Source organism: Acinonyx jubatus, chromosome B3 (genome assembly GCF_027475565.1).
Source record: "Acinonyx jubatus isolate Ajub_Pintada_27869175 chromosome B3, VMU_Ajub_asm_v1.0, whole genome shotgun sequence".
Lineage (NCBI taxonomy): Eukaryota > Metazoa > Chordata > Mammalia > Carnivora > Felidae > Acinonyx > Acinonyx jubatus.
Genome location: NC_069386.1, coordinates 78,492,340 through 78,780,697, shown reverse-complemented (window position 1 = coordinate 78,780,697; position 288,358 = coordinate 78,492,340). Strand labels below are relative to the sequence as shown.

Genomic DNA, 288,358 nt, shown 5'->3' with positions numbered 1-288,358 from the left:
ACTATTATTCTTTCTACAGAGAATATTGTAAAATCATTGCTTATGAAGAAGATTCAAAGAACATGAAGCCAAAAGATGTGGGTGAAAAGTGTCATAGATGTGTGTCAGGTAATTTTGATTCACAAAAATATTATATTATTTTTCTGGCATTTGAGATATGCATGGCATTTGTAAACTTTTAATATTTTTAAATTGTTTTGATTACTCTCCTTAAAAACAAATATTTGCTTTCATATTTAATTTTGTACTGTTTAGCTTTAGGCACAAGAAAATCTGGATCTCTCCCTCATATACTGATCATAAAATGAATTCAAGTAGTATTCTTTTATATGTTCTTATTAAATTTTATTTAACATTTATTTATTTTTGAGAGAGAGAGAGACAGAGCATGAGTAGGGGAGGGGCAGAGAGAGAGGGAGACACAGAATCCAAAGCAGGCTCCAAGGTCCAAGCTGCTAGCACAGAGCTGGATGTGGGGCTCAAACCCACGAACCGTGAGATCATTACCTGAGCCAAAGTCAGCGCTTAACCAGCTGAGCCACCCAGGCGCCCCTAAATGTTACTATTCTATTGAGCTAGCATGCTCTAGGTCAAAAAAATATGAAAACAATTTCTGTCTCCTCCTTTGTCTCTGTCTCTTTCCAATTAAGAAGGAAATGCTTAGTTTATGAAAGTTAATTAAAAAAAAAAACTGGGGTAGCTCCTCAAAAAGACATATGTTTGAGTGGGTGAAGAAGAGGAGCTCAAAATAAGACTAGGAATAAAGAAGAAGAGGGAAAGATGAAAAGAGGGACAGTGAAATTTGAAAAGGAGAAGATAAGTAAGGCAGAAGAGAAATAAAAGAATTAGAGAACAGGGGGGAAAAAGTCAAAAGAAGAAGAGAGGTTGGATAAGATACTAACTGGCTTTAGAAAATAGTTCTGTAAATTATAGCTGACTTCCATAAACTACGATCTCTGTGAGTGGGACACATAGTGTAATGATTACTTTTCTAGGGCTTTATTTCTTTCTGAGTATCATTCTCTGCGTTTTACACCATACACACTCCCCTCCCACATGGTCTGATGCTCATTCATACTAAAGTGCTAGAGACGGAGCACCTGGGTGGCTCAGTCGGTTAAGCATCTGACTTCAGCTCAGATCATGATCTCCTGGTTCATGAGTTTGAGCACTGAGTCAGGCTCTGTGCTGACAGCTCAGAGCCTGGAGCCTGTTTCAGATTCTGTGTCTCCCTCTCTCTCTCCCTGCCCCTCCCCCACTCACACTGTCTCTCAAAAATGAAATAAACATTAAAGAAATTAAAAAAAATAAAGTGCTAGAGACCAAGCGCTTATATAAGAATTGCCACATTTGGGTGAGATTTATGGTCCATCAACTCAGCATTTTGTTTAAATGGGGCCTCCAAGACGTGGGAGAAAGTGTTTTCAAACTGAGTTCATGTAAATTTGAAACTGCTGTAAGTATTCTCTATTTCAAGCAGACTGTAAGGAAAAGTTAGACCAAGAGAGCTTAAAGTATTCTGTTTATCAAGGGAACCTAAGTAATACAGGACTGCTGAGTTAGTACATGCATAGTTTAAATGGACAGATTTAATTTCTCATAACGATTCTACAGATTAAGTGGAAAAATACAATTTTCTATTAAAATGTTTATTATATACTTTGTGATTAAAAATACTTAATGTATTGCAATAATTAAAAAACTGTAATTCAGGAACTGGTGAAGTATTTGCATCACTGACCTCCTGATTCTCTATTTTTTCCCCCATTTTTATTGGTGGAAACATGATCTCTCCAGTCATTTAAATCATAAACTTTGGAGTCCTCCCAAATTTCTCTCCCCTCAGTTACAATATCTAATTGGTCACCAAGTCCTGCCATTTCTATCTTCTTAATGTTTCTGGAATTGTCTCCTCTGTAATTTCATGTCCACTGCTGTAGTTCAAACTCTCATTATAACTCACTTGGATTATTGTAGTTGTTTCCTAACTGATCTTGTTGCTTTGGGACCCATCATCTCATCCAGGGGTTGGCAAGCTATATAGCTCATGGGTCAAATCCAGCCTGTTTCTTGCTTTGTTTTGTTTTTTGGAAATAAAGTTTTTGTTGGAACACAGCCATATCTATTCATTTACCTATTGTCTATGGGTGTTTTCATGCTACAACAGGAGACTAGTTGTGACAGAGACCTCATGGCCCACAAAGCCCCAAATATTTACTATCTGGCCCTCTATAGATAGTTTGCTAACTTCTGATACAATCCATTCTCCAGTCTGCATCCAGAGTGGTATTTCAAAAACTCAAATCTGATCATTACTCCCGCTTGAAATCTCACACAACTTCCCATAATCCATAGAAGAAAATTTATATACTTGTACACCACGTATAATTCAAACCCATTATTATTATTATTATTATTATTATTATTATTATTATTACTATTATTTGACTCCTGCCTACCTTTCCAGTCTCACCTTCTACTATTTCTCCACTTGGTTACTGTATTCAATTGTGAAAAAGTATTTGCAGTGCCCTGGATTTGTAATGCTTTTTCCTCAAGTTCTTGGTTCTGGCAAACACAGTCCTTTCTTTAAGTTCATGCACACTGTTGATCCTTAACTAGACTTTCTAGTTTTCTCCATGCAGAATTAAATTCTTCCTGTGAATTTATGATATTTAAAATACTTATCACCAGTAGTACTCATTTTAACTTGTTGTCATTTTTAATTACTTCTCTGACCTTCCTAATAGATTATGAGCCTTTGGAGGATCTGGATGGTGTCTTATTATTTCTAGTATCCCTTGTGCCTAACAAAGTGCTTTATATGTAATAAACACTTATGAAACATTTGCTGAATAAATGAATGAAGGAAATTTAGCTGAATCTTTTTTGCATAAACCTTAATGTGATCTGTGTGAAAGTGAACTCTGCCTCAAAGACTGTGAAACACTACTGAATGCTTTTATACCAAAATTTACTGAGGATTATAAAAGTAAAACAGAAAAATAATACTTCTCCATAAATTTATGAAGTAGAACAAAAATCAGTGTTTTACAATCAGAGGAATGAGGGGTGCTTGGGTGGCATAGTCGGTTAAGCATCCAATTTTGGCTCAGGTCATGATCTCGCAACTTGTGAGTTCAAGCCCTGCATCAAAATCTGTTCTGATACGTTGGAGCCTTGGAGCCTGCTTTGGATTCTGTGTCTCCTTCTCTCTCTGCCTCTCCCCGCTTGTGCTCTGTCTTTCTCTCTCAAAAATAAATAAGCATTAAAAAAATAAAAATAAATAAAATCAGAGGAATGAAAAAAATTTTAATGAGAAAAACAAGAAAATGTTTTTGTTATTGATTGTGACTATAAACTATTATTTAAATTAAATTATGTTGTTGTAAGTTGAATTCATTAAGAGATTCCATTTGGATTCATAACACAAATGATTTTTTACCTTCTAATAATGCTTTGCCAGGTTTTATAGACTGAGCTGATTGTATAGACTAATGTTAGGACTTGAAAGCATTTACATTTCTTGTGTGAAGATCAAACTAAAGGCTCTGAATCCAGATAACCAACAGATATAATTAATACACCTATCAGAGCACATAAAACACATCACATAGTAAATATCCATGTAAAAAGCCAGATGATATAATAATAATTGGAAGAAAAAGAATATGAAAATATATATTAGATTTAGGCTTTTAGAAATAGCAGAGTAACTTAGCCAGAATAATCTTGCAGATAACAATTATAATATACATGAACAAAATATATTTAACACCCCTTCCCACCCCCCAACCATTTAAAAGTATTGAAGAACACGAAAGAACTCAGATACTGGAGGGAGCATACCCTTGAAAGACAGAACTGTAACTAGTGAGATTTGGGAATGTGTACTTTTGACTGAGGGTACATCCCAATCTGTATCACGCTGTGGGTAACGGTAAGTTGCAACCTTACTGGCGTAAGGTAAAAGAAGACAGAGTTCTCGGCTGGCAGAGAAGCTCAAAAGATCAAGGGGGAAATCCTGGAAGAGAGTGAGCTGCAAAAGGAGTGAAACTCAGGATCTGTATATAAATTCCACTCAAATCCTTGATTGACCACTAAACTGTACACGTCCCAGAGATACTCCAGCATGACTGGTGAAAAAGTAGCCCCTGGAAGAGGAAAGATTTGGGCAGAGATTCTAAGTGTAGCCAAGTTAACTATCTGTGGGAACAAAAATCAATACTCTTCAAAGAAACATAACTGAATCCAGAATTTCATAATGTCCAGTATATGATAAAAGGACACCAGATATACAAAAATACAGGAAAATGTGATCCATAGTCAGGAGAAAAAGCAGTTAGTAAAATCCAGTCCCATAAAGCCAATAGCAATTTTGAGAAAAAAGCACATAGCTGGAGTTATCACAATCTCAGATTTCAAATTATATTACAAAGCTGCAATAATCAAAACAATATGATTCTGGCACAAAATAGAAACATAGATCAATGAAACCAAAATAGAGAACCCATGAATAATACTATACTCATATGGTCAATTAATCTATAACAAAGAAGGAAAAAGTATATAATGGAGAAAAAACTAGCCTGTTCAATAAATGGCATTAGAAAACTGGACAGCTACATGCAAAAGAATGGAACTGGACCACTTTCTTACACCATACACAAAAATAAACTAAAAATGGATAAAAAACCTAAATGTAAGACTTGAAACTATAAAATTCCTAAAAGAAAACATAGGCAGTGAACTCTGGACGTTGGCCTTAGCGATATTTTTCTGGATATGTCTCCCTAGGAAAGAGAAACAAAAGAAAAAATAAACAATTGGGTTTCTATCTATTTTGGATACTAACCCCTTATTGGATATGTCATTTGCAAATATCTTCTCCCATTCAGTAGGTTGCTCTTTCATTGTGTTGATGGTTTCCTTTGCTGTGCAAAACTTTTTAGTTTGATGTAGTCCCAATTGTTTGTGTACTTCTAGAAGTTGTGGGTTTTACATATAGGTTTTATGGTTGTAGGTGTTACACTTAGGTTTTCAATTCATTTTTAGCTTATTTTTGTGTATGGTGTAAGAAAGTGGTCCAGATTCATTCTTTTGCATGTAGCTATTCAGTTTTTCCAGTACCATTTAATCACTGAATAAAATTCTTATTTCTTGTTTTAAATTAAATTAAATGAATTAGTTAATTTTTAGAGAGAGAGAGAGAGAGAGAGAGAGAGCACGCACATGAGCAGGGGAAGGGAAAACAGAGAGGAAGAGAGAGAATCTCAAGTAGGCTCTGCACTGCCATTGAGCCCAATGCAGGGCCCAATGCGAGGCTCAAACCCATGAACTGTGAGATCATGACCTGAGCCAAAACCAATAGTCTGATGTTTAACTGACTGAGCCACCCAGGCACCCCTAAAATCTTCATTTCTTGATCTGGGTGCTGTTTGTAAGGATACATATGCTTTGTGATAATTCATGGAACTAAACACTTAATTTTTGTGTACTCTTTTCTATGCGTATTATACTTAAATGTTTATTTACAAAAATGGGCTAGTATCAGGCTGTGAAAATTTAGAAAGATATTATACAATTAATAATTTCACTAATGAAAGCATATTAGTGAAAAAAGAATGTATATATATACATATATACATAATATATATACATATACACATAATATATATGTATGTATGTATATATATATACATGTATGTATGTATATATATTATGCATATATGTATATATATGTGTATATATATATATATATATATATATATATATATATGAAAGAGAACATACATAAGTATGAGCAGGGGAGAGGGGCAGAGAGAGAAACTTAAGCAGGCTCCACATGCTCAGTGTGGAGACCTATATGGGGCTTGATCCCACAATCCTGAGATCATGATCTGAGCTGAAATCAAGAGTCAGGTGCTCAAGTGACTGAGCCACCCAGGTGCCTCAAGGAAGAGTATATTTTAAGTGAAATGAGTAAAAGCAGTGTTCAAGTATAAAAATTAAATTTTTAAAAATTTCCATAGTTCACAGCTATGCATAGTGAAACTTAATTATGGGTGACTCTATAGAACATTTACATCATTGTAAATGTTTTTGAGGTTCACTAAAAAACAAAAACAAAAAAACCACCACTAAGAAGGAGAATATCGATGCTATTTTGCATATCTTAAATTTGTCATCTTTTTATTACCATTTTGCTCTTCAAGATTTCTTTCCTTCTGCATTCTTTTACAAAATACTTGTAAATTTGTTTTGCAATGTTGCAGACAATATTAAGAGCATATTTTTCTTTGTGGTATTATGACTCAGAACTGCCAATTCTCACTCCTAGGGTCATGTTTTTGGTGTCAGAGATCTGTAGTTACTTGGATGGTTGAGATAGAAAAATCTTTGAATTATCATTATTTAATTAACTCAGCCTAGCTGGACTCATGTTTTTCAAGCCTACTTCTCAATATATGAGGTTATCTGATATTTTGCTTACTGGTATCTTGCCAAAGCACGTGACTTCAGCTCCTCCTTCATCATTAGTTCCCTTGAGCTAACAAATGCACAAATACAGTGGTAATTTCTGAGTCTTCTTTTCTTCCAGCTTTAGCTATCTAAGAGTTCATTGCTAAGTTTTCCACTAATTCTTAGCCAGTTTTGTTCCTTTTCCTTTTGAGTTCCAGGTCTTTTTTTTTTTTGATATTCCCATTAGGAGTGACTCCAGTTTGGACATATATCGAAACTTCTATGGTTTCCAGAAAGGTACACTAGAATGAACATAGATATTTCAAAATTCCTCGTAATTTAGTTATGATAGTTAGTTATGATAGTTACTTATGTAACCAGCACTATCATGTCACTATAGACACTAGTACCATATACCATATTAACAATGACTATCTTTGGCTTTTAGAAGTGTAGGGTACTTTCTTCTCTTCTTTTTAGCATTAATGATCTCCAATTTTGTGTGCCAATTACTTTTATAATCAGAAAAAAAAAATCCCTAAGACAGAGTCAGCAACTAGTTGTGGAGTGCTGGAATGGACTCTTACTGGGTCAGGCAGGCAGGTACGTAGATCTCTTCCCAACTTCCTGCTCAGTGATCTCATGTTGGCAGCTTGAAATCAGACATGGTGGGAGCATTTAATTTACACCATGAAAATTGGCAACATTAAACATGGGGCTTTAGTTTTAGAAAATCGGCTTACCAGTACACCATATCTTTATATGACTAGGATCTTTATATGAACTGCAGGAGTAGTTAGTTGGCTCTCTAAACAACTAGAAAGTCCACAGACACACAAGAGTTGGAGCAGGCCTGCCCTTATACATCACTAAGTTTGGTAAAACCCGACCCAGGCAACTTTGGTGAAGGGCTCACTAGAAATTAAAACATTAAACTGCTGGCTGGTTGGGTAGTGAATTCTGGAATCAGAAAAGCAAGTGCAGCTCACAATTCTTTGACTCACTGTAAACAAAGCCACAAAAGGCCTGAGAATTATTTTATTCTTTACATAAAAAATCTATTAGCCTTGTTGAGGGTTAGGTCAGAAAAGGTAAGTTGACATTTAACCGTATGTGCGGTTTGGATTATACACAAGTGTTGTGAACCACTAAAACAAGTGACAAAATTAATCACCTAAAGTCTCTTCTTTGGTGACTTTTCAGATAATAGAATGCTGTCATTTGGGGGGGGGGGTCCTAAAGACGGGAAATTTCATGACATTTTCATTTCCTTTGGACTTTTGTGCTTATAAAAATTATTTTGTTGGATATATTTTGTAAAATTTATATTCACTTAAAAATAGTAGAAGAAATGCTATTTTCTTCTCAGTCAGATTTACTGGATCTTAGTATAGTGCTTTTCTCACCATGGTAGTGTCAGGGAGAGGGGCTACTGCTGAGGATGCATTATTACTATTCATAGCAATATTTAAAGACATAAAAATAGAAATGTTGATATTCAGCTTTAATGCACTAATCAAAGCGATTGGAAATTGCTTAAGTGGACCAATTTTAAATTTTCTAAATGCATAAGACTTCTAACCCAATATCAAGCGAGAAATGTGCTAGAACCTAATGATTAGAATGTTGTGCTTGAAAATGACTTTACTTGGAATTTAATTTGGTTAGATTAAACAGACATTTGGGAGTATTTTTTATGTGGTGGCCACTCTTGGAAATCAGAGAACATTGGAGAGACACACAGTGCTGGCTCTCAAGGAGCTCAAAGACTAATGGCAGGGGCTGACATGTAAAAAACAAAACAAAACAAAACAAAACAAAACAAAACAAAACAAAAAAGAAGTCCCATTGCTAGAGACCTACTCAAATCCCAATAATGCTAGATTCATGATATTTGATAAAATCTGTCTATTTGCCTCAGCCCTCAGAGCCCTGAAACACAGGTTGCCTGGTTGTCTCCCATTGTCATATAATAATTACGACACTTGAAAGTCTTTTTATATGCCAAAGTAACCAGTCCATTCAGGAAAAACAATCCAGTTTTACCGTACAATAAAAATGTTACTGAAATTGGTTGTTTTATAAAATTCAAAGAAAATAAATTGATTTATTTTAATAAAATGTTAGATTATTCACATAATTGCTTTTCTGATTCTGTACTGACTGCTTGACATAAGGAGTGGAGTGAACTTCAGGATCCTGAAGTGATTGTGACAGAGAAGACAGCAAAATAGACACACTTGCCATCCGCTGCTAGCAAAGGCAAAATGAGTGGCTTGTGGATGTTATGAGCACAACCTATTTGAAGTTATCTAGACAGAAGTACCAAGTTTTGCTTCCACATTAGTTTAGTTTAGGAAAACTGGGACTAAAGTGTCTTTTTTTGTAAGTGTTTTCTTAGATGGGGTTAGTATATTCAAAATATTTTTTCCAAATATGAAAGTTTAAGTTTTATGTATTTAAGTAATCTCTATACCCCACATGGGGCTTGAACTCACAACCCCGAGATCAAGAGTTGCATGCTCATCTGACTGAGCCAGTCAGGTGCCCCAAATATGCGAAGAGTTTTATGTATTCTGTACAACAGTTAACAATACCTTAATCTGCTAAGTGAGTAGGGAAGAGAGTAAAGAAACCATTTTGAAAAGGAACCAGAGAGATGAAAGGAGAAGTAATTTTCATAAGAAAACAAAGCAGCATCTAAAAAGTAAATTGTGGGGTGCCTGGGTGGCTCAGCCGGTTAAGTGTCTGACTTTGGCTCAAGTCATGATCTCACAGTTTGTGAGTTCGAGTCCTGTGTCAGGCTCTGTGCTGACAGCTCAGAGCCTGGAGCCTGCTTCAGATTCTCTGTGTGTGTGTCTCTCTCTGTCCCTCCCCCACTTGTGCTCTCTCTCTCTCTCTCTCTCAAAAATAAATAAACATTAAAAAAATTAAAAAAAATTAAATTGTGATCTATCTGGACAGAACATTCAATGTATCAAGTTCTCTGATTTCTAAGATCTTTCTCTTCTAATGCTCCTCAGATTTACATAGAAGTCACCTTAGATTGACAAGTTAAAAAGAAAGTAAGGTTCTGTGCAATAAACCCATTCTGTTCCTCTCAAAAAATGAAATATGGATAAACTAAATCAACAGAAACTTTCACATCTCATTTTAGATACTACTTTTATCTTCCACCTCCTCACCTGAAAGTAAAGGGGTCAGGGAAAACCACCCCCTGCAAGTTTCAAGTTTTCTCTTCCAATATTTCCTTATCTATTTTTTTTTTTTTTTTTAGAAAGAGAGAGAGAGAGAAAGAGAGAGTGTGTGTATGTGAGTTGGGGGGAGGGCAAGAGAGAGAGAATCTTAAACATGCTCCATGCTCTGTGAGGAGCCTGACACAGGGCTAGATGCCATGACCCTGGGATCATGACCTGAGCTGAAATTGAGTCCAATGCTCAACCAGCTGAGCCACCCAGGTGCCCTTCCTGATCTATTCTTGATTGCAAAAAAATTATAAGGAGCAAAATAAACAAAAGCTCAAAGGAGATGTCAAGAACCCAAACAATCAACAAACCTGTCAGTCTTACCCTAGAAATTAGAGAATTGTCCTTAACGATGAAGAGAATAAACAGAAAATGCTGAGCCTGTAGCAGAATATTTTTCCCATAGAAGAACATTAGCAACAACTAGGTCTCAAGTGAAATGACCTACTCACCACAAGAAAGTATTACTGATACAGCACCCAAGTGGGTTTTGGGGGTAGTGCCTTCATAGCATTTCACACTGAAGAAGGGATCAGTTTCAACATCTATTACAGAAAGTCTTTTGGTTGGCTTATTACGTAGGTGTGCTATAGATGTAAAGATATAAATTAGGTTCTTTCTCAGTTCAGTTAATTAGTTTTACAGGGAGAACTCAGAGTTATTTAAAAGGAAGGTGGGGTTTTTTTTTTTTTTTTTTTTTTGGTGTTCAGTGAAGGTGATATTTATTAACAAGTAGACTGTGTGCATAAAGAATATGTTTGTATGCATGCAAAGTGGTATTTTATTGAATAACGCAAGGTAGGTTGTCATGGAGATTAAAAGCCTTGAAGTGCTATTCACTGGTGCTAGTTATGGTTGCTGGGCACTAGGATATTAGGTTCTGGCACCCTGAATCTTTCATTGTTGTAAAAATAATTACACTTTTATCTTCACTGTAAGCGCTATTCAAGTAGGATAAATAAATACAGACACAGGAACAGACCTAACTTAAAGGTAAATATAGCAACCCTCTAACCCATCCTAGTGTAAAATTATGTAGCTGTAGTTACTATACCATCAAAATGCTTGATTTTCATTGCTGGGTCATTGAAGCTGTTTATAAGATGAAATTACAAAATGCACAAAATCTGCACTTACATTAAAAGGCAAAAGAAGAATGAAAGCTATTGACCGTTAGTACGGTCACTGGTAAATATAAAGGTTTCCTTCAGAAGCAGAGGAAACAAATGAAAAGCTTGTAATATGTTTTGCTAGCATTTTCTTGAAATACTATATTTATGTGAGATTTCCAACCTCACTTTGAGCTCTATGTAAAGCACAAGAGTGATTTTTCTGGTGTTCTTTTCTCTTTGACGATTAGATGAAATGATCTTGACAAGTTTACCTCAGTGAGAAACTATGTATTTTCTGGATAAAGAGAACACTTATGTCTGGCAGCATCAGTATGGACATTTTCTTAACCAATAAATCAATAAAGAGAGTGGGACTATAGCACATCACACAACATAGACAATTTAACACTGACATTTGCAGCAGCAAGTAATGTGGTTTTCAAAACCGCCTTAAGTGATGATTAACTAGAATTATATATATTTATATTTAAACTGACACCACAGAATTCTTTTAAGTCTTGACAGATATGTGGAATATTTAAATGTAGTAATTGTGGTTGCTAAACCTCCTGGGATTAGCCTGCTGGAGAGATAGTGATATCTTAGGCAGAGAAAAATGATTTATACTATGGGGGAAACACTAAAAATGAAGTAATTCCATGTGTGTTTTATATAACTCTTTGGAAAAAAAAGTTTATTGTAGCAAATGAATTGGTAATATTCTATAATAATCCACCATGTGAATAATTATATAATTTATATACATGTGGGTGTATAATTTAGTTTTTTCAACATTGATTTTTAGGTTTCACGATATAGCACACTTCACAAAAAGTAAAACAGAATGAGAAGTAGCTCAGCTTTGGATTAATGTTAATGGTAGGAATCTCAGAGTTTTGTTTAAAGGCGGGCTCCATATCGTTTTATCTTTCATTAACGGGGAAGCATGTAACACAGTAGTTATCAGTTCATTTCAGGAAATAATTGTTACGTGCCTGTATGCTTCAAGTGCATGTTTAGGTGAATTTAATTGAAGTCAAGGAGTAAAATCATTAATAAAAGGAGATACTATTGATACGGTTTCATCAGATTAAATTATATAGAAATAAGTTTACAGCATTGCCATATTATCTGTAAATAGCAGCTGTAATAGTCATAAGATTATCTATTGCCCCTGGTGTTTAAAACTTCTGGGAAAGTTCTTTGAGTGGTATTTACATAACATAATCAAATAGTCTGCAACTTGGATTCAGAACTAATTTTAATGATGTTGGCAAGACATAAATCTTTGTGAATAAGTATAGAGAAAGAAGAAATCAGCAAATCACTGGATAGGTGGATACTTTCAAAGTTTAAGCCTGATATTTAAGCCTAAATATCAAATTGTATCTCAAAGCTTTAAAACAACACTAAAATTGACAAATTTATATCCATAATATACCTGAGATAGTGGGATAATCTGTTTCACATTATGGTAGATTGAGGTAGATATTTAGTAGACGTGCATGTTGCAATTGTACACAAGAGATAGGCTATTGGATTGAAAACCATAAATCTTTTTTTAACGTTTATTTATTATTGAGAGACAGAGAGAAACAGAGCATGAGCAGGGGAGGGGGAGAGAGAGAGGGAGACACAGAATCTGAAGCAGGCTGCAGGCTCTGAGCTGTTAGCACAGAGCCCAATGCGGGGCTTGAACTCAAAAACCGTGAGATCATGACCTGTGCCAAAGTCAGACGCTTAACCGACTGAGCCACCCAGGCGCCCCGAGAGAACCATAAATCTTAATTACAACTGTGCTACTAGCCAACTGTGTGATTTAAAAGAATTTGTTCATTTCTTTGGTGGAAAAATGCTGGGCCACTGTGTTATGGAAATTCCTCTAGTGTGGCTGCCATTACTGCCATTGGAAAAAGGAACATTTTTCCATTCAGCAACCTGAAGGTTGGTTTTCCCGACTACCTGTTCCCAGAATCCCTACACTGTAGGGAATCTAGTGTTTCCCTTCCTAAGGATAGAGCAATACTGTCCTCATGAAACTTACAATCAAGTAGAGAAAGACCAGCATTGAACAAGCTTTACAAGTGTGAGAAGATTTACAAAAGCTAAGTGCAGGATGCACTGGGAGTATACATCTGCCTGAAAGAGCAGTAGATGGAATATCGTCTCCACTAAAAAGACTCCAAAATGGTTTTAACTCTAATCACGTCCTCTTTTCAGAGTTATGGACCTATGTTCCCAATTACACACTTACAATTTCAACCTTAATGGAATTAGCTCTTCCAATTCCACATTTCTAAACCCAAATTCACCATCTCTTTATCCAAACAACCCTCTTTCTAACTTTCCTACTTATTAGAGTAGCCCTCTCCTTTTCCCAGTCACTTAGGTCTGAATCATCAGCAGACCTAAGATCCATCTTTCATTCTTTCTTGCAATGTGTCATTCACATCCATTCTGTTGCCATGTGTTAAAGATTCAATTTTGATAATGGCTCTCCTGGGTGATTATGTTTTCCATTCCTGTATCCACCAGCAATGGGCTTTCAAGTAAGTTAAAAATCAATATTTTTCATCCAATAAATATTCAGTTGTTTATTGAAAAAATATTTAAGTGCCCATTATAGACCAGGCTCCGTGCTAGGGATACAATAGCAGGCAAAACATCTATTGTCTTGCTTTCATGGAGTTTACAGAGTCATAGATGGAGTATATATTAAACAAATAACCTTATAGTACACATATTATCTACTAACTATCAGTGCTATGAAGGGAATGTATGGGTTATCATGAAAAAGGATAACAGGGGTACCTGACCTACTTTGTTGGGGAAGTCCTCTCTGAGACCTAAGGGATGAGGAGTTACAGGACTGGAAGGAAAGGCACTGCAAGCGGAGGGGAAAAGTCTCGCAAAGTTTCTTTTTCTAGAGAGTGTAGGGTGTTTGAAACTGGAAAGAAAAGCAGAGTCAGACTGTGCAGGGTATCAACAGTTTTTCTAAGGAGTTTGGATTCTATTCTAAGGTAGTTGGGAAACCACTGAAGTGTTTTCAGTAAGGGAGTAAAGATAGAGATTTGAGATACATATGAAAAGCTGAAAGAGCAGAAGTTTTTGAAAGATTGTATAGGAAGTAGTAGATAAGAGTCTAGATTTCTGACTGAGGTAATTGGGTAGTTGAAGTGCCATTTGGTGAGACAGGAAACACGGGTTTGGAAGGCAGGATGACAAGCTCAGTTTTGGAAATGTGAAGTGTGAGGAAAATAGGGGTATCTAAGTATCTGTTTAGGAAATAACTGGATATGTGGATATGTACCTGCAGTCAAGGAGAGCATACATCTAATAAGTGTTAAAGCATGTAGGATAACTGCATGACGAGGTTTTATTCTTAATGTTTATTTTTGAGAGACACAGAGAACAAGTGGGAGAGGGACAGAGAGAGACACACACAGAATTGAAAGCAGGGTCCAGGATCCAAGCTGTCAGCCCAGAGCCCAAGATGGGGCTCAACCCGACATGAGGCTCAAACTCACGAACTGTGAAATCATGACCTGAGCCAAAACAAAGAGTCAGACACTTAACCGACTGATCCACCCAGGCACCCAAGATAGGTTATAGTTAATGCCATATAAACTGATGACTCAGGGAGAATCTTTATGGAAAAAGTGACATTGAGAGGAACTTGAAAGAGAGACAGCATTTTGACAAATAAACCTTGGTTGTCCACATTTGAGAATGATGCCCTTTAATGCTGACAAGATGTTCTAAATTTTGAGTTAGTTTACTGCCTGGTGTAGAATGGTAGGGAGTATGTAGATCCTTTCTTTGAAGGGTCCTCAAGTGACAGTTTCTATAGATTATCTCTTTTGGGTGGATCACTTTCTTTCAGTTTTTTGCCTTGGAGGTTATAAAGTTGGCTGCCAGTGTTCTGGAAGTCAAATGGGGGAAGGGAGTTCTGGGTATTACCATGTCATATATAAAGTTTTAGTTAGTTTCTCTGTTTTATTTATGGCACCTCTGCCCTTAGCAGCATCTGATGGATGACCCAAGACCAGAGTTCTCTAGGTTTAACTTCCCTAAACGGTAATCTCTGCCAGCTGGTAATCTCTTTCCAGCTTCCAGACTTTTGTCTAGCTCTTCTGTTCTCTTTGCCTTTGTGTGCTGTCTTCCTTCACTGTTTGCTGTGGTCTGAATGTTTGTGTCTCCCCCCCCCCCCCAATTTATATGTTGAAATCATAATGCCCAATATGATGGTATTTGGAGGTGGGCTTTTGGGAGATGGTTAGGTCATGAGGGTAGAGCTTTCATGAATGGGATTTGTGCTTTTACAAAAGATACCCCACAGAGCTCCCTAGCCCCTTCAGCCATGCAAGGACACAAAGAGAGGTCTGCAAGAGGATGAGGACCTTCACCTGACCAGACTGGCACCCTGATCTCAGGAGTTCCATTCTCCATAACTGTGAGAAATAAAGTTGTGTTGCTTAGAAGCTACTCAGTGTGATACATTATTACAGCAGCCCAAATGGACTAAAACACTGCCATTCACAAGAGAGTTGGAATAAACTTGGGTTTAATCTGTCATGTGTAATAGTAATGCAATTTCTAAAATGTGTCCAAGTATAACAATAGTAAGTATTAGAAGATGATAGATTAATAAAGTATATATTCTAACTTCCTCCTATAATAACATACTTCTCCAAAGGAAATATTTTATAAACTTGGACAGCATTTTGAGCTTCAATCATTTTACAGTTGGTTTAGCGTCACTCATTAGTTCTTATACATGCCTTCAGGCATCCCTTTTCTCTCTTAAGTCTATTTGCATCAGATAATCACTAAATTAATGAAAGCATATTTACATGAAACTGTTTTTAGAGAATAGGCTTTGGATCTACAGCTATTAGAAACAAAAGGCACAAGGACAAAAAGAGCTACATTTAATTAACACTAAATTGTGACATCAACTGACAACAAATAATTAAATTGGGAATTTAGGCTGGTGCTATAGACCGAAGTATAATCATTGTGTGCCTGAGGGTGTGACTTAGAATGATGGCATAAGGTAATATAGGTGGTAGGATGGTCCAAGAGTGACTTATCAAGAGTCTAAGTTAATGGCTGCTTTAAGGAAATAATTGAAGACTCTGTGTCTTTTCTTTTTTTCTCCTCATTTCCTTTCCTATCTTACCAAATACTTTATTTAAACTACAGATTTAAGGGGCGCCTGAGTGGTTCAGTTGGTTACGCATCCAACTTTGGCTCAGGTCATGATCTCACAGTTCGTGAGTTTCAGCCCTATGTTGGGCTCTGTGCTGACAGCTCAGAGCCTGGAGCCTGCTTCCGATTCTGTGTCTCCCTCTCTCTCTGCCCCTCCCCACTCATGCTCTGTCTCTCTGTCTTAAAAATAAATAAAACATTTAAAAAAATTTTATAAAAAAATAAAAAAATAAACTACAGATTTAATTTCTTCAAATCTTCATAATTAAACCTTATGACAATAAGAACAAGCTAAGGCTTTCATAAAATTTTTCTTACTTCTGTTAGCTTGTAGTCCCAAACTCCAGCTAGTATAGATTCATTCATCCCTCTGTCAATTCATTCATTCATTCATTCACTCATTCAAGAAATAATGAGCATCACTTTTTAAAGCACCAATTCTGTTTGGCATTTTAGAAGATACTGGTGGACACAATGGTGAGCAAAAGAAAATGCAACCAATCCGTGTTGTCAGTCAAGGAGAGGAGACAGATGTTAATTAACTAAACCCAAGAATCAAATAAGCTTAGGTAAGTATCCTGAGGAACAAAAAACAAGTTTTGTTGGCAGGTGTATAATGGAAGAGTCTTACCTGCAGTGGAGAGCCAAGGAAAACTGGAAGGAAATGACAGTTGGGCTGAGATTTTAAGAATGCCAGCTTCACTAAGCTAAAGGGGTAGTGGTGTGATGAGAAGAGTATTTACCAGCACAGTAAGAGGGAAGAGTACAAGGCATCTGAGAGAGAATTCAAGCCCAGTGTGGGCAGGGCTTAAAGAGCACCATGACGGGGCTGGGGAAGTAAAATGATGAGATCATAGAATAATGAGAAGCCTGCAATACTAGGAGTGGGAATGAAGGAGTAATGTGAAAGGAAATTTTTCTTCAAATAGCAGTACTTGCACAGGAGATATTAAAATTGACTTTTATGTTTCGTCACAGGTATTGTAAGCAGGTAAAGCTGATAAAGGACCATGAATTTGAGTGACACCCACTCCCCACTACCCCAGGACATAAGACCCTTACTGGATCTAACTGAAGACTCTTTTCTGATTAATGATGAACAAAGAATGGGTCTACTTGTTTTAACCAATTATGTAAAGACCTATTGACTCATTTTATCCAATCCACAGTGCTAGCTTTTGATGCCTAATTAGTAGGAACACTGTGTGTTCTTTCTGGTACTTTTGAGTGCCTGGCCCCAGCCAGGATTTCTTGTTTCCTTGCCCGGCAAGAAAATATTTGGTTTTTAAGTTTTTAGCTTAAGTGTTTTTTGTTTGTTTTGACAGTAAGATGTGGAGGAGATGGGCCATATCATATTTGAATCAGATAAAAAATCCTCGGGGCTCCTGGGTGGCTCAGACTGTTCAGTGTCTGACTTCAGCTCACGTTATGATCTCAAGGTTCATGAGTTTGAGCCCTCCATCAGGCTCTGTGCTGACAGCTTGGAGCCTGAAGCCTGCTTTGGATTCTGTGTCTCTCTCTGTCTGCCCCTCCCCCACTAGCACTCTGTCTCTCTCAAAAATAAACATTAAAAAAAGTTTTAAAAAATCCTCTCTGGTTGCAGTTTGGAGGATGGGTTGCAGAATGAATCAGTGGATTCCTTGAGCCAAATTAGACGGTTGCAGTAGTCCAGGTCAGAGGCAGCAACAGCCTGCTCTAGAATGGTGGCCGTGGAGACAGTAATGGGTAGATGTGACAAATACGCGGGAGACAAACCTGCAAGACTTGGGGATGGATTAGATATGGGGGTGGCAAGAAGGGTCATAGATGACTTCTAGTCTTGAAGGGATGGTGATGTCAGTCACTAAGATAGGGAACACTGAAAGATGTCCAGATTGGAGGGTGAAAAGAGAAGGTGTAGTTCAATATTGCTGTTTATCAACATCCATATTATTTGCATGGGAATCAGAAGCTTTTTAAAGAAAGAATCCTGAAGAGCGCCTGGGTGGCTCAGTCAGGTGAGCATCTGACTCTTGATTTTGGTCTGGGTCATGATCTCATGATACATGGGTTCAGGCCCTGTGTCAGGCTCTGCGCTGACAGAGTAGAGCCTGCTTGGGATCCTTTCTCCCTTTCTTTCTGCTCCTCCCCAGCTTGCTCTCTCTCTCTCTCAATCTCTCTCTCTCTCTCTCAAAAATAAATAAATAAACATTAAAAAAGAAAGAAAGAAAGAAAGAAAGAAAGAATCCTGAACATCATGTATATTGTGGTTCAGAGTCATTAGACCTACAGTTTTTCCTATGTAATACTTTTGATTTATTTGTTATATATCTCTCTAGATTTCCCTTGGGCAATCCTATTGGTGTTTTCCACTAATAACAACCATAGTCATTTCAAATCATATCTTAAAGGAAGTTATATATAGAGGCATTGTGTGGTTTTGTTATGGATCATTTATGTAGAGTGGAGCACATACTGAGAGTTCAATTCAAAAAATAAAACAAAGGGGCACCTGGGTGGCTCAGTCGGTTAAGCAGCCGACTTCGGCTCAGGTCATGATCTCGCGGTCCGTGAGTTCGAGCCCGGCATCGGGCTCTGTGCTGACAGCTCAGAGCCTGGAGCCTGTTTCGGATTCTGTGTCTCCCTCTCTCTGACCCTCCCCCATTCATCCTCTGTCTCTCTCTGTCTCAAAAATAAATAAACGTTAAAAAAAATTAAAAAAAAATAATACAAAAAAAGCAAAGGCTTTCTTAACATTAGTGCATTGTAATGTGTGAATATTGGTTTGGATGGATGTAATTGTAGAAATCAAATATGGGCATGGGGAAATATTACCTATTGCTCACTTGGCATTGATTCGTAGTGACAGCAGGTTTAGATAAAATCTGTGATCAATAGACTGTTACAACTAAATGGTTTCTCTCATTTCCAAGAGAGGAGAAGAAACCCGGATTGTTTTTCTAAAATTTTCTTTTCTTACAAAAGCGTTATGCTTTCAATGTAGAAAATATGGAAAATAAAAGTTTCTATTCTAAAGTCTTCCCCCCCAACCCCGCCAGATAGATGTCAGTTAAGAGGTTTAGAACAAGTCTCCCCAAAATGTTCCACTTTAGCATGTGGACAATTTTGAGCAGAAAGCATTTGAGACCCTGGAGCCTTAAGAGAAACTTTTGCCCCTCTCTTAGCTACCTTGAAGAATCTAAATTGGGGGTCTTACCCAGAGTTAGAGTTATTACCAGAGATAATCGGAGTGACCTATCTGTATGGCAGGGCAAACATCCAATTACCAAATTTCTACTCTTCTTTTTGCCCTGTGTATTGCACTCTTGCCCTTTGCAACCGCAGACACCTAACCCGTTCCTTAGGTCATGATGGCATATGTATCTTGTTCTACTTTTTTGTCTTTAAATCTCTCTTGAATATGGGGTTCCCATGCATATGAGATTAAATTTGAGTTTTTTCCTGTTAATCTGTCTCATACCAATTTAATTATAGAGTAGCTGGAACAGCCTTTGAAGACTAGAAGAAAATCCCTGCCCCCTCCCCATCACATCAGTGAGGCTTTTGGGTTTTCTTTCTTTCTTTCTTTTTCTTTTCTTTTTTCTTTTCTTTTCTTTTCTTTTCTTTTCTTTTCTTTTCTTTTCTTTTCTTTTCTTTTCTTTCCTTTCCTTTCCTTTCCTTTCTTTTCTTTTTTTTAAAGGTACACAGGGAGTGGGAAATAGAAAGGATCTAAACAGAATCTCTCAATCCTGTTTGTGACCCACAATTTTAATTGTTTCAAAATTTTAGTTCCCAACTCGATTATCCTTAACACCACACTATGACTGGATGAGAAGCAAAATAATGTGCTTACATCTGTTATTCCCCCTCTGATGGAATTGACTGTTAAGGAGCTAATGTTGGTCATACTTTTGGTAAATCTCTAGTGTTCACTTTTAAGGTATTGATGTAGTTCTTTTTAAAAAATAACTTGTTCTTGTTTGGTATTATTTATTACCTTATCTCTTTAAATTTATTTATTTATTATCTCTTTAAGTTTATTGATTTAAGTCTATTTATTGTATTTATGTTCTTCTTATGTCTTTCCCAATATTGCCACTTTAACTATATTGTAGAGGCCGGTTTTAGGCAACGGGCTTGAGCAATGGAAACCTGAATAAAGTAAAAGGGCCCACAGTGATCTGAATACAAACAGGCTCATCAAGTGACCCACCTCAAAGTATCCGTAGGCCCTAGCTGATCAATGAGCTGCTTACAACTAGGCACAGGTACTGGGATACCTGGGTGGCTCAGTTGGTTAAGTGTCTGACTTTGGATCAGGTCACGATCTCATGGTCTATGAGTTCGAGCCCCATGTTGGGTTCTGTGCTGACAGCTTAGAACCTGGAGCCTGTTTCAGCCTGCCTGTGTCTCCCTCTCTCTGCCCATCCCTCACTTGTGCTCTCTCTTTCTCAAAAATAGACATTAAAAAAAAATAAAACAAAACAAAACTGGGTACAGGTACCAAAACAGGAAAATTCCATATGTTCCCATACTTCCTTATTCCTGGCTTTAACCAAAGTTCTCCACCACTGCCTCCTGGCAGACAGTCTTTTGCTGTACTGCCTGCTGCTCCCTTCCAGTGTATTCCATAGACTTGTGTCTCCTTTGTTCTGCCTTGGTGAATTCTTTCACCCCACCCCGAGCTGCTGGCCTCCACCCTTCCACCCAATCGGGGTGCCTCAATATGTTGGTTGATGTCCTTAGCTGTCTCAATATTCTGGCCTTTGAGCTGAAAGGGAGCAGAATAGGACACCCCAAAATACACTTTCTGGCATAAGGATTATTTTGAGAAACTGAGGCTGTATGCTTGGTTCCTGGTGATGAGGGAGCATGGGTCAAGCTGAGAGCAAAGCACAGGCTAACAGCAACCGCCCCCTCCCCCTCCAAGGTGGGATATGTGTGATATTCCTCGGACACTCTTGGCTACCCAAGAACAGGGGAAAGGAAAGAAAACAAATTGTTGACTGACGGAGATCACAGTCATCCAAGACAGGAGTCTCCTTCAGTTTACAGATAACTTAGGAAACTGCAAGAAAAAGGCAATCTTATCCATAGACTAATCTACAGAAATCTATAGACTCCATTTCCTGGAGCCCTAATATCACCCTCATCAAGATAGATGTAAGGAAGTTTAAGTGCTTGCCATGGTGATGTGGGAAACAAAGGCAAATGAAAAATTAAATTCCCATACTGTCTACAGCCCATTGACAAATCCTTGAAACGGTCAGAGTGACCTTCCTCTAGGAGTTCAGCTGCCTCAGTGATGACACCTTGCCAGGGGCAAAAGGAAATCTTGCCTTAACATTATCCTGACCCTCCCCAGGATCCTGTGAGTCTCCTTAACACATAAAAATTCCTTTGTAAACCTCCTTCATCTTTAACCCCCAAGTATATGTTGGCAATTATACTCCAAGTATATGGCCTCTGATACACCTCTGAAGGGTCTCAAGACTGAGGTTTTATTGAATAGTAATAAATGGCATTTTCCTAACAACACCTAGCACCTCAAGGTCCTGGAAACCTTGCTTCCAAAATTCCTTAGAGGCTTACGCTGTCCCTCTCACCCTCCCACCCTGAAGGTATATAATCAGTCACTCTTCACAACCCCAGTGTAGCTCTTTTTGCCCATGGGTTCTGTCCCTGTGCTTTAATAAAATCCCACCTTTTTTGCACCAAAGATGTCTTCAAGAATTCTTTCCCACCCGTGGGTTCGGAACCCCCACCAGCATCCCAAAACCCCACCACTAGGACCTCTTTTGAAAGCATAAGCAGCACTATAGTGTATTAGTTACATTATTAACTTAGTTCCAAGTTCTGTTTTGTTCCCGACTTAATTATGTTTTTTATGTTAATTAAGCCCTGTTAACATTGTCCTTTGACTCTACCCCTTGGTTGCACATTGATTATAAGAATCTGTTGGGAAACAGATGATAACATTGGTCTTAAAATGATCTAACCTACCAGGTCCTGGCGGTATTTAACAATCTGGAAGAATGCATACCTCCAGATTGTTTCAAAGACCACAGGCTGCACCCCAGCGCCCACAAGGTTTCAAGACACATTCTTCACCCTCTTCCTATGTATTTACCTCCTTCCCCAAACATATAAGTGATCCCTAGGCTCATCAGGGCAAGGCAGCTTTAGGAATGATCCCCGCCTTCTCATTGGGGTGCCCTTCTAACACTAAAGTTTTCTTAGCTTCAAAACCAATGTGTCAGACACGGGCTTAATGCACACCGGGTGCACACACAGGTTTGGGTTTGCTAACAACATTGCAGACAACAGAAGAGTCTCTGAAAACAGAGCAGAAGTTACTCTCTTGCAAGGGAAATTTACGTTAGAAAGAGAGCCTATATCAGGAGGAGCACTGTTACCAGAGATAACACGGGTAACTACCAAGAGACTCACCTGTGTCGCAGGGCAAATTTTCTTTACCAAATATTTCCTTGTCTCATCTTCCTGTGATCTGCCTTCTTACCCCCTCTCCTTTTCCTTAGCTCAGGATGGTATATACAGCTCAACTGCCTGGCTGTCTTTTTGGAGTCTCACATCTTTGTGGGGCTCCTGTACATAATTACAATGGCTTTTCTACCATTAACTTGACTGACTATAGTGTTTCATCTGTGACTGGTTCTAACTATCTGAAGCTGATAAAGGACGTGCAGATTGAGAGACCACCCTCTCACCCCACCCCATCCCACCCCTGCCCCGCCCTTCCTGCTTGCAATAACTAGACCTGATTGAGGACTCTCTTGACTGATAAACAAAGGAGCTTGTTTTAACCAATTATATTGAAGGGGAGCAGAATATGCCATTCCAAAATACTCTTCTTTGACATAAGGATTATTTTGAGCTGATTATTTTTAAGAAACAGCAGACATAGGAATATTCCTGAAAACAGAGTAGAAGTTGACTTTTTGTGAGGGAAATTTACATTTATAAGGGAAATGTCCATTTGTAAGGGTGTCTCCTTCTCAGTACCAGGAAGAGAAGGATACTAAATCTTTAGAAACTCTTACCAATGAGAAGGCAGAGACTTAAAAGTCTATATAACAACCATACACTTGTTTACTGTGCTTTTCCTGATAACCTCCCATTACTGGCCTCCCCCTTCCACCCAACATCTTCTTTAGTCTTTAGATGAAGAAGGCATTAAAGGTGATGGCTTGGGCCATTACAGAGAGTTACTCAGTTTTCCTAAGTCTCTTCCATGAATACAGGAGGCATACATGCTATTAAACTTGTTTGTTTTTCTTCTGTTAATCTTTTTTTTACAAGGGGTGGGGGCGGTCTCAGCCAAGAACTCAGAAGGGTAGAGTTCCTTCTATCCTTTATTATTTTGCTTCCCCTACAGTTTACAAACTAAAAGATTTTTTCAATTCTTTTTTAAAATATACATATAATTTGGTTTTTTTTTTAATGTTTATTTTTGAAAGAGAGAGATAGAGCATGCAAGAGCAGGGGAGGGGCAGAGAGAGAGGGAGACAGGATCCAAAGCAGGCTCTGAGCTGACAAACAGACAGCTGGATGCAGGTCTTGGACTCAAGAACCGTGAGATCATGACCTGAGCTGAAGTTGGAGGCCGGACTGAGCCACCCAGGTGCTCTTCTTTTCAATTCTTAATTAGCTTAACCACCATAAACTGTCCTCCCTCTCCCCTTCCTAGCATTTAAAACCGCTGGCCTTTTCCCCTCCTAATGGAATATAGTGAGTTTCTTCTAAGACATGGATTCCTTTGTCTGGCTGAGTTTGACACATCTTCCTAAACTTGCCTTTCTGGGCCTCCTCACTGCTCTCTGCCCCAGGCTGCAATCACACTTCTCCACCTAGTTCACAACTACATTCCTTTTACCCTACCATTTCTTCTTGTTTCCTCATCTACCTCTTATTTTTATTAGTTTTCCTATTTTTGCTTCTTTAATTTTCCCAGGGTTGATTGGTTACTAGTTCACTTTTTTAGAAGAACTGAAAGCTCTTTTTCCAATTATCAAAGAAAATTTTGGGGGGCATCTGAGTGTCTCTGTTAAGCGTCTCACTCTTGAGTTCAGCTCAGGTCATGATCTCACAGTTGTGAGATCGAGCTCTGTGTCCTGCTCTGTGCTAAGCCTGCTTGGGATTCTCTCTCTCCCTCTCAAAATAAATACACAACAACAACAAAAGGAACATTTTTCTTTTTTTAATCTTCCAAGAAAACTTTTGTATAAGCATCTTCTAAAGAAAATGGGCACCAGAGAAGGAAATGCCTATTTTCCTAAACTCTTTCATTTAGGACCTTGAAGCACCATTTTTGTGCACCTGTAGTGCTTAGCTCATTGTGGCTATTTATGTATTCATCCATTTACTTTCCCATAATAATTACATGAGCTGGCTTATGAAGAACCTTTACATCCCATGTACAGATGATTTTGCTCAGCATCTAAAATTACTACTCCTAGAATATATATCATATATAGGCAAACATGTTGATTCAATTATACTGAGTTCTCTTATTCAATAAAAATTTTTTAATTCTATCTTCAGATTTAAGTTAGGTCTGTCTTGCTGATGCCTGAACATTAGAAATGTAATGGCTAGCTTTGGCTCAGGGTCTTCTGCTGTGTCATCATATGCTTCTATTTTGCTAAAACATGCTGTAACTGAGCTAACATGAGTTCATGCCTTGGTGAGTTACAGGTAGAGACTGCACCAAGTGTCATCATACAAAGGAAACTTTATTTGCAACAAATAAATAGATCATGGGAAAACCTTTCAAAGCTGGGACTCCTTAAGGGGGAGTGAGTGGGTTCCTTTTATTTAGGGTTCGGATAAATATTCAGAAAGTGTAGTCTTGTCATTTCATGTAATGGTAGGCATAAGGTTGCACAGGCATACTTAGAAAACATGCCTATACATGCATCCTATGTTATGTTAAAAAAACTTGTGTTATTTTTGTGTTCCCTCCCCCAGGTGAAGATTTTAACATTATAATGAGGTAGAGGTAACGGTTGGATACTCCATTATCCGTTTGCCCAGGTGTGAGTTGGTGGTGGTGGAGCTCAAACTGGTGTAGGCCTCTGGATCTCTTCCTGTTTTTGCCTCTAAAAGATGAGGTTAACATTCCTATGAAGAAGGGGGGTGATTAGGGGTCTTGCTGGTGACAGTTTTAACCTCATTAGCCCTATGGGGCACCAGTTTCAAAGCTACCAAGCTGTTAGGTACTTGAATGTTGTCCCTCTCCCCCAATACTATCAAAATTGCCTATTAATAAAACACAGCTGACTTTATTGTAGTAAGGAAAATTACTACCTTGAGGGAGTCTTAGTAGTGTCTTGAAAGAAGAGAGGAAAGTTGAGAAGTTGTCCTATTGAGGAGCAAGAATTCATATCCCTTTCAAGGTCCTTCTAGCTGGACTAAAGAATCAAATTGACATAAAACAGATTGAAGAAAACAAAATTTAATAGCATATATATTAGGAATCCACACACACATGGACAGTCAGACATATACAAAGACAGTCAGGCTATATATATATATATATATATATATATATATAATCCTGAAAGAAAGAGAGGTGGTAGGGATCTGGGCTTCAGAGGATAGAAATACAATTTAGAGGAAGATGAAAGGGAATAAATGTTTGGTAAACAAATGTTTGCTGGGCCACTCAGAAACAATGGGACAAAGAGGACTTTGATCAAAGTCACCTTGCTAGGCTCCTCACTGTCTATTAAATGTAGTTTATATCATAATGCAGTTATCCATGGTAATAGCTCTCTTCCTGGAGCAGGTTCTCTAAAATCTTTTAGGCAGTTGGGGGGAGGGGGTGGGAGCAGGTAAAGAGCTTTTCCTGAATCCTTAGGGTTTTTATCATCTTTTAAGTCAGAATAATCTTTATGCTAATGTGGCCCATCTTGGGGTGGCCTGTCCTTGGCCCTTATGGTCCCTAAACACCCTTCTAGTGAGTGGCTGACATAGAAGTCAAACCTCCATCTGGCTGACTCTACCAGCTCCCATCGTCAACCACAGAATAATATGGTGAATTTTGTCTTAACCATGGTGGGTAATTTCATGTGAAAATTTTGTAAGGTTCAAATTGAAAACTGCTGGTGCCTCTGGGACCTTCCTGAGAGTTACTGCCATACTCTTCAATGGATTCTCTTTTCTTTGCCTGTTGGACTGAGTTAGAGTCCCGTTTATTTCTACATGAAATGCTTTTGTAAGAGCAAAAAGTCTTCTCCAACGTCTACAGATTTTCTAAAGTTCTTGGGTTATCTATGAAATTTAGGGTCTTTAAGTTCTCCTCAGGGTCTTTCCATTCTACCTTTTCCATCCTTTTGTTTTGCATCAGAGGTTCTCACAAATATATAAACCAATTGTTATAGATCTGGGAACTCTAAAGTTTATGTTCCTAAAACTATACTAATAAATTCTTCTGTAAATGTTTTTCCATCTTGTTTAGGCTTTGGGAAGTCTTTGACAAGGGCTCATCACTTAAAATGATATAAGGCCATCTAATCAACTATGAGGGATTTTCCTGTGGGAGGATTAATTTTAGGAGGTAATTGAGCTTTGGGCATTATACTGTCTGGCCAGAAAAAAGGGGATGTAGGTCAGAAGGAGAGATAGAAACAGAATGATATGTAGGAGCATAGAACCGGTGATGAAGAATAGATAAAAATCTTTCACTTCAAGGTGAGATTTGAGGTGTCTTGAAGAGAGCTAGTTTTAGGTTCTTCAAATTTTTATTTTGCTTTGGCTAAGCAATCTCTTAATAAAGCAATTCTGGAATATGAATTTCTTTGGCATGCTTCCTCAGACCACTAAAAACATGCAGACCATGGGCACTTAGTATTTTGTTCTTGTTTTGTTCTATGATGTTTATTCAGTGAGCAATTTTATTGATCTCTAAAGCTTACCAAAGTGGCCACTATAAATTCTATATTGGTGAAATTATATTACTTAAGCAGAAGAATTTGAGATGTAGCATAAATGCACCTGAGGAGTCCAGCCCAGAATAGATGACATAGATTTAGACTGAGTCTAATCCATGAGCATCTGGGAACAGTCAAAATTGCTGCTCATGTATTTTGTGAATTAGATCCCTAGTCCAATAGCCATGCTGTCTCCAACTGTGATATAATAGAAAATATGTATTGGTCTCTGCCCCCAGTTCCTGGCACAGAGCTCCTGAGACCTTTGTGATTTCCTAAGTGATAAGAACACTAGGAATATCTCTTGTTTTAATATTAGTCTCTGTCTTCTGTCACTGACACAGAGCTCCTAAAATGTCTGTAATTTCCTGGGGATAGGAATGTGTTTCGTTCTAATGACGTGACTGGGCGGACTCCTGAATAGCTCCTGAATGAGGGATGGTCATCACAAAGACCAAGCCGTAATTAGAAGCTTGGAATTTTCAGTCTCATTCCCCCCATTCCTTTGAGAAGGAAATAAGGCTGAAAATGGAGTTCATGACTGATAATGCCTACATGATGAAGCATCCATAAAATCCCAAAAGTATGGGGTTTGAAGAACTTCCAGCTGATAAACACATCAACTCCTGCAGGAGACACCGCAAGCCACAGGGTCAAAAGCTCTTGGACTTAGGACCCTCCCAGAGATTGCCCTATGTATCTCTTCATCGAGCTCTTCATCTGTATCTTTTATCATATCCTTTAATAAACTGGTAAACATACAGTTGGGGTCAAGAATTTCTGTCCTCTGCAAGGGTTCTTCTCCCTGAACCAAGAATCAAATTGACATAAGACAGATTAGCAGGAGAAAATCAAATTTAATAGTGTACATAAGGGAAATCTACACAGGTGTGAAAATTCCAAAGATAAGCAAAATGAGGTATATACATCATTCTGAACTAAAGGGTCTGGGACTTCAGAGGAAAGGAATGTAATTAATAGGGCAATAAGAAAAGCAGATGTTTGGTAATTAGATGTTTGCCCTGCCATACAGATGGGTCACTCAGATAAAATTTATCTCTGCTAGTAACTCTTATTCTGAAAAAGACCCCAATTTAGATCCTTCTATATAGTTAAGGGAGAAGCAAAATTTCTTTTGGGTCTGTAGGGTCTCAATTGCCTTTGGCTCAGTGATTTTCATGCCAAAGTGGTTCAGCTTGGGGCTGGCTGCTCTTGGCCCCTGTAGTAAGTAAATGTTTCTCTGAGTTCTGTGAACCATTGTAGCAAATTAATTGAACCCAAGGAGGGGGTTTGTGGAAGCTCTGATTTGCAGCTGGTAGGTCAGAAGCACAGGGGTGAACCAGGGCTTGCAATTGGCATCTGATGTGTGTGTGTGTGTGTGTGTGTGTGTGTGTGTGTGTGTGTGTGTGTGTTGGGCTGGGGGAGGGATGGGGCAGTCTTATGGCTCTGAGCCCTTGACCTGTGAAACCTGACGCTATCTCTGGGTTGACAATGTCAGAATTCAGTTACATTGTAAAACACCTAGCTGGTGTTGCAGAGAATTGTTTAGTGTGGGGGAAAAACCTCCAGATGCTTGGTGACCAGAAGTGTCAGAAGTATTCTGTCAGACTAGTAAAGAAGACACACAGGAAAGAAAAACAGTAGGGAAGAACTGTTTTTTGGGTTTTTTTTCCCTCTACACAGAGAGGTGGAAAAAAGCTTTTTTTTTTCTTTTTTTTTTTTTTTAACACCAATTAAAAACTCAACTTCTAGTTCCTAGTGGATGGAAAGGGGGAAAGGGTAAGAGGAAATCTGACTCAGAACCAGAATCTCGGGGACTTCTCAGGACTAAAGGGAATTCCCATGATGTTTTCATACTTGACCAAGGGTAGAGTTTGTCCAAAGGACACCAGTCTGAGAAGAAATTTTCAGAAATTCTCCATTCCCAGGACAGCTCAATGAATGGTCTTATCATGGACCTACGCCCTTTTTCTTCTCTATTGCTTTTCTCTCACAACAAAAAAAGAACAAAGATAAATAGTAATTATTGTTAGTAATTAGTCAGGTTTTCCAGGGCAAAATTTTGCAAATCTGATCTGATAATCATAGAATTCCTAAAAAGGGTTTCATAATCAGAGGAGTCAAAATAAACTCACCATTTAAGGAAATTAAAAAGAAAGAAAAGAATTGAGGTTTAAACCCAGAGTGGACTTACGTCCACACTATTATCTTGGAGACTTTTTGAGAAGAGGCTTAAGGGGCCTTTGAGGAGCACTCTTTCCTTGTGGATGGCTAAGCCACTATGGTGAGCATATTTCTGCTGTATTTTTATGGAACTGCAAAGATTGTTGAATATTGACTCCATAAAATGCTATCAAAATAGCCTGTTGATAAAGCAAAGTCATGTTTGTGTTTACTGCAGTATGGGAGATTACTACCTTAACAAAGACTTAGAAATATGTCTCAGGGAGAGAGTAACAGTGGTTTATTTATGAAGTTTTATGGGTTTGATTTAAGATAGATTTTAATGCTCGAGCAGGCCTGGCAAAACTCATGATATAACAGTTTCATGTTAATAAATACAGCAAGCAAATCTTTAAGGTAAATAGTCATATGAGGAGCTTAATCACATTACCCATTGTCTAGAGAAGCGGATATTTTATTCTAATGATAGTAAGTTGGGCAGTCTAGCGGTCAGATAAATGGAATTTTGGCAAGTTCCTGAAACAAGCTACAGTTATTGCAATTTTCATCTCCTTGGGCAAAAACTTCCTACAATAGTAAATTTATGTTAACGCACACAGTTGAATAGTAATGTCATGTTGTAGACAGTAAGTTGTGGAGATAGTCTCATTTGTCAATACTTACCCCCCAACACACACATACACACTTTTTTTTCCTGTTGAAACTTTGGAAATTTAGGTTCAGGAGCCATATGAAATGTTGCTTCAGTTTGCAAAGTTCTTTCTGTTTGCAGTGACACTTTTTCGCTTAGTTGACTTAGAATTTGCTTTATTCTGTTGTCAGTTGGGATTTATTTTGTAAAATGAAATTAAAATGCCAACAGTGAATTTAAAGTGCATAATGGCCTATAAAAATGAGAACATTTAGCCACAATCAACATAACTTTTTCCATTTTAAATCATGGTCAAAATTGGAAAGAAAAATTTAAAAGTATGATTTCTTTTTTTTTTCTCCCAGCAGGCATTATTAAATATAGAAAGCTTAAAATTTCAGAAACAGTCTATGTTAACATGATTTAAATAAAATATTCTGTTAAGATCATTTAAAAAATAGAAATCTGGGGTAATCTTGGTGCTATATTTTCATTGTACACTTTAAAAAATGTTCTTTTGCCAAATTCAAAACCAGTTAAAAATTTGCAGAGCATACTTAACTTTTTGTTTCCAGATGATTTGTTGAAAATAACATCTTTTGATTTTAAAAGCAATGAAATTTTTATTATAACATTTTAGAAAATGTAACAAAGTACAAATAAGAAAGGAAAATTATTATTAAAAAAAAGGCTACTTTCTAGAGACAGCCACTCTATTGGTTTTCCATGCTGCATAATAAATTACCACCAAAGCAGCTTAGAACAACAATGCACATTTATTACCTCACAGTTTCTGTAGGTTAGAAATGCTGGCACAGCATAGCTGGGTTCTCTACTTCAGGGTCTCACCAGGCTGGAATCCAAGTGCTGGCTGGGTTGTGTTCTCATCTGGAAGTCCTTCTAGAGCAGAATCTGCTTCCAGACTCATTCACATTGTTGGCAGAATTCACTTCTTTGCCACTGTAGGACTTGAAGGCCCTGGCTTCTTACTGACTTTTGGCGGGAGGTTCCCTTCAGGCTCTAGAAACTGCTTGTAGTTCCTAAAGGCTGCCCACAGTTCCTTGCCACATGGCAGCTTGGATTTTCAAAGCCAGCAGGATAATCTTTCTCTTCTTCAGTGTGCTAAAATGGAGTCATATTTATATAATGTAACATAATCATGAGAGTGACATTGCATCTATCGCCTTTGCCATATTCTATTGGTTAGAAGCAAGTGATCAGTTCTGTCTGCATTCAAGGATAGGGGATGATACAAGGGCAGGACTCACTGGGGATCAGTTTAGGGGGTCCACTACAGTCACTTTATTTTGGGGGGTGTGTATCTTCCTGTGCTTTCTTCTGTGGTTGCCTGCATACAGTATATTACATATACAGTATAAATTGACATTTATGTTTTGTCAGTATTCTTTAAGAACCTGTTTTTTTTTATTTAATATATGTATACATAGTACTTATATGTGCTATAGTTTATAATAGTGCCCTAACTTACAATAAAAATATATCGTAGCTTACAGTAGTAAAATGTGTACTATGAAAACATTACATCAAATCTAAATGCCTGATAAGAGGAGAATGCTTACATAATTTTTAATTTTAAATCTCTCCTCTTACTGTGTATTAAGATTATTTCTAATTTTTAACTATTACAAATAATTCTTCCACTGAGATCTTGGGTATTAAAAAAGAATCATTAGGATAGACCAGTAGTGGGGAAATTCCAAGGTCAAATGTCAAGAACATCTTAAAAGCTTTGGATTTATAATACTAAATTACCTACCAAAATGGCAGTACCAATTTAAATTTGTGCTATTCCTCCAATTTGATAAGTGGAAAATAGTATCTAGCTTAATTTTCCAATTTTTCTTCCTTTCCCTCTAAGTGAATAGGACATTTTCTATATGATTTATTCTCTACATTTTTTTATGATTACTTATTCATTTGATTATTTTTCTAATAGTTTGTAGTTTTTTTTTTTTTTTAAATGAAGAAAAGATATTAAGGGATATAAGAAGCATTGAAAGTTTGGTTTTTCCGAATGAAAAATGCTTTCAGATAGGCTCCCAAATAAATAGATAATAACAAATACTAGCACCTTATAACATTGCCCACTGAAACACTAAAAAGTACAAGAAGTTCACAACATATTGTAAGGAAAATTCATCAAGAATCTGCTCTGTTATCTTGGAGGTACCAGACATACCATATGCTGTGTCTAGGAGTTGCTATGGCAACTACTTTTAAAATTTAAGAACAGGGTAAATTGTTGCCTAAAATCTCCATAACTTAGTGAGTCAATTAAGATCTTGTCAGAACACTGCATTCTTCTTACCTGGTAATGCTGTATTTCTTGTAGTTCTCTAGCATGTAAAGTCTCTGGGTCAGAGAAGAATGTATTTATTTCTGGCTGTTTAGGATCCTGGAAAAGAAGCTGTTCACTTGGGAGTTTTTCTGATTAGCCGATGAATCATTGTAAAGGAGACACAAGAAATAGCCTCACTGAAGATGGGCAGATTTGAGCATGTAAGTGTAAAATTGAGAGAAATATTTAAAGCCCTGGCTTTAAATAAGGAAACTAAAGTAAAGAGACTTGGCCACAGTTTTTTGGAGTTGGCAGAGCTGGGATTAGACCTCAGTTTCTTGCCTCCCATTGTGTCACCACACCGGACTATTTCCGCAGTTTAGTCACTTTTTGGAAAATCAAATTATGTTTTTCTTAAGGTAATGCATTAACCCACGCACCAATGCCCTCAAAGTGAACTCAAAGCTTTTATAAGAAAATTATCAGTTTCTGACCCTCCTGCATCTCCTACCAATGTCAAGTTTTAATATTTTGATACTATCTATTGATTTTTTATAATGGGATGGAGATTTTAATTCTTTTATACTTTCCTCTGCCTCTTTTCTTCTCCTTCATACTCCCCAAATAATTATATAATATTGTTAACCCAGTAATGAAATTTATGAAAATCATGATCTTATAAAGTCATTGTTGACTACAGAAACAAGTAGATTCCTTTTTCATTCAACTTTTTATTTTCCTTGGGGTTAATAAATGTTTCATTTAAAAATTTCTAATTTTCTATGTATTCATTACTATTTTTTTTTTGGTCACATACTTATCAATTATAAAACAATATATTAAAACACAATTCTAAATTCTAAACACTAGTTCAAGCTCCCACTCTGAGATACACCTACTGAAGCCATCTTTCCTCTTATTTCCATCTAGACTAGTTGCTTTCTAGTCTGCTGCATAGCTGTTAACCTGGATTTCCCTTCATTGTCCTCATGTGTTGGAATCTTTGCTTTCTGAAATCCATGTCTTACTCTTTCTCCCATGTTGCTGAATATTATCCACTACCTTCCTAGCAGTTTATAGGAGGAAAAATTTTAAATTCTTGCATGTTTCAATTGACTTTAATTTCACCTTACATTTAATTGATAGAATAGGTATACAATTTTTAGTTGAAAATAATTTTCTTTGACAATGTTGAAGGCATTGCTACACTCCTGGGTAACTACTGAATAATGTTTTTTTTTTTTTTAAATACTGGTGTTTTAAAATTTCACAATGAACCTTGGTGAGAGTCTTTCTTCATACATGATGTAGACCTTTTTTCTCCTAGAGGTTAATGTGCCTCTGTTCTGAGAAAGTTTCTTGTGTTATATCTTTGAGAATTTTCTCCCCCTTGGTTTTCTCTGTTCCCTCTGGAATATCTTCTGGGAGATTTGCCCAGATTTATTTGCCTATCCTACTATTAAAATTTTTAAATTTGAGGGGCATCTGGCTGGCTCAGTTGGTAGAATATGCAACTCTTGATTTTGGTGTTGTGAGTTCGAGCCCCATGTTGGACATAGAGATTACTTAAAAAAAAATTGGCTTAATTTCTAGGAAATTCTCTCATGTTCTTCTTTTCATGGCTTCCTGTTCTTATTTCATGGATATATATATATAATCTTCTCTTATTTCTTTAAAAATATTGATTATTTTAAAGGGTTTTCTACTTTTGTTGTATGCATTACTTCTATTTATTTCAAATTCATAAGTTGTTATTAGAAACCCCAAATATACCTTCTGAGGGGCATCTGGGTGGCTCAGTGGGTTGAGTGTCCAGCTCTTGATTTCAGCTCAGATCATGATCTTGAGGTTCATGAGTTTGAGCCCTGTGTCAGGCTCTGCACTGGCAGCAAGGAACATGCTTGAGATTCTCTCTCTCCCTCTCTCTTTGCCCCTCCTCCACTCACATGCACTTTTTTTCTCTCTCCTAAAATAAATAAATAAACTTTAAAAGAAAAAAACCAAATATACCTTTTGAAAATAAAAAAAAATAAAGACTTATGAGATTTGAATTCATATATACGATCTAATTTAACATTTTAAAAAAGATTTTGTATAAAAAAGTTTATATTTAATGTTTATTCATTTTTTGAGAAAGAGAGACAGAGCGCAAGTAGAGGAGAGGCAGAGAGAGAGAGGGAGACACAGAATCCGAAATAGGCTCCAGACTCTGAGCTGTCAGCACAGAGCCCAACGAGGGGCTCAAACTCACAAACCACAAGATTATTACCTGAGCTGAAATCGGAGGCTTAGCTGACTGAGTCATCCAGGCACCCCCAAGATTTTATTTTTTTAAGAGATCTCTACACCCAACATGGGGTTCAAACTTACAACCCTGAAAACAAACAAACAAACAATTACAACCCTGAGATCAAGAGTCACATGCTCTACTGACTGAGCAGGCAGGTGACCCTGATCTTATTTAACATTATGACAGAAAAATACTTACCTACTGAAATATGTTCAAGAAACTTCTTTATAAAGAAAGTTACTAAACATCAGTGGTTATGCATTTTACTTTTTAAATTTCCTATAATACATACAGTAGGAAAAATTGTATACCTGTGTATACATACAGTATATATAAAACATATTATAAATAAAACTTTTAAAGTGTTTTATACTTTGGTGGACAGTTTGGTGGAAGTCATAGAAATGGAAAAACTATTGAGTCAGAAATTTCTTAGTCAACTTTCTAGTAAATTGCGCATAGTAGTCTCTGCTCACCACGTACTTTCCATTTATTTACTTATTTATTGAAAATCAGTTTTTTATTAAGGATTTTAACAGACTAATAATATTAAATAGAGACTTATAAGAGTATATTTAAAATGACAAGATTTAGGCGCCCACATTATTAAATTTAATCTAAGGCTATAAAATTAAAGCAATTGTTTTCTTTAGGATCAAATTAGTTGATCCTAAAGAAAACAACAAAATTCAGCAGCAACAATGATTTTTATTTTTTTTTAATTTTAAATTAAAATTTTTTTTGAGATTTCAAGTGGTACCTTTATTTTTTTATTTTTAAAACTTTATTTATTTACTTTTTTACAAGTTAGCATATAGTGCAATAATGATTTTGGGAGGAGAATCCAGTGATTCATCCCCTACATATAACACCTAGTGCTCATCCCAGCAAGTGTCCTCCTTAATGTCCCTTGTCCATTTAGCCCATCCCCCCACCCACTTCCCCCTAGCAACCCTCAGTTCTCTGTATTTAAGAGTCTTTGATGTTTTGTCCCCCTCCCTGTTTTTATATTATTTTTGCTTCCCTTCCCTTATGTTCATCTGTTTTATATTTTAAATTCCACATATGAGTGAAGTCATATGATACTTATCTTTCTCTTACTAATTTCGCTTAGCATAATATCTTCTAGTTCCATCCACGTTGTTTCAAATGGCAAGATTTCATTCTTTTTAGTTGCCGAGTAATATTCCATTGTATATATATATACCACACATCTTCTGTATCCATTCATCTGTCAATGGACATTTGGTTTCTTTCCATACTTCAGATATTGTCAATAGTGCTACTATAAACGTTGAGATGCATGTGTCTGTTCGAAACAGCACACCTGTATCCTTTGGATATATACCTTCTAGTGTAATTGCTGTATCATAGGGTGGTTCTATTTTTAATTTTTTGAGGAACCTCTATACTATTTTCCAGAGTGGCTACACCAGTTTGCATTCCCACCAGCAGTGCAAAAGTGTTTCTTTCTTCACACCTTCACCAATATCTGTTGTTGCCTGAGTTGTTAATATTAGACAGGTGTAAAGTGATATCTCATTGTGCTTTTGATTTGTATTTCCCTGATGATGATTGATGTTGAGCATTTTTTCATGTGTCTGTTAGCCATCTGGATGTCTTCTTTGGAAAAGTGGCTATTCATGTCTTTTACCCATTTCTTCACTAGATTATTTGTTTTTTGGGTGCTGAGTTAGATAAGTTCTTTATAGATTTTGGATACTAACCCTTTATCTGACATGTCCTTTGCAAATATCTTCTCCCATTCCGTCAGTTGCCTTTTAGTTTTGCTGATTGTTTCCTTCACTGTGCAGAAGCGTTTTATTTTGACGAGGTCCCAATAGTTCATTTTTGCTTTGGTTTTCCTTGCCTCTGGAGACATATTGAGTAAGAAGTTGCTGCAGCCGAGGTCAAAGTGATTTTTGCCTGCTTTCTCTTCTAGGATTTTGAAGGCTTCCTGTCTTACATTTAGGTCTTTCATCCAATTTGAGTTTATTTTTGTGTATGGTGTAAGAAAGTGGTCCAGGTTCATTTTTCTATATGTTGCTGTCCAGTTTTCCCAGCACTACTGGCTGAAGAGACTGTCTTAATTTCATTGGATATTCTTTCCTGCTTTGTCAAAGATTAGTTGGCCATACGTTTGTGGGTCCATTTCTGGGTTCTCTGTTCTGTTCCATTGATGTATGTGTTTTTGTGCCAGTACCATACTGTCTTGATGATTATAGCTTTGTAATATATCTTGAAGTCCAGAATTGTGATGCCTCGAGGCTTGTTTTTTTTTTTTTCCAGTATTGTTTTGACTATTTAGCGTCTTTTCTGGTCCCATACAAATTTTAGGATTGTTTTTTCTAGCTCTATGAAGAATTCTGGTGTTATTTGGATAGGGATTATGCTGAATATATAGATTGCTTTGGGTAGTATTGACAATTTAACAATATTTGTTCTACCAACCCATGAGCACGGAATGTTTTTCCATTTTTTTGTGTGTGTCTTCTTCATTTCTTTCATAAGTTTCTATAGTTTTCAGTGTATAGATTTTTCACCTCTTTAGTTAGGTTTTTTATGGATTTTGGGGGCAATTATAAATGGGATCAATTCCTTGATTTCTCTTTCTGCTTCTTCATTATTGGTGTATAGAAATGCAACTGATCTGTGCACAGATTTTATATCCTGCAGTTTTGCTGAATTCATGGATCAGTTCTAGCAGTTTTTGGTGGAATCTTTTGGGTTTTCCATCTAGAGTATCACGTTGTCTGCAAATAGTGAAAATTTGACTTCCTCCTTGTTGATCTTCTTTTTAAAACTTTCTAGAAAGTAGAGACCAGTTTTCCTCTTCTTTAATTTGTTGTTCTGGTAGGACTACAATTGGATCCTTTGTAAATGTGTGATATTAAGGTGTGATATTGTGTATAATAAGAAATACACATTTTGGTTTTCATTTCTGGCTTCTGGCCAGGGCTCCTAAAACCTTTGTAATTTTCTAAACAGTAAAGGTACTGGAAGCATCTTTTGTTCTATAATTTACTCTTTGACTTTGGTTCCTGATACAGAAGTCTTCAATCCCTTTGAATTCCTTCAATAACAGGAAATCTTTTCTAATGAGGTGACCCTTGGTGGGCTCCTGGGATAGCTCCTGGATGAGGGCTGGTCACCAGAAAGACCAAGCCATGATTAGAAGCCTGGAACTTTCAGTCCCACCTCCCATGCTCCAGGGAGGGAAAAGGGGCTAGACACTGGGTTAACAATTGATGATGCCTAGATAATGAAGACTTCTTCAAAGCTCCTAAAGTATGGGATTTGGAAAATATCTGGGTTGGTAAATGAACAGAGGTGCTGAGAGGGTATGTCTTCTCATGAGGGGGCTATGAGTTCAAGCCCCCTGTGGGACTGGAGCTTACTTAAAAAAAAAAATAAATAAAAGCACTATTTAAAAAAATTGAATCAAGTTAATGAAGAAGGCGTGAAAGGGGAGCCTGGGTGGCTCGGTTGGTTGAGCGTCTGACTTCAGCTCAGGTCATGATCTCACCGCTCGTGGGTTTGATCCCCGTGTCGGGCTCTGTGCTGACCGCTCAAAGCCTGGAGCCTGCTTCTGATTCTGTATCTCCCTCTCTCTGCCCCTCTCCTGTTCATGCTCTGTCTCTTTCTCCAAAAAGTGAATAAACATTAAAAAAAAAAAAAAAGAAAAGGCACGAAAGCTCTGTCTGTGTCCCTTCCCACATACCTTGCCCTATGCATCTTTTCCATTTGGCTGTTCTTGAGTTGTGTTATTATAATAAACTGATACCTAGTAAGTAAATGGTTTTTCCTAAGTTCTGTGAGTTATTCTAGCAAATTATCAAACTCAAGGAGAGTGTTGTGAAACTGAAATTTATGGACGGCCAGTAAGAAGTACAGGTGATAAACTGGGTCTTGTGGTTAGCATCTGAAGTGTGGGCAGTCTTGTGGGACGGAGCCTTTAACTTGTAGGATCTGATGCTAACTCCAGACTGATAGTGTCAGAACTGAATTGAACTGTAAGGCACCTTGCTGGTGTCTGCAGAGAAATGGAGAATTGCTTGGTGTGAAAAACCAAACTGAGTGTCACATAAGTGTGTAGAGTAGTAGTGGAAAACAGTGCATTTTCCTTTCATAAAGGGTTCTGTTAAAAAACAAAATTCAACTGAATAAATTTTAAAGATCTTATTGGCTTTATGCAATGATTCATGAGTTGAGCAGCACCCAGTTTGACTGATAGAAAGGAGCTCTGAGGAGCTGTACAAAATGAAAGACTTGTCATAGGCAGAAGGGAGCAAGAATAAGGAAAATATACTAAGCAAAAAAGTGAGTTGGTTGTTGCAAAGTTACTTTCTCTTAGAGGAGGCAGAGGTCTATCACCTAACTAGTGCTGCTCAGGTAATTTCTGATTGACTAGTTTAAGATTCCATTTTGGGGAGAACCAACACTATAATTAAGTTAAGTATCAGTTTGGTGATGTAGGGTTTAGCATAAGAGACTCCATTTTGGGCCTCTTGTCTTATTTTTTAGGTTTGCTTTTATTTTGAGCTCTATTTAAAAATTGAATTAAGTTAGGGGCACCTAGCTGGCTCAGTTGGTAGAGCACGCGAGTCTTGGTCTTGGGGTCATGAGTTCAAGCCTCATGTGGGCCTGGAGCTTAGTTAAAAAAATTTTTTTTAATATTTATTTATTTTTGAGAGACAGAGAGAAACAGAGCTTGAGCAGGGGAAGGGCAGAGAGAGAGAGGGAGACACAGAATCCCAAGCAGGCTCCAGGCTCTGAGCTGTCAGCACAGAGCCTGATGCGAGGCTTGAACTCATGAACCACGAGATCATGACCTGAGCCGAAGTCGGACGCTCAACCGACTGAACCACACAGGTGCCCCGGCCTGGAGCTTATTTAAAAAAAAAACAGAACAAAAGTATGGGGCGCCTGGGTGGCTCAGTTGGTTAGGTGTCCAACTTCGGCTCAGGTCATGATCTAACGGTTTGTGGGTTTGAGCTCCCTGTTGGGCTCTGTGCTGACAGCTTGGAGCCTGGAACTTGCTTTGGATTCTGTGTCTTCCTTTCTCTCTGCCTCTCCCCCACATGTGCTCTGTCTCTCTCTGTCTCTCTCCCTCTCAAAAATAAATAAAATGTAATAAATAAATAAATAAACCAAAAATAAAAGCACTGTTAAAAAAAACTGAATCAAGTTAGTCATTACCCCTTTTCTTGGTTTGATCAATGCAAAAGATGCATCTTTTCCAATGTAGCTGATCTCTTTGGTGTGCTGTTTTTCCTCATTTTCCCAGGCGGTACCTTTCTGGTTTCTCTGTCAAACCTTTCTCACGTAGATTTTCAGCATTGTTTGGTAATGGTGTGTAGGTGAATCAATAAGGGATAGAAAAATAAGAAATGATAACGCTGAAACAAAAAGTGGGTGCAGCAGAGGCTAAAGGTAGGTAAGTATACACTGAATAAGTGTGTATTCAGAGCCACTGTGGCCCTCTGGTTCTTGGAAAATCCTGAGCAGATCCTATTTACAACAGGGCCAGAGAATATTTGCTTTTTTGAGCAAGCAATCTAAGGCTATGGACTATTCATACTGTAGTTAGTTGAGTTATTTTAAGCAAATGTTTTACCTTTCTCCATGCACTCTGCACTTGTCATTTGTCAAATGGGGGTAATGTCTACCTTAGTGCACTGTTTTGAAGAATGCAATTAGCTAATGGATTTGAAAGTACTGTAGCAAGTTAAAAATGTTCTACAAAGGCAAGGCATTTAACACATTCTTGAAGAGTCTGTGCTGTTCTAATTTGATCATGGGAGGAGAGTCTCCTTGGGCACCCTGCTGGGCCCAGATCAGTGGCAATTTCCCAGACTCCCACATCACTCTGTGTAGTTGGCCAGGTAATAGAAAATAACATATGCCTCAAACCAGGGCCTGGGACCCTAAGACTATAGGCAAGTTTACTTCTTCTATTTTGTTTTCTCTTGATTTCAGAGCATCTGCTGATATGATTCTTATTCTTGAAAAATATGGGGGGGGAGGGAAAGGATATCATATGATTAAGTAGAAGGTCATCCTGTACCTTGAACCAACTCTTCGTATGTTTCTTCCCTTTTACCACTGTCTTTTGACATGTTATTACTTCCATATAATTAGACCTATAAAAATGATCATTGACTAGGATGGAATGCCCAGGTTCAATAATCACAAAGTATTTCTTAAGATACTTTTAGTAGGAAGTTACAAAAACTAAATCAAATGAAACCAAAACCAAACAATGACAACAACAACAACAAACCACAAACAAACAAAAAGAAAAACCCCTGACTCAAGCATGTTATTGTGTGATCAGTAGCTCACCAATGTCACTGAGGACCCAAGTCTCTTTTATTGCCCTGCTCTGCTGTCCTCACTGCTGGCTTCCTGAGGAGGCTGGTGTCAAAGAAAAGCAGCACTAGACAGTAGTTAAAGCAGATTTGAATCAGGAACTATTGCAATAGAGGAAAAGAGACCTCAGTGTAGAACTGGGCTCAATTTTGAATATAACAAGGAAAAGTGAGCCAAGGAGCAGGGTTGGTGGGCAGGAGTTGGTAAAAAATTACTAAGAAGTGAGAATAATTCTTTGCTAACTGGCCTAACAGGTTTCTTGCTGAAGGTAGGGTAAGGTGATCAGATATTACCTAGGAGATAAGAAATTTGGCCAGATTATCGAGGGTGATGAGTTATGGAGTATGGGGGATTCAGGTGAAACCAATTTAGTAGAATTCTTGCTGAAACTGGTCTCTGCAAGTATGGAGATGGAAGGCCAAAGTTGGACCTGGTCCAGTAGAGGGCTCAGAAGAGCCTGACTAATGTGTGGTCAGGGAAGGAATCTTTGTTACTGGTGCCCCTTATATTCACAGGATGGCTTCAACAACTCCAACATTCCTATCCAGAACTGGTAGCCTTCAGGGGAACTTAAGAAAGTGTCTCTTTCTTGAGAGTCTTTTTTAAGTGTGAGGAATGTTCTCCTGGAAGTTCCCATCCCACTTCTTTCATATCTCAACAGTTGGATTGAATCTTTTGCCTATTCCAAATTAATAACCGAAATGAGAAATGTATTACCATGATTGACTTGGACACAAAATCATGCTAAGTCAACCAGTAGAACTACCAGGAGAAAAATGCTTTTTTTCTACCTTTGAATTAGAAATCCTATAGCCTTTCTATACTGAATTCAAAATTCTCTTTTGATTACTAGGTTTAGTGAAACTCTACAATGACATACTTGATAATAATATGATTTAGGTATAACACATTGGCAATTGGCTCCTGTTCTCCCCAGAACCCCCACTCTCAAGTTCTTATCTTCTGGGGAGGGAGGAGGGATGCAAAGTGTAGAGAAGGGCAAGATTGAGTGGAGATACCCAGGTATTTTTGGAAAATGGAGATAATAGTCCTTACATTCTCATTATTCTTTCTACTCAATCTCTTTACAGCAGGCTGATGAAATGGGTACCAAACAATCAGGGTATTCCTGGAATTACTGCCACTCAGCTGTCAATTCTAGCTGGCCATAGAGTTCAAAATGGTCTCTACTGAAATTTCAAGTGGAGTAGAAAATGACAGCGAGTTGGTGACAGGCTACAAGTACAACCAGGGTGGATTTAGAAGACACAGCCAGTTTTCTATGAACTTCTGATTGGCTAGACAGGGTGTAGCCACTCCTTGCCATTGCAATGATCTCACAATAATGCAAAATGCATTAGGTTTCACTTATTACAAGTTTTATTGCATTTGGTTTCTAGTCATCATATTGGTAGTGTGATGTAGTGGAAAGAAGACTGACTGCTAAAGCATAGTTTTTCCTCTAACTTGGGGACATTATTGACTCTTCCTATATATAAGAAATTCTGAACCAGGTGAGAAAGAAAGTAGTAGGATAGAAGAAAGAGAACAAAGAACCAGGCACAAAGTATAGAGGCTATAGGACGTTGCTCCAGGGAGATTATCACAGAGAAAAAAGACTTTATTTTAGACATTCTTTCCAAATAATCATAATTAGTAAGAAAGAAAGCTTAATCGACCATGTCTAAGATTTTATTTTACTTTTTTAAATGTTTATTTTTGAGAGAGGGAGAGAGAGAGCGAGAGAGACAGAGAGAGAGAGCATGAGCAGGGGAGGGGCAGAGAGAGAGAAGGAGGCAGAGAATCTAAAGCAGGCTCTGAGCTGTCAGTGAAGAACCTGATGCTGGGCCACGAACCATGAGATCATGACCTGAGCTGATGTCGAACACTTAACGGACTGAACCACCCTGGCTCCCCAACCATGGCTAAAATTTTAAAACAAGAAGAATTTCTACCAAAGATAAAAGCTGTTTAGGTACGGACATGAATAAATTAGCTTGTATAAGCAGTTAAATGGAAAAGAAACTTGGTAATAAAGTGCCATCTTTGGTTGATTTATAGCCAAATGTTCTCAATTTTCTCCATATTTATTTTCAATCTTGATGAAATATGTGATTTTTACACTGTTGCAGAATAAATAGAACAGAACTTATGGTACATAATTTATGTAGCTGATTTCATATGTGTGTGTATTTTTTAGAGTTTTAAAAATAATTCTTCTAAAAATAACTTCATTGAGGTATGATTTATGGCATAAAATTCACCTATCATAAATGTACAATTCAATAATTCTTAGCAAATTTACAGAATTCAGAGTAAAATTTACTGTGACTCAGTTTGAGAATATTTTTCTCACCCACTAAAAGATTCTTCAATGTTATTTGCAGTCAGTCCCTCCCCTCCTTCCCAGCCGTAGGCAGTCATTTATCTGTTCTCTGTAAATTTGCCTTTTCTGGAAATTTCATATGAATAAAACCATATAATATGTTTGGCTTCTTTCACTTAGCATAGTGTATTGGGTGTTCATCCAAGTTGTAGTATGTGTCAGGAGTTCATCCTTCTTTATTGCTCAGTAGTATTTCATTATATACCTAGCACATTTGTTTTTACCATTTACCAATTAATGAACATTTGTATTGTTTCCCTATTTGGTTATTATTGAATAATGCTGCTATGAACATTTGTATACAAGAGTTTGTGTAGACATGTGTTCATTCGTTTGGGTATATTCTAGTAGCGGCATTGCTAGGCCATATGGGAATTCTAGGCTTACCCTTTTAAGAAACTGCTAAACTGTTTTCCAAATGGCTATATACTATTTCACATTCTTACCACTAATGTATGAGTGTTCCAATTTTTCAATATCCTTGCCAAAATCTACTATTGTCACTTTTTTTTGCTTAAAGTCATCCTATATTTTTTAAAGAATTTTTTAAGTTTTATTTTTATCTTTGAGAGAGGGTGAGAGAGAGAAAGAGAGAGAGAGACAGAGAGAGAGAACAATGTGTTAGGGAGGGGCAGAGAGAGAGAAGGGGACAGAGGATCTGAAGCAGGCTCTGTGCTGAAAGTGGAGAACCTGACTCGGGGCTTGAACTCATGAATTGTGAGATCATGACCTGAGATGAAGTCAGAAGCTTAACCAACTCAGCCACCCAGGCATCCTTGCTTAAAGTCATTTTAATGTGTAGATGTGGTATTTTACTATTGTTTTATTTTGTATTTCCCTAATGACTAATAACATTAAGAATGTTTTTATTTGCTTATTAACCATTTGTAATATTTTCTTTGGTAAAGTGTTTATTCAAATCTTTTGAGTACTTTTAATTGGGTTATTTTACTTCTTATTAAGTTGTAAAGATCTGTTATATATCTTTTCAGACATGTAATCTACACATACTTCCACCAATCTTGTCATTTTTCTTATTGGTAACTTTTGAAAGCCAGTTTTTAATTTTGATGAAGTCCAATTTGTCATTTTTTTCTCTTATATATCATGGCTTTTGATATCATATCAAGAAATCTTTCCCTAATTTAAGTTTTCTTCTTTGGTTTCTTCTGGAAGTTTTATAACTTTAGCTCTTACAATTATGTCTATGATCTGTTTTTATTTTCTCTTCTCTTCCCTTCTCTTCTCTCTTCTCTTCTCTTCTCTTCTCTTCTCTTCTCTTCTCTTCTCTTCTCTTCTCTTCTCTTCTTTCTCTTTTTTTTGGTAAGCTTTTGCCCAGCATGGGACTCAAACTCATGACCCAAGATCAGGAGTTGCATGCTCTACCGACTGGGTCAGCCAGGAATTCCTCTATGATTTGTTTTAAGTTAATTTTTGATTATGGTCTAAAATAAGGATCTAAATTAATTTTGTTGCAGATGTGTATCCATTTGTCCCAGCAACATGTGTTGTAAAAAACCAAACCAAACAAAAACCCATAATGTTCCCACTGACTCATTTGACCATAATAGTTGATAAACCCAATAATAGAGTTTATTTCTGGACTCTGAATTCTTTTTCATTGATTTATATATCTATCTTTACAGTAATCACATTGCCTTCATTATTGTTGTTTTATGGTAAGTTTAAAAATTAGGTTTGTATAAGTTCTCCAAATTTGTTCTTTTAAAAGGGTGTTTTGGCTAGGGGCGCCTGGGTGGCTCAGTCGGTTAAGCGTCCGACTTCAGCTCAGGTCACGATCTCGCGCTCTGTGAGTTCGAGCCCCACGTTGGGCTCTGGGCTGATGGCTTGGAGCCTGGAGCCTGCTTCTGATTCTCTGTCTCCCTCTCTCTCTGCCTCTCCCCCGTTCATGCTCTGTCTCTGTCTCAAAAATAAATAAACGTTAAAAAACAATTAAAAAAGAAAAAAATAAAAAGGTGTTTTGGCTATTCTAAGTCCTTTGCATTTTCATATAAATTTTAGGATCAGGCTATTTCTTCAAAATGACTTCTGGGATTCTGACTGGGAATTCATTGAATCTATAGACCAATTTGTGAAAAATTACCACCTTAACAGCCCACGAACATGAGATATGACTTCATTTATTTAGATCTTTAATTTCTCTCATAATGTTTTATAATTTTCAGAGCATAAGCCTTCCAGTTCTTTTGTTAAACTTATTCCTTAGTGTTTATTTTTATCGATTTTATTGAGAATGAAATTATTTCTTAACTTCCTTTTTGGATTTTTTTTCTAAGAAAACAATCAGAAGTAAAGTAGTTAATTTTTGTATATTGATCTTATATCTTGTGACCTTGTTAAATTTATATATTATTAGTTCTGATAATCTTCCTCTCCTGTCCTCTCCTCTCCTCTTCTCTCTCTCCCTGTTCCCTCCCTTTCTTTTTCTTTCTTTCTTTCTTTCTCTTTCTTTCTTTCTTTCTTTCTTTCTTTCTTTCTTTCTTTCTTTCTTTCTTATACCTTAACATCATATTATCTGTGAATAAAGATGGTTTTACTTCATTCTTTTCTATCCATAGTCCTTCAATTACTTTTTCTTGCCTGATTGTACTGGATACAACCTATTGTATAATGTTGAATAGAGGTGATAAGAGTTAATATCTTGCCTGGTTCTTGATCTTGGGGGAAAAGCATTGTCTTTTTTTTTTTTTAATGTTTATTTAATTTTGAGAGAGAGGGAGAGAGAGAGCACCAGTGGGCAAGGGACAGAGAGAGAGGGAGACGCAGAATCTGAAGCAGGCTCCAGGCTCTGAGCTGACAGCACATAGCCTGACATGGGGCTCAAACTCACAGACTGTGAGATCATGACCTGAGCTGAAGTTCAACACTTAACTGACTGAGCCACCCAGGTACCCCAATGGTCTTTTACCATTAAATATGATGTTAGCTGTAAGTTTCTCATAGATACATTTTGCCAACATGATTCAGTTCCTTTCTATTCCTAACTTGAGAGTTTTTATTGTAAACGGTTGTTGGGTTGTCAGACACTCTTCTGGTACCTATTGAGACAATCATGTGTTTTTTGTCCTTTATTTTATTATATATCCATTAATTGATTTCTGGATATTAAACCAACCTTGCATTCCTGGGACAAATCTCATTTGGTCCTGGTGTGTAATCTTTTTTATATGTTGCTGGATTTGGTTTGCTAATATCTTGGTAATGATTTGTGCATCAGTGTTTGTGAGGGGTATTAGTCTGTAGTTTCTTTCTTTAGATGTCAGTGAAACTCCTTTTTTACCACTAGCCCTGCCCTGGTAGAACTGCATCACTGGTAGAATTGGGAATGGTGGGAAAGATACAAGAAGCCTTAGGTAAGAACACAAGTCTTCCATGATTCTTATAAAGTTCAGTATTTTCTTTTTTCTGAATATGTACTAATCTTTTGTTTGGTCAATTTCCAGAGCCTTGAAATGATTGTTTCTGACAATGTTGTCCAGTTGAATAGTTGTTCTTGGGGAGAGGATTTATTGCCCTCTTCTCTACTCTGTAGCTGGAGTTCCATTACACGTTTTAGATGGGTTTGCCATGTTTTGAAAACTGATGGATATGTGTATATGAGACTGTAATAAGGAGTTAATGAGACAAGTGCCTCTGATTTTCTGACAATGTTTTTGAGGAATATGTAATCACAGCAACTTCTGAAGTCTCTATTGCATTGGGTAAGAGGGCTTTTATGTCTCATTCTTTTTTTTTTTTTATCAGTTGCTTCAATTTTAAAACTTATTCCTTGAACATATTCCTGGAAACTTAAGATATAAAACCCTTCTCATGAGCACTAAAAATTTTCACAAGGATTAAAAAAAAATCACTTCATGATCTTGCCTCTAAGATTAGCTAGACTTTGGGTTTATAGGTATCCTTTCCCTGTGACCAAAATCAACGGATGAGATGAATACTTTGTTGGGAGGAACATTTTTCCTCTACCATCTTAGGTCTTAGTGTTTAGGGCCTCTGAATTAACTGACAAAAGACAAATTAACTAGAGAAAAGTTTATTAAACATGCAGAAGAGAGTAGCTTGCTGAATAGTTAGGATTAAATGTTTATATGCCAGCTTAATAGAGGGGTGTGTGTGTGAAGAAAGTAGGGGTTCAAATGCTGGAAGGTTCTGAAGATGCTTGTTTACACAAATTTTTTTTTTTGGAATTTCTTGGTGCTCAGGGTCAGGTTTCTCTCTGCCTGGAGACCTCCTAGAGATGGGGAGGCAGTTTGTGGTAGTTGACTCTTGTAAAGCTCTACAAAGCTTTTTTTTTTTTTCTTTTCCTTTCTTTTCTTCTCTTTTCTTCTCTTCTCTTTTCTTCTTTCTTTCTTTCTTTCTTTCTTTCTTTCTTTCTTTCTTTCTTTCTTTCTTTCTTCTTTCTTTCTTTCTTTTAAATCAGATAAGATGTTTCCTTTTTCATGAGCTATAGTTCCAAAGTTTTCACTTTGATATCATTTTGGTAGGTTTTTGGTCCCTTCAACCTACTTATTGGTTTTACACAGCTATTGTTTTTAACAAATAAGAAATAGCAATTAGTAGAATCCTAACAGTGGCTAATGTGGAAATAAAGATTAGGGAAACATAGATTTGACTTTGGAACCTACCTAGGATGGGTTTTTGATATAATTTACTATAGTTTTTTTCAATTCTATTTGATTATACCTCCTTAAGTACCCTGGAACTCTTCAGAGGTTATGATGAGGAGTTTGGCTTTTATTTGATGACACTACAGAATCAAATGTTTTTATCAACAAAGTGGCATTATAAGAGTTATCCTTTAGAAAGTTAATTCTTCTTTTTTTAATGTTTATTTATTCTTGAGAGAGAGAGAGAGACAGAGTGTGAGTGGGGGGAGGGTCAGAGAGAGGGAGGAGGCACAGAATCCCAAGCATGCTCCAGGCTCTGAGCTGTCAGCACAGAGCCTGATGCAGGGCTCGAACTAAAGAACTGTGAGATCACAACCTGAGCCAAAGTCGGAGGCTAACCAACTGAGCCACCCAGGCACCTGGAAAGGTAACTTAAGAGTAATAATATGTGAGAGGGCACAGAATAGGAAAGTTGGAGATTAGAAGGCCAATTAAAAGTTATCAGCAATAATCCAGGTCAGATGGTTCTTGAATTTTAGCACACATCAGAATGACCTAGGGGTCTTGTTAAAAAACAAATTGCTGGCCTCACTACCAGAGTTTCAGATTAAATAGATTTGGGGTGGGGCCTGAGAGTTTTTATTTCTAACAAGTTTCAGGTGATTCTGATGCTGTCGGTTCACTTTGAGGACCAACTGGTCCAGACAAAGGAAATAAATGCTTGAACTAGACTGCTGGTTATAGGCTCAAAAGATATCAGAATGGGAGAATCTGCATGCTCCAGTAATTAATAGGATACGGAGAATGAAGGTGGTAGTTCAAGATGATGGAATTCAGACTTGGATGTTTGGTGGTTCTCTTAATGGAAGTAGCTGTAGAAGGTAATTTGGAGAGGTAGGTTGATGATGAACTTATTTTGGACTTAACTGAATTTGAGATGCTAGAAAGACACTTAGGTGGAGTCTCAGTAAACCTTTGGAAATATGGCTTCTTATCTGTGAGAGATTGGGGTCATAAATGGAAATCTTGAAGCTTTCACATTAGAAGTGAACTTGAGGCTGAGGGGTTGGTTGAGGCTATCATGGGACTCAAACCCTCAAGCCAAGAACAGAATTGTGGAGATTCTTATCTTCTGGAGGTGGGAGAAATAGGAAACAGGGGTGGCCTGGAGAGCGCAGCGTTACAGCGTGGGAAGGAAGAAGAAAGTGTCAACAACAAGCCACCAGGATCCAATTCTGCAGAAGAAGAGGCATGTCTTCCACTGTCATTAGATTCTGTTACGAGGAGGTAATGGGTGACCTTTAAAGGAGAAATTTCAGCAAAGTGGGAGGGAAAGGCAAGGTTATAAAAGTTTAGGGAGTGAGTAGATGGTTATAAAGTGAAGATCATTAGTGGCACCTTGGGTGGCTCAGTCAGTTGAGCGTCCAACTTCGACTCTGGTCATGAACTTGGGGTCCCTGGGTTTGGGCCTGCATTGGGCTCTGTGCTGACGGCTGAGAGCTTGGAGTCTGCTTTGGATCCTGTGTTTCCCCCTCTGCTCCTCCCCTACTTGCACTCTGTCTCTTTCTCTCTCAAAAATAAATAAAGACTAAAAAAAAAAAAATTAAAAAAAAAAAACAAAGTGAAGATCAGTAGATCTTTATAACCAAATATGAAGTTGAAACTAATGGGAATTCAAAACAAAACAAAAAAAGCAATCCTGAAAACTCATTAGGACTTCAAACATGCCACTCCTGGACAATGAAAACTAACTCCATACTTCTAGGGAGTTTGAAAAGCTGATATTTGGAAGTTTGGTGAAGCCAGAGAAGACTTGTGATTAGCAGCAAGGTGAGGACCAACAAATGGTAAGGAAGAAATGGAGCAGTGGTTTAGTAAATACAAATTCCATTGCATGCACAGAAGTAAGAAAGGTGGGCGGAAAAAAAAGAAAAGTGGGGAAAGAAAAGGGACCAAAATGTGTCACTGAAGGGTGTGTATTTATTGTATTGTATTGTATTGTATTTTTAAGTTTATTTATTTATTTTGAGAGGGAGAGAGAAAGAGTGCAAGCAGGGGAGGGGCAGAGAGAGAAGGGGATAGAGAGAGAGAGAGAGAGAGAGAGAGAGAGAGGGACAGAATCCCAAGCAGACTCTGTGTTGTCAGTATAGAGTCCAACGCAGGGCTCCATCTCACTAACCGTGAGATCATGACCTGCGATAAAACCAACTAAGCCACCCAGGTGCCCTGAAGGGTGTGAATTTTTAAGGAAGTTTTAGCAGGGACATTATTGTCCTATCTGGTTACTTAATCACCTGGTAATAAAAAAGATGGAATTTTCATATTGCCAGAATTTACTCATATATGTATCTGATTCTTTTTTTATATAAAATTTTTTAACATTATTTTTGAGAGACAGAGAGAGAGAGAGACAGAGAGAGCAGGGGGAGGGTCAGAGAGAGAGGGAGACACAGAATCCGAAGCAGGCTCCAGGCTCCTAGCTGTTAGCATATAGCCCAGAGTGGGGCTTGAACTCAGGGATGATGAGATCATGACGTGAGATCATGACCTCAGTCGAAGTCGGAAGCTTAACCGACTGAGCCACCCCAGGTGCCCCTGCATCTGATTCTTTCTTAATCACACCTGCCAAACTTAAATAGCCAGCAATTTTTAGCAGCAAAATGGGTTTATTTGGGAATAGCAGAGGAATTGCGATTCAGGATGCACAAAGTATGGCAAACTGAGGCAAGTCTGGAGGTTAATGTAGAGGAAGTCTACTTTATAGAGAAAAGGAGGAAGTTGGGAAGGGCTACTTTGAATGAAGTTCATTGGAGGATATAAACAAGAGTTCAGGGTGGTAACTGTTTCCTGTTGGTTGAGTTGTGGTATTTTCTTACTGGCCATGTTTATTGCTGGGCAAGGAGAAAGTCTTTCTCCTGCTGGGGTAGTAAAGTCAGTCTCTTCTTGTGGGGGTCTGCAATTGACCTTGAGTGATAGTGGTGCAAGCTTCTACTGCTGTCCTCTGGATTCCATTTTAAATGAGTTTTTATTTATTCAGTTTCACAGGCCAAAAATTAATAGCACTTTCTCTCATCTTCAAGTGTAGTTCACAGGAGTCTAAAGTGTGCAACTGAAATATTTTATTTTCTTAGTACCGTAAGTGTAGTGATATGATGCCCCTTTGCAAATGCCACTGATATTTTTATTGAAAATACTCTGGGTTTGGGACTAATGAGAATGGTGGGGATCACTCATGTAACTCAGTGAAAAAGGAGTGCAGACACAGATGTATACAGGAAGTACTTTCGTCACCATTTGTACTCCCTTTCCCTCTTTTAGGTTATTTGAATAAGTAGTTAGAAACATATGTGATTTCGCACCAGACCTTGTGATTCTTTTTTCTTTTTTTTCCAGGCACAGAGAAATTTTTTTTAGCCGAACTGTTTGCTTAGTGTACATTAAAGAACTGATGTTCACAGTATAGCTGATAGCTAGTGGAAATGAAATAATCTGTATTGACACATTTGGAAGTTTCACATCTTTTTCCACTTAACATGCTAACGTGATAATTGCCAGACTGATGATTTTTCCAGTGACACATCTCCCTTTGTCAATATTTAGACCTGTGTATAGAAAGCTTATTTAACACACCTGGCTAATTTTCACTTCATTTAAAAATAAATGGAACATGTTTAGCTCGCAGGGTTAGAACAAAAAAAGAAAGAGGTTTCATAAATAATCTCAAAACATGTTTTTGACAATAAGAAAAAATATATAAGAAGTAATTTTCTTTATTAATGGTATTTGATCAGATTTAAAAATCTTAACTGGATTATGTATTAAGATAATTTTATGGATTTTGAGAATTTTTTTTTTCCCCTTAAAGAAAGTTCTTTGGAAACTCAAAAAACTCACTTGGAATATTCAAATGGGATACTCTGATTGGGATTTTGCAACTTTGAAAGGCCATTCCAGAGTGTGGTCAATTAGTTTTTGTTTTGTAATCTCCACTTGTAATCAATCACTGGTGCATCACCATGTCCACCAGGCAGAAGAATCTTGGTCTTGATTTAGTGTTTCGGATGATTACAACTTATTGTAGGGTAGCTTTCCTGGGATATGCTCAAAGCGACCCATCTTCTCTAAGACTCCTGGTGAATCCCTTAAGAAGAAAAAGGCATAAAAGCGACCCAACTCAAAGTACATTGTTTCTGACTGGGTGGGTGGTCCATGTTTTACTCATTTTTCCTTTGGTTTGGAAAGCAGGTGTTTCAGTTTAGCATATGAATCCCTTTGGTAGCCACTTCTGATATCCCCCAGGTCTCTGTGAGGCTGATAAAGTGGAGGGTGCTAAGGACAGGAAATGCTTACTTCAAAAAGCTGGGGTGAATGGAGATCCTAACCTGCTTTCTGATTGGTTTCTCATTGGCATGCTTTTGAGGGTTTTGATGTTCTTCTCACTCCTTCTTCTTCCCTTTTCATAAAACATAATTGCTGTTTAAAATGTTAGCCTGGCTTTCTTTTGAAAGTAGAATTGAACTGACAGTAACTGGGTTAACTGTATTGCTAGATTTTTCTGGTTTCCAAAGAATGCTTCAAAAGTGTGGAAATAAAGCTTTTTTCTTTTTCTTTTTTATGGCTAACAACTTCCCAGCCTTCTAATTTGCTGTCCTGTTACATTGGAGTTCATTATCTTTGTATTACAGTTTAGTCATTCTGTTTGAGTCTCCATCCTTTCATTCGTTCCTGAATTCTTGCTGAAAACGGCAATAAAAGTAACACAGCTGAGGCTTGCATACAAACTGAAGACATAATGAGAACAGTACTTTCATAGGAATTCTATCCTACATCACGGGTTTCATTTCAAACATTTAGAATGAAAGGCACGCTTTAAGTATAGTGAGATCTTTTTCCTTCTCTTACCTTCCCTCCTTCCAAATTCAATTATACAACATGGCACATAATTTTCAATTATACTACATGGCACATAATTTTTATTTTTACTTGCTTATAGAGTATACATGGTTATATAAAACCTCTGAAGATTTGGAGTAATAGCCCAAGAAATCATTGAATATGATGGGTTTTGCTGCGTCACAAAGCAGTATATTGCAACGCCAATGTTTTAAATTATAGAATAAAGTTGCAATTGCAGATCAGAGATGAATGGTTAGACTTGGATAGTCGTTCTGGAAAATTAAGTAGAAAAATGACTATTAATTCGTATTTGCAAGCAGATGCAATAGCTAACTAAGGTTAGCCATAGAATGAAGACCATATAGTAAAATGTCATTACTTGTTTGATTCAGAATATCCCATGAGAAGAGATCCTTCAAAATAGTGCCCACCATTCTTTTTGTGACCTCATGGCAATGAAACCAGATAATTAAAAATAATGTATGCTTTAAAGTAATATTAATATTCCCCTTAACTATGTGGGATTACATTTTTAAAGAGAAATAGAAGTCCCTGGCATTTCTAATTAACAAGACCTGGTTTTATATTGCCTATTTTGGCAAAATAAGTTTGGCAATAAAGCTATCAGCAGAGACTTTTAGAGAGTTGACTTAAAAAAAAATTTTTTTTTTACATTTATTCATTTTTGAGAGACAGACAGATACAGAGCACAAGCGGGGGAGGGGCAGAGAGAGAGAGTTAGACACAGAATCAGAAGGAGGCTCCAGGCTCTGAGCTGTCAGCACAGAGCCTGACGCGGGGCTCCAACTCATAAGCTGTGAGATCATGACCTGAGCTGAAGTCAGATGCCCAACTGACTGAGCGACCTAGGCGCCCCTTAAGAGTTGACTTTTTTAAAGATTTTATTATTTTTATTTTTATTTATTTATTAAAAAAATTTTATGTTCATTTTCGAAAGACAGAGAGAGACAGAGCACAAGTAGGGGTGGGCGGAGAGAGAGGGGGGACACAGAATCTGAAGCATGCTCCAGGCTCTGAGCTGTCAGCACAGAGCCCAACGTGGGTCTCCAACTCACAAACTGCGAGATCTTGACCTGAGCCGAAGTCGGATGTTCAACTAAGCCACCTAGGTACCCCTTTATTATTTTTTTTAAAGTAATCTCTACACCCACTGTGGGGCTCAAACTCACAACCCTGAGATCAAGAATTGTGTGCCGCACCGAGTCAGCCATGTGCCTCTAGGGTTGATTTTTTTTTTTTTTTGAGAGAAAGAGAGGGACAGAGAGAGCCAGAGAACGCATGTGTGTGTGTATTTGTGTGCAAGTCAGGGAGGGGCAAAAGGAGAGCGAGAGAGAGAAAATCTTAAGCAGGCTCCATGCCCAGAGCACAGGCTGATGGGGGGCTCAATCTCATCAACTGTGAGATCATGAGCTAAGGCAAAATCAAGAGTCAGAAGCTTAACCTACTGAGCCACATAAGGGTCCCAAGAGTTAATTTTTTTATTGGAACATCACAGGTCTGGTAATTAGAAAATGAAAATGAAATAAAAACAAGCATTTCTAGAAGTGGGTAGTGAGTAAAAAGAATGGCATAATTTGAATGAAATAAATTACATGTCATACACGGTGTTTTTCATACTGTTACAGAATATAATAAAGTTTTTTTTTTAATTTTTTTAGAAATCGTCAATTTCTTCCAATTAGGCAGAACCATGTGGCAACCCAAATTATCATTACAAAGTTGTTTGGGGGGCAGTGTATCAAATAAACAGAATGAGGTTATTTAATATTTAATGGCTGCAGGAAGATATCAGCAACCATCCTTCTTAGGAGAGGGTTAGTTTTTTCAAAGAAAAACAGAATACCTGAAGTCCTTTGAGTACTGTTTCCTCTGTCCTGGAAAAAAGCTTAGAAAAGCCACGTTTGGATGTTTGATTTTTCATTCTAGCTACCCTCTCCACCAATCCAAATGTTCATTGTTTAGATGTTTAGGGTTGACCATTCTGATTCCTTCAGTTCATTTTACATGTGTAATTTTTGGCCCAGTTAGTTCATGCTCATTTTATAGTTTAATCTTTTAATCCTGTAACTAAAAATTATAGTATCACCAGAGGACCTTTAAATGCCCATTTCTGGATCTCTAAGAGATATCTTTCAGTGGGCCAGGGGTAGGGTCTAAGACAGGTGACCCTGTCACAGAGATACTAGAATAACCCTTCAAAAACCATTGTTAAAGAGTATTTTCATATTTAATTTTTGAATACGTAATCTATTTATATGGCTCAAAAATAATGACTCCAACTCCACATTTGTGTCATTTTCCACCCCTCAAAGGGTAACCTTTGTCCATCATGAAGTAGACACCAAAATAGGATTAGATGTGCAGGTCTGATATCTGGAAGGAGAGAGAAGGAAAGAGGATTGGGATTTCAGAGTGTAACGCAGTTCCATGAAAGACAAGCAAGGCTGATGGGGAGTTTCTTGTACCAGGGACCCTCTGACTTGCTGGAATGGGTTTGCTTGGACATTGTCTGGGAAGTTGGCCTTGGCACAAACACGGTGGTAGAGCCAGAGGGCCCACAGCTAAGGCCATATGTCAGGTATGCTCCCTGCAGCAGCAGGTCTCAGTGACGGACTTACTGGCTGCTACACATTGTTATTAGTTTCTTGTGAATGGTTTCCAAGTATTTTTTTTTTTTTTTTGCACATATAAGGAAAGTTCTATTTTTCCATTTTTTTTAACACAGAAGTTAGGATTTTAAACTCTTTTGTGCATTTTTCCACTTGGGTTTTTCATTTAAATGTTGGAGATCTTTCCACAGCAGTACATTCAGAGTACCCTAATTCTTCTTTTACAGTTGCCAAATGTTCTACAGTATGGCTGTACCATGGGTTTTAATTTTTTATTTTAACCAGTCATCCCTGATGGATATTTAAGTTGTTTCCATTCTAAATAATGTTGTGGGGACTAAACTTGTACAGACATCATTTTGCACATTTGTGTATGCAAATGTACATATATGTACATATATGCACATATACAAATATGAAAAATGAAAAAATGCAAATTTATCTGTAGGATAAACTCTAGAAAGGAACTGCTGGGTCAAGGATATATATAAGTAATTGTGACAGGTGTTGTCAAATTGTTCTCCATAGAGCCTAGAGCCCATAAATAGAGTTATACCTATTTATATTCCTGATGTATAGAGTTCCTGTTTCTCCATAGCATTGCCAATTGAATGTATTTTCAAATGTCTGAATTTTTGCCAATATAAGTGAAAAATTGAATCTCAGTGTAGTTTTATTTTGCATTTGTCATCTTATAAAGAATAGTTTTGAAGATAGGTATTTAAGAGTCATTTGTATTTCTTTTTCTGTGATCTGGCTGTTCTTTGTTTTTGTTCTTTGTTTTTCTATTGAAATTATCTTTTTCTTACTGTCTTTCTTATTTTTCTTATTCTTTTTCTTTATGTGACTTAAAAAATATATATATGATTAGTCCATTATCTGTGATATGAGATGTGAATGCTTTTTCAAGTTTCTTGGTTATATTTCTACTTTGTGTATATAATGTTTTACATGTGGGAGGAAAATACATATATACATAGTATATACATATTTAAAGAGTTCTAAATTTAGCATCTATTTTGGGGAGGGACTTCAGGATTTTTAGTAATAGTTAGAAAGGCCTTCCCTACTTCAAGTATGTAAAGGAATTCTCCCAGATTTTTATCTGATACATATGTGATTTCATTTTTTACAGTGAAATCTTAAAGCCATTTGGTCTAAAAGTGTGAGGTATGAATACAGCATAGTATTCTCTCCAGATTTATCCCAACTCATTTAATGAGCTATCTTTAATCCAAAGATTTAAGGTGTCACCCTGTTGTATTTCAAATTATGCTAAATTCCCTTATGTATCTGGGTCTCTTTCTTAGTTACATTGTTATATCTATTTATTCTTTTAAATTATTGAGACTTTATAATATGTTTTAATATTTGGTAAGACTAATCCTCATAGCTCTTCCCTTTTATTGGTTTCCTGACTATTCTTATTTATTTTTTCCAAATGAACTTAGATTTCAAAGATCAAACAAACAGCAAATAACAAAAACAAGAAAAAACTTGATGGCACTTTGTTAAGATTCTGATAAATTTATACATTAACTTATGAAAAAGAAAAACTTACGAAGAATGACAACTTTAATACATTGAATGGTTGTGTAAATGAACATAATATAGTTTTCTTTTATGTTCTTGCCAATAATCTTATCTGTCTCTTTTACAAACTCTTGAGACATTTCATTGTAGTTCCCAAATACTAAAAGTGATAACTTATCATTGACATGTTAAAATATAATTTTCAAAAAGGCTAAATCATGACTCTTATGGATATGTAGAATGAAAACAGGTCAAAGAAGGGCACCTGGGTGGCTCAGTTGGCTAAGCATCTGGCTTCGGCTCAGGTCATGATCTCACAGTTTGTGGGTTTGAGCCCTGCGTCTGGCTCTGTGCTGACAGCTCAGAACCTAGATCCTACTTCTGATTCTGTGTATCCCCCTCTCTCTCATTTTCTCTTCCCCTCTCTCTCAAAAATAAATAAACATTAAAAAAAATTTAAAAAAACATGTCAAAGATTTCATTCATCTTGGGGTACCTGGCTGGCTCAGTTGGTACAGCATGTGACTCTTGATCTTGGGGTTGTGAGTTCAAGCCCCATGCTGGATGCAGGGATTACTTAAAAAAATAAAATTTGTTTTTTACTTTATCTCATAAGTTAATAAGGGAACCAGTTAGATGTTACATTAGTTCAAAGAGCTTTGAGAAGCTAGGTACCTATAGGAAATTTAACTGATTGCCAGATTAGATACAAAATTAGTTAATGTCTAGTAGGATCACAAACCTTGAGGTCATCTGTTTCATTGGACAGAAGTTTATTTGCATATTTATGGAACAAAACACCTACATGTTAACCTCTGCCCCTACAGAGGTAGAAAATAACTGACAGTATAAAGCCGAGCCTAGCTTTGCACTTAAAGAATACCCATCTCCTTAGGCTATTTCCAAGTTTTATACATTTTTTTTCCTGACAAACACATCATTAAATAAAATTTTTGGAATTTTTAAATTAAAAATTCATTTGGTTGCCTTTGTTATTATTGTTGTTGTTGTTGTTTGTAGTCAGCATGGGTAGTCCCTTCTCTTGGAGGATTTGTTTTTTCTTACAGTGAAATCCTAGTGATATTTCTGGATAAACAAGTTAAAAAAGATATTGCCTCAATTCAACAAATATTTATTATGTTGGGCACTGTTCTGGGTTTTGGATACAACATTGAACGAGACAGAGAAAGCTCTCTGTCTTCATGGGCCTTCTTATTTATATGGGTAAGATGGAAAATAGCAATAAACATAAATAATTAAAAGGCATAGTATTTAAGAGGTGATTAAAATAAAAACAGAGCAGGGTAAAGGGCATCAGAGGTGTGAGGAGAAGTGTTGTGAGTTGCAATCTTAAACAGATTGGTTAGGGTAGGTTTCATTAAGAAGATGATGACATTTGAGCAAAGGCTTGAAGGAGATAAGGGAATCAGCCATTCCGGGGTAGGAGCATTTTTGGCAGAAGACACAGCAGTACCAAAGTTGAAATAAGAGTGTTTGCCAGGCCTGTTTGAGGAACATCAAAAAGACCAATGTGGTAAGAATGAAATTAGTCAGAGGAGGTCAGAGGCCATATCACTTAGAGCCTTGCAGTCCATGTTAGAATATTGTATTTTATTTAGAGTGAAATGAGCAGATGAGTAACATGATCTGAAATATTTGAAAGGATCCTTTGGCTGTAGTTGTGAAAACAGACTTAGAAGGGAATTCAAAAATGGCACAGGGAAACCAGTTGAAACATGCTGATATAATCCAGGAAAGAGATTTTGGTTACTTGGACCATTGGGATAATAGAGAAGGTAATAAAAAGTTGGATTTTGGATATTTTTTTGAAGATATTACCAATATGGTTTTCTGGCAGATTGGACGTGGTGGGGGAAAGAAAGGAGTAAAATATGATTGACAGATTTTTGGTTTGGGCCACTGGAAGGATGGAGTTGTCATCAAGTGGGATGGAGAAGGCTGTGGGTAGAACAGGTTTGGTGGAATAAAATCAGGAGGTCAGTTTTGGGAGCTGTTGTCTTTGAGATGGCTATTAGACTTCTAAGTAGAGATCTTAAGTAGGCATTTGGGTATATGAATCCTAAGTTTGGAGGTAAGGGCTGTGTTGAAGAAGTAAACTTGTGAGTCACTGGATGACAAAAAAGGATTTAAAGCCAAGATACTGGAAGAAAAATTATAGGTAGAGACTGAAGGATTGAGCCCTGGGGCCTTCCAACATGAAGGAGTTCCTTTCTTGAAAGGACTAAGCAACTTGTGTTGGGTGGTATCAGCTTAGATTTGATCTCAGTATCAATAGCAAAAAACATAGTTGGGATTTTTAAATGACCTATTTTTTTTAAAGTTTATTTTTTTGAGAGAGAGACAGAGAGTGCAAGTGGGAGAAGGTCAAAGAGAGAGGGAGAGAGAGAATCCCAACCAGGCTCCTTGCTGTCAAGTGGAGCCTGATATGAGGCTCGATCCCAGAAACCATGAGATCATGACCTGAGTTGAAATCAAGAGTTGGATGCTTAACCAAATGAGCCACCCAGGAGCCCCTAAACCCCCTACTATTGACTAAAAGTTAAACCAAACATTTGTTGAATCAAATCCTTCTGTAATCTCAATAAGTAAAATTCTAAATGAGCAATTAATACATGGTTCTTTAAAAATAAACAATATTTTAGCATTTGATAATAAGCCAAAGAAGTTAATATCTCTTATAGAGAAACATATATTCTGTTCTCGGTTTCATTTTACATCATATTAAACTTCTTAGGCTCATCAGAGAAATATATTTGATATGCATTATATACCTTGACCTTTGGAACTCATTGTGTAAATGTTACACAGGTTCACAGATGCAATTACAGCATTTTACTCTCTATGATATTTGATAGGCTTTGCAAAAAGAGCTGGTAGTTAACACTCTATTATTTGTACCATATAATTATATGGAGGGCATGGACTGTCTTTTTTTTTTTTTTTTTTTTGTATGTGTGGTCTATATACAGCTCTCTGATTTGATCAGGTTGAATAGCATTTGAAAGAGAGCCAAGCATGTTCTGGAGATAGCAGGCCGCTCCTGAAAACAGCTTAGCAATTAACATGGGAATTTTTCTTCTTCTAAAAGATCACTGTTTTCTGAAGCCCATCAAGACATAGTGTGGCAGTTCTGAAGGCCCCCTGCTCTCTTATGGGTTGGCTTAGGGTTTTCACACCCCAGTTTTACTTATTCCTTCTGTTTAGAAACATGACTTTCAAGTCTGAAAATTGTCTTCTTTTGCTATCAACTGAAAACTTTGTATACCATAACTTTATTTTTTAGAGATCACAGCAACATGATTAAGACAAATCACAGAGATAAAAATGGGGGAGAAAGCATTTTTACTCCATATGAGTAAAATATATTCTATTCTACTTTGGAGTCTTCATCATAAATTTTATCATATTAAAATCCACAGTGATGTTAGTAGTCAACTATTGTGCAGCTATACCTGTTCTGAGCATATACTGAATAAATTTTAGGGCTAAATTCCTTACTGGTTTGAACAATATAAGCTCAATTTCTATAGTTGTCTATCCCTTTACCCTGTGCTATGGATTGAATTGTGTGTCTCTCCAAATTCACATATGATTCCTTAACTCCCACTATGACTGTATTTGAAGATAGGGCCTAGATGGAGGTAAATAAAGGCTAAATGAGGTCACAAGAGTGGACCCATAATCCTATATGACTGGTGTCCTTACAAGAAGAGGAAAACTCACCAGAGCTCTTTCTTTCCACAGAGAAGAGGCCATGTGAGGACACAGAGAGAAGGTGGCTATTTACAGGCCAGGAAGAGAAGCCTCACCAGAAACCAGCCCTGGTAGCAACCTGATCTTGGACTTCTAGACTCCAGAACTGTGAGAAAATAGATTTATGTTGTTTAAGCCACCCAGTCCATATATCTTATGGCAGCCTGAGCAGACTAATACACTCTGCTTCATTTTTCCTTGCAACACTTATAACCACATGATCTGTGAGTGATCGTATATACATTAAAATGTAAGCTGGGACTTTTTGATTTGTTACTGTGCCATTGCCTGGCATGTAGTAGGTGTGCAACAAATATTTGTTGGATGAATGAATCAAATGTCTAGGGATAAGAGATCATAAGCAAAGAAACAAAACATCACATTTGTTAACACATGGTATCTGATCAACATGATTACCTTTACCATACAATTGATCTTCTCTTCTCCTCTCCCCTCCCTTCCCCATCCTTTTCTCCTATGTATCCTATTGTCTTCTTCTTTTTTTTTAGTTAAAAAAAGTTTTGTTTTTTTTAAATGTTTATTTATTTTGAGAGAGAGAGAGTTCAAGCAGGGGAGAGAAGTGGAGAGAGGGGGAGAGAGAGAATCCCAAGCAGGCTCTGCGCTGCCAGCATGGGGCTCCATCTCACAAATGGTGAGATCATGACTGAGCCAAAATCAAGAGTTGAATGCTTAATTGACTGAACCACCCAGGTATCCCTCTCCTGTTCTCGACTAATCTCATTTGTCCAGTCAGATGGTGTGCCCTTTTAAGGCAGCTACCTTGTCTTTATTTGGGTTTCTCAAGAGTAGATTGTGAGACAAGGAGTGATACCTTGCAGAAAATACCTGTAGAGAAATAGGGAAGTGATTCAAGGAAGGAAAGGCAGCCAATAAAGGATGTGGTATTAAGCTAGCTACCTCTGTGGGCAACTGGAGCTAATCCTGTAGTGAAACTCTGGAAAAGGGTTTAAAACACATGTTGCAAATTACCCCATCTAAGGGGTAAGGTAGCTGGGTTAATTATTCATCAACTTTCAAGAGTCATTGGCTTGCCACTCTAGGCAACATGGTTTTTCTACAGTTCTAGGAAAAAACCTCAGGTACAGAGATGCTGATGCTGCTGGCAGCTAGAAGTCTTCTGATGAATTGGGAGGGTCTTAGGAATATGGGTGGGACCCTCATGGTGTCTGATACAATCCTCATTCATTTGTCTGCAGACCAACTGCTAGTAGCACCCAAAAATGTATTGCCACAATATGAAACATCACATCTTTCTTGCCTTACTAACTATTAGGGGGAATACAGTTCCCTTATTCATCTCTGGTTGGAGAAAAATAGAACTTTATCCCTAAAAAGCAATGAAAATAGACCTAAAACTTTCCTGTCCCCAATTCATTTAAAACCACTTCATTTTTTATTTTCATACACACCTGCAAAATGTATCCCAATTATCTATAAATATTTATGGGATAGATGGAGTATGCTGATCTCCAAGTTAATGGTGATGGGATCAAACTTCTGGGTTCCATGGCCCTGGTTTGACCTCCCATTTAGGCATTGATGTTTTCTCTTAAGCTCAGTACTGGCATTTTTCCAACACTGGGTGTTATTCAATATGAGGTTTTACAAAAAACTCCACCTCCTTTTATTTATTTTTTCTTGGATAAAGCTTTTAAAAAATGTTAATCTATAGATCCTCCTCCTCCATAATTACACTTGCCAGAGGAGTAGGAGCCCAACAATTAAATTCTCCATAGGTGTTGGGTGTAATAATTCCTCGTGAATCAGAAGATTAAGCATGGAAACAACAAATGGAACAAGATGGTCTAAGCTCTGTTTTTCCTGTAGAACAGCAAATAGTTGCAAATCAAAAAGCGGTTCTCCTTAATTACCACTGTATGAGGCAGTGGGCTAAAAGCAGGCTCATTTGGTAATGTTTTCTGTGTGGCTACAGTATGTATACACAGTGTAGGCCTTTATGCACTGTCTAATAGACAATATTATATACTAGGGTATTGCTGACATTCATTTTACGTGGAGATACAACTGGTATGCCCAGGACACTGGCCTCCAAGCTGTGTGTGCACAGAACTAAAGGAACAGTTTTACTTGCCCAAGCCAGGCAAGACTATTTACATGTAAACACTTTCTTCACAGCTTACAACATGCCCTGCTAGGTTAAGGTCCAGGATCAGGACAGGTTGCAGTCATAGCCTGTAATCTCAGGGAGGCATGCAAACTATAGTTTGTAGCAAGCTTTACCAAATTGATATGATTTCCTCTGTCTTTACCCTTGAGTCAGTTACCCTGCAGACCTGGAGGCCTTTGGGTCACGAACTCTGGTATCAGGAATTAAAGAACTGATGTAGGAAAACAGATAGAGCTGCAGTGTTCTGTCCCCTTTTTTTGCTCCCCAAATTAGACCTGCTTGTTTGCTGAAATTGGTCAAACAGTTGAATTAGTGTTTCATGTTTGTTATTTCTTTTCATCAAAGTTTCAAACAGAACAAGGCAACAAGCCAGGCCAGTAATGAGTCTCTTTCACCAACTCTTAAGTTAAATACTTGCTGAGATTCCCATTCATTTCCCAGGGACATCTCATCGTTGATGTACTTTCACTTATCATCAGGGTTATTGGGCACTGCTTGTAAGTGCATACTAATTGGCAGTAGGTGATGTATATATTTATGTTAATTTATAGTTATATATAGGTACCATTAAAATATGCATTTTTTAAGGGAGAAGAGTTGAACGTTTTTCTGATGGAATTTGTGAGATCGTGAGGGCCATCGATGAGGAAAAATGATTCACAGTATCTACGGACTCATGTTTGAAAGCCCATAAATTAACCCTCTTACTTTTATAAAGTTCATTTAAGACATAATAAGCAAGGATATAAAACAAATATTCTCTGAAAAAGTGCTCAAGTATCTAATTACTTGAGTTCCCATAACAAATTGAGAGGCTTAAGAGAAATGTCAAAGATCAGGTCAGCTTGGCAAATGGATTCATTTTGTTTCATCCAAAATATTGTCCTACTTTTAACTGCAAATGTGGATAACTTAGGCAGCGTTAAAGAAATTATGCAAATCCTAACTGCAAACAGTTTTCCTTTTAATTTTTTTTTTTACATTTAGACTAACTGTAGTAATTATTTGAAAACCTTCTTGAATCCCACACTTAATAAAAGGAAATTATATGCAAACAATGAAAGAGAATTTCAAAGCAGTAAGTGAGGGTGATGCTGGTTTGCCTTCAGAGCCTAGTGAACTGGAGAAGAGTTCATTTCTGATCTTCCTACTTTCAGTATCACAACCTACTGAGGTTTTGGCAGCTCTACAAAGAACAGCAAAGGGAGCAAAGATGAGTTCCTGCGGAGGTACTCGAGGGGCAAGCTGTGAAGGAGGAAGGGTCACAGTCCACTGAGTGGCTTCAACAGCCATTTCAGCTTTGTAGGTATACTAGACACAATAGAATAGAGGATTAGAGAAACTAGAATTGGAGATCTTGCCACCATATCCCATCTCTGCATTTTGTTGGCTGTGTGACCTCACCTCTCTGAATCTCACTTTCCTCATCTGTATGAGGACAATACTACAACCTATGTCGTGTGATTGTTTGGAGGACTCAATGTGTCAATATATACAATGCAAAGCCCTTGTAATGGTGTCTGGCACGAATCACGGGCTATGTGCCCCTTATTATTATATGGGTTGTGACTTTTAAAATGTGAACTAATGAAAGTATCCAAACATACCCCTAGTTGGAGCTACTTTTTGGGAGTGGGTAGTGTCTATGGCTAAGTGTAATGATCTGTTAAGAGAAGGCTGGGCATTTGAACTCATCTTGGTGGGACTTGGGAGGGGCAGTAGTGTGTGGTTTCTGAGTCAGGTAGATCTGGGCTTGGAGAGAGGCTCTGCTACTAATGGGCTTTGTGACACTGGGACAAGTTACTTAAACTCTGTAAACATCTATTGTCTTCATGTGTAAAATGAAGATAATATTAAGGTCCACTTCAAAGATTCTTGTGAAGATTACATGAAATTAGGCATAAAAAGCATTTAACATTAGTACCTGGCATAGTCTAAGTGCCAGATAACATAGAGCATTGTTTGTCACCCTCAGTACTATTGACATTTTGGGTCAGTTAATTCTTTGTTGAGGAGCCTATAGGTTGTTTAGTAATATCCCTAGCCTCTACTCACTAGATGCTAGTAGCATCCCCTGCTAATTGTCACAACCAAAATACCTCTAGACATTGCCATGTCTCCTGGAGGGCAGGAAGGAATTTGCCTGTGGTTGAGGGAGAGGAAGTGTATTAAGAAACAGGGATATCCAAATATGATTTTCTTCTTTGACAAAGCCAGCCTGCTGTCAATAAGAGAGGAAAAGGGAAGGGTGAACTCAAAGGAAGCACTTATTGTGTCCAGTTTGTCCTAAGTTCCTGGGGACTCTCTAGAGGTTGGTAGGTAAGGATGTTTTATATCTCTGCTCCTCTCACTAACTTTCTTAGTAATTGATGGGGGCCTCCTGATTACCCTTCCCTTGGTCCTAGAGAACATCCCTCACTAGGGTAAGGCCTGCTGAATAAACCTATGCCTTTTATCTCCTCCAACAAAGCAAATTGCAGGAAGCAGGTAAGGAAATTGAAGCCATATCTTAAATTTTCAGGCTAATTTCATTTGGATTTGCTAACTCTTATTTTTTAAAAAATTTTTATTTATTTTTTTAACTTTCTATAATTTATTTATTTTTTATAATTTACATCTAAGTTAATTAGCATATGGTGCAACAATGATTTCAGGAGTAGATTCCTTAAGCCCCTTACCCATTTAGCCCATACCCCCTCCCACAACCCCTCCAGCAACCCTCTGTTTGTTTTCTATATTTAAGAGTTTCTTATGTTTTGTCCCCCTCCTTGTTTTTATATTATTTTTGCTTCCCTTCCCTTATGTTCATCTGTTTTGTATCTTAAATTCCTCATATGAATGAAGTCATATATTTGTATTTCTCTGACTAATTTTGCTTAGCATAATACCCTCTAGTTTCATCCACATAGTTGCAAATGGCAAGATTTTATTCTTTTTGATTGCCGAGTAATACTCCATTGTTATATACCACATCTTCTTTATCCATTCACCCACTGATGGGCATTTTTGGGCTCTTTCCATACTTTGGCTATTGTTGATAGTGCTGCTATAAACATTGGGGTGCATGTGTCTCTTCAAAACAACATACCTGTGTCCCTTGGATAAATACCTAATAGTGCAATTGCTGGATTGTAGGGTAGTTCTCTTTTTAACTTCTTGAGGAACCTCCATACTCTTTTCCAGAGTGGCTGCACCAGTTTGCATTCCCACCAGCAGTGCAAAAGAGATCCTCTTTCTCTACATCGTCGCCAACATCTGTTTTTGCCTGAGTTGTTAATGTTAGTCATTCTGACAGGTGTGAGGTGGTATCTTATTTTTTAAAATAAATGTTTATATATATAATATATATATATATATATATATATATATAGAGAGAGAGAGAGAGAGAGAGAGAGAAAGAGAGAGAGAGAGAGAGAGAGAGAGAGAGGGAGTAGGGGAGGAGCAGAGAGAGGAGATAGAGAATCCCAAGCAGGTTCCACACTGTCAGCACAGAGCTCGACACGGTGCCCTATGCCACAAAACATGAGATCATGACCCGAACCAAAATCAAGAGGAGGATGCTTAACTGACTGAGCTACCCAGGCTCCCTGACTCTTTTTTTTTTTAACTTTAAAAAAAAAGCTTGTTTTTGAGAGAGAGCGAGAGAGAGAGCAAGTGAGTGTGAGTGGGGAGGGGCAGAGAGAGAGGGGAACAGAGGATCCAAAGTGGGCTCTGCACTGACAGTACAGAGCCTCATTCAGGGCCAAGCTGAAGTTAGATACCTTACCGACTGAACCACCCAGGCGCCCCAGGGATTTGCTTACTCTTATTAATATTTCTTTATTCCAGGTGCTAATTTATAGCCTAATAGGCTATCTGCTTTTTCTAAACAAAGATGTAAAGATTTAAAGAATAATATTGCATAAAATAGAATTAAATGGCTTTATTCATATATTCAACAATATTTATCAAGAGTTTACCATGTGCCAGGCACTGTTCAGGAGGTTTGGGATACATCAGGGATCAAAACAGGCAAAACTCTCCACCCACCTTTTAGGGCAGTAATAACCCCAATGAACAAGGATGTGCTACTGGCCAAAATACCTCAAACCCAATTAATTCCCTTTTTTTCTTTCACCTCCATTCTGCTCTCAATTTTCTTTCTCCTCCAGGCTTCCTGCTTTTATTTCCATACCATGGAAAAGAAATGCAATAGGTGAATTGAATACGACTGTAACTCCCAATCTTCTTTGCATCAGTCGTAGGCTCTCAAGATGGAAAAGAATCATCCTGTCTTGATCAAAATGTGTTTGCTTCTGGGTTAGGAGCCTGGTCATTACACTACAGGCTCCAGGGTGCTTGAATCTCTGTGATACTCAGAATCACAGTTTCAAGGATTATAAATACTGGTGAACCCTCCTCTCTCCCACCTGTGTTATGCAGTCTGTATGGGTGAGCCAGCCCTTGGGTTGTTTCCCACCCAAACTCCTTCTGCTCTAGCTATTCTATGGCTTAATAATAATAATAATAATAATAATAATAATAAAAGACAGAGCAAAACATGACCTCAGTAACCAGGCCAAACTCTGGGGATAAGATTCTGGACATCTTGGAACATTAATCTCTAAGGAATAAGAATATTCTTGTAGGGAATGGTCCATTATCTTGGATCAAAAGCTTGTCCACTTGTCTGTAGGTTGGGTATTAAATGTAATGAGAACTGGATTAAAAAAGAAAAAGATAATTATGAAACAGGCCTTAGACTAGACTTCCTGTTTGTGAGAATAATGCCTATAAATTCATCACTGGTGTGTCAAGCAAAAATGGCCAGCATTTCAAAAAACATTAATGGGAGGAGAGTGTTTGAACCCCAGGTTTGGGGTGGGAAGAAAAGAGAGATGAAATTGGCGTTTGATTTTATGTTGAGTCCCAGTTTCTGGGCTTCTTACTTTGACATCTTTTTTAATGATAACATTTACCTAGCACAGTCTGTAATGTACTACAGTTAGAGACTGTCCTTTTATAACCTGTCTAGAACACTGAACTAAAAGGTACTAATGAAGTTTTTCACTCTACATTATCCCCCAACAGAGTAAGCACAATTCCCCTATCAAAAGGGCTGTTAGCTGACTTGGAAAAATTGGTAAATAATACTGAGTATAGGGATTTCTCAGAATCATTTCCTCTGGGACATCTTCATCTTTTCCATAGTTCTCTAAGTCAGTTTAAAAACACTATTTGATCTTATAGTCAGCCTCTAGTAATTAGCCACATGTGGTTATTCAAACAGCCATTGAACTTTGTCCATGATTGTGCCATATTTTGGGATTATTTCCTTCACACTTTAATTAAAGGGAAACATGTTTAGACAGTCTGTAGAGGAGGGAAATGTGTATCTTTAATTTTTTTTTTTTTAGCCTTTTTCTTTCTGTGACTCATCTCCTCTTCCTTCTCCTAAATCTTTAAGAAGTCAGGCTTTACTTAGCTCTTTGCAGCAAAGCAACATTGTCCAGGCAGAGTTTATACAAGAAGATAGGCTGCTGTGAGCAGAGGGAATGGTATAAAGGGTGTGCCCCCTATGGGGAGCGGGCAAGTCAGATTTTTCAAGTTAAACAGATATTTGCTGCAGTAATTACCCTTTATCATTAATGACAGGCAATTGCCATAGCAACTGGCTGCCACCTGTCTCTCACACACCAGCTCTGTATGCTCTGAAACAAAATAAGAGAACACTGCAGTCAGTTGTGGAGCTACACGTCTCAGGAAGGAAGGAAACTCTATGTTGATATCAGAATCTAGCTACTGGTATGCATGGTTCCTTGTGTTCATAAAAGCATTCGATAACAATAAAACTTAAGAGAACTTGAGTTTTTGAACAAATGAATAAACAGTGCTGACCTAGGACAGCGTAATGGGTAAGGGCACAGATCTGGAGTTGGAGAAGAGTTTGAATCCTAGCTTCTCCACTTACTGGCTGAGTGACCTTGGGCAAATGGCTTAACCTCCCCCTAAGTATCATAGGGTTAAACTCCTAGGTTGTTGAAAGGATTAAACTGGAGAATGTTTGTAAAGCACTTAGCCCAAGGTGAGCACTCCATCAGTGGTAGCTAAAAACATCTACTGCTTGGCAGCAGGTGACTCGAGCACATGGTAAGTGCAGGACACATGGCTCCTGTTAACTTAGTAAATTTGATTGCTAGTGGATCGCTGCTCCGGGAACCCGCGTCTTCATTGCATGCTCTAAAAGCTCTCCCTCCACTTTGTATGTATGGAGGCATATGCACAGAGGCACGTAGATGTAGATTTGAATAATATAATTCTGATCTCTACATTTTAGAAATGTCTTCTTGATACCCAAGAGTTCAGCAGGTCATTTACTCTTTCTAATGACACTGCATGTAGACAAATCTCTGTGACAGCTGAAATTGGTTTTTCCTTTGAATCTCCTTGATTATGTCTCAAACCTCTTTAGCACTCCTCCCTCCCCGAGCCTTGGCTTGGTGCTAAGGCCAATTAGAGACGTTAACCACTCCTCGCCCACAGTGGAGGCATGCGTCTATCTATCTATCTATCTATCTATGTACCTACCTATTTATTTAATCATTGGGGTAATGAGGACATGCCAAATTTTCTTTTTCTTTGACCTCTGTCAAAGAAAACCTGAACCAGAACCAGCCTGATAAGGTGTGCATACAAACCTCTTTCCCTGCTATCTATCATATGATCATAATATAAATTAAGATTTGTCCAAGCTTACACATGTTGCAGTGTGCAATCTAAAAATCACACATTTCCTCCTTAACCAGTAATTGTTTGAATGCTGTTCTAGATATTAGTGACCTAAAGCAGGATTCAGGGTCATTCTTAGTACCTAGGTGTCTATCATCCAGCATATTTGAATTCCATGACTTGCCCCCTCTTAAAGAACCTTCCACTGTTTGTTTTCTGTCTAAACTCACTGCTCTTTCTCAGTGCTGGCCTCCCCATTTCCCTTCTGAATTGCTGCAGCAGTCTACTGGCTGGTCCCCTCCTCTCCTATTCATCTTCCACACTGCAGTCAGCATGATTTTATAAAATGCTAATGTAATCATGTTACTGTCCGTAAAAAAGAACTTTTAGTGGGTTTCCATAACCTCCATGATAAAGATCCTTCACCATCTGCCATCACCTCTCTAGTCACATCTTCTATCGTTACGACTTTTCTCCAGGGATGCCAACTTACACCAAGCCATTCCATGCTTCTTGCCTCGGCTAATACCCTTCATCCTTCTTCATTCTTCAAAGTCCTGCACAGCTGTCATCTCTTCTTGGAGGGTTTCTCCATTTCTTTTCCCCCTAAAGATCGTAACTTCCTCCTTTGTACAGTTCTATATATTGGTTACAATATTATTTATTTGAAAAATATTTAATTCTTCCTTATTAGGCTACTTGTGTTTCACAGGTAAGGTATGGGGTTTCATTCATTTTCAATACCCTTGGATCTGGTAATATCCTTAATAAGGTTTTTTATTGATGTAAAATACATATTTAGCATTTTTATGGATAGGTCTTTTAAAAAACAGTGCTAATGAAAGAGCTTTACTGAAATCATGTTTCTGTATCATTCCTGGATCCTCATAGAATTCACAAAATTATACGCTTGTTGTATCCTACTCTGAAAATAAAAAATATTAATGTTCTCTGTTTCTCATAATTAAAATTATTTTTTTATCTGATAACATGCTCATAAACATTTTATGTGATAAAAAGGCTCACACAATGTGAAAAAAATAGAATATAAAATTGTATATCCAGGAACTCCAAATTTAGTAAAAAAACAAATATATATATAAGCTTAGAGAAAAAGGCACACTATATCAATGAGTGTTTTTTTTGGGGGGGTGGAAGGATTATAGATAATTTTTGTTTTCTTGTATGTTTATATTCTAAATTTTTTGCCAAGACCATGTATTTTCTGATCAGAAATTTTTTTTAATGTAATTGACATGGATGTTAAGTTACTTTTCCTCAGAAAGATTACCTAAATGTGCTCATTTTTGTTACTTAGGACAGAAGGTAGGGAAATGTTTTCAATTGTTTATCCATGTTCTTGATCCCCAAACCATTCCCTTTTGCTATGGGATTTGAACTTTATTGTAGGTTACAAATCACTATTTCCACTAGATGTCACCAAACTACTGACAAAAGTAGCTCATATGCTCCGTGCATATGCAAATGCATATGTATTATAAAAACATTAAACATCCCTTGTATTCAGTATTCCTTGGTATCACACAAAGCATTCAGAATTTGAAGAATTAGTAAGAAAATGCATATTACATAAGGCCTGGCCCCTTACATAACAAGTGAGGGCTTATATGGATCCTCTGGCTTTATTTAATCTATATTTTATTAGCTTCTTAATATAAATGTGAAGAGAAAATTGGTATCAGGGGCCTTGCTTAAATTTTTTTTTATTATTTCTAGATGATTTCAAGCTCCCTTTTTATATAATAACGAAGTAAAAGAAGGTCAGAATCCTGAAACTCCTTTCTGAAGAATACTTTTTAACCTAATACAACTTTTATCATTCAGAATGAGTAGCTCCTTGGTTAATGAGTAGAGATATCTTTCAGTATTAGGATTCTTTTCAGAACATTTTAATTTATTGTAAAGCTGTTTGCATCTCACTTTATGTTTCAGAAAGCAAAACAAGTAACTTTTCCTTGAGGAATGAAATAAAGCATCTCTAATCTAACAAAGGGCAGTTAGAAAGCCACGTTTCTTTAAATGTATGAACCTATTTACTCTGTAGGTTCAAAACTGGTCTTTTTAATGATTGGCTCAGTTAACAACTAAAGTGAGGGGTTGGAGAAAGCTTGTTTCCAATCATTTCTGCTTGGGAATGAAAATGATTGGCCAATCAAAAGACATTTAAATTAGTCAGTGAGCTCTTGGGAAGAAATCCATGTACTGTCTCCTACATTACTGCTATCTTCTTAAAGATGTGATGCATTATTTTTCTTATGCTTTACCATGGGATGACAAGGAATAACGTAACAGTATATAAACCAAAAACTCTGACTAAATTTCTCAGATTTTTTCTTTCTCTAAAATATTTTTTTTAATTGTTACTCTTTTAAAATAGCACATGCTAATCTTTTAGTCTTAATGATTTTTAACTACTGTCTATTTAAAATTTCCTCTGTCCCTTTTAATGGCTATTGTACCATATTAATATTCTCAGTGTTAATTCAAAAATAACAGAGCACTACTGATGATAAACCTGGGTTTATCTATGGGAAGATAGTCAGTCTTAATTTCAAAAGGAGAGAAACCGAACCAAACCAAATCATCCTACACATACATATCTTAGATAATTTTGGAAGCACTTTTAAAGAAAAAGACATTGGTCATCATATTTCAAATGTTATCAATCCAAAGTAAATAAATATGCATTTCATTAAGGATCTTAACTTTCACTAGCTGAGGAATATTAGGGTTAGCACAACAAATTTTTATTTTGTTTTGTACAAAAATTATGAATTACAAACACTATGGATATATATATCATGGTATGGAGAGTAACGTCAGTATTACAGGATTCTGGTTTCTACAAGCATTCATCAGTTACAACCTGAAACTTGTATGGTTTGTGCCCTGAACACTGTTTTGCTGATTACACATATACAGTTTCATTATAGAATAAAGTCAGACCTATGTTAGATCCTCTTGCAATACTGTAATATGTAACCGTAATTTAGTTCTGCTGCTCTAGGCATCTCCTTCAAATTTTTCTACTTGAACCTTTCACATGAAATATTCATCTGAGTCCCTCTGATATGGTGACAAGCCTCAACTGTAAAGTGGAGAAGCTGTTTTTGAATGTCCTTCTCCAGATATCTGGATTTCCTTTTCTATAGTACTTGAAAAATGAATAGCTTCCATCAGCTATATATAAGACCTAATAAACTTATGCCCTTGCCATGTTTTACAATGTTAGTATTCCTTTTCTGTGGCCACCAAAACTTCTCTATTTGAGCTCCAAAGAATACTGCATTTACTCTATGCTATTTTCATATTCCCTGCCTCCTTGCTATAATTAATTATTGAATATAGGTAGAGACAGGATTTTATTGGTGGGCCCTCATCCATGAAATTACTCTGATTCCTCAGAGTCTAAGACTGCAACTCTCCATCTTTGGAAATGAAAGTTCATTTTAGGGTGGGTTAATTTCTTTAAAAATATTTGTAGTAATTTGCTGCAGTTCTTTAACTTTCCATATTTTAAAGAGTATTCCAGGGCAGACTTGCTGTGAAGGAGTTAGGTTTTATAAATGAAAGATACTAGTATCCACACAATTTGGTGAAAAAGAAGTCCGGCACTAAATTTTATATCATTGTTTGCTTTGGGAGTCAGCCATGAAAATTTGCTCAGCTCATTGCTAAAGTATATCGAAACACATTTCTTGCCGACATGGCGTCATCTGTGGTGTGGATAGAACCTTCATGCTGACAAATACTGCATACATGGCTGTTAGAGCCAGTAGGCACTCCTGATGATTAACTATAAAAATGTTTTTGACTCTGGTTGCTGACAAGAATGACAATGCTTTGGCCAGACTGGCCTCCTTCTGGACACCAAAGGATGTTCCAGTCTTGGTTTTACCATCTGGTTTCAATACAAGCCAGGAACGATGGAAAGAAGAGAGAGAGTCTTTTAAAGAGGCAGCAATAGACCAATTCTTCTGGCTGTCTCATCTTTCTTTGGTAAATGAAAAATGCACTTAGGCTTGGAGAAAAAAGCAACAACTTCAGAAATTTTATTTTCTAGAATAGATAGAGGTGTTTTGAACATCCTCATAAGGCAAAGGAATCTGTGTGAGTCACAAATAAGTTTTATGTGGAAAAGACAGTTAAATGCTTATATTACAGAGCTGAAGTTTAGTACGCCTGAAGGGAGACCAAGCATATATTTTATAGGAATCATTTACTTCTAAGCAAACTTAAATTTATTCACCTGATGTAACAATACCTAGTTCAGCAAATGATAATAAAAGCAGTAATAATAATAATAATAATAATAATATTTCTGTAATCCTTTCGATTTCCAAAAGGCATTCAACTAGATTATTTCCTTTAATCCTCACAAAAATTTTCTACTACAGGTATTATTTTTATAGCTTCAATTAACACACAAAGAAACAAACTCAGACTAAATTATTTATCCATGGTCACACAGCAAGTGGCAGGGGTGGAGGGAATGGACGAATTCTAATTCTGGTGCCCTGTCACAAAGTCCCTATACTTTCCACTACCTCAGATTGCATCATTTCTTCCTGGCAACATTTTCATTGTTCAAGGAAAGTCAGGTTAATTCTATGACTACAACTTAAAGAATGAAATACTCTTTTTTTAAATTTAAGTTTTATAATTAAGTTTATTTATTTATTTTCAGAGAGAGTCAGAGGGAGCTGGGGAGGGGCAGAAAAAGAGGGAGAGAGACAATCCCAAGCAGGTTTCACTCTGTCAGTACACAGCCAGATGCAGGGCTCGAGCCCATGAACCATAAGATCATGACCTGAGCAGAAATTAAGAGTCAGACATTTAACCAACTGATCCACCCGGGTGCCCCAAGAATAAAATATTCTTATTCCTCATGTAATTTGCCATGATTTTGCATGGAAGACTTTTTTTTTTTAATGCCATGGGCTATTTTATCAATAAATGATGAGAACTTGAATTGTGTAGCAAGGATGGTCCAGGCTATAATTGACTTGTGTGGGAAAGTACAGATAAAGCCTGGTATGCTGGAGTTCAAAAGGGCTTATTTGGACAGTGGTGTTGCTTGAAAAATGCATGAAACAAATCCCTACATTTCTCTTGTCTCAGTTGCTTCTTTTCCCATTCCTCACATCTGTAATGTCCTTGCCTCTATGCAAACTGAATTGTTCTTTCATAAAGAGGAGAGAGTAATGATAGAGATAAAAGATAAACCTATCTCTATTTAGTATAGTAACTGACACATAGTAAGTAACGTATAGATGTTTTTATTTCAGAGCCAAGATTAAACTCTGACTATTCCTTGAAGCTTTCTTTGGAAATTCAGACCCATAGCTTTCTCCTTTCTTTGAATTGCTACCATACTTATTGATGATCCAGCAGATAATTTTTAATAAATTAAGTTTTAATAAATTAAGTAATAAATTAAATTACTTAATAAATAACATTTAATAAAATTTTATTTGTCCTCCAGTTGCTATATGCATGTTTGTTTTCTCTTTCCTATCAGATTATAAATTGATTGAGGTTATAAATCATGAGTTATATTTTTATTATAAAGTCCATAATGAATATGCTGGTATGTAATGATGTTTTGAACAAATTCTTGTGGGTTACTTAAAAAGTAAGACATAGAGATATGTGAACTAGCAGTCTTATTTAGATACAGAAGGACAGATTTGGGAGTGAGGATGGGTGAAGGTAGAGAGGAAGAGAGAAGGAAAATGACTGACCACCTGTATTATGTAACAGGCATTCTGCTAAGTCATCAAATGTAATCCTCCTAACAACCCTATCTTTATTTTATATAAGAAGAGAAAAGTGATGTATGATAGCATTTGTTTTCTTATCTGAGGCTCGGGGTAGGTGGGTAATTGGGAACCATTCTGAGAAAAGCTGGATATAGATGTACCAAGAACTACACAAAGCCAAAACTACATGAAATCAAGCTTAAGAGAGGCTCTTTACTAGTATCATTTGTCTTTTTCACTTTGAATGCTCTTTTCTCAGGAGCATTGGCTTCTAGGTCTCAGTTGCTAAATTTGCTGGTGACCCTCAACTTTTCCTTGAAGAACTTTCTGAGGGCCACCTTCTTCAAACCTTCACTTTGGTCTGTTGGTTTTGGGCTGCTCACTAAGGACAGCAAGAGACCCTCTTTGGAGGCCACTTCCAGCCCCTCTGTGGGCATTTGGATCAAGGAGAATGATATGGAGTGATAACATAATGTTTACTTTTGGTCAAAATGAAGCAGACCATGCGGGGAATAGATACCAGGATGGAATTTGGCATGTGTGGGCAGGTACCAAGATAAACTATTTGTCTTTGTTTCACTTGTTCTTCCCCCAAATCAGCAGAAAGCCTGGCTAGTTTAGCAACAATGCATCTTTTAATAATTATCAAATATTATGGATAAGTTATAAGGCCCCTGAGCTTGTTTTGATTGGTGATACCTTTAAAAAATACATTATAGAGTCACAGGATTGGAAGGAACCTAAAGAACTCTGGCATTGTGAGGCAAAGACTATAGAGATCAGTGGTTATCAGGATAGAACACATACACTACCTGTGTCAGGAATGGTGTTGGTTGGAAAGTGGTAAATAAAGATTAGATTCCTGGGCCACAAATGGAACTTCCTGAATCAGAATCTCTGCAAACAGAACACAGAAATCTGCATTTTAAAATACGTTCCCTAGATGAGAACCACTGCCATTGACTGTGAAGCCCACTTGTTCTATTTGCCTGCAGTGGTGACCTCCAGAATTGATGACAAGGAGGGCCTTGTCTCTGAAAAGGTGGTGCTGTTTAAAAAAAAAAAAAAAAACAAAACAAAACCAGATGTGCTTATTCATATCAGAAGGAAAGGTATAGATATTCACTAAACAAACAATGATTGGAGCATGTGCTGTGTATATGCCCCTGTGATAGGTACCCACATGAAACGAGACCTAGAACTCCTATTGATGATTCTAGATACAAACCAACACATACCTTATTACAGCATAATGTGATATTGCTATTGGGAGTTGTATACTATGAGGGCAATTAGGTAACATGGGTCAAGGACCTTAAAAATGTACATTAACAATATAATTTCATGTCTATAAATTCATCTTTTTTCAAGTTTATTTATTTATTTTGAAAGAGAGACAGAGAAGCAGAGAGGAGAGGGAGAGACAGAATCCCAAGCAGGTTCTGTGCTGTCAGCATAGAGCCTGATGCAGGGCTCCATCTCACAAACTGTGAGATCATGACCTGAGTTGAAACCAAGAGTCAGATGTTTAACCAAGCTACTCAGGTACTGCTATAAATTCATCTTAAGGAAATAAGTATAGGTAGCTACTTAAGAGCAAACTAATTTATTTACCATGAATTCACATGTACTTCCTCATTGGATGCTCTTAAAATCCCTAGGAATTAGGTCAAATTATCTTCCTTTTACAGATGAAAGAACTAAAGCTTTGAGATGTTAAGAGATTTATCCAAAATTACACCATTAGAAAGTGACAGGACCCAAATCTCCCTCTGCTGGGCACCAAAATTTATGCCCTTAACCACTGAGCTTTATCCTTTCATGAGTACAACTGCATGGATAGTTATGGCAGAGTGGTGTTTTAATGTTAAAATGAAAATATCTTAATTTTCAGCATCAGGGGATTGGTTAAATAAATGATACTATGGCCACATAATAGGATAACATATTCAGATATTCAAAATTGCACTAGGGATAGTGTGTCCTAGAGATAATTTAAGCCAAAACATGAAATATTTTCAAACAGTTCATTATATGTTATATATGTTTCAATGTAGTCATATTAAGATAGAATTACAAAATTGGAAAGCTGATAATGTAGCCAGAATTAACCAAATCATCCTGGTCTCCCACAGTGGAGAAGTTCTTGATTACCTGAATTCCACCTGTCTCCATTGGAGGCGCTAAATGCCATGGTGGTACAGAGAGGTAATTATAAAGAATTGGGTTCTTGTCAGTCTAACCTAACTGGATTCCTGATATTCTCCAAGAGCCTCGCTTAGTAGAATGACTCTGACTCTGAACCCTGTTTGACTGAATGAAGGATGATGAAAAAGGATATGTCCAAGCCCAGGAGGACATCATCAGTGGTCACCTCGACTACCAGAGTGCAAATTGTATCTGACCACCAGAGCCAAGAGGTGATCGCATAATGGGTTGTCAGGTCAGTATATACCTGGCCTTGCTGTCTTACTCTGTACAAGATTTTGACATAAATGCTGGGAGTATGCTTTATTAAGCTCTCTAGTGGGCCAGGAAGATATTAACATTTAAAAATTCAGGGGTGCCTGGGTGGCTCAGTCAGTTAAATGTCTGACTCTTGGTTTCTGCTCAGGTCATGATGTCACAGTTTGTGAGTTTGAGCCCCACATCAGGCTCCGTGCTGTCGGTACTGAGCCTGCTTGGGATTCTCTCTTTCCCTCTCTTACTGCCCCTCCCCTGCTCTCTCTCTCTCTCTCAAAACAAATGAACAAACTTAAAAAAATTATAAAGAACAAATACTTAAAAAATTTTTTAAATGCAAAATACTGTATTTGTAAAATATAAAATGAAGTAAGAAGCTGAGATACTTATGGTATATTCTCAATTTGCTGGAATTTAACTACTTAGAGCCCTCTGTTAACTGATGTGCATGTGTGTGTTCACTCATGGGATCTCAGCAATATTATGAGAAAGAAGTGATTGATAATCAGTAAACTTGTGTCAGGACTGGAATTTTTTTTTTAATATCAAGACAAAGGTATATTCCAAGTTCAGCTCATCTTTACCAGGGATAGAAATTGTTTTATATATTTAACTGAATTATTTGCATTTTTAATTTCATGGGTTAAAGGAGAAAGTATGTACTACTTAATGCTGATTAATCAGGCTATTAAATTAACATTTCAATTCCATAACCATTCTAGATAATGGAAGGTTTTTTTTTTAACAACTAAAAAATACTTTATTGCAGAAAAATGCTGTTATCTGAGCTTTTATTTATTTTTATTTATTTTTGTTTCAAGTTTTTATTCAAATTCTAGTTAGTTAACATATAGTGTAATATTGGCTTCACGAGTAGAATTTAGTGATTCATCGCTTACATGTTAACACCCAGTGCTCAAAACTGGACAGCAACATGCGGAAGAATGAAACTGGACCACTTTCTTACACCCTACACAAAAATACATTCAAAATGGATGGAAGTTTTATTATCCTAGCCAGATTCATTGTCTTACCCACATCTGTTTTTAAGAAATAAAAGAGGGAAAACTGAGAACAAACTGAGGGTTGATGGGGGGTGGGGGGGGGTAGGTGATGGGCAGTGAAGAGGGCATCTTTTGGGATGAGACTTGGGTGTTGTATGGAAACCAATTTGACAATAAATTTCATATATTAAAAAAAATAAAAGAGGGATATGAGGGACTTACGTCTCAGGTATTATCAACAGACAGTAATTCTATCAGATAATGCCTCAGTCTTTTATTTTCCTCTGCCTGTGAAGACTGTATATATGTGTATACATAAATACATGCATCTCCTTGTTGTCAAGAGATAAACATATTTAAATAAGGACATACAGAGCTCCCCCTGTAATTGTAAGCTGCAACAGCACTGAACTTTCTGTGACTTAAGACGAAGCACTTCATTATCCAAGTCACATTATCATCTGGAAAGAGTTGGCTGTGTTTAAACTGTGCTCAACTGTATTTAAAATGAAATACAACATATTTACATGTTCTCCCCTACTTTATTATAAAGTTTACACTTTAAAATTCTTAAATAGAAAATGTTTCCCAGAGCTAAGATTTGTATGTGTTCCTTTGACTTAGCCGCAAGAATCAATCAGATCATGTTAAGGTGCACAATAAGGCTCTTTTCGGAAGACTGTTATTAAATATACATAAGAATAGACACTTTTTTTGTGTTCAGAAATAAAGAGAAAGAAAGTGCTCTGTGTTTTTGAAGATTGAAATCCTTCAAAGCTCTTTAGTGTGCAAGAAAACAAAAGGCTATTGTAAACTGAAGCTCTGAAACAGCGACAGCGGCTAAGTAATTAATTGCTCATTCATGAAAGAGAAAGTATAAGTGAGAGGCAAAAGTTAACCCCTCGAAATGAAGTGTGCGGTTAACAAAACAGATACCAGCTTCTCTGTTTTTAAACATGATGATCCTCTTTGTGCTGCTGGTTGCTCTGTTTTGAGGACTAGTGGCAATGGTTGATGTCACCACACCCATCTTGCAAAAAAAAGACACCAACATGCATCTAAAGACTTAATTTTTTCTCTCAGAGGAAGAGCTTGGTGTTGATGGTACCATATTGTGAAAGCCAAGCTAAAGGAATATTCTGTAACTAATGTCTAACACTTTTAACACCATATATTGATGATGATCTCTATGATTAGAGTACCTAATTAAAATATATATGAATATATATACCCACATATATGGTAGAAATAATTAATAAGCTTCCAGGAAACTGTGAACAAATGCTAGAAATTGAAGACTATGTAGGATTTTCTCTAAAACAGTCAAATTAAGTGATCAATCCTATTTAGAAAGGCTTTTCAATGTATTTCATGCCTCAGGGAATCTTGCTCCAACCAAGAGCTGTGGCTGGTAGCTACTCTGTCTACATTTGCAACAGCTTGAGCTATGCCATCTCACAGGGTTTAAGGAAATTGCTGCCAGCATAAAGCAAGTAATTCCCTCCCTTCGGTCCTCAAGAATTGCAGGAAACTATCATTTCTCATTATCAAACCGTCTGCTCTATACCATCCTGCTGTACCTTCGAACTGTGAGCCTTATTCACAATCACCTTTTTGTCTTAAGCGCAGGTGTATATGTATTTTGATGTGACAAAATCACACCTAGTTGTCAGCAGTATAACATCTTCCTAAGGTGATGTAGAGAAATCTAAAGCAGATTGAAGGGTGCCTAAAAAGTTCTCATCATGTTAAATATTAAAACCTTGAATGATTTCACTTTTAAAAGTTCACACATTTAAGTTAGTTGGAAAATCAAGTACCTACTTGGGTTTCACCCAAAATATTTGTTCGCTTTGTCCAAAAGAGCCTAAGGCACTGTTTCCTGAATTTAAAACTCAGAAGCCATTTTTCCATGAAAACATTGTAAAAAGTGGTTATGGAGTTTCTTGGTTGACATGTGAAGGTAATTATTATCTTCAATAATATATCTATGAGAAAATTTATTCAGAGTGCCCTAAAATGTCAGGGCAGGTCATTCTCCCCATCCTGAGTCAGAGCCCTTCCTAGTCTGCAACCACAGGACTTGGAGTGTTGGGGACTGAAGGCACCAGTGGTGGTTCCTGTGGCCAGAGAAGAATTTTTAGTAGGATAGGGTGTTGAATGAGCATGGCTATGGGACTGGAACGGGAGTCAGGGGGCTGAGATGCCCAGGGTGATAGGGATGATAGGAAATGGCTGGGGGAAATGATACCCCCCAGGGGCCTCAAGTTCTGACCTCATCTTCACCAATCCCCTGTGCATGGCAGAAAGTGGGGGGGGGGGTGCAGTGGCAGTGGTTTTCTCCCTCTGAAGGGATAAGAACTTTGTGGTAGCAGTAACAGCAGAGGGAAGGGGAATTCCTATTTTAGTCTAGATGGGGTCTTATTTGCATGTGTGGGACATAAGTAAGCTGGGGACCTGTCTGTGATAAGTATTCTTTTTTATCTCCTTAATTCTGGCTGCAAATGATCAGTGATACCTAAGAGAAGTTCTTATAAAAAATAAAAGATTATGTGAACATTTGTTCAGTGAACAAAAAGTTATCGAAGGCTTATTTTGTATAAAACACTGGCTATCTTAAATTCCTTCAGGAACTAATTGGGTACAAAGCAATGTAGTAGATATTTTAAATGGCAAAGTATATCCTAGTGGCAATGTTTCTTAACTCCAGGAGCTTCCAGTAGTGGGGAAGTTAATATTCTCTACCTTATCTGATGCGAATTACTGTAACTGTGAGGATGTAGACAGAGCATGGTAAGCCTTTAGAGGATGGAGAGGTCACTTCTCCATAGGGAAGTTGGAGAAGGCACTATGGACATAGTGGTGTTTGAACCATGTATTGAAGGATGAATATGACATAGATATAAGGTAGGATATTCCAGTCAAGGTGTAAAATGAATACTTGGATTAGGTTGTTTTCAGTGGGAACGAAGAATAAAGCATAGAAGTGAGAGATACGAATGTAGAGTCTATAGGTCTTAGCAGCTGGTTGGATAAAAAGAGTGAAAAAATGTTATGATTTTTGAGCTGGAGTTATTGTGAAGATACTGAGATTGTGACAGATAGAGAAAACATAAGAGAAACTTTGTATGCTTCATTTAAGTCAAATTGAGACTGAGCAAACTTTTCCATCTATTTAGGTAGACAGGTGCAGCCAGCAGTAAGGAATGAAGGACCGGAGCTGTGGAGAGATGCTGGGGCAGAGAGTTTCAAGTCCTACAGAAATCAGGGGTTGGATAAGATCACCAACAGCTCCAGAAGGTAAAAGGATCAGAAATACATCTTTGAGGGGGACATCTTTCCTTTACGGGACAGGAGGGGGGAAAAAGGTGTTCAGAGAGATGAGGAACAGGGAATTACAAGAAAATGTGGTTATCATTACCACAACACAAAAAGATTTAGTTTCTTAAGCACAAATAAGCATCTACCTCCTAGATTAGTAGCAAGAAACTTTTTGGTAACTTTTAAGAGAAGAATTTTAATAATGTGATGAAACTGGGTGCCAGATGGCAAGGGTCAGGGAGCAAGACTGGGTCAGGAAATGGAGGCTGCATGGAAAAGGAAAGAAAGAAACTGTTTCACTGTGAGAAACACTGTTGTAGGTCAAGGGACAAGACAGATCAAAATGCAAATGTGAACAGGTTGCTGTCCTACACAAAAATATTCCGTGGCTGCTTAAGGTTTAAAAGATACAGTTCCTTATTTTTTCTTAATGTAGATTTTCTTTCTTATTGAGATATAATTCATGTACCACAAAAGTCTCAATTTTAAAATATACAATTCAGTTTTCAGTATATTCTTAGAATTGTACAACCATCCCACTAACTGATTCAGAATATTTTCATCACCTTCCATCAAAACTCCATCCCGGTTACCAGTCACTCCCCATTCACCCCTCTTCCCAGCTCCTCGCAACCATGAATCTACCTTCTGTCTCTATGGGTTTGCCTATCCTGAACATTTTGTATGTAAATGGAATATTATAATGTATGCTTTTTGTGTCTGGCTTCTTGCACTTAGCATAATGTTTACAAGCTTTACTCATGTTGTGGTATTTATCAGTACTTCATTCTTTTTTATGGATAAATAATATTCCAATGCATGAATACACTACATTTTATGTATTTTTTCTTTGCTTGGTGGTATTTAGGTTGTTCCTATCTTTTGGCAATTATAAATAATGCTGTTGTGAACGTTTGTGTGCAAGTTTTTGTGTGAACATGTTTTTATTTCTCTTGGGCATATACCAAGATGTGGTATTGCTGGGTCATATGGCAACCTAAACGTATGATTAACATATGATTAAACTGTTTTCCACAGTGGGTGTCCCATTTTACATTTCCACCAGCAGTGTAGGATGGTTCTGAGTTCTTCACATCCTTGTTAACATGTTATTATTTATCTTTTTGATTAAAGCCATATTAGTGAGCGTGAAGTAGAATCTCATTGTGGTTTTGATTTACATTTCCGTGATGATTAATGCTATTGAGCATCTTTTCATGTGCTTATTGGTCACTTGTATATCTTACTTGGAGAGATGTCTATTCAAGTACTTTCCCAAGTTTTTAACTCAACTATTTGTCTTTTTATTGTTGAGTTGTAAGAATTTTTTATATATCTTGATATTAGATGCTTAATGGATAAATAATTTACAAATATTTTCTCCCTCTATGTGGGTTGTCTTTTCACTTTTTAGATAGTATCCTTTGAAGTTCCCATTGATGGGCCATCTAAAGACCTCCAGATCTGCTCCCAATCGCTCTTCCAGTTTTACCTTTCTTGAGCTCTCATTCTACCCATTCTAATGAGATGTATTCACTTTCTATTTTTGAAAACAACTAAGTATGGTCACCATGATAATGCCACTCTCCCTATTCCAAAACATTTCTCATTTCCTCTACAACTGTCTCAATCCTTGGTATCCTGTAAAGCCCTCCTAAAATTCTGCCTCCTTTTTGGAATCTTCATTGACTGACAGTCTTAGCTTGGAGTGCTCCCTTCCTTTAAATTCTTGCAGTCAGTACTTTCTGTTGTTGCTACCAAACATTTGGCACTTAGCATAGGATTACGTTGTCTTATTCTTAACAATTTTTTCAGCATACATTTTTACCCAGATGAAAGTGGATCTTTTGCCTTGCATATTTATGTTTAAATGTTTGTCTGAGAGAGAGAGAGAGAGAGAGAGAGAGAGAGAGAGAGAGAGGTTTTTATTTAAATTTGTTTTGGGAACAGCTCTTTAATTTACCTTTAAAACAATGACACATGATTGGCACTAAATCAATTCTCTCTCACACAAATTCATATTTATTCCTGATATTAAATATGTTTAGCAAACTACCTTTCTTCAATAAAAATAAACATTTGCAGTTTAAGTTCTGAATGTGATTCTCAAAGAAGAATATTGGTAGGAAAACTGATTCCACAAATTTTAATACTCAAAATGGATTTACTGCAATTTATTAATATTCTTTTAATTATATTTATTATTGCATGAAAGACAATTAGGGAAACATCTGAAAACACAGTTATTTCCAGTGTTATGATGAGGCTGCCTTTCTGAAAGGAATATTATAGAAATCAACCATTAATGTGGAGGTTGGAAGAACAATCTGAATATGTGATGGCTTCCAGCAGGAATACTGAGAAAGGAGTGAAGATTAAAACTAGGCCATAGTCCTGGAGGAGCAGGTTATGGAGGGTTTTAATTTTGTGTGACTTTGTCTAAAATGGTGGGAGATGTCACTAATAAATGATACTTAATCCATGGATAAATATAGAGAAAGGAGCAAAGAATAAAACCTGAAGTGATCAAGAATCACATCAGAGAAGGATCAGAGAAAACACACCCCCCCTTTCATATTTCTTTTCATTAATCAATTTATTAATTTTATTTTAGAGAAAGAGAGTGCACAAGCAGGGGAGAGTGCAGGGGGGGGAGAGGGAGAGAGAGAGAGAGAGAGAGAGAGAGTATTTTAAGCAGGCTCAATGCTCGGTGCAGAGCCCGACGTGGGGCTCGATCCCACAACCCTGGGATCATGACCTGAGCTGAAATCAAAAGTCAGATATTTGACCAACTGAGCTACCCAGGTACACTTCATATTTCTTTATTTTAACTAGAAAGGTAAACTCTCATGTTGCATTTTCACATTGGTGATGGAGAACATAATATTGTCTTTTTCTCCTTCCTGGAAAATTGTCATGTTTATGTTTGGGATTTAAAGCAGAAGAAAAAAATGGGAATTGGATATTTACTTTCTCTGTAATCCTTCTCTACCACATTAAGCAAGAGGTTTTACATATAGCTGAGGAGGCCATGTATCTGCCAAAAGAACTCAAGGCCAAGATCTTGATATAAATGACAGATAAAGAAAAGTATTTATCAAGATAGTTTCCCTACTCGCTCCCCTGCCATTCCCTTACCGAAGGGGGAAAATAAAAATTTTCTTTGGATGGAGTAAGAGAAAGTGGGGTGTTAGACAGAAAAGCAGGATCTACAGGTAACTGAGCAGGGACCCTGCCTCCTGCCATCTCCTTAGGCAGACTCTCAGGGCAGAGGAACCGAAACTTTGACATACCTTGCAACCTGAGCAATGAAGATGCATGTCTTATCTTCTAGGAAGTGTCTCAGCAAATGACAAGGCCTGGAATTCCTTATACTCCTGGTGTGGTATAGCAGCAACAGAATGCCTATGATGACAAGATTATGTCGGGCCTGAAAAGAGTCTGAGATAATCCACCAAAACTTGCATTTCCCAGACCAAGAGTAACCTGCTGGTATTGCACATTTTCCTGGTCCCTGAGGGAGGTATGCAGAAGTCAGTCAAGGGAGAGTAGGCAAACCCAGAGACTTCACAATAGTAACAAAGAGATGCTATAGTGGAAGGCAGATTGGAGCACACAATTCAGGAGTAGTGGTATGTCATTGATGGTTGTCACCATGGAAGGAGATGATAACTGAGGACTAGATGTATTATATGAACATCCCAGAGGATGTCATGGTAGACAGATGCTAGGTGATGATGAGAGCTCTTCCCCAGATGCATGGATAATACAGAAGCACCTTAGATTGTAGACGTTCCTCTAGGGGAAAGAGGAGGAAGGGAAAGTTTATCTGTAACTGCCTAGGATTACATTTCTGTCATGGAGAGAGCAGTAGTATACTGGTAAATGTTTAATAGCTGGTTGTCCTGCAACAAAATGAAACACAAAAAAATTCAAATTTATAATATTTGATGATTTCCATGGAGTAAGTACTCCTACCACAGCCAATTTCAAACTACCAACCTGATGTCACAAAGTATGAACCTGAGAGATGAAAATAATCCAGGTTTTGTGTTTGTACAAGCCCATTCTACCATATTACTGGAGGAGTGTGTCTGAACATAAAGTGAGGTGTTACAGAAGAAATTAATAAAGTTATAATTTTTACACATTCAAATACAGGGGTTGAAAAATTGTAGCTGTTTTAAGTGATTGGATTAAATCAGTTTTGATCATTGCTTTCTTGGTCATTAATTTCACATAATACTCTTAAACTTCACTAGCATTTGGATTAGTTTTTCCAGATTATTTGCAAAGGGAGAGCAAGGGGAGGTATTCATTCTTGCTTGTTTTCCCTTCCTACTGCTTGATTGTACAATGTGATTATTGCTTCTTTAACCATTCTTACCATCTTCAAAGGAAACTAAAGTTTCTAAATATTTCTGAGGCTAAGAATGGGTCATAGCAGATGTTGGTGGAAAGAAGCAGAAAGGAGATAAGCTAGGAGTGTACAGTTAGAAAAAGGCAGAACAACATTACTTTTGGAGGGACTGTGGGGCTGCCATATGTTGCCAGTTTATGATATTCTAGCCTCTCAATTCCTTAGGAAAGAGATACCACCTATGTCCCAGGAGTTCCTTTTTGTTGAATAGCCATATGATTCCTCACACATTTAACAGCATGTTTCAAAAGTTTTTAAGAGCTAAAATGGATTGCAGTAACCTTGCAGCTCTTTATGATATCCAAGGATTTAGTTAATAACAGGGTTCCTTAAAGAGCGAGTCTTCCATGGTGATGTTTTTCCATTGACATGTTAGAAATGGGAAAGCTAGAAAAGAAGATGCTTAGTTAAATAATGAAAGTGGGTAGTGAACTTTATATATACCCTCTGAGAAAGTAACATTATTTCTCTATCATATTTGACCATATTAACAGGAATAAAAGCCTAATGTGTGATAATAAAAGGGTAATAAAAGACAATTGCATATTTATCAGGAAATTAGTTGTGATGACTCATATAGCTTCTCAGTTATAATATTAAAAATACACCCAGGATTCCTTATAGGATTACTATAAAAGCTGAATGAGTTAAATTTCTCCAGGCAATTTTCAGCACTAAGAAAAGAGATGCCTTTTCAAACTAATGACTATTTCATAGATGCAGTAGAGAGATATTCAGCATCTGTAATTCTCTTTGGCCCAAGAGTGAAGAGATAAGTAGTAATCATGCCTTCAAGGTAGAATTCATAATCAAATCCTTAATTAAACTCAATATGGAAAGTCCTTAATAAATATCAAAATCTATCAGATTTTCTGGCAAATATTTTTATGCTGTGTTCAGTATCTACTAGCTGAATATCACTGTGGAAAGAATTAAGCCTTTCTTTTTATTTAGGGGGTATTTGGGACTATCAATGTCACATTTAAATGTAGAAGCATCCTATATTTTAATAACACACCTTCCTATTATCCTATTTTTGCTTTACACATATTTAACACTTTTCAGAGGAATTTCAATTCATTTTAGTATTTTAAAATTTATATTCATTATTTATTAAGTGAATATGTGTGGCTCATTCTCTCTTCAAGGAGTTTTTAATCAACTCTCTTATTTGTTCAGACCAAAACACCTCATGGTCTTTCTTGACTTCTCTCTTTCATACCCCACGTCTGTCAGCAAATTCCATCAGCTCTACCTCCAAAACGTATCCAGAATTCTATCAATTCTTATCTCTCCTATTGCTACCTTGGCACCAAGCCAACCACACCTATCACATGAATTGTGATAATCTCCTACCTGGACTCTTTGCTTTTACCCCTGACCCAATGCAGTCTATTTTCAGTATGCAGCCAGAGGATCCCATTCAAACAAAAGTCAGTTCTTGTCACTCCTCTGCTCAAAACCCTCCAATTGCTTCCCAGCTTATTCAGATAAAAGCCAGATCCTTTATAATGATCTACAAGGTTCTTCATGATCTGAATACCGCCATCTCTCCACTCCCAACATCCTCTACTTTTTGACCTTATTTCTTGTTTCTGTCCCACCCCATCCTCCACTCCCACCACCTCATATTCTGTCTTCCAGCCACACTGACTTCCTGGTGTTTCTGGAACATGCCAGGCATACTCCCAATTTAGACTGCCCCTGCTTCCTCTCCTATTTATCTTCATGGGGAGATCCCTCACTCCTATAGGTCTTTATGTTAAAGTTATGTTCTTCATGATGCTTTCCCTGGACACCAGTATCTAATTTTCAACCCCCTCCCTGCCATTGCATATCTCCCTTTTTTGCGTTATATTCTCATTAGCACTTTTCAACATTTTACATATTGTATAATTTATATATTTACCTTGCTTACCGTGTCTCCTGTAAAAGAATGTAAGTTCCATGGGTGCAGAGATTTTTGTCTGTGTCATTTTTGTATCATCAGTGCCTAGAACAGTTGAATAAATATTTGTTAAATAAATGAATAAAATATTTCATTTATGTGGATTAACCTTTATGAAACATGAAAAAATATTTAAATGGTGCAGGATTACCTGATGTGCCTGTATTGTTCTGAGAACAATGAGAACACACAAAGGACAAGTGCATTTTTTTTTTTTTAATCCTTGGAAGGCAGTTTGAATTGCTCAATTAGGACAAAACACCATCTTCCTGATACCAAGTACACACGTTTCTAGAAAGAAGTAGGGTGTCAGATCCTGCTCGAAACATGGAATAAATCTATGATAACCATCTTTGAGTTTGAGATCCCTTGAAATTTGGTGAAATGTTTGGAAATTAGAGTAGACTACTAGAGAGGCAGCATAGTATAGTGGTTAAGAGAGGGGCTCCAAAGTGAGAAAACCTGAATATGTATTGGGGTTTGGGGTGCTATGCCTATGACAATTTTGGCAAATTGTTAAATTCACTCATCTCAGTTTCCTCATCAGCAAAATGAGGATAATTATAGCACCGCTTCAATAGGGTTGTTCTGAATATTAATGAATTAATTCATATAAACCACTTAATGCAATGCTTGAACATAGTAGGTGCTCATAAGTTGGAATTAATATTTTCATCATTATTATTTTGACTCTAAGCTCTATGAAGACCAGGGCCATCAGGCAAATCAAGGGACAATGTGCCCTGGAAACCGCAGTCAGAGAAAGATATTGAATTGGAAATGGATCCCTGGCATCTAAGGTAGAAGCATGGTAGGGGGTTGGGGGTGGCAGGGGATAGTTTGGGGAACATTTCACAGTGGGGGGTTCTGAGGCCAGATGGGTTTTCCGATAGTCATCACAGACTGTCAGGGAGAGGATGGGAGGGGTGCATTCCAAAGCCCCTAACTTGATTTTTCCTGAATTTCCAATATTCTGTGTCATTTTTGTGTCAGCAGTGCTGATATCCTGGTAAAATGGTGAAACAAAGGGAGTGAGGTCAGAGTAGAGGGTCAACTGACAGCAAAGGAGAAACAGTGTTTTATCTGTGACTGGATAATGCTATTTAGTAGGAGAAATGCATAAAATATTCCCATTAAAAAAATAGAGAAACTGAGAAACTAAGAAGTAATGTGAAATAAAGAAGAAGATACAGTCAAATACCCAGATGACGCGCCAAAATTCTATCAGCCATTTGATGTTTTTGAATATCTTGGTATCTAGCATTGTGTAGGTAAAATATCCAGCTGCTTGTCTAAATTTCTCATTTTTCATCCAGATGTTTCCATGTCTTACTGTACGTGGATATATTTAATAATATTTATAGTTTAATTAGGCATTTATGAAAGCAATTATGAAGTTTGATTGGATATTCATAGTTTTGAAACTATAAAGAATGGCATAAAATGTTTGTACTGCTATAATAAAATTCTATTTTTATTTTGCAAAGATGTACTTGATTTTTCAATAGAAGAAAGAACTTAAAAAATTCAGTGTAATAACAAATTTGACACATCTGTTCCCTGTACAGAATCTTAGAACTGTGGGGCTGGAATGCACTTTCGGTCACAGACTGGCTATGACTGAGGACCACCTCTGTGAGATGAGAGTTTGGGCAGGGGAAATCTGAGATTTGTATGGAGCTGACAGCTAGCTTCCTGAAGCTTTTGTCAATTAATCTTCTTTCAGTATCCATCTTCATCCTTTTCCCTCAGGCCAATCCTATAATATTTAAAGTCAACTTTCCTGTTCTCTTACCTTCTCCTTTGCTTAGACAATATATCTTTTTTCCTGCTATCATTCTTCACGTGATCTGATATTGAAATGATGTTCTACCCTAATCACAATCTTCTGTACATACATTTCTGTATTTCAATTTCCTCTGAAAACTATAACACAGTAATACATACGATACCTTCCCTGGAGTGTGACCAAAACAGAATAAGGGAACTATTACTTTTCATATTTTGAATTTGTTGGATATGCATGCAGTCCACCTATTCACCAATGTTTCTGAAGTTACATTTCAATGTTGATTTCTATTATTTGATGTCAATCAATACAGCTAGATTCTTTTCATGTGAGTGGGTTTTACTTTCTATTCCCCATCCTATTTGGGGGCTTTGGTTGTACACCACCATTGAGAATGTGGTATGACTTTTCTTCCTACTACATTTTATCTTGTAAGCTTCTGTGCATCATTCAGCCTGTTCAGAAGTTTGAGTTACCATCACTGTGTCAGCTGAAATGTCAAAAAATAGGGTTTCTATGTCTTTTATTTTTTTTAAATAATTTTATTATTTTATTTTTTTTAATGTAATTTATTGTCAAGTTGGCTAACATACAATGTATACAGTGTGCTCTTGGTTTTGGGCGTAGATTCCCATGATTCATCACTTACATACAACACCCAGTGCTCATCCCAACAAGTGCCCTCCTTAATGCCCATCACCTATTTTCCTCTTCTGCCCTGCACCACCCCCCGATCAATCTGCAGTTTGTTCTCCGTATTTAAGAGTCTCTCATAGTTTGCCTCTCTCTGTTTGAAACTATTTTTTCCCCTTCCTTTCCCTTCCCCCATGGTCTTCTGTTAAGTTTCTCAAGTTCCACATATGAGTGAAAACATACGATATCTATTTTTTTTACAAGGCATTTGATTAAAATTTGAATAAAAAACAAGCTAGACCTATAGTATATCCTTGGAGATGTCTCTTTTGGCTGATATCAGTGAGGATAGTCTTGGAACCATTCTTTGGTTGTAATCTCTGGAGACTGTATTTATTCAGAGTCTGAGGAAAAACTTTGGAAATAAATAGATTTTGCTGTGGAGCTTACTTGCTGTTAAGCACCTTCAGGGTTTCATTTATTGCTAAGAATTAACATCTAATTAATTTGTTAAAATGTTTCAACAACAGCAAACAAAGTAGGTAAAGCAAAAAGCAAAAAAAAAAAAAAAGCAAAAAAAAAAAAAGATTGGTTGTTGCCACGTGCAAGAAGTGAAGTTGAATTGTGCCCTGATTAATTGATTAAGGATGGTTCCTGTGGTGAATAATTAAGTTCAATAACTGTCAATATAATTTGCAATCAATTATCACTTATAAAGCCTGCCTATAGCAATCTCAGTTTTACATGCATCCTAATGCAATTGCCACATTAGGAAGCACTACTTTCCACTTCTTTCATAATGTCCTTTATTCAATGAATCATATTTGAAACCTCTCACTTTATTTTTTTTTAATTTTTTAAAATGTTTTTATTTATTTTTGAGACAGAAAGAGACAGAGCATGAACAGGGGAGGGGCAGAGAGAGAGGGAGACACAGAATCTGAAGCAGGCTCCAGGGTCTGAGCTGTCAGCACAGAGCCCAATGCATCGCTTGAACTCACGGACTGTGAGATCATGACCTGAGCTGAAGTCGGACGCTTAACCGACTGAGCCACCCAGGTGCCCCAAAACCTCTCACTTTCTATTACACAAGGTACCTTTCTTTCACCTTCAGAAATTGCCTTAAAGTTTTTTCTTTTTTCTAGAAAGTGCACTGTGATTAGTGGCTGTAGTCAGAGGTCATCCAGCCTTTGGTAGATTGAATTTCTCACAATTTATTCACTCTCCTGTAGAGGTATTACGCATCCACATCTTTGCCATGACCTTATGGTAGGTTAAGGATATTTTCCTGCCCTCTGATGTTGGGACTTTGTCATGTGACTTTTTTTGACCAATGGAGTGTTAGCAGACATCCCATAAGCAGAGGTTTGAAATGTGCTCATGTTAGATGGTCTTGCCCTCTTGTGCATCATCATAAGAGCTTGCCCAGGTTGCTCCTGCCCTTTTAGTCTGGATCCTAGAATGAACACTATGGAACAGAATTTAGCCCAACCTGCATCAGGGCTCAGTCCAGTGAGACCCACATCTGGAAGTGAAGTCATCTGATGAGCCCATTTTAGATTATCTGAATCCTAGGTGACTTGAGAACTCATGAGCAGGAGAATAAATGTTTACTGTTACATGCATAAGCTTTGGGGCGGATATAAAAAAATGCAGCAATAGATAACAGCACAGCTTTTCCTATCAAGTACTATTTCTTAATTTAAGTGGGATACTCATTGTCTACCCTATCACCTAAGTTTTGTTAACAGTTTATCTAGTCAGAATTTAGCTACCAGAAATCTCACTTATCTGTAATGGCAGCCAAGAACTAGAAGAGATAAAAAGGTTCTCTGAGTGGCCAAAGTAGATAAAATGTCCACACACTAACATTCATACATTTATTCAGAGGAGAATTCTTCAGACACTCACTCAGGTATATTTATTCAAATTTTTACATTCAATATAAAATCTTTGTTAAAATCATGTCCTAATCATGACAGTGTGTAAGAAGCAGTGTAAAAGTGAGACAAAGGTTGTTACATCAGGCATAGGAAAGGAAATACAGAGACAGCTTATGGCTTGATAGTAAGTGGGGAAACATGACAAGTATAGTAGTTGGGGATTTTCAGTGTGGGGCCAGAAAACCCACCTACCTTTATAGGCCCTGAGAGTATCATGGCTTTCCAGCCTGGCCTCCAAACTGAGGTTCATAAAGATGAATACTTTGGGGCATAAGGTAGCATGCGAAGGGTAGAAGAAACATTGGACTCATTTGCAACATCTTTCTGGAATTTTTTTTTTTTAACTTTATGGTAAATTAAAGTAGTAGGACTACAATGATATAAAGCAAAATACATTATTCTAAAAGTGAAAGAAAATACAATCAAGATATCCAAATAATGACAAAATATACTCACAAAACCATTCAAGTGAGAGAAAAATGGACTCCAGAGGAAAAGCTGAAGTGCCAGCATAAATAACAGGCCTGCTTCCAGATCCTTTGGGTAAATGGAAGATAAGCTTACTCTTTGGAAAGCAAATAGCACAAAGAAGTTCAAGTGTTACACACAGCAAGGACTCAGAAATCAGCTAGAAATATCATTCAGATCTTTATGGGAGAGTTTTAGGGGCAAACTAGAAAAAGTCTGAAGATTTAAAAAGTTCTTGATATATATTCTTGGATTGACTCTCCAGACTAGTTTTATTACTTTATACTACTCAAACTCATCAAAATATTATGAGAATGCTAGCTCCCCCAAAGTCACTAACTGGGAATTAGTTTAAAGATCTAATCAGTTTAAAGATCTAATAATCAGTTTAAAGATCTTTGCCAGCTTCAGGCCTTTAAACAAAAACTCAGTTGGAGGAGGTATAGTCTTCCTCATCAACCTATGCTCTGAATTGTTGCCCACCACCATGGGAGCCTGGAGTTTTACAGAGCATGATCTAGAGAAATTGGCCTAATTTGTGCCATCTTGGGGAAGTCTACAGTCAGTCCATTGGAAAAGAGATTTCCAGAGAGGATAGGTTCATTTGAATGAACATTATAGTGATGTATGGTGGTGGAATAATCTGACATAATTTGAACTTTTGAATAACCAACCACAGTACAATGTTTGAAAAGCTGTAAAAAAGACTTCCTCACAATTCGCAATTGAAGATGGAGACTTTTATAATTCTGCCCCAAAGTGTTCCATTTTAAACATCTTATAGGTAAATAGAAGGAAATAGCATGTATTTAAATTGGATTTGTTCTCAAACCTGTTTCAACTTGAGCAATTGCTGCAATAAAATTTCATTTAATATCTTTGTTTAACTGCCATTGGTAAAAACCCTACATCTGAAGCTATTTCTAAAATTGAAGATTGAACATAATTGATATTAAGTACCATTAAGCTCATTATTGGTCTTGTAAAGATATTTCTATATTCTCTGGAACGGATATCATCTCAGGGAAAAGAAAGTTCATCTCTTATGTGTTTCTTCAATTCTATTCATCAGTCTATGCCATGTAATATGCTACCTGCTGAGTACTAGAAAAATGATGAACAAATCCAGTACCTGTCCAGAGGTGAGTGGCATATGTACACATACACAAATAATAATGCATTGTGTAGTGTTATAATAGACACACACGTCATATAAAGTGCTTTGGAAACACAAATGTTAATAATTTTGCAGTTATAGTAGGGGGAATGGAGTAAGAAACACTAGGGAAACTAATAAGAGTGGCATCTCATCTGGGCCTTATCGATGAATAGAGGTTTGTCAGATAAATAAGGAGGTGAGGAGTTTCCAGGTAATGGGAAGGAAGTGTCTGTCCAAAGGGATGGAGGTCAGAAAATTCAGGGAACAGTATGAAATATAGTGTGCTTACAGATAGAGTGACAGGGGAAAGCCTGGACAGGAGTCTAGAAATACCAAAGCTGTGGTCAGGCTGTGAATTGCATGTTTATTTGTCTACTGAATATTGAGTTAGAATGTACTCCTCATTCAGGGTGCTTGGGTGGCTCAGTCAGTTGAGCGTCTGACTTCGGCCCAGGTCATGATCTCACGGTTTGTGAGTTGGAGCCCCGTGTCAAGCTCTGTGCTGACAGCTTGGAGCCTGCTTCAGATTCTGTGTCTCCCTCTCTCTCTGCCCCTTCCCTGCTTGTGCTCTGTCTCTTTATAATAAAAAATAAATAAACATTAAAAAAATTTAAAAAAAGAATTGCTTCTCATCAAAATCCTAGAGTTGTAGGATAAGCTCTTACTTCATTGCGCCTGTAAAGGATTGCATTTCCTTTCTTCTAATATGTATATAAAAATATATATGTATTTAATATACATATATATGTACTAATACTTAGTATGAAGGTAGCATTTCAATTTGTTAGATTTTTCTTCTTTTACTAGTTATGATTTTGAAAATAAATTTGAATACGTTTCTTTCCACCAATATTTATTTGTATCTGATTTCTAAAAGAAACATTCAGTGTATGGATCTATAGAAATGTGTGTGATTTTACTGAAATATATATTTCTACAGAACCATAATCATTTCTTTCAGATCTTTCCTATTCCACAATAAAAAATCCTTAAAATGAATGACAAGCCAATGGTGTAGTATTATCTCTACTAGGGATTCTTAGATATTGTTTGTCAGTGTTTGAATAGTGCATTTTTACATGGGAACAAGCAAACTGTGGGCTCTTAACAAAGAGCATCTCAGAGAATCCTTTGGATGATGATGAATTTTATCTTTGTATATAAGGTTATGCTGGGTGATTTCTAATGCATCTTTCTCTTTCTGCCTCTTTTTGTCTTCCTTCTCCTTACTCTCTTTACTTCTCTATTTATCTGCAGGGTGGCCATAATGTCTGATAGCATATTAACTATATTTTATTATGTATTACAATATCAGTAAGACCTTTTATTAACCTATGTCTCCAGACCTGCTAGCTAGTCAGAGCTTGACTCTGCCCTGGCCACATTCTCTCAAAGTATTTCAGCTATATGCCTAAGGGTAGGTGCTATATATTTCTATTGGCTGTTCTATGCTCTTCTGGCAGTGAACTAGAATACTCTGCATAGTGTATGTGTAGCTTCTCTCAGTGTCCTAGGTATAGCTGTGACCCAAAAAGGAGTTGCCAAGGGTGCACTCCCCTCCTTATGAATACTCTCCAGGTGAGGCTACCACTAGCTCATATGGCACCTTTGTAATATTTGAAAAAAGTGCCCCTTCTTCTAGATGAACATAATTCAGGGCATGGATTGGGATGGAATACAAATTAGGTTTGGAGTACCTTGTGCTGAAAACAGACTACATGATTTAACATGATGACCCTGCTTCCATTACCTAGTGCCAGGTATCCTCAGGGCCCTAATACTTAAGAGAAAAATCCCATTGCCCACTTTTGGCTGAATGCCTATTACTTATACAAGTATAAAAGTTATTAACACACTTACTAATATGTATATTTAATATACATATATATATATGTACTAATAGTATGAAGGTAGCATTTCAATTTGCTAGATTTTTCTTCTTTTACTAAAGTTATGACAAAACTTTGAAAAATTTCACCCCATCTGTTTCTAATATTGATTATTCTAAACCAGAAAAGAGAGTGTGAATTCATGAAATATCTTGGTCAGTAAAGCAGATGGTCTTAAGAATCTAGAGAAATTCAGTTAGCATCCAAAAGTCCAGAGGATGAAGACTTATGCTGCCTGGCTAAGATGAGAGGGAGAAAATGTGCTCAGAAAGTCATATAACAATACTAATTTCAGGTTTACTTCTGTTTCACATTTTCCCCCCTATTTGTGATAGGCAGAATAATGGGACCCCAAAGATCTCTAACCTCTGGAACCTGTGAATGTGTTAACTTTCATGGCAAAAGGAATTTTGCAGATGTGATTAAGGTTAAGGACTTTGATTTGGGGAGATTATCCTGGATTATCTAAGTGGGCCCAACCTAATTAAATGGATCCTTAAAAGAACCTTTCCTGACTGAGTTGAGAGTCAGAAGGAAACATGGCTATGAAAGAATGGTTAGAGGGCAATACAGTGTTGCTAGCTTTGAAAATGGAAGAAGGGAAAATGAGCCAAGGAATGTGGCTGAACTCTAGGAGCCAGAAAAAGCAAGGAAATGTATTCTCCTCTAGACCCTCTAGAAGGGATGCAGCCTTTCTGACATCTTAATTTAATTTAATTTAATTTAATTTAATTTAATTTTTAAAGTGTATTTATTTTGAGAAAGAGAGAGAAAGGCGGGGGGGGGGGCAGTTCGAGAGAGAGAGAGAGAGAAAACCCAAAGCAGGCTCTGAGCAAACAGTGCAGAGCCCAATGTGGGGCTCAATTCCATGAACCATGAGATCATGACCTGAGCCCAAATCAAGAGTTAGTGGCTTAACTGACTGAGCCACTCAGGAGCCCTGTGGCATCTTGATTTTAGCTTTGTAAGATCCATTTCAGAACTCTGACCTATAGAACTATAAGATAATAAAGTTATATTGTTTTAAGCAACTAAGTTAATAGTAATTTGTTACAACAGCAGTAGAAAACTAACATTTTATGTGCACAGTACTAAATTACATATTGCAGGTTTATATTTATTTTGAGATACATCTTTCAAAGATTTTATGGCACTAAAAATTGAGATTCTTTGAATTTCAGTGCATCAAAGGACACTATCAACAGAGTGAAAAGGCACCCCACAGAATGAGACAAAAGTATCTGATAAGGGGTTGACATTCAGAATATATGAAGAATCCCTATAATTCAACAAAAATAACAAAAACAAACAAACCCCATTAAAAAATGGGCAAAGGACTTGAACAGACATTGCTCCAAAGAAGATATGCACATTACGAGTGAGCACAGAGAAAGATGTTCAACACCATTTATGATCAAGGAAATGCAAGACAAAAATCACGAGATAGCACTTCACACAGTCAAGATGTCTATTAACAAAAAAACCCCCAGAAAACAGTAAGTGTTGGTAAAGATGTGGAGAATTGGAATGCTTGTATATTGTTGGTAGAAATACAAAATGGTATAGCTGCTATGGAAAACTGTATGATGCTTCCTCAAAAAATTAAACACAGAATTACCATGTGATCCAGAAATTCCATTTCTGAGTATATACCCAAAATAACTCAAAGCAATGACTTGAACAGACATTTATACACCTGTTCATAGAAGCATTATTCACAATAGCCAAATTGTCTATTGATAGATGAATGGATAAACAACATGTGACATACACATACAATGGAATGTTATTCGGACTTGAAAAGGAAGGAAATTCTGCAACATGGTTGAACCTGAAGACATTATGCTAAGTGAAATAAGCCAGACATAAAAAGACAAAAATTCTATGATTCTTCTATGAGATAGAGTAAACTTCTATGAGACAGAAAAAACTTCTATGAGATAGAAAAAACTTATATGAGATAGAGTAGTCAAATTTAGAGTCAGAAAGTAGAATGGTTATTGCCAGGTGTTGAGGGGGAGGAAAGAATGGAAAGTTATTGTTTAATGAATACAGAATTTCTGTCCGGGAAGATGAAAAAGTTATGGAGATGGCTGATGGTGAATTCATAGCAATGTGAATATTCATAAAGCCACTGGACTATATATATACTTAAAATCGTCAATTTAACATATATCTTACCATAATAAAAATTAATATACTTTGAGTAAAAGATACAAAATGAAATTAGTCCAGGCATGTTTGAGAAATGGTAAAAAAAAAAAAAAAACATAGCAAGAGAAGGGGTCTTTGTAGAGCGCTGGTTCTCAACTAGGGGAGATTTTTATCCCCAGTGGACATTTGACAATATCTGGAGACATTTTTGGTCTTCAGAACAGAAGTGTTGCAACTAGCATCTAGTGGGGAGAGGACTGGGATGCTGATAAACATCCTACTATGTACAGGACAGCCTCCCACAACAAAGAATTACCCAGCTCAAAATGTCTGCAGTGCCAAGGGAATCTTTTCGCTAAATATTTAAGCAACTAAGTTTATGGTAATTTGTTACAGCAGCAATAGAAAACTAATACACATTTTATGTGCACAGTACTAAATTACATATTGTAGGTTTATGTTTATTTTGAGATATGTCTTTCAAAGATTTTATGGCACTAAAAATCAAGATTTTTTGAATTTGCATCAAAGGACACTATCAACAGAGTGAAAAGTGAAATATCACTAGTGAAATATCACTAGTGAAATATCACTAAAGATATTGGGTAATGTGGTTGGACAGAGTTGGAGGGAACTGATGAGAAAGGTCTTAAATGCTAAGCCAAGAAGCTTAGAGTTTGTGCAATAGGTAATCTATTCTATAAGGTGGGAGAAAGGGGACTTAATGGTAATTGAGAAACATTAATCATGGGAGAATGAGTTAGATGCAAGGAAGCATTAAAGGCAGGAGACTAGGCAGTTGTGGTAATGTAGTACAATGTGGCAAAATCTATAATGCTCCATGTTGTTGCATGTGCCAGACACTGTTCTTAAGGGCTTTACATGGATTAACTCATGGAGCCCTCATAAAACCGCATTTCACAGAAGAGGAAATGAACAGAGTTAAGTGTGCGCAAGGCTGGTAAGGAATGGAGCTGGGCTTTAAGCCCAGGGAGTCTGTGCTACCTCCTTTTCTATGTTGCACTTTTTTTTTTAATGCCTAGCTACATCTTTTTTTCTGTCAACTTGGTTGCAAAATTGGGTTTTCAGTTAAGTAGGGTGAGGGGATCATTTAGACTTCACTACCTCCTTTCTAAGTAGATTGAGCCTGAGGAAGACTGAGAAAGCTGGTAAGACTGAGTTTTAGAAAATTGCTGGGAGGGAAGATTAGAATTAAGAGTGGGTGAATTAAAAATATAGGTTGGAGGAGGTGAATAATCAGTAAGAGATCGCAATTTCTCACCCACTAGCTCTCAAATTCTGACTCTCCAAAAGCTTCAGCAGGCTGTAGATGCCATTCCACTGACATGCATCAAACTTGAAAAACAGAATCTAGGCCAGGATTGTCACTCCACCTCCCACTCCCCAGTAACATTCACTCATCCCGAACACTTCCCACTCAGTAATCTTTTCCCATGAAAAGAAAAAAAAGATAGCCATGCCCTGCTGTGATGGCCTTGTGTGAGCTTGTTTAGGGAGTGGAGGGGTCTGTGTTACTGAAGAAGGAGACAGGAGAGGGAAGGGGCTCTTTGTTTCAATGAGAACAGGACACATTCACTGTTTGCTGGCTCTTTGCAATCAGTATTGCAGTTTGCCATAGCTCTGAAGATCTGGAAAAGACTGAAAAGCTGCTGGCCCAATTAGTATTTATCCCTGAAGAGGTTTAAGACCAGGAATACAGCTGTTTTAGTCTTGATTCTATCTCTAATAAATTCTGTGATCTTGGGCAACATTACCATATTCATCATTATTTTCCTGGCTGCTCTTCCATGTAACATCTTCTTTCTTTTGATATTCGTAATAGGCTGCTGGAGTAGGTAAAGCAGATATTACCATTTTTTTCTGATAAGAAAAATTGAAGTTTCAAAAGGGTAAGTGATCTATTTAGGGTCATCCAGCTATCAGGTGACAAAACTGGGACATGAGTGTGGTTCAGTTCGACTCGCTTCAAATCCATTTACTTCTCCAACTTTACGTGCATAAGTAGTATCTGGAGATTTTATTAGAACACAGATTCCTGGGACCTACTCCAAAGTATGATATGTGTAATACTATAGAATAGTACTGATGGTATCTATTGCTGTAATAGCTCTATTATCTATAGTAATTTAGTAGGCCTCGGGTGAGATCTGAGAATCTGCGGTTCTAACAACCACCCAGGTGATATTAATGGAGCTGCATTATGGACCATTTTAAAAGTAGAACTGCTTTATACTATACCGATGAACCTCTTCATACCTCAGTTTCCTGATCTGTAAAAAAGGGATGGTAATAACTGGCTTTCTTTATCTCTCAGAATTGTTACTGGGATTATGGTGAATTAAAAATGGCTAAAACCACTTTGCAGGTGTTCCTATAAAGAGAAACTGTCTATCTCCTTACCTGCTGGATCGGGGCTGGCTTGATGACTTGCCTTAACAAATAAGATATGGTGAAAAGTGACATGTGACTTTCAAGCAAGACCATAAGTGGCTTTGCGGTTTCTACTCCTGTTTTCATGGAACCCTGAAGCCACCATGTGAAGAAGCCCAGGCTAAACCTGGTGGTGACAGAGCCCCAGCTGATGACCCATACATGAGTGAGGCTATCCAGTATCATCCTGTCAGCTAAATGAAGCCACATAAGGGAGCCCAAGAGAGATTAGCAGAAGAACTGCCTCATTCACCTACAGGATTATAAGAAATGATAAATTGTTGTGCTTGAGATGCTTTGTTATGCAGCAACAGAGAACTCAAATGGGGATAAAATGGATAATGATTATGAAAATATTTTGAAATTACAGTAATGCCTCTGCAAATTCTCTAAGAATAAAGCTTTTTCATAATAAATAATAAAACAAGCTGTACTAAAAATTAACAAAGCAGATAAAAGATTTAAAATCAAGCAACTAGAATAAACATTGAATAAAAATGAAGACATACTAATAAAATTAGATAAATGAGCAAATGAATAGGAGAGAAGAGGATTTTTCTGTCCACCAGTTAGTGTAGAGGGAGTAGTAGAGTTGGAAAATAAGTATTTTGCAACTACATGGTGAAGACTGATTATAGCAAGAGTCATCAGTGGATGCTAAATCTAGGGAGACAGTTTGATAAAGATGATGTTATTCATGCAATAACATAATAATGATTGTTATTCGTTGAAAAAGGAAAATCCTTAATCACACAGTAGGAAAATCATATAATACCATGAGTGGGGAACCAAAATTAAAATCGCCAATTGGTGTTGATGATATTATGTACCTCTGGATGTGATAACATGAGTAGGACACATCTCATGGGATGTATAACTTCCAACTCACGAGGAAGCATTAGAAAAACTCAAATTGGGGGATAGTCTATAAAATAACAAGCTTATGTTTTTGAAAAATTAAAATGTCACGAAAGACACAGAAAGATTGCAAAATTGCTTCAGGTTAAAGGAGACTAAAGATACATGACAGCTAAATGTGGTACATGATTCTTGATTCCATCCTGTGCTTGAGGAGGAAAATGCTTTAAGGGACATTATTGAAACATTTGAAAAGATTGGAATATAGATCGCAGATTATATAAAAATCTTGTATTGATGTTAAATTCCCTGAACTCCATTATTGTACCGTGGCTGTAAGAATATTCCTGGCAGTAGGAAGTGAACATGATGTATACATTCTACTTTCAAATAATTTAGAAAAAATACATCACACACATGCACATACATGAGACAGACAGCGAGTGAGTGAGCATGCAAGAGAGAGATGATAAAGCAAAATAGCAAATGTGGCAGAATGTTAAAAATGTATGAATTTTCATAAAGTGTCTATGAGAACTCTTTAAGTTATTCTTGCAACTTTCCTGTGTATTTGAAGTTATTTTGAAACAAAAAGTTATAAAAAAATATATAGGTGATATGCATATATATTTTTTAGGTGAATATATTTTTCATTTCCAAGTGAAGGGGAACTTTGTGAGCTTCATACAGGGAAGAAAAAATAAATTATTGATGGATTTGACCACATTAAAAAAAAAGCTATACAATCAGCAATATTAAATGACAAGATACAGGCTAGGGAAATATTTGCAATAGAAATGATATAAATCTATTTAAAGTTGTAAATATGACGAGCTTATACAAATCGCAGTAGATAAATAAAGGATATAGATGCACGCATGGGAAGGGATATAATATGCCCTGAGACCCAGTAGCCTCAGATCATGGTGCTCTTTTTGTAATGATGGAGGAGCTGTGGTGGGAAGGGCACATTTCCTCAGATATTCCTTGCACTGGTGCTGAAACTACCTGCCTTCTGAGCCCACTTTCCACGCCTGAAGAGCTACAGGTTCTCTGAAGACCTCTTGACTCTGCTAACACCTGGCAATCTATCTGGCCATCTACCTGTTGGACCATTCTTGGATTGCCACCTCCAAGCAGCATACACCATGGTGGTCTCCTGCGCAACAAGGGATCCAGGACCCATGATGTTCACACCTGTCAGCACTGGAGGCCATAAGTGCTCACTCTGCTTTTCCTACAGCAGGTAGCCCCATCAGGCCTGGTTCAGGGCAATACCTGATGAGGAAGCACAGGCCTGAGAAGTAGAGATTTGTCCCAGAGCACATAGCTGGTAAGTGGCTGAGCCCCTGTAGAACCCAGGATGGTCATCTTCAGAATGTGCGCTCAGTCCCACTGTGCTGCATCATGAAATAAAACATCCTTTCAAAGGGTGCTGCACTCTTCCTAGTCATTTCCTGGCTTCTCCATCAGATTGTCATCAGATTGTCAAAATCCATCTACCTTGGTTCTCATCTGGTAGATGCCTTGGATCACACACTCCCCTTTGTCTCCCTCTCTGTGGGAGAAATCACCAGCAAAAGGGTCAGATTCGAGGTCACAGTGTGGGGAAAGAAGGTAGAGCCACTCTAGTGGCCAGCTGCCTGGCCAGGGCAGTCAGGTGAGGGTGGAGGAGCCTTTTGTTGGATTTATTTCTACATCCTTTGCAGAACATGAAAGAAAACAGCTTGCAGCAGTGCTACCATTTATGGAGTTCTTCCTACATGCTAGATTCTATGCCAGTCACTTCACATGTGCTGTCTTATCTTCTTGAGCCCTCTCTACCATCCTGTGAGGTGTGGCTTTCCAAGCCCCAAGTTTTAACAGAGGGGTGAGGATGAGAAACTGGTACCTGAGCCAGAACTTGAGGGCATTCTTGCCTGTTTCCAGTTGGGATCTCCCCAGAATCCTGGCTCTTCTAGGTCATGGGATCTGAGGCCTTCATCAATTATCCTTATGACAAGCTGTAAATAAAATGGCAAATAAAGCTAGAGGACCCCGTCTCTCCTGGTGGCCACTCCTCTTCCCTCTGAAGGAAGAATCTGAGGTAAAAATAATTAGCATCAGAAAGGTCTCCATTGAGCCTGGTGCTTTCACTCCTAAGACACTGGCCTTCCTCTCCTCTCCTGGGTACTGGGAAAAAGCACTTTCAACCAGAGCTTTTTCTTTCCTTTTGGGTCCTGCCATCTCTACTGCCTAGCATTTTCCACAATCAATTAGAAAGATGTCAGGTCCCACCTGGAAGGCAAGGCAAGGCCAGGAAGCTACTGGGGTGGCTTTTTATCTCTCCGACTTGCCTCTTTCCTCTTTGCTTTATCATCAGAACCATAAAAGGTAGGCAGGGGTGGCTAGAGGGGTATGGAGTAGCCATAGGGTCTCAAAATTTTTTCATTCTCAGATGAAAAGAGGGGGAAAAAGACTAAAATAGGAGTGCCATTCTTGGGAAAGAGTAGCTTTGCTTGTTTTTAAAGGCACTGCATTTCTTTAGGGAAGAAGAGTAGCCAGCTATTGCTTTAAAACTGGTTCTTATAGGGGTGCCTGGGTGGCTCAGTCAGTTAAGTGTCTGACTTCAGTTCAGGTCATGATCTCACAGCTCGTGAGCTCAAGCCCTGCATGGGGATCTTTGCTGTCAGTGCAGAGCCCGCTTCAGATCTTCTGTGCCCCTCTCTGTCTGCCCCTCCCCCCCAGCTCCCTCTGAAAGATAAATAAACATTAAAACAACAACAACAATAACAACAAAAACTGGTTCTTATAGAGGAGGCTGGGTGGCTCAGTTGGTTGATTGTTCAACTCTTGATTTTGGCTCAGGTCACATTCCCAGAATCTTGGGATTGAGCCCCATGTCGGGCTCTTCACTGAGCTTAAGCCTACTTGAGATTCTCTCTCTCCCTCTGCCCCTTCTCCCCCACTCACTCTCTTCTCTCTCTCTCTCTCTCATAAAATAAAAACCAACCAACCAACCAACCAACCAAACCAAAACTGACTCTTATTAGCCAGGAAACTTCAGCCTCATCTCTGAGCTGAGGTTTAGCTCCTGAATGGGTAGCTAGTGACCCTGAGTAAGCTGTAAATGAGCATCTTGCTGGGAATGAAGGACTAGGGGAGGATTAAGTGGGAGCAGTATGTAAAGTAGCCAGTCTAGTGGAGAGTGAGAAGCACTGGGGCCTGGGTGTCAGAAATGGGGCAACACTGGCTTTTTAGAGAACCCTGTTCTGTGCTGGTTTTGTTTAACAATTTTTCCAAAGGCAGTGTAAGTGTTGATGATTGTCAGAGCTGGATAATACACCCATTAGGGTTCATTAGAACATTTTTTTCTAATTAAAAAATATATTTAAAGTTTTTCAGAATAAAGCCTGTTTTAAACAATTAAAAAATAAATATACAAACAAGACTATTCAAAAAAAATAAAGGAGTGGTGCCTGGGTGGCTCAGTCGGGTAAGCACTGGTCTCTTGACTTTGGCTTAGGTCATGATCTCACAGTTCATGAGTTCAAGCCCTGCATTGGGCTCTGCACTGTGTGGAGCCTGCTAGGGATTCTCTCTCTCCCTCTCTTTCTACCCCTCCTCTGCTTGTGTGCTCAGTTTCTCTCTCTCTCAAAATAAATAATTTCAAAAAAATAAAAGGAAAAATACTAACCAATGTTAAAAAATTTCCCCTTATAAGTAATACAGAAATGCAAATGGAAAAAAAGATGCCTTTTCACTTATGAGATTAGTAAAGATGTAAAATGATAATATTCAATGCTGTCAGGGATGTAGCATGTTGAGCACTATGCTGATAATTATGACAATCTGTACAACGTGGAAAGCACATATAAAAAATTTCAGGGGTGCCTGGGTGGCTCAGTTGGTTAAGCATCTGATTTTAGCTCAGGTCATGATCTCACGGTTCATGAGTTTCAGCCCCACATCAGGATCTGCACTGATAGTGCAGAGGCTGCTTGGGATTCTCTTTCTCTCCCTCTCTCTCTCTGCCCCTCTCCCACTTGTATGTGCTCTCTCTCTCTCAAATAAACTTAAAAAAAAAATTTTTTTTAAATGTGTTCTTACTCTTGATGCAGTAATCATATCCTGTGAATTCATCCCATGGAAAGAATCAGAAATCCAATGATTTATATCCAAAGATGTTCTTTGTAACATTGTTTATGTTATTGAAAATCTGGATAGTCCAACAAAAAGTTAAGTAAATTAGGTCACACATGATTTTTGCAAAATGTTTTCAATAACATGGGAAAATTATTATATTACATTAAGCAAAATAAAAGCATACACTTAAAAGACTAAATGGAAATAAAACAAAATATTAATTGTGATCCACAAGTAACAGTCCCAGGAGGACACAGATGGCACACCCAATAGGGTTTAGCTGAAGAAAGTTTAAAGGGATGATTTATAGGGGTGTGGGAGGGTTAAGAAACCATCCAGGGACTTAGCAACAGAGGGTGGTGTGACCAGCCTTAGTCCCAGGCAGGCAAAAGCAGGGAACAGTAACCAGAGCTGAAGCTGGGGAAGATCCTAACCTCGCTCTTTTCCTATCCTGTGATCTGATATCCCACTAGGCACAGCATATGTGAAACCTGGTAATGCTGTCCTTAGAGATCAGCCTTCTGAAGCAGAGCAGGGCAGAAAATTATGGAGAGTGGATCTAGAGGTCCAAACAGAAATTAACCAGCACAAATATTATCTCTAGTTGGAGGATTGTGGGTGTTTATTATTTTCTTTGTATCTGCTAGTTTATGAAACTCCTCACCCTGGGGTGAACACCCACTGCCCACAGAAGGAGTGTGGAAACAAAAGGCATGCAGTTTACATACTATGTTTTCTTACACAAGCTATCATGTTAAAACAATTTAAAATGTAAAATTTGTGTTAAGAGGCATATGCTTATATTTTTCTAAGTTACTTGTTATAACGTTCTTCAGTAATTAATCTCTCTCCCTCCCCATAACTCCTCTTTTCTGATTTTCTATATTGTTCTGCTTTTTCGTACATGATTTGTGTATTTATTAAGTAAACTTTTTACAACAAAAAAATCTCAAGGACTGTCTGCTTTATGAATAGCTATGACTGCATAAAGCACGGTACTGTCATAGCAGCACGGAACTAACAGCTTTGAAAGCCACTGCTTTCCTTTATCTATCTATCTATCTATCTATCTATCTATCTATTATTTATTTAAAATGTTTATTTATTTGTTTTGAGAAAGAGAGCATGTGTGAGCAAGAGCAGGGCAGAGAAAGAGGGAGAGAGAGAATCCCAAGCAGGCTCTGCACTGTCAGCACAGAGGAGGGCTCAATCTCACGAACCGAGAGATCATGACCTGAGCTGAAATCAAGAGTTGGTTGTGCTTCACTGACTGAGCCACCCAGCTGCTCCTGCTTTCCTATTTTTAGAACCACTGTGACTATAATGCTTGTTTTGTCTAGAGCCGCCCTTCAAACTGGTCAAATGTTCATGCCCTATAATTTGGGAGAACAACTATAAGATAAAACATTCAAATTCATTTCAGCTGAGTTTAAGAACATATTATTGGAATACTTTTATTTGAAATGTGTTGATTTTATATAAAGTAACTGGTATGAAGCAGTGAGTATATTTCAAAATATGTCTTTTATTGAAAAAATGTTCTTCACAAGCCCTAGTATTAATTTAATCAGGTAAATCTGATTTTTATTGTAGACATTTTGTGTTTGAAAAGCAGTCATATTTGAGGTGTGTAACGATATATCATTTTGGCCTTGACAAGCTAATATGAAAAAAAGATTTTAAAAGAAAAAAGGTATTTTATTCACTTAGAATTTTGAATAACTTTTTAAAGTATAATTTGAAATGATTAAAATAACTCATTACTTGCTAAAAGGCTTGGGTCATGTGTATTTTGACTTAAATTATTTTGCACATCGACGTTAATTTTGATCATTTGCTCACTATCAAGGCTTCTCTGTGAATATTATGCAGCAAAGCCATTAACAACACAGATTCCAATTCAGAATGTTAAAATTCATTGAAACATTGTATGTGCATTTGGTGCATTGAGAAGTTCAGTCACAATCAACCTGTCATGGCTTATCTCTTTGGAGAAACACTAATTTTCTCAAATGGTTTGGCCTGTTTGTGTCAGGAACCTGGATTCCAAACTCCCTTTGAATGCATCTTTCTAAGTTTTAGTTCTATTTAATCAGGCATTGTTTTGAAATGTTTTGGAATAAATTAGATAAAAGAGATGCTGATTTCCTCCCTTTTCATTTTGTCATGTTATCACATGTATTAGTTCTGACCTTATCATTCATTCATCTAACTCTAATCAATAACTTAAATAAATGTGCTGACATAGTGTTTATCAATTAGCTCAACCGATAAAATACTTTTTTAAAGATACAGCATGTAATTAATAGCCATAACTTATGTATTATCTGATAAACATGCACACAAAATCAGAATAAATCAAATGTCTCATCTGACTTCCACAAAAACCATGTAAAATTGCTTAGTTATCAACATATTAAAAAAGGTAAAAATTTAGCATTTAATTTTATAAATAGATCAAAATAGAGACCTCTAATAAAAATTAATATACTGAATTTGGACACTGGCTAATTGAGTTAAGGATAAACCCAATGAAGAATGAGCCCAGTTATATATGTATATGTGTGTGTGTGTATAATATATGTGTATATATGATATAATATGATACGATGTAATATAACATAAATATATGATGTGATATGATATAATATAAATTACTGCCATTTTGCCTTTACTGAATACTTACTTAAGAACACTAGATTTCAACACTTGCAAAAAAAGACCAATGTAGGAGCCTATACTTGAGAATGCCCATATATCACAAACATGTACAAAACACATTTAGTAAGGAATACATCATGGAAAACTGCCACTAGGGTCCAGTGCTTAACAATAGCATAGCAAATTACATTAGGTTTTAAGTCCTGAAAATAGTCATCTATAGCTTCATGTTCCACGTCTGGGTTCAAGGATGCCTCCTGAATCCATGGCTTTACCCTTGGATCAATTCTTCCTTCATTTCCTTCCAGTGATGTCTGTTTAATCCAAGTTGGTAGTGTTTCTGCTGATATAACATTCTCAAAAACCTTGTTGGTCTTTTGTGTACTTCATAGAGATCCAAGATATCACACAAGAGGGTCTTCTACAAATCTTTCTTGGATAACCCATCTTCATTCTGGACTTCTGTTGAGATGGTTGCTTAGATCCATGAGTTAGTTGTATGTCTAATCTCTTTACCGAAAGTTTGTTTAGCCACACCATTGGTGTTCTCTACAGAAGACCCTTTCTCATCTTTTGCTCTATGGGTAGTTTGAGAATATTCCAAATCATCAAGTGCTGGTAACTTATGCTTAAAATTTCCTTCTTCAATATATCTTTTCCCTCTTGCATTTCACAACAAGCAGTAAGGAGAAATTAGCCTGAAGTTTTCACACTTTGCTTGGAAATCTTAGGTAAGTATCCAAATTCGTTGCTTTTAAGTACTACTTTCTACCCAACACTAGAACAAAAATCAGCCAAGTTTTCGACACTTTATAACATGGGTCGTCAGTTCTCAAGTGTCCAAAAACATATTCCTCATTTCCTCTTATGGCTTCATCAAATCACCTTCAATGTCGATCTTTCTACTAACCATTTCTCCCCACAGCGATCTAAGATTTTTCTATCAAGCATCTCAAAATTCTTCTAGCCTCTATCCATTACCCAGTTCCAAAGCCACTTCTACATTTTTAGGTATTTATTATAGGAGCGCCCACTTCCTCAGTACCATGTGTGCATTAGCTTCTGAGGGTTCTGTAACAAAGTACTATAAACTGGCTAGCTTAAAACAACAGAAATTTATTCTGTCACAGTAATGGAGGCTAGACGTCCAAAATCGAGGTATCAGCAGGGCTGTGCTCCCTCTGAAGGAAATCCTTCCTTGCCTCTTCCTTAGCTTTTGGTGTTCCCTGGCAACCTCTGGCATTCCTTCCTTATAGCTACATCACTCAATCTCTGCTTTTGTCATTATATGGCTTTCTTCCTTATGTGTCTTCACATGGCCTTCTTATAAGGGCACTAGTCTTTGGATTTAGGACCCACCCTAATCCAGTATGATCATTTTAACTAATTACATCTGTAAAGAATATTTCCAAATAAGATCATGTTCTGAGATTCTGGATGGACACGAATTTTGAGGGGGCACTCTTCAACCAGAGACTCTCAAACATGTTAAACAGCCTAACAATGCACAAAATCAAAACTGTTCATTGTAGTGTAATTAGCAGTAAAGTGAATTAACAGTTGTTGAGTGTCATAGATGCTTATGAGAGAAATTAATTCAATGTTCCTGGAAAAATAAATTTTACATGTGTCGTTCAGTTTACTTCACCTTTAGCATTGTATTTTTAACCTCCTAGTTGGGCCCATTTTCTTAATCTATTGTAGAAAGACTCAAGCTGGAAAAAAAAGTTGGAGGGGAAAGGTATTTTTAAACATTTTTTAAATGTTTGTTTGTTTATTTATTTATTAAAATTTTTAAACATTTATTCATTTTTGAGACAGCATGAGTGGGGAAGGGGCAGAGAGAGAGGGAAACACAGAATCTGAAGTAGGCTCCAGGCTCTGAGTTGGCAGCACAGCACGTGATGTGGGACTTGAACTCAGGGACCATGAGATCATGACCTGAGCTGAAGTCGGAAGCCTAACTGATTGCGCCACCCAGGTGTCCCTATGTTTATTTATTTTTGAGAGAGAAAGAGAGGGAGAGAGCACGTGCACAAGTGGGGGAGGGGTGGAGAGAGAAGGAGACAGAATCCCTGAAGCAGGCTTCAGGCTCTGAGCTGTCAGCACAGAGACCAACACTGGGCTCAAACCCATGAACCACGAGATCATGACCTAAGCAAGTGAAACGCTCAACTGACTGAGCCACCCAGGTGCCCTGGCAAAGGTATTTTTTATTTTTGTTTGTTTTGGTTTATTTCTTTGACTCTCCTTTTATTGTTCGCTGCCCATCTCTCCTCTCTTGAAGTGATTGTCATATTTATGATTCTCCATCTCCTTTTAGGTAGTTTATTTCGTATTTGGGAAAATTCTTAACTTATAAGTTCTGCCCACCTAAATTAGAATTCCTAGGTCCCTTGCCAATTTCCTTTAACACTGAACCAGAAATTCTAGTCAGGCAAGGAAAAAAAAAAGGTATGTAAACTGGAAAAGGAAGAGTAAAACTATCTGTATTCACAGATGACATGACGATCTATGTTGAAAATACTATGGAATTGACAAAAAAGTTACTAGGACTAATAAGTAAGTTTAGAACAGTTGCAGAATACAATGTCAATATACAAAAACCAATTGTATTTCTATATACTAGTAGTAAACAATTAAATTAAAATAATTTAAATTAAATTAAATTAAATTAAATTAAAATTAAATTAAAATAGTACTATTAGGGTGCCTGGATGCCTCAGTCAGTTAAATGTCCAACTTTGGCTCAAGTCGTGATCTTGCAGCTCCTGAGTTCGAGCCCCCAGTTGGGCTCTGTACTGACAGCTTGGAGCCTGGAGCCTGCTTCAGCTTCCGTGTTTCCCTCTCTCTCTGCCCCTCTCCTGCTCTCACTCTGTCCTACTCTCACTCTCAAAAAATAAAACATTAAAAAAAACCCAAAACATTCATCATAGCATCAAAGATATGAAATGCTTAGGGATAAATTTGCCAAAATTTGTATAAGACATGTACAGTGAAAACTACAAAACACTGTTGAGAGAAACTAAAGAAAGCCTAAATCAATAGATAGGTTTACTGTATTCATGAATCATAAGACTCAACATTATTAAGATGTCATCTATTCCCAAGTTGATCCATATATTCAAAGGAATCAGAATTAAAATCCCAGCATTCTTTTGACAAGCTGATTCTAAAATTTTATAGAAATGCAAAGAACCTAAATTAATCACAAATACACACACATGCACACACACCATGAAAAAGAAAGTTTGACTACTAACATCATCTGATTTCAAGATTTGTTATTATAAAGCTACAATAATCAAGACAGGATGGTATAGGTACAAAGATATACATATAATTCAATGGAATAGAATAGAGATTCCATAGATAGACCTAAATAGGTTTGGTCAAATAATTTTTGACAAATATACTGAGAAAATTCACTGGAGAAAGGATGATATTCTCAACAAATGGTGCTAGAGCAGGATAGCTTATGCAAAACAGTGAACCTCTACCATGATCTCATTCTATATACACAAATTAACTCAAAATGGGTCATAGATGTAAGATATAAGAGCTAAAATTATAAAATTCCTAGATGAAAGCATTGGAAAAAATGTTAGTTAACTTGGATTTGGCAAAGATTTCATAAACACTACACAAAAACCACAAACTACAAAAGAAAAACAAACTAGAACTTTTACTCTTTGAATGACTATGCTAGGAAAATGAAAATCCAAGCCACAGAATGGGAGAAAATATTTGCAAAACATTTATCTGCCAAAGAACTTATACTAAGAATATACAAAGAAAAGTTACAACTTAATTATATTAAGACAAATAGCTTAATTAAAAATGGCAAAATATTTGAACAGACACTTCATCAAAGAAGATATAGAAATGGCAGTTAAACACACAAATATATGCTCAACATCACTAATCAATTTGGAAATGTAAATTAAAACTATAATAAGCACCCAGTTAAATGGCTTAAATTAATAATACTGACCATGTCAGCTGTTAATGAGAATCTGGAGTTACTGGAACTCTTATAGACTGCTTATGCTAATGTAAACTTGTGTAGTGATTATGGAAAACAATTTGGCAACTTATTAAAAAGTAGGATATACATATATTACTTACCCAGACATTCTACTTCTATGTATTTACCCACAAGAAATGAAAGCATACATCTGCACAATGACTTGCACATGAATATCCATAGGAGCTTCATTTGTAAAGGCCCAAATTGGAAACAACCAAATATACAACAACAATGACTGGATAAATGTAATATGCTATATCCATACAATGGAATACTATTGAGAAATAAAAAGGAATGAACTATTCATACATAAAATCCCATGGATTAATTTCAAAATTACTATGTTGAGTGAAAGAATCCAGATAAAAAAGAATAACTATAATTCCATTTGTATAAAATTCTGGAAAATGAAAACTAAAGCAAAAGAAAATAGATTCATGATTGCCTGGCACAGGGAAATATGAGGGAGGCGGAATGAATTACACAGGGTATAGAGAAAGTTTTAGGGTCTAGAGATACGTTCATGATCTTTTTATGGTAATGGTTTTATAGGTGTATACATATGTCAAAATGTATCAAATTATATACCTCTACTATATGCAGTTTACTGCACTATCGATTTACAACTTACTAAAGCTGAAAAAATTACAAAAACCAAAGGAAAAAATAAAGAAATTTTAAAAGAAGAAGAATTCAACTTTTTATTAAAGATGAGAGCTGAGATGATGTTTGCATTCATGATTTCATACTTGTAAAGCACTGGGAACAGCCTAACTTAAAAAGCATTTAATACACATGCTTACCATTCTTACTATTAAAAAAAATCCTCAGGCACTTTAATTTAGAAACGAGCAACAAAATAGAATAGCTTCCATTTTGTTTGCTTGTGTCAAAGGTGTCCTGCTTTAGGGGACATCAGTGGTTGTCAGGGTAAACTCCTGACAAAGAAGTGGCAGGGTGATGGTGCAATGGCAATCTTTTTAACTTTAGACCATTTAGCCTCAAGTCTGTTTTTCTAGTTTTCCCTGGTAAGTAACCTAATGTCTTTTAATATATTAATTACTGGCTTAACATAGCGAGAGTGGATTCTAATAACTGCAGCCAAACACCCCCATTAAAACCCCTCAGAAAAAAAATTGCAAAAATGAGACATCTTTTTTTTTTTTAGAAACATTGGAATTTGCTTTTACTCTTTTGTTTTAGGGAGAGAGGGAATCTTTTTTTTGGGGAGGGGGAGGGGGAAGAGAGGGAGTCTTTACTTAGCTAAACATTTAATCAACAGGCTTAAAGACATTTATATAGTCTGTACCTCCCCTTACTTAATTTTTTTTCATTGTTACTTTACATAGAAATCTATATTTGGATTAAAATAGAGGCATGTGGGTCGGGTATTCACTGGATTTTTCATGAAAAAATTTTGGGTTCTCAAAGTGTAGTGATTTTGGGAGTAGTGGAGAGGTGGTAGGGATGGATGAACTTAAATGTAAATGATATTAATGAGAACATAAATAACAAATTATGACACATCTTGATTTTATTGTTTGTTTAAGATAATGTCAGATGTGACTGGTCTATTGAACATCACATACCAATTTTAGGCAAATGAGTTTTCACTTGATTGGGACGTTTTGCTTAAAGAGGTAACCTGATTTTCATACTCAATTTTCATTTTAAGGATGATGCCTTTGGGCAACAGATACCCTTAGTGGAGGTTAGAGCTATGTGTACTGACACAGAATAGTATTTGTGACAAGTCTTTAAAGCAAAGGAGTAAGACAGAGTAATGTGGATAGTATAACGCCACCTGTATGTTATTTGTATATATATATGATATTACATTATTTATTTATTAGAGAAATTGAATCAGAGAGCGTTTGGACTTTGGCACACTAAGCACAGTGGAATGCTGGGGTGAGATACTCACTGCAAGCACAGAGTCTGAATAAAAGTTTTTATAATAGAAAGGGAGAAGACCTACTCAGCCTCTTCTGTTGCTAAGCTCCAGTAATATTGGCTGCCAGGTGTATATATGCCTGGCAGAAGATAAGAGACCAGTTCCTAAGAAAAGATCTATGAATATTGATATTTGGGGGTCTCCTCAAGAAAAGTCTGGATTTCTGAATAATCACTCTGAGTTAGCTTTTTATTGTTTCACTCTAAAATATCTCTAGACATGTTGCTGTCCAGTTTTCTCAACACTTGAAGAGACTGTCCTTTTCTCATTGGATATTATTTCATGCTTTGTCAAAGATTAACTCATCATATAGTTGTGGGTTTATTTCTGGATTTTCTATTCTGTTCCATAGGCCTCTGTGCCTATTTTTGTGCCAGTACCATCATTACAGCTTTGTGGTATGACTTGAAGTCCAGAATTGTGATGCCGCCAGCTTTGCTTTTCTTTTTCAAGGTTGCTTTGGCTATTCGGGGTCTTTTGTGGTTTCATACAAATTTTAGGATTGTTTCTTCTAGCTCTATGAAAAATGCTATTCGTAGTTTAATAGGGATTGCATTAAATGTGTAGATTGCTTTGAGTAGTATAGACATTTTAACAATATTTGTTGTTCTAATCCATGAGCACGGAATGTCTTTCCATTTCTTTGTGTCCTCTTCATTTTCTTTCATCAGTGTTTTATAGTTTCAAAGTACAGGTCTTTCACTTCTTTGGTTAGGTTTATTCCTAGGTATTTTTATGGTTTTGGTGCAAATATAAATGGGATTAATTCCTTGGTTTCTCTTTCTGCTGCTTCATTATTGGTGTATAGAAATGCAACAGATTTCTGTACATAAACAGACATTTCTCCAAAGAAGACGTACAGATGGCCAACAGACACATGAAAAGATGCTCATCATCCCTTACCATCAGGGAAATGCAAATCAAAACTACAATGAGATATCATCTCACATCTGCCAGAATTGCTAAAATCAACAACACAGGTATTGGTGAGGATGTGGAAAAGAAGGAACACTCATGCACTACTGCTGGAATGCAAATTGGCACAGCCACTCTGGAAAACAGCATGGAGGTTCCTCAAAAAGTTAAAAATAGAACCACCCTATGATCCAGTAATTGCAGTAGTAGGTATTTACCTAAAGAATACAAAAACACTAATTCAAAGGGATGCATGTACCCCTATGTTTATAGCAGCATTATTTATAATAGCCAAGATATGAAAGCAGACCAAGTGTCCATCAACTGATGAATGGATAAAGAATATGTGGTATCTACATCATCTATATCTATATATCTATCTATATATCTATCTATATCTGCATCATCTGTATCTATTTATACATACAATGGAATATTATTCAGCCATAAAAAGAATGAAATCTTGCCATTTGCAATAACATGGATGGATCTGGAGTGTATAATGATATGTGAAATAAGCCAGCCAGAGAAAGACAAATGCCATATGATTCCACTCATATGTGGAATTTAAGAAACAAAACAAATGAAGAACAACAAAGAGAGAGAGAGAGAAATAAAAAAAAACCCAGACTGTTAACTATAGAGAACAAGCAGATGGTTAGCAGAGGAGACCTGGGTAGCGGAATGGTAAAATGGGTGAATGGGATTAAAGTACACTTATCTTGATGAGCACTGAGTAACATATGGAGCTGTTGAATCACTATATTGTACACCTGAAGCTAACATATAACACTGTATGTTAACTACACTGGAATTAAAATTAAATTAAAAAAAATTAAATAAAAAAAGTATGATAAATATTCCTCCCTAATGATAAGAAAGACAATCATCTTGAGACCATGAGGTCTCAAACAAGTTTGAGAAAAAAGCCAACATACAGAGGATGGAGTAACAGAGAGAAGGAAAAAACCTGAAAAATCATTGACAATGCTGGTCTGTGAACCAAACCAAGAATTGCCCCCTACCCCCGAATCTCCTCTTATATGAGATCATTAAAGCTTTTCATTATGGAGGCTATGTTTTGGGTTTTCTTTCTTTCTTTCTTTCTTTCTTTCTTTCTTTCTTTCTTTCTTTCTTTCTTTCCTTCTTTCCTTCTTTCCTTCTTTCTTTTTCTCTTCCAGTAGAAAGCATCAGGACTAATACACTAGGATTTGGAGTTTCAAAGACCTAACCCCTGAAATACTCAGGGCATAAAGTTTATGCTAACAGATTTAGAAGCAAAGGTCAAAGCCAGCTTGATAACAGCTGTTTCCGGGAGGCAGATTGAGAGAGAGAGAGAGAGAGAGAGAGAGAGAGAGAGAGAGAGAGAGACAAAGTAAGAAAAAGCTAAGAAATTGGTATTTCCTGGGATGAGGTCCTACTCAGTGCTCAACCCCTGTCTTAATCTCAGGATGGAAAAGGAACAAGAGAAATTCCAGTTACATGTCTCCTGAGAGAAGAAAGTAGTTGAGAGAAATCAGGTCGGTTTGTTGTCTGGATCAGGAAGGTGCAGACATTTGAATGTACATTAAATGGAGACCAGGCAGGAATGGGGAATCACAGAGATGCAGCCTGGGCAACTTGGGACCAGACATGTCCCATGCCCTACCTCCACCAGCATCAGTACTTTATAACCTGCCTGGAATCTATACACAACTCTTTAGGGAGTAGGGGAATGGGTAAAAAACCTGATTGATTAACTTTAGTTTCTGACAAAATGAGAGCTAAAAATAGAAACTTTATAAAAATAATAGTGTCCAGACCTGAGATTATGTTTTGACATATATACTCATTACTTAATTAATTTCTGATAATAATGATATAATACCTGTTTTCACACTTAAGAAGCTCACAGTCTAATAAGCAAAACAAGCAAATAAATAGTTAACTCTGATATACGAAGTGTTTGATAGGTAAATATTGAAGATGATATAATAGCACAGAGCTGGAGTGGGGAGTACAGCTTGAGCTCTGTTTTGAAGGACAAAAAACAGTTAACTACAGGTGCTATGGGGAAATGGTGAGTTCTGTTTTGGCCTTGTTTCATCTGAGGGATGACTTTCGTTTGTTTAAGATCAAGGAAACTTGGACATGTCTGTATGTTAAGAGGAATGAGGCAGCAGAGAAGTAGAGAATGAGGAGAATGGCTACAAATGATGGTCTGAGAGCCCTGGGGAGGGAGAAAAGAGACATAGATCACAGTCCCAGAACTTTGCTTTTGCCAGAAATAAGGAAGGTGAGAAGGAGGCAAAGATAGGAATAGTGAAAATACATATGCACACAGGAAGAAGTGAATAAAGTTAAGAGTGTTCATGCTTGGGGCACCTGGTTGGCTCAGTCAGTTAAGCATCTGACTTTGGCTAAGGTCATGATCTCGCATTGGAGCCCAGTGTCAGGCTCCCTGCTGTCAGCATGGGGTCTGCTTCAGATCCTCTGCTTCCCTCTCTCTCTGCCTCTCCCCTACTCACACTGTCTTTCAAAAAACTAAATAAACATAAAAAAAAAGAGTGTTCATGGTTGATGCCTTTTATTTTATGTGAGAAGTAGAAGTTAAGGGTCATTTTTTTGAGGGCAAGAGAGACAGATCAAGGATTTAAGGAGGGGAGTTACATGGCCAGATTTGTATTTTAAAACATTCTGGTAGAGATTCAAAGAATGAATTAAAGAGAGAAGATCAGAAAACACTGAAGCTGAGAGATCCATTAAGAGATTATTAGAATCATTTAGGGGAAAAAATCATGAAGACCTGAATTAAGACTGACAAAAGGGAATAAAAGGAATGGTCTCCATAGATATTTATAGGCCAAGTTATTCTTTTTTTTATTAAAATTTTTTTTAACGTTTTATTTATTTTTGAGACAGGGAGAGACAGAGCATGAACAGGGGAGGGTCAGAGAGAGGGAGACACAGAATCTGAAACAGGTTCCGGGCTCTGAGCTGTCAGCACAGAGCCCGACACGGGGCTCAAGCTCACGGACCTCGAGATCATGACCTGAGCCGAAGTTGGCCGCTTAACCAACTGAGCCACCCAGGCGCCCCTAGGCCAAGTTATTCTAAGAAGTGCCTGTTTATACACAAGCAGTGAAGGAGAGAGAGGAAAGGAGGGTGATACCCAGGTCTAAACATTTGGGTTATTTGAAACCTCAGCAGGAAGGAGAGGTTTATGGGAGAAGATAATGAGCTTAACTTTGAACACTGGAATAAAAAGATATTGATAAAGTTGTGGATTTAGACAGAAATTGATGTAGATATAGAAGGCAGTTGGATCTGTGGATCTGTACTTTAAGAGGGATGGTCTGACCCAGAGAGAGAAAGTGAGGAGAAATGTGTTCCATTAGAGTGGTGGTTAAAACAATGGGTGAAAAAGAGATCAACTTGTATGAGTATGTGAAGAAGAGATTTTATGTCTTTTGTTTTTAGTCCATTCCTGTAGTTTACCAATTTGATAATCCTACACTGTCTTCAGTGATTCCTAAATGTGTATCCTACATTTGCACTTTGAGTTAACATTATTTTCTCTCATTTAGTGTTCACAGTAGTCAGGGAAGCCCTGAAAAGCCCACACAGGCCATGGAACTAAGATCTACTATAAACATGACATGGTTTATTATTATGAATTCATTAGTGATAGTTGTACAGTGAAGGCTTTAAGACTACTAAATAAGAATCTATCTCTTTAGTAGCAGAAGCCTACTATGTTAAGAATGAACATCCCCTTTTGTCAATTCTGACACTAGTTATAGCATAGTGGACAAACTTATGCAATTCCTTGTTACCAATTTTAATACTCTCATTATGAATAGAGTACAACGTTTCAGTTTGTGCTTTAAAATCATCTTACATACAGAGATACATATACATGTGAAATTATCAAAAATGCCTTTAACCCATTTTAATGCATATATTACAGTGCACAAAATGAATGTATTTCCATTTTTCTCTACAGAAAGGCAAACAGTCTTTTTCTTGTAGTATCTCATAAATGACCTTAGTACTGACCCAAATATAACCTACTAATTACCCTCTGTGTACCTTCCAGGCCCTGATTAGTTGTATTTAGCATTTGTGTGAGACTGTGATTCTACTCTGGAAATCTTCCTTATAGCTTGTAATTCCCGGTGGAAAAAAAAATTGCTGTGACCTATACAGTTGGAGAAAAGAAAACACAGCTACACTCTTCCAAAAGCAGAACAAAGCAATGAAATAACATACCTTTCACAAGGGACTTGGTGTTATCTGAAACCCTATAATCCACATCCCATTCTGCTTCTTCAATAGGTTGGATGATTTCAGTGGGCGGGTTGGAGAACTAATCAATTTTGAAACAGCATCTGCAAAAATAGATAATGTTCATCTAAAGGGCAACCTAGTCATAAAGCCCCACTGGGATGAGTAAATAAACACACGTCTTTGTAGAAGGGGGATCCCCTAGATGGAACTGCAATGCAGTATTGGCAATGTGGTATTCCATCAATACCATCAAAGGAATTTTTCAAGCACCAACATTAGGATGAACTATGTGATTAAACTGACATGGTTCCTGAACTCCTAGACTTTATAATGTATTCTAACTTTTGCACCCATAATGGAACACTTAAAAACCCAGATCTCACTGGGTCCTAATCTTTTCTCCCCAATTTCTTTTCTCCTATGTGTCCTATGCTAGTGAAGGAATCCAAGGCATCCAAGATTCCTGTCACTTCCTGTAGCCAATTCATCTTTAAGGCTTATTGGTTCAACCTCCTAATTATGTTTTGAACCATTCATTTACCCTTTCCTTTATCTCTATAGCCATTGGCCTCTTTACTATAACTACTGCAATATCAGTTGTCCTGAATCCTCTTCTCCCATCTATTCCCACACTGCCACTGGAGTGATCCAACTTTCAAATCTTGGTATATCACTCATCTGTTCAAAACTCCACAAATGTCTCTAATCATTTACCATCTACTTTCTTGATATTCCTACTATTTTAAGTCTCAATTCAAATATGACTTTTAAAGGATTCTCAGAGTTAGTCACTATTCATTTAGTCAATATTTATTAACCACAAACTTCATGTCATACATGGGGCTAGCATTGGAAATAGAGCAGGGACATAATCCTGGCCTCCCAAAGTTTACAGTGTTAGGAAAGACAATGAAATAACATGAAGTATGATGAGTATGGTGAGGAACTAATTTGGGTACACATAATAAGAAGAGAGGGGCGCCTGGGTGGCTCTGTAGGTTAAGCATCTGACTTTTGATTTCTGCTTAGGTCATGATCTTGTGGTTTGTGGGTTTGAGCCCCACATTGGGCTCTGCAATGACAGAGCCTGCTTGGGATTCTCTCTCTGTCTCTCTGCCCCTCCCCGCCTCTCTAAAAAATAAATAACTAAACTTAAAAAAAAGAAGATAGAGCTCTAGGGATCCCCGATATTTATGGTGTAGAGGAAGTTCTTCAAAGAACTGGCCAATAAGGTGAGAGAGAATGTGTTGCCTTGCAAAGCCAAAGAAAGAAAGTATTTTAAAAAGAAAGAATGATTAAGGATATCAAATTCTGACAAGAGGTCAAGCATATAAGGACTGAAGATTACCTTGGAATTTAGCAGGGACACTTGAAAGCAACTTTGGGGGAGTGGTGGCTGCAAGAGCTGCCCTAGAGTGAGTTGAGGAATAAGAAGTAAAGAAATGGAAACAGCAAATGTCAAAATTTGGCTGTGATGGAGAGAGGAAATTTGGTTAACTGGGAGGGAATTGAGGGTTGAAGAAGACATCCCTGAAAAGTTCCATGTAATTTGTGAGTATCTCATAATAGAAACAATTATCATCTTATATAATATTGCTTAGTTTTCTATTCCAACACTAAAAAGCAAGACATGCATCCTTCTATCTTTATATCTCCAGCTCCTGGCACAGGTGCAGGTACAAATAAGCACTCTAAATATTGGTTTAATAGCTGATTATCTAAATGAGTGATTTGCTTTAATCCAAATATGAGATTCATTCTTCAATTATCATCTTCTCTGACTTGTCTCCACATTTCTGTCAACTTCCCTTCCTGACTTGTAGTCACAAGAGTCCCACAAGCTTCAGGCCTTGGACCCCTGTTCTCTCCTGTGTATGCTCCTTCTCTAGGAGCTCAACTCATATGGTTTCAGTAGCTGAATCCCAAATCTATCCCTCAACCCTATAATTTTACCTTTCTAGCTACTTCAGGGTCCTTGATGCTTGACTGCTTCACCAGTGCCTGGAACTTACCACATATGCAACTGTACTCATTACTATTCCCCCCTTTAAGTCAGCCAATATATTTTTCCAATTTTATGAAGACTTTTTACCTATAGAGATATTTGAACGTCGTTATGTTATGAATGCTGTGTTCCAATCCTTACTTGTTCAGATGTGCTTATACATGGCTAGATCCAAGTATAGACATTCCATACTCAAAAAGGGCAGTCTTCTACTACCCCAAAATAATATGGGCATTATTAATACTTTATTATATGTTCCATCAACACTGTATACTAGATGTTTGCTTGACAAATTACAACTCTAAATTCCTGGCCCAGTGTTTCACCTGTGGAGTAGACAAGCTGTTGACATGGTTATCTACTATGAAATAATCCACCAACAGCAACATTAGATAATTTATAGCTTTTATTTACTTTTCCTAGTCTTTAAACTGAACTGATTAAAGTCTTAGAGTCATGAGGTAAAACTAAACAGTCTTAACATATAGATACCTTGCCTGCATCATAATATTTCTGCAAAAATTTCGATAGAGAAAATTTCTCTGAACAAAGCAGTTAAAATATTCATTGGGAATATTTGCTTCTTATTCATGTGATGCCACTTTTATTATTATTGTTTTTTAAAATTTACATCCAAGTTAGTTAACAGATAGTGTAATAATGATTTCAGCAATAGATTTTAATGATTCATCAGTTACATATAACACCCAGTGCTCATCCCAACAAGTCTCCTCTTTAATGCCCCTTGCCCATTTATCCCATCCCCTTACCCAAAACCCCTCCAGCAACCCTCAGTTTATTCTCTTTAAGAGTCTCTTATGTCTTTTCTCCCTCCCTGTTTTTATATTATTTTTGCTTCCCTTCCCTTATGTTCATCTGTGTTGTATGTTAAATTCCACATATGAGTGAAGCCATATGATACTTATCTTTCCCTTACTAATTTCACTTAGCATAATATCCTCTAGTTCCATCCACATTGTTGCAAATGGCAAGATTTCATTCTTTTTGATTTCTGAGTAATATTCCATTGTATATCTGTATATACCACATCTTTATCCATTCATCTGCCTATGGACCTTTGGGCTCTTTCCATACTTTGGCTATTGTTGATAGTGCTACTATAAACATTGGGGTGCATGTGTCTCTTCGAATCAGCATTTTTGTATCCTTTGGATAAATATCTAATAGTACAATTGCTGGGTTGTAGGTAGTTCTATTTTTAAGTTTTTGAGGAACCTCCGTACTGTTTTCCAGAGTGGCTGCACCAGTTTGCATTCCCACCAGCAGTGCAAAAGGGTTCCTCTTTCTTTGTATCCTTGCCACAATCTGTTGTTGCCTGAGTTGTTATGTTAGCCATTTTGACAGGTGTGAGGTGATATCTCATTGTGGTTTTGATTTATATTTCCCTGACGATGAGTGATGTTGAGCATTTTTTCATGTGTCTGTTAGCCATCTGGATGTCTTCTTTGGAAGAGTGTCTATTCATGTCTTTTGCCCATTTCTTCACTGGATTATTTGTTTTTTGGGTGTGGAGTTTGGTGAGTTCTTTACAGATTTGGATACTAACCCTTTATATGATATGACATTTGCAAATATCTTCTCCCATTTTGCCAGTTGCCTTTTAGTTTTGCCGATTGTTTCCTTCACTGTGCAGAAGATTTTTATCTTGATGAGGTCTTTTTATCTTGGTAAGTTTATTTTTGCTTTTGTTTCTCTTGCCTCTGGAGACATGTTGAGTAAGAAGTTCTGTGGCTGAGGTTAAAGAGGTTGTTGCCTGTTTTCTCCTCTAGGATTTTGATGGTTTCCTGTCTTATGTTTAGGTCTTTCATCCAATTTGAGTTTATTTTTGTGTATGGTGTAAGAAAGTGGTCCAGGTTCATTCTTCAGCATGTCACTTGTCCAGTTTTCCCAACACCATTTGCTGAAGAGATTGTCTTTATTCCATTGCATATTCTTTCCTGCTTTGTCAAAGGTTAGTTGGCCATATGTTTGTGGTTCCATTTCTGGGTTCTCTATTCTGTTCCATTGATCTGAGTGTCTGTTTTTGTGCCAGTACCATACTATCTTGATGATTACAGCTTTGTAATATAGCTTGAAGTCCAGAATTGTGATGCCTCCAGGTTTGGTTTTCTTTTTCAGGACTGCTTTGGCTATTCAGGGTTTTTTTGGTACCATACAATTTTTAGAATTATTTGTTCTAGTTCTGTGAAGAATGCTCGTGTTACTTTGATAGGGATTGCATTGAATATGTACATTGCTTTGGGTAGTATAGACATTTTAACACTGTGCTTTGAATCTATGAGCATGGAATGTTTTTCCATTTTTTGGTGTCTTCTTCAATTTCTTTCATAAGCCTTCTATAGTTTTCAGTGTATAGATTTTTCACCTCTTTGGTTAGGTTTATTCCTAGGTATTTTATGGGTTTTGGTGCAGTTGTAAATGGGATCAATTCCTTGATTTCTCTTTCTGCTGCTTTATTATTGGTGTATAGAAATGCAACAGATTTCTGTGCATTGATTTTATATCCTGAAACTTTGCTGAATTCATGGATCAGTTCTAGCAGGTTTTTGGTGGAGTCTTTTGGATTTCTCATGTAGAGTATCATGTCATCTGCGCATAGAGTATCATGTCATCTGTGAAAATGAAAGTTTGACTTCTTCTTTGTTGATTTGGATGCCTTTTATTTCTTTATGTTGTCTGATTTCTGAGGCTAGGATTTCCAATACTACGTTGAATAACAGTGAATGTGAAAGCACTTTTTAATGAGCCAGGCATATTGCCTCTATATTAGATAACATAAAGACAAGCAATGTTTCATATATAGATCATATAATTTTTATCAGGATTATCTAAGGCTATCTAGAATCCATCATTTTATTTTATTTTAGCTAAATGTTATCTGAATGAGGAATTTAATAATTATCCTAAAACTTAAGATATTCTTTTTTTTTTTTTTTGAGAGAGAGAGAGAGAGAGAGAGAGAGAGAGCGTGCGCACACACACAGGCATGAGCAGGGCAGAGCAGTAGAGGAGAGAGAGAATCCCACGGGGCTGGACCCCAAGACCCTGGGTCATGAACTGAGCTGAAAACAAGAGTCTGATGCTCAACCAACTGAATCATCTAGGCAACCCTCATAAAACTTAAGATATTCTTTCAAAAGTTTCCTCATTTACTCTGGTTATGTATAGTTTGCAGATAATTCATATTTAGACAGAAAATAATCATTGTTCAATGGGGGGTTTATTGACATACAGTTTAAGTTTACATGTATTAAAATTTTTCAGCCTACTCTGACCAATTTAGAAATAAATTCTTCTGTGCTGGTTAAGTCTTCTGGGACCAAGATAGAGTTTGAAACACAAGAAATATGCCAGTGTAAGATAAAAGGGACCTGGGCATAGGCCAAGTTTAAATGTACTATATAAAAGACAGAGGACATGCCAGTTATCCAGATCAAAGAATTTGGAGAGAAGGAGCCAGTAAAGATTACGCAGAGGCTAAAGCCACCCCTTGGCAGCCATTGACTTAGGCACAGAGTGGTTGTTCAATTAATACTAGCTCATTTGAAACTTAGTTGACCAACAGCAGAGTTAAACATATGCAAGGTTACATGTAGTCTCTTCTGCATCATAAAGCACTTTTGAGCACTCTCAATTTAAAGCAGGCAGTCTGAGGCACAGTTCTTGGATGGAGCCAGGAACAGAGCCCAGAGCGCTTGCCCTCCAGTTGGTGATCCTAACCCAGTGCATTTATTTTCCTCCCTATCCCCCCTGCTCTAAGCTTGATATGTGTTGAATACACTCAGTAGTTCTCAACATGTTTTTTCCTTACAGTTCTTTATTAGCAACATTCATTTAGGTTTTGGACTCTTGTCAAATGTAATGTGAATGGAGTCCAGATGCCTTTTCTGAACTCAACAGAACAAGAGGAGAGTCACAGAGCCCATCTTGCCACAATCAAAACTAGTGCTTACAACAACACCCACTGTTGGTGACAGGCTGTGTGGAGCAGGGCCAGTGCTGATCTAGCAGTATATGCCAGCTCAATGAGTCAGAAAAATGTTTTAGATGTGCCAGGTTGTTCAGAAATCCCCATCAGTTCCTGGGCAGAATAATTGCTGTGTTCCCCAAGAGCAAGGAATTGAGATGAGATGAAGCAACATCCCTAGGATGGCGTATGTCATTTACATCTCTTGCTGGCAACAGAGGACTACTGTTTTTAAAAGGGTACCACAGACTTTCATGAAGGGTTGCAAAGGCTGGGGTTGCTAGCAGCAATTCAAATGCACAAGGATAGAGGAAGAAACAATTGTGGGTAAGATTTCAAGGCAGACAAAAGGATTAACAGCAAAAGGATTCAGGGTGTAGGGGGACGGATGATTATCATTTGCTGTGGGTTTAGCAACACTGACATGTTTTTATGAATATTTACAGGAACATTTGGAAGCTGTGTCTTTTGCCCACACAGCCTCCACCCCCAGCCCTCTTGGTAGGAACTGCACCATATTTAATGAGGCCGGGGGTGGGAGGGGGAACCAGGTCCTCCTTGCCTTCAGGTTGCCATCACTGCGCCTAGTTGTCAAGACTGCTGTGGGCAAATGGAAGCGAAGAAAAGTTCAAAGAAGAGAAGCCAGGCTTGGATTTCTCTGCTTGTAATGGGAAGCCTGGTGATTAAAGTGAATGAGAAGTGAAAGAAATGGTAGTAAAAAGACACGGAAGGGATGAAGGGAGAGTCTCAGAAGATCCATTTTGATGCCGATGTTCTTGCCTTCTTCAGTAAAGAAGCTTATCAGCATCTCTCCATAAGTTAAATGAATCATTAACAAAATCACACCAGTTCTCAATTTTGACAAATCTGCCTCCTATCCCTCCTGACTCCTGCAGTCTGGCATTAGTTCACTTCATTCTACTACAACCTCCACCAGAGGAGATTTCTTTCCACCCTGATTTCCCAAATTTCTATCCCTTTCAGTATTTCTCTAAGTATGTATTTAGGTAGAAGAGAACAGCAGTCAAGAGCACAGACTTTGAAACTACACTGCCTGCATTCTAATCCGAGGCCTAGCAACCTGGGAAAGTTGCCTGGTCTCTTTAAAGTTCAATTTCTTTATCTGTAAAGTGGAGTTGATGATAGATAAGGTTCACTTTCAGTGATAAAGCAAGGAAAACACTTGGAACATAGTAAGAATTCAATAAATGTTAGTGTTATTATTACAGACCATCTTCAACTTCCATACAACAGTCATCTAGCATATGACTCATGCTTTCATACATCATACATTGATACTCCTAAAATGCTGAATATCAAACATCAGCTGACTCACTATGTTGTCTAGTTAATCAGGACAGTTGACTACCAGCTAGTAAGAGAGGACAGGAAGTTGCAATGTATAGACACCTGTGGCAGTATTAACCCCTGAGCTGATGCAAAGCAAACTTTCTGGCAGATCTATGTTGTCTCTTCCAGTCAGATGCCATAGTTAGTCAACTAGAAAATCATGATTGTGTTTCTTTTCTAATAAAGTTATTGTTTTCTGTAGCATTAATATTCACATTGTTCTGAAATTTCAGGATAATGTGCTTTCATGTGAGTTTTTTTGTTGTTATTCATTTTGCTGTTTTCCACCTTTAGACTTACTTCAATTTGGAAAAAATTTCTTGTTTTTTGCAATTCTACTCTACTATTTTCTCTGTTCTTTTTTTTATTTAATTTTTAAAATGTTTTATGTATTTTTGAGAGACAGAGACAGTGTGTAAGCAGGAGAGGGGCAGAGAGAGAGACACACAGAATCCAAAGCAGGCAGGCTCTGAGGTGTCAGCAAGAGCCCTACACGGGCTCAAACCCACGAGCTGTGAGATCATGACCCAAGCCGAAGTCAGAAGCTTACCCAACTGAGCCACCCAGGCATCCCTGTTCTTTCTTTTTGAGCTTAGATACAGACCTCTTGGATCAGGCCTCTATTTTTTTTTCATTTATTTCCTATTACACATTTCTTTGTCATTTTATTTTCTGGGAGATTTACTTTCTGGGGTATTTTATTATTTTTGGTACAACCGTAAACGGGACTGTTTTCTTCATTTCTCTTTCTGCTGCTTCATTATTAATGTATAGAAATTCAATGGATTTCTGTACATTGATTTTGTATTCTGTGACTTTACTGAATTCATTTATCAGTTCTGGTAGTTTTTTGGTGGAGTTTTTCAAATTTTCTGTTTATAGTATCATGACATCTGTAAATAGTGAAAGCTTTATTTCTTTCTTACCAATATGGATGCCTTTTAAATCTTTTTTGTTGTCTAATTATTGTGGCTAGGACTTCCAGTACTGTGTTGAATAACAGTGATGAGAGTGGACATCCTTGTCTTGTTCCTGGCTTTAGGGGAAAAGTTCTTAGTTTTTCCTCATTTATTATGATATTAGCTGTAGGTTTTCATATAAGGCCTTTATTATGTTGAGGTATATTCCTTCTAAGTCTACTTTGTTGAGGTGTTTTGTTTTTTTTTTTAATCATGAATGGATGTTGTGCTTTGTCAAATGCTTTGGCAAATGATCACATGGTTTTTATTCTTTCTCTGAATGATGTGTTGTATTATGTTGATTGATTTGCAAGTACTGAACCACCCTTACAACCCAGAAATAAATACCACTTGATAGTGAATGATTTTTTCAATGTATTGTTGGATTTGGTTTGCCAATATTTTTTTGAGGATTTTTGCATCTATGTTCATCAGAGATATTGGCCTGTAGTTCTTTTTTTGTGGTGTCTTTATCTGGTTTTGGTATCAGGGTAATGCTGGCCTCATAGAATGAATTTGGAAGTTTTCTTTCCTCTTCTATTTTTTGGAAAAGTTTGAGAAGAGTAAGTATTAATCCTTCTTTAAATGTTTGGTAGAATTTCCCTGTGATGCTGTCTGGTCCTGGATCTTGGTTTATTGGGAGTTTTTTGATTACTGATTCAATTTCATTACTGGTAATTTGTTCAAATTTTCTATTTCTACCAGTTTCAGTTTTTGTAGGGTATATGTTTCTAGGACTTTGTCCAATTTGTTGGCATATAATTTTTCATAATATTCTCTATCATTTGTATTTCTGTTGTGTCAGTTGCTATTTCTTCTCTTTCATTTCTGATTTTGAGTCCTCTCTCTCTCTTTTTTTGATGAGCCTGGCTAGAGCTTTATCAATTTTGTTTATCTTTTGAAAGAACCAGCTTCTGTTTTTATTGATCTGTTCTATTGTTTTTCAGTTTCTATATCATTTATTTATGCTCTAATGTTTATTATTATTTCCTTCCTTCTGCTGGTTTTAGGTTTTGTTCATTCCTATTTTCTAGCCTTCTTAGATTAAAAAGGTTAGTTTTTTTGAGATTTTTCTTGTTTCTTGAGGTAAGCCTGTATTGCTGTAAACTTCTCTCTTAGAACTGCTTTTGCTGCATCCCGAAGATTTTTGGACCATTGTGTTTTTATTTTCATTTGTTTCCATGCAATTTTTGATTTCTTCTCTGATTTCTTGTTGATGCATTCATTGTTTAGTAGCATATTATTTAGCCTCCATGTATTTGTGCTCTTCCAGATTTTTTCTTGTCATTGATTTGTAGTTTCATAGTGTTGTGGTCAGAAAGGATGCATGATATGATTTTGATCCTTTTGAATTTGTTGAGACTTCTTTCGTGGTCTAATAATGTGATACTTTCTGAAGCATGTTCTGTGTGTACTTGAAAAGAATGTGTATTTCACTGTCTTAGAATGGAATGTTCTGAATATATCTGTTGAGTCCATCTTGTCCAGTGTGTCATTCAAAAACCACTGTTTTCTTATTGATTTTCTGTTTGGATGATCTGTCCATTGATGTAAGTAGGGTGTTAAAGCCCCTACTATTATTGCATTGCCATCAATTGGTTTCTTTATGTTTGTTATTAACTGGTTTATGTATTTGGGTACTTTTAGCTTGGGTGCATAAATATTTACAATTGTTAGATCTTCTTGTTGGATTGTCCCCTTTATATAGTGTCCTTCTTTGTCTCTTGTTATGGTCTTTGTTTTAAAGTCTATTTTGTCCAATATAAGTATTGCTACCCAGCTTTCTTTAAACATCCGTTTGCATTATAAATGTTTCTCCATCCCCTTACTTTCAATCTACCTGCGTTCCTAGGTCTGAAATTAGTCTTTTGTAGGCAGTATACAGATGGGTCTTGTTGTTTAATCTATTCTGTTGCCCTATGTCTTTTGATTGAAATGTCTAATCTATTTACATTCAAAGTAATTACTGATAGGTATGTATTTATTGACATTTTGTTACTCATATTGTGGTTATTTTTGTAGTTCTTCTCTGAGCCTTTATGCTTTTACTCTCTCATAGTTTGCTGGCTTTATTTAGTGATATATTGGGTTCCTTTTTCTTTATTTTTTGCATATCTATTACTGGTTTTTGATTTGTGGTTACCATTAGGTTTGGATATAACATCTTATGCACATAGCAGTCTATAGTAAATTGATAGTCATTTAAGTTTGAACCCATTCTTTATTCCTCTCACCTCAACCCCATATTTAGGGTATATTGTGTCATATTTTGTATCCTTTTACTTTGTGAATCCCTTGACTGATTTTTATAGATATATTTATTTTTACTGCTTTGCTTACTCGTATTTATGGTCTTTTATTTCCACTCAGAGTTCCCTTTAACATTTCTTGGAAGGCTGGTTTAGTGGTCATAAACTCCTTTAGCTTTTATTTGTCTGAGAAACTTTTTAACTCTCCTTCTATTCTGAATGATAGCCTTGCTAAATAGAATATTATTACCTGTAGATATTTTCCTTTATACTTTGAATAGATCATTCCAGTCCCTTTTGGCCTACAAAGTTTCTGCTGAAAATCTGTTAAGAGACTTATGGGGTTTCCCTTGTATGTAACTGTCTTCTTTTCTCATGCTGCTTTAAAATTCTTTATTACTACTTTTTGCCATTTCAATTAATATGTGTATTGGTGTGGATCTTGTTGGCTTGATTTTGTTTAGGGATCTCTATTCTTCCTAGATCTGGATATCTGTTTCCTTCTGCAGATTAGGGAAATTTTCAGCTATTATTTCTTCATATAAAATTTCGGCCCCCCTTTTACTTGTCTTCTTCTTCTGGGATCCCTATAATGCTGATGGTCACTGACTTCCCTAAGTCTATTCATATCTTGATAATTTTTTTTCACCTGCCCAGCTTGATTACTTTCCATTACTGGTCTTGGGGTCACTGTATTCCATATAGTATATTTTTAAAATTTCATTTATTATGTTCTTCATCTGTGATTGGTTCTTTTTATCTTTTTGTTAAGGATTTCACTGATGTCCTCCACTCTTTTCTCAAGTCCAGGGAGTAGTTTTATAATCATTAAATTCTCCATTAGGCATATTACTATATCCTTTTTGCTGAATCTCTTGCTGTGGTTCTGTCCTGTTCTTTCATTTGGGACATATTCCTTTGTCTTTTCATTTTGTCTCTCTGTGTTTCTCTGTGTTAAGAAAGTCAGCTATGTCTCCGGCTCTTAAAAGCAATGGCCTTATGAAGAAGAGGTCCTGTAGTGCCCTGCAGTGTGGTATACCATGTTCCTCAGAAGCTGGTACTTCAAGGGGTGTCTCCTATGTGTGTTGCATGCATAGGTCATCGTCCTGATCAAATTTTCGTTCAGTCCAGCTGCATGCAGAGGCTCTCTTTGCCTGTTGTGGCAAAGTGTTTGGTCTCCAGATGGGGTGGAGCATGCAATTTTAACAAGGTGTGACTCAGGCTTCAGCAGTGTCAGCTGCCCCCCCACCACCATGAGGACTGAGGCTTCACGAAGCATGCAGGTCAGGAGACAAGGTGTTGGCAAGGTTTGCACAGGTCTTCTGGGGGAGGAGGCCCACAGCACTGGGACTGAGGCAAAAGTGAGTGGGAAGAGTGGATCCACCAAAGTGTGAGGGGGTGAGGCTTGATGTAGAAAGTTAGATAGTGAATGCTGGCGTAGAGGTGGCTCCTGCAGTTGGCCATGTGTTTATGCTAGGAGATGGGGAAGGAAGATGGTGTCAGCCAGTTCCTTTGTTCCTAGAGAAGTTCCTCAGCAGTTCCTGCCACTCCATGATGTGCTCCAAAATGAGTCAACTCCTCTCCCTTCTGTATGTCCCAGGTATTTTTCAAACTGCTGCTTCCAGGCTTTATCTCCTCAGACTGCTGTGCTGTCTCTTTAAGGGTGGGGACTCTGCTTCCTCTCACCCTCTGGGCTCTTCCAGATCTGAGTCCACTGGCTTCTAAAATCTCAGGCTTTAAGTCCTGTTGGTTGTAAGAACTCACGAAATTCAGCCCCTCTCACTTTCAAAGCAAAATGTTAGAGGGGGTTCATCTTCCCCATGTGGATTCTCCAGTTTTATAATCTATTTCTCTCCCTTCTCCATGCCCCTGGATCTCCCACTCCCCGCCCCAAGTCTCTGCCCTTCTTACCCACTCTATTTTTAGTTGTGGAGTTTGTTCTGCCAGTCTTTGGGTCATTTTCTGGGTTACTTATGCTGATGTGTTATCTAGTTGTATCCATGGGACAAGGTGAGCTTAAGCGTCCTCTTACTGTCATCTTCCCAACTTTGCCCTCAATCTCATATTACACTTTTAGAATAAGAAAATAAGATACTGGACGACCAAGTCATTTATGGTGTGGTATGTAAACTGTTTCCAACTCTAGCAAACAGGGAAATTAAATGATCAGAGCAATTTCAATATAATAAATTACATTAGCATAAAAAATATTTCTATATTTGTCCTAAATTTGGAAGTTATGTATGAATGACATTATTTAGTTGGCTTAAATAAAAGATCTCTGCAAAATACACATATTAATCACATGCTATATATATATTGGTAATACATAATAGTCAACAAAATCATCAAAGAAAAATTAAAAATAAGGGTAAGAACTTGTCCAATATATAATCCCAAAGCTTAATGCACTAGAAACTCATGCTTCTGTGTAAAAGTTCAAATGTCGTATTTTAGCTAAGATGATACTACACTGGTTTTCTGGTGAAACCTTTTTCTGCACCTTCTGCATCACCCTACTTTGGTTATGATAAACTCAACCCACTTTAGCTCACTACAAAGCATTTTATTTACATTTTTTATATCTCTTAGACTCATCTTTACCTCTCTGATTATAAACTTATAGGTTGCCAGGCCAGGTCCTATAGCATCCAAGAATCAAAGTGTCTGTCTTCATAATCATGTCGAATCCCTGGATAGCTGTATATTTTACTCCAGAAGGAGGAGATTGTTTATATCTGGCTCTCATCCTTCCTTAGTTTGCATTATAACCAGAAAATTATGTATTCTTGAGTTGAACTAGCTCACAAAATAACAAATGAGTAATGATACTTGGCTCTTGTTTTCCTTTTTTAATTTTAAAGGACATAATGTGTGTTATCTCAGAGAATGTCAGTTTGCTGATTCAAATTTGGCCATGTGGTTGAATCCAGCTGCCCTTTATAACTCTACTTTTTATATATTTTAAATTTCTTTCACATTCCAAATAGCATAAGTGAATGCATTTTCAAGGCCAAAATTGGCATTCCTCTTGGATTTTTGTTGAGAACTATTCCACTCAGAATGAACTTCTTTAGGCCATGACCTTTTTCTTTCCATACTCCACAGCCTTAAAATCTGAGGCATATGGGATCTCTACATATTACCTGCCAAGGAGATTGTCTAGCTAAAAATGAATTCAAATGCGTGTATTTTTATAAAGTTTCAAAAATGAGCTTTCATTTATTAGATTTCTACAGCACCTTTCTCCAAAGACTCAATGTGTCTTAAACACACTACAATATACTTTAAACAGGTGTTTCCAAATTTGGCATTATATGTGAGAAATACTGCTAAAATTATGAATTCTAACTGTAAATTATTGAAGGAATGAAAGGAAGTTTTAGCAGCATTTAAAAATTATATATATATATATATATATATATTTTTTTTTTTTTCCAGGCTTGTTAGCTCTGTCAGAACCTCTTTCCATGAGAATTTCAGGGTTAGCTTTGAAACAGTGAATGTTACCTATAAATACAGGCACTTGACTGTTTTGCAGTTTTCTTGTTTGCAAAGGATCTGATGTTTCCCTTGATTTCTAGAAATACAACAACAGCTATTTTTGTCCAAAAGTCAAGCGACAGACCCAACAGTTCTTGGATGTTTATTAGGTCGGACTTATAGGGGTTCCCAATTCTTTTGCAGTTAATATGCTATTTCTTTTATTTTTGCTGTCAGTGGTGAAGCAAGATTGAGCACAAGGGAGTTGTCATCAATAAGCTCTTATTCCCTTGACAGCAGAGGGAAAAGAGCATGAGGGTGAGGGAGGCAATTACTATCCTTCTCTTCTTAGATGAGGAAATAAACACATTATAATCTTTAAGTTAGAGGTAATTCAAAAAGTCAGAGTCAGGCAATGCCTTCCAATTTAGAGACATTTTCTCTTTCTTTGCCACTCCTTCTTCAAACTACAACAATAATAAAAGAAACCCCATAATCAAAGAACCAACTCTGACCTCCCCATCCTAGAAATCCCAAATTGTGGGCTTCAGTTGCATTCTGCCCTGTTCTTTTCTTTCTTCTCTTTTTTACTCAGGTGGATTGCTTTCAGCTGGGGCAGTCTTCATTCCACATGAGCTTTGAAATCATATCCCTGGATCTGTATAGAACGGCAGTGGTTCAAAGTATTAGTAGCAGCCTTCCATAGTAATGCTGCCATTAGATCATTATGACTATTCTAAGGTTCTGCCTGTGAGCATGGCATGAATTTTATATTTGGAAATAAAATCCTCCCGGGATACCACAAAGCTGCACGCCAGCTTTGCCCCTTCTTGAAGGCCATTAGGATTGGCTGCCCTGCCTTGGTCTTGTGTTTCGCAGGAATAAGTCCTGCCGTGTTTGTTTCACATAAGAACCCCTTCAATTTGTTTATAATGATCTGAATGATATTATTAGGTGAACAAAGCCACTCAATGGTGACATTTATTAACCAGTCATATCATCTGTGTTTAAATCTCATATTACATTTCAGGGAAATAGTGTGAACCTAACTCCAGCATTACTTTTCTTTGGGGACCATTGCTTTGTATTGAGTTTGAAATAAAATAGAAGAACATAGAGAGCAGGTTTTATTTCCAGGAAAGCATTTCACTTAAGAGGTTTACACTGAGCCAGATTATGTATAGAGGCTCACAGAAATGTAGATGTTGGAAATTTTCAACCTAGTGCTGGCTATAGGTCTTTCTGGATGAGTTAGGGAGTATGGTTCATTTTTAAAGGGGGGTATGGGAATTGGAATGAACAGTGCCATTAAAGTAGAATAGAGGTATAAGGAAATGAATGGAAGAAAATCATGTCTATAAAAATGAAGTCTTTGTGCATGAGCTTGGAGAGTGATGGGTTTCTTATAATTCCTCCATGGGGATGAGTGTGCATGTATGGGATAATGCCCACTGTCTGGGAAGAAGGTATGCAGATATCACAGACTATAGTAGGTATGTGGGTAAATTACAACATAGAGAAATTAAAACATGATTGAAGAATGACAGTCTGTTTATGTGAAAGCAAGAAAGGATGGCATGTGTATATGATTTTGAATGATAATGGAACGATATACTTTAAAAGTTTATTGTGGAAAATCTTAAATATTACCCAAGATTAGAAGGAATAGTATAATGAACCCTCATATACCTATTGCTCAACTTCAACAATGAACTCATGGTCAATCTTGTTTTACCTTTACTTCCCCTCTCCTCTATTACTGTTGTATTAAAGATACCATGTCTTTGCATCCATAACTATTTCTGTATGAATAAAAGATAAGAAATTTAAAAAAATCACAAAAATGATAACATTATCATCCCAATAAAAATAATAATTCCTTACTATCATCAAATATCCAGTCCGCATCCCAATGTCTCTGTCTCCTATTTTTTTTAACATGAAATTTATTGTCAAATTGATTTCCACACAACACCCAGTGCTCATCCCAACAGGTGCCCTCCTCAATGCCCATCACCCACTTTCCCCTCCCTCCCACGCCCCATCAACCCTCAGTTTATTCTCAGTTTTTAAGAGTCTCTTACGGTTTGCCTCCTTCCCTCTCTGTAACCTTTTTCCTCCCTTCCCCTCCACCATGGTCTTCTGTTAACTTTCTCAGGATCTACATAAGAGTGAAAACATATGGTATCTGTCTTTCTCTGTATGACTTATTTCACTTAGCGTAATACCTTCCAGTTCCACTCACGTTGCTACAAATGGCAATATTTCATTCTTTCTCCTTGCCAAGTAGTATTCCATTGTGTATATAAACCACAACTTCTTTATCCATTCATCAGTTGATGGACATTTAGGCTCTTTCCATAATGTGGCTATTGTTGAGAGTGCTGCTATAAACATTGGGGTACAAGGGCCCCTATGCATCAGCACTCCTGTATCCCTTGGGTAAATTCCTAGCAGTGCTATTGCTGGGTCATAGGGTAGATCTATTTTTAATTTTTTGAAGAACCTCCACACTGTTTTCCAGAGTGGCTGCACCAGTTTGCATTCCCACCAATAGTGCAAGAGGGTTCCCGTTTCTCCACATCCTCTCCAGCATCTATAGTCTCCTGATTTGTTCATTTTAGACACTCTGACTGGTGTGAGGTGATATCTCAGTGTGGTTTTGATTTGTATTTCCCTGATGAGGAGTGACATTGAGCATCTTTTCATGTGCCTGTTGGCCATCTGGCTGTCTTCTTTAGAGAAGTGTTCATTCATGTCATGTGCCCATTTCTTCACTGGATTATTTGACAGGAAACCATCAAAACGCCAGAGGAGAAGGCAGGAAAAAACCTCTCTGACTTCAGCCGCAGCAATTTCTTATTTGACACTTCTCCAAAGGCAAGGGAATTAAAAGCAAAAATGAACTATTGGGGCCTCATGAAGATAAAAAGCTTCTGCACTGCAAAGGAAACAATCAACAAAACTAAAAGGCAACCGACTGAATGGGAAAAGATATTTGCAAATGACATATCAGACAAAGGGCTAGTATCCAAAATCTATAAAGAACTCACCAAACTCCACACCTGAAAAACAAATAATCTGTCTCCTATTTTTTATGATTGGTTTGTTCAAACCAGAATGTCAGCAAGATCTGCACATTACCAAATGATTGTTATGTCTCTTAAGAATCTTTTATTTTTTTATTTAAACAATTTTTTATTTATTTTTGAGAGACAGAGTGTGTGTGCAAGTTAGGGAGAGACGGAGATAGAGGGAGAGAGAATCCCAAGCAGGCTCCACACTGTCAGTGCAGAGTCTGATGCAGGGCTCGAACCCACAGACTGAGATCATGACCTGGGCTGAAATCAAGAATCAGATATCAACTGACTGAGCCACCCAGGTGCGCCAAGAATCTTTTAATCTGTAAGTTATACCTCTGTTTTTCCTTGCAATTTATTTATAAAAATTTGGTCATTTTTTCTGTAGAGCTTCCCACATTTTGGATTTTGTTGATTGCATCTCTTTTTTATTTCCTGTGGAATAGTAGTTAGACTAAGAGGCTTGATATGATTCAGGTTTGATTATTTGACAAGAATACTTCATAAGTGGTATAGTGTATTTCCATCAAGAAACACATAATGTGTGGTTTTTATTTTTTGGGATGTAAGCATCAACTGATCTTATTGCCTAGATCTATTATTGCATTAAGGGTTTGCAACATGGAGTTTTCTTCATTTCTTTGCTAGAAAATATCTATAGTGAGAGACTTTTCTTTAACAACTATTATTTTTCCCTGATGCATAGTTCTTACAAGAAAGTCAAATTAAATATTTGTTTCTCTTTATTTAGGTGGTCTCCTAATACTCTCTCTGATCATTGAGGTTTATTTCCTTTAGTACCACTATGAATGCATTGATTTTAACATATGTGATCAGTTTAAATCTATAACAATAATTAATAATAATTAACTATAATAATAGCCATAAATTATTGTACTGTTAATATATTTTTATATTTCATTTTATATATGATAATAATGGTAATACTGATTATTATTATTTGACGCTCAAGCTGTCCCACTTTTGGCTAATAGGAACCTTTTCAAATTGGCTTAGCATAGTAGCTTCTGAGAACTTTCTTGCCTTTTGACATAACTAGATATCCCAGTCTCAACTTGTACCTTTCCTACACAAGACCTGGAATTAACCATTTCTTCAGGAAGTCTTGATTTCTTTCAGTGGGAAATGGAAATTAGGAGTGTTCATCACTTTTGGTTTGTGGTTTGTTTGTGGAATGGTTTGCATTAGGGCTTGCCAATATTTCTGAAGTACATAGTGCTTGTTCAGCTCACATCTGTTCAATGGCATTATTTACAATTGAATCAGGATGCTTTGTGTTGTAAGAAACAGAAAATCTGACCTAAGCTAACATGAAAAAGAAGGGAATTTTCTTTCCTCTTTGTTTCTTTTTTTTGTAGCTGAAAAGTCCAGAGATAAGATTAGGTTCAAATGAGGCTTCCAGTTTCTGTCTCTTCCATATACCTTTCTTAATGTTGGTTCTATTCTAAGACTTGCCCTCATGCTCCTGAGGTGGCTGCCATCAGCTCCAGGGCTGCATGCCTCCACATTTGCATCCAGCAAAAGGCATCTTTGTCTCTTCCTTCCCAGAAATAATTCTGAGATTCACTCTGAATGAAAATCTTTAGTTAGGTCATGTGCTCAAGGCAGAGCCAAAAACTTGTTAGATGGATGGAATGTGCTAATTGGTTTAACCTAGATTACATATTCTACTTCTGGAGTTGGAGATAATAAGAGCCTCTCTGAAATGACTTGAATCTTCAAACAGAAATTGGGACTGTTGGAAAGGAAGGGAGGGAGTAGATACTGGAGATGGTCCAACAAATATCCATTATTGCAATATAGTATTTTTTTCTTTTTTCTATCCATCTATCAATTCAGCTATTCGTGCTACCCTAGGCCCTATTTTAAGCATTAGGGAGACAAAGAGGAGTAAAGAATAATTTCTGGTCTTAAGGAATCTGTAGACCAATATTAGTAGGCATATTATCCTTTTAATAACCATAAAAGAAAGCTACACGGGGTACATTAAAGTCTAAAGAATGAAGTAATAATTTCTATTTAGGTAGAGGTCTTTCCAATGCAAAGATTTCATGATTCTGTGGTTATATTATGGTAGATTTGCTATTGTCCTTGGAACCTACAATGGAAGACGGAAACACTGAAACATCATAAAAATACTATTTCTTCTCAATGGTGAATTCATCCAGAAAACTCACATCTCTAGCATAAAGGTATCAGCTGTATAAGAACTACTCTCTGGATTAGTTGGAAGAGACAGAATATTAGTGTTCTTTCAGAGATAAGAGAAAGTTGTGTTGTTAATGAAAAGCTGTTTGATCTTTCTGAGCTGGTTCAGATATAATCAGAACATTATATATTTTTAATTTAAAAGAAATCAAGGTGCCAAATCGAGATTGTTACTTTGGGCTGACCATTTATTCAGGTGTAGTGTTTTGGATTATAATATAAAATTTCTTTACCACACGAATTATAACAGAGCAGAATTTGCTAAGTGAATACCTCTTAAATCCCTTCCAGGCAAGTCTCATTTTAAAGAGCAAAAGGTATACCTTGTCGAGAGAGAAGTCCCACAGCAGAATCTCTGGTTTGAAAGTCACAGACACAGTGATGAGATCATCAACTGAAAAATAAATTAAAAATACCCTGATCCCACTTGTTATGATGAGCATTGGCTGTTATATGTAAGTGATGAATCACTAAATTCTACTGAAATCAAAATTACACTATATAACCAATTAAAATTTAAATAAAAATTTGGAAGAAAAAAATAGCCTGATCCAACCTGCATACATGGTATGGCAAGGAAACAATTAATTTAAAGCCTAACATACCTCCAATTTCTTCTTCTTCTTTTTTTAATGTTTATTTACTTTTCACAGAGAGAGAGAGAGAGAGAGAGAGAGAGAAAGAGAGAGAGAGAGAGAGAGAGAGAGAGTTCAAGGGGCAGAGAGAGGGAGACACAGAATCTGAAGCAGACTCCAGGCTCCAAGCTGTCAGCACAGAGCCCAATGTGGAGCTGGAACTCACCAACCTGTGAGATCATGACCTGAGCCAAAGTCGGATGCTCAACCGACTGAGCCACCCAGGCGCCCCCTTCCAATTTCTTTAATACTATTATTAAAGACACTTTTCTATTTTGTCAGCTGGTGTGAGAGTCTAGTAATAAATTACAATAACAATTTATTCCATAAAATATCAACTTAATCTTTTAAACCCATGGAGTGTCACCTATGTTTTTTAATCATTAAAGTGACCCTTGCATTCCTTTCACAACCTACTTTTTATCATTAAAATGTTTGGTACTTGTTAATTGACCATATCCTGCCTTGGTCTCCAATTCCTGCTCACTTTTATTACCAATTTCTTGGAGACCTATCACATTGTACTGCAGAAGGCTTACTGTGGTCAAGTTTGCCTTGGAAAAGTGTTTGGGGAAAAAACAAACAAACATCCAGCCCAAACTCAACCATCTGTGCTGTTTGATGGGGCGTTCCTGATGCGAGCATCAGTCCTGGCTGAGAGTTACCATAGAGTACAGTTGTTTATGCTGTGCCACAGTGTAGAGCAGACAATACCACACAATCAAAGCCTTCACACTCAAACAGACATCACACTCTGTAATTATATTTGTCTGACAGATTATTATAATTGTACATGGCAGGTAGTGTAAAGCAGCTCCTTTTTACAGCTTAAATAATGTGGCATATTCTGCATACTCTAAATCAACCTTGCAGAAGGTAAATTATGAAAGCTAAATGCATGTTGAATGTTTTTATTTACTCTTTTAGTTAGCATCTTGTGTGGTGCTAGACAGCAAAAGAGTATTACCTTTTTTTGTCTGGTAGTATTTCATTTAACACTTTGTTGTACAAAATTCCTTTCTGGGTGGCAACTTCTTTTATTTTGGTATACTCAGGGAAACTCCAGCAATGATTATTTGTAAGGTTTTTCCCCACACCCAAAATGACCAAATAGCATGCTAAGTCACCATGAAGATAAAATGCATTTCTTAAAAAACAAAACCTTATTATAAACTCAATTATATGGTTCCTTTTTGATAGTCTTCTGAACTAAGGAAATGCTTTTGGTAGGGTCTTCTAGTGTTCACCATGTCTGATTCTCCTTGAATCATATGAAAGGATTACATTGCTCTAAGACCTTGCAATTAGATGGGGCCATGTTGACTACCTTTTGCAATTGGTTGTGGGTAAAACTAATACATATCATTTCTAATACTGATATATGCTTAGCAGTTGATACCCTCTAGTGCCTTCCTACCCTACTAGTGACTGAGGAGTCTGCATGTTGCAGAAGGGGTAGCTGTTAGAAGGTAGTATCTTTGTCAGCCCTAGTCCCTGAGTAAATGAAGCTGAGACACTGCCAGGTTTTTCATTCATTAATTTAGCCTACCCTGATTGATACAGAATTCCTCAATATTTGATTTGTCTATGTTGGCCACATTTGCATTTAGATATATCAGTCTGTTGTAGTTTCTATACTGTGATTCTCCTCCATAAATACACATGATGAAATACTAAAAGTTACTTTACACGTATTAACAAGTGCTGACATTGTACGTTCTTTACATAGTCTATGGTTAATCCTCATAAAAATTTATAAGATGAGTGCTTCAGGTTAAAGCACTGTTCACAATCAGTCCTGTCTAGGGGCATCTGGGTGGCTCAGTTGGTTGAGCATCCAACCTCGGCTCAGGTAATGATCTCACAGTTAGTGAGTTTGAGTCCCACATCGGGCTTGCTGCTGTTAGTGCAGAGCCCAATTTGGATCCTCTGTCCCCCTTTCTCTGTCCCTCCTCCCCCCCCAAACTGCCCATGCGCTCTTTCTCTCTCACTCTTTCTCTCTCTCTCTCTCTCAAAAATACATTAAAAAAACCCCAGTCCTGTCTAGCTCCAAAATCTATAGCAGTTCCATTTCTTTTTTTAAGTTTATTTATTTTGAGACAGAGAGAATGAGTGCATACAAGCAGGGAAGAGAGAGGGAGAGAGAGAATCTCAGGCATTTTCAGTGTGGACCTGATGTGGGGCTCAAACTCACAAACCAGGAGATCATGACCTCAGCCAAAGTTGGATGCTTAATCAACTGAGCCACCCAGGCCCCTGGTTCCATTTTACTATGCAGGCTTATATTATTTTTTCCCTGAAATGGAGAAATGAATTTAAAAATAAATATGAAAAATAAAAATATTTCTATTTCCCAACACTTTATAGTGTTCTATTTATTTATTGCCTGGATTGATGTGTGGGGTTAGATGCTGCATAAGGCAAATCTTAAATAGCAAAGCAGTGTCTTCAGAAACTTTTATTCTAAAAGGACATGAAACCGACATAAATGCATTCAAATAAAATGGTTGACATTCCAACTGTGAAATATTATCAAGCGTGTCCATGAACTTCTTGGATGTACTTTTAGGGACTGAAGTCAGTCTTATATGTTCATATCTAGGTGTTAATAGTGACTGGCAGGTCACATGTTCTAACTCATTCATGACAGTTGCTGCTACTGAAGTCTTCTTCAACATTTTCCTGATGACATTTTCCTGATGACATTTTCCTGATTTCTCCAAGTTTCCCACTGTTCTAGTTCTTTATTTAGAGGATAACACTCACTGAGTAGTTTTTAAAAACCGATTTATTTCTAATTAATTCACAGAGACTACCCTATTCCAAATTGTTTCTGAAATACATATCAAAGTATAAAAAAAATTCCTTGTTCTGCTTATTTATTTCACTTTCCAATCTGTTCCATTTATATGAAGCTTCCCTAAACTGCCAATATCTCTTTTATGGGTCTCTGCCCCTACTATGGATCCTTACCTCTGTAGCCTGATTAGATTATAGACGGATCTTTAATTTAAGGGGAATTAGTCCATAGGCAGCTAGACATAGGTGATTTGGGCCTGCCTAGAAAGATTATTTGGGCCAATCAAATTCATTTCTAAGAGTTGAAGATTAAGAAATTAAAAAACTAAGCTAATATCAATGGTAACCAAAATGGTAGTATTTACCTGACTCACTGATTTTTGTTGAGAAGCAAGTATTATAAACTTCATCATCAGGGAACTTCCTGCAGTGTGAGAATTACCAAGGTAACATAAAATCAAGGAAGGGATGGTCTTACTAAGAGAAGAAAGCTTTAAGACAGAGAAAAAATATTCTATGGAAGATAAAGCAACAACTTAACATTCTGTGAAGTATTAGATCTTTTTATGAAGATAATCTCCATTGTTCTGGGTTATGGAATCCACTAAAGTATTACCAGAACCAGAGAAACAACCTAGAAAGTGGTCCAGGAAAGGATCTGAGAAGATACTCAGATCTACAATTTTTGGCAAAAAATGAGCAGTCTGGTAGCATATAGTTATAGTTCATAATTTTTCTAATAGTTTGGAAATTTGACTTTGACCCACCTATGGAGATTAAATAATTTGGAGAAAAAAATGTCTATTAATGTTAGAAATTATAGACAGGTACCTTTTACATGTGCTTGATTCAAATATCTTTATCACCTGCTTTAAAAAAATTGTTCAATTGGAGAAAAATCAACAATTGCTCACATTTAATTTGATAAGCCATCAAAGAAAGTTTAATATTTAGAGGTATGGGGGAACTGTACTAGATTGAGAGTCAGAAAATCAGGATTCTGGGTTCAGTTCTGCCTAAAACTTTCAGTGTGGCCTTAATAGTCATCCATTCCTGGGGTGCCTGGGTGGCTCAGTCAGTTGAATGTCTGACTTTGGCTCACGTATGATCTCATGGTTGACGAGTTCGAGTCCAGCGTGGGGCTCTGTGCTGACAGCCTGCTTCGGATTCTGTCTCCCTCTCTCTCTGCCCCTCCCCCGCTCATGCACGCGTGCTCTCTCTGTCTCAAAAATAAATATAAACATTAAAAAAAAATTTAAAAAATATTCATCCATTCCTTCTTTCAAGTATTCATTTAATTATCTATCTCCAACCAGGATGCTTGGATTTGAATTCCATCCCTATTACTTACTAGCCGTGAGACCTTAGGCATATTATTACTTCATCTCCATTTCCTCATTTGTAAATGAGGATAATACTACTTATCTCATAAGATTGTTACATTAACTACATAAATATGCTTAGAGCAGTACCTGACATACAATAAGGTTTGGCTAGGGCTGAGATGAGGGTGAGGCAAGAGAGGTATGTAGAGGTTCAAATTTAAGGAGGTGCTTTACAACTCTGAAAGAGCAAGCCTCCTTAAATTTTGCTTCCCTGGTGCCTCTCTTATCTTATTCTAGTTCTCAGCCTATGTTAAGCTATTACTATTCCTTCATTTATATGTACTTTATTGTGAAAAGGTGTAAGGAGGGTTTTGGTATGCACACAAAAACGGAGATATTTAGAGTTTCTACCGTATCAGTTTTTGTGAAGACTGAGATAATTCACATAAAGAGATTAGCATAGTATCTGGCATGTAATAGATCCTAAATAAATGTGAGCTTTAAAAAGAAAAGGAAGGTGATGGAGTTGGTAACCTCTAACATTGTCTCCTACTTCTAAAAATCTGTATTCTAAGATCTAGCTAGTTAAAATGTTTTGATTATTGATAAATGCTTTGAAGAAAGGTGGCACCAACATTTAGCAGTATAACTCTGTGGGGGTGGGATCATTACAGAATAGAGAGAAAACATGTTCTTAGTCTTCAGGGGCTTGCAATCAGGCTGAAAAAAGGCAGGTGAATAAGTAAAACATATTCTCATACATATGTAACAACGCTATCTATATCCAAATACACATTCCATGGGGAATGGCATGCTGTTGAGATGGAACTCTTTGGAAAGCTGCTTTATCTTCCAATCAGTCAGGAAAGATTTTGAGAAAGAGGCCAGCTTTGAGTGTTCTTTGAAGTATTCACTAGAAAAGGGCCATTGTTTAGTTTGATGGGAGTTTGGGAGGGTGTTCGAAGGCTGGGAGATAGAATCAGTGAAGTCTTAGGTTTAGAGCTGAATCACTGAAGAAATGATAAGGTAAAGGCAGACATTTTAAAAAGTGAAATGATGGGATAAAGGAACATAGTTTAGCTTGAGGATAGCCAAGAGAGATATTGGATGATCTTGATGGGTAGGTTCTAAAACTTAATGTGGACGTGATGGGACCCTTAAAATTTGTTACTATAACTGCCCATCACACTTACCAAGATGAGTCTCTTGCATAACATATCTATTGGCCGTTATCTAAGGGCCACAGAAGTATAGAACTGCTGAAAATCCTGGTGATTTGGCTAAAATTGGTATAGAGTATATTTCTGTCAAGAGAGATGTGTTAGAATTTATGATTAATTAACTGGTCAACAAGCTGAAAAAGGTCTACATGCTACTCAAAAGTAGGGTGACATCTTTTTATAACATAAATTAAGTATTGCTTCTGATATTTGAGGAAAATATAGGAAAAACAAACATTTCCTAGTGGCTTTGACTTTGAAGTAAAGACATACCCAGTGTAGATGCTTAAATATTTCTTCCATGGCTCATGGCATAGAAGTTATACAGTAGGTGCTCAATAAGTACTTGGTGAATGAATCAATAAATAGATGAGAGTTGTCTTTGGATTAGGTGGAAGTAATTGGTGCAGTGCTTCTTAAGTGTGCATATTATTTCATACACTTATTCTAAGGATGATGTTGCAGAAACAAATATATACAAAGTACACAATACTGAATTGTAGAAGTAAAATGTTAATTGAAGCAGATACAATTATTTTGACAAGTCTGGAGACAAAAGCGATGTTTTGTGTAATATATCTTTAAAACTAAATGGAAGTCAATAGAAAAGTTCAAGTCACTAAACTCACAAAAGCCAGAGGCTTTAAGAGCTACAAAACATCACACGAGGAGTGCAGATGGACAGGCTTTGGTATTCAAAAAGAACTTGCTATAAGTTCAGTACCATCTTAATTGGGTTCTCCAGGCAACCTAAATATCCAACAATAGGCAACACAGTGTTCCTTAATGGAATACTATATGGCTATTAATGTGGTACTGTAGTTGGAGAGTATTTAATCACATGGAAAATGTTAAAACATTAAGTGGAAAGAGAAACACCAACTTAAAAATCAGTTTGTTTCAGATTCAAACATGTACAGAAGAAGCCTGGAATAATAAGATCTAACATCAGTAACAAGGATCATTTCTGAGAGATAGAATCATTGATCTTTTTTCCCCCATGCTTGTGTATATTTTTGAATTTTTTAAAAAACATATCTGTATTTTAACAAATATTATGAAATTATTTCTTCAACTAAACTAGAGACCAAAAGCACCTGCTCATAATGGGGACAAGACTCTGTTTCAATACTGAACTCAATGTCAATATCCAGCTGTCTCTGATCTTGAATTTACTTATGCCAATGATTTTCCCTTCTGCTTGCTGCATGGATTTAATGTTTCCTGCTATTTTAATACATCCATATCCTACCGTGTCCTAAATTTCATTTCATAAACTAGATTTATGAACGAGATGACACACTTGCTTTTTGGTACCTGAGCTTATTTTTGTTACTATGAATATTCAGGAATATGGCTCATAGTGGCCCCACTCTGCCCCATAAACTTCAATAGGACAAAGACAGTTTCTGGAGCGATAAGGTCATATGGTCTATGAGGACAGTACCTTTGCTGATGGATGGGATAAAAGACAGAAAAGTCAGAAAGAAGACTATTATCTGAACTATTTCTGATACGACCAGGGCCTGTAGAAAGGTCAAATTAGGCTGTTTAGCATTTTAAAGGAAATGATTTGATTTGTTTCCTTAATACAGTGTAAGTACCACTGTCAACACATATAGTGTTTTAACATTATGAGCTTATTAAAATAGTAAATCTGTGGAGAACATTCAAATCTTCACACAATTATGCTTGAACCTAATGTACAAGTGAAAATAGGCAATGGTAATAACATCATACAACACTGGAGACAATTTCTCAGCCTGCAGGTACAAAAAATGTTACTGATTGCCTGAGCTCTGTGCCAGCTCCTTTTTATCTGTCTGCTTGCTGTTTTTCATTCAAATTATAACACCTTTTCCTGCAAGATAAATTAACAGGTTTTTCTCCCCCTAGTTTTAAGTTTAGATCCTTCGAAAAGCTTAACATAAAGTAGAGTCATTAGGCTTTGGTAAGAGGCCAAATTTAGGCAAAGCAGATACAAAAATACTTCATGTAAAATAAAAATTCAAATATGGGATGCATGCATGGAGCTGCCTGATTGCTGTATTTATGAGGGCCTGCAGGTTTGTTTTAATTTCTTCCTGCATTCATGAATCCTTGTTTTTATTTTTTTGCCGTCCTTTCTCTTACTGTAGGGGGTTTGTATTTGGCTTTCATTTCCCCTTCCTGGCCCTTTTTTTTAATGAGGAAATTAATTTTTTTCTTACCATTCACTAGAAGATTTTTTTTTGAAAGGTAAAACATGTCCTCTATTCTTGAGTAATCATTAATTTATTAAGGCAGAGTTCCATCTTGCCTGAGATATAGGTGAACATCTTGGTTTGGAGGCACCGAATGAGGACTGAGAAAAAAGAAAGATGATAGATAATGACAATCTGGAGCCTGTTCAGAGACATCCGTGACTTTTAAACAGGCATTGTCTTTAAAATGTATCCAGGTGGGAGAGGCGGTTGGGAGGTAAATGGTATTCCAGGTGGAGGACATTTCAGTACTTTTCCTGACATTTTAGTTGAATATGCTTTATTTCTGTAAGGTTCTAAGACATACATGTGCAAATCAATAACCACTATTAAATATCCACTATGTGCAATCACTTAGTGTATATATATATATATATATATATATATATATATAGTCAAGATGCATTGTCCTGCTTTCAAGGTGTTTCTGATCCAGACACGTTTAATACCATATCATTACATAATACTTTACAGACTTAGTCATTTGATTCTTACATTAATTCTAAAATGTAGGTAAAGCAGATACATAGATTTTCAACTTATAGATGATAAGAGTGGGTCTCAAAGGATCACACAACTACTAAGTGGCAGAGTTGAGACCTGATTTTTTTTTTTTTTTTGAGAGAAAGAGAAAGAGACAGCATGAGTTGAGGACAGGGGTAGAGAGAGAGAGAATCTTAAGCAGATTCCATGCTCAGCACAGAGCCCGATGCAGGGCTTGGTTCCACAACCCTGGGATTATAACCTGGGCTGAAATCAAGAGTTGGATGCTTAACTGACTAAGCCATCCTGATGCCTTGAGCATCCGAGTCTTGATTTTGGCTCGGGTCATGATCTCACAGTTCCTGAGTTCAAGGACAGAGCCTGGTTGGGATTCTCTCTCTCCCTTCTCCTGTTCTCTCTCTCAAAAAAATAAACACACACACACACACACACACACACACACACACACACACACAGAATTGCTCAATTGACTGAGCCACCCAGGTGCCTGGAGTCAAATCACCTGATTTTCAGTCCAGCAAGCTTAATTAATTATTCTTACCTGGGATGGGGTGGGAATTAGGACCACTAAGGGAATATTAAAAGACGCTTATGGCTGGTGCCTTCACAAGTGCTGGCATGCATTCTTAGGGTCTGGATAACTACCCTCTCCTCTAGAACAGACTACTGAGGAAGGCAAAGTGATGTGGGTGGGAGGGCAGTCTCAAAAATATAAATATTTAAATATATATATGCATATTTTCTCAGATGTTTTTGGTATTCCTGCTCAACCGACCCAACCAATTAAGAAGCACTGAGGTCAACATTTGCATGAGGAAAGAAAAAAAAAATAGAAGCCAGGATAGAGTAAATGCCACTTGGGTAACAGACAATAAGAGTGCTGTGAATTCAGGGACTGGAAATCTCATTTCTAACTCATGTGGTCAGGAAAGTCTTTTACAACAAATTGGGCCTTAATAATGGCTAAGAGGAAGGTGTGATGCAGGGAGTTCCTGAGACTAAATACTGAGAAAAGCTCAAACATATTTTTCTCCTGAGTGCTACTACATGCTAGCTATTTAACCTTAGGCAAGTTTAACCTTAGACAATCTCTCTGAGGCTCATTTTTCTCATCTATAAAATAGGGATGATAATAATAACCATCTCCTTGGAATGTCGTGGGGGCGGGGTAAATGCGAAAATAGATGTAGATGACTCGTATAGTGTCTGCTCAACACTTTGCTCAACAAAGAGGCATCCCCCTTCCCTTCAAGTTGTCAACAGACTTTTTCTATTTTTTGGAAAACTTTCTACCTTTTCCAATCTTAGCAGTGTCTCCCCATCTATGGAATCTGTCTCTCCTTGAAAGCCTCTTTTAGAAGTTACATCCTCTAAGAAGTGTCAGTGTTTCTCTCCCTGGAATGTGATTTTTGTCCTCTCTGAATTCTCTTAGGGGCTTCTCACTTCTGCTCTTGCCCTCATTCCACTTTGTCTAGGGTTGCTTTATGTCTCATCTTCTTCCTACTTGAAAACTTGTCTTTATATTGCTGCAATACCTAGCACAGGACCTTATTTTATTAGGTTATGAACAAAATTTGGACAAACTGAATGCAAGAGTCTTGAGGTTCCTTTTAATTCTGGCGTGATCAGGCCTGGACCCTAAATTAGTTCCCTTGAGCTGGGGACTTGCTCCAATCACTTGGGATTTTTCTCTAATCTGTAACAGTTACACTAATCGGATTTAAAACTGACTAAACACTTTTAATATAGCCTGCCAGAGGTATGCATTAAAATTTAACACTGTTTCCTCTTTGAACAGAAAGAAAGTGCTTATGGTGTGATTATATAGGATTAGAATTTTTCATTAAAATGGGTTTTAAACACTTTGGCAAAGTAAAAGGCAGAATCGTATTTAATGAGTTTTAAAGGTAGTGAAAGCAAGCAAAGTTTAACAGAACCGTTTCCCTGCCTCACATAAAGCTCCCCTTTCACCTCCACGTATCAGGCCATGCACAAATCATGGCCTGATGACTTGTAAAGCACTGGTATTTGCACAGAGCAACAGAAGACAAAGAATGTTATAAAATGAAGGAGAGATTATACAGAAATCTAAGAGCAGATCGGAATGCTTTGCAGCCTCAAGTTTGGAGAATATCTGAATTATTATAACTAAAGTGATTTTATAGACTCCACACTGAAATGAGGTGGTACTTTGCGGTCTGTAGTCATCCTAAGAAGCTTACAGCCTGGATTCCTGAAGAAAGCCAAAGGTCTGAGAATTTAAAGGTGGTTATTGAGATTTGGCGTTGTCTTGTCCTTGTGGCTCGCAGTGGTAATGGGTGCCTGGGGCTTTCCCTGTGGGGCATAGTACTTATGGAGGTTGGCAGATGTGGTGCCATTTAATACCGCCCACATCACCACATGGCAATGCAGAAGCCACAGAATACAAAGCCCAGGTCTCTGGAAACAGGAAATCTAGCCAAAATATTTAACCAAGTAATTTTATCACTGCCTTTGAAATGGCTATGGTATGCATTTTAGTTGGGTTCAGGAGCACACATATCTCAAATAAAGGACTTGGGTTGAAATAAATCTACCTCAGATCTGTTTACCCAGCGAGATCTAAAGATTCAATTTTCTAAGCATTTTTGAAATAAGAGTTGTTGGAATTGGGGCAAGGCAGCTCAGTGGCAACAGTTTAAATTTTCTCTGATGTGAACTTTGATAGGAGCAGAGTAGCTATTGGAAATGTTGTGTGTACATTCTCATTTATGGCTAATTAGAAGTATTTTTGTGACTGAATAAGGGGAAATGTGTCATGGGTGTCAGCACATTGCATTGCACACTTAATAAGAATTGGCACTAAAGCCACATGTATCATAGTTGCAAGCAAACTTTGATGAAGACACAGTTTTAGAATTATTGTATGTACATTCTCATTTATAACTGATTAAAACTTTTTTATCTAATATCCAGGAATATGACAAGAATGTCAGCAATATGGACAATACTAACAGTTACATCTCAATTAAGAAAATAGGCCACCAACATGAATTTGCACACTTCTTGAAGAACTGGGATTACCAGGAACCTGGAAAGAGAATCCTTCAGAGCCAGTCCAGAAACCTGAGAGGAGAGGGACATTTGCCTTGTCCCACCAGCATCCAAGTGGAACATTTGGAACTATTCTGTTTCTTTCCTTTTCTTCCGTTCCTTGTCCCTGTCCTCCTCCTCCTTTTTCTTTCTCCTTCTTTTCTCTCCTCCCTTTCTGTCTCTCTCTCCTTTCTTTCTTCCTCTCCCTTTTGTTTTCCCTTCTTTCTGGAAGCAGAAGCTGCTGACCTACAGGAGCAGAGTGGCTGTGTGTAAATGGCTACCCAGGCCATGGTGACAGTGAAGGCTATCTTTTCTCACTGCGTAACCAGAGGTGCATCTAAGTCCATCAGCTATTTTTCTTTTCAATGAATATAAAGAAATAGTACTAGCTAACCTGTATGTAGCATTTACTATGTTCCAGGCACCATTCTGAAAGCTTTACCTCTATTTCCCTTTTAATTTTTTTAACAGCCTAATGAAGTAGGTACTATATTATCTTCATTTTACAGTTGGGGAAACTGAAGCCCAAAGAAATGAAATAACCTGTCCAAGATCACACAACCCTAAGTGACAGAACTAAGATTTGAATGTAGTTATCAGGCTCCAGATGCTGTACTCTTCACCACTATGCCACACTGCCTCTTTATATTTTGTTTTAAATCTACAATTATTGAAAAATTTAAAACAAGAAAAGTGTGAAGAAGAAAGTAAAAGCCTACCTGAAATCCCACATTCCAGAGATGATGATCATTAGCATACTGGTGACTATCCCTCTTTCATCTGTCATAAGCACATACTCATATTTGTATGATTTTACCTGAATGGAATAATATGTCACATATACGGTTTTTAAATAAAGACCTCTTTTTGTTTAACTAGCCTCCTCTCCTCTACTCCCAACCCCCAAACACATTTGACAAACTAGCACATATCCTTTTAAAAGTTTATATATATATTCATAATATATTAATATAATACAATAAAAATAAATGTTTACATTTTTATACATTTATAAATAAGTATATTTACATACAGATATAGAAATTTTTGAGGTTTTTTTTGTTTTTTTTTTACAAAATAAGATATTACATAAACTGATCCGCATCTTCCTTTTCTTAACAGTATGTTTTAGAAGTTTCTAACATTAACTGGATTGGTTTACCTCGCTCTTTTCAATGGCCATGTATTATTTCATTGTATAGTCATTTTTTTAATGGTTATTTTTGAAAGAAAGAGAGAGAGAGAGCGTGAGCAGGGGAGTGTCAGAGAAAGAGGGAGACACAGAATCCAAAGCAGCCTCCAGGCTCTGAGTCATCAGCACGGAGCCCTCCGAACGCCCCCAAACCTTCCCTACTGAGGGAGGGGGCTAAGAGGGGGTTGGAGGGGCTCAAACTCACAAACCTTGAGATCATAACCTGAGCGAAAGTCGGCCGCTTCACCGACTGAGCCACCCAGGCGCCTCTTGTCTTTTTTTTTTTTTCAGTTTATTTATTTTAAGAGAGAGAGAGAGCGAGCACTGAAGCAGGGGAAGGGCAGAGAGAAGGAGAGAGAATCCCAAGTTGGCTGGGTGCCATTTCCCCACAGCCGGAGGCCGGCTGCAACTCGCGGGAACAGTGAAATCAGGACCTGTGCTAACATCAAGAGTCCGACGCTTAACCGAATGAGCCACTGAGGCACCCCACTGTATAGTAATTTTCACACATTCCTCCAATAACAAAATTCTGTTAATATTTTCCTTCTATAGATAGTATTTTACCCTGGTTTTCCCTCTAAGGCAAAGCCTGAGACAAGGGGTTGCATGCCTGTCATTCAGTAGGGAAGTGATGGCGGATGTCAGGACAGAGACCGGAGACAGTCAAACAGAGAAGGCGGGAAAGTCCATACAAATGTGCTTCGCTGAGTTTGCGCCCACTGTGGGCCTGTGGGTTCTCTCCGTCTGAGAGGTCTTACCGACAGAGCCGTAGAACTCCGGGCGTTTAAGCTCTAACCCATCTCCCTGGGACTCAGGAATCGCCCCTCAGGGCTAACAGCCGGACCTGGACCTTCGCAGGCTGCGCATGCGCGGGTGTAGAGCCCAGAGGGCAGATGGGAAACCGGCGTGGGCCGCCAGCTTGGTCCCGCTCCTACAGCGCTGGCTGCTCACCACAGCGATGGCTCTAGTGAAAAGTGGTCTGAGAGGAGGTGAGGATCCTGGGGCAGAAGGCCACACCTGCTTTCCTCTGGCTTTCCCCATCGTGGGGGTCGATGGTCTTTACGCAGGGTACGACCTCTTACCCTTTGCCCTTAGAGTCACAATGATAGTAATATAGCTTGTTATACAACTTTGTGTCAGAACCCTACCTATACAGTACACTCCTGTCCTTGTAACAGTCATATCAGGTAAGTATTTTACATAGGGGAGGCCAGAGAAATTATGAGGGAGAACCATTTGTACCCTGTTCTCTTTGTATTCTCAGTGGTTAGCACAATGCCTGCTGCTTAAAGAAAATTCAGTCTGTACTTGAAGAGAATGCTGTTGAAGTAACTTGCACGCTAAGTTACACACCCATGGTGTGGCAAATACGGCATTGAGACCCAGGACTTTAACCTCCAAAACCTGTTGGATGTCTTCTGTTAAGCCAGTATAGCCTAAAGAATTTCGTAAAACTTCTTGCACTTTTTATTTATTCATTTTTTAATTTTTTCACCAATACCCTCTTTATTAGCTTCCTCATGTTTTTAGCCTATTATTTTTTTATTCTTTAAAAGTTTATTTATTTATTTATTTATTCATTTATTTATTTTGAGAGAGAGAGAGAGAGAGAGACAGCCCGAGAGAGGGAGAGAATCCCAAACAGGCTCCACGCTATCAGTGTAGAGCCTGAGGTGGAGCTCCATTTGAGGAACTATGAGGTCATGAGCTGGAATCAAGAGAGGATGCTTAACTGACCGAACCACACAGGCACCCCAGAACTTCTTGCACATTTTAAAGCAGGCCATGCAAAATTGTTCATCCTAAATTTTTGGAAAGCTTATTATTTAATAGGAAAATACTAAACATTTCATAAAATTGAAATAAGATGAAGATAGGCTGCATTTAATACACTTAGGTCATGTTTGTGTTCTGTTATAATAAAAAGAGCTTTAACTAGTTATGGAATAGCATTCACAGACCATAAAGTTTTTATTTGTAGATTTTATCCAATTTGTCTTGAAAATCTTGAAAACTTTACAGCTACCTGTAAAGGAATCAGCATCATATCCTAAACTACTTTGGTTGTTTTGAATCCAGAATATTACAACAATGGCCAAGCTTCCCCCATACAGAGATATGGGACATAAAATGGGAGAAATTGGGAAGCCCCATGGGTATAAGGTACAGCAATTAATCATTAAACAGGGACTTTTACAAACCAGTATTTCCAGTCATTCTTTGATTTGGCTCCTGGTAGGATTCCCCTCCACCTAGCAAGGTACCATCAAAAAGTTTAGGATGGATGAGGGGGTACTTGTAATTTGAAAAGCCATTGTCTTCTTGGATCTCTGAGCCTCTCTAAAACCTCTTGACTACACTTCCTTGAAATATTTTCTTTTCCTGATTTTCTAGTTGGCTTGTTATTTTTTAAAATATATGACACATGTTAATGACAAAAAAAATTAAGCCATATAAAATTACAAAGAATACAAAAAGCAACCCAAATCCCACCACCCAGATAAAAGATTGTTATCCTCTCCCTTAACTTCTATATGACATTGCCTTTTGGTTATTCTTCCCCACTTTTCCTTGTGTTTTGGCTAATTCCTCTTCTCCCAAAATATAATTCCCAAAACAAAACCTATGGGTTGGATATTATCAATCTCAATTTACAGATTAAGAGACTGATCTCTCCATGCCAGCAAAGAGTTCTGTGTTCTGTGATTGTCATGGTAAGTCTGAAATAAAAGGTTCATAAATGTCTGTTCTTTAAGCTTCTAGAGATATTAACCTGCATGTGGAAGGTCAAGGATTAGCACATCTTTGTGTAGAATTCTGGGATGGGATTCTCTTGAAGGAAGTTTTCTCTTCAGCTTTTGTTTTTGTGTCAATTGAACAATAAACCAAACAAACCAACAACAAAAACTTTAGTATAGAAAATAAGCACATCCATAGTAAATTACTTCACTTCAAAAAATACTTTGACCAAGTGTAGTTTGTGCATAAAACCAAACTGACTACTTGTCAAGTCTCCCTTATTTCTCTCTCTTGGGTTGTTTTTCTTATTGATTTCATTTCCATGAAAGTATATTATGGTTTGACAAACTGTGGATACTCAAAAAAGTGCATTATGTTTCCAGAATATGCTGTCTTCTTTCTCACAGTCATTTAGAGTATACTTTGAGATACATATAATTAAATAGAAGAATGAAATTATATTTGGAAGCCATTAACTAAAAGTGCCTACCTTTATGTCTTTCACCATAATTCTTAGGCCTTACAACAAAGAATGTGTTTCCTTATCTACCTGGGAGCAGGGTTTTCTTCCGAAGTGAAGAGATTTACCTTCTGACTGTTGAAAATAATGTGGCAGCTCAGGAAATTAAAGGGAAAAACAAAGCGTAGGCTCAGTGTGTTTGGCTTACACCTGGGTTCCAAGTGGCCCATGAATTATGAGATGCTAATATACTAAAAGATTAATACTTTGTTAACAGTGTGTAATCAGTTGAGAAGACTTGCTCCACAGGACAGCACACCAGTGTTTGTCTTGCAGAAATGGTATCAAGTCACAAATTAAGAGCTATTTGGGGAAAGCAGCATGTTTTTCCCTATGCTTGAATGCGTTGAATTGGGCTAGATAGAACAGCTTTCCATCTGTGAGTGCATGCCAAAAGTCCAGGAGCCTTAAAAACTGAAGTGGTCCATCTCAGGCACCTACATGCCTATACATGTTCTCTTCCGCTGTGTAAACCACCACTGCAAAACAGCTACTATATTATTATATCTCATAATTTTGTGGATCAGGAATTCAGGTACTTCTTTTCCCTGTGCTTTGATTGGCATCAATGGTGACATTCAGCTGGTCTCTGGGATGACCTGGAGGGTTCAAGACAGATTTACTAACACGTTTGGGTCCCTTGGCTGACTCAGCTGGGTCCCTCTCCCTGTGGTCTCAGGGTATCACCATATGATTTCTCCATGAGAGTAGTTGGGACTTCTTCTATGAGCTGGATGCTATCAGTTGCTTAAGGACTTGGCCCACAAATGGGCTCAGCATTATTTCCACTGTATTCTGTTGGTCAGAGCAGTCACAGAGCCCACCTAGAATCAAGGGGATGGGATAGACATCTCACCTCTTAATGGAAGGCATGTCAAAGAATTTGGCCTGATCTTTATTTTGCCTTAATACATCTCCCCCTCCTCCCCCCTTGTCAAGATCTAGGAAGAGGGAAGAAGGAAATTATCAGGGAAAGGAGTTCCAGAGAGATTCCTCACCTGGTCTGTCTCAGCCTGGAGAGAGGAATGGAGGCCTTTAGCACACAGGTGAGCTCCAGATGCATATTTAACTTGGGAGATAAAGTACCCAAGTGTCCTCTGTCAGCCTCTGTCAGCCTCCTGTCATTGTGTAAATTAGTCTCAGCAATGCTAGATACAATGAATTGAGATTCCTCAAGGTACAAAGGCTGTGATCTGTTTCCTCAGCTTAGAAGGCCATGTGGCCCCTTTGTGGCACCTAGTGACTAGGAACATGGACATACAGCTTCAGGAAGAGCTTTCCACCATAAAGTGATGAACATCCTGGGCTTCATCTTCCAAAGAGGAATTGTTCCAAGGTGAGAGAGAGAGAGGATCAGTAGAGCAGGACACACATACCAGTTGCCTACCTCTTCCTCTTCTTCTTATTTTTTTGAATATATTTTTTTTAATGTTCATTTTTGAAAGAGAGAGAGAGAGGGAGGGAGGGGGAGAGAGAGAGAGAGAGAGAGAGAGGGACAGAGAGGACAAGTGGAGGAAGGGCAGAGAGAGAGAGGGACAGGGGATCCAAAGTGGGCTCTTTGCTGACAGCAGACAGCCTGATTCGGGGCTCGAACTCTTGGACTGTGACATCATGACCTGAGCCGAAGTTGGATGCTTAACTGACAGAGCCATGCAGGCACCTGCCTACCTCTTCTTAAGAAAGAAAATGGAGGGGCACCTGGGTGGCGCAGTTGGTTAAGCGTCCGACTTCAGCCAGGTCACGATCTCTCGATCCGTGAGTTTGAGCCCCGCGTCAGGCTCTGGGCTGATGGCCTGGAGCCTGTTTTCGATTCTGTGTCTCCCTCTCTCTCTGCCCCTCCCCCGTTCATGCTCTGTCTCTCTCTGTCCCAAAAATAAATAAACGTTGAAAAAAAAAAAAAGAAAATTAAAAAAAAAAAAAAGAAAGAAAGAAAATGGAGTTTGGGGATGAATTCTACTATTTTGCTTCAAGATCAGTTTGTATCAAAATATGAGAACAGAGAATGTTAAGCGAAATGTGTTAGTATGGTTGGTACAAAAATGTCACTTCCCTATTTTCTGATAAAGTGCTTTTTATAGCATTGGAGTTGAATGTGTGGGTTCTAGTGGGGCTGGAAGAGTGGAGTCAGACTGCCTGGGATTGAGTTCCAGCCTCAAGAGTTGTAGCAGTGGATAACCTTGGGTGTTCCTTGATTTTTTCATCTATAAAATGGAAGTAATAATAGTATTAAATAATAATAATGGTAATAATAAATACTTCATAGGCCTGATGTGAGGATTAAATGAGATGATGCATGGAAAACCCTTAGTACAGTGCCTGATGCTTATTAGGTGATTACCACATAAAAATATTCAATAAATGTCAGCTTTTATCACTATTATTATAGCACTAGCCCCCACTCTGGTGGTGGAACATGAGGGCACTGGGGGACTGAAGAAAGGGAGGGATGAAAATCCAAGTAAGACTTCTCATTCCTTTCTCTCTGGTTATAGTCACTGGGGTATAATGTGATCTATAAACGCTTCTGTCTGTTGACATGCCAGCAAATGATATGTCTCTCTGATCTCCTTAGATTTTCAAGCTTAATGAAAGGGCCCAGGTGCTGGAGGCTCAGAGCACAGAGAGAGCTGGGGGCTGCAGGCTGTCCTGGCCTTTACAAACGATTGCCACTCTAATAAATAAAGCATTCACTCAGAGAGTCTGAAAGCCAGGGAGCCACATTGCGTGCAAATCCAGATCAGTGGCTAGAGCTTCTTCCAGGTTGAAGCTAATCATAACTGACATGTTAGAGTAAAACTACTTTATAAAATCAATATTAAATTTACAACCTTTGACATCCTGGGACATCAAAGATAAGGGGGAAATAAGCCATAGAGTAAACAGTCCTCCAGCTATGCCATCTGCTCATGGAGATGGGGAGATGTGGGAAATCAGGAGCCTGAATCGTACACTGTTAGTCTTGTTTTTGTACCAACTTCTTGACATCAATAAAAACATTAAAAAAAAAATCACACAGACATTTACACACAGAGAAGAAAGAGAAATAACCAGGAGAGTTCCACCAATCTAACAGACTCCCAGAATCATTCCAGAGTGAAGTGACTGGATTCCTTATCTGACAGTGAGACTTGATTTTCCTGGACAGTGGGATGCTGCAATTATGGGGCAAACACTTTGTGAGGCTGGCAAATCCCCTGCTGAAAACGCTAACCTATCTAACCAGGGACCATGCTCTAATAAAAGTCTGCACCTCTCTATTAGGTCTCCCTGTATTCACTGGGATTCAAATATAGCAGAAAGGGATACTTGGAAGCAGAGTAAAGCTATAAAGGTCATCACAAAGTGAGAATGTGTTTCTCTGAGTGCTCTTCAGGGGGTACTAGCTCTCAGCTGTTCATGTATGGGGTGGAATTCTTACCTCTGGAAAGAGAACTTTAAGTTTGACTTCTAGAAGCAGAATCGCCTTAGTCTTACCAGGAGGAGTCATTCTGGGACAGAAGCTACAGCATCCAGCATGGGCAAGATAATGAAGGACTTCTTAGTCCCTTGCATTCAAAAGCATTTTGTCCCAAGAACTGGTCAGAGAGTTGTGTCACCTCCACTGTGGTTCTGGGCACTGGATTTATTGTATAAATTTGGAAGTACTCTAGGAAGGGTGGAGTGGGGAAGGCCAGGCCAGGCAGTTCTGCTGGTCTAAACAGACTCTTCGGTAGTGCTTCCTCTTTTGGGTCTTGGTGAAATGTATGAGTGTGAATGTGGGAGCCTATGGCATAATAGTTGAGAAAAACAAATGTCTAATTAAGGCTGGTGTGTGTAGAAAGTGAAAAATTACCCCAGCATATAAAACGATTTTGTTTTTTTGATTAGGGTGTAAATTCCATGAGTTTCTGGAATGGTGTCTGGCACATAGAATGTGGTCTTGGGTGCGCGCGTGTGTGTGTGTGTGTGTGTGTGTATAAAAGAATTAGAATTCCCAGGGGGCTCCTGGGTGGCTCAGTCGGTTTAGTGTCCAACTTCGGCTCAGTTCATGATCTCGCTGGCCGTGAGTTTGAGCCCTGCATTGGGCTCTGTGCTGACAGCTCAGAGCCTGGAGCCTGTTTCAGATTCTGTGTCTCCCTCTCTCTCTGCCCCTCCCCAACTCATGCTCTGTTTCTCTCTCTCTCTGCAAAAGTAAATAAACTTAAAAAAAGAAAAAATAATAAAAAAAAGAGTTAGAATTTCCTAGGTAAATTGTTGGAGGAAACTAATACTCGTTTAGGGCTTAATCTGTGCCAGGCACTAAGGTAAACCTTCTGCATATACTTTCTTACAACACTTCTGTATTGGTTTCTTATTGTCCCTGAAACAAATTACCACAAACTTAGTAGCTTAAAACAGTACACATTTTTAATCTTACAGTTTTAAAGGTCAGAAGTCTGACACAGTTCTCAGTGAGCTAAAATCAAGGTGTCAGCAGGATTGTGTCTCTGAAGTCTCTTTTGCCTGTACAGTAACATTCACAGATTCTGGGGTTTAGCATGTGGACTTCTTTGGTGCCCTTATTTGGTCTACCATAACCTCTATACAGTACATATTATTTAATTTTTTTAAAAATTTTTATTCATTTGAAAGAGAGAGAGAGAGCGAGCATGTGTGAGAATGCAGGGGAGGGGCAGAGAGAGAGAGACACAGAATTCCAAGCAGGCTCCAGGCTCTAGGCTCCAAGCTGTCAGCACAGAGCCCGATGTGGGGCTCAAACTCATGAACTGTGAGATCATGACCTGAGCCAAAGTCGGATGGTCAACCGACTGAGCCACCCAGGAGACCTAGTATACAGTAGGTATTATTAACCCTAATACAGAAATGAGGAAACTCAGTCTCAGAGAAGTGAAATAACTTGCTGTAGATCATACAGTATCTGACAGAGTTAAGACTCCAGCTTAAGTCTGTCTCCAAAGCCCATGCTATGTCATCTCAAGCTGTAAAATAGCATGCTGCTGGATGGGATTGGGTTTAGGATATGGTGAGGTGGGAGGTGGAATAGAAGCATGAAGAATTCTCACAAGAGGTTGGACAGAGAATTGGAATTGAATTCCATTGGAAATGCTCCCTTAGAAGAAGAAAGAGATTTGCATTTGAGAAAAAGAATAAATTCACCTCTCTGAGGGAAAAGTTAGTTTAGGGGCAAGAAATCAAGTCTGTGACTTAGATGGAGCACCACCTTCTTTCCTAGGGCCTCAGGAACCTTAGAAATCCCATATCCTATGTTGTCCTCTACCCACTTGGGAAGAGATTTACTAAACCACTTCCTTCTAAATTGTAGGGACTCAGTGTGCTACCCCTCCCAAGAATTTTGCATGTAAAAAGAGGGTGGTATTACCCAAAGGCATTCATAGAACCACTGAATTTGTTAGTTTTTTGAATTGAAAAGAAGCTGATGAGGGCAATATAGGTTGGCATTTGTCATCATGAGCTAAATTAGTTTGTTTTGGTAATAGTAGACTTTTTATTACTATAGCACTTGAGTCAGAGATATTTAGCACATGAGAGTCTTCTAGGTGCCAGTTGGTTATCACCTATTAGTATGCTTGAGGAGAATAGTATGTGGATAATAGAAAAATGAAAAAAGATTGGTATAAAATTTTAAAAAATTGTACTGGATATTTGTTCATAACATGAAACCATTAGGGAACATACATGATTGTATGAAGAAAGGTGGTTTGGGGAATTGGGTTTGATAGGGGCCTTTGTCAGAGATTAGGCAGGGAGCTACTCTAATAGCTGATATCCAATCCCTTTTCCATTTTTATAAAGAAAAAAAATGATAAAAAACAACCTTTCTGAATTTCATTCTCTGGTGCTAATAGGACAGAACAGCAATGACATACCACAAAAAATAAGGATAGGATTTACAAGTGAACCAGATGGTTCTCATCTCATCTCACCGAATTGTTATCCTTTGAAGATTTCCTTTTTGTAGATTACAAAGAGAATGTAATCACTTTAGGAATCCCCAGAGAGTTTCTTAATGAACCCTACTTACATTGTGTTGACACTAATAGTAAGTATAACCATGATCTTCGAATCCCTATGTGTGAGGCAGCGTTATTGAAATTATAGCACAGGCCAGTAATTCATTTAAAAACATACTTTTAAAAGTGAGCTTTATGCTGACCAAAACCCACTTATACCAGTTTAACTTACAAATATGAGATAGTATATTAGTAATGAAATGAATATAGTTTAACTCATGAAAAATAACATTTTACTGTCAAGTTTTGCCCAGTTTAGTCTCATATCAAATTAAGAAACTAAGTAAACCAAACATTTATATGACTGACTCATACTGTGAAAAAAATGTGATCACAGCTTCATATCACAAAACTATTAAGTTCTGTTCAAGTAATTTCCTCTCAGCATTTCCTTTCCTCACTTAAGGTTTCCTTCTTAACCAAAAAGCATCAAATTAGGAAGCTTAAATGACTGAAGTATTAACACTCTCAGGAAAAAAAAATGATTGCCTTTCAGAATGGGGGAAAAACCCCTCACTAACCTATCTTCCAAGGTAAACAGTTATGAAGTCCCGAGAACAGAGGGGTTGTTGTTGTTGTTGTTAACGTTCTTTTCTAATACGTTGATTTTCCATTTGAAGTTTCTTTAAAATTAATCCTTTAAAATCATTTCCAGCAGTGAGCAATTCAGCAAGTTGAGAGAACAAAATGGCCAGACCTTTGTGTCCTTGAAGATTGGATTTAGAGTAGAGGGATTGTATTGAGGTAACTTTTGCTGTTTCGAGTATAATAAATTGTAACTTGTGTACGGTACAATTAGAGTTCCTGTGAACAAATCCAACATTTCCCTCTATGTAATCTGTGTTTAATTTGGTATGCCTAGTTCATTTTCACTATATCTCTATTTGAATACAAATGAAATTTTGTAATATTACCTATCTTTTCAAATTTTATGTTTATTCATGTAGACACAACCTCCCTCCTACACTCCTCCCCCCACACCCACACACTCAGCAATTTGTTAAGTAAGTGTATATTAAGGTGGAAAAACCTGTAATGCTCCCATTCTAGGTATAAAACATATTTTTCATGGAGCTTGGGCCTCAGTCTCAAAATTCTTCTAAATACATTGCTCTAGGCAGCTGTTACCAACTAATTGAATTAGGCATCTGAGTCAAAACCTTCATCATCACTGGTTAGTTCATAAAACAGAGCCTGCTTTAGCTATTTTTAGCATAAAGGGATATGATAACAGGGAATTAGGTGCTTACAGAATTGCTGGAGGACTGGAGGACCAACTTCCAGCAATGACTCGCAGAACACTACAGAACTGAGCCTCCACTTATGCTGCTGCAACTGGGAATGGAAGGAATCAGGAAGCTGCAAATGAAATTCTGTAGTTCCAGAACACACTGCTGCAGTTGTAACCCAGGGATCAGAAAGCTGGGATCTGGAAGCCACCACCACCCCTCTCAACACACAGGAAACTGCTAATTGGACAGGGAACACAGAATATTCAGAATATTACTGTTCCTACCATTGATGCTGCTGCTTCTTGATATCCAGGAAGCTGGGAACTGGTACTGGACATAAAGCTGAGAAACCCCATGCTTGCCACCTTTCAGATCTCATCTAAGTGATTTAATTGGAGAGACTTAATTTGTATCCGGAATCCTAGCTGCAAGGCAGCCTCAGAGATGTAGTTTTCAGTTCAGGAAGACATACAAAGTCACAATTTATGCTGAAGGTATATGCTTGGCAAAATCTTGCTCTGTCCTTATTGGAACCTCACTGTAGGGAGATGCAGAACTTGTATACAGAATAACAAGAAGATTTAAGGAATGGCTTTTCTTAAGGAGATGCCAAGATGCTATGGGATTTGATCCCTAACTTCTACTTAGAGGACACAAGTAATGATAATTATAGCTTCTTATATTTAATTTCTCCTTTCTCCTTAGCAATTAATTTTGCTTAGGAAGTTAATTCTAGTTCTTGAGCAACTTGTTGCCACTGAATTACTTAAATCTTTGCACCTGCTGATCCTGCCTTTCCCTCTTGCAAGAAAAGAGAGTATTTCCTATCTTAATTTCTTACCTGGATTAATAGGGACCAGCTCTGTGTATTTCATGTGGCAGCTTACTATGCTAATATCCAATTAATTGTCACTTCATTTAGGGTGAAAAGAAAATGTATATAAATATATTATCCAAATATTATATATCTAGGTATGAAATGTGCTCTTAATGTTAAGTTGATAGCCACATCCAAACCCTCTTGAGAAAAAAAAATTGATTCCTTGGGAAACCAAAGAGTACAAGTACAGCACTCAAACTATTTTGACTCTGTAATCCATCCATCATGGCCGTGTGGGTAAGTTATCTAACTTTTCTTAAGTACCCAAAGCTTTATGTACTAACATCTTTCATTTTTATAATATCCCACAGAGTACTTGTTTCTCAAGGCATCCTTATACTTTGCAACTAAGTCTTTAATGTATCTAATGAATATGAAATGTCTGAAAACAAATACCCAGAGAATATAATTTGATATGCTAAATGTTAAGAATTTAGTTTCACCTTTGCAATTTTTAGAATTTTTAATTAATTATTTATTTTTTGAGAGAGAGAGAGAGAGTGCATGTGCATGTGAGTGGGGAGGGTCAGAGGAAGGAGAGGGAATCCCAGGCATGCTCCATGCTCAGCACGAAGCCCAACATGGGTTTTGATCTCACGACGGTGAGATCATGACCTAAGCCGCAATCAAGAGTTGGATGTTTAACCGACTGAGCCACTCAGGTGCCCCTCACCTTTGTAATTTTATATAACTGGCAGAAGATAGTTGTGTGACTTCAGCAAATTTCATGTGTGGGTTTTTATCTTAAAGTGTAATGTTTGTTTAGATACTTCAGTTTAACAGCCACTTTAGATCAACTGTTCATTCCTATGAAATATATTTTTTTTCTAGGAAAAACTTATGTATAGGAAGAGCATGACCCTGAAATTGTTATTTTCTATCATAGCTGTCATTGTAATAAGCTCAGTGCCATGTTTTCACAACCATTTCTTTCAAGGGCTGTGTCAAGTGACCATTTCCAATCCTGCCTTCTCTCTTTGTTGTCACTGTGAGAAGCTTCCTCTGTGGTTTCTTTTCACCTGCCACATCTTGCAAGACTAAACTGCATTTCACTAGGTTCTAACATCCAATCTTGCTTATCCCATACTTTGCTTGCAGGGTAAGCACAATGATATGTTGCATATCATACCTATATCGTTTCAAAGTGACTCCATTTTGGAAGCAGGTAAGGGCCAAGGGAGGCTATCCACTCTTTCTGACCCTAAACTAATTAATATGAGAATAAAATACATACTGCCTTGTTTAAGCTATCAGGCTTGTGTGAAAAAAGGTACAATTTTTAAGCCTAGGGAAGTTGGAAAGCACAATGGAGGCAATCTGAAAATTTTTCACAAGGCAGGGCTAGGCCTTGAATATAAAAGGTAAATCATAGAACTGAAAAAAAAATCTTTCAGGAGTATTTATATATTAAAAAAAGTGTATGTTATTTAAGTTCTAAACTATTATGTCTGCTCTGTCACTACTTCTTTGTGGGGGAAACTCCACAAAGAAAGTGACTCAGGTAAGTTACTTAGAAAAGTTCCTTTGCTTTCTTTTTTTCATTATGTAGAAGCCAGCTTGTTCACGAGTACTTTCTAAAAGAAATACATGGTGCATATAAAGAAATAGGCAGGATATTTCTAAATATGGCTAAAGTTTAGGTCAGAAGTCATTTGCATCCAAAAACCCTGTAAGTGCCTGATTCATTTAGTTGATAGAAATGAGATTCTGGGAGATATAATGAATGGATCAAGGAGTGCTCTCAGGTGAAAGTTTCTGATGGGTTTTAAGATCACATCATGCCCTACTTTTTGATCTCTGTTAATAATCTGTTGTGATGTACAGCAGGTTCTGGTATGCAGAGTAATTCAAGTGCTCTTCTGTTGGGCATATGGTGCTTTTAAGAACACCCCAAGGGTTGATTTGACTGCTCCGGTTGATAAAGGATGGCACAGTGGGAAGGAAGAGAACAAGCTATGGATGGTGCGTGGGTTTCAGGAGAGGAAGGGATTCATCTGAGAGCAGAGCTGCTGAGAAAAACAACATGCAGTGACTTAATTAGAAAACTAATTTTGCCGTCATTTAAGTTGAATTCCTGCAAGTGTCATTACTTCTTACGGTAAAATTTAATGATATATAAATATGTGCACATGTGTATATAAAATATGTATATTATGTACATGTATGTTTCTATATGTAAGTATGTATGCATATATACATATATGTTAAACAATAAAGTCATATGAGGCAGCAAAAGGACGAGATTTAACCTCAGCTGCTGAACTAGGGACAGGTGAGATATTTGAAAAGAGCAAAAAGGAAATAACTCTAGAGGAAACTTTTTGAGTAACAGTGGAGAATCTTCCAGGAAACAGCTTGGTACTTGTTCTTTACCCCATTTAAAGACAGTGAAAATAAAACATTCTTCTCATAGTAATATCTAAAGATCTCATTCATTGGCGAAAGGAGTGATTTTGCATATAAAATTTACAGGAAAAGCTTGCACTTGAAGAATGTTATGCCACCAGAATTTTCTGTTACATAAATTTAGGTAAGAGTAAATAGGATCAGGAATTGTCAGAACAATAGCAATATGGCTGACCATGTCTGTGCAGTTGTAGAAAGCCCTGATGGCAAATTTGAGTAATTATGGGCAGAGAGCCCAAGAACTCTGCAGTCAGGAAATCAGCTCTGATACAGAAAGTGACCAAACACCAATAGTATGGAACAGAGATGGAGGTCTCAGAACCTTACAGAACTAAGAGGTCAAGGAAGAATCTGCTTAAAGCAGGTCCATGATAGACATTAACTAGCCACGTTCAGCAGAGAGTTTTTGAAAACCGTACCTGTCCATCATATGGCCTGTGAATCAAATTAATTGTATCTGAAACTGGGTTGTAGTTCACCTGAGATTTTGAAGAAAAAAAATTGTTTTCCCTAATTACCTAATTTCTCCATCCTAACCAACTGACACTCAGCTAAGAGCTGGCTGCTGCTGGGTTTTACACAGAAGGCTTAGATCAATAATTGTAATTGAAGCCAAAGCCATCAGTTATGTACTTGTGAGTTGTTCAGGTTTAAATCCATACTGTCTTATCTTGAAACTTGGATATTATAAATGATTATGAAATGAAGTAAAGTTAGCAGAAATAGATCTTTGATAGAGACTGCCCATGCTTGAGTTGAATTCAGTAATCACTGGACTTACTAGCTAAATAATTAAGTAAGTAAATGTCCTCTACTACTGAAGACATGAGTGTGCTCCTAGCCCAATAGCACAGAGAGGAGGAAGGGGGAATGCTAGGAATAGCTCTAAGGATTTTTCATGTATCCCTTCTTGTAAGGCCCCGAGACACCTACAGCATAGATTCTCACCTTACAGACAAGGAATTTGAAGCATAGAGAGCTTACTTAACCAAAGTTCTACAGTTTGGCAAAGACTATAGCCAGCTCTGTGAACCCATGATTCTAAAGTCCATATTCTTAGTTATGCCTGTATATTTTTCACATGTAGTTGCATATATATATTTGTTGCATTTGTATGGATTTATGAATATTTCCTATACCTTGCATGGTTAATTTATTACTGTGAGTTCAGATCTTTTCAACTATAGCATAACATTAAAATATGTTAATAAGATTATCAGTTAAAAATATGGTACTCTACATAATATTTTGGTCACCTAGAAAAATATAAGTTAAAAGAACTCAAGTAAATTATTAAGAATGATTATTTTAGGGAGATAGGATAATGGGTGACTTTGGTTTATCAGTTGTACTTTTTTGTATTTCCTATTTTTCAACAATGATCACAGGTCACTTTTTTTCTACTCTAAGCCAATATTATTAAAAAAAATAAAACCATGAGGTATCATAATAGAAATCTACCTAAAACAGGCAGATCCAAATATAATATGCAATGCCTTTCTTGAATATCATTAGTAAACCAAGAAAGCACATCTTGCTTTAGCAGTGTTCCTTTTTCATTCCTTTTTGAGTATGTTACCTCTTAAATTTACTTGGTCAACTTTCTAATTTTCAAATTTATTTCAAAGACTTTTGTAATCAAGTTAATTTAAAATACCTGCTTGGAACAATCTATGTAGAAAGCTCAAAATGGTAGGTGTATATTTGGGCCCAGTTGTGAATCTAAAGCTGAATGTCAAAGAAATAATAATTAGACCTGCTAAAATACTTTTGAAAGTTATACATATGTGGTATTCCAAAGAGAGGCTGTATAGTACAGTCATTAATGCAAGAGCTCTAGGGCCCGATGGCTTAGGTTGAATCCCAGTTGCAACGTTGCTAGGTGTATAATCTATGGTAAATTTTAAAATCTTTCTGTGGCTTAGCTTACTTAGCCTTCTGTGAGACTGGAATAATAGTACCTATACCTTATAAGTTTGTTGGGAGAATTAAGTGAATTTTACATACAAAACACTTTAAAATAGTGACAGATACTTCATAAACATTCAATAAATGTTAACTGTCAGTTAGCTCCGATGGGCATATATCACACTAAGGAAAAAACTAGCTCACAGATTTCTACAAAGACTTGTATTATATAAAAACTAACTAAATAAAAAGTAGATTTTCTCACAGAATACAAACCAATGCTCTTGGAACGAAATAACTTGAAAGCACAGTATATAACATGTTTGAACTCACCTGATATCTGTGTCTTATCTCCAGGCAGTGGTGTCTCTATAAGAAGTCTGTCCTGAGCTCCAAGAGGTTATCCTAAAATTGCACTCTGCTGTCCCCCTTTTCTGTCAGATAAGCTGCATTGGTTATCATGAAGTTAGTTTTACATCCTCCCTTCCCTTATTTTATCAGTAGGGGAATGTACAAAGTGTGTGGGAAGAGTGTAGGCAGCCCGAGGTTTGGCCTTTAAATGCCTAATAATAATAGCTGCCAATAATTGAGTACTTTACCATGAGCCAGCACGGATTAAAGCACAGTCCAAGAATTAATTAGTTTAATTTTCTCAGTAAACCTATTATAGATAATGTATATGATAATGACATATATTATTGCTTCTATTTTACAGATGAAGAAACTGATCTCCAGAAATTAGTCATTCAACTAATTAAGAATTGGAGCTAGGATTAAAATCCAGGCTGTCAAAGGTAAGTCTGGCTTTTCTATCAGCTCCATCTGGTTCAATAATGAACACAAGTAATAGAAAAAATGAACATAGATACTGACTTTAGGCACAGAGGGATGATACTCAAAATATCCACCAGCTGGTTAACTCAGACACTAATTCTGACTAGTCAGAATGGATGCCACTGGTGAACAACTGGTATGGCTATACTGGTGTGAACTGTTTGAATACCAGCTCTGATTTTTTGGGGGAAAAATGATTAATTGGCAAAATATATCACTCAACATCTTCAAAAAGAAAATTGATTAAATTACAAAGAATCAGTAAAGACTATATCAAGTGCAATATGTAGGTGAGTTCATGCTTGTGACACACACTTTACTCAACTTTCAGATACTCATCAGCAAAATGGCATATTTTAAAGAACTGTTTGCCTGTGTTATTGCCCCAAACAATGCTATTTGATTTTTGGTATTATAAGCCAGTGGTGCCCAGGCTCAGGATGGAAAGAGTGGTCTTGAAGTGGCCCTACCTTTCTCTAAATCCATTTTACTACCTGTCTAGCGAGAGTTAGAATAGATTTTTAAAAATTCATATCATTGATTTGGCATCTATTTGATATTATGTAGGAAATAGGATAATGAGTTTAATGTTACCATACTGAATGGCTAAAAATACTGTCCACCTAGAATCAGATGATAAATAAGTTAGGGGCTCCTATTGGTGGACTTTGACACATAGGCCCACATTTATTGCTCCCACTTTTACTGTCTTGCAACAACAGTACATACATCTCTTACTAAGGTTTTATCCTATCTCTCCTAAAGTTAAGAAGCCAATTGCCCAGGCATTTATAGCCTTAAATGTAATATTAAGTCTTAAGAGAAAAAATAGCTGGGTCCTGGTTCTGGACTTGCTTCTGATAAACCTTAGGCACGATGGCTACTGTAACAAATAGTCTCTACCCTGGAGTGCTGTGGGAGGATTTACTGAAATCAAGCACATAAAGCCACACTTCCCTTTTGTAACAACAAGAATAAAATATTAAAATATTTGGAATTCCTATATTCTCTTGATTCTAGAAAGTTTTTGAAAGTATCACAGCCAAAAAAATTACTTATTTAAGAAAAAAGTTTTAGTTATCATTATTTCCTTGGAGAGTGAGTCACTGTACTGAACATGTCATGAACATGACCACTAAGTAATTAAGATAGCCATCATGATTTGCTTTGCTGCTGTGTGTCTCCTCTCTATTTTGTCTGCTCAGATTTGTATGTGAGGGCCAGTTGGGCAAGCCCCCCAAACCCTCATCCTGTCATCATAAGGAAATTATATTTAGGGTCTGAGAAGCTTGTTCTAGGTATGTTTCTTTGTTTCATTAAAGATTTTCCCATTCAGACTTTTGGTTCCCAAATTTTTTCCCCCCAGAATGTTTATTTATTTATTTTGTGTGTGTGTGTGAGAGAGAGCGCTCAAGCAGGGGGAGGGGCAGAGAGAGAGGGAGACAGAGAAGGTCAAGTAGGTTTTGCACTGCCAGCTCAGAGCCTGATGCGGGGCTTGAACCCAGGAACCTTGAGATCATGACCTGAGCCAAAACCAAGAGTTGGAGGTTTAACCAACTGAGCCACCCAGGCTGCCCCCATCCCCCAAATGGGTTTTTAGTAAAGTAACAAACCCCTGCTTTTAAACTTTCTTATTCTTCTGGCTAGTTTTCTCCCAACTTGTCATTTTACATGGAAACTTGTAGAGGTTTTGATTTCTGACATTTTCACCTTCCAGGTCACAAAGCACCAACAACCACAATAATCTACTTTACCTAGACTCTAGCAACAGAATAATTATGCTTTTTTTTTTTTTTTTGGTATTACTTCTCTATGTATTTTAAAGTCTTGAATTTCACATTTTGAATGCTCTTTTTTTTATTAATTAAAATTGCTCTGGGCTTATGTGGATGATGATCTGGGCTTACCTAGGGTATAACATGCAATGAAAGCAACAAACAACAGGGGAACCTGGAGGGACTGAAGAAAGGCCAGAAAAGCTCATAGAAGATAAAACAGGAAAGTGCACTGGAAGCACTATTTAATTTTGTTAGGTTCTTGGCACCTGGTTTTTCATTAATACTGTGTCTTGGATTTTGAAAGAAATCACACACATTTTTGCTCTAGGAGCACTTAGAGCAAGAACAGCATCACCTATTTCTAAAAATATTTCCCAGTGGATAAACTGTTAAGAAAACATGTTTATATTCACACTTTGAGTAGAAATATTTACTATTCAGACTCTGTGCTTGAATTTTTTTTTTTAAATCAAGTAACTAAATTGACTTTTTGTGAAATGATGACCAAAATCAGGGCCCTGGGTCACCACCTTTATAGCCAAAGCAAATATTCAAGGATTCCAGAGCCTTGAAAAAGCCTCCACCGAAGCAGCTTACATTATACTGTTTTGTTTGGTTTATTCAAAAGCACAATATTTCAAGAAAAGAACATATTAGAAATTAGTTCCTAAAAATCCAAAGGGAAATGAATATTTGATGGTATATTGAAGCTTTATTAAAAGACGCTTGTATTCACTAAAAAATGAGCTCAGACAATTCTAGTTCTATGGATGAATGTCTGAGCCGATGGGCTTAATGTCACTATTGTTTTTCCCTACTCAAACTTACTCATATTCTGTGTATATTTTATATAATGCTTGTTCTGAAAATAGTTTTTTTTGGGGGGGCTTAGAACAACACAGTTTTATCTTATTTTGGGGGGCCATTTTTCTGGACGTCAGAAGTCTGAGATGAATCTTGTTGGGTTAAAGTCAATGTTTAGCCTTCCATTTGTGTTCTTTCTGGAAGCTCTAAGAAAGATTCCATCTCCTTGCCTTTTCCTCCTTGTAGAGGCCATCTGCATTTGTGGATTTGTGTGCTGCCCCCCTTCGACAACTGTATCACCTGTCCTATGTTTGTGTCCCCACACCTCTTTGTCTGCCTTGGACCCCTGTCAAACTCCGTTTCATAAGGACAGTTTTTTTTTTTTGAGTGTAGACCAGATATTTAGGAGTCTTTAAAATAAGGTAACTTAATTCCTCAGCTCAGTATGTCTTTACTAGGTATTAATCAACCCCATATTTCATGTTCTATCAAACCTACCTTGAAACTTTTGACCTGTTTTGTAAATGATCCAACTTCCAAATAGGAGAATTTACCTATTCTTGTGTTAGAAATGAAGGAAAAAATTGTAAATAATTTTGTTTATTCTTTCGTTGCAACTTTTAAGTAGGGTTATTTAGAATAGGGTCATTTAACAAACACACTCTTTTGCAGTTATTTTTGTTTTTATTGTATTTGCTGTTTATTTGTTCATTGTCTAGCTCATTCAGTGCTGCCTGATGATAAACCTTTATTTCATTTCTTTTCATTTGCTGTTATGAGGTTATTTCCGAGGATGATAAAACCAGGGGATTTGAGAGGCAAATACAGGTTCATAATCTAGCCTACTTTGTGACACTCAGCACCTTCATGCGGTTCCTAGGTAACAAGCTTCTTGCAGAGAGTCATTCTTGTTTCCAACACCTGTGGTTGGGATGGGGCAGGGCTCTAACACAGCACAGGCTGGTCAGAAAATTAGAAGCAAGTCACTGTAATTAGTCATCATTTACTTTTTGTGTTGTTTTGGGGGAAGAATTTTGTTTCAGTTTCACAGAGCTTTAGAAAAAGGATGATATATTTCTGCATTATGTAGCATAGAGAACCTGTTGTAGACATAGTTTATGTTATTGCATAAACTATTTATGCAATATTTATTATTTAAAGTTTCAGATAAACTTTAAACTTAAGTTATTTAAAACTTTATATGCTTCCTTATATTATTTTTTTCCTAAGACTGGATTGCACCAGAATTTGTGCTAAGTTCTGGGAAACATATCATTTGAAAATAAATTTCTGAAGGAATGAATACTAGACTTCAAGATATCATAATCAGAACCCTTTATGATGTTTTTAAATGGCAAAGGTCCACTCAATATGTTTTCCTTCATTCTTATACTTTCCAATCTCTTCTTACCCCCTTCCTATTTTGAGGCCCAAATTGAGGCTGTGGAACAAGGAAAATAAGGATTGGATTAAGTGTTTAGCAATACGGCTTCAGCACTCTGTGTAAATACAATAATAGACAAGCAGAGAGCCAGAGGTCCCAATGGCTACTTACCAGGACCTCAGCCATTCTTACCAAGCAATGCCAGAAAATCCAGAAGCACAGTCAGTATTCTTAACTAGTCACAAGAGCCACCAGAAACAAGCTTTCAGATCTTTTCTTCCACTTCTGCTTCTTTTCCTTTTTCTCTCCATTCCTCATTTTTTTGGCAGGTGCTCTTTATTTCCCTTATTCTGTTCTGGCTACTTTGCAGGTTGCTTGAGTTGGAAAGGGTTGAAAAAGGTCAAGGTGAAATTTGGAGAGAGAGGAAATGAAAGGGATAGTCAGAGACTAGGAAGAGGTAACTGGAAGAAACACAATTCATGAGTCCCTCTTAGGCTTTGGGAGAGTCCTCATCAGGGAGGAAAAAGTGGCTTCACTCTGTGGAGCAATTTTAGTTAAGACTTTGGGGGTAGCAATAATTGTAATGTTTGGAAATCATTGGAAATATTCTTCACAAAAATTAAAATACTATATTTGTGTATATTAATATGACAAAATGTGATAAAAACATCTATTATGGATAGGGCTAAATGGCATGAATTCTATCATAACATAAGCACCAGAGATTTTTTGAGTAATCAGAACAAAAAAAAATTAAACGGCCTTAATAGGACAACATAAGTCTCACAAAAAAGAAATAGCTTAGAAGGATCAATAATCCAAGCTATTTTTATGCTGTCAATTCAAATTAAGAGCAAAAATAAAATGAAGCATTTGTGTTAAAATACATCATCGCAAAGGGAAAATGATTTACCTCCTGATTCCTGGCCCTCCAGTAACATGGATAGCATTAGCTTAGAACTTTGCTTCTTCTTTTTCTCTCATGTCTTTATGATGATATCTGAAACTTAATAGGACCTTATAATGAGAGAATAATTTACTGATGGTGAAACACTTTTCATTTCACTAAATAGATTTGAAAATAGAAATTCACTAGAACTGATAATTTCAGGGATCCTGATGCCAGGAATGGGTGACATCAGCCAGGTTTTTGTGTGAATATCTTCAATGACTGTTCAAGCTTTTGGGGTTTAGCCAAAACCAAAACATGTTCTCCATGCTGTTGCATTTTACATTCTGGATGCTTTGGTTAGCATGACTACATGCTCTATAAAAGAAGTAGAGAAGGCAAGGGAAAATCCAATAAGGGAAAATAAAGTACTTGACCACTGTTCTCTGTGTGGTCACATCTTCAGAATGTCTGGAAATCATAGAAATGTCAAAGCAAAATTAGGGTGAGGAAATCCAGGCAATGTGGGGCCTCCTGTGCATTGTGGGTAATGATGTTTAGTGTCAGTCAATAATGTATCGAATGAAAGAAATGAATGGCCAAGCCAGGACACAAGATTGTCTAACTCACTAAAGCAGCTGTTTGTTGAACCAAATGTCTAGAACTATAGGGAAGTGAAGGAAATAAATGTAAGACATGGTATCTTCCTTTTAGATATTATCTACCTCTGAGGATTTCACCTTCTTTTTGGGGTTTGCTTTCTTGGCTTGATTTGATTTCTCCCCACTTTGCACAATCCCAATGTATTTGATTTATGCTAGTAGTAGCAATACTAGTGCTAAAGGACCATTTTTCTACATGTAGTTTATTAAGATAAAATAATAAATGCATAATTATTTATAAATACTAAATGTATTTATCAAGATATTAAGGATGATTTCACAACACATCACAGCTTTGCAATAGCCTAAATCTTCACATTATGTGGGTGTGAAGCTGAACTCTCAATTTGAGGTTTGAAAATGGATTTGAGAAACATGGGATGTACTTTTTCCCAAGCACATTGTTATTTCATCTGCTCTTGCTGTGCATTATTTTCCTGATTTAAAAGGACAGCCTTCCATTGCTTCTATGTATTTTATTTCATAGGAAGACAAAGGAGGGAATCAAAGGGAATGTTCCTTGGTGAGGAAAGAGTTTGTACCCCTTAAATGACTTACCATTAGTGATTTTAGGAGTTTTGAAAGTATAATACATGTTTTGAAATGGGCGCCCTGCTCCAATAACTGCTTCCTCCTCTCAGTTCTTTCAATTGCTGCTAGAATCTCAAACACATGGAATTGATCACCCTTTACGTGATCTCCAACTGCAAGTTGTGTGATTAAATAAGACACTACTTACCTTACAGCTTTGAAGTAGCATTTTGGAATTTGGGAGGACTCAAAAGGGAATTATGTTAGATATGGCTACTATGAAAAATTCTGCACAGTCAGAATGACAAGGCTGTAATGCCAGTGAATCTGAGTTAAGAGTTCACATTTATAGAGAGTCAAACACCTATCAAGAAATACCCCTAGTTCTCTGTGGTTAAAGGCATCCTATTAGAAAGTTATATTTAAGTCAATCTATGCCTTGGGTTTGAATAGCCACATTATTTGAGACTTGTTATTCCCTTACTTGGTCAATGTGCATTAGAATGCATTTTGGAGTACTTCTCATATTGAATCATTTAGCAGTGTAAACCTTTTCTTTTGTTAGGATAACACTGAAACTTTATTTTTTTCTTTAGAATGTGTAGTGTCCATAGAAGAAGGTAAATAATGCACTCTGTATGAATTATAAGCCAATTCAAAGTCATGTGAGTTCAAGTCAAATCCCATTATTATTCTAAGCAGATAAAGTGATAGGGTGGGCAGATGGTAAGTCCAAAGACTATAAAACCTTCACTGTGAGGAGCCTAGAGGGCTTATAAATAACTAGAGAAAGTAAACATTTTATTCATATAACAGAAAAAAAAAAGAAGGAATAAACAGAGCAGAATACAAAATGGCTCATCGGCATAACTTTGGCTACAGTATTGTGTACATTGGTTGCTACTTAAGTTTTGATCACAAGAACACAGCCAGGGATACATATGAGCTCTTTTGACCTGTGCAGGAATTTTGATAAATTACCTTCCAAACACCTGATCAGAAAACTTTGTTATTGTAGCCTTAGAGGTAAAAGCCAGACGAGGAACTAAAAAGACCAGAAAAGAGCCCTGAGTGGATGGGGGTCGGGCCCAGTTGTGGATGCAGAATGAGGTTAATAGCAGAATGCCCTGGAGATCTGTACCAGAAAAGATTGTGGTTGTTTAATATATTTATTAACCATTTATAAGATGAGGTGAATAAAGGAATGATATTATTCGATGACCCTAAATTTTCAGTCCAGTAAGGACCACAAGGGACTCCAGCAAGACTTAACAAAACTAGGTAATTGGACAATATGATGAAGATGAGATTTGAAACAGGCAAGTGTGAGGTGATGCACATCTGAAAGAACAATTTAAGCTAATCATACACAGGATGGATATTGAATTAGCCCTAACCTTCCAAGAAAAAGATCATGAGCTTTGCTCAATGTGCAGTGGTGCTAAAAATAAGTCACTGGAAAAGGAGTGAGAATAATGTGGAAAATATTAAGGTGCCATTATATAAATTGACAGCATATCCTTGTCTAGAATATTATGTTGAGTTTTTGTCACCTCATCATAAAAATGGAATGGAAGAAACAGATAAATGTGCTGAAGGCCAGCTGAACTGATTAGAAATATAGGATAAGCTTCATTATGAAGGGTATATTTTTATGTTGCATTTAAAGACCTCCTGTTGCAAAAATCCTATAGTGATATAAAAGGCATTTCTGACTCTTAGCATCTGAGGTATGCCTGTTAAAGAGAAAGTAAGCACTCACATTTTGCACTGTGGTTTCTAGAGTTGGGTAATCAAGACATTTTTATCTTTAAATAGTGTCTTGAGTTTGTTGAAGGTAGTATAAGTTGGTAGCATCTTCTAAGAAAAAAACTGTAATGTCTTTTCAGAAAACACCTCTTATCTGGGCCAGATCTGATACTTGTCTGTGCTTCACTTTTTTAGTGATAATTGGTATTCGTAATGATAATTCCAAGTCATTGCCTGATTCTTAAAACAATTCCAAAATTAAAAAAAAATCCAAAACTAAACAAACAAAAAATACAAACAAGTTTAGTTCAGTATAGCTGAATAAATAAAATTTGACCTATTTTCCTAAAGCTTGGGCATTTGTTTTTGGTCTACTAATTTATTAACCGTAATATTTATTTACTCAGCACATTCCACCATTGGCCACCAAAGATAAGTTATTAGAGTTGTTTTCTAGTCTCTGTTTAGCCTCCAAGTTCCATCCAAGTTAACAAAGAAGGAAAATGAGATAAAGATAAAACAGCAAATCTTCCTAAAAAAAGGAAAGGTCAGGCACTGCTTCTCTTTTCTCTGGTTGCCTGGTGACTTATGAGCAGGGAGTGGAGGAGTGAGGGTTTGAATTTACTTTGAAGGAGGACTGAGAAATAATGTGCAAGATGAGCTTTAGAAGAGCAGAATCTAATACTTGGTAGCAAGATTAATAATCAAGTTGGGCTGAGTATTGACTGAAGAAATATTAGCTACTAAGAAATAAGTTTCATGATGTCTATACTAGCTTTGCTCATGCTTTTCTTTCCTGGGAAGTCTATATATATAACAAGTAACATCTGGGGAATGGTTTCTTCCAGAATGACAAAGACCCTTTAATTCTTCAAAGGATAATCTCTACCAGGATACAAACCCCAACAGTCCTTTCCATAATCTAGATGAAATGTATTTCAACATTTGTTTTTGTCTTTAAAACATCATCTGTGTTACTCTTATACAAATAATGAAGACCAATCAAATGAGAACTAGCAAAGTCCATTTATTCAGAGAGTATTATAGTAGGGAAATCAGCCACTTATGTCATTTGGATTTTGGCAGAGACTTAAAAGGCAGGCAGGGGAATGGGAAAGTTTTAGAGTGGGAAAAAGGGAAGACTTCAAATATGCTCTAATTGAAGGCTGTTAAAGTGGAGAAGCTGTAGGTGAGCTAACTAGAAGTCAGGCATTCTATGTTATTGGTTAGGGGCACATATTTGTCTTTTCCTCGTTGGTCTTAAGTTGGTAGCAGGAACAAAAATTAGAGAAGCTGTCAGTTATTCTTCAAGACCTGGATGTTTGGGGCTGACTGTTACAGGGTTCATTGTTTGGCTTCCTGGATTGTTAATAGAGATAGCAGTCTGACTATGACAAGTCTTGATTTGTCGGAGGCTGGCTATTGTAGATAACAAATTGGTTTCCTGGGCAAGTTGCTTCAGGTTGTGGGTCAGTGTTCTATTTTTATATATGGTCTGGTCATTGTCCCTTTGTGTATTCAGTCTCTCACTGCATAAAACAAAAAATGAAGTTTACATTTTCAGAGAATTGAACTCTTAAAAGTATCATCAGACTTTGATTTTTTCATAGATTTTTAGTTTTCAAATGCCTGAAATAAAACATCACCAAGTAAGAAAACTTTTGGAAGTCTCAGAGTATGGCTTGCTTGTGCTTTGGGTAAGAAGCAACGAAACACAATTTTCATTCAAATAACATAACTCTAAAATTACAGAATATGTAATTGAAAATATCACCGTATTCAAAAAAGAAAAAAGACTATCATATGTTTACAACTTCCTCTGTACTTTTATTTTATTAATTAAAGAGTATAACTTTTGAGTCAAGTCCCAGTGTACATTAGGCTGTCCTGAAAGTTGCCACCAAGGCACCATTCTGAAAACTGTTTCAGGGATCTTATTAAAATTCTAACCAGCTGAAGGAGCTTACACAGTTTCCAAGTGCCCTAGCTTCCTCTGAGGGATACAGTGTGAACCAGGAAGATCTGCCTTAGCAATAAAGAACTTGAATGATGGGTTATATAATATTCAGTATCCTAGGTTGAATGGTATAAAGCAAGCAGGAAGAGGTAATTTTTTTCTCCTAGGTGCTAGCACTGACATTTAGCCATGTATAATGTACTAACACAATTAACTAAAATATACCGTTCCTGAAATGTGCTATAACCAAATGCACTATATTTTTCATATGATTTGCAATTTCCATGGAGAGCTCATTTGGATTACGTTTATAATATTCATTTAGCAAACTCCATTAGCAATGTTTACAAGTGCTTATGGATCTGGTAAATGAGTTTGCGGATATGCTGTGAACGAAGATAAATGCATCCATTTGTGTATGGGATCTAATTCATAAACTCATTCCAATCAGGCAGAGTGTATAGCACATTAAACTCTAACCTGGGAGTCTGGATTCCTATATGGTTTCTACATAGTTTCCTAATATGACTTAATTGATTAACTTTTTGGCTTCTTGATTTACCCTAAAAGAGAAAACTTATTGAAAAACTGGATTAATAAAAGCAGCTGAGCATAAGAATTCTTAAAGGCAAACAAACAAACAAACAAACAAACAAATCAATACATAGAATGGAGAGGTGTTGATTCAGCCTCTTCTAGTTTTTTCATGGAAAACTGTTTCAGCACACTCAGGCTCCTAGAATGCTAATCATGTTAAAAGGAATATGACTTTTTGAATTGTTGTGGTGACCTGAAAAGGATTCTGCATCTCACAAAAGGGCCTAACCTAAAAAATGTAAGTGTTCCTATTTGGAATGGTTGATTCTTTGATGGAAATGTCTAGAGGCCCGTTAAAAAGGAGAACAAAGTTCCTTTGTTAGATTATTAATGATCTGCATAAATATGGATCTGATCTAGATTTCTAGGTCATTGTTTATGTTAGGTCTAGATGGGGATGAGGATGTGATACTTGGGGAGATAATAGGTCAGTGATATCTAGACCTTTATAGATTTGCCAGGTAGGAAGAAAACCTATAATAACAATAGCTAATATTTATTGATGTTTACCATAGGCTCCAAGCACTTTACATGTAACTGTAATCCTTACAACCATCCTATAAAGAAAAGTACTATTATTTTTATCTTCATTTTACACATGGAGAAACTAAGGCTTAGAGAAGTTAAATAGTGTGTCCTAAGGTCACACACCTACCAAGCAGTAGTTCTAGAATTTGAATTCAGGCTTTCTGACTCCTGCTCTTTACCAACATATTGCAGATAACTGATATTTTCCTCAGAACTTGAATTGAGGTACAAAAATGGCTGAAATAGAAGAATCTGCAATCTTTACCAAGGTTATGTAGTTTTCTTTCAAAGTAAAAGTTCTGATTTTGGCTTACTGAAGATGTAGGCTTAATTACCCATCTTGAATCTAATTAATATCCAGTACCCAGAAATGCAAATAGTCTTTGATATGATAAGAAACTTATCAAACAGTGCCATCCAACGAGAATATTTTCTTGTCTTCTCTCAAAATCAAGTTGGGAATTTCAGTTATTATTTAAAATTTTTTTCACAAATATAGTTTTTTTTTTCATAGAACACAGATGCTCTTAACTCCCTAGCAGTCACCATCTGTACCTCAATTTACATTTCCCAAAACACTGCTGACATCTGTTTAAATGCCAATCTCTCCCCAACTTAGTAGGATTTTAGCTCAAAAGTGATATCCTATGAGTGATTTGGAGTTTCAGAGTTACATTGATTTTAATCGCAATGCTCAGTGGCTACCGATATAGAACCTTGATCTGTCCCTTTAAAATTTCCACAAAATGCAGGCTAACATTAAAAGTGATCTGTCACTTCCAGGGGAATGTGGGGCCATTTTGCCAGGTTAGACTTTAAAATCTATAGGAAGAGGAATGGAAAATTCTGAGCTGTTATGGAGAGATTTCTGGGTGATTAGGAATTCTCCCAAAGAATCACTTCCCCTGACTCCTTGCTGTTGGTTGGTGCTCCTTCCCTACAGAGATGTCTGACTTTCTTCAACGAATCATTATGTGAGGGGAGGCATATAAAATATGCCTGGGGATAGGCACTGTGTAGGAACACACTGTGTTGAACAATGGGACTGAGAGATAATCATGAACTCTGAAATGCTGATTTGTTTTTTAAAAAGAACATGTATAAATTATGTCCCTAAATGAGTATACTCTTTCATAGTATGCATCCAGGGAAATTATAAACTTAATCCAATAGTGCTATAATTATTCAAAACATTCTTGGAATTACTTTGGAATTAGGGGCACATTTTTAAAAAGGATTTTCAGGGATGTCAAATCTGTATTTAAGAGAAAAACGGACAAATTCAATAGTCATCTGGAATATAGTCTTGCCATAAAGTGGGTTTAAGGAGCCGCTTTCTCCCAATTGGTTCACAAACTGATTCTAAGAAGGCAATTTTAGAGGATGAGCTTTAGAAAAATTATAAACAATGGAAGCATCAGGGGACTAAGTATGTAATCTCCTGAGAAGAATTCTTCATTTAGAAGTATAAATTTGTTCTTGTTTTTTTGTGTTTTGGAATCAGAGAGATCTGGGATTTAGATTTGACTTCATATGTTCCAAGATGTGTGACCTGGATTGCTTAACTGTTCTAAACCTCAGCTAATTTTTCATATGTAAAATGGAGATAATTATAATATCTACTATACTATAGTAGGCATTGTGAGGATTAAAGAGGGTAATGTTTGTAAAATGCTTTGCCCAATGCCTGGCGTAAGCATTCAATAAAAGTGATGGCAACTCATATCTTCCTTCATACCCTCAAGGTAGATATATGGATTCTATATGGATTCTAATATCATGGGATGACCTTTCTGCTTAGAAGGACTTGGAGCTACTATTTATTTGGCTATAATGGTTCTAGGCAAATCATTTAACTTTTAGAGTCCTGACTTCCTTTTTTTGTAAATTGGATGTAATAATACTTCTCTTACCAGATTACCATGAATATTAAAGGTAATATACATAAAGAATCAAGAGCAGTAATTATGATTGTTGTGGAAAAGAATTATAAGATAATAGCCTTTTAATGGGGGTCCAGATTGCTCTATAAAGGTGATAATAAGTTTAATGTGGTACTAATACTTGCGTTTTAAAACTGACCAAATGCCAAATTGTAACTTGGGAATTATTCAAGATGGAAAATATCTCTGGGCATGGCTCCATCACACCTGGATTTATTGATTTCTAGGTTGCAGACCTAGTATGTCATGGGTTATTTTGTTCCACTTGTATCTCCCAATGGATTTTATAGGATTCCTAGTGTTGTCAACATAGGGCCTTGGTTAACCATAGAGCCCAGTGGAGCAGCACCTGCATGGCTAGAACCTTTTTCTTGTCTGCAGATCAAGATGTTAGAGAATAGTTTCAGTTACGAAATAGCTCAATGAATCTTTTAAAATGAAAATGAAAATTTTAGTAGAGACAGGACACTGCTGTCTTCCCATTTTCATCATTAAACTTTCCCTAACAAGTCTTCAAGAAATTCTTATAACAAAAGAAAATCAGATCCTGTACCAACATTTCTTTCAAGAGGACAGAATATTCATATTTTCTTTCATTTTGTTTGGCAAAAATGCCTCTCAGTTAAAATGAGATGTCTGACTCATTTCTACAGCCAAATATTTCTGAAATAAAAGTTTGGAGTTACAAAAATAAAAAAAAATCAAAATCCAATTCAATTCTAAAATAGGCTTAAAACTTGCTGATTTAAATCAAACCAAAATGTTTAGGAACAAAATTGTACTTAAATAAGTAGTTTTCAAAAAAAAAATTGAAAGAGTAGAATCTTTTCCTCACATTGAATCTTACAGAGAAGTCTAAAATTAGAAATGGATGAAAGCAAGGCTACTATGATTAAAGAAGGAACAGAGACCTACCCTTCACCTGGCTAACTTTTCCTTCCTTCCCTCCTCCATCTCTCATGATCATATGAGATCTTCCCAGAAACCCCATGGCTCCCAGAAATGTAATTTGGGATTTCTTGGTCAAGATATTTTTTAGTTTTATCTATTGCTTTTGTTTAAAAAAAATTAATTAAAAAAAAAAAAAAAGGCAGTCTTCTGTGCATAGAGCCTTAATCCTGTCAACTTGAGTAGGCAGGAGACAGACATGTTTATACCCTGACAGCTCAGTTCTTTCTGCTTTGCCCAGTGTTTGGGAGCAGAGGTTCTGAATATAGACAAATCTGTCTGCAAATTTGATTTCTATTGGTGGTTTACATTTATCCTGGTTTATTTGGGAGATTTTCTCTAAGGACTTTCAAATCAAGAGGACAGGTACCACAGTCTTAAAAAGTAGTTCTACTGATGTTTGATAACATTGGCCATATTAGTAGTTTCTTTTATCAAAGTACAATGTCAAGACAGGGGTGGGGTGGGGACTTGAATGCTCTTATAAAAGACAGAGATTCTTTGCGGCATATTCCACCCAGTTAGGAAAGGTTGTTTTGCTATTGATAAATTGCCCTTGATGAGGCAGGGGATAGGGAAAAATGTTGATGTTGCTCATGCAGATTCCCTCTGGTGTCCTTTAATTGACAGCTGGGTTTTAGAATCCAACTGCCAGAAATAATCCCACTCAAGGAGTAAAACTCAAGGAGTAAACATAGTGCAACATAGAGTGATGACTCCAAACCCCACTGTAAATGAAAATTGTAGGAATGGTATTCCAAACTGGCCTGACTGTACAGGATCTGATGGACAGAAGGAGGAAACTGTGGAGGAGCTGCTGAATATAAATAATGAGCAGGGCTGCTGATTTCTTACAAACCAAAGTAGCCAAGTTAGAACCTGAAGATTTATCATAGCCCCGTAACAGGGCACCTGAAGAGAGAGAGAGAGATACTCTCACAGTTTGACAGAATCATTTTACGTCTGTTGAATTTTAAGTATTTCTAGGAATTCATTTTTACTGTGTTGTACAAAAGTGTCAGTCTATACGTGAACTGGTAATTTAAAGAAGAAAGAAATCAGGGACACCTGAGTGGCTCAGTTGGTGGAGTGTCCAACTTTGGCTTAGGTCCTGATCGTGAGTTCAAACCCCGTATCAGGCATGCTGTTGTCAGCCTGTCAACACAAAGCCCTGTTTGGATCCTCTGTTTCCCTCTCTCTGCCCCTACCCTGCATATGCTCCCCCAAAATATTTTTTAAAAAGAAAAAAAAAGAAAACAATCTGATCCTTCAGCACAGACAGTTTGAAAAACTCTAGAATTTTCAGCTGAAGAAACCAATGTTTATTTGGAGAGGTTAAGTAATTGGCACAAACACACATAGTCCTGGGGCTGCTACTTTAAAAATATGAACTGGGGGCACCTGGGTGGTTCAGTTGGTTAAGCATCCGACTTGGGCTCAGGTCATGATCTCATGGTTTGCAAATTCAAGCCCTGCATGGGGAGCTCCACATTGGGACCCCGCTTGGGATCCTCTGTTTCCCTCTCTGTCTGCCCCTCCTCTGCTCACACTTTCTCTCTCTCAAAAATAAATAAACATTACAGAAATGTGAACTGAAGGCATCAAAACCAGGGCCCCCTTCTGAGGAAAATAGATTGCATAGTTAGTGTGATGTTCTGGTGTTTATTTAGCTGGGCCCTGGATTTCATTCTCCTTGTTACAGCTCCTTGGCAGCTGACCAGCACAGGATTTAGCACTTGGGCTTGGAGTCACAGAGACTTGGGTTTGAAGGTTTCCTCCTTATTGCTGGTGTGACCATAGATGAGGTTATTTATGTTCTTCAAACTCCCATTTTATTTTGTATAAAGTGGGGGCTGGTAATAGCACCTGCTTTCTTAGTGATGCTGAAAGGATTAAATGAAATAATTAAATGAAATAATTTTTGAACAAAGAATGATAGTCATAATGCCAGAGTGGGCAGCTCAATTTTAGCCAAGTGATGCTAACACATGGCCAGATTTTCTTGGCATGATGAATAGAAGGGGTCAGTGGCAGCAGCATAGCCCTCTTAAATATGGTAGAACAAAAGAACCCCAAACCTTAGCACACCAGTTATAAAAGGTTTCTGACCCTTAAATTATGACTTTCCCTGTAGCTATCTAACACTCTCTCTCCTTCCCTTCACCCCAGCTGTGAAAGAGATGGTTATAATATGGAAAAATGAATCAAAATCTTGAATACATCATCCAAGGTGAGGAAAACTGCAGGGGTTGAACTGGAGTCTAGGGAAGCAGGAGCCCCTTTTTCTTCCCTATCTACACAGTGTGCAGAGACTATCTGTGATTAAAATTCTTAACACGATTTCAAAGCATCACCTTTGTAGGTAGATGACACGCAAAGGCAGCACAGAGATTGAGGTATGATCTGACTCAAGTGGCTCTTTTGTAAGAGCTCTAGTAACACTCCATAATGAATTTGGTATTTACTGATACAGCAATGCATTCATTTGGCATTAATGGGCAGGGCCAGTGTGAAGTCATAGTTATTTTCTTTAAATTCAGGATTTGGTACTAGGCAACTAAACTGCTGCAGAAGGAAAGAGATATGCCAATTTCAAAGGTACTTGTTGCCATACTATCTCATAGCTGAAAGTAGAAGATACGAAAAATAGCATGAAACTATAAATATTAACTAATGACAATAATGATGATGTTACTAATAATACATTTTATTTGGATGATACAACTAGCGAAGGGAGATTTCCTGAAAAGTTATTTGCCTGCAAGGGGTGAACTTAAGCTACAAGATTGGCCAATATGACTCCCAAATACTTCTCCTAACTTATAAAATTATGGGGAAAATTTCATTGGGTATAATTCTTAATTAAGCTTCAGTAGGCTTCAAACCTCACACTACTCTTATCCCCAAACTCCTCTTTAGTTATTTCTGGAGCCCTTTGGTCAGGTCGTGTCTCATATGTGCTCTAGAATGAGCCACCTCAGATGTCTTTGTCTCCTTGTCAAAGGACCTTGACATTGCCTTCTTCCTGGTGGCCTCTATACGAATGCTTCCCTGCTGGTACAACTGCCCTTTCCTTGGTGGTGGGGGGTGGGAAGGTGGGGTCGTAATGCTATCTTGACCATGCAGGCTGTTGTCTGTGGTAGAGCTGGCAAAGTAGTTCTCTCTCAGTCTACCATGAACATAGATCTTTCTGTTTCTTACATTAACCTGTCTCTTATAGGAGTTCAAAATCAGGCTATCAGGCTAGGTTTTTTGTGTAGATAGTAGGAAGGCAGGTAAAGATAGAGACCATACCATTCCCTACATTGACTTTATCTGCCTCCTCCCAGGGGCCTGCTACAAAGCCCTTGTGACTATTACTTATGCAAATAAACATTGGTAAAATAGAAAGGATCATCTAGCTCCTTTAACCAAGAGCATCTGGATCCTGACTCCAGTATAGAGAAGGGTACCCCTAGGATGAAAAACTGATCAAGTCATATCTAACTATCATTTATCCTTTCATATGAATGAATTTCTAAGACATTTTTCTAGGACCATGCTGGACAGGAGAGGAACTGGAAAATATGGGTCACCTGAGATGGAAGAGATTGGGGTGGCAGGGCCAAATGTTAAGGGTACTAAAACCAGTTTTGATGACTTCAGAGTTGCACTATAAGATGGCCTGGCTTATTTTGACTATTAGCACAATTTATTTATTTATTTAAAAAAAAATTTTTTTTTTAACATTTATTTATTTTTGAGACAGAGAGAGACAGAGCATGAATGGGGGAGGGGCAGAGAGAGAGGGAGACACAGAATCGGAAGCAGGCTCCAGGCTCTGAGCCATCAGCCCAGAGCCCGACGCGGGGCTCGAACCCACGGACTGCGAGATCGTGACCTGAGCCGAAGTAGGATGCTCAACTGACTGAGCCACCCAGGCGCCCCTTAGCACAATTTAATAAAGGCCAGGAATGAGGTGAATAACTGTGGCTAATGTAGGCCAAATAATGAAAGGAAAATTAAATTTAAGTATTTTTATGTGAGTGAGCCACTGGAGCTGTTCTGTGTCAGTACTTGGCATTTCTAACATTGGGTCTGAATCAAGACCTCCTGTGAAAAATTGAGATGGCCATCCAGATCCTGATTACCACTCATTTGCTGATTATGAGCAGTATCCTCTCAAAAGTCAAATATTTCCACCTTTTGTGCATGCATACATCTTGTCTACAGGTATGTGTCAGAGGAGAGATACTAATTTTGATTCTTAAGGGAATACTGTGGTCATTCTCTGAACTCTTTTTCTCTGGTGTCCAGGTTGCCTCTGCTCTAGACTTGGTCTCTGTAAGGAGCGGTAGGGGAGAAGGCACATGGGGACCAGGAATGACTTGTTTAAGCCTCATGTTTGCCTCACTGAGAGTCACTTGGCCTAACCAGATCATTTCAAGTGAAGTGAATGCAGAGAGGTAATGCAGACAATTGGAGACATAAGTACAATTAGGGCAAGGTTTCCTCCCTTTGTCATCCTCAAAATCTTTTTAAAAATTGGCTTTCTTCCCTTAGGGACCTTACACTTTAACAATTTTGTTGACCAAACAGCATTTATCAAGTAATAATGACTTTATTTTTCCTGTTTATTAAGATAAGCTAGGGATAACTGTGAATCAGAGTTTTTGATTGACAGATGATACCCAGGTAACCCGTGTTACTGATGATATAATGCCATAAAAATTAAAACAAAATAAGAGATGGGGCGGGTGGCTTAGTCAGTTGAACGTCCTATTTCAGCTCAGGTCATGATTTCATGGTTCGTGAGTTTGAGCCCCACATTGCGCTCTGGGATGACAACTCAGAGCCTGGAGCCCGCTTTGGACTCTGTGTCTCCCTCTTTCTCTGCCCCTCCCCTGCTCACACTATGTCTCTGTCTCTGTCTCTGTGTCTCTCAAATAAATAAATAAATAAACATTTTAAAAACCCAGAAAACAAAATGAAAGAAAACCTGGTATGCATATTTATGTTTATTTTAGATATATATATATTTTTGCCATTAGGCTTTCATGATGCTAAATATAATTCACATGCCTGTTTCTGCTTTTACTCAATCTTTGAGGAATGCCAACATTGAGGAATGCAAGATGGAAAAACTTTCTGGGGTCTACCAGGGTTGAGGATATATGGAGAACCATATCATGCCTATGGAGACTTTTCTAGAGGGGATTTTGAACTTCAGCCAACATCTTGGGATGAATGACAAGGGGTATACCTATTCCTTGGGTATAGTCTAGTTCAAAACTCTGTCCAAAGATCCAAAAGCTGCTTTCAAGCAACCAAGACTGGTTCTTTAGCTGACTCTTTCCAACTATCCTCTTTCATTTAAGTTTCCAACCTTGATACCACAGAAAGAATATTGGATTAAAATGGTTTTATCCAACATTGGTGAGCTGGGTGGGCACATTCAGCCTGTTGTAATTTCCAAACAGTCCTTATTCATCAGACTTTTGAAATATGCCTTTTATCTACCTTAGGGACCTGAGGAAACATGTGTTAGGACATAGGTGGCACTTGAGTCACTTCCATAAGCACCTGGTATAAGTCCTCATCTCCACTTGCCAAACAGGAGAACATTAGATGAATGAATTCAGCACTTTGCCTCCATGAAGGAAATGTCTGTGAAGATGTTTATACCTTATGAGTAACTTTAAGGGTGTTCAATCTACAGAATCCTGTATCGTGTTTAAAGGGATAATGGAACAGGATATAAATTGGGGAAATAATTTGGCTTACAATTTTTTTAAGTTTATTTATTTATTTGGAGAGAAAGAAAGTGCAAGCAGGGGAGGGGCAGAGAGAGAGGAGGAGAGAGAGAATCCCAAGTAGGCCCTGCACTGTTAGCACAGAGCCCAGTGCTGGGCTTGAACTCACAAACCATGAGATCATGACCTGAGCCGATATCAGGAGTCAGATGCCTAGATTACAATATTTTTAAGAGGACACATTAAATTATTGACCCTCTGTAGTTAATTGAAACAGTTAAGAGACTTTCCATATGAATGGTTAATTTAAAATATATGTAACAGGCAAATACACATAAAAGACTTTTTTGCAAGTGATTGTGGTTCAACTGCCTATTTAAACCAAACATACATTTGATTGTTTTTAAATATTGATGCCTTTGCTGTTATTACAAAACACTGAGTAGGAGTTCACACAATGAGGGTGACATGTGAATGTGTCAAGCTAATGTCAAAACAACAGCCTTGAGCAGCATCGCAGTCTGACAGGTTTCAGAACGGAGTGACTGCTGACTGGACTACTCTGAGGCTGAATTAGGTCTCTCCTTGTAAGGACTTTGCTATTTTCTTGGGTGTATGCAGCCTGGAGTTATGTCAGACTTCACTGATTATATCCCTGTGTAGAGAGGGAGGGCATGAACTTTGCCAACAGGAGAGATGAATATGTATGGTGTTTTTCTTTGGATCAGGCTGACTGCAACCTCTGCTGAGAGGGATTGTGTGACAGTATGCTTGACTTTCTTAGCATGAGGCCTGCCAAATAAAGTATCTGGATTGTACCTCTCATATCAACCAACCAATGCCGGACTTCTTAGAGCCTAGAAAGCACTTCTTTTACTGTAGGGCCACTGAAAATACAATTTCCTTTTCCTAGAATAGTTCTGGCTCCCCTGAAACCAGTGTAAAACTGGTGCTATCTGACATCTACCTACAGTGTAAATCTTGGCCTAAATGATGTATCCTTAAGGACACCTTTGCTGACTTCCCTTTGGCACCCTTGTATATACTTATCACCTAAATACCCCTATAACACCCTTCATTCCCCAAATGTGTGAGTCAGGTATCTCCAGGGGAATAGGACTAATAGGAAGCGTATGTGTGTGCTAGGGAGAGATAAGGAATTTGGCTCACAGGATTATGCAAGCATGGAGAGTCCAAAATCTGATGAAGTGGATTGACAGTCTGGAGACCAGGGATGAACCATTGTTGTGGTTCAAGTTGAAAGGCTGTCTGTTGACAGAATTTCTTCTTGCTTGAGGGAGGTCAGTCTTTATTCTATTAAGGCCTTCAACAGATTGGATGAGGCCCATCCAAGTTATAGAGGATAATTCACTTTGCTCAAAGTCCACCAATTAAAATGTTAATCCCACTCAAAATGTACCCCCACAGGAGCATCCTAAATAATCTGTGTACACAAATATCTGTGTACTAGAGCCCAGCCAAATTGACACATAAAATTAACCATCACACCGAAGTAACATTAACCTATCTGTTACTGTTTATGTTTGTGAATGTTTACATTCCTCACTAGGCATTGAGGACATGGGCCATGTTTGTTTGTTCTGTTTTTGATATGTACCCCAAACTCAGCACAAGACCAAACACCAAGCAGACACTCACTGAGTATTTAATTAAGTCATTATTCATTCAACAAATACTTATTAAGTACCTATCCTGTGCTAGGTATTGCTCTGGTTGCTAGGGAGAAACAGTGAACAAGACAGGCAAAATTTCTGCCCTCTTGGAGCTTCCATTAAAGTGGGAAAATCTAAAAACTGACATGTTGTAATAGGAGTGTGACCTGATTTGACTTTTGTTTTTAGTACTTTGGCTGCTACATTAAGTGGACTGTTAGGGTGGCAGAGGAGGGAAGGTTGGGAGCAGAGACCAGTGAAGGAGTCACTGAATCAATGTGGGTGAGGTATGATAGTGGCTTTGATGGGGTTGACAGAAGAGGAGGCAGTGAGGAGAGGTTAGATTTGGGACATATACTGAAGGTGGAGAAAACTTGCTGAAGTGATAAGAAGGTGGATTGTGTATGAGAGAGAAATCAACAATGGGGCCTAAATTTTGAGTCCAAGTAACTGTGGGAGTTCTGTTTCCATTTACTCATTGGGAAGCTTGGGGGAGAAGCATGTTTAAGTAGGAAATCAAAATTTTTGTTTTGGATGCGTTGAACTTGACATGTGTGTTTGATATTTGAATGGAGAGGGTGAGAGGGCAATTGAGTTTAGAAGTCTAGATCTCATGGGAGAGGCTTGTCCTGGAAGTGTAGAATGCCTTTGGAGCCATAGGATGGGAGGTGATGATGCAGGAAGTATGCAGGGATATGAAGAGGAGGGTGCTGAGGGAGAAGATGTGCTCTTGGGTTTGGATAGAGGAGGAATATCTGAAAAAGAGACTGAAAAGGAGTGGCTGGAGGTAGGAGTAATAGCAGGAGGGTTTGGTGGCTAGGAGGGTGGGCAAAAAAGTGTTCAAAAGAAATAGAGAAATAGGGAGAGATCATCTCTGTTTGCAGTTGAATGAATGAATTAGGCCCCAGATTCTATGAAGCACTCAAATAACTCAAAGGATTATAAGCTTCAATATTATGTCCCTTTGCCTATTTGGGGAGATAAACCAATCACACTTGCCTGGAAAATATAGAAAAATATTTTTTGATATCTGTTTGATAGAAAAACATTTTTTTCCTCTTCTGGGATTAGCCACTTTGTGCTCCATGAGAAGGGGAGAGCAAATATATTTGTTTTAGCATTTATTGAGAGCCTGTTATGTAACAGGCCCTGTTTAACCCTGAGTTTGGTCTGAAAATCAAGCTTTCTGGGCAGTTTTTATCTCTGTCTCATTTTCCATCATAAGAAGACTGTGCAAATTAAGCACCTGAACCTGAAAAGAAAAAGAGAAGGTCCTTCTAGAAGTATATCACACAAAGGAAAGAAATCTGAAGTTCAGAACTCTAAGATTACTAAAAATACTAAGCACAGAGTCCTATCAAGTGGAAAATGGGGATGATAGAGGATAGAACATCATTAGGTGAGAACATTTATTGAGCACTTACTGTGTGCCAGGCATTTTCTAAATACTCAGCATGTATTAATTTATTTAACATTCACAATAGCTGCTATTACTGTCATCCCAATGAGGAAACTGTAGCATTGATAGATTAGGAAATTTGCCTAAAAAAATAGCTTGTAAGTGATTGAACCCAGATTTAGATTTAGCTGTCTGGCTCCAGAGTCTGCATGCATAACCTTTATGTTCCATTGCTTCTGATAATCCCATGGGATAACTTCCATAAGAAGCATGAAGTGGTATCAGCTTGGGGGTTCCAGCTGAAGGTCTGGAGAATGGTGCCACCTACAATGGAGGTAGAAGCAAGATCTCTGAGATTTGATGACAGAACACTGGAAAATATTTTCAATGAATAGAGATCTCTAAAGAGGTAAGTGGTGAGTGGTGTGCCTGCGCACGTGCACACGTGTGTGTGTGTTTTGTGTGTGTGTGTGTGTGTGTGTGTGTTGTGTGGGGAAAGCAGTAAAGTCTATCCACACCTGTCAGAGTATTTTAGCAATACTACTAGCTGCTCTGCCTAATTTGTGCTCCAATGCTTTGAAGAATAGGATACAGATTTCTCTAAGGAGGCAGGGTGATGACAGCTGAATTTCCATGTTACATGTGTAAGGGTTTCTTTGAGACAGGGATAATATTGGCAGCTTTGTCCATCTTGCTTTCTTCTGAAAATCTCTAAGCATACTCCACAAAAATATCTGCATGGTTATTTTGTCTGTGTGTTATCAAACCAGAAGGTTGATAAGAGGAAGAGAATGGGAGGAATAACAGGGAGTTCCCTGTAAAGGAGAAACAAGGGATACTCACTTGTTCAGGAATTGGCATCACCCCTCCTGCAGTTGTCCACCCCGTTGTTCTTTCTCACAGTATCTGGGCGAGGAGGGTGGATTACACGTACCTGAGCTCTCAGAAGCAGGGCCTCATGCCAAGAGGTCTACCTGCCTTCTGTTCTCCTCTGCTCACTCAGTGGAAAGAAATCAGGCCTCAAAAGACTTGTTGCAGCTAAACAAGTCTCTGTTTTCGTATTAAAGAAGGTCAAAATCATGGATGCCTCGTATCAATGTATTAAAGAAAAAACCTCACTCAGCTATTTATATTTTTTTAAACAGGGAAAAGAGCTAGATTGCTAACTAAATAAGTGTTACCAGAATTCAAATAGGTGATAATTGCAAAAGGAAGTCTAAATGGGCTTTTATTTTGCATTGAAGAATGAAAAAGTCATTGGTGTTTCAGAATCATGAAGAGCCTAACCCTTTGTTTTCCAGGGTTCAGAGGAATCTTTTGAATTCTAAAAAGCCTGACCCATTGAACTGGGCTAGCTGTCTAATTTTCCCCTGTTTCTTATGTTCATAGATGGTCTTCGCTTGCACCTCTGGTACTAGTCATAACAGAAAGCAATAATTGCATTACCCAAAACTATCTGCTTTGTTATAATGAGAAAATATTGGCTGGCAGATGCCTTTTTCTGTGGTGTCCCAACACCAAACCTTGCATCAAATACCTTGTTAAACTAGTTATCTTCAACACAGTTCAACCGACCTTTATTGGATTTTTAGATTGATGTACATCACTGTCCTAGTCCTTGAACTTAGAGAGAGGGAGTCCGTTCTCTTATGCTTACTATATAGAGGAGGGTACAGGTACAAGTAACTTTGGTATAAGGCAGACTATGGACTGTAATGTAGTCATGTGCTGAGTGCATTGGGAAAGATGTATGGTGATAAAATAAGAGAATGCTAGGAACAATCATATATTAAGTAGATTAAATCATATATTTAATAAAATTGTATGATGAGGGCTGCCCATCAGTTGGTTAAGTGTCTGACTTCAGTTCAGGTCATGATCTCATAGCTCGTGGGTTCCAGCCCTGCATTGGGCTCTGTGCTGATAGCTCGGAGCCTGGAGCCTGCTTTGGATTCGGTGTCTCCCTCCCTATCTCTCTCTCTCTCTCTCTCTCTCTCTCTCTCTCTCTCTCTCTGTGCCTACCCGCTCATGCTCTATCTCTTTCTGTCTTTCAAAAATAACAAATAAACACTAAAAATTTTTTTAAATAAAAATTAAAAAAAATAAAATTCTATGATGATGACCATGATTAAGATGGGAGCAAAGATGAGGCTTGAGATATATTTGGCCTATGATAACTAACATTGGATCTATTTCTTATCTGAAATCTGGACCACCACAGTAGTTTCTCCAACTTAATGTTAGCTGGCACTTTTGAGTGCTTACTATGTGTCTATCTCTGTAGAGATAGAACTATTATTAGTCCCATCTACAGTGAAATAATAATATTATGCTTACAGGGATTAGGCCACTTTCCAATGCCATTGTACTAGTAATGATAAAACTGGAATTAGAAACTGGGTTTGACTTACTCTAAAGGAATTCCATGTTCCTATGTTCCCTGTTTGCATGTTTGGAATGGATTCACCAAGGTACACTGATCCCTAGTGCATAGCACATTCTATCCTAGTAAGACTGGTGAGAGTTGTGATGCCAAACTATTTTTCCTCAGGTTTCCTCATATCATAAAAGAAATAATGAAATTGTCTTGGGCCAAAATTTAAAATTTATTTTTAGTCATTTGTGACAGAGGTAATTTCATGCTAAAAATGGCAGTGTCAGAAGCATGAGCTGGGTATGGGATACTGGTTTTGTCATTGCTTTTTTATAGCTTGTCCTTGCAGAATGTTGGAATTCTGAAAGAAGTAGGAATATAGCAAACAATATGATAGCTAATTAGTAACTAAAGGAAAGTTCTATAACTTCGGTTAATAAAATGTAGATCTTTTAATATGTTTATTTATTATTATTATTTTTTTTAATTTTTGTTAACGTTTATTTATTTTTGAGACAGAGAGAGACAGAGCATGAATGTGGGAGGGCCAGAGAGAGGGAGACACAGAATCTGAAACAGGCTTCAGGCTCTGAGCTGTCAGCACAGAGCCCGACGCGGGGCTCGAACTCACGGACCGCAAGATCATGACCTGAGCTGAAGTCGGCCGCTTAACCAACTGAGCCACCCAGGCGCCCCATGATCTTTTAATATGTTTAAAACAAAGGGTCATTTAAAAATGTTATTCTGAACATGAAGACATGTAAGGCTGTCCATTGGAAAAGTATTGCAATATGAGATTTGGCCTGACTGCACGCTATCATTTATAAAACAGTGATTCCGTTGCATTTATGAGATTGTGGTGAGAGGCTTCTCACTTGCTCATCCAGAAATTACAAAGTGAGGTAATTGTTCAGTTTTTTCAATGTAAATGTAGCCTCTAATCTGATTGAAAGACAGTAGACTGGGATTTGGGTTTTAATTTTGCCACTAAGTTATTTGCCAGTTTGTCTCTGTTTCTTTCTCTGTCCAGTGGATGTGAGGGCACTCCGATTGTGATATTGGAAATCACGGTTTATTCTGTTTAGATGTTTCACTGCTTCATGTGTATCTTTCACTGAGAGGAAGTGCATTCTGTGACTAAAGCTCAGCTGTGAAATGGGAGTAATAGTACCTATCTACCCACAACATTACTGGGAGTTATCAGTGAGATAGTGGTTATGAAAGCTCTTTTGCTAAAAGTATACTTACTGTGAGTCTATGCATATTGCCAACAGTAACTTCTATTTATAGCATATTCACAGATTATATTTTTCATTCTCACACCATCCCCTGAAATAGGAAAATGCTTTACAGATGAGGAAACTGAAGCACCTAGTGATTTTGTGACTTACTGGCTATTTGAGAGTAAATTAGTAGAATTAGAACTGGACCACAGCTCTCCTAACTTGCTTCTGGGCACTGTCCCCTCCAAATGCGGTATATGATTATTTTATTTTGCATCACAGAATAATGGAGAACAAGAAAATTGAGAGTCTTTTAAAGTGGTTTTTCAAATGGCCTGAAAAACAAAAAATATGTTTTTTCCCCATTTAAAGCAGACTTTTGGAGACTCATATTTATTGGAGGAAACAGGGCCATTCAAGAGGTAATTCCTCATGGTGTTTGATTTTACTTTTTGGTGGGCAATTGCCTTTTTGTTTGTTTGTTTGTTTTTTATTCTGCAGTAGGAAAATATTACTATTGTAAGTGAGGGATGCAAATGTGAAAACAGACTCTCAAATGAAAATTGTATGGGATACTTAGCATTTTGAAAAATATTTGAGTCATTATGTTGCAGTTCTAAAATTGAATCAATGCTATATTTAATAAGGCACAACAGGCTATGAATTATTGCACGTTAATTCATACCCAGTGTGTTGCTAGGCACATGGCTAAAATCTGAGTACAGTCAATGCAACTAAACATGAATACACCATAATTCACACACTGGAGGGGCCCACTGTAATTATAAAATGCTATTATAAAGGATTATTTCAAAATATTTAGATATGTTAAGTTTTATACCTACATTATTCATGATATATGGTATTCTTATAAATTTAGCAGCTCTATCCCCTTTTCTCAGTACCATAATTCCAAGATTTACATGTTAAATCCTAGATCTCCATTTTTCTCATCAGTAGGCTCTTTAAGGCTAGAAATATTATTCTGTGGTTTCCAGTTTTCAGTTGGGAAGAAACAGAACTTTCTCTAAGCAAGAAGTGTCATATGAAGCTGTGTAGAGCAACATTTTGATTAAGGTGGAATAGTGAGGGGCTAAAAATTCTACTGAAGTTTCACTGGAGATAAAATGATGGTCAGGCTGGAGGGTGTGGTTGGGCTCTCCCAAGAGGATGCCACTGGGCACTGAGGAATAGGAAAACAGAAGGAAGCCTGAATACTGGTTCCAGGTATATGAGGAGAGTGCATGAGAGTAGGTTAAAGGAGTGATTGCTCTGGCCTGCTTTTATTTTTAACTTCACAAACTATGGTTTACATTTAATATTGATAATTGTTGATGAGGAACTTTAGGAAAATCTAATTCCACAAATATTTACAGAATATTTATATTATTTATATAAGGCGTCCTGAGGATCTATCTCGGCATCACTTCCAGTGACCCAGAAATGTAACAGAGGCTGCTGGGGTTCTAAGTCAGAGAGCTCTGTGTCCTTACCCTCACACCTAAGCATGAGGCAAAATAAATGTTGGTGTAATATGTGCAATAAAACTTCATTTTTACATATCACTTAAAAATTATGTTGTTTAATAAAGAAGAAGTGTTTGACTTAGATTTTCATACTCATTGATACTTGTGTAGCTGAATTTGTTAAAATGAATAAGAGGAGAAAAGTTAACCTTTTATCTCCAATCATTAGTTACATAAGATTTTATTTTTAATTATTATATAGAAAAAATATACCAGCCTCTTATTTTTTCCTGAAAATCTGTTTTGTTCTTGCCTTACAATATTAAATTGTGATTTTATTATTTATATTATTGAATTATATTGTAAACTTTATAAGGCAAGATATTAACATAATAGCTAGGCTTAAATACTATTAAAAGTCAAACAACGAAGAGTATTGCTAAAATTAATGAACCGACTTCAATTTACATTTCTATTACCAAGACTAATTGTAAGATCTTCTTCCTTGATCAAAGTCCTTAGTAAATAAAAATATGTTCAAATTTTTTGAGTGTTTGAATTGTTCATGTATTACAGGAAATTAGACTTGACCAAGACATATGTCTATTCAGACTAAGGATGGAAAAATGAACTTCCTTGAACAATGAGCCCTATAGACACAAACTAAAGATCTATGTGGTCTTGGTCATACACTTATTAGTTCTGATTTTTAATTGTACATGTTGTATTGAAACTTTAACCATATTAAAACATGTTAAAACTAGGTAGATCCCCCCCAAAAATCTACAAATAAAAACACTGTGCTTATGATGCTAGTACTGTTCTCAGCCTAATGTAATGGCTCTCAAACCCAAAAAAGCATCAGAATCACCTGGAGGGCTTGATAAAACACAGATTGCTGGGCCCATCCCCAGAGTTTCTGATTCAGTAGCTCTTGATGGGGCTCAGTAAGTTGCTTTTCTACCAAGTTTCCAGGTGATGTTGCTCTTGCAGGTCTGGGACCACATTTTGAGAACCATTGATGAATTTCTTTGAATTATAGTTACTGTTTTAGTTGATGCTATTAGCACACAAGTTGGTATTTATGGAGCCTGGCAGAGATAAATTGAGTCTGTGATTTATTTACTTGATGACTAATAAGGCAAGTTAATAGGTCTAGATTGAAAGAAGAATGTTCACCATAGGATATTTTCCAAGTTTCTGCCCCTTATGAGTATTAATAGGTCGAAGGCTTTCAATCACAAATGCCATTCCTGGTTTATGAATGGCTTGTTTTCCAAAGTTTGTTGTTTCTTTTTGAATGTTCCACAGATGGCAGAACTAACTAGCAAAAGAGAAAAACCAGCCTATTAAATCCCATGTGTCTCAACCGCAGCACCAGTTGAACTCTTATTTTCCATTACTTCTAAGGAAATATGGGTTTTAAGTTAATTAAAATTTATAAAGCAAATTAAAATGTCTAAAGTGCTTTCATATTTATGTCCCATTTGATCCTCACAATAATCCTATGCAAAAGATCTTCATTATAATGACTTTAAAGATATGTTCTGCATAAGGTCGTGCATTCAGTATATAACGGAGTTTGGATTGGAATGCAGGTTCTTTGATTCTAGACCCCATGCCCTTTCCACTTGCTGTAATATGTCTAAGTGTCACCTAGGACATTGAGACCCTGGGAATATATGACTATGCAGGAAGCCCCAACCTTTGAACCTGTCTGGTTTTTTATTCTTCCCACCTGAATTTCCTGGATTAGTACCTATTGATCTTGGACTAGATCTCCTACTTATTCCTTTATACCTAATCTTTGACACTTTTCTATTTTAGCTGTCCTTATTGGATTTGACCTCTATTCACTGGGGTAACTTTTATTTCCCCTTTATGTTTAGTAATTCAGGTTCTGTTGTAACCTCAGAAGTGTTTAGAGAAGACTTAGATTTAAGGCAGACTTAGATTTCTTTGCCTGTTAATTCGGAGTCAGAAAGTCCCCTGAATAAGTCTGTTTTTGAGATTAAAATGCAACATAGAGGATAAGGAAGACTGAATAAAACGTATGTTCTTGAAAAGCAAATATTCTCTCACTTAGTATCAACAGAGAGTCCTCCAGCTTTGATTGAGAAGATTGACCATTATGATGGTAGACGGGATACATTTCTAGTGTTACTGATTAATTTATGGAAAAGCCAGATTATTACGACTATGACAATATTTGAGGTCCCCACTTAGTCCAGGGCACCAATGCATAAACATATGGTTTGCAGGTCCTTTGAGATATTAGTTATTGGTTAATAAATTATGTTACAATATCAGGTGCTTGTTGCCAGCTGAGGATGCCAGTCTTACAAGGCACATTCCTGGTTTAAGAAGACTCCAGATTAATAGTCCTCAAGGCTATGTTTTTTCCCCAATATACCTCTTGGATCATGTAATCTTCAGTTGTCCAAAGTGCCAATTTTACAAAAACTATGGTAGAAGACAAGTAAGGTCCCCAGCAGCCTCAATTAGCACAAATATAAGTATGTACCATTAACATGAAGAAGAATATGTGGCATGTCTGTCTGATTAAAGAAACACCAGTGATGAAGGCAGAGTGGTGCCACCAGAAACAAGGGGGCCGAGATCGCCTTCAGGCCCATGGAGAGTTAATATTAGCCCTCTTCAGACATGAAAAATAATAATTAAACACTGCTTGTCAATTAATGCCAACTTAAAGAAAGGCCCTACACTTAGATTAAGTGAGGAGCACGGGTTGCTTGAGAAAAGCAAGAAAGGAGGAGGGAAAAGGGTGTAAAATAATGGAAGAGATAAGGTGAAAAAGAATAATTAAACACACATGTACTTTCACAGAGTTAGGGCACTCATATTTCTAATTAGAATTTCAATGCAGGAGCCCAATTTAACCTTAGGGAGTCTTTATATTCATGTCACTGTTGTACACAGCAATCAATCCAACGCTGGCATCTTACTTGCAAGTTGAATTTTCATACTACATTAGTGGAGCCCCAGTCTCTTTGTATCTTTAATGGATATTTTCTTTTTTAGATCTTTTAGTGTGTGTTTTGTCTTCTAGAAAATTCTGTTCTAGGAGGAACAATAGCCATTTAGATACTGAAATTCCAAAGGGTCAGTGGCTTCTTGACATTAACCCATTTCTTTCTTGACAAATGCAGTCATGGTTTTGAATTATCTTCTATCATTTCTGCTTGAGTGAAGTTAGAGGAATAATCCATGTGTGTTCAACAAAACAGCCTGGTGCACTAGGCAGTGAATGGTAAATAGAAGAATCCAGAATTCTGTCTCCTATTACTTACTGTATAGTCAGCAGTTAATAAGCTGCCTTGTAGTTCACTTCCTCCCAAACCTCTGAAATGGAATTTTGACTTTCCTGTCTTTCCCTTCTATGGTCCGCAGCAGATTCAGGTCTACCTAGCATTTTCTAATTCTGGAACATATCACAGAACCACCATCTATCACTCTATACAGCTAAAAGGTCAGTGGTTCTAGTCCTCCGTCTTACCAAATGGGAAACTGAAACCAGAGAGGTTAAATGTTTTGCCTCAAATCAAGTGGCTCAGGAGGAAGTGATTTTAACTCATATCATGTAATGTAGATCTCAGCACATCATTAATTCCTTTCAAGCAGGAATTTATGACCTCCATGATATATATTACTTTTTAGACAGCCCTAAACTAACACTTCTATACTAGGTCAGATCTAAGTATTAGCCAGGCCTATAGTTTGTCTCCAACAATATCAGTAAGGGGATATTTTGTTCCTACTCCTTCCTCAGAGTCCTGATTTTCATCTGAGCTCTCAAAAACTACATGTTTATTGGCCTTCCCATCGCAGTATGTGTATGGTTTTTTAAATTATTTTTAATTTTTTAAAATCTAATTTTTTGTCAAATTGGCTTACATACAACACCCAGTGTTCATCCCAACAAGTGCTCTCCTCAATGCCCATCACCCATTTCCCCTCTTTTGTGGTTTGCCTCACTCCCTCTCTGTTTGTAACTATTTCTCTTTCCCCATGGTCTTCTGTTAAGTTTCTCAAGATCCATGTATGAGTAGAAACATATGATATCTGTCCTTTTCTGACTGACTTATTTCCCTGAGCATAATATCTTCCAGTTCCATCCACATTGCTGCAAATGGCATGATTTCATTCTTTCTCATTGCCAAGTAGTATTCCACTGTATATATAAACCACATCTTCTTTATCCATTCATCGGTTGATGGACATTTAGGCTCTTTCCATAATTTGACGATTGTTGAAAGTGCTGCTATAAACATTGGGGTACATGTACCCCTATGCATCAGCACTCCTGTATCCCTTGGGTAAATTCCTAGTAGAGTATGGTCATGGTTTTGTCAGGCTCACAGTGTGAAGTCAGAATCAGGAACCAATACAGAGCCTCAGTAAGTTTACTAACTCAGAGCAATGATAATCCACAGAGAAGTGCATCCTGTGTACTTATCTTAATCACAAAAGATTATGAATCAGGATAATAGGAACTGATGAGGATATTGGCATGGAACCCAAGACATCTTCTGTTTCTCAGTCTAAAGAGACTGAAGGAAACATTGGTCACTGCCTAGAAACATGGGCTGGGCAGCTAGGCATAGGCAGAGCTAGTTGTTGGACCATACTCTGTGGTGGGTTTTGTGAACTAAGACAAAAAGTGATCCTTCCAACTGCTGGCCAACCCTGAGATGTGAAATTTTCAATGCTAATAATTCTTCCTAAAGTTCTTTTTGTACAGTTTAACTGGATTAAGGCATTATGATTTCTAATAAGAAAATTTGTTAGAATCTTATACATTATCTGGATTCAAAATATTTTTCTCATTCAAGTTAAGAGATTTGAAATCTACTGATCGTCTTTGCACATTGCCAAGTGGAGAGGTGCAGCCCAAGAAACAAGCAGATAAATGTTTCGATGAGGTGGAGGGAAGAAAGCTTTGTGTGGTGTTCAGGTCCATGGGTGCTGAATGGAGGGAGTTGAAGAAGTGTCTGAACCTTAAGGATACTGAGACAGTATCTGAGGGTGATTCTGAAAGGGCAGTGAGTGATAGAGAGGAAAATTGGTCAAAGATAAATTTATCCTTGTTCATAATTTTTTTTGGGGGGGGGAAATGGGAGCTGGGGGGAGGTTTGGAGTTGAGTTTACCAACTTACTCTTGGAAAAGGCCTTTATCTAATCTTCAGCCCCATGTTCACCATATACCTGTTATCTGTCTCTACCCCCCACCATTCTGTAGGGAAGTTCCAATAGAATTACTTACAATTAGGTGAGAACCAAATCAAGGAAGCTACAGGTACACCAATAAGATGCCTTAGATTATTTTTCTTCTTACTTCTTCCCAGCCCTCTCTTCCTGAAGCCTAATTATTTACATTGCCTTGAAATGTGTTGCTTACCTGATTTGCAATTTCCATATTGTCTTGAATGTTAATTTTCTCTGTGGAGCTACTTCCTCTGCCCTGATGTGATCTCTGGACCTGGTATAAACATGTGCTTTCTAAAAGCGGATTAGGAAGCAAGGCAAAACAGGCAACACTTTCCAAAAGGTTTCTCCATTTAGATGGAGATATCTGTATATGATCTGATAGACACAATGCTGATACATACCAAATCATTTAATTGCAATATTGCAATATAGAACTTGGCATTTGAACCCCTGAGGACAGGATGTGTGTTTATTTCATCTTTTATCTCAAGCACTAGCTCACTGCCTGGCATATTGAAGAAGCCAAATAAATATTGATCTGAACAGTTGTATTCAATTCACTACTAGAGAAGTACTTGCTGAGTTCCAGGTAGTGGGTAGGAAGTAAAGTTAAGCCACACATTGTGTCAAAGCGTTTACAAGTTTGAGTAAGTGAAATGCACATTATAATAGAGGTTTGAAGAAAATACTGCAGGAAATGAAAGTTGTAGGTAGTAAATAAAACAAAGGACAGGGAAAGGCTTCATGGAGGAGGCATCTGAGCTGAGCCTTGGAGGATGAATTGAAGTTGGAAAGGTGATGGAGTAGGATAGAGGAGAAAGGAACAAGATAAACTTAACCAGGATTTAGGAAAGTTCTAAACCATAATTTAAAAAGTGTCTTGACAGGAGGAAAAGGAGATGTGTGTGCATTTGTGTGTGAGTGTGTGTGCACATGTGTGATAAATTCAGAAAGATATATGGTAGAAAACTTTGGATGACTTGGTTTCAGTAGATAATGGGAATGACTCTGTCACAATTGTGCTTTACGTGCCAATAGTACATAGAATAAATTAAAGGGTGATAAATCAGTTATGAAGTTAATGCAGAATTTAGGCCGGGGACAGTAAAGGCTTGAAAAATGGTATGGCAGCTGCAAATGTAAAGGAGGAAGTGGATTCAAGAACTAGTATAGGGACACAATTAAGAAAAAACAACACAGTTGCAGGCCAACTGAAAGAGGATGATATGCAAGAGCAGCTATCAAAAATGACTCATGTTTTACATCAGCACAATAGGAGGACCTGATGACAGTAACTGAAATAAGGAAAAGAGGAAAGAAAGGTTTTATAAGTTGGAAAATTGAGCACGTGGCCAGTTCTGGTAAGATGGAGCTGGAATGAATAGGTACTGGCCTCCTTGTCCAACTCTCCTGTCTTCAGTTCCAGTCATCTCTGCCACACTGAGGAGTTCCTTGGCTCTGTGCAGAATGTGGAAGGTGTGAGCAAGGCCTTCACTTAGGTGGGGGAGCAAGCACAAAACCTTTGCTCTCAGCCTGAGGAGAGCTTGCAGATTACAACAGAACACTCAGGAATTAGGACCAGAATGCTGGACATCCTGAAGAAGGCTCAGCTTGTGGATGATCCTTGGGTCACCCTCACCTGCCTCCCAAGGAAGAATAGCCCCTCCCCCTAGCTCCCAGGAGCTGGGGGTGGGGGGTGGGGCGGGGGGGGCGGGGGAGGAAGCTTAGCATGTAAATGTAGACTCCCCACTCTAGAATCTGTAGAAACCCTAACTTTGACTGTCAGGGAGAGAGGGGAAATGAGGATCTTCCTTCCAGTGCCCAGGTAGCAAACTGACAAATTAACTTTTAGAGATGACCCATGGAAGCAGGATGCTTCTGTTTAGGGCACCCCAAACTCTGGATGTGAGATCTGAGAGTCAGAAGTTGGCAAGGAAAACTAGGGGATCTAGCAATGATAGAGGAAGAGGAGCATACAGAATATGTAACACCTAAAAAAAAAAAAAAAAAAAAAGAACCGCTGGTGGTGACTGAAAATAACTTGAACAAAAATTGCTAAGAGAGCTTGAGGTTCGAATATAGTTTAAAATCTTTCACATCCTGGGAATTAAAAACTCATAATTTTTGAATTAATAAAATTAACACATACATTTAAAGAGAAGATACTCCCCCCTGAATTCTTAATCACTGTTTGGGAAAATTAAATGGAAAAAAAGACACCTGAGAATAAAAATAGGAAGCTAGAGAAAATAGGAGGGAAAAGATAAGTGATTTCTGAGGACAGGTACAGGGCGCTCAAAATACAAATAATAGAAGTTCCATAAGGAGAAATAAGAATCAATGGAGAAGAGGCAATACTTGGACAAATAAAATAAGACAATTTCCCTGTGTTGAAGGAAGATTTGAGCCAGAGATTCAAAGGACTCACTGAGTTCCAGGCATGATTGTCAAAACCACCACCACCATCACCACCTAGGCCTAGTCTGATAATTTTTCTGAGCTCAAAGGATATAAGGAAAATTGTATACACTTCCAGAGTGAAGGATCAAATTGTTTTCAAAAATAATAAGAATTAAGCTGTCAATCAGCCCTCACATATACAACACTGGAAGATAGGAGACAATAGAAGATATCTAAAGATTACCAAGAGAAAAGTAGGCAATCTAAGAGTACTAAATCCAGGCAAGATACTCCTCACTTGTTTGGGCAAAAGAACAGTATTTGAGGATGCATAAGAATTCAGAGAATGTATTATCTACATGCTGAATCTGGGGAGAATATTCAAGAAAACCTCTAACAAACAATAATTGAATGAAAAAAGATGAATATATATGTGTAAGTGTGCACGTGTCTGTGTATGAATGGATAATTATAGCATATTGGGGACAGGTAATGTAAATACTACATAAGGATACTTGAAATACAAATAATATGACTAATGCAAGCTTTAAGATTTGGGTGTGACACAGTGAGATGGGGAAAGAGGGAAGTAACAGTATTCTAATGTATAATGACTTGATCTAATCATCAGCATGGATCCTGTTTTGTTTACAATTTTGACATTTTGTTCATCATAGACTTTTTTGCATTTAATTTTGATTTAAAGAAATGTTGCATTAAAATATCATTTATTTTGATTATTGAGTTTTTTGACAGCCCCTTAAATATTGTGCCCAAGGCAAGTGCCTCATTTACCTTTCCCTGGTCCTGGTCCTGCCAGCAAAAGTAAGGAAATAGAAAAAGAAAACAATAGATGCATAAAGCCACATAAGAAGAAAGCTTTAAGAAGGATTATCAGCAGAATTAGCATAGGATAAGGTCTGAGTAGAGGTCATTAGGTGTGGTGCTGGGTGAGCTATGTTAACAGTAGCAGTAATCTAGTAGAGGTAAAGTCTAAATGGGAGGTTAGAAAGTGGAGGCAACAGATATAGACAATGATTAAGTAAGGTATTGCTTTTATGAATGAGAAAGCCAGTTATTAACAATTCCAACAAGCTTTTGTCCTTGAGGATGACATCATGAAAATTTCCTAGGAAATTACTTGGAGTTAGAGCATCACCAAAAGCAAATAGCTCCCACTCATCTTTGGCTATTGAGGCAGCTCTGAGGATGAAGATGGTCTTTAAAAGAAACTTTCTAGGAAGTCCATGTCTCCTTAGATGTATCATAGCCAGGAAAACAACACAGCCTCTCAAAAATCATTGTTATCTCACTCTCAAATAGGTATCCACGACTATGGAAAATGATGTGTTCTCCTTTCTTGTACATCCTTCATTACACACATGCACTTCTGAAGGAATAAAAATAGGGAACTTTGACTCTTTTTTTTTAAAGGCCCTCTTCAGACCATACTCCATTTAGGACTTGCTCTTCCTGTAAATACTCTGAGAAGGGTTGCCAAGGAAACCTGAAACAAAGGCGACTTCATGCACTCAAAGCAGGGAAATGCATCAGCACCTCAAATCTTTATACATTACTGCAGATTGACAGTCTCCTTCCTTTCTCTAACTGGAGTTTTAAAGAACAGCCTTAAAGCACTTCACATTTTTTTTTAAAAAAATCTGGGATACAGTAGATAGGGAGTTTTTCCTCTTATCTTCTGGCTACCTTTCAAGTGTTTTTGCCATTATTTCACAGTTTACGTATTCAAAAGTAAACATTACAATAATAGCAACTTTTCATTTGAAAAAAAATGAAAGGCTTAAATAAAGAAAATGTAGTTTTCATTTCACATTGACTTCTATAGTGCACCTTTAAGAAATAGTACTATGTCTTATATGTTGATTTTAGAACTCCTAAGGCTAGTGTTGCTATCAGTGCAAGAGATCCTCTGTTGCTCCTCACCAGAGTATATAACCCAGCAACCTGCTAACACCTCAAAATCTTTTTCTTAATCTTTTTTTAATTAAAAATTATTTATTTATTTTTAATATTTATTTATTTTTGAGGGGGGGAGGGGCAGAGAGAGAGGGAGACAATCTGAAGCGGGCTCCAGGCTCTGAGCTGTCAGCACAGAGCTTGAACCCACGAACCATGAAATCATAACCTGAGCCTAAGTTGGACACTTAACCAACTGAGCCATCCAAGTGCCCCAAATTAAAAATTTTTTTAAAGTTTGTTTGTTTATTTGTTTATTTATTTATTTATTTATGAGGTGGGGGAGAGAGAGAGAGAGAGGCTAAGAGAGAGGGAGGGAGGTAATCTAAAGCAGGCTCCATGCTATCATTGCAGAGCCCCATGTGGGACTATCTCACAAACTGTGAGATCATGACCTGAGCCGAAATCAAGAGTAGTACGCTTAATTGACCAAGCCACCCAGGTGCCCCACACTTCAAAATCTTTTGAATACAAATTGGCTGATTGTCAGAGTTAATTGCCGTAACTGAATATGCGTCATTTTCAACATTGCAAATTGATACATTTGGTTTAATGAAAAAGACATCATAGTTTTAGAACAGGAAGAATGTATTATATTAGGCAAGACTCTTTGGGAGGAAATAAAATCCTTATATTTGGCTAGTTGCATGGGCAATGCAGGGCTATATAAAAACAAACAGGTTTTTAATAGGTTTTAAAATAGAGTGTGATTGGGTAGCAAGGACCTGGGAAAAGTTAAGGAAGAATGAAGGGATATAAAATAAGAGTGACCGTTTGGGGTTTGGTAAAGATGGTCACTAACATAGTATCAGAATCTGTGTATGTGTGTGTGTGTGTGTGTGTGTGTGTGTGTGTGTGTATTTTCCAAAAGGCCAAGCTTAACTTTTCTTGTGATCATCTTGTTCTGAAGGGCACCATTTTTTTTTTACTGTATCTTACCCCAAGGTACTATTTTTGAGAAACTGCACAACCTCCTGGGAAGAGATGAATGTGATGTTGTGAGAAGCAAAGGGACTGGATACTAGCCACCTGAGTCAGATGGAGGCAGCTCAGAGACATAGCGCTTCAGGAGGTGTGGCAGCTATCATGTGATAATCATATCCTTGGAGAATCACAGATTCAGAGCAGTACCTCTTGCCTTACAATGCCCTAGGGTGTGATTATCTTATGATAACCATCTTAAAGATGTCTTTTTTGCTCAATTAACACATACTTCCATGAAAATTAGCTATCAAGATGAGTTACAAAATACAGATATTTAACATGACATGTTAAAATAGTGCAGATGTCTTCATCCAATTATTACAATTTGCACTCTGGACAAGGAAAACTACTTGGATGAGTGATTCAACTTGCTAACATTTACAGGTTTTGTAATTGTATATGATTACCAGATTTCTTCATATTGGGCAAACTGTATTTTCGCCGACAGAGCTGTGTTTTTGAAAGGCAGACCTAGGAAGGTTTACATAAGTGTCTTCAGCTCTCTGTAGTTTGTTCTGTTTGGACCTGCCCTTTTACAAAACTTCCCCAGGGATTCCAATACATTTTCTCATCCATTCTGTGGCATGCATTGAGAAGGAGCCAGGCCATTTGCTTTTTGAGTGTTTGCTGGCAGAGAGTGAAACACACTTGTCATGAGTGCACATGGGCTGGGAATATTTCTTAAGAATAAATGGAGCAGCAATATGAGGAAAAGTTTGTGCACTGTAGAACAAGTCAGTGTTGATCTGAATTCCTCCTGGTTCCTGGCAGAGCACTGAAATACCTCTAAGGCCTGTGGGTTCCTTATCTGAAAGTGGGCAAATTCGTTCAAATAATCTCTAACTTCTTTCCAGTTTAGAACTCTGTGCTTCTGAAGTGAAAATACATGCAACCTCTGATAGGTGAAGATGTGAAATGGTTAGATGTTTCCTAAACTGTGTGTCTAGTTAGTAGTTTTCAACCAGAGATGGGACAGTTGACAATGTCTGGGGACATTTTTGATGGTTGCAAGGAGGGGAAATGCTACTGGCATCTAATGGATTGAAGGCAAGGATGCTGCTAAACAGCCTACAATTCACAGGACAGTTCCCCACTCCCACCCGTCCAACTCCAGCAAAGAATTATCCAGGTCCAGATGTCCAGTGTTTAGATTGAGAAACTTTGGTCTAGGGCAAGTTCCTTAACATCTCTAATCCTTAGCTTCCTCATCTGTAAAATGGAGATGATAATATCAGCCTAAGAGAGTTTCTGTGATGATCCATTGACACAATGTATGTAAAACAACTAGCACTACCTGGCACATGTGATAGAGACTCACTAAGTGTCAGCAATAGTCATTATTGTTTTAATTAATAGTGCCAATATTTAAAAAATATATTGGCCATACACTTGGAAGAAAAATTCTTTCAAGTCAATTTTTGAGTATTTTTCATACTCAAGTATGCCAACAACTTGCAAGACTTCCTGGATGTCTGAAACAATCTATCAGAGTGATCCTCATGATACAGTCCCTGGACCTACAGCATCACCATCACTTGGAAACACGTGAGAAATGCAAAATCTTGAGTCCCGTCTCAGATCGGTTGAATCGAGACTCTGATGGTGGGGCCCAGGTAGTTTAACAAACACTCTGGGTGATTCTGATACAAGCTAAAGTTTGAGAACCATTGCTCAGACATAGACCTCAGGAATAATTCCTCAAAGTGGAAACTGGGTCTCATCGTTTTAATCACTTCAAACACCTGGTTGAGTGCCTTGTATGTGGTAGGTACTTGGTAACATGATTGAATGGGTTGAAAAGCTAATTCATGAGCAGGACCTGTTCCCACATTTTCAACAGTTGTCCCCGCAGATTGGCATTGGCTGATGTTGACAGACACAAATGAGTTACACCCACAGGCCCTAATCACTCTCTGCCTGTACCAGGTGTAAGGCAGCACGCCTGTGGGCTAAAGAGGCCACTTGTGCTTACAAGTTGAGACCTGCCAGCACAGCTCAAGTGATCCTACACCTTAGTTAGGGCCAAACAAAGGGAGAGGTTTCATTAGAAATAATTAAACTCAAATGAAACAAACCCAGGAGTTCAACATAACTGCAGCTGTGACAGTCATCAAATCATTCCTCTATTGTTTTTATTCAAGGGATTCTGGAACTCATGGACAAATGTTTTGGGGATGTTTGTATGTATATTTGCATTAATGATGTAAATGCCATTTTCTGAGTCTTCTTTTCAGTATTCAAAATTGAATCACCCTGAAAATGTAAATCATATTGTAGAAATATGGAACCAAGAAGAAAACATGTTAATTTGAACTTGAAGTCATCCTCTACTATGGTTGCGTAAATTTAGAAGAGGGATTCAGATAATTAATCATAGGAAGACTTACTAAAACCTCAGCCTATTTGGATCAACATGTTTAGTGATAGGTTTTTAAATTATAAATGTGGCAAGTAAATAGGAGGGAGTCAGAATATTTGGGAGATAGTTTTTAAAAGCATATTTAAAAAAGTGTTGGCTACATAAAGATATATATTATGTGTAAGTTACAAAGCATAACTATAAAATGGACACCCAAGAGGCCACTATTACACTTAAGCAGTGGAATATTACCAATGTTATTGAGGCTCTGTCTAAGTTACTAGTTCATTGCAAATCTTTGGCTGCTCTCCACACTTCACCCAGGTTACTGCTATCTTGAACTGTACTTGAAAAAATGATTTTAATACATGTGTATTTATTTATAATTTGCTTACTTTTAGAGTTTGCTTGTTTTTGAACTTTGTTACAAATGGTATTATACTGTATGTATTGTGTGACCTACTTTTTTCATGCAGTGTTATTCACGTGGTTGTGAATTCTTTAATTCTTTGCTGAATTATAGTCCAGTTTGTGAGTTTATTATATTTTGTACATTCTTCTGTCCAATTTGGGGTTTATTTATTTACTTAGTTATACATTTTTAATGGATTGATAACAATTGGAAAAGGTCTCTTGCATGTGAATATAACCTAACATCTTCATCTAGAAAACAGAGTTCAACCAGTAATTAAATGTTGGAGTCCAAAGTACTTTCTATCCTTGCTTTTTGGTGATTTGTGATCTTTACATTTGTCTATTTTATCTACTACATAGTGAGTTCTTTGTGGACAGAAATAGATCTATTTCATTTCTGTTTCTCTAATACCTAAGATGGTGCTTGATCTATAGTGGATACATTAGTAGGAATGGTGGCAAGTGACAGAAAATCAACTCAAACCAGGTTTTGTCTTTCTTTTTTTAAGGGAATATATTGGTTGATTTACCTGGAAATCTCAGTGTTGACTTCAAGAAACTTCAGACTCCTATCATCACAGCATCCAGCCCTCAAGAACACTCTTTGTGTTCTTTATAAACACTCTGTATTTATAACTCCCACAGAAGCTCTTGGATATACTCTTACTGGACTGAATTGGTTCAGTTGCTCATCCCTGTACTAGTGATTGTAGTTCCAGGTTATGACATGCTATGATTGTCTTAGGCCCAGATCACATATTCTGTCCCTGGGGCCCTGTCCAAACTGCCTCTGTTAAGAGTAGGAATTAAGTTGTTCTATCAAAAAATTAGGGGGTCCCAAAGAGAAGAAATAGATGTAAAAGCAATAATTGTCTATTACAATAGATGCTTGATAAATTCTAGTTGAATAAAAATAAAAGAGTAAACATAGAAAAGTAATTTAAAAATTACACAAATAGGAACTAATCAAGGGTAACAGGGTATGAGCAATAATAATAAACATAATATATAATAATAAATATAAATAGCAATTTATATTAGCTTATAAAATAATCCAGGGGACCTATTAAAATGAAAAGTCACTTTCTGATGGTAAAAGGGAGAAAAGGGAAAGGAAAAAGAGAAAAGTTACGGTTATTTCAACAGAAATTCTGTGGGCTGAGTACTTCAGAGATGCTAGACCAATGAAAACCAAGTGGTCTGGGATGACAGGTAAACTTGGTGGGATTTGGAAAGAGGTTAATAGGAAGCCCAGGTAATGGGATCAATTTTAGTGCCAGGAAAAAGTTGAATATGTGGAGGGAGGAAGATGGAAAGAAGGCAGGGGATACCAATGCCGGTTTGTAGTTGACACATCCAATTTGCTTTCCTTGAAGGAAAGGATTTTTATCAATTTCATGTTCCTTTCATTTATTTATTTATTTTTATTTTATAATTTTATTCTTTTTAATTTACATCCAAATTAGTAAGCATATAGTGCAACAATGATTTCAGGAGTAGATTCCTTAATGCCCCTTACCCATGTAGCCCATTCCCCCTCCCACAAAGCCCTCCGGTAACCCTCTGTTTGTTCTCCACATTTATGAGTCTCTTATGCTTTGTACCCCTCCCTGCTTTTATATTATTTTTGTTTCCTTTCCCTTATGTTCATCTGTTTTGTCTCTTAAAGTCCTCATATGAGTGAAGTCATATGATATTTTTCTTTCTCTGACTAACTTCACTTAGTGTAATACCCTCCAGTTCTATCCACTTGGTTGCAAATGGCAAGATTTCATTCTTTTTGATTGCTGAATAATACTCCACTGTATACATATATACCACATCTTCTTTATTCATTCATCCATCCATGGGAATTTGGGCTCTTTCCATACTTTGGCAATTGTTGATAGTGTGCTATAAACATTGGGGTGCATATGCCCCTTTGAAACAGCATACTTGTATCCCTTGGATAAATACCTAATAGTGAAATTTCTGGGTTGTAGGGAAGTTCTATTTTTAATTTTTGAGGAACCTCCATACTGTTTTCCAGAGTGTCTGCACCAGTTTGCATTACCAAGAGCAGTGCAAAAGAGATCCTCTTTCTCTGCATCCTCACCAACATCTGTTGTTGCCTGAGTTGTTAATGTTAGCCATTCTGACAGGTGTGAGGTGGTATCTCATTGTGGTTTTGATTTATATTTCCTGGATGATGAGTGATATTGAGCATTTGTGTGTGTGTGTGTGTGTGTGTGTGTGTGTGTGTGTGTGTGTGTGTCGGTTGGCAATCTGGATGTGTTCTTTGGAGAAGTGTCTATTTATGTCTTTTGCCCATTTCTTCACTGGATTATTTGTTTTTTGGGTGTTGAGTTTGATAAGTTCTTTATAGATTTTGGATACTAACCCTTTATCTGATATGTCGTTTGCAAATATCTTCTCCCATTCTGTCGGTTGCCTTTTAGTTTTGCTGATTGTTTCATTTGCTGTGCAGAAGATTTTTATTTTGATGAGGTCCCTATAGTTCATTTTTGCTTTGGTTTTCCTTGCCTCTGGAGACATGTTGAATAAGAAGTTGCTGCGGCCATGGCCAAAGAGGTTTTTGCCTGCTTTGTCCTCGAGGATTTTGATGGCTTCCTGTCTTCCATTTAGGTCTTTCATCCATTGTGAATTTATTTTTGTGTATGGTGTAAGAAAGTGGTCCAGGTTCATTCTTCATGTCATAGTCCAGTTTTCCCAGCACCACTTACTGAAGAGACTGTCTTTATTCCATTGGATTTTCTTTCCTGCTTTGTCAAAGATTAGTTGGCCATACTTTTGTGGGTCAATTTCTGGGTACTCTATTCTGTTCCATTGATTTGAGTGTCTGTTTTTGTGTCAGTACCATACTGTCTTGATTATTATAGCTTTGTAATATAGCTTGACATCTGGGATTGCGGTTCCTCCTGCTTTGGTTTTCTTTTTCAAGATTGCTTTGGCTATTCGGGGTGTTTGTGGTGGTTTCATACAAATTTTAGGATTGTTTGTTCTAGCTCTGTTAAGAATGCTGGTGTTATTTTGATAGGGATTGCATTGACTGTGTAGATTGCTTTGGGTAGTATTGACATTTTAATAATATTTGTTCTTCCTATCCAGGAGCATGGAATGTTTTTCCTTTTTTGTGTGTGTCTTCAATTTCTTTCATAAGCTTTCTATAGTTTTCAGTGTATAGATTTTTTACCTTGGGAACATTTCTCATATCAAAAGGCAGAAGGTTAAAGTATGGGAAATACTTTCTTCTTGAAAGGTAATATGCAATGACTATAAAACCGATACATGTAAGGCATAGATAGTTATCTCTAGTTATCATCATCATCATCATCTGGTTAAAATCTTAAGTCAGAGCAGAGTGATATCTATGTTCTTAAGCGTAAATGTAAGAGATGCTTCTATAATTTGGTTTTCATAGGTTCAGAGTTTGAACATGCAACCAATCTAAGTCTTGCATTCAGGGAAGATATTTATGACTTGTATTCAGTTAAAAAAAAAGCCTTGAAAAGCATTGCAGCTTAGGGAAGAATATTTCTCTTTTTCTCAAAGCCGTGGAATTTCAGTTAGGTGGGTTTATTTCCATAGGAAGTAAGATGGTGATAAAGAACTGATGCCTTGGGGCGCCTGGGTGGTTCAATGGGTTGAGTGTCTGACTTCGGCTCAGGTCATGATTTCGCTTTCCATGACAGCGGGGAGCCTGGAGCCTGCTTCGGATTCTGTGTCTCCCTCTCTCTGACCCTTCCCCGCTCATGCTCTGTCTCTCTCTGTCTCTCAAAGATGAATAAATGTTAAAAAAAATTTAAAAAACCCCAAAAAACTGATGCCTTTCAGGCTGGGGTGACTTCTCATGTGATCTTGTCCTCTTCTCATGCCCTTGGTACCTGCCTACTTTTTAGTTGTTTGTGCTCCTTACACAGCGGGATTTCCCTGTTTCCCAAGGTTTCATTCTTGGGGTCATTTCTCTTTCTCTCTCCCAGAGGTTTTATCTATTCTTGTTTCTTCAACTATTATCTCTATGCAGGTAATTTCAGATCATTATCTCCAGATACATAGTTTTAAGTGTCAGTGGGATATCCTTTAGACACCTTAAACTCTATATCCAAAGGCAAGCTACTCATTGTCGCTGAGTGAGGATTTCTTATCCTGACTTTCCTATTTTATATAATGACATCAAAGTCTCCTAGATTTAAAACCACCATCAGTAGTCTTTTAAAAATTCTCCCTGATATCTAACTTTCTAAATTTTTATCGAGAATAGACTAGAGAATATGTCTTCTCTAATCCATCCCTACTGCCTCTATCCTAGCTAAGTCTCGTTACTTCAGGTCAGCTTTCTGCATTAGCTTTTCTTCACATCTTGTCTGTCCCACCACTAATCTGTCTTTTGCACTAAGGCCAGATTAATCCTCCCAAAGTGCAACTCTAATTTAACCTGCTCCCACCTCCCTGGTTAAAAGCAAAAAAAAAAAAAAAAAAAAAAAAAAAGGAAAAAAAAAAGAAAAGAAAATGAAAAAAATGAAAAAAACTTCATTGGCTTCCTACTTCCTACATTGTTTAGAATAAACTCTTCTTTGGTATTTGATGGTCTCTACAATAGACTATCAATTTATTTTCTAGTTTTTTTTCTTTTATTGCTCTGCTATTTATGCCATCCCCTTTATCATTTATCATTTATCATTATGTACACACTTTCTTGTAAACATACCTTTGCTTTACACAGAATGATAATAACTAATTCTTTTACAGGACTTAATATTTTGCAGGCAATAATAGTCTAAGCACTTTGTTTATAATAGCATATTTAATTATGACAATTATCCTAAGAGGTATGTATTATTACTAGCTCTCTTTTATAAAAAGGAAATCAAAGTGAGAGAGTTTAAATGACTTGCCCGAAATCACATAGCTGATTGATAGTAGAACCTGAATTAGAATCCAGGCAGAGCCCATGTTCTTTGTCACTATGTTTTTTTGCTTCTCTTCTTGTCAAATTCCTAACCATACCTCAGTGCCCATCAAAATCCTCATTATCCATCAGGGCTCATATAAGTGCTGCCTTCAATGATGCCTATTTTGGACTTCACAAATAGTGGTGATTTCCTCCTGCTTTGAACAGCATCGTAATTTGTTTTCTACATTTCTTCCACTATATATACCATGCATGGTAATTTAGTTTCTCTACTATTTTTATTCCTCAACTAAATAAATAAGGCCCTATTCTTGCTCTCAAGGAAGTCGTAGTCCTATGTCTTGAAGCATCTAGCAAAGAGATGTCCAATATTTAATTAATGTATATTGGAATTAGTTAATTTTAATTAATTAATGTTATTGAAAGCAATACAAGATTCATTTCCAAACCCAGTAATCAAGACAGATAAACTAAAATGTTTAATGCACTTAAAAATTATAAATTATTTATGATAGAGTATAGTTGCCATCTTTTAAGAAAGACTTTTCACATTACTTTACATTGGACTTTAGTGCATGTTTTATTTTGTTTTTAAATTTTTAATTAATTTTATTTTTACTTATTTTTTTAATGTTTATTATTTATTTTTGAGAGAGAGAGAGAGAGACAGACAGACAGAGTGTGAGCAGGGGAGGGGCAGAGAGAGAGAGGGAGACACAGAATCCAAAGCAGCTCCAGGCTCTGAGCTGCCAGCACAGAGACTGATGTAGGGCTTGAACTCACAAACTGCGAGATCACAATCTGAGCTGAAGTCAGATGCTTAACTGACTGAGCCACCCAGGTGCTCCTGTGTGTTTTGGTTTTTAATTCCATACCAGAGTTATTTGGCTGTTCAAAATTAGGAGTAAAATTACAATAGAGATTTACTGTGGTTTTTGCTAAACCTTGCTAAACTTTACCCCTTCACATGTGCTTCGAATAAAACTTCCAGAAAAACCTCTGGGGATAGATTAAACATTTCATTTGTTATTTGCTTCAAGGTATTGTATTCCTTTGCTTTATAATGCTTACCCACACTCTTGTTCATATTTTCTAGTCCTTTGAAATGTCCTTTTTTAAAAAGAGGGATCTAGTGCAACAAGTATGTGCACTTGTTTGAACATAATACAGAATAAACACAACATTTTTAAAATTCATTTTTCTACTTCACGTGTCTCCATTAATGTAACGAACTCCTACAAATCCATTACCAGTCTGGGTCCCAAGTCTTCAGGTTCTATTTAAGTCCTCAGTCTGGGGCAAAGATAAAAAATGGCAGAGAAACAGGAATGAGTTATTGACAAGAGAACTCCTAATCTCCCAAAGTGTAAGTCTTCATTTTGTGGGATTTGCCCCAATCAGATCTTCTTCCTGTCTTCCCATGTCTTCCTTACCTTTCTCTTATTACAAAAATTAGTATTTAGCTGTGGATTTTCTTCCTGGAACTGTTTTACCAGGTAACCAGAAAATACATACACACACACACACACACACACACACACATGATATATGTATATATCTATATCATATATATATCATATATATGTACATGTATATATATATTATATATATGTGTGTGTGTATACATATATATATATATCAATCATACCATCTACAGTGAAAGTGGCAAATTTTGGGATGTTGTCAGAATCAGTAAGATCATTTCCTCAGTTCCATGTTCCACTGTGTTGATCATGAAGTTAGCCTTAGAGGCACATTGAGCCAAGAAGGCAGTCCCTAATGTAGGATGTGCAGTCGTGTGAATAACATTGTCACTAACATGAGTTGAAGTTGAGATTTCTGCATATAAATAAGCAATCAGGCAGCAGCTACTTGAAATCACTTGCTAGTGGCTCTGGGTACCTAGTAGAATTATATTCTTTTATCAATAGATTTTAATTTCTAATTTAAAAAAAGTCTAGTAGTAGTAGAGTCTGTATGTGAACTGTGGCTGTAGTGAACCAGGCAACATTCATTATCAAGTGTGAGTCCCCTTCCTGGAAGTTGTTTTACTGACACACAGCTTTAAAATTGAATATTATCTTATACTCTCTCAGCCACAGAAATTTTTGGCTGAGATTGTGCTAATTTCTGTATTGGTGGGAGAAGGGGGAGAGAACTTTAAAGATCAAGACCTATAAGAGATAGAATCAAGGAGTGAGTTTTTGACCAGGAATAGTTCTTTGTTGAATAACTCACCTGGCGGGGAAGTCATCCTTTACAGTGGAGTCTACTGATTGCAATGTGATATCCGTGTAATTCTGGGTAAAGGACTCTTCTTGCCCAGTTACGTCAATAGAATCAAATTAGGTCATCAGTAGGTGACAGATGTCATATCCAGTTCAGAATGCCATTTGGTTGATGGCCAGTATGATATTTTATTTGAATGTTCCAATATCCTACAATGGCGTTTCATGTTATTCTGCATATCAAATTAAATGTGTCAATTTCTTTACTAATTTAGCTTTATTAGTTAATTTCATATGTGTGTACGTATGTAGTCAACTCCTATCTTTCCTAAAGAGGTACTTTTTTAAAATGAAACAAGGGAGACTTTAAAAACAAAGTTATATGGATCCAAAATATTATCAAAATATTACCTAAGTATTTTAATCATAAATACTAATGCTTCCTAGGAACAGTGATTCAGTTTTGTTCAAGTCAATTTAGCACATATTTATTGAGTTCCAACTAAGTGTAAGAGAGCATATTAATTAGGTACTATTACATGCTGGGCAAGTAAGATGTAGTCTCTGCTGTCAGCGACTTGGCAGTAGTGGGGAGGGCAAACATTTATAAAGTATAGAAATGATGAACAAGGAATTTGTTTTTATTGTATATAGTTGAATTGAATATCCATTAGTCTCTGAACCCCTTGATAGGGAGGGGGTGTTAGTCATCATTGTAGCCAGTATAAAGTTTAGGACATCGTAGGTTCTTGGTGTTTGCCAAATGAAAGGATGAATAAATGTCAATTAAATACCCAGTGAGCATATTTAGCATCAGTCATTTGTAAAACCCAAAATAATCATATATTTGTGAACCCTGGCACTTTATTAAAAAAAACACAATACTTATTATCTACTTGGTGTTCATCCAGTGCCAGGCACTATGCTAATAGCTTTACATATACACAGTCTTATTTAATCTTCATAATAACCCTGAAAGGCAGATGTTATTTTATAGATGATAAGATTTAGGCAAGTCTAGTAACTTGTCTAAGATCCCATAGCAAATAAATAGAAGATTTAGGATTTAAATCCAGGGCCTTCAAACACCAAAGTCCTTTCTCTTGACTATGCATAGAATAGTGGATAAGACTCTTTTTAAAAGGCCAATAACTTTAAAGAAACAGTTTATTAAGTTTTTAGAGTTTTACTTGTATAATAAAAAAAATTACTAAGAATAATTTGAAGTATTTTAGTTCATGGTACAAAATCGTATTGGTGTTGACAGAGACTCTCAACCCATCTGGTCAGACAGGATAGGCTGTGGTCTCATTCCCACAGTGCTGGACATGAGTGTAAATTTAACTGGGGAGCAGAGGAGTTGCGGTGGGGGTGGTGAGCCCAGGCACACTGCTGAAAAGCAGGGCTCATTGTAGGCGTTCAGGTCTGTGTGGAGACATGAGATCTCTATAAGCACAATGAAGACAATTGCCTTCTTTTTTTTTTTTAAACTTTCTTGGAACCTTGTCATATCTTTTCTTCTTGTCATACTTCTTCAAATGAGCTTCCTCTATATTAATGTAGGGCAGGAGATGCTGCTAGGGCCTAGAATTTCATGGGGGTGGTAGTAAAGGGGGTGCAGTGGGTAGATGCTTGTTGCATGGTTATTTCTTTAGCATCATTAGGAGAAGCCCAACACGACATTGTAGGACTGTTGTGAAATGTGGTCACACCCAAAGACTTGTCCCTGGGGTGGAAATCTAAAGCAATGAATAGAGGTTATGTTAGAGGAAAGAGAGGTAAAAAATTAAAATTATTTGTGCAGGTTGACAAAATAAGATTTGTGACTGAACTCACTTGAAACTGAGACATATGCAGATGATCTTTTCTTATTTCTTTCATTGTATTGCACATATTCTTGATTTTATATTGGCTCAAAAATATGTTTACTTATTCACCTTTATGATAAATCTGTATGTTATTTTATTCATGTATTAAAATCAATTATCCTGATAGCCCACAGATTAATTTGCCACATGTATGTGAGCACATTTAAATAGCAGGTCTCAGATTCTTGGCCATCTGCCATAGAACCTGCTATCTTCTTTTCTAGGTTCTATCTTCCCCTGAGGTGTAGTCAGAGTGCAGTCACCCAGAATGTGGAGGTAAAAATGGAGGCCAGCAATTACCTAGGCTCCCTCCTAGGTTTTGATGGAGGCAAGGTGTTATGATGGTGAGAAACATGGCCTGGGAATAAAACCTGAGCAAGTCCCTGGGCCTCAGTTTTCACATCCATTTAATGAGGGAGTCATTGTTCCAATCTGATTAGAAAATGGGGTAAAAAAAGGGAATATCATGTCAGTGGTGCGAGTGAGGTGGATAATGGAGTTGAGGTTGTGAAGCTGACTGGATTTGAATCCTGGTTCTACCCACTTATTGCAGTGGGAACTTGTTTTTAACTTGTTTTTAACTTCTTTAATTCTTTCCTCATTTTAAAAAGGATAAACCAATAATTCCTTCACAAAATTTTGTGATTAATAAGGTAAATAAATCAACTGAGGACCAATTGATTCTCAACAAATAGAAGCCATTATTGTTGTACAACTCCAAACAAGTTGTTGAGCCTTGCTATGTATCAGTTATTTAAGCCATGAAATGGGAACAGTATGGGTACTTATCTAAAATGGTTGCTTTGAGAATTTAATGAGGCAGTACTTGTAAAGGATCTAGAACAATGCCTGGCATATAGTAAATGCAATAAGTGTTAGAAGAAAAAGGAGAAACTCTAATTGGCAGCATCAGGTAGGGTGGCATTTAAATGAAATTAAAGAATATAAAGACTTTGACAGACTGAAAATAAGAAGGACATTAAACATATCAGGGAAGGGTACTGGCAAAAGAATTCCATGAAAATTCATGGCATGTTTGGTGACCCTTATATTTTCATGTGGTGGGAACATAGTATTTATGACCACATGCAGTAGGAGTTGGAGTAGGAGATGAAGTTGGAAACAGAAAATGGAGGATAGTAGGGGAAGATTTTGAGTGTCCTGCTCTTATGTTAGCACATTTTGAACTGTTTCCTGTTTAAGTAGTTTGATTTCCAGGCTCATTATAAGATGTTGGGCAATATCTTTTCAGTGAAATGTCTTCTGTCCTCTCCCCTGAAGATAGCTCTTCTTTGTGTACCCTTGGTATGTCGCACACAGAATATTTTAATTATTTATAATTATTTAGAATTGCAATAGAATATTTCAGTTATTTGTTTTACTACATCTTTCTCCTCCTAGGCAACTAGGAGCAGAAGCTAACTGAGTCATATTTGTAGAGATAACATGTAACAAGCACCTGGTCCTTCCTTTTCTATTCCTTTTTTGGAATAGGTTGAGAAGAATAGGTATTAACTTTTCTCTAAATGTTTCATAGAATTCCCCTTATATTATGCCAGAGTCCATCTGGCTCTGGACTTTTGTTTGTTGGAAGATTTTTGATTACTGATTCAATTTACTTGCTGTTTATTGGTTTGTTCAAATTTTCTATTTCATACTGTTTCAGTTTTGGTAGTTTATACCTTTCTAGGAATTTATCCATTTCTTCCAGGTTGTCCAATTTGTTGGCATATTGTTTTTCATAATATTCTCATAATTTTTTGTATTTCTGTGGTGTTGATTGTGATCTCTCCTTTCTCATTTGTGATTTATTTATTTTAGTCCTTTCTCTTTTCTTTTTTGATAAGTCTGGCTAGGAGTTTATCAATTTTATTGTTTTTTTCAAAGAACCAGCTCCTGGTTTCATTGATATATTCCATTGGGATTTTTTTAGTTTCTATATCATTTATTTCTGCTTTAATCTTTATTATTTCCCTCCTGTTGGCTTTAGGTTTCATTTTTTTTTCTTAGCTCCTTTAGGTGTAAGGTTAGTTTGCTTATTTGAGTTTTTTTCTTGCTTCTTGATGTAGGCCTGTATTGCTATGAACTTTCCTCTTAGGACCACTTTTGCTGCATCCCAAAGGTTTTGGACTGTTATGTTTCCATTTTCATTTTTTCCATGTATTTTCTTATTTCTTCTTTGATTTCCTGGTTGACCCATTCATTGTTTAGTAGCATGTTGTACATGCTACAGTATATACATACAACAGTATGTATGTATTCACGGTCTTTCCATTTTTTTTTTTTTTTTGTGATTGACTTCAAGTTTCATATGTTGTGGTAAGAAAATATGCATGGTATGATCTCTCAATTTTTTTGTGTGTTTTTTGAGGCCTGATTTGTGATCTAGTATGTTATCTCTTCTGGAGAATGTTCCATGTGCATCTGAAAAGAATGTGTATTCTGCTGCTTTAGGATGAAATGTTCTGAATATATCTGTTAAGTCCATCTGGTCCAGAGTATCATTAAAAGCCATTATTTCCTTGCTCATTTTCTGTTTAGATGGTCTATCCATTGATGTAGGTGGTGTGTTAAAGTCCCCTAATATTATTGTATTATTATTAATGTGTTCCTTTATGTTTTTTACTAATTGTTTTATATATTTGGGTGCTTCTATGTTGGATGCATAAATATTTACAATTGTTAGGTATTTTTGTTGGATTGTTCCTTTTATTATGATCTAGTGCCCCTCTTCATCTCTTATTACAGTCTTTGGTTTAAAGTCTAGTTTTTCTGGTATAAGTATTGCTCCTCCAGCTTTTTTTTTGACATCCATTTGCATGATACATGTTTCTCCACCCCCTACTTTTGATCTGCAGGTATCTTTAGGTCTAAAATGAATCTTTTGTAGGCAGCATATAGATCTTGTTTTTTTTAATCCATTCTGACACCCTATATCTTTTGATTGGAATGGTTAGTCCATTTACATTCAGGGAAATTATTGATAGATATTTAGAGCCATTTTGTTACTTTTTTTTAGTTGTTTCTGGAGATTTTCTCTATTCCTTTCTTGTCTTTGTCACTTTTGGTCTTTTCTTTCCACTCAGTGTCCCCTTTATTATTTCTTTCAGGGCTGGTTTAGTGGTCATGAACTCCTTTAGTTTTTGTTTGTCTGGGAAACTCTTTATCTCTCCTTCTGAATAATAGCCTTGCTGGCATAGAGTATTCCTGGCTGCAGATTTTTCCCATTCAGATGTTGAATGTATCATGCCTTTTGCTTCTTGCTTGCCAAGTTTCTGTTGAGAAATTTGCAGCTAGTCTTATGGGCCTTCTTTTGTAAGTTAAGGATTTCTTTTGTCTTGATATTTTTAAGACGTTTTCTTTATCTCTATATTTTGCAAATTTAATTATTATATGTTTTGGTGTTGGCTTGCTTTTGTCAATGTTGATGGGAGTTCTGTGTGTCTTCTGGATCTGGGTGTCTGTTTCCTACCCCAGATTAGGGAAGATTTTAACTATTATTTCCTCAAACAAATTTTCTGCCCTCTTTTTTCTCTCTTCTTCTTTTGGGACTCCTATAATACAAATGTTATTATGTTCGATGGAGTCACTGAACTCCCTAAGTCAATTCTCATTATGTATAATTCTCTCTTTCTTTTGTTCAGCTTCATTATTTTGTCTTCTGTATCAGTTTTTCATTCCTCTGCTTCTTCCATCCTTGAGTTCATTGCATCAGGTCTGTTTCCTGTCTCAGTTATTGTATTTTTTTTCTTTAAAATGTTTATTTATTTTGAGAGAGAGAGAAAGAGTGAGAGAACTAGCATGGGTGGGGGAGGGGCAAGGACAGAATTCTGCAGGGCTTCAGTTCCAGTAGAAGTAGTATCAGGTCTCATTTAACAAGCATACCAACACACACCTAGTTAAAACTCACCACATTCTGGCCAAGGACCAAACACTGCCCACTGCAAGCAAGGATAGCCTCTGCAGACAACTGGCGTGAAGGATAGAGCAGACAAAACACACATCGGAGCACACACAGCACACACCAGAGACACTCTCTGAAGTGATAGGCCCTGGACATTATATGGCCTCTTCATAAAACCATTACTCTCAGGAGTAGGAAACATAACAGGCTTTCTAACACACAGAAGAAGGCATAGACTTAGTCAAAATGCCAAGAAACAGGAATTCATCCCAAATGAATGAACATGATAAGGTCATGGCCAGAGACCTAAGCAAAACAGATATAAGTAACATGACTGGTGGAGAATTTAAAGCAGCAATCCTAAGAATATTCACTGGGCTTGAGAAAGGAATGGAAGACTTTAGGGAGACCCTTACCACAGAGATAAAATTTAAAAAGAATCAGAAATAAAAAACATGGGGCTCCTCAGCCCAGTTGGTTAGTTGTCAGCCTCCTGATTTTGGCTCAAGTCATGATCTCACAGTTCATGAGATTGAGCCCCACATCAGGCTCTGTGCTGAGGGTCCATAGTCTGTTTGGGATTCTGTCTTTCCCTCTCTCTCTGCCCCCCTCCTCCTGTATGCTCACTTGCTCTCTTTCACAATAAATAAGTAAACATTAAAAAAATATTTGAAATAGAAAGGTAGTATAATGAAGCAGTTAATTGAATTAATCCTTAGACAATTTTCACATCAGCTTAAAAACCTTATGTTGCTTGTTTATAAGATCTTGTTTCATAACCTGAAAGTTATGAATTTTATCATTGGAAGAGATTTTATGGTTATATTCTTTAATTAACTCAATTTACAAATAAGCTGAGGGGTAAAATTTTAACAAACATATTTCTAGCAATAACAAATCTAAAAATATTTCAGAAAAAATTGATGAGTCATTTAAAATTTTTTCTCAACACGAAAGGAATTCATCAACAAAATGGAACGGCAGCATATTGAATGGGAGAATATATTTGCAAATCACATATCCAAGAAGGGATTGATATCCAAAATATATAAATAATTCATACAACTTAATATCAAAAAATCATGGACGGGGTGCCTGGATGGCTCAGTTGGGAAGTGTCTGACTTTGGCTCAGGTCATGATCTCGCAGTTTGTGAGTTTGAGCCCAGTGTTGGCCTTTGTGCTGACAGCTTGGAGCCTGGAGCCTGCTTCAGATTCTGTGTCTCCCTCTCTGCCCCTCCCTCATTTGCTCTCTGTCTCTTTCAAAAATAAATAAACATTAAAAACATAAATTAAAAGATCATGGACAGAAGATCTGAGTAGACATTTTCCCAGAGAAATATGCAGATGGCCAACAGGTATGTGAAAAGATGTTTAACATCACTAATCATAAGGGCAATATGAAATCAAATCACAATGAGACATCGCCTCACCCTGTTAGAATGGCTAGTATCAAAATGACAAGAAACAACAAATGATGGCAAGGAAGCAGAGAAAAGGGAACCTTCATGCACTATTGGTGGGATTGTAAATTGGTATAGCCTTTATGGGAAATGGTATAGAGATTTCTCAAAAAACTAAAAATAGAAGTACCATATGATTCAGTAATTCCACTTTTGGGTATTTATCTGAAGAAAATGAAAACATGAATTTTAAAAGATACATGTACCTCCATGTTTATTGTAGCATTATACAATGCTACATTGTACAGTGGTAAAGACATATAAACAAGTTAAATGTCCACTGACAGATTTATGGGTAAAGAAAGTGTGCAGTATATTTTGAGAGAGAGAGAGCTCTGATAAGGGTGAGGGGCAGAGAGGAGACAGAATCCCAAGCAGGCTCCATGCCATCAATGCAGAGCCCCATGTGGGGCTTGAGCTCATGACTGTGAGATCATGATCTGAGCCGAGATTAAGAGTTGAATGCTTAACTGACTTTGCCACCCAGGCACCCCAGAAAGTGTGCAATATACACAATGGAATAGTCCTCAGCCATAAATAAAAAAAAGGATGAAATCTTCTCATTTGTGACAACATAGGTGGACCTGGAGAGAATTAGGCTAAGTGAAATAAGTTAGCCAGAGATAGGCAAATGCCATTTGATCTCACTGATATGAGAATCTAAAAAAAAAAAAAATTCAGGCTGATACATACAGAGAACAGATTTGTGGTTGCCAGAGGTAGAGGTGGGAGATGGGCAATATGGGTGAAAGGAATCAATAGGTACAAACTTGCAGTTATAAAATAATTCAGTTACAGTGACTATAGTTAATAATATTTTATTAGAATATAGTTAATACTATGTTATTGTGTATTTAAATGTTCCTGAGAGTAGACCTTAAAAGTCCACATCAGAAGAAAAAATATTTTTGTTACTATGTATAGTGACTGATGATAATTATACTGCTTGTTGTGATCATTTTGCAATATACATAAATATCAGATCATTATGTTGTACACTTGATAGTAATATAATGCTATATGTCAATTGTGCCACAATTTAAAAAAAATCTAGGTAAAAAATCTTCATCTTTTAAAGATGTATAGAGGTCAAGTTCTAGTTTTTCATTAAAAATAAGGTAGCTTAGTTTTGAAGAAAGTTTTCATTTATCTAGTTTGGAAATTAAAAAAAAAAAAAAACCTTTCTACATCAATCATGAGAATCACTGATTATACGTACCAGGGAGGAAAGGAGTTGATTTCTTCAACAATATTTGGTAGATATACATTAAAAAAGCTTGATATATTTTAGGAGAAACAAACAATAGTCTCCTTGCAAAAAGCATTGCATTTTCTAAAGCACTTCTCATATTTACTTACTTGGTTCTTACATAAAGCTAGAAGAAACCAGGGCTGGTGTTTTCAGTTTGCAAAAGAATGAGGTTTAGAGTAGGCCCAAGAATGAAAGGGACAGCCAGGACTGTAATATGAGACTCACTCCAATATAGTTGTCTTCACAACCCAATAAACTGTTACTATTATATATCTGTAGGAATATTGTGGTTGGGATGCAAACAGTTTTTTGTTAAGATTCAATAAAAAAAATGAACAGTGTTTAGTCATATTTGTAAACATGAAGATTTGGTATCAAGATCTCAGAAATGTGTATCAGGACCAGAATATTTGGCCAAGAAGACATTGGAAACCATCAGCTAATATCATACTTAATTGTGAAAGACTGAATGCTTTTCCCCAAGGTCAGGAACAAGACACAGATGTCTGCTCTTGTAATTCTTTTCAACATTGTGCTGGAGCTTCTAGCCAGGGAAATTAGGCAAGAAAATGAAATAAAAGACATCCAAATTGGAAAGGAAAAAGTCAACTGTCTCTATTTGTAGATGATATGAAAATCCTAAGGGATTCACAGAAAACTATTAGAACTAATAAATAATCTCAGTAAGGTTGAAGGATACCAGATCAATATACAAAAATCAATTGTATTTCTATGCACTTACAATAAATAATCTGAAAATAAAATTAAGAAAGCAACTCCATTTACAATGGCATCAAAAAAGAGTAAACACTTGGGAATAAATTTAACAAAACAAATGTGAAACCAAATTCTGTAAACCACAAATCACTGTCAAGAGAAATTAAGGAAGACTTAAATAAATGGTAAGATATCCCATGTTCATAGATTGGAAGATTTAATATTGTTAAAATGGAAATATTCTCTAAGTTGACTTACAGCTTCAGCATAATTACTATCAAAATCCCAGGTCAATTCTTCACAGAAATTGAGAAACTGATCCTAAAATTCCTTTTAGAAATTCAAGGAACCTAGAATAGTCAAACGCTAATGAAAAATAATATCAAAGCTGTAAGTTTCACACTTCTCAATTTCAAAACTTACTACAAAGTTACAATAATCAAGGTAGTGTGATACTGGAATAAAGATAGACCTATAAATCAGTGGAATATAATTAGAAATCCAGAAACAAACACACACACTTATGGTCAATTGATTTTTGACAAAATGTCGAAACAGTCCAACATGGGAAAGAATAGTCTTCTCAGTAAGGACTTTTGGAATGGCGGAACATTTCTGGGCAAAAGAATGAAGTTGGAGTCTTACCTCCCTATAAACAAATTAACTCAAAATGGAAAAAGTGCTTAAGAGTGTGAGAACTAAAACTGTAAAGCTTATAGAACAAAAGAAGGGGAAGTCTTTGTGATCTTGGTTTTGGCAATGGTTTTTTAAAATAAGACACCAAAAGTACAGGCAACAAAAAAGAAACAGATAAATTGGACTTCATCAAAATTAAAATCTTTTTTTCTTCAAAGGACACCATCAAAAAAGTGAAAAGAGAACTCCGTGGTTGGGAGAAAATGTTTACAAATCATTTATCTGATAAGGGATTTATAGCTAGAATATATAAAGAATTATTAAAACTCGACAACAAAAAGACAAACAACCCAATTAAAAAATAGGCAAAGTATCTAATAAACATTTCTTTAAAGAAGATAAACAAATGGCCAATAAACACTTGAGAATATTCTCAACATCGTTAGTCATCAGGGAAATGCAAATAAAACCCAGTGAGATACCACTTTACACACACAAGGAAGGTTATATTTTAAAAAAAACAAACAAGCATTGGTGAAGATGTGGAGAAATTGGAACTTTCAACATTTCTGGAGAGAATATAAAATGGTGCCTCCACTTTGGAAAATAGTTTGGCTGTTTAAACATAGAGTTACCGTATGACCCAGCACTTCTATTCCTAGATATATATTGAAGAGAAGTGAAAATGTGCATCCACATAAAAACTAGTACATGAGTATTCATAGCATCATTATTCGTAATAGCCAAAAGTGGAAACAATTCAAATATCCATCAACTGATGAATGAATAAATAAAACGTGGCCTATCTATACCATGGAGTATTATCGCTCAATAAAAATGAATGAGGTAATAATACATCTTACAACATGGATACACCCTGAAACATTATGCTAAGTGAAGGAAACCAGTTACTAAAGCCTACATATTGTATAATTCCATTTATATAAAATGTCCAGAATGATCACATCTAAAGATACAGAAAGTTAGATTAGTGGTTGCCCTAGATTGAGGGGGGTTGTGGTGGGAAGAAGAAAGGAAAGTGACTAGTAATAGATATGGCATTTCTTTAAGGGGTGATGAAAATTTCCTAAAATTAATTGTGGTGATGACTGCACAACTCTGTGAATATACTATGTATATGTAAATGTATCATTTAAATTGGTAAATTGTATGTTATGTAAACCATATCTTAATAAAACTCTTACTAAAAAAATAAAGACAATGACATCGGTCCATTCTACAAATGTTTCTCTCTCTGATAAACAGAGCCTTAGTGATGGAAAGAAGATGTGTAAAGCTTCAGCAGTACTTTAGTGGATCCAGTCTGGATCCTCATTGCTTTCTGGCATTGGGAGGCCACAGTGTCATGTTTGAAGTGTCTTCTTTTATTTGCTCTTCTTTTGCTTGGATTCTTTGGATGCATAATGGAAACCAAGTTAAGTTGGATCAAGAGAAAAGGGAACAATATCATAAGGATATAGGTACATCCTACAATACCCCAAAGAAGGATTACAGTTGGGTCTGGGAGCCATGAAGCACAGCTTGGAAAACGATTCGGGTTCTAAGAAATTCATATTCATATTAGTATTCAGTCTCTCTCTGGTGTGATTTTCTCTGTTTTCAGTCCACAGGGTGAAATTTGGACATCTTTTAGCTCTTTTCCTAACCCAGTGTCATTAGAGCTACACAGAGAAATGAATTGGCTTCTCTTGTCTCCTTCTAGTCCAATTAGCTATGGTCTAGGAGTGGGATCATGTCTTCTGGATGTCTGTCTTAATGAGTCTGAGGGAAGTGTGGGAAAGGGTAATTACTTGTGGCTTGATCAGATATTTGAAAGAGTCTAGCATGCTTAGGCAATAAGGATAACAATAATGATAACAGTTCATGTTATGGAGGATCTGCCTGTCTTAGCACTGTGTAGGTGCTTCACATTATAGTTCATTAAATCTTCCTAATTCGTTGAGGTCATATTGTTAGTTTTATTTTATAGATAAGAAAATTGATACTTGGGGGAGGTTACAAGTTTTCTCAAGACTGATTCTAGTCCTCCATATGATGCTGCCAATTCTTAATAGCCCTATTCTTCTAGCTTAGCCTAGCTCAGCCCAGCTTCTGCTTTTTTTCTCATACTTCTGTAAAGACACAGGGATATGGGGAAGACAGCATTGACAGTGGTTATTCTGGTAATCTAATTCCAGCCACTCCAAAACTTAGTGGCTTATAATAATAATTTATTATGATATCATAGTTCTGGGAATTCATGAAGCTCAGCTTTGTTCTAACTTGGGCATCTCTTGGGTGATTGCCATCAGATGGTGGCTAGGGATGGAGTCATCTAAAGGTGTGACAGAGCTAAACGTCCAAAGTGTTTTTTGTTTTCATTCCCTTGTCTGGTGCCTGAGTCCTTTTCCATGTGGTCTCTGTCTCTCAGAGGAGCTTGTACTTCTTACACGGAGGCTGAGTGGTCTACAAGGGAGTGCCTCGGAGTGAACATTCTAAGAGGAGGCAGAAGTTGCCAGTCCTTCTAAAAGCTGGGTCTGAAACTGGCACAGCATCACTTATTCTATATCTAGTGGTCAAAGCAGTTGCAGGCAACCCAGATGCTAGAGATCACATGAACATAGGAGGAAGAAAGGAATTGTGGAAGCCATCTTTGGACTCAAACTCCATACTGAAGTGAGAAAGTAGATGTAGAATCAGCATATTAGTAGGAAGCTAATGGTGTGACAGAGTAGGATCTTTCAAGATAAACATAGGCTTACACAAGGGGTCTGCTCTCTACATTTACCTTGACATAACCGGGAAGGATATTTCCAAGAAAACCTTTGAAAGACACAGTTCCCCCAGCTATCCTTTTATAATATTTTGTGTTAGCAAGACATGATATCTAGGTGTAGATATTAGTTTTATCCTCTGATTTTTAGCCTGTTCCTAAACCATCCTATGGACATAAATGTCCCAAGAGGAAATAAAAGCTAAGGCTGTAAGAGCTGGAGCCATTTGCTCAGTTCCTTTGCCTGCAGGTAAACCATAACAAAGTCACAACTAAAGTATTTCTGTAGAGGTCCACCCTAGTCTTTGATTTGAAGAAGTTTCCATAAAACCCATAGGAAACCCACTCTGAGATACAGCCATTCTTTATGTATGACCTAAGTCCTTCATGCCATGTGTCAGTCACTTCCCTGAACCCAACTCTCTCTGCCTGGGAATCAAAGCATTCACATACTTCAGAAGGAAGTTATTTCGATGAACTAATGAATGGTTACAAAGGGCTTTGAAAGTATAAATTGCAGCATAAATACTTAATGTCTATATAAATACCTTTGCTTCAGCCTGAGGAGGGCTCAGGCTTTTTGAAAGATTTCAACCTTAGGGAGTACCTCAGTAGTGAAGATAAATCTCCTGCTAAGTGAGGATAAAATGATTCTTGCCTCTATTATGTATATTATTTATTGCAAAGGCTTTTCTAAAGTAGCAACATGGCAAATTTTAGACAGGCAAAAAAGTATTTCATACTTCCCTTAGATTCTCTAAGCTCTTTCAACTAAGTCTGTGTTCAGTACACATTTAAAAAATTTATATAATTCACAGATATTGGTGTTGAGAAATAGTGTGCAAGTGCTTTCCTGCATATGATTTTTTTGGGGGAGTGGGAAAATGGAAAGAAAATTTGCACTGTATTTTCACATGATTTTTTCCTCCTCTTTGATTTTTAAGGCATTATTTTAAAATGAAGGACATGATTTGGAGCATGCCTTATCAAAAATTATTTTTTAATACTTAGAAATTGGAAAACAATGTTTAGGGATTACATTAAATAAGATATGCTTCTTTAAACAAATAATTATTACCCATCCTTTCTGCTGGTGAAGGTTAAAGGAAGAAAAGGATGTATCACACACACATCTGGGGCTTATAGTTATCCTACATCTTTGCTTCATGGTCTCCTTTCCCTGGAATTATTAGTAGGTCAACAAAGATAAAGAATTATTTAGGATCTCAAATTCAGAGGAATTAAGAGGTAAATAGAGGAGGTTAAGGGCCCATATGGGGAATCGCTTAGGAAAAGACAAAAGAAGCTTCCTTATGGGGGCACTATGCTACTCCCTTGATGCCTTTATCAATTGGTAGAGCTTCATGAAAGAGTAAAAGAAGCAAAGATGGAGGGATGGATTCTTCCTGAGGTTGAAACTGAACACAACAGATCTTCACATCCTTTGATATTCTATCTTAGCACAGAGAATTAATCTTTGTTTATTCTTTTTAGGCTTTTATACCTTCTATAGTTGAGGCTTGAGTTGCTGTAATCCAAAATGGCGGGCAGAATAAATTAAATGAATTTGATGCAGACTGCAATCAGATGAACAGTGTATTGTCTGTAGGAGAGTTTTGGAGAGCTGTTTTGTAATTAACCTGCAAATGACATATTCAGATTTGATTAATCTCATGTGGTCAGTAGATAAACTTGAGTTGAAGGTTATTGTTTTTTATAATCAACGATAGGCCCTTCTCTATGATATGTTTGCAGGAGAATGTTTAAATAATAGAAATAGCAAAATGTTGATCAATGCCATGGTCAGACATTTGGTTCATTTTCATAAATAAAATGTATAAAATATTTCACTATATTTGATATACAGAAGTTGATTTAGGTTCATATTTATGCATTGTGAAATCATATCTGTATGTACAAATATGTGTATTATATGAAGATTTTATGGATGTGTTTGTAGATACATAGGGGTACATATATACCTTTTATGATAAAAAGTCATATAGTTATTTAACCAGAAGGATTTGGTATTCATTTGATCTCTAATTTGTTCTTTAAATTGGTATACATGATATATCTATATGAATATATATAAACACACACACATATATATGTATAGTTATAGATTGTGTCTAGTACATTGGTAGATTTCAATTCAGACCTAAAGATTAAAATTTTAATTTTCTCTCATTCTTAATGAAATAACAAAATAGTAGGTCCCTGTGGCGAGATATGAAAAGTATTGTATAGATACCCACTAAAACATTTGCAGACCTCCTCAGTTTTCTGTTTTTAATGTGATGAAAATTTGTACAAATAACAAAGGAAGAATGTCATGGTAATGAAAACATTTCCTATACATGTATTTTAGAAGGAAGCTAAATCAAAGGTCTTCAAAGAATTACTAGGGTTCTTTCTAGGAGGTTATTGACAAATACGTAGTTTGTCTCTGGAGTTTGTGCCTCTTTCACAGATTGGTGTATTTGTGATCCCACCGGCAGAATAAGTGTCTGTAATTCATTTCTCCTTGTTAACTAGTGTGCCTTTGTGTGTAGGATGATTGGCAGCAAACTCGGCTGAGTCCCAACGGATGAGCTTGTTAGCAAAACCCTAGCATCCTATCTCTAATAAAGCATATCAGCAGTACATTTTGTCCTATCTATTAGCCTCTCTGTTTCTTTTTTTGTGAAAAGCTGAGTGTCCCTTTGAAGCAATGACAAATAAACCCCTGAACTGAAGTGCTAGGCTGCCTTACGGACAGCTGGATAGTAAATGTCACACCGTGTAGAGAATGCCTATTATCAGAGTGAGCCATTTGTTCCCGGCCTTTCAGTATCTTAATGTAATACAAAATTGCTAAATCAAGCCCCATGTCTGTGACAGAACATAATTAATGAGAAAGCAGGAGCCAATTCAACACTCTTTATTGGGACCTAATTGGCTCAGGCAACAGAGTTGTCACTCAACAAGAGACTTCCTTTAAAGCAATTTTGTTCTTGGTTGTATTACAGAGCCTATTAAATTGTCCCCTCCTTGATCACACAAAGAAGTATCTGCATGCAATAATTAGCTTTTCCAGGGGGAATTTTTTTTAACTCATGCAATACTGGATCATTTTAAAACTGTCTGAGAAAACACCCAGGCCGTGGGGATGTGCTGCCATACCGAACAGTACTGGAGGCTATTTTCCAGTCTCCTGAGGCACCAGGAAGCTGTGCTGCGGAAAGAAGAAAAAGAGCCCCAAGGAAAAGAGAAACGTGTTCAAATGTGGCGAGTGGGAGGATGATAGAGGGAGTGGGTAGAGGGAATTACTTGGAGGGGTAATCATAGCTCACTTCATAATCTGCAGTTTAAAAGAGCGAAAAATGTGGATGCCTATATGTGCATATTTAAATGTATAGTGTGTGTGTGTGTGTGTGTGTGTGTGTGTGTGTGTGTGTGTGTGTTTTGTTTTGTAGACATACCCACTCAGGAATGAAAATTATTACAAAGCTATGGCAGGGGGTAGAGGTTAAACATAATAGGATTGTCTGGAGCAACATTATTTTCATTTGACCATATCTCAGAGTTTTATGGGTTGCACTGTTTCAAAACTGGTACAAATATTTAACAGCATGTGATTATTAATTACAACTTAAAATTTCACTTTTTGGGGGATTAGGCTCCTTTCCTCCCCCGTATTTAATAAACCTCAAGATAAATTTATTCCTGGTATTTATATGATTGTTTCAAAACTGCTAGCCACCCCCCCCCACTCATCACAATATCATAGACTTCAAATAAATTTGCACCGTCTCTTGAGAAGTTTTAAGACAATGTGACATGCAATGACTAGAGACGGCAAAGAACCGAGCTAGCAGTTTACACTGGCATTTGCCTGGCAAAAAGGGCACAGTTGGCTAAGCTTGAGGTAAAGCAAATGGGAAAGTTGTAGGAAATATACTTCAAAACATTCAGAATTAGGCAATAAACAGTATGAGTTTGAAAAATGCAACAGTTGATTTTAGAAAAAAATTATTAAAGGTAGATTTAAGTGGAAACACTTTGTGCAGCCTAAATAAAGGCAAGTATGTAGTCCCTTTCTGGAAATAGCTGTCAATATCTCCCTTCTGTGCCTTTAGAAACAACGCAGACTGTCTAGTTTGCATGGCAGCAGCATTTGGTAGGATCTAGAGAGCTGTTTTCCTCGGCATTGTTACTTTCCTCAATGTGAAGTGCCAGATACTAGGAAAGGAAAGAAGGCAAACCTCTGAAATAGAGGAGAGCTGTGCTGTTCTCGCTGTGCTGTGTGCTTTAGAGAATGTTTTGCAGCTGCTGAAATCCCAGGGACTGTGCCACAGAGAGGATGGTATTGTGCGGCAGGCACTCTGTGTCGCGTATTTTAGATTTTCTAGCTTTTGCCGACATATTAGCCATATCAGTTAATTGTAATTTACTCGAGTAGATAGAGAAATCGCTGCATTTCCCCTGCTCTTAAACCTCCTTCTGACCAGTGAGCAGTTAGTCTCCTGAATGTACTCTAAATGTTTGAAAAATATTAGTTGTTATTCCATAGGGTAATAGAATATAAAACTAACAGCAATGCAAAAATATTAGTCAATAATGTCCTTTCCCAGGTGACTTTTGAACCTTGTGAAAGCACACATTCTCAACAAAGATTTATTAGTCGAGTTGGGGAACACATGATAATGATAGCAAGAGCTGCCAGAATCTAATTTGCTTTAATTAATCATTTGCTTCATAACACGGCAATTCTTCCCCCTCCCCCTGCTTTTTTTAACTGTCTAGATTATTTTAAAACATTAGATATTACACTGTGGATGACTGATGAAACTGAAATTGAATGCTATAAAAGTTAGATTAAAATTTCATTTAACAGGATAAACATTTTAGAGTGCAGAATGGTGCCGATTAGGTCAAGTGAGTATGGAGTGATAAAACAGTCATGGAGTTGAGAGAAAAAATATTGTCAGAGGGCACTCAAACAGCTGAATTTAGTCTAATTTAAATGTTATAGCAGTAAAAAAAATCATTGACTAGAAAACCTCTTATAATTATTCTTTGGTATTTTAGCAACACAGACTGGTAAGAAGTCAGAGTCTCAGTTTAAAAACATTTATTCATTTAACTGTACAAACAAGCTTTGGTTCTGACTGGAAGCAGTTCCCATGGTTAGGGCCAAGAACCTTCAGTGGAGGGCTGAGGCTGAGCCAAAGGCCACACTGCCTGGCTCCCTTAAGAGATTAAATGGCCTATCTTAGATTCCCATGAGGGCCAAGCCTCCAGATATAGATAGTGTTCTTCTAAGCAAACACTTGTGTTCAGAAGTCTTGCAGACTTACTCCATTTTGTTGATGACTTGATGGACAATTTTAGCACTTAACTCTTACCTTTGTCTTTGTAAGTCTTCCCCATTAGTTGGTTGACTGTTTAGGTGGGACTTGGCTCAAGTAAATGTTGAGCATTCTCTAAGAGTTCCCCATTATCTACATGATAATCCTAACCTCTTTTCCGTGTCATCCAAGACCCTTCATGATCCGGCTGCTTTATATATATATTACATTAGAGATAGATAGATAGATAGATAGATAGATAGATAGATAGATAAAATACATACCCAGCCCCATTTTGCTCCTATTCCATTTACTCACTACCCAACATTTTAACTCACCATTTATAATATGCTACTTGTATTTCTCAATTATGTCCCACCAACTCAAGTTCCTGTGCCTCAGCCTGAATGTTACTCCTCAGACAACTTTTCTTGCCTCTTTCATATGCATATTGCTGACCTTATATGGTTGCTATAAGTATTGAGTTAATTTATTCAGTATGAACCTGACACAAAGAAAACACTACGTAAATGTTAGCTGTTATTGTTAAGCACTCCCTACACTTTGTACAATTCTCCCAGATCAACCACATTATAATATTGTTTGTTCTGTGGCTTATTTCTTGCTATATTATGATCCTCTTGATATATATTGATCACCTCTGGATCCCCCAGTGTAACACAATGTCTGGCTACCATGTAGTAGGTGCACAGTCAATATCTCTTGCATGTTGTAAACTACTCTGTAGTCTGGTCACTAGCCAATTTTTAATAAGTATGTAAGACCTTAAATGAGTGTTTTTTAAAGAGGTAGACATTTTGTATGGGTGAATAATGTTTTTTCTCAAGCAAGTTTTCATACTGCTTTCAGAATCATTTCTAAAACCTCAAAGAAAACTAGCACTAGAATATTATAGTCCCATCTCTTTTTTTCCAAATAAAAACAGTATTCTCCAGGACAATTGATTCATTACCTAATTAATTAAAAATGATAATGAATTAAAATAGTTTTAGAAAATCTGTCCTCTATGTATGAAAATTTGGCTCTCATGAAAATATTCAGAGATATCTCCCAAAGGAGTTTACGAATGACAGCAGGCATGGAATGAGTTTGTTTTCTCTCACTGCAGTCCTTTGATGGAGGCTTTATTCCAATACTCTATTAAACTTCTAAGTTCTAGAATATCCTTAAAATAAACAAACTATTTCATTTCCTTGCCTACTCCGTAGATTTCACCAAATACAATTACAATTGTAATTGTAGACTGATACAGCATAGTCCATTAGGATGAGAAAATGAGAGAGCTGTGAGCCTTATTCTGATCCTCATGGATATTTTAGACTAGGAGAATCACCTATTTTGGAATTTTGGAAGGAAAGGAACATTGACATCTCCTGCTTTAATAGTGGAAAGCCTTATCGACTCTTATGGTCAACCCTCCCCCCCGCCATTAAGTCATATAGTTCTTTTCAATCCCCTGACCCTAACAAGTTGGGGTGTCTACTGTAGCTCAAGGCACATCGTCATAATAGAGTCATAGGAAGTATGTGCCTAGAAGCAGGGCAGAATCAGATTTATGCATCTCCTTGCAGTTTTCTCTCCTAAAATACAAGGGGGAAATTACAAACTGGTATTGATTTGACTGACTTTGTATCTCACTGAAATGATCCAAGCAGAATGGAATGCACTGTCACTTTCTTGGTTCAGAATTTCTTAACATAAAAAATGGGGGCTGGGGAGTGGTGAGTAACTCTTGTGGTCCCACAGGGAGCATTGTAATCAAGGAGAGATCTGTACAGTGTTAGAAGGGTCTTTATATCCCCTCTACCTCCCTGCAATATGCACTTGCAGAATTGGTTAAATGAGCCACCATATTCTGGTCAATATGAATAGGCTTGTAAGATGCTCAGTTTGATTTAATGGCCACCCATGGACACTTCCATACGCAGAAGTTCAGTCTGAATAAAGCTCTAAAAATTCAACTACTCCATTTGGCATTGTAGCTGTATTTTAATGTCCTCTTCAGAATTCTCCGTTATAGTAACATCTCTGCAATCAGTCTCGCATAAAAAGACCTGTTTGTAATAAATTGGTCAGCCTCTTATGTGCCTATCTTTCCTGATGGGATATAAAACTATAAGATTGTTCCTTGTAGACTAGGCTGTAAGATTTTCAGTATTACTAGTGTATCTCTACATTTGCACAAATGACTTATTTCAGGCTTTATTTCTGTTTCGAGTCTTTGTTTTCATTTTATCTCATAATTGTCCTGAGGGAAGAGGAAGCAAATGGATTGTGCTTGAGAAGTATAGGTCTCTGAGAGCCATTTAACTGAGATGTAGTTTATGAAGAAGTCAGTAAGTGAAAAATAAAATTGTTCCATCTTTTGTCATCCTTTCAATTAAGAGACTTATGTGACAGTTGTGAACTGTAGTGCCCTGGACAGGAATGTTGGCAGACGTAGAAGTGTGCCATTGATTTTTGTGAATATTCTGAGGTGGAATAATCACATTGCCTTGTTAGTATATAATAATCACCCAGTGCACAGACCCTAGACCTTTGGAATCACTCAAAGTTTTCATTAGAGAATCAGCAGTCTTTTAGACTCACTATGGTGTACCTCAATGTTGAAATTGCATATTACAGGTTATGCTCCTGTAAATAAAGGACATTTTGTTATGCCCACACTCAGCTGCGTTTCCTACTGTGATTTCTTTACCAGACCCTGCTGTGACCTATTGGCAAATACAATGCATTATTGGTGAGCCTTTTTTGTCTGAACTTGATGTCTGTCCAGAAGACAAAAACACTGATTAGGTAGAAGGAGGATGAAAGTCCTTCAGGAACAGAGTGACTCTGGACCTCAGCTACAAACTGCAGCTTATTCATAAATGTCAAGAAACAAAAGGTGAGGACTAGTACATCCTGTCTTGAGGGTGCCTTCTCATCTATCTCGGGAAGCATGACTGCCTTATGGATTGAAATTTAATGGGAAATGACCAAATATAATCGCTGGGCTAAAATTGCCAAGGCCACTCTGATTCAGTTTTAAAAGGGAATCAAATCTAAGGCCATCTTTTGCCTCCATTTCTCTTGGAGGGTTCTCTGAGGGACCCAAGGATGGCTCACTTTCAGAAATACTGGTGGGGTTATTATAGAATAGGAAGTTTCCCTAGACCTCATTCCTATTTCTTAGTGCTTCTTGACTCTTCACTCAAAGTGCTTGGAATAACAATCTCTTCAAGACATACTGGTATTCTAAGTTGCCATGTAGATGAGGAAACTTTTTTGTCCTCCAAGAAATTTCTTCTCCCTGGTTATTTAATGGCCTGTAGGTATAGAATCCTACTAGTGAAAAATGACGGTTATGAGATTTTCATTATGAGCTTTCTTGGTGAGGCCAATCAACAAATATTCATAATGACATCAACAATTTACTGTTTCATTTATTATAAGTCCCCTTTATAAACATTCTCAAGTTATCTATACTTGGCAGATAAGGAAATGTAAGGTCAGTAACTTGGCAAAACCTCTTTGTTGACAGTAGCTGAGAGCAAGCTTTTGAGTTAGACAATCCTGATTCTGCTGCTTATTAGCTTCGTGCACTAGTTGCTATTCTTCTTCATCTGGTTTCAAGTTCAGTGTTTCTTCCATTTTACTGTGCTACCAACCTCAAATCATTACCTTACAAATTAGCTGAATAGAAGGGGAATGTATTTTCCTAAATATGTAGCACAGGTAGTGAATTTTAGACCCTGTTTTGCAAAGAATGGTAGAAATTATAATTGGTTTTTTCCAAAGCAAGAAAACTTGCTTGAAAGAGAAGCAGTTGTTCTGCTGCTGCACTCTGTTGGCTGAGGATACAAATCTTATCCTTCTATTCTAGCAAAAGAGAAAGACACTGTTTTATACCTGCTGTATGTGGAGTCATTAGGGGTTAGTGATGTTTCTATTAAAGAGTCAACACTGTCTACAAGAAGAGGCTGAAGATGACCAGTTTTAGACAGTCATGTCTAATGCAGAGCATGAGCTTTGGAACAATAGCATTTTCCCCTTTTTGCTTTATGGCAGTTCTCTGATTAAAGGCCAGGAAAACTCTGTTGAACTGTGAAGTAAGGAAGGATTAAGAAATTGAATATGATCAACGTATCCAGCTGTACCTTAGAGAACATATACACACGCAACACACACACACACACACACACACACACACACACACACACACACACCAGAGCAAAACAAAGAGCAGTTGACTTTCAGTTCTATTCATTAAAAAGATCCATTTATAATTGTACATGTGCAGAAGGGCTGCGAGACTGAAGTGATACCTGAGAGAGGCCTGGGAATATGTTTGCACCACATTACTTGGACTGCATGATAATTGAGAGCCATTGTGGCTGAACACTTTATGAGTTTGTTTAATTTGTCACAGTAAATAAAGCTTTTTTGATGCAAGTTAATTAGCTCGCTTGTGTTACTGCACATCAAATGTAATTAACAACCAACTGCCAGTGTGGGGTTGCCCTTGTGTAACATGGTAATAGGGGGAAAAACTTAACTGGGGCTGGAGTAAGTAAAAGATATATCGTTGAATCAATCACCCTTCTGCCGGCTTAAATTTGGATGGCCTAGAATCTAAGGGAAAATATCAGATCTCATAAAGTATCAGCTCTTTAATAGGATTCCCTAAATCCTATTTTTTAGGGATTCCCTAAAAATCTCATGTATTATTCCATTTGCTACCATATTAAGTAAACTCAGCTAAGTGAAATTCCTACCACTGCTCAGACTTCACTTTCTCCTTGATTGGCATTGCCTATATATCCCCTCTCCTTGGATCTTTCATTTCTAGCCATTTCCCTTTCTTTAGTTTTGACATTTTGTTTCCCCTATGATAAATGCTGCTATAGCTAATGCAGAAGGAGGGCTATTAAATAATAACCGAGAAGGAATTCGTTTGAATGGGCAGAAGATAATGGAAGAACTCATTCAAAGAAGGGGTCCATACTTCAACATTCATAATGGTATTCTCATTTAGTTTGTATTTTGAGAAAGTATTCTGCCTTACTTTTTATTTAACATTTTATTTTACATTTTACATTTTAGTTAACACAAAGATGTCAGAGAGCCTTAGTTTAACCCTATTTTTGATCATGTATCAAAATAAAGGTAGGAAGGCAGAAAGACCTTTAAAAGGACATAGTAATAGTAGAGTTGAGATGCTCCAGTTGTCTACTATTTACATTGTAAATATTCACTGGGAAACAATTTATGTTAGGATGAGATAAACTTATAGAACTTTATAGTTTTACTGGAGTAAACCTTTCCCTCTCATTACCTTCATAAGGTGTCACCTCCTTTATAAAAAAGGAAGAATCTATGCCAGTTTCTCTAAGTAATAACAGTATTTTTGGGAATAACAACCTAGATAGGAAGGGAAATTGAGTTGATAGTGGAAGAACTAAGTTAAGTTCTGACTGCCACTAACCAGTTATCAGACCACCTGGGGTGACTCACCTTCTCTGGGACTCAGTTTCCTCATAGAAATCAGAGTTACATTAGACGGTTTCATCTTTGTCTTCTAGCTCTCAAGTTCTCTTGACTGTATGCTGTCTCTCATGATTTTTCAGGAGATCCTCTGAATTCATTTCTTTTTAACCTGCCCACCACATGTCTTTGCTGTCTGGTTTTGACAACAGAGAACACGTAAATCCAGTGACTCTGAAGTTAAAAGAAGTGTGTTTAAGAATCAAGACTCTGCCCCCATTCATTCATTCAACAAGTATTTTTTGAATACTTTCTATAAGTGAGCTTCTGGGAATCTGAGGATATAAATGATCTGGATAATCCTTCATATATATAATTGAAAAGTAGATAACAAGTAGCTAGCTTTAAAAATTAGATCTCTCTACTCATATTGAATTATTTAAAAATATTCCTATGTATTATATATATCTCTCTCTTCCCTGGGTTTTTATTTACATGCATACATATGTATTTACATGCATACATGAATACATATATTTATGTATTCAACACACCAAAACAAGCAAGCAGGCCTAAACTAAGGAGAGGGAAGAAAATACAGCTCCTTTTATACCTGAGCATTTCCTCTTGAGACAGCTCTCTTTACTGAGAGCTGGCAAGAATATACAACTTATTTTCTTTTATCTGATTTGAATATGAAGAATTATATTACATTTGAATTCATTTTTACTCTTTCAAAACTAATATTTTTGTTATAAAAGTAATACACGCTTACTCTAAAAACAAAATATTTCAAAAGTTTATGATAGAGAAAATAATTAAAGTGCCCCATTTTCCCACTTCCCAGGGAAAATCACTATTAATATGTTGGTTCATATTCTCTCTCTTCCTCTCTCTCCCTAGACACATACTAGTAAAAATATATTATTATGTCTTTTTACACAGATAGAATAATACTATTAATACTGAAACTTGATTTTTTTCAAAGTGTATCCTGGCTCTACTTCTTTGTAAGTAGATCTTTTTTTTTTTTTAATAACTATGTTGTATTCCATTGAATGAACCTAAGTTTATTTAACTAGTATTGCAGTTGATACTATGGATTTATTTAACTAGTATCGCTGTTGATAGATGAATTGTTTTCAGATTTTTGCTTTGTAAATGATGCTGCATAATATTTTTATAATATTATCATCACTACAAAGAGTAATAAACACCTCTTAAGTACTTATGAGGTATCAGGCACTTTGGAACACACTTTGTAGACATCATTTCATTTAATTCTTGAAATAATCCGACAGATGAAGGCAGTGAAATCTAGACATGCCAGATAACTTGTCCAAGCTCACATACCTAGAAAGTAATGGAGCTGTGATTTCAGCCCAAGCATGTCTGATTCCAGAGCTAAGCTCCACACTTAGCAAATATTTTTGTACGTACAGACAGTTTTGTATATATGTCTTAGTATACGTGTGTGGTACATTTATAAAGATTAAATTGCTGAGTTAAAGGATAGGCAATATTTGAACTTAAACATGTATTTTCAGATTGACCTCTAGGAAGTTTTGCCAATTAGCCCTTCCAATTGCAGCAAATAAAAGCAATATTTTCTCCACACTCTTGCCAACATTATGTAGTATCTTCTTCCACCCAGTATGATAGGCAAAATAATTATATCTTTGTGTTGTTTCAATTTGCATTTCTTTATTAATTTCACTCTATTACTAATAAAATGTATATATTTACCATTTTTTTCTTCATGTGTTGAATTATGGCTCATATGCCTATAATCTGTTTTAAAGAAATTGCATAAAATTCTCAGTGAAGTTTTATTTTTCATTTTAATACACTGTTAATTTTCTATGTCATTATATATATCCAAACCGCTGTTTTGTTTCTGTCTATCCCTAATGCCTTTGGAATTCCTTTATGGGCTGGATATAATCAGGTACCATCCTACCAGCAAACTCCGATTATTCAATTTAGTAATCAGTCAAGGTCACAGGACTTGGGCAAGTTAACTGACAAGACAAGGATGGGAATAGGTCACTTAAAGGTGACTTTTTCTCATAAAAATTATGGTAGTTATGGGAAGAGAAACTATTGACTTTTTAAAAAATAACATATTTTGAAAAGATAGCAGAGGGCCTAAAGGGAAAAACTGAGAAGAATGACATTAAAATAACAGATGTTCAAAATGATTTTGTTCAATAAAAATTTTAAAAATTCTTCAGAAAATATAAACTTCATTGAAACCTCAGGATTAATAGAGTACACATATTTGAAATTATGAATGTGCGCTGTAGGATTGGCTCAAGATGCATATAATTAGTTACTTTAATTTCTAGAAATGAACACATATTGCTTAAGATTTTTCTAATTGAGACATGCTCTGGAGGAGTGACAAAGGTAACATCTATTTGACTTAATCAAGAACAACAAGTTTATATTTCTTATTTTTTTTTCTCTTTGAAAGCCACCTGCTTTCAGACATGTCCTTGTGGAATCAAGAGTTTATTTTCTGTAAAATTCTAGCTTCTCATGAGTTTAACCAAAAAAGAATAAAATAATTACTCTATCATGCTATTTACTTGAGACATTAAAAATGCAGACAGACAGAAAGATGGTTAGTCAGATAATCGGATTATACTGGCTGAATCCTTAAGGAATCTGCCACTAAGAGCAAGACAGGAAGGAATAAGGAGGTGTGAGACTTAGAGCCTGAGACAGTGAAAGGTAAATGCAGTGTGCTGTGTTGTTGGGCTCAGAATGGAAAGGGATGACGTTTTAGAGGCTATCCCTTTGTCAAAAAGTTCTTGCAGGAAAGCAAACTTAAAAATGTATTATCCGCTACAACCTACATCTTGAAGAAAGTGATTAATGCAATTTGGCCAGTCTATAACAGAGCCATAATACATTGTTGAAAGGGACCTGCTGAGGCAAAATGTAGTGTTGAAAATGTGCTGTTTCTTAGTAATAATAGAGGCTACCGAAGTGAGCCTTAAAAAAGAGTAGGGCTGGCCAATGATTAAGCTAACATTAACACCTTTTCCTACTTGCAAAGACTCCAACTTTCTCTAAGAGCCTCTGGTTTTTTAAGCTTTTTCTTTCTGTTGTTTTTGCCTGGTTTGGATATTTTATTTTCTGGTGAGTGTTTGGGAAACAAATAAGGAGTGAAGAGATGAAGAAACTCTTGGAGAAACAGAAGCAGGAAGTTGGATTTTGCTTTGCTTTCCATAACCCTATCTTCTTTTTTTAAGTAGAAATATTCTGTGTATCAAATCCTGTCATGTGTCATGTTTTAGGGTATGGCACAGTTAACATCTACAGAATGGGATAGACTAGGGGGAACAGAACTTTGAAAATAGACTGCCCATTGGGTATGTGCAGTTCTGGAGGGGAATCCTGGGCATGTGTTAGGTAATGATTTAGCCTGGCCAGCAGAGCAGGTTTCTGAAAGTTATAACAGACAGGTGGTAATTCAAGTAAGAAGCATGTATTGGAGAGGGCATTTGATAAGAATCGCGGTGAAATCCTGGCAAAATGAGGCAATGGGAAATTCTCAATGCCAATTTGGAAAGGTGGTGTGAAGGTAGGGAGTGGCAGTGCTCCAGTCACTGAACTGAGGATGAAGCACAGGACTGAAGCCCTCAGTAAAGAAACTTGCATGAAAGGACTCTTGCCCCATGGAATATTATTTTCCTGGCACTGATAGGATTCCTTTTTGGTTAGTGGCTAAGTTGTTACCACAGAAGGAAAACAAGGAAACGAACATGAATTGTTGATTCTTCTGAAGTGGGTAGCAAAACAGCAGTAGCAGGTTGACGTTGCAAACTCTCATCTCTAATGTAACAGTACACAATTCCCTTGACAAGAGACAAAGCAACTGCTAGGTTTAATGTGTCTTTACATGAGCAAATGATCTCGCATAATAATACCGCACCGTGCTGACAATCCTCTATGAATACCGCAGTGTAACGCCGACAGTTAGCTAACAACAGAGCTGCCTGCCCAGATAGAAGGTTTGGAACTACACGGGAGGGACATATTCGACTCAAGGTACTTCCGGGGAAATGTGGAAAGGCTGACATCTGGACTGTCATGCAAAGCAGACACATTCTCAAACACAAGAGAAATGCCGTCTGAGAGGTCCTAGTGAGGCTTCCAAATTGTCATCAAGAGGCTGTTAAATTTTCATAATTTTAAAATAGAAAAAAGAAAGGATCGCTTTAGAGAATAGTGGCAGGAACCAGTGCTTGAGATGCATGCATTCATTCATTTACTAAATATGTCTTGACTACTTTCTGTAGTCCAGGTAGCATGCTAGGTGACAGAGCTGCAGACATGAATAAGATCATCCATGCCCTCAAGAGTGTTATTATCTATACTTGGAGGAGGAAATAAGCCAACAATTACAGTGTTCTGTGGTGATAAGCAGGAATTAAGTCAAGGTTGTTATGGGAGCTGAGATAAAGAGTATCTAACAGTGTGTATGTGTGTATGTGAAGGGTGATATTGGTCAAAGAAAGCCTCCAGGAGAAGGGGATATTTGAATTAAATGTCAGAGGAATGGGTAAGTGGATGGATGGGTGAACATTCTCATTGGAGAGAATATGTCCAAAAACTTATATTCATAAAAGGGGCTCTCATGGAATATATGGTGAAAATAGTGCTGGGAGATAAATGGAGACATGGAAACCAAGAACTGCCAAACCCCTTATTCAGTAGTACCCTTGGGTCTGTGTTGATAATAGATTATTGAAAACTAAGAAGTAAAATTCTTCTTTCTAGGCAAGACACAATCAGAGTACAAATAAAGTATTTCCTGATGCAAAACTGGTTAGACCTTGGAGGAAGTTTTGGGGGAAGATTAGGAGATTTCCTTCTCTGAAAGGTCTGGTGTAGAAAGTAAAGAAACAAATCAAGAGTTCTTTTAACTTTATAATTTTTCTTTATTTCCAAAATTGCCTAAAAGGAATAGGAAAGATTAATGAAGGGGAAGGCTACAGCATAGAATGAAGCTGCAAAATTCTACAAAATATTGGTGGCAGGCAAACATTATGGGATCTTATAAAGGGGTATTTCAGTGTCAAGGTAATGATTGTGTCATAATGAACTAAAGTTATTTAATAACCCTAAAGCATTTGAATTATGTATAGTAAATTCTAACATGCTATCCTTGCAACCTTTAGAAATGAGAACTCACTTAGGTCAGGAAACTGCACTAAGATAGTCTAGATTATTATGGGCATTTAGTTGGTCTTCAGTGATAGGTGCTGATTTCTAATACTATCCCTGTTTTATAGATTGTCTTCAGCCATTTGTGATCTGTAGGGTTCAGATCCAACCTGTGTATGGTGGCCCATTTAGTAGTGATGGCCAGGTTCATGTCTAGTTCTCAGCTTAACCCAACAACTTGTGTGGTAACTTTATCAAGCTCTTGCTTTGACATTTACATCTTGCAAATTGCATGCAAAGTATAAACAGAAATTTTCCTCTTTGAAATAGAAATGTTTTCAAAGAGCGTTTCTCCATTTCTTCTTTGTGTATCACATCCCATTGATATTAGGAGAACCAATGCTACCAGAGTCAACAGCAGAGCTGGCTGAAAACAGAATGCCATTCAGTGTCACTGCATCTGGTAGCCTGGGGAAAGCATAGGTAACTTCATAGAAATTATCAAATTCTATGGGAAGCACATTGGATGTTGTCTAGTTCTATATCCTCACTTGGCATATGGGAAAACTGCAGTGTTTGCTCAGAGCTCTGTGATGACAATAGATTAGAATTTAGATTTTTCTAAGTTCCAGGGCAGTACTCCCTTCTATCCTATAGCATTTACCCTTTCATACTAAAGTATACAGCAGAATACTTCTTTTCTATTATGGGTCAGCTATTTTGGAAAACACTTTGAAAATATAAATGTCATAAAAAATGTGTTATTTAAAAATTTTGTATAAGAAGATTTACATTCACAGGTCTTTAAAATATTTGGGGGGGGTCTACACAGGCAAGGGAAATAAAAGCAAAAATAAGCAATTGGCATGACATCAAACTAAAAAATTTTGCATAGCAAAGGAAGCCATCACCAAAACAAAAAGGTAACCTACTAAATTGGAGAAGATATTTGCAAATGATATATCTGATAAGGGGTTAATATACAAAATATATAAAGAACTCCTACGACTCAATAGCAAAAAACCAAACAATTCAATTAAAAATTGGGCAGAGGACCTAATGAGACATGTTCTCAAAGACACACATACAGATGGCCAACAGACATATGAAAAGATGCTAAACATCACTCATCGTCAGGGAAATGCAAATCAAAACCACAATTAGATATCACATCATACCTGTCAGAATGGCTAATATCAAAAACACAAGAAACAACAAGTGTTGGTGAAGATGTGGAAAAAAAAGGACCCATCGTGCGCTGTTGGTGGGAATGAAAACTGGTACAGCCACTGTGGAAAACAATATGGAGGCTCCTTCTCAGAAAATTAAAAATAGAACTACCCTATGATCCAATAATCACACTACTGGGTATTTACCCATAGGATATGAAAACACTAATTTGAAAAGATACATGCACCCCTATGTTTATTGCAGCATTATTTACGATAGTCAAATTATGGAAGCAGCTCAAATGTCCATCAATAGATAAATGGAGAAAGAAGATGTAGTATATATATATATATATGTATATATGCGCTCACATGTTTTCTATGGCATACCTTTAGACTCTCTGCTTATCATTTTACAACTAGTACTCATGGAAAAGGACTAGAAGAAAAGGCTTTCCTATCCAAATCAGGGCCTTTAATTGTCCTACTCAAATCAAAGTCATTTTCTAAAGATATAACTCTTACATTTTTATTATTTATCCCATTAGTGACTCCAATGACAAGAGAAATATATGGGGTAGATGTAAACTTTCATAAACTTTATATCACCAGTATCCACAGATCTGTGTATATATACACACACACACATGTATTATACACACACACACACACACACACACACACACACACACACACACACACCCCTATGGGCAAAATATATAAAGGGGATTAAGAGGTACAGACTTCCAGTTATAAAATAAAGTCATGGTGATATAAAGCACAGTATAGTGAATATATATAGTCAGTAATTTTGTAGTAATTTTGTATCATAACATATGCAACCACACTTACTGTGATGACCATTTTGTAATGTATATAAATGTTGAATCACTATGTTGTACACCTGAAACTAATATACCATTGTATGTCAACTATACTTCAATTTTAAAAAGTTAGTTAGGACTGCAAATCTTAGACTTATTAAAACTTCACATATTTGGTTGCATTTTTTCACACAAAGCTCCAGAAGTTCAATAGACTGTGCATGTGGGTTTTTGTTTGTTTGTTTGTTTGTTTGTTTTTGTCTCACATGATCCCATCTGAAAGCTAGCAACCTGGCTACCAATTCACCATGATAACTTGGTTGGCAAATGCAGTCAAGCAAATCTGCACATTAATTATTTAAGCACATTGTAGATTACAGAGTGATTCCATCTATTTCTCACTTTGCCCATGTAATAACCTTAAGAGACACACAGGGAAGTATTAATTTTCCCATCATAGAGATGAGAAAGCAATATCTTAGAGTAATTAAGTGATTTATTCAAAATCATGGAACAGGTACATAGCAGAGCTGAACTAGTACCCAAGCAATCTCACTTTTGGTTATGTGCTCCTTTCACCCTACCAAATCATCATCACGTTTAATAATCACCACCACCACCATCGTTACCATCATCATTTATCATCAATTTTCTTTTTCTGATTATTATAACCTTTTCAAGACCAGCAGATCTCAGTTTATATCCACGTCTTTCTTACTGTACCATTATTCCAATGTATTGTTTTTATATTCCCCAAACTTGCCTCTTGCTCACCTAGCTAATTTAGCTATGAGGCTGCAGGGAAGACAAGTACACCTAACCATATTTTAAGGACCCCATCCTACCATTAAATGTTCAATAGCAGTGAGAAGTAGGATTGACATTTTAGTGTGTCCCGAAACCATACTTTCTAGAACATCTGAAGAAATTGCTGACATTTTGTGTTCCTAAGCACAACAATGAAAATTTTAATGGCAAAATTAGCACTCAAAGTAACTGGTCTTAAGCAACTATAGCACTACTTCTGGTAGTTTTTCAAGGGGTCCTTACTCACTCTGTAATACTGTATCTCATAGTGTCCTCTGCACTTACGCATGGCTTTTCAGCCACTGCGCTCACATGTTTTCTATGGCATACCTTTAGACTCTCTGCTTATCATTTTACAACTAGTACTCATGGAAAAGGACTAGAAGAAAAGGCTTTCCTATCCAAATCAGGGCCTTTAATTGTCCCACTCAAATCAAGGTCATTTTCTAAAGATATAACTCTTACATTTTTATTATTTATCCCATTAGTGACTCCAATGACAAGAGAAATATATGGGGTAGATAGAAACTTTTATAAACTTTATATCACCAGTATCCACAGATCTGCGATAGTCAGGCTATTAAACAGGAACATATGGAAAACAACCATTGACTTAATCAAATAAATTTCTTTTCCTGCCTCCCTCCCTCTTCCCCTCCCTCCTCTCCTCTCCTTCCTTCCTTCCTTCCTTCCTTCCTTCCTTCCTTCCTTCCTTCCTTCCTTCCTTCCTTCCTTCCTTCTTCTTAATACATATTTACTGAGAATCTATTCTGAAGATAGCATATATGAAGATGATAGGGAGCTAACAACCTAGCTGGAAGACAAGTGTACACACTGGGATAGAGTCAGGATTTGGGAGAGAAGGACTTCATTAGTAAATAAGTTTGGGAATGTTAAGCTAGCAGGGATTCTATACTCAGATGCTTTCAGAGGCCAGGGTGGTCATATGAATATAATATAGTTTGAAGACAATAAGGAGAGGTGCATCTGCAGGCTGCAAATTTGCCCTTCTGAGTAAAAAAAAAAAAAAAAAAGCCACTTGGAGCATTAATATCCTGAGACAAAGAATTTTAAAGAAAGTGGGGTGCCATTGAAGAGTTTTGAGATGGATATAATATCATTAAAGCCATGTTTTGAGGGAGATTGAGAAAAAGGCAGAGATATCAGTGTGAATTAAATGTAGAGAGACAATATACCCCAGAGCATCAGGCAGTCCTGGTTTAGGCCTCTTATCCACTGTAAGTATTAATAGGGTGCCCTTTCACTCTCATAAGTATCCTGATTTAGATAGTAAGTAATAACACCTAATCAATGGGGTACATTGACCATCCCTTCAATGAATAGAACCCCATTCACAGGATTCCAACTGGTTCCTATGAACGTTTAAGATAATTTCTTAGTAGGAAGCCCTTTATCTAGTCATGGCATATTATAGTTGAGGTGTGGATAGAGAGAGTGCTCACACACAAAAGAACAACAAAAGTTGATATTTCTAAGGTGCTTTGTTGCTGCAGTAATGGTGGCATGGTTGAGAAGTTTAGATATTAGTATAATCATAGGAGAATATGGGTAAAGACAAATATCAAACAGGGAGTACTGATTTTTTCAGAGGAAGTTGATTAAATGGGGGGGTAGGAGAAGACTATGAATTTTTATTTATATACTCCTATGTTGGTTGAATTGGTGAAATTCAATTTAATTTTAAATTCAATTAAATTTTAAATTTAAAAATTAAATAATAAAATTAAAAAAAATTAAAATTGAATTGGTAAAATTGGTTAAAAAAAGACCCAATAAAATAATTTTGTAAATATTATGGAAAAGGCTAAATTGGTCTTAGATCTGGTGATATACTGACAGATTTACATATATGTCAGTATGTTTTTCATATCTGGTAAGTGATATATCTTTTGGTTGCAGTGTACTTAATTTTTAGTTCTTAAAGAGTAAAGAAGTAGATTTCTATGGGGCACCTAGGTGGCTCAGTCAGTTGGGCAGTGGAATTTGGCTCAGGTCATGATCTTGCTGTTTGTGGGTTCAAGTCCTGCGTCGGGCTCTGTGCTGACAGCTCAGAGCCTGGAGCCTACTTCGGATTCTGTGTCTCCCTCTCTCTCTGCCCCTCCCCCACTTATCCTCTGTCCCTCTCTCTCTCAAAAATAAATAAATGTTAAAAAAAATTTAAAAAAAGAGTAAAGAAGTGGATTTCTATATCAAAGATTATTGAGCAATAAGGGAAATTAGTCATCTAGAGACAATATACCCCAGAGCATCAGGCAGACCTGGTTTAGGCCTCTTATCCACTGTAACTATTAATAGGGTGCCTTTTTAATAGTTAATAATAATAATAGTTACCAATAATAGTTACCAATACCATCTACGAAATACTGTGTCAGATGATATCTCTATGACCTAGCATAGTTCTGTACAGTGGATGTTATAAATGAGGACGTGGCCACAGAAAAGCTCACTAACTGGTCAAAGGCCACACAGTTAATAAGTGTCAAGCTGGGATTCCCACTCAGGTCTATTGGTTTCAAAGCCAATGCAATTGTAAGTAAACAAGAGAAGGCATATGTAGCAATATTAGATTTTAAAACTTTCAAACTTTGGATCTAAGTACAGCTATTAGTCATTCCAGCAGGTTGCATGGGGAACTATTAAAAATAGTTTCAAAACTTCTTTTAATGATGTTCTCTGAGAAGACCTACAATTTTGGTCTAAGGCAGATAGGTGGTGAACTGTATCTGATGGCATTTAGTCATTGTCATAGCAAAAGGATCTTTTAATGAAATAGTTGTATCAGAACAACATGAAATTTATATATTTTTCTTGTTATTAATATCTCAAAGCATATGGCTATTAAGTAATTCTCTTACCAGCATTATAAAGATAGTTTTAAGACAATGTTTGATAACATTATGGCATACTCTTAGAGTTGGCCCTATTTTCCAATATTCTGTTGAATGCAAATCATGTCGTTCATGGAGTCAAAGTTCATGGGCTCTTCATGGTCACCCATGACTATGAAACTCCTAGTGACTTGTATTCTTGGTTTGCCAACCTGGGTGACTGTGGGAAAGTCACTTATATTTTTAAGGAACTTATATTTGATAACTACAGCCCTTCAAAAACTTCCTCTCTTCCATCCATTTCTGGGAAAACCCAAGGGAAGTCTCATTTGCTTGCGAATTGGTCTGGACCACAGTTTGCTTTTTTACTCTTTTTTTGGTATATTAATAGCTGGAACTCTGATGCTTCTGTTGCCCTTTCTCAAGCCTCTTTCTGCTGCTGATGTTTCTCCCTACCCAGAACCCATTTTTCACTCTATGTCAAGGCTCCCTGCTTGTCATAGGGAAATTGTCTGTGTAAATGGCTCCCCTAGAGCTGTGAAGTACATAACTTGTGCAATGTATGATAAAGCTCTGTTTAAGTCTAACCCACTAGTTTACTAAATATGTCTAGACCTATCTGAACCTCCTACTAGGAAAGTGGAAGCAATGAATATTTCCTACATATAGAAATACAAGTGGTTACTATTATAAATACTAATTTGTGACAATTCTAAAGAGACACTGAGTATTATACCCTAACTGAGGAGAAAGTCTTGCTCATATGTTATATAAGTGATATATAGGTCACATGGTAGGTAGGTAAAAGACGTTTCAGTGCCCTTTAACAACCTCTTACTCTGTGATTATAAAATTACACATAGATCCACATAGGTAACCCAAGAAGGCTATGGGTCATCTCTACAAAAATAGCAATGCAGTTCCATTTTCAGTATTGTGAGACTGAAAAAGTTTAAGTTCAATGACAAAAATTAGAACAGAGCAAAATAATAGAAAAACATGGTAATTTTTTTCATATTTTACACATGTATGTATATATGTACACACATATAAAGAGTAACTCTAGAGTCTGCTTTAAAGACTAAAGAATTATTGCTGCTTTTAAAAATAAGAACAAAAAAAGCAAATGTGAAAACTTCTAAATTAAATTCCAACATTTTCAAACAAATGCTGCCTGGGAGATCACGCAAAGCATTCAAAGCCTAAATTGAATGTATGTTGGCAAGAGCATCTTCACATCTCTCTAAATAACTAGCTAATACAGTCAGTATTTTGCACCTCATCGAGGCCTGGCACTTATTTGCAAAATGTTGCAGTCAATTGTCAACTAAAAAGAATGCAGCATTTCAATCCTTTTTGGTGTGGGGGTTAGGGGACTGGCAAAAGGTTTCTCTTCTGAAGAATGTTGCGTTGCAAAGACTGAAATTCTCCAGGGGCTGCTAATACTGCTGTCAGGTGTAATCTACCCTATCAACATTTTGAGGAGAAAGAATCAACACAAAAAGAAAACATGAGGCCATTAGAAAAGGAGATGTAGAAGCAACCATCTTTAAGCTGCTGTAATTAAGCCTTTTATCTGTTTTATTGAATAAAGTTTTGTAGAAAGTCAAGTAGAGAACAAAAAAATGTACTCTAAATTGTTTCTCTTTTCCTTATTCTTTTGCCAGGCCTCTGCTTATATAACCACAACAAAGGTTCACCAATCATTTGGCCTTTTATTTAATTCTTTCTTTATTTATTTAAAAGCAAGGCAAGTGATTGCAAAAGAAGTATTAGCTTTGCAGCTTAGCAATCAAGGAATATATATCTAATGGGAAAAAGACATGTATCGAAACTGTTGTATATTATTCCCTCATTGTTATAGGTATATACGCTATTGCACTGATACAGAAAACAGGAAGCATCATGAAAGATGAAGGGGCTGTTAGCATCCAAAAGAAAAATGCGTGGATGGAGATTAGTGTCTCTCATTTTGTGAACCCACCTACATTATAGACACTATGCTTAGTGTTCTATACATTAAATCCTCTAACAACGCTATGTGATAGGTTTTACCCCATTTTACAGATGAGGAAATTGAGATGTAGAGGTTAATACATTTGATTTGGTTTCCACAATAGATGGTAGAGTTGATATTAGAATCCTCAAATACCTCTCTAACTCCAATTTCTAACAGGAATGCTTTAGGGAATACTTCACAGAGATAGGGGCTTTTGCATAGATTCTTGAAGATTAAGGGGATTTGAACAGTGTGCGATACGGGAAGTGCTCATTTCATAAAGAAGAAATAGTGTGGGCTTACGGATTGAAGTTTGGTTGGAGCCTAGGGTAGGAGCAGAGTTTCTCTGTTTAGTGAGTTGGGACTTATAGCTAGTTTATAAATTGAAACCTTGGCAAAAGTGGGGAAAGAGTTAAAAAAACATATGTAGGCCTTTATTTTAATATAAAACATACAAGTATGTTTTTATTTGTCAATCATCTCTTGAGGCACCAAATCATTTTCTTGAGTATGAATCTGTTGATTGTAGTCTGTACCCACAGTCCACCATTTTATGCCTGATTTGATACAAACATGTTTGGTTATTTAAAATGGAGCAAAACTGGAAGACACAATCTGAGTGTGGCATCCTTCTGGATTTTTATTACTTTTTTTTCTCAATTTGTTATAGCTGTCTTGCCCATTCCTGGTTTGACATCAGTTTTTTGTTGTTGTTGTTGTTAGCTTGTTAGTTTTTTTAAATCAAGCACATAACTTAGTGTTCATAGAAACAGTTTTCTCTCTGTACTCATATTTTATCAGTTTTCATATTTAATTAAATCACATAATTGCAAGAACAAGTAAGACTGGCATAAATAGGTTTGGACAAGTATACAGCTAATTGGTGGGAGAAGGGCACAGATATACTATATTACTTGCTAGCCTGGAGTGTTTAATCATCCATGTTTTACAGAGGGAATGGAGAGCATTGATCTGATGAGTCAATTAAACAGAAATGTGTTAAAAGAACTGCTGTTGCAATGGAAAAATAGGAGATAACATATATTAGGGTCAGATCTTTCAGGGCCTTGAATGCCAAGCTGAGAAGTTTAGTCATCATTGATTAGCCATTGTTGCTATCCCTACAATGTTGGGATCATTGTGTTCAGAGCTGTGGATGGGGATGATTAATTTAAATGCTGCCTAGAGAGATTTGGTAAAGAAAATTATGAGAGGGAATAGTATAGTGGCAAGTGTGAAAAGAGAAGAGGGGATGGATGTGAAAGATATTTTAGATGTAGGGTGAGTAGGACATGACTGGACCAAATATGAGTGTGGTATTCAATGTATCTTTCTCAGAAAAGTGAGCAAGTAGGAATTTGTCACCTTGACATTGTATGAAACTCCAGGGACTTTACTAGTGCTTTTGACTTCTTGTTTCCATTAAGCTTAAGTCATTCTGCAAACCATCCCCGTGATTGCAATGGTATCTCTTGTATTAGCCTTCTGTCCATCACTATCTGTACAGCCTCACCTGTATTTAGCACTGTTGTATATTATTCCCTCATTGTTATAGGTATATATGCTATTGCACTGATACTAAAACACACTTCTATGTTTTTTTCATTTTAGCATCTCTAAAATCAGAATGCATCTTAAAATGTCAGTGCATCTTGACATATGATGACATGTTAAAATTTTTTTGTGCTTATTTATTTTTGAGAGAGAGAGAGAGAGCAAGCAGGGGAGGGGCAGAGAGAGAGGGAGACACAGAATCCAAAGCAGGCTCCAGGTTCTGGACTATCAGCACAGAGCCCAACACAGGGCTTGAACCCACGAACTGTGAGATCATGACCTGAGCCAAAGTCGGATGCTTAACCGACTGAGGCACTCAGGTTCCTCATGACGACATGTAAAAATTTAATTAGTTGCATGTTTTTCCTTTCTTATGGCTCAAAAAATAGCTGTGTTTTATAATCTTGAGCACCTTCCTTCCTCAACCAGGTTATACATTCTAGGAGCAATTCTCAGACCACTTATCTTCTTCATCCTTTACAATGTCTCATACAGTGCCAGACACATAGTACACCTTTAGTAAATATTTTTGAATTATTGTTAACTCGAATTAGAATCATGATAGGTCAGTTCATGAATAAGGCATTGAACGAGGACTTGGAAACTACAGTGTTCTGAGCTTCAAGGATATTTCCACAATGTCTTAAGGAGACTCTAAGAAATGAAGAAACAGAAATGTAGATTTCTATTCAGAAATCACAACATGAGCAAGAATTAACTTGGTTGGCTTGATATTTAAAAAATTTAGTATCTATTGTTGATTAGCTCTCATGACACCTAAGGAATTTTTGAAGGGGACTATTTGATTTCCCTTCTGTTTGTATTCTTCCTTGGGAATATATCAATTACTAGACAAGAAAAAATGAAGAGAGAAGAATGAAAGATTCAGATTTGTCTTAGCTCAAAAAGTCTAAAAGAAGAAGCCAGATGCCTGAGTATACATATGTTAGAAGGTACAGTGGCATTTAGGCAAAGGAAACAGGTTAGTTTAGCAGTATTCTAAGGAAAATCGTCAAAAGAAGTGTGGGTTATCTGCCAATTTCTCCAATTTTCCAATGAGAATATAGAAATTGCTTTCCTTAGAAAAATTAATGAATGATGGAAATACACTTTAAAATCTTCTACTGATAGAAATCATTAATGGAATTATAGATAATGAGAGTTTTTTAAATGTTTACTTATTTATTTTGAGAGAGAGAGAGTCAGGGAAGGCCAGAGAGGTAGGGAGTGAGGAGAGAGAGAGAATCCCAAGCAGGCTCTGCACTATCAGTACAGAACCCGACATGGAGCTTTAAGCCACGAACTGTGAGATCATGATCTGAGCTGAAATCAAAAGTTGAACGCTTAACTGACTAAGCCATACAAGCACCCTGATAATGAGAGTTTTGAATGAAAAGATATTTGCATTATCTACAAATGGAAGGTGAAAAATTGAGGATTTGGCACAATGTTTCTAAAGTGGGTGTGAGGTTTTTTGGAGTCTGAGGACAAAAATGTAAGAGATTACAATGGGTATGATTTGAGGGTTTCTCTCTTACATTACAGAACCTAAATCATTTTGGAAAACCAAACCACATTTACAAATGCAAACTTCCTGGAAACATCCACTCCTTGTAGTGAATAAATACACTTTTCCCCATGGGTAGAGTCTACACCAGGCCTATTAGGAAAATGGTAGGAGAAATGAAATTATAAAAATAAAATATTTAATGAGAAAATGTTTAATGAGGCCATAGTATGATATTGATTTAATAATGATGAAAAAGGAAAAGATGCTTTGTATTATTTATCCTGGCAGCTTCATTTTGGATTGACTTTCCTAGGTTTATTAAGATTAAATAATGTGAAAAAATTAAGACACTGCCAATTCTCAATTATTGGTGTGAAGAGGTAATTTATTGGCATACAATTAATAACAAATTTTGACTTCCAATATATATTGTAATGTTTCCCAAACTTTGCTACACATTGGAATTACTTGGGAATCTTTAAAAAATATTGTGTTTGCCTCCCAGCCCTAGGCATTCTAATTTCATTGGTGTGGGGTATGACCGGAGCATCAGGTTTTTAAAAAGCTTTCTGGGTCATTCTAATGTACAACAAAGGTTAAGAATCACTGTATTGCCAGTGAAAACAAGTATTGCCTACTTTCTGTTTTACTGACATAGAACTCCCTCCGTTCACTGCCTAGGCAGAGAAATGTTTTGTTACTGAAACACATGCCCTTTGCAGAAAGGGTAGTTTGTGTAGAGGGCTGTTTCTGCCTGATAGGTAATAAGCCTGTTGGACTAAAAGGAAAATATTCTGATCATAAGAGATTGTGGGAAAGAATTAAAGGTTCTGATAAAAAAAAGAAATATTTCTCCATTTCACCTGACATTGGACTTACTGAGTCCTCATTAATTAGCTTATATTAATTTTCTATAAAATATATATCCATATTCAAAAATCAGTTCAAAATATATTAAAAAGATAAATTTTGATGATTTACTATTCTGAATTACTTAAGTCTTGGGGAATAATCAGAGGTCTATTTTCTGAAAGGGAAAAACACTTCAGATTGTTGATCATTGCAATCACTACTCTAGGTAGATATATATTATATCTTTGTTATCTTTCATTTTGATGATTCCCTGAACTAAAACTTGTTGTAATACTACCCTTCATAATGGCCCTAACTATTCTTTAGCAAGTTCTGTGATAAAAAGAACAAGATAGTAATTTCAAGATGTATTTCCTATACGACTCTGCTTTTGTGACTTTATCGATCCCAACATTATCTGTACTCTTTTCCTTCTAGTTTTGGGATATCAGATGAGAAGGAGTTATTTTAACTATCTCTTGGAAAATAACATCGATGAACTATTTTCGTCCAGTGCAGCATAAATTGTTTTTGTCCACAGTGGATTCCACCCAAAGAAGGCAGACTCTGATTACTGGTTATTAAGCTTTTTTCCCCTGGCCATATGCCTGAATGGAAACGTGGCAGATTTTCCTTTGGGTTTCAACAAAGTGTTTTCTCAAACCGCAATGAAACGAGCTGATTGAAATGTCATAATAACAGTGGTGGTAGTAGATTGTTGCTACTTCTTGATAAAACAGAGAAATGGGGCTATTTGAAATCAGGGTAACTTTTGAGTGAAAGGATAAGACTTGGAAACCAAATATCAAATATGCTGGCTAATAATGAAGACCATTTGCTTGTTTGGAATTTCTGCAGATAGGCTATATTAATTAGTTTCTCATCTCCTGAGACATATAAGAAACACCTCAGAATGAAGAAGAAAATGCCAGAGCAGCACTTGTGTCGGGTGATGTTTGTGTTGGCTGTACTTATGTAGGACGAAAATGTCTTTTTTCTCTTGTTTAGTAGCATTCCCGACACATTTGGGGTGATATCTAATAGGACTGGTCATCAGCCCAAAAATGCATAAAGGAGAATGCATTAGCCACAATTTGTCTTTATAATGCTCTCTTCACTTATTCTGGCACAAGATATGGATATATTCTAAAGAAGATCACCTTGCTAGAAGTGCTGATCACAATGCTCTCATTAGTCATCCTGAGTCACTGAAGTGGACACTTTAATTAGTGATATGATGTAATTGTTGTATTCTCAAGTCTGAAGCCAAAAGAGTGTAAGATTCATGAGGGGTTTTCGATAAAATATATTTAAAATCAAAGTCTTAGTCTTGGGCCTCATGTAAACTGAAAGTAAAATCGAGATATATTATTTGATCAAGTGCCACGAATTTTGGACAAAGGTCATTTTTTTTTTTTTACCTCAACATATAGGATTAATTCTGTATGTTATTTTTTCATTTGTTACCCCCCCCATGTATGTCGGCCATTTATAGTTGTTTTTTTAAATTGTGATAAAATATTCCTCACATAAAAATACACCATTTTAAGTATTTTTAAGTGTGCAGTTCTGTGGCATTAAGTACATTAACATTGCTATGCAACCATACCACCATATATTTCTAGAAAAATTTTGTTATGCCAAACTGACACTCTGTATCTAATAAACGGTAACTTCCCATTCCCCTTTCCTCTCAACCCCTAGCAACAACCACTATTCTTCTTTATGTCTCTGAATTTGGCTAGTCTTGGTATCTCATGTAAATGGAATCATATAATATTTGTCCTTTTATGTTATAAATTCTTTTTTAAGCAGCTGGTTTTATATAGTCATCACAATTCAAATAAGGAAGAGATCAATAATGCCAACTTACTTTCATGGATAAGAGAGCTGATCCCTAAACGTTAGCCAATTTGTTCTACTGACTTCTAGCCCCAAAAAACATTATATCCAGTTTAAGATACTTCATTAAAACACTATTTTGTACTTCTAATCACTTTTATGATATTTGTTCTAAGAAAGTCTTTATTTTTTTAAATTTATTTATTTTGAGGGAGAGAAGGAGAGAAAGCATGCATAGGGGAGGGCCATAGAGAGAGGGAGAGAGAGAATTTCAATCAGGCTCTGCACTGTCAGTGCAGCTCTCAGATATGGGGCTCTCAAACCCATGAGCCGTGATATCATAACCTGAGCTGAAATCAAGAGTTGGTTGCTTAACCAACTGAGCCACCCAGGTGCCCCAAGGAAGTCTTTAAAACCTCTCTCCCATCATCTCTCTACTGGTCCTATATTTAGCTTTCACAAAATGAGTTGATATTAATTATAATGATAATGAAGATAGCTAATATTTATTGTGTGCTTCCTGTTTGACAAACTTAATGCTGTTATATATGTATTGATCTCATTTAGTTTATGCAACATTTTATAAGGTAGATAATCCAATTATTCCCATTTATAGGTGAGAAACTGAGGCATGAAAGATGAGGTTGCCTCCACTGGGTTGTGCAGCTAGTAAATGTAGAGCCAGGACACTGAATACCACTACCTGGTCGATATGTAATAAATAAAAATCAACATTTTAAAATGAACTGGATTTGGGAAGTCTATTAAAATTAAGGAAAGCTATGAAATTTCCGTTTTTTTACTTTTTCAATTATTTTATTTTCATTGGCAATTCAATTCCTTCATACACAAATGATCACCCAATTAGCAGAATCAAGGATAATGCTAAATTGGTTAAATAATAGACATTGCAGTAACATTCTCCTGTACAAAATACTTTTAAAAAGGATGGTCTTTGATTCCTTTCTCTGTATATCTGTAAATGTTATTACACATATGTTAGGCATTAAGTAAATTAGTGACAATAAGACATATGAGAGATGGGTAATACCAAGTTAACCACCAACCTAGGTAGACCAATGCTCTGATGATGCTTTTATCCTATAGGAATTTCAAGTTCTATATTTTAAGTCCACATTGTTTGATACATCAGCAGCACCTATCAGGCTAGGATTTTCTGTTGACTTTATACTGGTTCTAGTCGTGATTTGCTCTGCAATAGAAACTGAGTCTTTCTTCTGTATCTCAGTCCTATGGTTCTTTCAATCACATCTAACAGTCCTAATAGGATGGATCAGTGGAATAACTACCAGTCAGGAGAGCATGGCTGAATAATTCCCAGTCAGGAGGTTATGGGTTATTCAAGTGATTGACAATATTTTTTGATAATGAGTCAGGTAATGGCTTTGTTCTGTCTTCCACGTCATAGCAATCAGCAATTAGAATTCCATTAGTCATTTCCTCTCTGATAGCTTAACTCCATACACAGCATCCCCAAATATTCACCAGAGATGCATCCTGTATAACAGGTAGTTGGAATGGCTGTTGCTGCAGGACAACAAATGATCTTTGAATTTGGAGAAACAGTCTTTTAACCTCTAATATTGAGGTAAATTTTTTTCCCTTTCTGTAAACATTGCTTTAAGACTGGATCATTTCAGGGCCAGAGGGGAGACATGGTGTTTACTCCTAGGTTCTCCAGAAATTAGCCTAATGCCTAAAATAGATCATTATTGGATAGAACTTTTAGATTCTCAGCTTCTACTGCCTACTTTCATTCTATTACTCATGGTTATGTCACCTGTCTCTACCCCCATGCATGCTTCCATCTCCTGCTTTGTAATTACTTTCTTCAAAATATTCTTGCCTGATGATTACATCCCCCACTTACTCGTCATAAGTTTTATATAATGTATATATTGTTTGTAATGTGTCATTTTCCTTTATATTGTTACATTGTAAACATGCTGTGTTAAAATATGTTAAATTGGTTTAAACAAGTTTCCTTTTTAGATGCCTTTAATTTAGCTCAGATTGGTCTAAATCCATGAAGAACCATATATTAAACACTCTTGAATAGCTTCTATGAAAAGAAACTTAATTTATGATGTTTAGTATTATACATTATACAGTTTCTTTATTTTTCGCTCAGTTCATCATGCTGTGAAAATTCATGAATATTTAACTATTAAATGAAATGCAAAATTTTCATTATCATTTTATTGAAAACTTGACATCTTAAAATACCATACATACCATTAGTATTCTAATGCATTGTCACCTTATTGAAAAATGCTGCTAAAAAACAATACAGCCATTCAGAAAAAAAAATTTTGTCCGCCCAAGGCTATTAACTATAGTTCTACACATACATTAGTGACAAATAAGTGAAGCAGCCAATGCTCACAAAAGATGTCACTAAAATGCTAGGAAACAACTGTAACCATAGAAACCATCTCACACTGCAATCTGAACATCTTTTGTCAGTGTGTGACTAGAAATGAGATGCTTAAAATCATTAGACTATCAAAAAATCTGAACATCTCTCCATTGAAATTTACATATTTAAATATTTTGAAACCTGCAAAAACTTCAACATGATACTTCTATAAAATATTGTTTCAGCTCCTAGCCCTCAACTATCAGTTTAGATATAACAACAAAAATTATACATGAAGACTTACAATTTTTCCCCCTCTATCTTTAGGCTATATGCATTGTCTAAGGAGCCTAAACAAACACCCTGGAGAACAGAGGTTAGCTCTGAGGGCTGTCTACCCTCCTGCTCTAAATCTTCACAATGGTGCCATTCTTCACCTTTCCTTTCTCCTTTGAACAATCACTGGCTTAAATTGTACCTGCTCCAGCAAGACAGGTTTGCAGGTTTCATAAGCCTTCATGACAGTAAGTACAAAATTGTCTTAGATAATGAGATATTTAAATAAAGGATTTGACAAACCAGTGTAGGAGAGCGTGAGTTTGGATGAATGTTGAACAGCCTTTGCAACCTTGGCTATGGAACTGACTTTTTCCCCTTGTCTTCATCTTCTCAGAAACTCCTGAAAGGTCTGGTTATTTAGCTGAATGATCTGTGTTTAAAGGGCAGTAGAAGCCATTTTCCCTGAAACCTCCATTTGAAACTAAAGGTTAAGAAGCTTCTTTAGCAGCCTGGATTATTGAGACTTTACTGCTTCTAAATCACTCTCTACCCGCTTCAGTCATCATTCTAAAAACATTTATGAAGCACCCATAATGTGTAGGCACCATTCTAGGCACATGGGGCAGACACATCAGTGAGCAAAGCAATGTTGCCTGCCTTATGGAGCTTGCATTTTAGCACTTGGAGACAGAAAATAAACAACAGAACAAATACTAAATTTATAGTATGGTCTATAGACTTGGTATTTTTTGAGTGCCTACTTCATGCCAGCCACCATTCTAGGCTTTTCAGATCCAGCACTGGACAAGATAGGCACAGCCTCTGCTCTCCTGGAGCTTTCATTCTGAAAGAATCTTAAGGAAGGATTTAGTAAATACATGAATACATAGATAACATACTTAATCTTTGAGGCTTTATCATTGGGATCATCCAGGGCAGCTCCAGCTATCTATATTATAGGCAATCAACATGACACAAATAAGTTCCATGGAACAATTCTTTGTGGTTGACCATGTATCTAAAATATGGTGTCCAATTTTCTGTTCATTTCTTCTCATTAGACTTATTTTTCAGATTTCTAATTCCTCTTCTCTATAGAAAATGAAAACCCTATCCTTTATGAATGGTTTCTATTTTCCCACTGCCAAATAACAATGGTCTTCTTCCATAAATCTCTATAAATGAAGCTTACCAAAGATTTAATAATACATAATGCATGAAATACATGTTGATATATGTATACAGACAGTCCCTGACTTAAAACGGTTTGACTTAATGATTTTTTGACTTTATGATGAGGTCAAAGTGATATGAATTTAGTAGAAACTGGAGTCTGGATTTTGCTCTTTTCCTGGGCTAGTGAGATGTAGTGAGATCCTCTCTCATGGTGCTGGACAGCGGCAGGAGCTGTAGCTCCAGGTCAGCCTCATAATCATGAGCATAAGCAACTGATACACTTATATGCATTCTATACCCATAAAATCATTCTGTTTTTCACTTTCAGTACAGTATTTGATGAGTCACATGAGATATTCAACACTTTATTATTAGATGATTTTGCTCAACTGTTGAGTAATGTAAGTGTTCTGAACATGTTTAAGGTAGGCTAGGGTAAGCTATGGTGTTCAGTAGGTTAAGTATATTAAATGCATTTTTGACTTAGTATTTTCAACTTATGATGGGGTTATCAAGACATAACTCCATTGTAAGATATGTAAATGTGAAATACATGCATATACACACAGTTTTTTGAATACTTATTATGTGCTGGGCATCATGTTAAAAATATCATTCACATTCTCAGGGGCACCTGGGTAGCTCAGTTGGTTGAGTGTCTGACTTTGGCTCAGGTCATGATCTCACAGCTTGTGAGTTCGAGCCCCATGTCAGGCTCTGTGCTGACAGCTCAGAGCCTGGAGCCTGCTTCGGATTCTGTGTCTCCCTCTCTCTCTCTCTCTCTCTCTGCCCCTAACCCACTCACGTTCTGTCTCTGTCTCTCTCAAAAATAAATAGACATTAAAAAAAATTTAAAAAAATATCCATATTCTCATTTAAATATTAAAAGAGCTTGTGAAGGTGGGCATTATGATCATCATTTTCTGTGGGAGGGAAACCAAGGACTAGAACAGTATAGTAACTGGACAAAGGATACATAGCTAGTGACTAGTATTGCTAAGACTTCAACATGAACGCATCAGACTTTGGTCTATGATTTCAACCATGATTATTGAGTCAAGGAGAAAGACAGACTGTGCTTCCCCCCACCCACCCACCATGTGCCCCAAAGGGACTCTCCGGAAGGACATAGCCTGCACTTTATCATAGTGGTCCTGGAGCTTCTTCAACTCTCCTGTGGGTGGCTCCTGTCTACTCACTGCATTCCTGCATCTTCTCCACACAGCCGCATGGTCTCCACTAACCACAGTGTCCAGGATGTTCCTTCACAGCTGTGTATGCAGGGGTGGCATTAGGAATCAGACCAAAGGAGAAGGGTTTCTTGTGATTGCTTAATAATGACCTTCTGTACACAAATGTTTAGAAATCTTAAAGTTGTAAAGGACCATGAAGATATCTAACTCCCTCATTTTACTGATGACTAAATGGAGATTTAGAGTTGACATGAATTGCCCAATTACTTCATTAGCTAATTAGCATCAAAGCCAGGTCTGAACCCAGGAATTCTATCTCTTTTAATAGTAGACTGGCTCCTACACATATCTGTTGTGTGTATGTGTGCCCATAAATGTGCAGATAACCAGTACAGACATACACACACGTGTGCATTCTGTATATATTGAGAGTTACCCATATGTTTAAATTTTATTTCCAGTTTAAATTTTACTCTGGAATATCAATTTTGTTTCTTGCCTAATTTTTGTTATGATTCTTTAAACTGCATCTGTAATGTCACAAGCAACCTTGATTCATGGGAGGGCACTGAGGGAGGAACTAGAGAAATGATGTGAGTCTCACTCATCAAGCCTCCATCTCTCTCCACCTCCACAGTACCTCCCACAGAGCCCACAGTGTAGTTACACTTTGTACCATTCCAAACCCCTATGCCAAGTATGAATTTCATTAGTATTTTACGAACAATATATTTTATATATGCATACATGTGTATGTATACATAGAATATTTACATCCAATAAGAAGGCCCACACATGAAATTTTCTTTTTCTTTAAAAGTGTAAATGTGTTACAAAATAGTTACTCTACCTTTTTAGATAATAGAGAAGATGATGCCTCTGAATTTTAAAAGGTCTTTAATGATAAATGAACAAATGAATAAAAATTTAATAAAAATGGCACAGCACCTTGATCTTTGCCATGGTAAGTCAAGCGTGAGAGCTTTGATTCCAATCCTCAATCACTCGAATGATATTGAATCTAACACATAAGTGATTTCTGTCCACACTGCAATGTAATATCCAGCTGTTTGCTTTTCTTCCGGGACCCTGCTGCCCACCCCATCTGAAACTGAGGGGAGGAAGCACTATTAATCATTCTTTTGCTCATTATTGAACTGGATTCTTCTCAGAGCCACTGGCCCCCCAGGGCATGGGGGAACCTGCTTAGGCGGACCACCCAGGATTCCTTAGAAAAGTGGTCATTCTGAATGCAGGTGGTTGGTCTCCTGCTCAGGTTTCTGTTAAGACCCATTAACTTTGTCTTGATGGGCACTTAAGAGTATTAACTCCTTCATTTCCAAGGCATCTAGGCACTAAAGTTTTTGAATGTTCCAGGAGAATTATTGCTACTCAGACTCAGGGCACCAGCAGCTCTAGTTCTGATGAGAGAACACCACCCCAGGAAAATTACAGACTAAGGATCCAAATCCGAGCCAAGAAATCCCAGCAGGTACCTCTTAGAAAACTGGGAAGTGTTCTGTATTATGGAATTGAAGATAGAAGTGTTTTTCAGGGTGCTTGGGAAGATTCCTTTGGTATCTCAATGGCTCCCTCCATTAGTTTTCCAGTGGTTGAAAATTTACCATGACAGCTTTATTCCTTTCTATCTAAGATTTTGCCACCTGTAAAAATGCAAATACCCTTGGAAGAATCAGCATATTAAGCTTTATGAATGAAAAGAACATTTAAATGAGAGAGCTGATCAGATTCATCCTAAGTACAAGCTTTGATAGAAGCTGGTGACAATACTAAGAGAGGGGGATGGAGTAAAGACAGGTGGAGGTGCCAACAACAAGAGGAAAGGAAGAAGGAAGCGAGATGGGATTTGCTGAAAACACTTGTCATTGTTAATAAAGGCTATCAATTCAAGGATTGTAGGAGAAAAAGAAAGGCAGAGGGATGAATGGGGGGTGGTGAATGGGAGAGGAGTGAGTGTGTGTAGGAGTCAGAAACTAGTGAGAGACTGGTAAGACAAAAGGTTGATTTACTTTAAATGCAAACATTGGGCAAAAAGAGATGATCATCTTTGTAGATCAGATACTATGAGAGAGCAAAGAAGTTGATGTCATCATAGTAAATTGGTTTGCAGTACAGATAGAAATCAATAGTTCTCTTTTAAAGTCATCCAATTCCTGGGGTGCCTGAAGGGCTCAGTTGGTTGAACATCCAATTCTTGATTTCAGCACAGGTCTTGATCCTAGGGTTGTGGGATTGAGCCTCACATCAGGTTCTGCACTGAGTATAGAACCTGCTTAAAATTCCCCCTTTCTCCCTCTGCCCCTCTGCTCCTCTCCCCCACTCATGCTCTCTCTCTCTAAAATAAAAAAAAAAAAATTAAAATCATCCAATTTCTTTGTTGGTATCTTTTACTTTTCTCCACTAAAGTCTTTAAGGATGCACATAAAGCATGGATACTTAGTAAATATTTGTTGAATTGAATTGAAACCGAAATGCTTTTTAACAACTTTTTCTTAAATTTTTTTTTCAACGTTTATTTATTTTTGGGACAGAGAGAGACAGAGCATGAACGGGGGAGGGGCAGAGAGAGAGGGAGACACAGAATCGGAAACAGGCTCCAGGCTCTGAGCCATCAGCCCAGAGCCTGACGCGGGGCTCGAACTCACGGACCGCGAGATCGTGACCTGGCTGAAGTCGGACGCTTAACTGACTGCGCCACCCAGGCGCCTCTAACAACTTTTTCTTAAATCTACTCAGACAATATCACTACCCTGACAAATAGGCCCTGGGACCTCTGAATCCAGAATTGAATAAAAAAAAGAGAAGCTCTTTACACTGGGTTAAACCGCCTCTCAGATGTCCGTGCTCTCTCCCTTACACCGAGCATGGTTGCCATTGCAGGAGAGGAAAAATACCTTTTATTCTACCTTTTTAAGTTCTTGCTGGGGCCCTGTTAACAAAGAACATATTAAGAGAAAAGCATACAAATTTATTTAATGTAACTTTTATGTGACATGTGAGTCTCCCTCCATAAGGAAATGATAAGCCAAAGAAGCAATGAAGCCTGATTGGTGTTTTTTTTTTTTTTTTTTTTTGCTGGGCCTTGTGAACCTTGGAGAGTTATAGAAAATGTGATAGGACCAAAAAGGCTATGAGCTAAGAGTAGTAAACTGGAGAAAACTTTTGAGGCCCGTGCATCTAAATTCCTTTTGACATCCCTCTGTCTTCAGAGATAAGGTTGCTCTTTTCCTCTGAATATAGGAAAGGCACCTCTCACATGAGGATCTTATAACCTGCTTCATAGGAAGGTCAGAAAATCTTTCAGGTGCTTTCTGTTTCTCAAATTCCTTCACCTTGAAATATTCAATATGCCAAGGTGTCATATTTGGGGGTGGCCTGTACTGAATCCCGTTACCATTTTCTGTACAATTTTTCTACTTCTCACTTATGAATATCTACATATCTGCTGTGTCACATGAAGCCCTGTCTCTTCTGGTTTTCACATTTGCTTTTCAGATTTAATGTCTTCTGTTAGACTTTTTTCAACTGATAAAAACTAATTTTTCAGCACTGAGCTCTGTACTTTCCTTTGAACTTCCATACAACAGTCCTGAATGCAATACCTTAACATATGCAGAATAGGACTTAGACTGATACAGAAAGATCTGACAGATAGTGTCTAGATGGTGGGGAGAAGACGTGGATGCTAATTCCATAGTAACTGTTGAAATGGTAATGTAAAATGTGCCAGGATCTATCTCTAAATTATGATTCTAAGCTCTAAATTATGGTTCTAGTGTAACCCTTAGGAATGATTCCAAAAACTCTAGGGACAAATGGTCATAGCTCTTATTTATTTATTTATTTTCCAGTAAGATGTGTATTTCTCTTTTGTGTCCACTCTTGGAAGTTTATACAGTTCACTTGAGGTATGGGTCTGAATTTTGTATCCAATCAGGATAAATCAGGGATTTGGTTCCTGTGATGCTTACACACTATAGTTATTAATGAGCCCTACAGAGTGCTGATTTCTACCAGCCAAATCCTGTCACCAGCTCCTTGGAGAGAAGATGGTCATCCTGGTGAGAGGGAAGATGGAGGGAGAATGGTTAAGCTTACCTAAGAATACCCAGGTTCATCCTGGATCATCCCAGAGTTTTTGCTTTTAGAGCTTAAGCTCTTCCATTCCCATCCATATGTCCCTCCAAGTCCCTCACAACCCCAGACACACTGAATCACAGATAATCTAATTAGCCATTCCTTCAAGGGCTTGAAATACCTGTTATATGGATATGTCCTCCAGTTGTTGGACAATTTTTCCTTCTCAACCCCTGTAAGATCTTCTTACATCCTTTTTCTTGACAATAAAGCCATCCATCCAGTTTCCAAGAGAGGTTCCAGTTCTACCCACCTTCACTATTTCTGAAGATGGGAGGGTGGAGGTAAGTTTTATGGCTCAGAGGTGAATTATCCTCTTAAGAATTTTCAAGGAGATTTTTCAGCATCTCTTCTCACTACAGCATAGAAAAAGGTCCAATTTTCAGTAAGCCATCCTTCTACTTTAGGTATCTCCAAGGGTAATTTTGTTAGTACCACCTTGAAATCTTTTTGGTGGCACTTGAGTATACATCAAATTTAAAGTGCTTCTGGAGGCATGGTGTGAGGCAGGGTTTCTCAATTTTAGAGGCTCTTAAAAGAATGGCTGATAGAGTTTTTTAGTTGGAAAATACATAGAGATTATCCAATTCAGTGCAGCAATTAGACATCAGAGTGTTTTCAGTTTCCTCTCTCATGTCATATATCACTAATAAAACATAGAGCTCTTTCTTGATGGACCTTTATTCAACCCCACAATCCTTTCCAATTTAACACTCCAGGAAGACATTCCTAATTGATCAGACTTGATAAGCAATATGAAACCTATTTCCTCTGCACATTTAGCTTGATCTTTTTTTGGCATATTATAGAGAGAGGGAGGAAAGGAGAGTGGAAAAGAGGGAGCTACAGAAGGAAGGAAGGAATGGAGGGAAGGATGGAGGGTGACTGTCTTGCTGGAGTCATATAAGTTTTTTTGGTATCATTGAGAGTATAATTTGTGCTATGCCAACCTTTAATATTTTCATTAATTAATGCTAATTAATAGTTTTTGCTTCACAGAGCTCTCTTTATAGAATTAATTCTCCTTAGAAAGCATCCCTATGAAATAAGTTATAGCATTGTATAATGTAGAGGATCTGAACCTCATTAGAATGAGGGACTTTGTAGCCTTTTAATTTCCAAGCAACTTCTGTATCACTGAGAGCAGAGCTAATAATCCCACAGACTCACAAGCTGAGAAGTGATAGTGTGATTGCGTTGCAGTTTTTAATATTTATGAGTGCCTAACTGTCAAATGGACTCAAATCTAAACTTTCTGCTGTCACTCTCAACAGGGAGGCTGAAAGCAGGTCAAGTGTGTGGGATCATCCTTCAGTTATTTTGGAATTAATGGTCCACTTAGGTTGGATCTACATAATGCCACATCAACTCATTGAAAATGAAAAATTAGGTCAATCACCTAGCTATTTTGATACCCAGTGAAAAGTCATCAATGTGTCCATTCTGAGCTTTAGGCATAAATCATTAAAATCTTATTTGTGGTATGGATAGACAACAAATACTAGTAGGTTCTATGACCCAGTAATGATACATGATATTTAATGAGTACATTTTATATGCCAGGCCCAATGCTAAACACTAGTACTTTAAATATATTATTTTATTTAACATTCACAACAACCCTCTATACTATTTTCCTTGTTTCAGAAATGAGCAATCAAAAACATAGTTATCTTTCTTTTTTATTAAGATATGGATTATATATTGGGGACCTGGGTTGCTCAGTTGGTTAAGTGCCTGACTTCTGATCAGGTCATGATCTCATGGTTTATGGGTTCCAGCCCCGCATCGGGCTCTGTGCTGACAGCTCAGAGCCTGGAGCCTGCTTCGGATTCTGTGTCTCCCTCTCTTTCTGCCCCTCCCCCACTTGTGCTCTTTCTCCGTCTCTCAAAAATAAATAAATGTAAAAAAAATTTTTAAAAATATATGTATTATATATTTAATAAAAGCAAATATTCTTTCATTCTGTGGTCAATTATAAGTCTAAGGAGTTTCTGTTAAAGGTGGATCAAATAATAGGGTCTTAGTATAAACTGCCATTGTTTTGGTTTCTAAAATTCTTCAGAATAAAAAGTGAATTTAGAAAAACACCTTGGATATCTGGAATGTTGAGGCCTTTCAGGAGAATTGAAACCTTGGTGGGATTAGGACTTTTTATCTTCAGTCTTCCATTTCCTGATACCTCATAATGGGTTGAGGTCACAGTAACAGAATTGAGACCCTGTTCCAACCTAGTTCCAACCTAGAGGAACTGTGTCATGTTGGTACCAAGGAAAGATACTGAAACAATCTGGAATTCTGTTTGCCAAGATCATCCATAAAAAAGTACATGATCCAGGAAAGTTGTGCTACTTATTGCCAACCATTCAACATTAAAAAAAATGTTTACTTATTTTTGAGAGAGAGAGAGAGAGAGAGAGAGCACAAGCAGCGGAGGGACAGAGAGAGAGGGAGACACAGAATCTGAAGCAGGCTCCAGCCTCTGAGCTGTCAGCACAGAGCCCCACACAAGGCTCAGACTCAGGAACCGCAAGATCATGACCTGAGCCAAAGTTGGATGCTTAACCGACTGAGCCACCCAGGCGCCCCATCAACATTTTTTATACACATGAAATGGCTCAAGTAAACAGGGAGAGAAGACTTGAAAGGAAAAAGTAGTCAAAATAGTCAATCAACAAATAATTTAAAAGGAAGGACATGGAAGGGAGATATGAAAGTACTATAATTTTGCCTTGGTGATGATAGAGGAGGTGATAGGGCAATTGTGGGTATGCATACGAGTTTCGAATCATGTAGTTAATTCCCTCTTTTACCTCATCCAGTTGCTTCCTTGAGTTAGTAATAAAGTTCTCACAGATGAGGCTCCCTCCAAAGTTTGGAGCTCAGATAATAGCTAAGTACATGTCTCCCCTTTCCCACCTGTATACTTTGGACATAGATCTACATGCCAAGTTTCTTCCTGGTCAGGACATGGGGACAGTGCTCTGAGTAGAGACTTGTAGCAGATAAGGCATATATGAGATGGCATATAAAGTCATCTTTCTAGGCCTGTGCCTTGTACAGGGGGGTGAGGATAGTGGTAAGTGTATGTGCATGTGCATGTGTGGAAAAATTCTTAAGGGCAGAAGATGCAATTAAAAGAGAAGAAAGAATAGACATGCAGCATAGGGAAAGGAAAATATCATAGGAAGCAGAAACTAGAAAAGACATTGAAGGTGACATTGAAGTTGATATCTAAGAAATGTTTGACTGGCAAAATTGTTTGGTCAGGGTAAACGATATTTGGCCAGGGTTAACAATGTTTGACCAGGGGAAATAAGGCAAAAGCCTTATTTTCCTTTCCAGTTCAAACCCAACATCCTAGCAGTCTGAGATGCAAAAGGTACTGCCTGTAGTATGGGCTTGTTCAGAGTTTTGGGAAATCTTATCTTCCAATTGTGTAGCATGGAAGAGTCAGGGGTCAAAATTTAACAGCATAAAAAAATGATGAATACAAACACAGATGTTTAAAACTCAGGTGCAGATTATTATATTGATGCCCACTGATCATCCTACAAATTAGAGAGGGCTGCTGACTCTAGCCTGTTCAAAGAATTGTACCTCAGCAGTTAGTTTGTCTCAGATTTAGCCCCTGGCTAATGGAAAGGAACAGACAGGAAGTACAAGTAAGTTATTAAATAAAAATGTTTCTAGTGCTTTTTCACTTAAAAGGTAGCTCAGTGATCTATAAATTGACTGAACTTGGCTTGGTTTCACTTTGCCAGATATTGTCATCATCTTTGACTCACTGATGCTATACGAACCTGCAGGTTTTCCATCATGGGTACATGTTCTTTTGGTGGAGATAGATGTTCTTTTTTGGTACTCTTCATCAGCTGCCTTTTCTCCAGCCTTTCTTTCTGCTCACTATTTTTCTAGGCATGAAGTTCAACCACTGGAGATTTCACTGACATCTAACTGCAATCATAGTCTTTGGAGGATGGAAATAATTAAACTAGATTATATTCACATTTCATATCTTTTTATAACTTCATATACTTTAATACACCCACAGCGACAGGTAAAAGTAAGTCAAGATTTCCATAAAGAGACATTTCACCTTGTGTCTAATTGAAAATGCAAAATAAGAAGTGAATCTTAGAGATGAAACCACATTGGAACAGAGGCTTTGGCATATGAATGAGTTTGTGCCTCAGAAAAAATGCATTTTATTTTTGTTGGGAGGAAGAAAAGGAATGGATATTTACTAGTCATGTGAACTTGGACAAATCTCTTAATATTCTGGGCTTGAGTTTTCCCATCTGTGAAGTGAGGAGATTGGATTAGATCATTTTGGTATTTCCTCTAGTTTTCAAATTTCATGAATTTGGATCTGGAAATCATAAAAACATTCTACATAAGAGGTGAGTGCAATGGGAGGGAGCAAAGTTTTCAGAAGATGCCCCAACTTAATTTGTGATTTAAAATTTTCCTTGTTCTGTTACAGTTATTGGAATATCCATGTCTAAGAGGAACAGAATCACTCTCCCTTGGACAGAACTTGATAAAGTTTTTATTCTTTATATTAGTTCCCTAAGCAGCATTATATATGACATGTGAGAAAATTTTAGCTTTCTCTGTTTCACAATCATGTTTTCCTAAGGACACCTTTGTTCCCCTTAGTGTGTGTTCTTGAGTAGATGGAATGAGTAGGAGTGAGTTTAGAGAGCTCAGCAAAAGCGAGGCCAACTCACAAAGAGTCTTATATGCTGTAAGAGAGAGACTTAGATCTCTCAGCACCTTATTAGGAAGGTAATGAAAAGCCATCAAAAAAGCTTTTTAGGTTTTTAGTTGTGTTGTACATGTGGAAGGTCAGGAAAAGAGGGAAGTTGATGATGACTCTTGGGTTTCTGTCTTGGGAGACTGAGAAGATGGTGGATGTTTGGGTAAAGAAAAGAGTGGGCTCAATTTTATGCATGGTAGATGAAAGTTTGGCAGGAATGGTTGCAAGAGGAGTTGAAGGAGGAAGGGAAATGTTGACTTTAAAGCAGAAGGAGAAAAAGAAACTCAACAAGAGAAGGTGGAGGCCTTATTGGCATAGCTAAGGGCTTCACAATACTGGGGGCTTTTTGCCACCTGCTGCTCTAGACTTGCTCAGCTCATTAAACAAACACTTCATACCTCGGGGAACCTATGGCATGGGAGAGAGAAACAGAAAAACAATTACAACACCATTGCAGGAGCTAGCATCATGCTTCTTTCCGTATTCCTGATGCCAAGAATGATGAATAGTGAGCCCCTTTATGCTTGTTGAAAAAATGGATAAATTAATTAGTGAAGTTCCTTATTAAAAGCATATAAAACATGATATAGGATTATCAAAGAAACAATGAATTATTTTTGAGTAGAGAGTAAATGTCAGATAATATTTAACAGAAAGTGGCATTTACTCTGGGACTTGAAGGCAGAGAATGGCTGAGAAACAGTTGAGGTAAAAGGAATGACATTTGTAAAGTCATGTTGGTATTAAAGTGAATCTATTCTTTATATTGAGCTTTTGTCCTTTTAAGATAGTGGTGTTGAGCTCTATTTTTAGTATGGATTATCACAGGGGGATTTAAAAAATTCTTAGAAAAAGACATTCACTCTTGAAAATATGCTTTTATTTCACGGTTTTTAAGATTGCTAAACTATTATGCTTTGCGCATACAATAAACAGAAATGGTGTGTACAGCTTCCCCCACTTAAATGAAATAGGGAAAATAATTCAACTAAGCTATTTCTGCAGTCATTGAGTGAATGATGTCATAATGATTTTATGTGAAGAATAGCATCAGTGTTGATGAGTAAATTCTGATAATTTTCAAAGACCTTAGTTTTAGAACGAATAAATGTGGACTAATTTAGGTTTAAAAACTACTATTAATTCTTTTTTTCAATAGAGCTGAAGATCCATGAATATGCATGTTTCCAGTCTTCCTCCTTGGAGTCTTCAACAGACTGTTGAAGTCTAGAACCCTGTCCTAAGGTATCAACATTCTGATATTGTTGTAATTTATTTATGCAAAATAAGAGAAACAAGGTTTTCTAGACTGTCACATGTGTCTCCTTCCTTAATCAAATACTGTTTAATATATTCTACATGTCAAATATAAATATGTATCATGAGGAATATTCTGGCTCCTGAAGATATGGCAGATTAGGGAGACAAAATTTACCTAAATGGAAAATCAAAAACAGTCATAACTTGTGATTTTGATTATTAAAGTTCAGTAGAATTCCCAAAGAAATAAATTCTCTTTTTAGCTACTTGCCTTGTTGCATGTTGGTAACAATACCTCGGTATACAAAAGACCCTACTATGTACATCTGAGAAATTTATGTTTTATTCACCTTCTGCTCCTGAATCTCTACTTATATTCTGGTGTTTTTTCCAAAAGAATTACTTTTATGAACACTTTCAGTAGGCAAAAAAACAAACAGCAAATATTCTCTAAGTGCTTCCTGTGTACCTGTTACCTTGCCAGTTATGTTGGAGGCTTATGAGATGAAAAAGACATAGGCCCTGCCGTCGACATGCTTTATTTGGTAATGGGAAGAGTGACAAGTTAGACAAGTACTCAAATGACTTTGATCCAGTCAGAGTAAGTTAAGAATCACGGAGAAAGAACTCAAAATGCTATGGGTGAAAGCAATTGTCTCTCAAAGCATCAGCAAAAAATAATAGAATCTTCTATGTATCAAATGCTATGGGAAATAAAAAGGCAAAGAACATGGGTCTTCATAGAACAGCAAAAATGAGATTCAGTAAATGTTTTTTTTCTTTGAATGGATCATGTAAACCTTCAGTTTACTTGATATAAAGCATCATCATATACCTTGAAAGACTCAGTGAAGTCAGTATCATGTTTGATAAGTCTTTCCTGTCCACAGCCTGAGCTCAGGACCCAGGGCAATTTTCCCTTTGGTCTGAGACTCAAGTATTTTTTTGGAAGCAGACAACTTGAGGGTCCTTTTCTCTTTCAAGATCAGGGACATCTCTTATTAGCATACTGTAGCTGGCATATTTCAAGCACCTACTACCCACACCATATATGAGGTGTGGTACCTCATTCCTATTTGATTCTCTGTATGACTCCTGGAAATAAATTCAGTGGGGCAGCTTTCTGTGGTTCTCACTCTAAGACCACATGTTGTTTCCAACTCATATCTTTGGGTGGACAATGAAACTGAAAACTTAAATCTGTCTTTGTTGGGCTGGCCTCCTAGCTGTTTCAAAGGTTCCGGGGATCTAGATGATATTGCTTCATTGGCTCCTGAGAGAAGTTTACCCATTTAGAAGTCTTGGTCCCACCCCTCAGAGATTCTTATTCAACTGGCCTGAGCAAGAGATTTTTAAACGCTCACACATGATTGTTATTTGTAGGCAAGTATCAGAATCACCAAGTGTTCTCCATGGATGCCTCTGGGTTCTGGGAGCCCTTCCTCTCTGGTTCTGAGGGAGCTTGACAACTCCTCTATGGTAGGAAGCATGGCTTTACCAAGCCCTAATATTCTAGGGAACATCAATTAGAATATTTGGGGATCAATTTAAAATATTATGTAAATATTTAACTTAGAAGTCAATATCAGTTTTTCAGGTTCCCTTGATTCTTCAGTTGACATTCATTTCTTGGGAAGCTAGTATGGCAACCCCTATTCTAGGTAGATAAGATGCAATTGTGAGAAAGACTCTCTTCTGCTAATGAGAACCTACATAGTATGGTAGAAAGAACACAAGTTTCAGAATCAGAAAATCATTTGTTTGGGTGTGGGCTCCACTATTTACTTTGTTGTGTGACTTCAAAAACTAACTACAGCAAGACAGACTCCTCTCTCCCACCTGGGGCTCAGGTATCATGTCTATAAAATTGAGATATCCATACATAGTTCATGGTGCTATGCATTCAGACTAGAAGTCATACACACACACACATTTCTTCCACTTAACAACGATCTGCTTACTATATAGTAGACACTAAGCAAAATATTTTATGTACTTTTTAAAATGAAAACCCCAAGATAATTCATTTATAGATGAGGAAGCTGAGGCTCAGGTTAAACAGATTGTTCACAGTCACACATATGGAAAGTTGCAGAGGGAAGATTTGTCTGATAATATGGTAGATCATTATAATGATGGCTCCCAATGAATCACACCTCTCTGTGTCAGCCACGTGCCTTTGCAAGTGAAGTTGCTGCTTTTCCTATGAGATAGAAACTATTTATGTCTCCTTGAATCTGTACTGGCCACATGGTAGATGTGATGTTGTGTGAGTTCTGGAGCCTCGGTCTTAATAGACTATGCAGCTTCTACTCTTGTGGTCTTGGAACCTTCAGAGTACCATGCTGTGAAGAAATCCAGTCTAGCTCACTGGAGAAGTGGGGCCATGTAGAGGGAAACTGAGCTTCCTAAACTGACAGCCAATACCAATTTCAGTACATGTAAATGAGACTATTTTGCTGTCAAGCTGTGAAGTGACTGCACCTACCTGAGTGACCCCCACAAGACCAGCAGACAAATTGCCCAACCAACCCTCAGAACTGTGAGAAATAACAAGTAACTGAGTTTTGGGGTGGTTTGTTATGCATCTGAAACAGATAACTGAAACAGGTCAAAGTTCTTGCTTTGAACAACTGTCTAGAGAATAAAATATATAGTATACTGCTTGGCACACAGTATATATTCATTAAATGGTGAGTATTAGGATCATCATTGTTAGATTAGGAGGCAAAGCATACACATTCAAATATCTCATTAATAGCAGTGATGATAAATAGCAATGTGTTAAACAAACAGATGCCATGGGAATTAGGTGACATTCACTCTGGGCTGGAAGGGTAGGGTGGCATTGGCACTACTAGCCCTTGAAGCTTTCATGCACTTGATAAACCTGTAGAAATCCCATTGTCCTTCAAAACTTTGCCTGGATTAGCTTATGGTCACTAAACTTATAACCGCTGCCCACTTCTTTTTACTGCTTCCCATGTTGTTAATGTGAAAGAATATGAGCCCCTGCTGGCACTTCCCAAAGTCACAGAATTCTATTAAAAAATAAGAGAATTCTATTAAAAACAACTGCCACAGAAAAAGAAAAGTTTAAATAGGCAATAGGCAATTACCTGAAGGCCTGTTCCCTGATTTCCCTTGGGCAGTTTTCTGGAAGGTGCTGGCATATGAGTCAGTGCACAATTTCATGACTGGGAGGGAGGTTATCAGAAGCAGGATATGCCTTTTCTTTAGGGGAAAAACAAGGTATATCAACATAAAAGTCTTTTAAACACTTTCAATAACCAGAATGATCTTGAATTTTTAAGACATCTTGAACTCCTTTAGAAAGCATTTTAAGCCATCACTGTTTTGATATTGCCAAGAGGTTAGTCTAAGTGTCATTGCCTTTGAAAGCAATTTTTTTAACCAAAAGATAATTTAATCATTAAATGGCAATTTGGTCCAATAAGCAAGAGTAAGGCAGTATCAGCATGAATTTCAAAAACCTGCTAAGAGCTATAAATATAGCCTGCAATATTTTGCAATATCTAAAGTGTTTGGCCTAATGTTGAACATGCTCCATTGTTCAAACCAGCTGTGTTCTTTCACTCTTTCATTTCTATAAAACTAGGATAAAGGCTGTCAAAGCAAATGCGGCAGCAGCGGCAGCAGACTTTCTTGCTGAAAAGTTCTGTGTACATAGTACATAGCAATCTCAAGATGGAACTTTGAATGTTTCAAACCAGAACAAAATCTTCATCTAATTATAAGTGAACTATATTAAGCACAAAAGGCAATTTCAAATTATACTGAACAAAGTTACATTTTACTCTTTGCTTTCAAAATGCATTTGTCGCAATTTTACAAACTAATTGCAAATTCATTTTGCTTAATTTTCTTAGGTTATTTCTTTTATTGCTTTCAAGTGCTCTGCATATTTCTGAACCATCGAAATCCATAAGGAAGATTTAGAGGATCTTTTTTTGTTGTTGTTAATTTGTATTTAAGATGGTAGAATAGGAAATGAATCATTCTTTTTGTTTCTAATTCTTGGATTAATGTGGTGACCAGTAAACCAGTTCCAGTTATTAGAGACACATTCAAAATAGAGGGAGAAAAAGTTACCAGTGATGAGCACATTTGAAAACTAGATTTGGAGAAAGACATGACAGTTTAGAGACAAACTCAAATGGAGCTGAATGTAACTGACTGCCTTTTATACCTATATGATCGCAGGTCTTTGTATAACTTTGCATGGTTTCTTAAACAGAGGCAGCTCTCCATTTCTACCAAGGTTAGTTATCTGCTATGTAGATTAACTTTGGCAAATGGTTCATTTAAGGCTGGTTAATTCCAGTTTGTCTTACCCAATTACATGCTGTGTCTAGGCTAAAACAATTCTAAACTCTAAAATTCTTGCATTCCAAAGTTAAACACAAGTTGAAATTTGTTGTGTTATTTTATATTTACGGTCTGCCCTCCTCTTGCACCGTTAGTAGGGTTGATGGATGGTAGCCAGTGTGCAGCATGTACCATTTTGTTTCACTAGTTTCACAGACAAAGCATGTTTTTGTAAGAATTGAATTCATGTTCTACATGGGCTTTATTCATAGCTGACCTAGAGGGACGTGTCAGTCCCTAAAGGGTCTGCATTGTATTCTTAGGGGTGGTGTGTGTGTGTGTGTGTGTGTGTGTGTGTGTGTGTGTGTGTGTAGGGGGAAGGGTCTCTGGGTGGAGACGGGAGTCCTGTTCTGTATTTTCTCCCCTGCAATGGAACAGACAAGATAGCTACCAGAATTGGGTTTCTAGACCTACATGTTTAATATTATTACTCTATCTTCCTGTGACTAAGTGAATTGTTTATGTGTTTGTTAATTAATTGCCCCCAAATGATAAGATGTGTGTATGCTTCTTTCTGCATTTTGTGGATTTTAGCAGTTTTTGCTTCAGGGGAATGTCATTAAATTGTAATAATAACCTACATTTACATAGCACCTTCAATACTTTTATACTAAAGGAACCTAAAATACTTTGAAATTTCCCTGAATAGATGTAAGAGCTATACATATATTTCCTTAGATGTCCTGAAATATCATCTTGCCTATAATTAAAATACAGTCATTCTTAAAACATAGCCATAGAAAATGAGAAGTATTATCTCCTTGGCTGGAATTGGAATTAATCAAGGATTTTGGATCTAAGGAGACCATTTAAGGACACAGAGATCTAATGCATGGTTTTTTGGTCTCAGCTCTGCTCTTGCTTGGGTTACTTTCTTCTGGCCATCTAGTCTACCACAATATCGTAGGAAAGAGTCCTCTCTTCCTTTTGATACTCCTCCTCCTCCTCTTATGCCTCCTCTTCTTCCTCCTCCTTTGTCTTTCTTAATATAATGACTTGGTCCTTCCTCTTGCTTAGGTGATAGCCAAAGTTTATGGCTCTATTATTGATTAGAAACTCTTGGCTTTTCAGATTCTTGCTGAAATCATAATATCAAGATTTCTATTGCCCAATTCATACCAAACTCCCAGCTGAAAGAAATAGTCATCTCATAGAATGGCCTGAAGTATTTCCAGATGGCTTATTTCTCCAGATATTTAAATATTTACGCTTAGGATCATTTCAAACCACAAGAGACCTGGGTAGTTTAAGCATTTTATTTTACTCTCTCAAGAGATTATTTTTTCTGAATTTTATTTAGTAATTTATTTTCATATTCAGGAATGATTTTGGACAGCTGCTTTTATTGAGCTGTGCTTTACTGTTGTGCCATTTGCTAGATTAAGGGAAGTTGGGAGACAAAGGTCACTTGAAAGTTGTTTTGTTTGTCACAGGAGTGTTACTAGAAAGTGCATGGCATCACACAATCTTCTCTTTATGTGGATCTGAAAGAGACATTTCTCTCTGGTCTCAGTACTGGGAAAGGCTTGGCTTCTTTATAGCAACTGTGTTATTTTTACATCATAGACACTACCAATCATATCATATTTTTCTTTGGCTGCTCACAAACTCACAGCCAAATTTGTAACCCACTTCTAGGAGCTGTGCAAACTTTATAGCCTACATTTCTCTGTGCTAATCTTTCTCTTGGTTTTATTTTTCTACTCTTTTTTTTTTACCCTCCTCTGATTATTTTAACATGATCTACTCTATGTATTTTTTTGAACGTATCTCATATCCTTTGAAAATTAGGGTGCACTAGATATAAACAAGCAAATAAATAGAAAGGAAAAGCATTCTATGGAACCCCAGGGGTGTGTGCATTATTTCACATACAGCCAAGACAGAATGCCCTCTGTCAGTGCTGCTAGGTTGTGTGGCATTCCTAAATCTCATCTCTGGAGACCTGGGGCTTTAGACTTTGTAGCAGGATATTCTACTCGGATTTCCAAGAGGAAAAGGTGCTCTAAGCCCAAGTGGGAATTTTAGTCTTCTCTTGTCATGTTGGATTCCAAAATTCTTAAGGAATGTAATAGGATATTTGAAGTGAATTCCAACTCCATAAATCCTCCAAATGAAGAGATCACAGGAAGCTCAGAACTGCCTGGTCTTTATGGCTTATGGCTCAAGTATTCTATATGGAAGGGAATCTTCAGGCAGGAGGGAGGAGGCAGAGCCTGACACTAGATGCCCACATTAGGTTGGAACAGCCCCAAAGCTGGAAGAGTGAGTAGCAGGCCTGCCCATGTAAGAGAAAGCTGGATGGTCATGATACTGTCTCCAGGGACTCTTCTTTTATGGTTTAGGGAAAACAATTGCCATCAGCGTTCCTAGAAATGATCTGGGGACCAGCAGTCTAGGGCAGGACATTTTGGAGGGCAGGGATGTCAAGTGGTTAGCAGGTCCATCGGTTTTAGGACCACTGATCTTAGATTCAGTGAAATGATTCCATTTCCTCCCTTGCATGCTTAGCAAACAGTTAAGCCTTTTGCAACAATGCAAGTCTAAGTATGCAATTGTTGCCCTGTTGGAAGGACAGGAATAATGATGCCAAATGACAAATATGAGCCTGGAAAGATGGTTTGGCACTGCTCATGTCCTAATTCCTGCTCTATACTAGGATTCTGGTAAGAAGGTGATTGGGAATGATGTTTTTTTTTTCTTTTTTTCTTTCTTACTTTTCTTTCTTTCTTTCTTTCTTTCTTTCTTTCTTTCTTTCTTTCTTTCTTTCTTTCTTTAGTATGGAAAATGCTAGGCAGGCCAGGTAAACAAAAAGGAGCCTAGATAAAAGTGTTTTTTTTTTTTTAACACTGACTCTGTTCCCAGGTGTGAAATTCTGTCCATCTTTGAGATCTAATTTTATTTGAAAAAAATATGGACAGAAAAAGGCAAGAACAGCACACCATCCCTGACTCTCTTACCAGCTTCAGCAGAGGTAAAAAGGTAGAACATTTTATCAATATAAATGATTTCCTAGAGCTTCCCCAGGAAGTAGAGTAAGTGGGATTGGGACATATGAGAAACATTTTGAATTTTCTGAAGGAAGATGATAAGGTAATAAAAGCTGAGATCAATTTAGAAAGTCTGACTAGAATTGAGGATCTCCCTGCCTAGCCTGAACAGCCACAATTTTCAGTCCTTGTGTGAATTCCAAGTGACAGCAGGGAAAGGAGTCCTCTGCTCTCCAAACACCATGCAGTCAGTTGTAGTAGTAATGGCAGAGCCCATAGATAATGTCATGCCAACTAGAGGTTGGTGAGAGGTGAGTGCAGGTCTGCAGTCTGAACACCTGGGGCTGGCTTGAGGCCTTTGGCACTGTCTTATGTTTACATGAGTCAGCCCTCAGAGATTCTTTGGCTTCCTGTCTGATTTTTAAGTCATAGCCAGATTGGAGAGGCAGACCAAACTGAGGTCTCCGGACTATAGCAAATGAGAACTTTGGTTTTGACCAGGGTCCCAGATCTCCTTGGGCCCAACCTTCTAGCAGCATATTTGACTTGACTGCTCATAACAAGATGTCACTTAAACCAGCTCCCCTAGTTACTTGAGATAAATAGCACAGAGGGAGAGAGGGAACTGAGGGAGAGTAATATAAAAATGTGTGCTTTTAGCTGAGATTTTCAGCTACTCCTTTTGATTTTCAAAATAGCCCCCATTTCTGAATTCTGAATTTCTGGGAGAAAGATGTCAAATCTAATGATTGCCATTTAGTTTTTCCAGTGATTCATTGGTACTGGGAAATAAGAATTGGAAGGGAAGACAAGGATTGCAGCTGGACCAATTTTGTTTTTTCTTCTCCCCATATTGTCGCCACAATGATGCTATTTTGTGTAGGTATGTATCTTCTGCATCCTTATGCCCTGCTTTAAACTCTGGCAAGGAATATATGAAAAATTTCTCCCTTCAATTCTGTTAAAATTATTTCAGTACACAGTAACATAACCTCCCATTGTATAAGTTTCTGACAGACATTTGAAAAAATATAAAGCACTGTTATATGAACCTTAGAAGGTGAATGGAGTGTGGTCTTTGCCTTCCAATTGAACAGGGAAGTTATGCTATATATTAAGCTATCTATAACATTTGGCTTGCTGTGACACATGTGTTGGAAAATTTGGAAGTAAAGCTCTCTGGATGTTCGGAGAAGCTGGAGGAAATTTTCTTTTTCTAAATTAAAAAAACTTATTAAAAATTTTTTTTGCCTCTAAAATTTTTATTTTAATTTCAGTTAGTTAAAATATAGTGCTGTATTAGTTTCAGGTATATAATATAGTGATTCAACAATTCCATACATTACCCAGTGCTCATCAGGGAAAGTGCATTCCTTGGTCTTCACCACCTATTTAACATATCCCTCCACTCTCTCCCTTCTAGTAACCATCAGTTTGTTCTCTGTAATGAAGAATCTGTTTCTTGATTTCTCTCTCTCTCTTTTTTCCTCTTTGTTCATTTGTTTTGTTTCTTAAATTTCACATATGAGTGAAATCATATGTATTTGCCTTTCTGTGACTTACTTCACTTAGCATTAATACTCTCTAGCTCTATCCATGTCATTGCAAATAGCAAGATTTCATTCTTTTTTATGGCTGACTAATACTCCAGTAATGTGTGTGTGTGTGTGTGTGTGTGTGTGTGTGTGTGTGTGTGTGTATCACCTCTTCTTATCCATTCGTCAATTGATGGAACCTTGGGCTGATTCCATAATTTGGCTACTGTAAATATTACTGCAATTAACATAGGGGTGCATGTACCCCTTCATATTAGTGTTTTTGCATTCTTTTGGTAAATAGCCAGTAGTATTTGGATTGCTGGATCATAGGGTAGTTCTATTTTTAATTTTTTGAGAAACCTCCATACTGTTTTCCAGAGCGGCTGCACTAGTTTGTGTTCCCACCAACAGTGTAAGAGAGTTCCTTTTTCTCCACATCCTTGCCAACACCTTTTGTTTCTTGTGTTGTTGATTTTAGCCATTCTGACAAGTGTGAGGTGATATTTCAATGTAGTTTTGATTTGCCTTTCCCTGATAGTAAGTGATGATGAACATTTCATGTGCCTGTTGGCCATCTGTATGTCTTCTTTGGAGAAATGTCTGTTCATGTCTTCTGCCCATTTTTAAAATTGGATTCTTTGATTTTAGGTGTTGAGTTTTATAAATTATATATATATATTGGATACTAATCCTTTATCAGAAATGTCAGTTACAAATATCTTCTCTTATTTAGTAGGTTGTCTTTTAGTTTTGTTGATTGTTTTCTTAACTGTGCAGAAACTTTTTATTTTGATGTTAGTCCCAATAGTTTATTTTTGCTTTTGTTACCCTTGCCTCAGGAGACACATCTAGAAAAAAGTTGCTGTGACTGATGTCAAAGAAGTTACTGCTTGTGTTCTCTTCTAGGATTTTTGTCATTTCAACTCTCACATTTAGGTCTTTAACCCTTTTTGAATTTATTTTTGTGTATGGTGTAAGAAAGTGGCCTAGTTTCATTCCTTTTGCATGTTGCTATTCAGTTTTCCCAGAAGAAATTTTCATTAAGCTGTTGGGAAATGTTTTTCTAGGACTGTAACTTTTGTAGCTAGAACTTGAGAGATATATATTATAGAATTTTAGAGTTAGAATGAGGAGGGAGGGCAATATAGGAACATGGATGACATAAGCTATAAGGCCAAGGGTGGTTTCAGAGAACAGACACTGGCCCAAGTGTAGGGTATATAATAATATTAGTAATAGCTTATCTTTAGGATATTCTATGGTTTTCACTTCTTCCCCCCATATGTTATCACATTTGATCTTTATAACAACTCCACAGGGTGCACCTCTATTTGTTGAGGATCAAGTTAATGAATTTTTTCTTCCTCACTGGGCACTAGGGAGCCACAAAGGTTATTTCTGAGATGGGCTTAATGAAGAGCAACCCAGCTAGAAGGATTTTTTTGCAGGCTGGATTGGAATGAGAAAGTCTGGAGTTAAGACAAATTCTGACACTATGGTGGTTGTATAGGTGCGAGAACAGAAAGGGAGGAATGAGAAGACATCCCCAAGTATAATTGCAGATCAAGTGGAAGTGACTTGAATGCTTCAAGAGGGACTCAAAAGCACTATTTTATGAAATACTCTGCTGTGATCTTTCCTTAGAGTTAATTGTTCTTTGTATTCTCAGAAAATTTTGATCACTTTAGTACTTCTTTCTGCCTCATTTTATTATTCTTTACATATTTCATACTTACTAGGTTGTAAGCTTCTGGCAGATAAGAATAATGCTATTTATCTTTGTCTTCCCTTGGAGGAAGCATAGAGCTTGGTCACTTGCACATAAGTAGTATTTAATAAACACTTGCCATATTTAACTAGTTTGGCAGTGAAAGACACAAAGAAAGCTTAAAACAGCAGGGTTGCAGGAAAGGGTTATTTATTCAAGAAACAAGTGAAATAAAGTAGACAGGATATCCAAGATGGAGTCAAACTTGGTTTAAATCCTGGCGCACATTTGTTTTCTAAATGACCTTGGCCAAGTCACTTAATGTTTTTAAGCATTATATTTTCCATCATATGACATCCCAATGATAAAATCAACCTTTTGAGGTTGCTGTGAGGACTAAATAAAACATTACGTGCAAGTTGTCTAACACAGTGTTTGGCATGGAAGAGATTTTCAACCATGTGAGTTCATGTCCAGGTCTGCTCCAGCCCCCTGACTTGAGTATGTTCCTAGACGGATGAGGAGAAGATTAAGAGATGGAAAACATAAAAGAAAGGAGAAATTATAGATCAAGTTTCCATAAGATGGAGCAGGCAGAGAAGGTATTTCTGAAAAGACAAGACAGATACTCTTCCCTTTAAATAGGCAGAGAAGGAATAGTGAAAATTTATTTTCAAGTGAAGAGTAGTAGTTTCAGGAACACTGATCTCAGAAAACTTGGAAGATTATCTTCTAAAGGTGAGAGGTAAGGGGGAGGGGATTGTAAGTGCGGTTGAGTACTGAAAGAGAGTAAATAATGTCTGGAACAGCTGCTATGGGATTGGGACAGGGAATCAACAACACAAGAGAAAGATTGCTTAAAAGTAATTAAGGTCAGTAAAGCCTGGATGGCATGAATTTGCTGTTGACACAATCAACAAAGCATCAAAAAGCATGAAGGACATGTATACATATATATTTTTTTTTCTGCAAAACAAATGTATACTGATATATTCTGTCAAAGAAACAGAATAGCTTGCCCAGTCTACTGTTATATTATATCTGGAAAAGACTTTAGAGATTATGTAGTTCAACCTAAACTTAGGTATGGCAAATGAGTGTGACTTGCCAGAAATTATTTTACCAGGAGGCCATATGGCATAATGGTTAAGAGTGTGGCATTAGGATCTGCCTGCTGCATATGAATCCCAGCAGTGTAGCCTTGGACAAGTTTTTTAGCCTTTATTATTATAAAATTATCCAGTGCCTGAGATACAATAGTCACTCCATGAACATTATCTAGACTCAGATCTGATTCTTCTGTACTGTTCTGTCTGCTACATGAGGCTGCCTTGTTGACTGACAGAACTCCCTATGGATTGACCATGGATAATGGACTGTAATCTCTTTTGGTGCAACTCTTTTTATTTTTTATTTTTTATTTTATTATTTATTTCTTTATTTTTTCAATATATGAAGTTTATTGTCAAATTGGTTTCCATACAACACCCAGTGCTCATCCCAGAAGGTGCCCTCCTCAATACCCATCACCCACCCTCCTCTCCCTCCCACCCCCCATCAACCCTCAGTTTGTTCTCAGTTTTTAAGAGTCTCTTATACTTTGGCTCTCTCCCACTCTAACCTCTTTTTTTTTTTCCTTCCCCTCCCCCATGGGTTTCTGTTAAGTTTCTCAGGATCCACATAAGAGTGAAACCATATGGTATCTGTTGTGTAACTCTTTTTAAAAAACATATCAGAGGGGCGCCTGGGTGTCTCAGTCAGTTGAGCGTCCGACTTCGGCTCAGGTCATGATCTTGCAGTTTGTGAGTTCAAGCCCCGTGTTGGGCTCTGTGCTGACAGCTCAGAGCCTGGAGCCTGCTTCAGATTCTGTGTCTCCCTCTCTCTCTCTCTGCCCCTTCCCCCACTCATGCTCTGTCTCTCTCTCTGTCAAAAATAAATAAACATTAAAAAAATAAAAAATAAATAAAAATAAATAAGAGACACATCAGATATATTGGGCTCATATTAGATATATTGGGCCCATATTTCTTATGAATTTGCATTCTTAACCTTTGACAAATCAAATTTTCTCTTCTGTGTTTCCACTGAATTTATACAGCACCTTCACGATAAGGATGATCTTGCTTGAAATACTTGTAATGAATGATCTTTATATATAATTTATGAAACTGCCTTATTTCTTTCAACCATATAGTTTTTACAACCACTTACTTTTGAAGACTAATCTCAATTTTCTTAATCAGAATTCTGTTAAAAAGAGAACCCTGTTTAATGTATTTTTGGGTAAGAAAACCAAGGCACAAGGAGAGTCATTGAGTTTCCTGAGGCCAAACAATGGCAGAAATGTGAGATATGAAGCATGGATTATCCATAGAGTGTGGCTTCTCTTCCAATCATAACCTCAAACCAACATGAGCTGATCCAGAGGCCTGATACATAGACCATAAGGCACTAAACTCCCTTTTTTAGAGCCCAGAAATAATTATTTCTTTCCTCTACTTCTCTGACTTCCATTTTTATAGTAATGAAGAAAGAATTAAAAATCAGGCCTAGTAAGACCATTTGGGCCTCAGGAAACAAATCAATTGTTTGTGTTTCCTTCATTCCAGAGATATTCTGAGGGTTGGTACACACCAGCCTGGAAGAGAGAAAGATCCATGGACCATCTCATTTCTGACTCACTCAGCCAGCTGGGTGTTGAGACTATTTCCATGGCTTCCAATCCGTCAGTGCTTGAAAACATTTACTACAGAAAGGATCGCTGGCTGAGGGAAGACATTTGTCTAATTCGGCAACAGCACTTTACACTGCATTTCCAGATTATGCCTCTTCTTGAAAATGATCTATTACAGGAGCAGTTTATAAAATTAAACACTTGTCATTATGCAATGTAAAATTCATGAAGCAACCAAATGTCAGGGATCTACATATTTAAAAGATGGGAGTTTTAGCATTTCTTCCCTGGCAGGGATTCTGAGCAGAAAAAGGCCCAGAGAAAAACATAGCTAATCACAAAGCTGTTTTGGAACAGACCAAACAACTCCTTTTTGGAACTGTTAGTCCAAAGGGACCCTCTTTTCCTAATGAAAAAAGTAATTATTTCTTTAATAAATATTTACTGAGTATCTACTATGTGCCAATCACTATGTAAAGCATGGGACAACATCAGTGATTATAAGCAATGTTCTGGCTCTCAGGGAGCATGCATTCTAGTGAAGGGTGGGGTACAGGGAGGCAGGCAGTAAACAAGTAAATAAATGAACAAGAAAACAATACTTTTGACATTCACGGTTCCCTCCTTACCCATAAACATTATTTTTTTTTCTGTCAGAGAAAAAGGAGATCTATCTCTTTAAACTACAGCAAACTTTTTTGAATTGCCAGGGCTAAATCACTCATGTGTACAGTTAACACTAAGCAATTGTGGGGTGCAGAATCCCATACTAGATTCAGAAATGATGAAATACTGTAAGGTGAAAAACTAGCTGTCTGTAAGGAACTTTCTTTTGAAGAAATATAAACCACACTCTTGATAAAACTGAAGATCATACTGTTAAGACCCTCTAAGCCATGCTCTCTTCTGGTTCAACTTTACTTCTAGCACTGCAAGAAAGGAGTAATAAGCATTTATCTCCAGGGTTAGCCTGTGAGAGATGTGGGAGCATTAGGCAGCTTAAGCTCTTGCTTAGGGGCCCAATTACCCATCCATTGTATGCTCTTGAAGAACATTCCCTGCTACTGGGACCAGTAACCTACAAGTTTACTTCTAATGACTTCTTCATAGGGAACCACACCTACTGGCTATAGTTTTCTTAGGATGTTTGTCCT

General features: G+C 37.1%; 3 long non-coding RNA genes across 12 annotated transcripts; 2 read left to right on the top strand and 1 right to left on the bottom strand.

Moving 5' to 3' along the window:
- Positions 1-15,129: 15,129 nt before the first annotated feature.
- On the top strand, positions 15,130-17,575 carry LOC113601541 (uncharacterized). Its single transcript, XR_003422832.2, has 3 exons — positions 15,130-15,272; positions 16,487-16,599; positions 17,009-17,575. It is a non-coding gene; the product is annotated as an uncharacterized LOC113601541 (long non-coding RNA).
- A 55,984-nt stretch (positions 17,576-73,559) lies between these two features.
- On the bottom strand, positions 73,560-156,835 carry LOC113601275 (uncharacterized). Of its 8 annotated transcripts, XR_008299332.1 has the most exons (11): positions 152,770-153,053; positions 151,539-151,636; positions 147,211-147,344; positions 144,974-145,084; positions 142,821-142,879; positions 139,345-139,415; positions 119,661-119,779; positions 88,342-88,425; positions 85,306-86,819; positions 76,037-76,121; positions 73,560-74,272 (listed from the first exon to the last, which is right to left on the bottom strand). It is a non-coding gene; the product is annotated as an uncharacterized LOC113601275 (long non-coding RNA). The 8 variants fall into 8 exon arrangements; XR_008299335.1 differs by lacking the exons at positions 85,306-86,819; positions 152,770-153,053 and adding an exon at positions 156,269-156,835 and having other exon boundaries at positions 73,567-74,272; XR_008299336.1 differs by lacking the exons at positions 85,306-86,819; positions 152,770-153,053 and adding an exon at positions 152,576-152,757 and having other exon boundaries at positions 73,567-74,272.
- Positions 152,842-287,558, top strand: LOC128316011 (uncharacterized). 3 transcript variants are annotated; one of them, XR_008299337.1, is made up of 5 exons: positions 152,842-153,000; positions 168,423-168,501; positions 261,405-261,601; positions 273,805-273,890; positions 287,140-287,558. It is a non-coding gene; the product is annotated as an uncharacterized LOC128316011 (long non-coding RNA). The 3 variants fall into 3 exon arrangements; XR_008299338.1 differs by lacking the exon at positions 152,842-153,000 and adding an exon at positions 161,937-162,025; XR_008299339.1 differs by lacking the exons at positions 152,842-153,000; positions 168,423-168,501 and adding an exon at positions 237,130-237,534.
- The last annotated feature ends 800 nt before the right edge of the window (positions 287,559-288,358 follow it).